A 233862-nucleotide genomic window follows, 5' to 3' on the forward strand; every position below is an offset into this window, starting at 1 on the left:
TAAGCTTTGAGATGCTGCACCAGGGCACCATGAGGAGAGAGATGTGTCTGGGTCATGGAGAGGGGAGTCGTGTGTAGAGAACAGTCAGTATGGAAAGCTGCGTTACACATAGCTTTACAATAATTTCCATTAGTTAATTTTGTCCTTCCATTTCTATGTAAATCCATCCAATTCTTCTGGCAGTTTTGTTATATTTTGTTTTCAGGCATTCAGAAAAGCTTGTGAAGTAGAACTAAAAGATGAAAGCATTATTTACAGTCTGTCATTATGCTGTGTGCTGCTAATCACAATTTTTCTCTTGTTTCTCCCCTGTGCTCCCAGATAAAATGAGGTTTGCTGTACATAGTGTACCAGGAAATTGTAAGGATATGATGACTAATCCCACAGTGCTCTGAACATTACGCAGTTCTTGAAAAGATTTTTATCTCTAAATACAGATTCTGCATTTCTGAGCTGAGCTGAAGGATGCAAGCAGGTGTTTTAAAAAGCATCAGTCATGTGCTCCAAGAGCTTTATGTAATTATTGCTACAAGTTTGTTGGAAAAGTTGTGTGAGAACTTCTGCCACCACGTAAGTTGCTTGAACAGTAGAAAGGGCAAAACTTGCACTGGTTGCAAATTAGTAGGGCCAAAATTCTACCCACTTTGCTTGGGCCTGCTGCTATTTGATGAAATCAAAAATAGGTAATGAAAATGTTTGTAGTGGAAGATAAATTTGTAGGAATTGTTGCACTTGATACTTTTCCTTTTTAACTAGAAACAATATAAAGAGTTTAATTCAGCACAGAATAAATCTCAGTTTTGTTTTGCACTGCACTAGGCTGCTCTGCTCTATGTTTGCCTTTAAACTGTTTATATTACCTAAAATGTCATTCCAGAGGGGAGTTTGGCTTAGACTGCAGAGAAAGCCCTTTTTTTTCCATGTATGGACCTGGTCTCACAAAGCTATTTCAGTGAGTAGCTCAAAAATATTTTTCAGTGAGGCATAACTTCAGTTGTATTTATGTGCATTGGCCAGTTTAATGAGGGAACTATGCTGTTCTGCAAATCTGCTCTGCATTGTTTCAGGGGAAAAAAGAGGAATTTTCAGGTGCAGGCTGGGGTTGTGGGGTTTTTTTAACATTTTATTTAAAACCATACCTTGAAATCACTGTGTTCTCACTTTAGCTACTGAAGAATTAATCTCTTCTGTGCCTTGAGGAGGATCTGTTAAAATATGACATCCCCTTTTGGTGCTAATCAACATTGTCTTTAACAGAACCAAGCCATTTTTAAGCCATTGCAGGCACCACTTACAGCTTTCACATCTCAGCCTTCAGAAACTCATTTATGTCTTGTTAAAATACATTGACAGGTGAGTGGAGAAGATCTGCTGATTCAGCAGTGGAATCAAAAGCCTTTGTTTAAGTTTTTATCGTTTGGACTATGTCATGGCAGTTCTGCAGAAATCCCGTACAAGGTTATGGTATAGAACCATGCTGTTTTGGGAATGGTTGCTGGGTATTTGCTTGCAGGACAGCTATCCAAAGGTTGTTAAGGGAAGTATATTTGTTTGACAGTATTTTTAAGTTGGCATTGTGCCATGCTAAAGAAATAATTTTGAGTCTTTTTATGTTTGAGGCATCATTTGGTACTTGTTCAGAATACTCCCTGGTAATAATTTATATGTTGTAATCTTTTAACTTGGAGGAAATTTTACAAAAGTGGTATTTTATATATATATAATACTAGACATACTTAGAAATAATAGTGTTTTATGCCACTGAATACTCCTTTGAAAGTGCAGAAGCAGTATCTTCTACTGTTGAATGTAGCATATAGTCACTCTTAAATGTCACTCTTGCTCAGTTTCCTTAATACATATGCTAGAAAGTAGTTTATTCCTCTTCCAGGGAATTAATCTCTGAAATCAAAGGGCAGATTGTACCCTCTGACAAGGCATGCAGCCTTCAGACTAACAACTGCTGTCATCCATTGTTAGAATCTTTAAGGGACATGGAGCCAGATTTTCAAAGGTATTTCTTTACTTAAAAGCCATTAGACTCTAAATGGGATTTCAGAATTCCCTAAGTAAATTAGACTACTAATTCACACTGTAGATCTGATTAGGTGGCTTCATGTATCTCTAGGTGAATAAATACCTTTGTATAGCTGCCTGCCGGATACTAGGAACAAGCCTGAAAGCATCCTTGAAGGCCATAAAACAATAGTCAAAACACAATAGTTTTGGATATATTTTTGTAATCAGTAGTGTCCAAATGACTGAAGAACAGGTGAAAGGCTCTGCATTTGTTATTGATCTTCTAAAGTGCTATGAATTACCAGCTTGAGTGAGCCCATGTTGTAGGGCTGAGCTGGAGTGGATGTGGGGCTGATAGGATGCATATATAGCCTATGCCATTTCCAGCACCACCTGGGCTACAGTCTGAAGCCATTTTATGCTGCTTCTATTGATATCAATAAAGGTTTTGAAGAGTCGTTAGCAGCTGTTGGAGAAATCCATGGTAGATATCGCATTGGCTTCAACATCAGTGTCTTCTCAGAGTATTGCCATTCCTTAAATTGCTTTTATTCAGCCTTGAGTTCTTGCAAAAGAACTGGACAAGAGTTGTAGAGCTTTGTGTATTTGCTGCTTCCTCTGAGCTGATGAACAAAGCGTTTTAATCTGAGGCGGCAGAGATTCATACTTGTAAGTTAAAGTGTTCCGGCTTTGGTTTCTGTGTGGGTGATGTTCCTAGCAAATACTTGTATTGGGATAAAAGGGAGTGGTTTGTAGCAAAATACCGATAAAGTTGTTCGGGCACAGTGATGTTGAAAGAAGCATAACATGACATAAAATTTAAGCCCCATATTCCAAAGAGCCGTTTTGCCTCAGAAGTTAACTTTGAAAAGTCAAGACAGATTCCTTTGTATCTTTGACTGGGAATTTCACAGGTGTAGAAAGACATGACGTTCTTAAAAACAGTTGAGTTCCCAAGTACTTTGGGCCTCTTTGAATGTCCTAAATGGAGAAAGTCAACAACATTCTCCTGAGAAATGCACCACATGGGGAGGACAAACCACTTGGTTTTGAGCATTGGTTTTCGATAAGCTGTAGATACACCTGGGAAAATACTGCTGTCTTCATAGTTATAGTTCGCATATTGCTGTTATTTGAAAGTGCAGGAACTGTAGCAAGTTGTTGAATGGAAGTGCATTAAGATACCTCTTAAAGTTTTATACTGCTGGTTCTTGAACATATATGCCTCCTTTTTGCTACAATAGGCAGTTTTGATTTGTGCTGGCTTACATGCCAAGTACAGTTAGTTATTGAATGTTTAATTGCCATTAATGCAGAGACTCTAGTTGCATAGGGAAACATACAGTACAAGAAAAGCTTCAGATCCATCTTCACACTGGAGGTGGAAATTCGAATATTTATTGTAAGTCCACTTTTGGCAAGTTTGCCTGTTTATTCCAGTATAAGTTGTCTTCAAAGTAGCTTGCTATGGAAGCTCCATGGTTACTGGGTTTTTATTGTGACTGTTACGGGGCAAAGTGGTGCTACATTATTTGGCATGCTAAATGGGGAAGTACCTAATATAGTGAAAAGGGTTGTGAAGTCTGATGCCTAGGCTGTTAGTCTTTGCAGTGCATGTGATGTATTTGCACAGGGGGTTTAGGTACTATGATGACAGAAACAATCAACAGTTGGACTCGATGATCCGGTGGGTCTTCTCCAACCTGGTGATTCTATGATTCATTCCAGATTTCATTACTGTCTAGAGACATGTGGAAGCAGAAGAGGAACTAAGCGTTAAAGACTTAGAAATAAACATGAGCAGAAATTAAGTTTGTGCAGTGTCTGGAGCAAGTACAGATGAAGGGTAAACAGACTCTATCCGTTAGACATATGGATGTGCATGTTTAATGCGTAAATCCTCAAATGGACGTGTTCTTCAAGGTGGTCTTTCTTCTGTATGCAACAAATGGTTGTGCTGTGGCCTAACTAGTCTGGTTCACTGCAAAACAAATATCGGGTTGTCTGTGGGCAGGGTTCTTGAATTAGTCCAGAGTCCTCGCAAACAAGATATTCAGTGCTCAGACAAGGTAAGTGTTTTGGTAAACGATATTGCAGCTTGAGAACAGAGTAACTCCTGTGCGTGTCTGCTGGGTGAAGTGATCTGTGCAGTTGAACAATCTGTTCATTTGATAGCATGCTTTCAAGTGTTCTGAATATTATGTTTATTTGTTTGGCAGGCATTATGCTTTCCTGTTGAGACCTCAAATGATTCATTGGTAGCAGCAATTCATCTTTAATAATCTACCTTGAACAGAGGTTTCAGTTTTTTTCGTTAAACGTAAACTGAAATGATTTGTTGGGGAGTCAGGATGAAAAGCCATTTAGATTTAAAACACTTAAAGCAAAATTGCTTTTCACAGAAGTTCCTTTGCAATGGCTTTCTCTTTTCAGTGCTTTTTGTAGTAGTATTCCCAGAGAGATGAATTCGCTAACAAGAGACAGAGACTTGTGAGATAAGAGTCTAGAGCCTGATCAGATACCTCAGTGTGAGCTGTGGGAAATGTGCATATCATGGAGGAAAACGGCTTTTAAGAAAAAAACCACCAATGAAACACCAACCTCCTTCCCTGTTGTTATGAAGATCTGTGGATATTACTCTTTCTGTAGTGCCAAGAACAAGATCCAGAGTCAGGAAGTGGTATTTAACTTTTATTTGTTATCTTGGAGTTTAAAGACCACAATCTCTTCTCTGCAGAGACAGTCAGATGAAAAGAGTCTAATTTTCTCAGTAGCTCACAGACTTCCCTGAGACCCATTTTCCCCAGGTCATTTAATTTAACCACCCTTTTACTACTGAAAGCAAAATGATAAACTGTCTTTTGCTACAGCCTGGCTGTCTACAAAGGGTGCTAAAGATGAAAGGATGTTGTATCTACTTGTGGTCGTTGTAGTACCTCATAGTTAAGAATAAAAATTGAAGCTATGTTTTAACTACTGTGCTGAACAAAGACTGGTTTGTATCACCACCCCGTCTGCCTGTTGGCTGTCTTGTGTAGCCTAGATCTGTGTAATTTAAAAGGGTATTAGATGGCACGGCAAAAGATTGCAAGGTCAAATTCAGATTTTCTAGTAGAGCTGTTCCTGCAAGTGACCTCCAAGTTCTTGGATCTGATTCCATGGATCTGGAGAGACAGGCAAGTTTTATGCTAAGTGTTCTGTCATTTTGTCTCCTTGCAAAGAGCAGTACCTAGATACGTTTCAGGTTGCTATCGTTAATTTGAGTGTCAGCCAAAGTTAACATAGCCAGAATTTTTTCTCCATGGGATGTCAGAGCGTCAGTATATTGGTACCGTTTTGCCCTCAACACTCCCATCATGCTGCATCTCAGCAGTTTGTGGTAAGGTTGTTTCCATTGTGCACTGGGCTGAATATGTCTGTAAGAGATTCTTTCTACAAATTAGGTGTAAATAAGCTAAATAAGTACTAATAAAGACACTGGCCTAGCATTTAGAGTAAATCTACCTGATGCTGTGTGCGAGGGAGTTCCTGTGAAAATACGAGTTTCTGTCTTTTGTGTAGGTGTAGTTTGATCAAACTGGTTCGTATTTTAGTTGGTTATCTTTCATGCGTCGTTCTTACAGCTTCTCTGGAACTACTCATTCAAGCTTTTATCAGTAATTGTCAATGAGTAGAATGTTACGTTATGACTTTCAGGCAGTGAACAACTTTTAGTATGTAGTCTAAGAGGTTTTCGTATGTAGTCCACTGTAACTCAATTGCAATTGAACAGGAAGCAATATTTTATTATTTGTATTACAGTACTGCCGGTAGAACACATTTAGGACCACATCCTCCATTTCTAAGGCTCGAAACAAAAGTAAATTTAGTTACTGTCCCAGAGAGCTTACAGTTCAACCTGACATTGTAGTGCAAGCACATTTTATCTGTGATCAAATAAAGTTATCTTATTTATCTCTCTGGACGAACAGTTGTATAATGAAGCATGAACTTGAGAAGTCAGAAGTGGTTTTCACTCAGGCTAAAACAATACTGCGTAATTCTTTCTTATGATAGTATTGCGTGGTTTGTCACACTCTCAAACTGTAGTAGTGGCTGCTACAGCACCTTAGCTTATCTGGTTTTGGCTCAGACCTCTTCCCGTTAATTTTTCTTTCCTTTATTTGACATTTGCATCCTCAACCTATCTACCTGTCAACCATCAACAACAAAGTTGTTCTTAAAGTAAAATGTTGTATCAATTCAGCAATACTGACTCTGCAATGGAAGCTAGGTGTATTATAGGTCTGAAAAGAAGAAAAGTAAGAAACCCAGCCCCAACCCCTTCATACAATAATTTAATTTGGAAGTCTTTCCTCATCCTGTCATTGTGGTTCAATTAGCAATATATTTTGAGCATGCATTTTTATAGTGTTTGCAGGGCCACAGAACAGACAAAATTGTGAGTTGAAATATAGAAATATTAGAATGGGTTTTGCATATCATCTTTCAGTGCCTCATTATTGGAAGGACATTTAATTCCAGTCATGCATTAGATCTGTTTGACTTATGAATATTTCATGGTATCTATAAGTTAAGCGAAATTACTTCAGCTCTGAGAACTTTTTGAGCAAGTGTAACATTCCAGATACTTGCTGCAACAGTATACACTGAAACAAATATTGTCAGGAGATACGCTGAGGTGGTATTTTTTATATATTATATTCACACAGCAAACCACATTGACTTCAGGAGATTTCTTGGCAAATCACTAAAGTTCTGTGATTATTTGAATAAAGAGGAAAAATATTTTGTTAGTATGGCCTGAGGGGTTAGGAATAGCATATAAATGCTGTTTAGTGTTGTGTTTTGCTGTGCTGTTACAGTAGCTTCATCTTCATTAAAATTTGTTTATATCCATCTAGTAAAATGTTAAACATGTTTCCGTAGGGAATATATTGTCATTCTAACACTGAAGGAACTTGTCTGGGGTTTTTTGTGCAGTTTTATTTTTTTTCTGGTGGCGCGGCTGAGTCAATTGTGGTTTATGTCCTGTGAAAGGGCTGAAGCCTTTTTATTTGAAATATTGAACAGTAAATGCATCTTTTATTCAGATCAATCCAAAGCAAAACAGAGGGCAATTATAGCTCTGATGGACTCCTGCCAAGCAAGACATAAAATAACATCTTGAAAAAACACCCCCCCCCCCAAGTTACACAAATGTTACCCCAGTTGGGTAAATCCCAAATATCATTCATCAGAGTGAACATTCTTGGACAGTGTATGAAAGCAAGAAATATTCTGATCATCAGAGATCGTCATGTTAAACTTATAAATACTGTCTGAAACTTAGATAATCTTGATGCATGTTAAAGCACATCATAGTTTGATTCCAATGACTACAAGGTGTTGGAAGAATTCTGGTGTAATATTTTCAGTAAGTCACAAATTCTCTGAAATTGAAAAGTGCCTTGGAGAAAGCTCAGTTTTGACAAAATACTGACAGGGTCCTAACTGCCAAACACATTTCCTGTCTGGGTGCCTATCTAGTTCCTTGGTTGTTGGTTTGCTGGGATACCTTGTCTCAGGGTCACATCCTGAGTGAACTGCCTCCAGGCTGCAGTTTCCAGACTTCCAGGATCCATAGCTTGTCCCGGAGAAGTGCTCTGTACCCTTTTGCAAGGGATGCACAAAGATTTCATATTCCTTCCAAGATCTGATATTCCTTCATTCTAAGGAAGGGGAAAAAAATCATTCAAGATGGAAAATTTCCTCACACTTATATATGGCCTTTTTGTGCACTCTTCTAGAGCAGGTGTCATGTTGGCAAGTAGATGGACAACTTCGGTTGGTCAGGGTCAAATCATAGAATCATAGAATAACCAGATTGGAAGAGACCCACCAGATCATCGAGTCCAACCATTCTTATCAAACACTAACCCATGTCCCTCAGCACCTCGTCCACCCGTGCCTTAAACCCCTCCAGGGAAGGTGAATCAACCCCTTCTCTTGGCAACCTGTTCCAGTGCCCAGAATCCTTGCATGCCTTAGTTTGTGAAAATGTCCAGTGGCCTCCAGTATGTGGTACAAAGGATATAAAAGTTAAAAGGTGTCTTTCAATATCGTAGACTAATTAGGGGTGGCCTAACTTCCTGAGGGAATGTGTAACAATACTCAGTAGTGACAGAAAATTGAAACCAGGCAGGAGTTATTAGGAGAAAATGTACTTGTTTGTGCTCCTCTGTCCTTTAGCACCTTTTTATATCTTACTGAAATGTAACCTGGACGAAAAATTTTCTTCATTCTTTGGAGCATGTGCACTTAGCCCCTAAAGAAGCATTTTCCTCCTCAGTGTGAAAGTGTGATTACGTGGCAGCCTTGCTTTCTTAAAATGTGGAGATTTTTTTTCCTTCTTTGTCCTTCATTTTTGTTTCATTTCACTTGCATTGCTGAGGCTGGTACTATTTTGCTTTCATCTCTAGAGTGAAAACAGGCTTTGTGTTCATGAGCTTCTAATCGGAAGTGATGACAAGCCCTTGAATGGAGCACTGTTGCCCTTGTCCTCGTGAATATGCTATCCTTTCTGCTATCATTGGACATGGAACTGTAATAAAGGTCAGTTTCTGCCACTGGATATGTGTAGAAGTTGATCCCTGTTATCTCTGTGCAGGAGCACCTCATAGCGTCATCCGTGGCTGTGCTGAACATGATTTCCTCCACTTCATGGAAACAAGATGATGCTTGTGCGTTATGAAAAGAGTGTAACTAGTTTCCTGGGGAGAGACCATGAAGTATTTATGTTATTAACTCGTTGGGATTTTAATGAAAAACACTACAATTTCATAACATAATTTTAATTTTCAGGCAGCCTAAGAGCATTCAGTGTAATGTCATTAAAGTGTCATTCAAAGGAAGGTGTAGCAAGAAACTTCCTTTCTTATATGTGTTTCTTCTGACCTCCCACTACACCCCCTCCTATGTGGAGTTACATCAGATATCAGGTCAGGCACTAGGGACTCCAAATGGACTTTCACTCTACTTTTCAGCCTAGGCTACCGGCTTTTTCTAAGGTGTCTGCAGTTGTGGCTACACTGCTATTCATACCTAAGATAGCAAAGGAAGTGGTGTCCTATGTTTGACTGTTACGGTAATGACTGAAGGGTATGTAGAATCATAGAATCATAGAATAACCAGGTTGGAAGAGACCCACCGGATTATCTAGTCCAACCATTCCTATCAAATATCAAATATATATGTACTTACATCTCATTCTTTCATCTTCAGAAATAGTCTGCAGGAACTAGCAAAATCATCTTCTTTCTGTAGCTTGTTTATGATGTGGGGACCCCCAGCCCTCTCTGGGGACCTGACTATGGTGTGTTTTCCTTCTGTGCTGTTGTTATGACAGTGGAGTTTATGTATGGGGAAACTAACTCAAACTACGATGGTCTGCTTGATAGTACAAACAGACAATTTACAGTTATGTTTTAGGGGAGCCCTGGCCTTTGGCTTCATAGAATCATAGAATAAGCAGGTTGGAAGAGACCCACTGGATCATCGAGTCCAACCATTCCTATCAAACACTAAACCATGCCCCTTAGCACCTCGTCCACCCGTGCCTTAAACCCCTCCAGGGAAGGTGACTCAACCCCCTCCCTGGGCAGCTTCTGCCAGTGCCCAATGACCCTTTCTGTGAAGAATTTTTTCCTAATGTCCAGCCTAAACCTCCCCTGGCAGAGCTTGAGGCCATTCCCTCTTGTCCTGTCCCCTGTCACTTGGGAGAAGAGGCTTCATTATGGAAGAGAGTAAGGAAAGATGAGGGGAAGAGCTAGTTGTTGATGAACTGGGTACGGTTGTCAGGGCTCTCTGGAAGTGGGCTGATAGAGCCAGAGCAGCCAGATTAGGAGTGTTGCTGTCAGGTAGAACGTGAATTGTGGAGGTTTATTTTAGTGGAGAGTGGTATGAATTCCTAAGCAGACTTGTCCAGAAAATCATCGCAGGTCTTATGCGTTGGATGCAGTAATTACATTATCTCAGATGCTTTTTCAGCTGCTTTGTGCAGTTCAGTCCAGGATGATTTCTCTTCAGCAAAATTTTCAGGAGTCACAGTGGTGGCAATGTACAGCCTAGGTCCTTTTGTTCCCAAAAGAGTTTCTGTGAGAGTTTCTCAAGGGAATGATTTACTGTCTCTTGCCCTATTCCTTTTCCAACACAGCAGAACTATTCTAGTGACCTCAAAGCCAATACACTCCAGTGTCTCTGGATGGAGGAAACAATATTTTTGGCAATGTAGTTTTGAGCGTTATTCTCCCTTTAATTTCTAACGTTTTTGTGGATGCTTCTAGCAGAAATCCTGACATTTGAAGCATCTTGTGGAAACTAGTCCCTCCAGACATACTGGAGAGATAACTTTTGCTCTTCATGCCGTGGTATCTCCTCTGAAGTTGAAGCAGTTTCCTGTGTGTACATAAATGGAAAGCATGTCATATCCTGGCTAATTATGAGCCTTTTGCTCTGTCTTAATCAGACCATGAAAATTCTTTTATTTATTAAGCTGTCTCATAGTCTATGGCTACTGTTGTGTGTCAGAAGGTTTAAGAACAAATTTCACTGTGTTATTTCACTTCTGAAACTTTAAAAAATTCTTCTATAGTGAAAAAATATTTGGCTTATTTCCTTGCATTATTGTAGTCTTTTCTTCCTATATCTCTTGCTTGTACAAATATAAACTTTCTCAGCTAACTAACGCAGTGCTGTGCGTATAAGGACTCTTCATTATCCTGCCATTTGTTAAAATGAGAAAAAATTGACTCTGCACTGAGCTGGATGAAGAAAGGTGTCACTTCTTGGCATTGGTGCATTTCCATTGTGCAGGGTGAAGAGTCAAATCTGCAAATTTATCATCTGGATTATAAAGCTGTACAGTACTTCTGTGGTGTGTTTGTATTGCAGATTGTCTTACCTGAAAAGGTTTAAGGAATTAGACTAGTTACAACACCTCAGGTATTAATGACATTTTATGTCATGGTTAATTCTGCTACTGTAAGTTTAGAGTAATGCTATTTAGAGGGAAGGTATTGGAACCAGTGTAATGAAGATCAGGAGCTTGTATAGGACCTATAGCTAAGAGAAACCTAGGTATTTGAGGGTGTGAAATTCTGGTGTTGTCAAATAAAACTGAAAGAGGATAAGCAAATTTATGTGTTAGTATTGATATTGTGGTATTACAGTATAAACTGCTGTAATACTGTTGATTAAAGAAGATGTTCTCACTGTACTTCTTGAAGATCTTGTCTTTTAAGTCTATATATACTTCAATTAATGCTATTAATATAGTAAGTTATCTTAATTATTTTTTAAAATGTTTTCATGATTTTCCAGATGGTACCCTGGATATAATGGGAACTTGCCCAGTCGTTTTTGACTTTCATGGGCTGATAACAATCTGTTTATAAAAGGTTTGAAATCCTCTCTTCCTATATTCATGTTCTGCTTTGGCCTTGTTTATTCATAACTGAATGCCTGTGATTATTTTAGTCATCATGTGCTCAGTATTTGATGCTTTGCATAGTAGAACTGGAATAAACTTGCTGTGCTATAGGATGTTCGGTGCATACTTAAGCCAAGACTATTTAGCTGTCTCATTTCCTTAGCAAGATTTTAAAAATTAATCGTGGAGAGTGGTGTAAGCCAAGAAAACAATAGTTGAAATAGATCAGAAATTGAAGTTTCATTCTTGGTAGTGTTTTGCTTGGAGAAAATATTTTGATAACTTTGTGCAGAATTCACAACAATCGCAATGACTTGTTTGTGTGCCTGAAATTCAGATGAGCAGGGATAGAGGAGTTCTCGTCCAGGCTGAGCGTGCTGACTTAGTTTCTCCAGCTTTGAGACTGGAGTAAGCAATCAAATGCTTAATATTGGTGGTAGAAGTGGATTTGTTTCCCTTGAAGGTTGGAGGGGTGGCCATTCGTTTAATAAACCCCAGTCAGAGGCCAGCGAGTTGCTGTAGTATAGATTTCCAAGCAGGTAAAGCAGTGACCCCCTTTGCATTTGAGAGATTGCTTTGGGGTCTGCATGTGGGAGAGTGCTCCTGTTTTTTTCAATTTAGCAGCATCAGGGAGGGAGGGAGGCCTTTTAAACATCTTGGAAAATGTTTTGTTTCCAAGGACTCTCAAGTACTAATGTATTCTTACTAAAGTTTGCCATTGGAGTTTGGTTTTTAACTGTTTTGATTGTCATATTACCAGTTTTATGAGGATAATTTTATAGCTTCATTTTTTAATCTTAAAAATCAAGGAGTGTCCTTAATACCAACACATTATTGCCTGTATAACAAAAAAAACCAAACCAAAGCAAAAAACCTCACCAAATACAGACACCTCTACCCAAAGCAACCTCCTCTTATATTGTCTATATTTGTTCCTTCAGAGAAAGAGGTATGTGCGCTGCTGTGGGATGCCTCTTAATGAGTCATGATTCACTCTTGCATGTGATTTACTAATTCCAGCATAGGTATGAGAGTGTGGAATGGTTTCTGCTCTCTTTCTTTCTGAATTAATATTGTGTTTTGGTTTTGTTTGGTTTTGTTGTTGGTTTTTGGTTTTATTTTCTGACAGGCAGTTAATCAGTCTTAATGGACTAGGTCTGAGTGGGTGAATCATGGAACAAACTAGACTTGAGGACAAGGGTTTAGACTGTAGTTTATACAGTTTAAATGCTTAGCAATGCAGGAAGGAAGGCCAGGGGAAACTTTGACCTTATGTGGTGTGGATTTGACTGTATTTTGGGGTAGCCAGCATGTCATGTGCATGCTGATTGCTTATAATCTGAACGTTGCGCATTTAAACCCTGAGTGGTGGAGACATCTGGGAGGACTCTCTGAAGCTCAGTGAGGCCTGAATTGCCCATATGCATCTTAAGACAAATCATTAGAAAAGGTTACCTAGTCCCTCTGTAGGGGAACAGACCTTTGGGCCATGTTTCTCAGCAGTTATGCCTCAGCTGAGTAAATAGGCCCTCTGAGCAAGTGCTACGTTTGACAACTGAAACAGTGTCTTTCATACTTTTGGGCTCAAGCATGAACTCAAGCCCTCACGCTTGCACCTGAGAATATGTCGGCAGTCAGTCTTGTTTCCTAAATGAATGGATTTTATGATCTGTGCTGTTGTAGCTCTTCAAGTATCTTCTATACCTCCTTGGTTCCATATACATTCTTAGTTGTTTTCTTGGGCCTTTTCCTTATAGCTTGGTCCTTTATACATCAGCATAGAATCATAGAATCACCAGGTTGGAAGAGACCCACCGGATCATCGAGTCCAACCATTCCTATCAAACACTAAACCATGCCCCTTAGCGCCTCGTCCACCTGTGCCTTAAACCCCTCCAGGGAAGGGGACTCAACCCCCTCTCTGGGCAGCCTCTGCCAGTGCCCAATGACCCTTTCTGTGAAAAATTTTTTCCTAATGTCCAGCCTGAACCTCCCCTGGTGGAGCTTGAGGCCATTCCCTCTTGTCCTGTCCCCTGTCCCTTGGGAGAAGAGCCCAGCTCCCTCCTCTCCACAACCTCCTTTCAGGGAGTTGTAGAGAGCAATGAGGTCTCCCCTCAGCCTCCTCTTCTCCAGGCTAAACACCCCCAGCATGAAGGGAGTATTAAATTCTGCCGCTGTGATGGGGTGTCATTTTCATCTTTAATTACATAAACTCTTTCTATACGATCATTCAGTTCTATTTGTATTGTGATAGTCTAGTCTTGTCTCCTACTTCTAGGATTTTCACAAATGCAACACAAAGAGACTTCATCGAAGAAAGACCTTAGACCTACTTTACCCTATCCTGCTTTTCGTGTAGAACTAATATGAAATTACTGTAAGGTACAGTTCCATTCGGTTTGAAAGGAGATTATAGTGCTAGTATTTGAGAGTCAGAGAAGGCATAAAGTGTGCCTGCGTCAGCGCTTTGTTATTCAATATTGTGGCTGGCGATGGGGTGACCATATGCAATCTACTGTCTCTGGATGGCATAAAAGATTTTGTTTAGCTGGGGCTGCCTTAAGCTGTCACAGGTTTTCTTTCATTTACAATAGCTGCCTTAAAATATAAATGACCGCATTTATTACATCAGCTTTTTCCTCGTTTGGAATACCCCAGATAAAGTTACGTTACACATAACGTATGTTCTTGTTCCTGTAAGAATTAATTTAATTACTGCTGTAGATAGGTGAAGGATCTGTTGCGTCTGAGATGTTAATTTTACCATGCTTTAATTAAGAGGTCAGGTGTGAAAGGCTGCTGAATACCTCCCACTTAAAGATGCTGGATAGAATGGTGGGGGGATAGAAGGCATTGATAAGATGAGTTTTTTACTGTTCATAGGTGTATCAGCTTTCCTTCTGTATCTCATTACAATGACGATTGCATCTGGAAATTCATACCAACATTCACTTGTGTTTTCTAACGTTAAAAGCTTTTACCATCTGGGGTATTTGAAGCACCAAACCAGCATGTCTCTCCTTTCAAAAGAGATGGACGCGCTCTGATACCACAGGTTTCTGTTGAAATGTCAAGACTGCATCCTCTTGTCCAGTGCATTTGAAGAATGGGGCTGTGACTATTCTGCACCCCTGTGGTCTGGCACAAGGGAGGATGTGGGGCACATGTTCATCAGAGGACAACAAGTGCTACCGTTTCTGAACACCCAGTTGCTTCCTCCTTATGTCTCGCTGTGAGTGTGAGCAGATTCCTTTCAGCATTTAATATGGAAGTCTCGTTTCTGGCTAACTCAAAAAAACAAGGAAATGGAATTGGAAAACTTTCAGGAAGAAAGCAGCAAAAAATGAGCAGGCAAGAGGAAGGTGTGACTCATAACAAGATTAGAGAAAACTAGACAGTAAGAAATGCCTTGCAGTAGGGTGGCCAGGTCATCCCTGACTGACCTTATGCTTACCTGGCAGCTGGAGCAGAAATGCTGTAGGTAACAGCAGATCTTCACTGGCCAATGTTTGAAGTTTTTCTTGAGACTGACCTGTTGCACTTCTACAAATAATAAGTGACCAAGTAAAGTAGTACTGTAGTACTCCAGACAGCTGTGGAGAGGACAACTGATGATTTTTATTAACATCTTTTTCATCAGTTATTGTCTGTTTGAATTGCTGATTCATTAAAATGTTTGTGATGTGTGGTACAAAAGGTTTCTTTTGAGAAACTTGTCTCCTTTTTCTTAGATTTTCTGTTGCTGTTTTATGTTTTATGTGGTGGTTGCTTCCTTGCTTTTAAATGAGAGCAGCAGTTCAGCTATGCTTCTGCTTCCCTCTGAATCCCTGAAGGAAGACTGGTGTAAAACTGGAAAAATACAGAGTTAAATATTAACATGCACTGCTGAATTAACACGTACCACTGAAAAAATCAGGAACATTTAAAACTACAGCATGCCTGGTCATTTTATCGTAGTTACTAGCTAGAAATTGGGAATTCTTTGTTTCTTGAGTGCTCTCACCCAGGCTGCTTCCTCTTTTGTAGGTTATAAGCTTAGGGGAATAGTCTCATGTGGTGAATTAGTGCTGGGGCGTATAGTAAGTTTTTTCAATGTAAGAGGTTGATTTTTACTTTTTTTCCCCCTTCCCTCTGTACTTTGGCTTGGAAATGGAAGTTTCATTGCCTTTCTGACTACAAGAGCAGCCAATGTTAATAAATGTTGTCATTTGATATTGATGCTACAGTAACTCCTTACAGCATACTCAGAATTGGGGTTCCTCTTGGGTTATGAAGACACATAGCCACCCCCATTTGCATTAGCTAAGGACTTAATTAGCTAAGGTTGCAAATGTGACATTTCCTTCTGATGACTTGAAATGTCACCACCAGTCTTTGCTGAGATAAAAAGATGCACTAAGGAAATGGTTTTGATGAAGAGTCATTTTTCACTCCTAGCAGTTTGATTTGTTCAGAATGTATTTATTCTGTCTTGCTGGTTACCTCAGTTGCGTGGGAATCCCAAGGTGTTAAAGCTCTAATCTTTGCAGAGCAGCTCAGATATCAGCTGTGGTAAAGCAGAAGCAATGCAGCCTGTGTCCCTGAACTGGAAGGGCTGTATTGGTTAGTATTGGTTTGTGGGATGATATTGCTGAAGCTTCTCTCTGTATGTTTAAGAACTATGAGCGATAGTACACAATTAATTCTTCATAAATACAGTGGTGTGTTTTGTATTAATTCCAATTACTTGCATTTGCGCAATATCATCCCAAAGCCAGGGAGGCCTTGCATTTTCATGAGGCATGTGCTTTTACCATCAAATAGTCAGCAAGATAAGTAAATAAAAATGAGCCATGCAAAGCATGAATTGCTTAGAGGTGGGGGAGACCTACTAGACTACACGGCAATTCCTCATGCCAGTGAAGAATTGCTTCAGCTGGATTTGCTTTAGAGGACAGATGAATAGTTCAGTAAAACACCTGATCACATATTCTGTATCATGTGGTGGAAGGTCTCCTGTGCTTCAGTTTTTGCTTCATAAGCAGCAATATACTAGAGAAATTTGTTGCAGGCTGTCTCATTTAAAGTGCAACAACGCTCTGAACAGAAACTGTTCTGATTACGTAGATGTGCAGTTTTGCTTTATGGGATGGTTTTTATCTCATCGAAGAAGAACGGGAAGGAAAGAAAGGTAAAGATCTGTGAGTATGGCTATCTGTGAGAGCACAAGTGTGTGTATGTGTCTGTGTTTGACAGTGTGAGAGGTCTGTCCATGTTGTATCAATTGTAAGAATAAAACGCCTACTCTGCCTGATGGTGGGGAGGGAATTCAGAAAGACAACGCGTTGCAAAGAGAACAAAAGCCTCACTGCATTATGGCTGTGTGCAGCGTTGTTAGTGCTAAAGCAAGCTGCCATTTCCTATTACAGTAGTGTCTCGTGTTCATGAAACAGATGCTGTAATGCAAAGTGATTTAGCTCAGTGGGAGCTGATATGTCTAGTTCTGGCACAGACGTATGAAATACGTGGTCAAAAAGGCAGGCAAACTTGTTGGTGTTGGTGTTTTAAGCAGCTTCATCTGGTTACTGGACGGGAAACTGCAGGCACATTTGTTTCATTCCATTGATTTCTTGCATTTTTCACCTTTTGTCTGTTATTGTTTCCTTACCAGTATTTGTATTTGAATAGGAAAAAAGCTGTGTGGTAAATTATGTGCATTCCCACTGCTTTCCAGGCCATGTTTATGCATGCAAAGAATTATGGAGGAATTAAAGAGAGGACCAAGGCTCAGAAATTCTTTGGAAGAGCTTGTCAGATTCTTAATTAATAGGCATATAGTAGAGGGAGTGAAATCTGTTGCTCAATACCATAATAGGCAGTGCAGTGCTTCTGCCTCTCTCCGTCATCTTTAACAGATGGATTTATTTTTAGTAATGAGACATCTATCTCCTTTCCATCTATTAAAAGCCAGTTTCAGAGTCAAAAATCAGTTGGAAATAACATGAAAAAGTTTAGTGGTGAAATGTGTTACTTCTGGATGTGTTTTCCACCAAATCCTGGGGATGGTTTTTTTCAGTTTAATTTGGTGTATTGCTGCCTTGCTGCATCTTGCATTTCTGGATTATTTAGGTGTTGTTCTGATAGTACCAAATAATGATGTCATTATTCAGACTGTTAGAAGCAGCTTAATAGAATTCCTTACAGGGCAATCATTAATATACTGTTGGTGTAAATAATTGGTTTTAAACACTTGCTATGTGTGGACCCTTCAGGACTTTTTGTTAGCTGCAGATCTCTGCCTATGTGACTTAAGTCTATTTAAAGCAGACTTGCTTTTCTTCGTGATCAGCAGGTCCAGGGAGGTTCTTCTCCCTCTGTATTCGGCACTGGTGAGGCCGCTCCTTGAATCCTGTGTTCAATTCTGGGCCCCTCACCACAAGAAGGATGTTGAGGCTCTGGAGTGAGTCCAGGGAAGAGCGACAAAGCTGGGGAAGGGGCTGGAGAACAGGCCTTATGAGGAGCGGCTGAGAGAGCTGGGGGTGTTTAGCCTGGAGAAGAGGAGGCTGAGGGGAGACCTCATTGCTCTCTACAACTACCTGGAAGGAGGTTGTGGAGAGGAGGGAGCTGGGCTCTTCTCCCAAGTGACAGGGGACAGGACAAGAGGGAATGGCCTCAAGCTCCGCCAGGGGAGGTTCAGGCTGGACATTAGGAAAAATTTTTCACAGAAAGGGTCATTGCACACTGGAACAGACTACCCAGGGAGGTGGTTGAGTCACCTTCCCTGGAGGTGTTTAAGGCACGTGTGGACAAGGTGCTGAGGGGCATGATTTAGTATTTGATAGGAATGGTTGGACTCGATGATCCGGTGGGTCTCTTCCAACCTGGTGGTTCTGTGATTCTTTTCTTCTCCTGATGCAGTTCAGTTAGGAAAGTATTTTCACACTTGTACACCGAGTAATTAATGTCATACTTAAGCAGGTCAACAAGCAGACCACTTTCGTTAATCTGTCCATGTGTGAGCTCTAGCTGAATGCAGAAGGCAGGGGGAGAGGTTAGATACCTGTTTGAAATCCTGTGGGATTTACTAGATGCTTTTTAATAGGTTTTCAAACTATTCTATATCATTCTGCAAGCAGGATGTAATTTTTCCAGAAAAATCTGAAGCGTTTGACAACTGGTGAAAAAAAACAGCTGCTTTCTCTTAGTTTTGTAAATAAGATTTCTTTAAAGAAGCTGTCTAATGTCTCTGTGCACCTCCATTTCGTAGCTATAAAAGAGGGGAGATGACCAGGATATCAGAAAGGTTTACTGGTAAGAAGTGACCCAGGAACTTATTCCAGGAGGCTTGTTTTCAGAGTGTGTTAACTATTGATACTTCAAGAACCCTTTATAGTATTAATGTTTCACACTTGTTGTTCCTTTCAGTCTTGGTTGATAACCATCTCATAAAAGTGACCTGAGACTAAATAGGTTGGTGCAAGGAATATTTTGGCTTTTTAGCTGATAAACTGCTAATTATAAAAACTGCAACCTGTATAGTAACAGAACAACAGATAACAGACATTGAAGGGTTACTGTTCCAGAGGAGTTAGGTCATTGAGGTCCATGGATGAAACATCATTTCCATGGAAGAAACCATGGAAAGGTTTCTCTGTTGTACTGTACAAATCCTACAAAAACCTACCCATTTCCTTTCACCCTTCTGTTCATGCACAGAAGTTATTCTCCTAATTTGGCTCCCGCTGCAGTCTCTGTGTCTATATACTATAAACAATGCTACCCTTTCTTCCCCCCTGTCCTCCCACACATGCTTTTGAACAACTCTAGTTGCTAGGATTACAGTCCTCATGTCACAGAGTGGGGGTAGGGGGGAATAGTGTCCCTTCATCATCAGCTTCCTTTTGCGATCATCTGTTCTTCATTGCATTACTTATTTTTTTTGAAAGATATATTTATTGTAAGACCTTTCAACAGTAACACTGCTCATGCTATGCTCCTTGATGCTCTTTCCTGCATTTTTGTTTAAAAAGGTGTGGAAAGTCTGTGACTAAGTTGGGGAGTATTATTTAATTTCATTGTATGCTGTAAGTTTCATTAAATGCTGTAAGTATGCCTTGCGCAGGGACTACTTTCATTTGTCGTGAAAAGGGACAAGTGCTCCAAAAAGGCAGAGGCAGTGACACTTTCTTTGTTCTATTCCTTCTCCATCCTCCTTTTACTCCTGCATTCAGGTTTTACAGATGTGGATGCCAATTGTTTGATGCATCACATACACTGCAGAACTGGGCACGTTTCTCCTTCACAGGAGGTGTGTGGAAAATGACAGCTTTCACATTATTTCAAATGGCCCAGCAGCCATCCTTTGATGTGCTAGACTAGTTTTTGCAGTCAAGGATCAACACTGAGTTAGACTCTAAGACGTAGCAGGATGGGTATATATTCTCCTTGTTTTCTAATAAACATGCACTTCTGTATAGTAGTACGAGCACTGTTGTTATGTTTTTTATTATTTTTAATTTTTTTAAATGTGGATCCTGTTTGTCAGCATTCTTGAGGTACGGAGCTCAGATCCAGAAAGTTTTAGTGCTTATTTTATTACTATTCACTGTAGTCTTTCCTTGGAAGGGTTAATAAGTGCAGTCATTCTAGAATCTATGTGAAACCTTATGTTTGAAATGCCTTTACAGTGTTCAGAATAGTCACAAGTTCTCTGGAGCCCACTGGACCTGTTTCACAAAGTTTCTTCATTTTGGAAGAACCTGTGGTCTTAAACGTGGGTCTTAAAACTTCACCTGCAGTATTCAGGAGTAAATTGTTTAATGATAGTGCTACAATTGAATGATTCCTCTCAACCAAAAGGCCTGACGTGTGCTATGATGAAGAGTGATTTTTTTTGAACAAGCTGCCTTTAATTGCTGTACTCTTGGGAAGGAAAAAAACAAAGAGGCAGGAAGACATGTCATCCACCTGAGGATATGATGTGATAGAGAGGGGCAGACGTTCAGCAGTTGACAGTACGGTAAATTCAGGACAATACTCCATAAAAATCAAAGAACAGAGAAATGTCTCAGAGTAGCTTGTATTAGGCTACAAAATCTTTCTGTTTAAACTTCCTCTTGGGAAGCATACAGGAGACTGTCCAGATTTGTTGGATATATCCTCTCTGCTAGGTCTTCTAACTTAATGCTTAATTTTCTGTTTAAATGCTTAACAGGTGTTGCACAAGTATCAGCTGGGAGGTTGAACAGAGAGAGTGAGAAGTGAAAATCTCATGGTGAACAGTAGTTAAGAAATACTGCAAAGGGTTGTTTGGGAGGAGGCGACATAGTGGAATAGTTATGAATGAGACTTTTGCACGAGGTTTAGGGGAGGTTGCGGAGAATATATCCTTTTACCTCTGGCAACTTCCAGTGTTGCAGCGTCATTACTGATGGTAGCTAGGGTATGTACTTTTGCTGCTTCTACTTGGATATCCAAATATTTCACACGTGTAAGTCATTTAGAAAATTTACTTGAGCCTTAAAATAGTTTCTTGGTTGGAACATATGTTCTATATGTTTTGCATAGTACTTAATTTGAAAGTTAATAATTCAGTTACTGCACTCTCATCTTGCTTGAGCTGCATGGCTGACACGTAAGCAAAAAATAGACCATGGTGCTTGCCAGAAAGGAAATCTGTGCGTATTTTGCCCTCTCTAGACCATTTTGTAGGAAGCAGGGGGCACCCAGGATACTTTCTTCAAGCTGCAAATCAGCTATTTAAAAGCAGAAATTCATTTTGCTGTTACTGCCTTACTGCTAGTAATGTACTTGCAATGTGTGTCTGATCCTCAGGGAGATCCATAGGAACCATGTGTTAGTGATTGAACTTAATTGGACTTTCAGAGGAATTCTCCCCCACTGCAAACCAAGGGAAGCAACAGTCCTTTGGTGCTCTGAATTAACATTAGATAAAAATAGTTCATGTGAAAGTTAATTATCTAATGGCAACACTTACAATTACTGCTATGCATAATAATGTTTGCTACAGTATACTTAGGCATTTTACTGTCTTGTGGTGTAAGGAAAATCTGTGATCTTCCTTGAGGAATGTTGGTGGAATCAGGGTATATGTATTTCACTTATTGTTCTCGGCCTTTGATTCTACATTCTAGCCAAAATCATCCAGGATGTATGTTTGTTTGTTTGTTTGTTTGAAAAGGTTTGACTTCTGTTTTGTTTTATTTAATCTCTATTTTCATAGGCATTTATTTATGAAGTGTGGCTAAAGTTGGGGCATGATTTAACCCAAAAAGTTTGTGCAGGGCAACAATCCAAGTTTGACATATTACAGGCAACCTGTAGTCAGCGTTTGGCTCTCATAAATTTATACAAGGGGAAAAAAAAATACTAACCTCGGTGTCTTCTGTAACAGCACTGGCACTAGAGCATAAGAAAGTCAGATTACGACTTGAGTGCCTTTGATTTATCCTGTGGCTAAAGAGTAGGCATTGGACAGAGGATTTGTTCCTGAGTAACTGTAGGATAGAAAGAGAAGAATGTTTAGAACACTCCTGAAAAATTTCAAAGTTGATGAATAGAGATTACTCTCAGTTCCATAACTGTGCCACTGCTAGTGTGCTTCTCTCGTTTTCTTTATTACAGTTCCTCTACGGGGACGTCAGCACATCACAGCACCCAAACGGGGTAGAACACTGTAATTCTTCCTGCTTTACAGTTACTGAATAACACAGGAAGACAAGCAGTGGGGCTAGGCATGCAGGCAAAATGTCTCTGCTGGTGGAAGGGGGCTTGGGGTATCAGTGATACCACAGCCTTCCCAGTTGCCCTTACACAACAGGTATGAGCCTCTGGAAATTGAGGGTCAGGCAAATGAAGATGTATGCCAACCAGACCCAGAGATGCGGAGAAGAGGGATGGAGGTGTTCCTAGAGCTCTAGTCCTTACTTCTGGGCTCAGGTAGCTGGTGAGGTGAGATGCTTTCTGAGAGGGAGGAAGAGATAGGAAGTTGATGGGAGTTTTACTTACTCTCCAGAGCAGCATTGTATGGAGGAAAGAATTCCTCATTGACCTGAACACCCCCAAAAACGTATCAACATGTGCATAAATCCTGGGGCTGAGAAAGGAACAGTAGGATAGAAAAGCAATGATGTGCTGTGCATCTAGTGTAGTGCAGCTCCCCAGAGAGCTTTATACTGCACAGCGCGATGGACTGATATTTGATATGATGGGTTACCTGGCAATGCAGGCAGGGGCCCTTCCCTGTGACAAAAGGTGTGTTGCAGACATGTTGGGTTTTTTCCCTCCTACTTCAGGATTACAGCTGTCCCAACTCACACATAAAACTTCCAGGATGAGAAAGGAAATGTCGGGCATGATATATCCAGCTGAAGGAATACTTTTCATCCTGTATTGCCTTTCCCGCTGAAGAGAAGCCGTTATCTTTTCCCCATTCAGAAGTACTTATATACTGCTTCAGAAGCAAAGAGGAGCTTTTCAGTTTCAAAAAGCACTTTCTTCTTTATTGGGAGCTGACAGTTTTTATACTGAGAATATACAGAGGGCATAAAAGTTCCTTTATCAGGATCCAAATAAAATGGTAACGCAGAACTGTGAGTTCTACCTGTCCTGAGGCTCTGTAGCACAGGGTGAAAGACAGCTTGGAGCATGGGTCCTGCTTATATCGTTCACACTGGACTTGGAGAGCATGAGTTGAATGGTAGTGCTTGCTGGTATTTCTATTTATCTATTTTTGGTGGCAGCAGCGGAGAATGAATTTTTCCAGCTGCTATTGCCTGCTCTTGAAAACATGGTAGAGAAGTGTCTGTTGCTGATAGGGAGTTTGGCAGGTGGGTTCCCACTAAAAAGGCCTTAATGAAGTCAGGAAAACCTAGATTTAACCTGGAGCGGAGATCCTGAAACCAGACCTTCTGCAGGCCTTAGATATCACTGAAATACTCTAAATAGCTTTTGCAGATTTGTCTTTCTGGGCAGCTCTGCTTCCAGTTGATTCTTAGGGAGACATGGAGAAAGAAACAGTTGGCAAATGCCAACCTCTTCAGGCAGGAGGAGGCACTTCCCTGAGGGACTGCAAGATGGAAAAGTGGCAGCATCATGTCCACAAGGAAGGAGTTGGCTCGGTGGCACACCCGCTATATCCCTGCATACATGCTATGTCCTTGGCAAGTATTGAGGCACCTGATTAAATAGTGCTGGCTGCAATCGTAAAGCAGACTTTGCTGTTCATAAGAGCTTTTATCCTAGTCCTGACTCGCATGTAACTTAGTGTTCAAGACAGCATAGCAAGAGTAGTGTTAGAGCATTTATATGCTTCAATCAAGCTGTCATTTATGTGACAAAATCGGAGACTTTAACTATTTACCAACTTCAATGGTATTTTTAGAATGTTTAGAACACTCTTGAAAAATTTCAAAGATGATGAATAGAAATTACTCTCAGTTCCATACAGTGTTTTCATATTTGGCTGTATCTTAACCTGCTATGGAATCTAATACTTTCTTGTCACCAAGTGAACCCATGTCTGATGTATTAGGTAAAAACATATTCCTGTCTCCAAATGCTAACAGCAGCACATTCAGTTCTCTGGATTTCAGCAGCTAAAGTGGGTACTGCAGGAAATTTGGCACTGTTTCTCCTTACAGAATAATAAACACAGATGATGTTGCCTTGGGTTTTGTATAGACTGGAAGCTCTTGCTTGTAAAAACTGATTCACAGACAAATGGTGACTCTCGGCTTTAAAAGATAACGGTGCTAGTTGAAGAAGGTAGGCTAAAAATAATTGTCAAATTTTCTAGTAGACCCCAGGATGGTGTTTTCTTTTATTTTAGACTGAGAGACTATTTTATAGCTCATTTTTCTAACAGCTGCATTAGGTTATTGTATTCTATAACACTTACTACTTTTTTCTTTTCCAGGAGGAGTCCAGAACACACTTGCAGAGCTGTGGCTTCTTTCTCCAGGCTCTGCCAAAGGTATGTACTTTACGCATTGTTACTCTCCCCAGTATTCATCTCAAATGCAGTACAGAAACTTTAAGAAAAGTGAGTTTTAAAGTTTTTGGCAGAAGGCTACTTTCTTGATTTTTTTTTTTTGATGCAATATTTTAAGTTAATTCTATCAGAGCTAAACTTGAGAATTCAGGTTAATGCATACAGCAGAGGCCATTGTGCTTGTACTGACTGTTGCAAGTGATGTTCAAGATTAGGATTCCAGCTAATGAGTAAACACCTGGTTTCAGAGGCTCCAGAATAAGAACAGAGCTGTTTGATAGCAGGTCTGCACTGACTTAGGGCAACAAAGTGAGGTGAGGGGTCTGTAGAACAAGTCTTAGAAGGAGCAGCTGAGAGAACTGAGATTGTGTAGCCTGAGAAGAGGAGGCTGAGAGGAGACCTTTTCGCTGTTCACAGCTGCCTGAGAGGAGATTGTGGAAAGGTGGGTGCTAGTCTCTTGACCCAAGTAACAAATGATAGGAAGAGAGGAAATGGCCTAAAGTTGTGCCAGGGAGGTTTAGATTGGGTATTAGAAAAAATTCATTTCTGAAAGAGTGGTCAAGCATTGGAACAAGCTGCCCGGGGGAAGTGGTGGAGTCTCTTTCCATGGAGGTGTTCAAAAAATGTGTAGACATGGCACTTAGTGACATGGTTTAGTAGGCATGATGGGTTTGGGTTGATGGTTGGACTGGATGATCTTAGAGGTCTTTTCCAACCTTAATTTCAAAATCATGGTCAGTGTCTGTTAATTAATATGATTCCCCAAGGTTACGCCCTAACACAGTTGTCACTCCTGGGCAAATAACATGGTATAATGGGAGCACTGTGTTCCTTCCCTTGCTAAGTCTTTGAGTCTTCCTAGCTCTTTCTCTAATTTTTTTTTAATTAAGCACCGAATTAAGATTGTGCTGCTCCTCCTTAGCACCTTGGAATTGCTGGATGCAGTGGAAGTGTTTTCAGCAGATGTTTAAAATTAAGACCTAAAAATAGGAGGACATAGTAAATGTGAACCTGATGTTCAACAATTCAAAACTGTCCTTGCTGTCTGGTTTGTTGTATAACTTGGAAGAACTGAAGTAACTTTTGTAGTGTTAGTTGTTAACATATAATTGCAGAGTTAAGAATAAAGGGTATTGGTTTTCTATAAATGTTACTTAAAGGCCCACAATATAGCATGATATTGCTATGTTTTTTCTGAACTAATGCAAAAAACTGTGTAGCCTAGTGAGTAATTTCTACATTTATATAATAATGCAAAATTCCTGAGTAAAATTCTTTTTCCTCATGAACTCTACATATCGTTTTGACAGTGTCTGCTTGGTAGCAGAGAAAGCAATGTATGATGAAGAACAGTGGGACTCATTTTTTCATTTGTTTGTTTGTTCTTCTTTTGAGCAGAGGTTGGGAAGTGGTTCGTTTTGAACTATCACGCCACATAAGCTTTGACCACTGCAATTCGTACTTGCCTCTGTACTTTCTAAATATACTACCACCCCCTTGTAGCTGGAACTGATGATACCCCAGGTTCTCAATGAGCCTTAGGCAGGGAAGGTGCTGGTTCTCTTCTTCAGTGTCCCAAGAACCATGAACTTTTTCTTTCTTTGCATTAGGAAAGCCAGATATTCCCTGACCCTGTATGAACTCACCAGTACTTTTCTCCCTCCATAGACCCCTCTTTTCAGTGTGGAAGAAAGAACTGAGAATGATTCAGAATTAATTTGCACAATGTTTTTTCAAGTAATTCTCGGCAGGCCATGAGTTTTCCTGGAAGAGTGTTATACAATAGGCCTTTGTCTCCAAATGCATTTATTTATTATTTTTAAATCTAAATGCCTAGCTTGACCTCAAACTTAAAGGGCTTTTTAGTCCTTGAGGCTTAGCAGTTCATCCTTGAAACCTTTTGAAGATGTGACACTTCTGTGAATACACAAGTTGTTGTAAGCCTGTTCAGTACTAGAATGAATACAAATTATTCTAATTATGTCTGAGAGCTTGCTACATTTTAAAGGAAGCAGAGACAAAGCAAAAGTGTTATGAAAGAAGTTTTATGGTTTCTACAGAAGTACATTTTGGATTCCTTGACAAAACCAGTTTGGGGCAGGTATACATTCAGCAACAAGTATTTGCTTCCTACAAGCTTTGAGCTCTGAATTGATTGTGTAAGATTAGTTACTTAGTTAACTGCTTTTTTAATTATTTGTTTGGTACTTGAAACCATGTTCTTTAGAGGCAAAATAAAACAACAAACTAATCTCCATCTTCTCTTTGCTTCAAATTAGTTTGCATTAGGTACAGCATCGTTGTAGCACTTGTCCAACAGGTGATACGACACTTATTTCAATTTGAAAATAGTGTTGCTCAAACAGTGAGGACTTCACCAAGAGGTTTACATTTATCTGCTTAAAAGTGATTGGGTTTTTGTTTTGCTTGTCTTTGATCAGGTAGGAAGAAGTGTGTAGTTTTAACTTAGCCTGTTAAAGTCTTAGCCCTATTTTAGGTTGATTCTGTTAAACAGTTTAGCCTTGAGGAACACAGTTTTCATGTAAAATTCTCTCACGTTAGCTCTGATATTTGAGCTGAAAAGTTCATGAAAATTACTGTCTTCAGAGGTAAGTGTTCCTGACACCAGTTATAGTAGAGGTCTCATAGTTTTCACTGTTACAGAAGTTTCTCCTAGTTGTCTTTTGCCTAATTTTAGATATGCTTTCATCAAATATAGCTTGTTTTCTTCCCTAATGCACACTGACAATTTGAAAACCTTCTCAATTCATCACTTAGTCAAATCTATTTCAAAGATAAAATATGAAGAATGCTGTTAATGAAATTGTATTGAAATTAATAGGAAAGAGAACCCAAAACTGTTGAAGAGAAGGAGAACATGAAGCATTGAGGTAGTTGGTATTGAGGAAGAAGCGGCATCAGTTGCTGCTGTTCCTCCTTGCTGTCTGTTGGCAATAGGGAACAGCAGAGCTCCACAGCAATTTTGACAGCCACATTCATCATTCAAATGAATTCAATTTTACTGTGAAGCTTTTTGCTTATTTAACAAATACAACTCCTTAGTAGTTCATTAAAATAATTTCATGGCCCAGCTAAAAAGTTATGCAGGTTTCTGCCAGTTTTGCTTTGTGGTGCCCTTATGTTTCATCTGACATTTGGGAATAGCACAGTATAGTATAGTGAAAAAATCTGAGTATACAGCCTTGATAGATGTAGCATTAATGTAAACTTTTGCCTCCTTGTGAAACACCAGAAGATGAAGTAACTCAGCACAAGTCCTGGAAAGAGACTCTGGGTAAGAGTGGAAATGAAATGGAGGTCTTTACCTCAGGCTTTTCCGTGTCTACACAATTTTGTCCCTGCAACAAATCTGCGTGTGGCATTTGGAAAGCAAAATTTTTCTTTGCCCAGCACTGCACCTAACGTTCTCAGACCATTCCACTTTGCTTTGCTTTCCCTCACCTCTGGAGTAATTTTAATATGCATATATCGGGGGAGTTCCTAAACGTTTGGCTGCATGCAGCAGTTTTTATCGGATCATTCACAAAATGTGGGAAATCACATACTGTAGAGCTCCTTGCACAGAGACTGCAAGTTCAGGAGTAATGCTGTCACGAAAGGGATGTACTGTCACCAGCTTTTGTTCTCAGACACAGTTGCCAGCAAAAGGAGAGGGCTGGTCATGCTGTCTGCCCTGCCTGCTGCCTCTGCCCGCTTAAGTATGTTTGTGAGTGGTTCTGCAGCGTGGTAAGTGCCGTTGCTGTGGGACACACAGAAACAGCACGGCAACTGGGAACTCCCTGCTTGGGACTGAGTCAGAACTTTAAAGAATAAAATCCCTGTTGACAAGTGTTTTGTGGATTACCTCTGTCTAAGTGTCCATCCAGGCGGCTTTGCCCCTGCTTTTAACAAAATCTGCATAACATCAATTTCTAGATTCAGGTTTCTGGGTGTTTGGGCTCTTCTGCTGATCTGATCTACTGGCAGCAGCTAGCACTTCACAGGCAGATGTTTACCTGCTCTTTTGGGCCAGACTGGCCAACAAGCCCAGAAAGTGTGGTTATGTGCTCCTTTTGGAGGCCAGTGGCTGTGTTCAGGGCTTGGCCTAAAGTGAGTAGGCTTATTCAGAGAAAGATAACATTGTACAGGAGGGGGTGGAAGTGCCATCTCTCTCCCCACAAAACCTACCTCTATGTGTGAGTGAGCAGCAGTTGCAGTACGCTATAACTGGTATCGCAGAACCAGTCCAGCTGGAGTGTGTTCCTTTTAGGTTTGATCTACGGTTAACGTAAGCATGTGAATGGGCTGGAATTGGCCTGATATTGCAACCAGTTTTGGAAACATGAAGTAGAGCAAAGGTAATTTGTATAGAAGTCTGGTCCCGCTGCAGGCACCGGTGCCAGGGAAAGACAGCTGGAGAGAAGGAAGTGTCACAGAGAAGAGAGATGGGACCTGTGAAGTATCTGTAAACTTAACATTTATATCTCTGAATAAGACTTCAGTAGCAGCCAGGAAACAGGGAGATAAGGTATAAGGGAAAGCGTCAAATGATTGAGATATTAATCCTGCTTAAAAAAATACTCTCAAGAAATAAAATTTCATCCTTACAAGAAAACTAAAAAATGCTAAAGCCAAAACTGGTAGTCTGAAGTGCCAAGGTTAAACCTTTTTTTCCTCCTCCCTGTGAATTATTATTGCCATAGGGGGAAAGGCAGAGACTGCTGGTTTTGCTGACCCCAGAACCAAGCTGGGCAGGTTGATTAAAGGACACTTGCACTATTTTAGGATTGGATCTGAATGATCAAGGAGGTAAGTTGTTACTTGCATTGAAACAAGTAAGAGTGGGGGAAAAAAAATAAAAGGAGACGTTTTAGAAAGAAGCTTCAGCAAGTGAGGAGGAGAAACAGCTGTGCTGCGTGCAGGGGACCACCAGGGCTGCAGTGGGAAATGGGAGAGAAGAGGAAGCAGAGCTAGACATGTGGCTTCAGCCAAATCCAAAGAATAGACAGAGCTAATTATAAGGCTTCAGCCACATTTAAGAAAGAGGCAGAGGGAGGATCTAGACTGCAGCTTTGTGACGGAGACACCTTTATAGACTGAAAGTGAAGATTGGAGTGTCTGTGGGCAGTGTAAAGCCTCTAGCCTATACCCACCTCAGGAAAAGGAACAGGGTGCTTTAAACTTGTGCTGAAAGCAAGGTAGGTGATAAACAGGATGATTTATCATAAATGACGTGTCCTTCATGGAGGTGGAGATACCACCCTGTAATCAGGAGGGAAATGAGCTGTCTGGAGAACATTAAGCCAGCCAAAGAGGGAAGGTGCTAGGTTAGGGCTTCCAGACACTGCTTCTTGCTGTGACAGAGGTTCTGTAGGTGACCTTGGGCAGTGCACTTAAGACTAAATACACATTTGGTTCTAGGTGTTTGGAAGTGCCAGATGCCTTGCTTTGGAGGTACAGACAACGATACTTGTTACCAAATACCTAGTTTACCTGAACCTGATTTGTTCTCTTGGCGTTTACTTTGTTGCCCTAACCCGTAATTTACCAAGAAGCTTCTATGGAGCTGTGGTTTCATGACTGACACAAACTGATTGAAGTCCTGGCTGCCACTGAAGGAAATATACCCCCCGTTATCCCAATTTCAGCCTCACCTTCTGATAGCTGTAGTGTTGATAGGACTTGTTTAGGTAAATTGGAAATGAATCCAGCTGAAAATTTGCCCAGCAAAGACAAAATGGTGCCTCACTGACCTGGGGAACCTGCTTTGTGTCGTCTCAGGAGAGAAGCCCAGCTGCAGCTTTGCTGACTGGTTTCTTGTGTGTGATCTGAGGCTTCCGGTACTGATGAAGACGTATGGATAATATAAATCAGGGATCTGATCAACTGTGGCATCTCCCAGGTCCTTTTTTCTGGAAAGTAATTTTTTTTCCCCCTGCATTGCTGAAATGACACTGTCCTTGTTTCTCTAGTTGTCTAATTTCATATCCTTTTCACATTGCTCGTAGGAGAGTCATTCAAAGCTCTCTGAAAGCAATAACAGGAATCATATTACCGATAGCAGGCTTTAGATTATAAATAAATAAATTTACTATGCCTGGGGGTCATGCTGTTTATACTCTACAGGTCCGTTTCCATATCTCATGGTGTATTGTCAAAGACAACCTTGAATATAATTAATCCTTTGTATCCAGTTATCTCTATTACGCTTTGAATTTATGGGAAATCCTTCCTATACTTAGAGGCCACATTTGTCCTAGAATTGATGTAATCCCTGTTTTCATAAAGTGTCTTTTTGGATGAAAGCATCTCAAAGTGCTCTGCAATAACAATGCCCAGACCATTCCAGTACAACTCTTTCTGTGGCTGTGCTACACCACCATTCCCATAAGAAGCCACAAGAAATTGCAGTTGTGGTATTGCTTCCTTGCAAGTTGAAAAGAACTGTCCACAGATGGACAGAGTTGTTATGCTGGGTTTTGGTTGGAACTAATTTTTTTTCTTTTTCCAGCCTAGATGAGCTGGAGAAAGAAAACCAACAAGACTTCCCATGAACCACATAAAAAAAAAGTTTTCTTCCCTGATGTGAAAACCCCTCCCAGAGCAGAATGCTTTCGGGGTGGGTGGGGAAGTTAACCTGCGAGGGAGAGGCTTCACTATCCAAAGAACAGAATGAGACTGTCAAGGTTTGCTCAGCATCTCTGGTGCTCGATTACGTTGCCTCAGCCTGCCAGATTTCCAAGTTAGGTCAACCTCAGTTGGTTCCATAAAGCGTGTGCAATTTTTTTTTAGTGCATCCTGAGAAATTTGAGCCTTTTGTGCTCAGGGTGGATATTAAAATATCCCATGGGACTTCAGTGTAAGCATGGCAGTTAAGGTGACCTCAGTCAAAATGAACTTGGTCTTCCATGGTCATGAAAAATGCTGGGCATAGGCAACATGCTGGTCTTCGTTGAGAAAATGTTTATACTTTTTAAAAGACAGCATTGCTGAGGACTTCATTGTTATGTGTTATGCTGAAAGTGGGAATTGAGAGTTTATCCAAAAGTTCTGCCATTACGGAACTAAAAGCTGCCAGGTTGTTGTTTTGATAAATTTGCCACCCAGTCCATTTATATTGCAACTTTCCTCTCCCTCTCAATGTTTAACTTGAAATAATCACGTATGTTTCCAGAAAGAAGCCATTGCTGATGAAAACTAAAACAAAATGTGGCAAAAGAAGATCTTAAGTTTTAGTAGGACGCATTGTGCTTTCAGAGAAAAAATTTCAGGAAAAAATTCTTCACAGAAAGGGTCATTGGGAACTGGCAGAGGCTGCCCAGGGAGGGGGTTGAGTCACCTTCCCTGGAGGGGTTTAAGGGACGGGTGGACGAGGTGCTAAGGGGCATGTTTTAGTGTTTGATAGGAATGGTTGGACTCGATGATCCGGTGGGTCTCTTCCAACCTGGTTAGTCTATGATTCTATGATTCAGAGTGGGACAAAAGGTTTTTCAGTTTTTGGCTTCAAAATCCCCTCCTTTTCTTGAAAAGCTGTTCTCCCATCCTTTCTGTTTCTCCTTGCCTAACCCAAATACTACTGCTCTCCTTTCCTTTTCATCTCTTTGCTCTATCCAGTGGAAAAGAGGGTAAGGAGGAAACAGAATTGAGAGAAACTCGCTGGTAACCCAAACCTGATGTAGTACTTAAAAAAAACCCATATTGTTTAAAGGAGACATGATGAAAATTCTGAGGAACTGCGCAGAAAATCTTGTTGGGTTAGTACAAAGAATTGTTATGGTGTTTCAGCTTATAATGCAGGAGTAACTCATTGGTAGGGTGTCCTTAAGGCTGTCTGGTTGCGCTTTCAAACACTATAGTGACCTTCCTGATCTGTTAAAGCACTTTTGTTTGAAGGCTTTGTGCTAAGGCACTTGTTCAGAGGAAAGCATAGTTTATTGAACCACCGTCTCCATCTGTAATACCAAAGGGATTTCCTGTCCAGCTATTGAGTTGTCACAAATCTGCTTACTTTAGGAGATTTTGATGGAGTTGCTCTACAAATTGCAGCTCGTGACTGTGGTCACAGAAGCATCCTAGAACATCTCCCATCAGTGTATTGTTATGTCATTCATCTACTGAACATAGTATCTGATTGCACCTTGGCTGTTGTTTCGGTAACCAGCGCTCCACCGTGTTGTACCTACACAAGTTACTCCATCAGGAATTTCCTTAATGTCTTCTGACGTAAGAAGTGTAGTTGCAACTACTGAGATTGCCTCTAAGCCCCTCTTGATTCACCATGCAGCTTTTAATTAATGGAAGGAAAGAAGTGGCAAGGAAGAGAGTTCTCATCAGTTTTAGTCAAGACTTGAAGAAGGGAAAGTAAGACTTCACCTAGGAAAGGCAAGTTGTCCCAAAGTAATTTTTAATTCTGCTGGTTCTCTAGCGGTAGGTGTGTGGTAAAGTGAAAGAAAGGATGGACCTGTCAGGAAACAGTGGTGCAGGAGACTTGGAATCAATGTTTACTGCCATGAATGAGTCAAAAATCAGGATCTGAAGGTTGTTGATTAGAGCCTGTGCAGGAGGAAGTAGAGCGTCTGTTCTTGTTCTGTCATCCCCTCTTCTGTTTGGGAGGGGATAGCATATACTAGTCAGGTCAGATAAAGCAAGAGGCAGGGCAGGTATAAGAAGCTAAGCCTTGTTTACATTTGTGTCTTTACCATTTTTCAGCATGTTAACACTGCAACATTCAGAATTTTTCCAAAAGGCGACTTCAACATAGGTATGAAGCCTTGCACAGGAAGCACACGTTTTTTTGAGGTAGAACAAAATGTCTGCGATTTGCTAGTTTCTGGTGACCACACATCTTGTGCAAGCATAAATTCTTGATCAGCCCAGGAAGCAGAAACCAGTTTTCTCTTTGTGAGCCTCCTCTACAGATGAAAGGAGCTATCTGGCAAAGATAGCATCGGGATTTTCTTTTTAACATGAAGAAAAATTCTAATGTAGAGAACAGGGCCTTAATGTGAATTATTTAGACAAGAAGTAACCACAAATACATGGCATCTGAATTCTACAAAGTAACAGAAAGCAGTAAATATTTTTTCTGTCCTTTCCTTCCCTTTGAAATATACAGTTGAAACTGCTGGCATTCAGATAATCTCTGTTTCTATGCTAACCCATCGTTTTTAGGGAAACATCTATTTTCTATTAAAACCATGCAGCGTGCCTTTGCAGGCCTCCAGGAAATATTAAACACAAAGACAGACGAACAGCTATGAAGCCCCTGTTTGAACTGAGGAGTGGAGAAGGGAAGCAGATTTTGTGGTTGCTTTTCTCAAACCTGATCTGAAAAGGATCTCAAGTCAATTAGCTTATTTTGCATAAAAGTATCTTGTTTCTCAGTATTAAGACCAGCTGTTGGACCAGCAGAGCCAGTGGGCAGTTATGACTTTTACCATATAGTGAATGCTTTGCCACTACAAGGGTATTTTAAAAATATGTCCCTTCTGAAAAACAAAATGCAAAGCACAATCTTGATTGCACAAACTATTCGCTAGTTGCTGCTATAAGAACAGCCATTTCCCAGTGATTATGTGCTTGCCTTACATTAAAAAATGCTGGTTTGCCATATATTAAAAAGGATGTATGTCTTTGAAATAGCTTTGCTACAACAGAATTTCACTTTCGGAATGCATTGGATTTTGTAACTGTAGGCAAAGGGTGAGAGAGCAGAAAACAGAGCTGGAATAGTTATGGAAGGACTGTTTATGAATAACTTTTGCTCATGAAAGTAGTTGTACTGGACTGGTTATGTTGCAGTGAAGAGTCACAAGTGCAGGGGGTTGAAAGGCAGGCCACCTCAGGTGCTGCCCTCGAGAAGTACAAAATCACTTCAGAATGACTTTTAAGGGTAGTACCTACCTGTCGCGTTATGGTTACTAGTCAAAATTTCCAAGGAGCTGTGCAGCTTTGGGCCTTAATGTACATAGATCAGAGTACAAGAACGGGTCTGGTTGTGGTTCAAAGATCCTTCTAATGCATTCTGCTGCTCTGGCAGCAATGTCACAGGTCTAGGGGATTGATGCAGAGGGGAACGTCTAGAGGGCAAGTGCAGACTGCTGATTCACCTGAGATGTCAGCACCTCCTAGTAGATTGTGGTTAATAACGTCCCAAACTAAGAATTTTTGCTTAGGATTGTTCTTTCTTTTTTTTTTTTGAATTTCATTTTTTGAGCTTGCTTACACAGTGGACCTCTGCAAGATTCTGGGACAATGAGTTCTGCAGTCCAATTATGTATGGTGTGAAAAAACACTTACTTTTGTTTGTTTTGAGCATTGTGCCTTGAGATTTCTTCCTGTTCCTTTTAGTTCTTGTGTTAGCAGAAGGAATGAGCCACCGTTCCCAGGTTAGCATTTTGGTGCCTTTCAAGATTCAATGAAGTACTCTCATCTCCTCTTTGCCAACACATTCTCAGGCTGAAAAATCCTCATTTATTCAGTATCTCCATATCAAGAAACAGTTGAGGAGCTTTCATTGCTCTTACCAGGCTCCACTGTTCCTTATCTAATTTTAACTTTGAGGTGATAATCTGCAAGAGGCACACTACCAATTCTGAATGTTGCTATTCATGAGCAAGTATTTATTGTGTGCTTGGGACTTATTGATGGGCAGTCATTCGAGATGAATTGAGACTTCATTGCATGAAGTCTTAAGCATTTTGAAGCATACACATGCTCATACTAGTCCTTGCAAGGGAGAGAGGGAGGATCTTTTAGAGATCTCATTTTTCCTAGTGAGTTGCAATGACTTTGAAAATGGAGACCTGTCTATCTGCTGTGCTATACTTCTTTCTGAGCTGAGTTAGAGCCAGTTTCTTTAAGGGTGATGCAGAAGAAGAATGAAATTCAGAAAAAAAATAGGTTTTCCTACTGCAATTCCAGACCATTTTACACCTAAGCAGCTTAATAAAAAACTGCCTGGACATCCTCTTCCTTTCTATAACAGCTGTTTCCACTCTGTGTTTTAATAAGTGGGCTGAACTAAAAGCTTTGAGGAAGTACTGTCCCCTCCTTCTCACCTCCTTAGTAACTACGTAAAATGCTGCACTATAGTATCATGCTTTGTGCTTCTATTGAATGAGTAAATGTCTGGACGGTATGAAGGAAAGGCTACATCGTGTTCTCAGCTAGTTAAGATTTAAAATTTTCCTGGATATTCAAATGATGTGATTTTGGCTGCAAGAAGTAAGTATTTAAAACCTTGGAAGATTTCAGACCTTTTCAATCTCTTCCAGATTTTCTGCTATAACTGACTTGTGGGGTATCTGTTGGTTTTGGAGGTAGATTCTGTTGAAATTACTTTATTTTACATTTCCTGTTAACTCTTTATATCTCTTCTGAATGATTTATAAACTCCCTACAGTTGCATATTGAGATTATTAGAGGAAAGTAACTTATATGGTGTTGTGTATGATATATAGTGGAAAGTATTGATTCCCATGTACTGAATGACAAAATAAGACTTAATTATCACTACAGATGTTGTTTCCAAACTGCTTTTTGAGTCTCTTGTTTCTTGATTTATTTCTGCCTGCTGAGTAGCTTTTTTTTATTCTGGTGGTATAGTTTTATTCAGTGTCTAATCAGTCCTCACTTCTGCTGAGAACATCTGCCTACAAGTTTCTGTCTGCTTTCACAGCAATACAATAATTTCTCTGTCTTTTATATGCTATCTCATACGAAGCAGAACTGAGAAAATAGTGAAAGCAGTGGCACTTTTTTTCTCCCTCTGGTTTTCCTTTGGCACTAGATTACATTCACTAAACTCAGCAAATAGCACAATTCCCTCTGGAGTACTGGGAAGCAGCCCAAACTCAGTACAGTTGCATTTTGCCAGACTGTTCTTGTAGCAGGGTTTTCTTTTTTCCTCTCTGTCTCTTTTATGGTCTGCTGAAATTCTTTCTGTTGTAACTGCATTCCTGATTGATTCCATTCTCAGACAGGCATCTCTTGCCTGTTAAATTTCGCCAAATGAACAGCTTGAATCAAAAGTATAAGAGATGCCACGTATGTACCTGCAAATTCAAGTTGAGGAATCTGTATTAAAACTGGGAGTGAGATGGGCTCAACTTCAAGCTGCCTTAAGAACTTCATTTGGAGCTGCAATTATTGTCTTAATTTAACAGAAAATTTAGGCTGACATTAAGCCTTAGAAAGTTAAAGTTTTAGCTTGGTTCTGGATTTCTCTGCTGCAGCTGGAACCACTTAGAGCCAGATGCAAACTTGATGTTTTGACTCAATAATTAGTAGCATAGTTAAAACACTTTAAATGAGACGTAGGGTTTATGCTGGCATAAATATGGGAGAATTCCTTTCATTTGAAAAGTCCCGGTCTCTGTGAACATGCAGATGCTTGAACTTCAAGACAGGTATTATGGTTGATACCTGGATTGGATCTTCACTCATTTTTTTCTGATTTTATTCTACTCCAGTAGTTGTCTGCTTCTGTCCTTGCAGTATTCACCTTGTCCAAGACTTGCATGACAATAAAACAAGGTATGGCAACTCTGGACGTTCCTATGGCCACAGGTAGCCTGTGTTGTGTAGAACAGCCCAACACCTGCTCTCAGATACCAGAGTTCTTTTTATATGCTTTGATTTGAGAAATTAAAACTGCAGCTAATGTAGGTTTCATTCTGATTTAGCTTCAGGCTGTGAGCTTGTCCGTTTTTGTTGGGAAAACCAGGCTTAAATTAAGTAGTTGGAGGTCAGAGTAACTCCAGGATCATTTTAAAAACCACTTTTTTGATTAGATAGATTTGGGTGATAACTGAAGATAGGATCCCTGTCGCTTTCTCTTGATGTACTTAAATTTTAATGTTTCCTTTAGGTATTCATCTTCTTGCTAGGTAACTTATGGTCATTCTGAAAGGCTGGAGCTGCATTATATATTGTTGCAAATAAGGTGCTACCTGCTGCTGCTTCCAAGTGGAGTCCCACTTCTCAAGCTCCCATGAACAATTTCCCAGTTCTGTGGCTGGAGATGATTGAGCTCAGGGAGCTGAACAGAACTATACCCCATGCTTCAGTTTCTTGTTAAGCTTTTCCAGGACATTTCCTTTAAGTTTAAATTTCTCCAGCTGTGAATATAATAATGATTCATTTGTCTGTGAAAAAGACTGATTAGGACTGTAGTCTTCTAAACACCTAGCACGTTAGGGATAGAATTTGACTGAATCTTTAGATAATGCTGCAATAAAAATACTGAAACGTAACACCAGATTGTGTCAAGTAACTGCATCATCGGTGTTTATCCATACAGAATATGTAGAATTAAAGATCTGATGAAGGTTTTATTAGCAAAGAGTCACACCACATCTGGTTTACTTCACTTTATTTGATTAATCTACAGACATGAGATTTTTGTCTCTTATTTTTGATTGTAAGTTCTGGTAATATCTGAATGGAGGAAGGCAGAGTTATATATTTTACTATCTTCTGTTAGGCAAGCTGCAGTAATGTTTAGCATATGAACATATTTTGATGTAACTTTCTGCATTATTTTTAGATTCTGTTAAAATCTGCTTTCTGTGTATGTGGTAGATTCTCCAGGGCCAAGGATGCGTAAGCTGGGGGTGTCTTGTACATGAACCTCCATCCAGCCTGTGACTTGATTTATTTCTGTATTCCCACATTTATATGTTCTGAGCTCCCAAGACTCATAAGATCTACTTATTTTTCACAGATAATAAACTCTGTAGCCTATTTATTTTGTTATCTCTCATCATTTTGCTATGTTATAAGAAGTTTTTGGCATTCAAATCTGTGCTAATCTCTTTTGCGGCTCACTTTCAGATACCTCTTCAGGGCCTTCAACCTCACTCAGTGTCCTGATATCTTCTGTGTGGCACAATAATTTTCAATTCTGCTGATTCTGATTTTGGAGTAAAAAAAAAAAACATGTTGAAGAAAAATGGGTAAATGGCATATCTGGGTCCACATTAATAAGTAAGGGAGAGTAGGTAAGATGTGAGAAGTTTTGTAGGGAGTATTGTTTAAATATGTGATTTTTCTGCATGTTGTGTGAGTTATTCTTTAAAAGATTATATATGAAATTAATGTATTTTATGAAGAGTAGAGTACCTATTATATGTAATGATATACTTTCTTGAGGATAGTATGCGTAGCAAGACTTTTATTTCTTTAAGTGTTGGTTTCTTCTTTTTGATGAACTTAAAAGTTTCCCATGGTTTTTGTTATGATAGTTTGTGTTATAATTGGTTTGGAGGCACACTGAATGTAATTGAGTTTGTGGAATTGTCCGAAACACCAAATCATCAGCTCCTACAGATAAATGGCAACTTATCTATCACATTTTCAGTAGCAAGGGAGAACAGGCTGTCTCTGAGCCATCTAAAATGCTTTGCTTTCCAGTTTGCCAAGTTCTTTTATTCTCTGTAGGTTTTGATGACTCAGACCTCTGTAATCTCTTCCATAGATGGTTAAAGTGTAACTGCTAGCTGGGGTGAAGGAACCCTATGCAAATGCATATCTGACCCTGGCAGTTCTTCCATGAACTTCAGTAGAAGCAAAATTAAATTTTTAAAAAGCTGTTGTGCTTGTTTAATTTTGTGCTTCTTGATTTCCTCACTGCTAAGATAGGCCTAGTAACATGTACCTACCTCGTATGAATTCAGCAAAGCTAATTTAATATTTGCACAGTACTTTGAAGATGTCCAGTACTATGTAAGCGTCAACTTGCATCATGAGCTTGCATCATGAGCTTGAATCATTTGTTTGCTGATGAGTAAAAAAATTATACGGTGTTTTATTTCTCTGAGGAATATCCCCTAATACAAGTAATTTAATTTTGTTAAGAAAAACTCTGTATTGATAGTGAATTTAAGAGCCATGAGTGTGGTGTGGACTTCTGATGTGCAGGGCTACTACATCTTTGTGGGGAGGGTGTTAGGTCCTGTGTTAACCATGCTGTAGGTCACAAGACTGTTGAGAGGAGCCAGTTTCTTTCTGTCCCAGCTGTACAACAATTTATCATTTGCTATTGGCATTTTGTAGCAGATCCTTGCAAAAGTTCACAAGGATATGAAGATCACTGTCTTCTAAATGCCGTGTGTATTTTGCAGACTCATAATGGAGTGTTTTGTTACTGCAATGAACTGCCTTTTCTTCCCCTGTTGACATTCTCGAACTCAGATTAATCCTACAGCCTCTAGCTCAGGATAACATCATTCAGTTTCTATTAAAGTACTATCAAGTCAAAATCAAAATATATTTCAAAGATTTAAATCTCATGTTATATGAGCTGAGAGAGTCGTTAGATAAATTAGGAGACTGCGATAGTAGGTGTCAACTTAATAGGAGCACAGACTGCCATGCAAACACATATTAACAGATGACTACAAACCCTTGCTTGCAAGAGGAGTCCCTGCCTGTGTGGGCAACAACCTTACTGTTGGTGGACTTGCTCGTGGACAGGCTGTTTGTATATGAAATGGCAAAATTAGATCCTAAATAAAGAGCGCAATATGGTTATTCCATGGAAGTATGGGGTTATTTTGAGGCATAAGGGCTTTTGCTGTTTCTTTAAATGAGTATGGTGAAAAAAATTTCGGGGTCTAAAATGTTACTTCAGGAAACATCTCATTCCGTTTCCATTCATAGAATCATAGAATCACCAGGTCTCTGGATCTACGCAGTCAATGATGTACAGAAATCTTTCATGATGTTTTCCCTTCTCTTGGAGATATATTTTTGTCTCCAGCAACATTGGAATAAATGTGAGCTGCCATAAGCTGAGCCTTAAAAGTGTTCAGTGTAGAAGAGTCTACCACTTCCCCGGGGAGATTATTCCAGTGTTTAACTGTTCTCATGGTGGAAAATCTTCTATTGTAATCCAATTGGAATCTGCCCAGGAGCAACCTATACACATTATCCCTTGTCTTTTCCATGTGACTTGTAAAAAGGGAGTCTCTGTCCTATTGGTTGACACCCTTTATGTACTGGTATACGGTAATAAGGTCTCCCCTAAGCCTTCTTCTCTCAAGGCTGGTAAAACCCAGTTCTCTCAGCCTTATTTGTGTGGTAGGTCCAGATCCTCAATACTACAAAGAGATTTTATCCAAAACCCACCAGTGGTGAATAACCATCCTTGGCACTATGGCTGCAGCCAGGTTGCAGATTTCCTTTGCGGAATCTAGATGCAAACACAGCTTTTAAGAAAAGGGCCCTGGCCTCATCTGTGTCAGAATAGAGAGGGGTGACCAAAAATTGCTGTTTTAGTGTTCAGACCTATCACTTTCACCAAGGAATTGTGCCACCTGCCATTTGATGAGTTATTTAATGCCTGGTATATATTTTGAGTACAACAACTTTTCCAGTCTGGAACTGATACCTTCATCTGTGGTATCTGTGGGGTTAGTCCAGAGAAGAGCAATGAAGCTGGTGAAGGGGCTGGAGAACAGGCCTTATGAGGAACGGCTGAGAGAGCTGGGGGTGTTTAGCCTGGAGAAGAGGAGGCTGAAGAGAGACCTCATTGCTCTCTACAACTCCCTGAAAGGAGGTTGTGGAGAGGAGGGAGCTGGGCTCTTCTCCCAAGTGACAGGGGACAGGACGAGAGGGAATGGCCTCAAGCTCCACCAGGGAAGATTCTCGTTCGACATTAGAAAAAAAATTTTCACAGAAAGGGTCATTGGTCCCTGGCAGAGGCTGCCCAGGGAGGGGGTTGAGTCACCTTCCCTGGAGGTGCTTAAGGCACGGGTGGGCGAGGTGCTGAGGGGCATGTTTTAGTGTTTGATAGGAATGGTTGGACTCCATGATCTAGTGGGTCTCTTCCAACCTGGTTATTCTATGATTCTAAATAGTTGCAGGAATATATCATAGTTTTGTCCTTAACAAATGGCATGGGGGAAACCAACTTTATTATTCTGGCAGGAGGGCTGGCGTTCTGTTTGTATTCATTTTGTTGGGGATGGGAGGAAAGACATCTAGTGAGATGTTGTCTGTCCTCTTTTTGCATTGGTAGGGTGAAAAATAAACTGATTTGATTGACAGGCATATTAAATTCCTTGAGTCAGGAGCCTGGCATATACCATGAGTAGCAGCAATGTGGAATTCCACTCTGCGGCATGCCGAGCCGTTTCACTGCTGGCTGCTGAGCTGCTTCAGTGGTGAGCCACCTCCTGGTAGGGCCAGTTTGGATGGAAGGCACTTCCATGCGTGTGATGAGTTCCTCTTCACAAGGCATTGGGCAGCTAACTTGTTTTGCACAGTGCAAGGAGGTTATGCTATAGTGGTGACTTCCATTCGCTTCTGGGCTGGTTTCAGGATCATTTAGTCTTGGAGTGGTTGTTACATAACGAGTGGTTCTCTACAGTCATCTAATTTCTTATGTTATTTACCCACTTTTCTAGGTACGCTTGTGGATCATGTCTGTTGAAGCGTGTCAACACTTCACTGTATAAGCATATTAATTAACTTGTAATGTCTTGATTGTAGACATGAAGTCCCAAATCACTTTGGTTATTTAGAGAAGCAGAGCCTGGAGGGGGGCTTACTCTATTAGTAAGGATGGTTTTTGTTGCCAATTGACCGCACTGTAGACTCAGTGCATCAGAGCATTTGTAGCTTCATTTGGAAGTATAGACAAAACATCCTCGTTCAATTTCTCCATCGACAGAGCAGGGAGAGCTCTTACATAGTCATAGCAATAGGGACTTCTTGACTTAGAGTTGCTGTGAGGTTGTTGAGATAACATATGTGATAGAAATGTATCATTGTGTTCTGACTGAAATGCAGCACTACCCTACCTCTTGTAATTCTCTTTAAGAAGAGAACCAGGACTTTAGCACTGATAGCAGTTCTCTTACTACATCACTGGGCATGCTTTTGCTATTTGCAATAACATAGTTTCCATTTTCGTGACAGACTATTCCTAAGCTTGGCTTCTTATTTAGGGCTGGTTCATATCACTTTATTTGTTTCTGTTGATGCTTTCATCAGAAACCAAGTCCAGATGTAGTGGGTTGGCAGTAGATCAGGTTGAACTACCCATGGTTTTTCTGGGACTAAATAAGGCTTAAATATTTTCATTGCGTTTCCTCTTCACCTTACTTACTGTGCTGGCATTGACAGAAGCAAGGCTGTTTTCCTGAATGTTGATTACCCTTCTGTATATTAAGACTGTTTAAAATACAAGTGATTTGTTGATGCAAGAGAAACACAGGGATTTGAATAGCTAACTCTCCTTGTTCTGGCAAGTCTATTCAGATGTCAAATGGCTCATATGGTGAACAGGATTCTGGAGCCTGCAGTTAGAACAGCCTTGACATTTGGAGCTGGCAGATAGCCCTGAAGGTAGCAGTGCACTTTTCACAGTGATTCTCCTCACATGCCTATATCTGGTAATAAGCTGCTACTGGCAATTTGCATGGCAATTCAGACTAATTGCCTACAGCAGTGGTCACCTTTCACAAACAAATCATAATTAAATACTGCCTCTCTGCAACTCTTGGCAATTACTGTGTGTATTGCAAGATGGGTTGTAATTTAAGTTTCTGAGTAAACAATAGCGTTGTACTGACTTTGTCTTCCACTTCCCAAAGAGTGCTGGTGGAATCCACCTTGCTGCAAGACATAGCTACCTCTGGCCCACAGAAGACATCCTTTGTTTTCTGTGCACAGGAGCCAAGAATGAGGGATGCCATGCACTCGAAGCAGGGTGTTTGACAAAGTCCTGCTTTATGGGCACTGATACCCCGAATAGGGCCTAAAGGGGAATCAGTTTGACTTAGTCACCCCCTTGGAATAAAAGAGACAAGCTCCAGCCTCTCAAACTAAGGTGTAACAGCAGTGTGGGCTTTGTGGAAAGCTCTGTTCTGATTTTTAGCAATGAGTTAGTGAAACAGCATGGCTTGGCATCTAGTTAAAGAAGAGGTTGGGGAAGGATACTGTTTGCCAAATATGCAAAGCATTTTCCTTCAGCAAAGATGTGAAATACATCCTACTTAGTATGGGCTGAGGAAAATCCCTGGAGCTAGGAAAGTACAGAGCTTTGAATGGCAAATGGAGATTGGAAAAGGTGTGGACCCCCAACGAGATGCCGTGTCTGTCACCTGCTGGACGCCAGCTTGTGGTGGTGATATACCTACCTCTGGATTGAACCCCTAAGACAGTTTTCTATGTGATGCATTGGAATGATGAGATTTAACAAAAGATGGAAGTGAGTTTAGGCTCCTGTTTCAGAAGAGCTCCTTCTGAAAGCTGTAAATTACTTCTCTGGCATTAGGCTTCCTGAATACTTTTCCATGAATTATGCAAATGACAAGGAGAATAATGCAGGCCAGCATTCATCCTAATTTGGTTCACAGAAGTTCCTACAATAGAATTTCTTTGCATTGCAGAATTCTGTTTCCTTCTAGGAAACATGTAACAGCAACCTTAGCATATCAGTCTTCTGTGGAATATCTCATTCTGTATAACTGAGGTTATGTATCTGAGAGTGAATTATCCAAACTGTATTAAAATATTTTTAATCACCCACCTCATCACAGAGCACATGCAGCATTCCTCTTTCCTTGTTACTACAAGGAAAATCACAATTTTCTGATAGGAAAGCAACAGAGGATTCATTTGTACAAGAAGTTAGGTTGGGTCCATATGAAGAACATATCACTGGTACGCTGTGACAGAAACGTGTGCTTACTAGTTACAGAAAACCTGCAGTGGAGAGCAGTGACTCTACCTCCTTCATTCTCTAAAAAGAAACATCAGGATCCTAGTGCATGGTTGTAAACACACTGACGCAGTCTTGATAAAGTCAGTCATGGATCAAATTTCATATCAGTACCCGGGCAGATCTGCTTTCCCTTCATCAGCTCCCTCCTTTTACAAGGATACTGTTCTTATTCCTGTTAAACAAAGAGCTGCTTCTTCATTGCATTTGACATGGGGCTCAAGGATTCGCTTCTATTAAAATGACTTTCAATGGGATCAGTGGCTCTTTGTCGTAGAGCATGCCATACTCATCATCTGGACATGGAAGGTTTATCCATCACTATATCAGTAACAAGAAAAAGAGATGTCATAGTTGCTGGCTCAAGGGGTTATGGAAAGCTCTGGGCTTGCCTAAGAAATTCTTCCAGTGTGGAGGTGACTGCGGAGTGAAGCTAAGGCTCAACAGACTTTTTGTGTAGATACCTCCATGGCATGAATGTACCTTGATAGTTTCAGTAGTGCATACCTCTAACTGGTAGAGAGGCTCCTTAGACTATTCTGGTGAGCCCTTTAAAAAGCACAGGAAGTGTTTGGCTCAATAAAATGTGGGAAATTAGGGGAAAATCTTTAATAATTATTGTAGAAGTTTTTTCAGCTTCTCTTGGCATGTGACACAGCTGGGAGTTTCTATGCCATATGTGAGCTATGGAGACTTTATGATGAGCACAAATGCTATGAGAAGCAGCTGAAGGAACTGGGGCTGTTTAGTCTGGAGAAATGTGACTACTTGAAAGGAGGTTGTAGTGAGGTGGGGATTGGTCTCTTCTCCAAAATAACACATGGTAGGTTGAGATGAAATGGCCTCAAGTTGCACCACAGGAGTTTTAAACTGGATATTAGGAAAAATTTCTTCAATGAAAGGGTTGTCAAGCATTGGAACAGGCTGCCCAGGGAAGTGGTTGAGTCACCATCCCTTGTGGTATTAGGGACTTGTAGATGTGGGTTTTAGTGTCATGGTTTAATTGTGGAGTTGGCAGCATTAGGTTAAGGTTTCCAATCTACGTGATTCTATGAAACAGTTCTTCTGAAGTTTGAACATGTTTCAGGATTAAAGTATATTGGTCATGAGCACACATTACAAATTACTGTATAACAGTTAAGCACAGTCACCTTAACTGAGTACAGGCATCAGAGATTTTAGCAGTCAAGAAACAAAGAAGTGAATCTAGAATGCGTGCCCCTTGATATTGATCTCTGGAATGGGGATATCTTCCTAAGTTATTCCAGTCCTATCATGCCAGGAGCAGCTCTATGCTCTGATTACAGAGAAAAGTAGTAGAACAATGCTGGCTTACACTTGGTGAGAAGTGCAATGCAATGGAAGTTCTCAAGATCCTGGCAGCTTAGCTAATGAACGTTGCATGTCTTTGTTAGTATTTGAACATCTGTTTAGTTAGTAAACCCCAACACAAGTGAGTACCTTGCTCTTTTTTAGGACGAAACTAATAATGTTTGAACAACTTGTTGTAAATGTTTTGGCCCACCATTGTTATAGCCCAGCTGTGTTATAACAAAGCCAAGCCCTTTATTTTCTGAGTGGATGGATGGGAAAAAATATTTCTTACCACGTGACTGCCAAATACAAAGCAGCTGGTTGTCTGAAACGTGGGTCAATTTTACTGTGAAGTCATATTCAAAATTTGTTTCCATCCGGAGGAAATTGATTGAACCAAAGCATGTTCCATTTCTGAAAAGCCAGGCTCTGCTTAGCAGCCCCTTGACTAGGACAGGAGAGCTTCTTACATGGGGAGTATTCCCCATCTTTGTTAAAAAAGTGCAGGTTTGATAGGTGATGGTGTCAATGGAATAAGAGTTTATCCTCTTTCTGCTATTACGCTTGGTTTTCCACAGCATTGATTTGATCTAGCCTGTGAAGTTCCATGAAGTCAAAGGAGTCTTTAGGTATAAATTTCAGTCCTTAGGTCTGGGAACGAAGAGACCCTGCACAAGATCTGGCCCGCGGTTAAGAGGGTATTCGTTTAACCAAGATGTGATCTTATAAATGGCAGCACTGTATCGGGTTGAAAGTTTTGACTTGGCTTAAATGTATGAAGTCATATAAACTTGGCTTAAATGCATTAGGAAGAGTAGCTAGAATTTTATGCAGCACCAAATGAGAAACAAACTGAGTTTGATTGGGATGTCTAATCACAGATAAGTTACTCGTGTGCTTCTCGTGTTTTAATACTTGCTTTTTAAGAATGGAAGACTGGAGCAATGTCACCTCAGGACCATTCTACCAATCACAAAAGTACTGGATAGTTTTGTATTAGCCTTATAACAGTGTCTTTCCTGGCTTTTGAAATTCTACAACCATATTTGACTGTTCCCTTCATGCTATCCTAGGCATCTTTGCTGCTCTTGTCAAGCACGCGGCATCGTTGTCTCTTGGCAGCAGTTTGTAATGTGCCATATCTTTTTGCCTCTGGCTTTTTTTTAGTATGTCTGAAGAGTTTATAGTTCATTTGAGTATTTGTGAGGTGTCCTCATCTCTCAGATATTTAATGACCATATTAGGGAAGCTCTGAAAGCCTAGTGTATCTAGTTTATAAGATTAGTTCTGAAAGTTTAGTATGCTTACTGAATTTGAAAAACAACTTGACTTGATGGCTTGCATTTTATGCAAAGCTGTAAACGAGAAAAAACAAGGGTTGGCTGGTTCAGAGATATGAATTACTTTAATAATATCTTATGGGAAATACAAGAAAAATCCACTTATTCAGATTCATGGATGGTATCTATTCTGGTGAGTGACTTATTAGAGTAGGCACAAAGATACATAAGTCATGCTGTTGTCACCATCCTGAGTAACACCTGTAATATACGAAGGGCCAGCATACCGGTGCAGGACGAGGACGCGTTGATGTTGTCAATAGTGGTCTTCCTGTAGAAGGAGAAATTCTGAGATGTTCTGCAGTTGTGCTCTGCCCCGTTCTTAAATGTATTAGCGTTATATCTCACGTCCCATGGGATATTTAGCTGTTAAATGTATCTGCCTCTGGATTTTGATAGAATCCCAGTGAAGAAAAGGGCAAGGTTGTTGTGATTAATCTGTTAAGAGGTACTTAGATTTTAAATAGTACTAGGACCTTTCTATGACATTTTGATTTTTGTGTTCTTCTAAGCTTTCAATATGTTCTTCAAGCTTATTTTCTGTGGCCACAAAGAAAACTGAGGTTCCTAAATATTCATGTGGTTCTTTAAATAAAACAAAAAGGCAAGCAAACAAAAGTAAAATTAAATAGCCCTTTAAGGATGACTATATCTACTCTGCAAGGTGATGGAGCCATCATGTCTCTTCTGCAGTGGAAGTACCGTGCTCACTTTTGCTGATTGTACAGGTAGTTACCGTCTGGAGGGTGATGCTGACAGCCTGGGCCTTCGGAAGCAATAGAGTCTCTAAAGGGAAGTTAAGTCTTCGGGAATGTGAGAAGTAAACACTGCCTAGGCCTTGTGTATGTTTACAGTAGAAATACCTATGTGAACACATCCTTGGTCTGGAGCAGCTTGCCTTGTGCCTGGGAGCACAGTGCTGACAAACACAGGTAGCAGCAAACTCAGGGCTTATTCATGTATCTGTGTAGTTCTGTATTGTGCACAGTAGGCATCCCCAGAACTTGTTTTTTTCCATTTGAAACCTAGGGTTTGTAGTTACTGTGTGAGCTACAGCACCTCAGACTTCACAGAAAACCCCAGCTATCCTGGGAATCGCAGTCGAAGTACAAGAGCTGGCACGTTTGAGCCTTCTGCATCCAGTCCACATTTGACTTGCAGCTGCTTTAGTGTCCCCAGACTGTTCAGGAAGGGAAACCCTCTTGCAAGGCAGGATCAAATCTTGTTTCATCCCTGCTGCAGAGTAAACTGTTAAAGGAGCCAGACCCAAGGAGAGCTACTGCTTTGAATCCTATACTTTCTTTTCTATAAGCTCAACATCCCCTTTTCACATTTCTCAAGTCCTGGCTGGCTGAGGCACATCCTTCTGCATCAGGGGAGGAGGACAGAATTTCCTATGAAATATGTTCGTGGAAGACTGGTGGGAAAGCAGTGTCTTCTGTGAGATTCAATTCTACCCTCTCTTCAGCTTTTGGGATTACTGGACATGTTAGCCTTCTTTGAATTCAGATTTGGCTCTTCCTAGCTATGTCTGTCACCCAGATATGGTGGCAGTCCAAGGCATTTGCTGCTCTGGGTCTCAGTCTACACAGGCAGAAACAACGGAATTCTATTGGGGGTTCCTCAACTGAGCACAACATCATCCCAGGGCTTTAACAGCTTCCATACAACTGGTCCAGGGCTGCTCCCGTGTTTAAGGCAAGTAAGAATTATCTTAAATCATGTTTGTGGGGCCCTACCAGTATAGCAGGGTGCTGCATATTCCAGTAGCAACAGCAGCAGCCTTGAAGTTGCTTATTGTGTTGCCCCCTTCAGCATCCCATAGCAGCCCCCTGCAGGAGCTCTAACTCGGTGTGTCCTGGCCCAAACACTGATCTTCTGAGAGCTGCTTTCTAATCAGTTCTAGACTCTGAGAAAGGCCATCTGAGCAGGAAATATTTCTTACTGAGTTGTTTTCACTCATTTTAAGGTTGCCTTACTATTAGCGTAGCCGCAATCATACTTGATATGACTTTGCCAGCTACTGCATCACTTTGCGGTTTTCAAGTGCAAGATGCAGAGTTGGAAGGGAATCTCGTGAGGATTTTTCTCACAGTGATTACAAGCAGTTTTCTTTTCTTCTGTTATATGTGAAGACATCAAAACAGCATGAAATTTAAAGAAATACAAAACATGAATTTGTTCTTTAAAACAGGAAGCACTTTTCTTTTCCTGTAGTCTTGATCTGAGACCCTTAGCATTTACTTGTTCTTTGTTTTGCCAGGAACAGATCATGTTTTTCAGGATCTGAATCTAATTTCTGAATTGAAAGAGCAACAAAGAGAAAAAACTCCATTTATAAATTCTTGTTGGAAAAATAAAATAGGCACATATGCAAACACGAGAGGGAAGAGCGTAAGCACATGCACAGACGGTGATAGAAGCAAGCAATGTGACTTGCTTCCATGAGGCACGCTTGCGTATCATCACAACATGGAGCTAGCACACAGAGAAAACAGAGGGGCATGGACAATATCATCTCCGTGTCAGCTTTTCTGTGAGCAATACAATGCACTATTCCTTGTCTCATTTCCATCTGTTTAGCATTTTGCAGTTTCTCAAGTCACTGGAAGCCTGCTGTTGATTTTTAGATGCGTCCTAAGTTTGCCATAAATTTTGTACTGTGACACCATACTGCCAGAAAAAAAAGACTCAGGACATTTGGAAATAAATGGAAGATGTGTGTAGATCATCGCAACCTATTTATATCCCTCTGGGAATGCCTGAGCTGAAAGAGAATCACTTCCACCTTAGTGGTTATTGATCTTTGCAGCGTGCATCTTTCATTTCATGCGAGAGTTCAGCCACCTTTGTTCTCTGTGTTTTGGTGTACAATCATATCTCTTTTCATGTATGCATGGCAGCACCAAATCATCTGTGTCTGTCTTTGTCCAGCACATTGTGATTTCATTCTTAGGCAATGCAGCCTCTGCATTAGATCAGACAGGTTCTGCTCTGGCAGTGCTACATTTGCCTGACATGACCCATTGTTTCTACAGTCTACAGCCAAACCCTATTTCAGTCATTCCACTGTTCCTTTTCCATCTCTTCGTTGTTCCAGACTTTCTTGGATAATGGAGACAGTGATTGCTGTGATGTGTCATAAGCTTGTCGTAAGCTTTTTCTTTCCTTTAATAGCCCTGTTTGCCAGGCAGTGCAGTTGGAGGATGCACTAAGGGGAACTGGCAACTTATTCCAGCTGTTCTGCTGAAGTAAATGCCAGTGGCTCTTCTGCATGTTTCCCCACTCACTGTCCACATTGATTTGATATTCTTAGCGGATATACTGAGGCTTGTTGTTGCAGCCTCTGAAAATTAAGGGAGCCTTGTCCCTTAAAGCATTAGAGCAAGAGAGATTTTAGCATTAGGAAGATGAGGAAAATAAGTGCTTGTACTTAAAAGGATTATTGATCTGCAGTCTAAGGCATGAAACTTACTTCTGTTCTGAAGTTTGCATACTTCATCATTTCCTTGCTTTTGAGGCAAAATTCATTGCCATAGTTGTTAACTGTGAAACGTTATACTCACCATGGAGTTAACTCATGTGGCTGGATTTAAATTCCCAGCTTTATTTACAGCCACTTAATGTTTGCTTCAAGCTGTGATAAAGATCTTATGTCCTAGGGCTTCAAGTGATTTGCAGAGAAGTCAGGTAGAAATAAAATACCGTCTGTCTTCTACAATGTTCTTGAGACACAAAGGGAGGACGTGAGTGCCAGAGGCAGGGGAGTGCTGGATGCTGGCCTCGGCTCTGGTTAGTGTGCAGCAGTGCTGCTCCCCGGTGAGGGTGAGATCCCCCCCAGCTGCTGCCCCCCTCCCAGCTTAGAGCAGCTCTTTCCTCCTTGCTGCGAGTCTGCGTTGCGATGAGTGGAGAGCTACAGTCTGATTGCAGCGTTTTCATGCTTGTACAAAGTCCTGTGTGAGTGATGATCTACGGGGGGGAATAATTCACTGCCTTCTCTTTCTCTCCCCCTTTCCTGCTGTGTTTTCTTTTTTTTCTAGGTAGTTGTATAGCTTTTTGAAAGAAACACGGGGAGCATGACCTCAGTGAGATTTTGTGGTATTATTTTTCCCCTCTCCTTGGAATTGAGGGGCTACTGTTTCCTCCTAGAGAACTGTAATCAACACAGTGCCCCAGGGTCACGTCACTGTGTGTTTGACCCTTTGGTCACTGACCCACATTTCATTTAAATACATTGGTAAATAGTGACATTCTTATGTCTTTAAGATTTATGCAACAAACAGGAGAAGATTAGAAATGGAAGTATCTCTTACTATTTGGGGGCTTGGAATGCCTGCCAGTTTTAGTTCTTGAGAAGCAAGTGCTTGGTTTTGTGAGTATGAAGTGTGTGACTCATTCTCCTCCTTGACATACTTTAATACATGTGCTGAGTGGTGGTTTACATGAGGATGCATTGAGGCTCTGCGTGAGCTGACAGCACTTGGACCATTTTAATCTTACATATGGAAAGAGGAAAGGATTTAATCTGCAGTTAAATATAGAAGCAACGAAAGAGGTGGTAGGAGGAGGGGCTGACTCTAATCTCTCTTAGGTTGGGGTCAGTTGAGCATAACCTCTATATCTGCATGGTATTACTCTGGAGTAAGTCATATCTCACCTCTGAGGAGCTGACAATATTAGCTAATGGAATCTGGCAGCAAAGTGAAAATGTACCCTAAGCTCTGGCATAGTTGCAGCGTTATTCTTTCTGTTCATCCTTCTTCAGGAGGTGGGTTGTATACGTGAGCAACCACGTGTGCCCAAAATTGTATCTCAAGGACCAAATCTGACAGTGGGTCAGTGTTGATCTGAAGCTTGGTTCTGTGTGATTGTTACGAAGATGTACCACGATTTGGTTCCTTTATTTTGCAGTTTGTGTGTTTTCTTTTTATCCCTGTTCTCAGCTTTCAGCTGGGGATGCAGAAGAATTGAGAAACTGGGATACCTCCTCCACAGATAGCCCTTTCTCTTCTCCCTTTGTGCAGAGATGTGTTCTTAAACTCCATGTTAGACAGAGCTGCTACTAACCATTCTCTCCATCTTCCTGCATGCTTACATTTTTGGGGGGGCTGCATTGTTCTGTGCCTTATAGGTATACATTAGCTGTTTCTGAGCAGGTTTTCTCTGCAAAGTGCTGCTGATACACTGCCTGCTTGGTATGCGCAAGCAGAAAGACAGCGATACCTGAGCAAAGAGGATTGCTTTGCACCAGGCTGGCACTGTTGCCAGACTGCCTGCACCATGAAGCTCTATGTTGCCTGTGCTGTGTTGGAGAAGAGGTGAAATGGATTTTGCTGATTTATTTAGGCAGGTAAAATCAGACTTTCGGGCACAAGCTGAGCAAACCTGAAAGAGGAATTTCAGAAGCAGCCAAGAGGAGTTTTTTCTGACAAGACAACTTGAACTAATCTGTTAGTGCTGACAGTTTTCTCAACAGAGTTGAACCCAAGGAGTCCATGAAAGCAATTTGCATTTGGAAATCATGTACCATGTGGTTTATGTTTGTTGAGCAGTGGGTGAGGGAAGCCTGTGATTTACCTAGGCTCTCTACAATGAAAGCTGTGTCAGTTAGAAGAGTTCATTTTTATGGTGGAGAAAATCTGAACAAGTTTTTAGAGATCTGCCCTGGAATGCACTTATGCATCTTTCGTTGACTTCACTGGGAATCACATGCTTTTGCAGAATTTGGTCTTACATGTGGACTGATAACAGCATCACAGTTGTTTTCTTGTTGGTCCAAAGCTCTGAGTCATTCCAGTCCACAGACACAGGCTGAGTTCTGTCCATCTGTCCATAAACGGTCCATATTGATCACATAAAATCAGTTTGGTTTGTAAAATCTAATAAAAAGCCAAAACTATTAGAGCATACTTGTGAATAACAGACTGATTCTCAGTATTACCATTAGTCATCATTCGCAAAAATGTTACCAGAATCTCATCTTTGCTGCATTAGGAGAGGATGGTGGGTTTGTTGCATTTGACACTTCTGAGTCTAGAACTCGCAGGATGGAGTGGCTCAGATAAGAATTTTTTAAAAGGTCACTTGATAGGTCCTCTTATATAAACCACAAGTCTTATGACTTCCGGAGTAGAACGTCATAACCACATCTGAGACTAAGGACATGCATCAAAGTAGCAAGCAGTTGCTTATATTGAAGACAGGAACCCTTGTCCACCCTTCCACGATGCTGCCTGTTGCTGTGCTGATGGTTGACTTCACTTATAGCTTTGCCAGCTGAAGAATTCATGTGTGCACTGTCTGATTAGCATTGAGAAAAATGGATGAGCTTAATTTACCTTCACTGGTTGTTCAGTTTAACTTGGTGGATTCTGTCTTCTCCAGTTTATGGTGTGCTCACATGGACTCTTCTGCTACCAGCACTGCAGGGTGTGGTAACCTCCAGCAGTGGGATGGTGACAATGGAAACACGTTCAAAAAATGGGTGTTGATTTCCAGCCTTAGGGGAAGTATAGACCAGTGAAAAGAGCATTGTGGTAGGAAGCTGGGAGCTGCAGCTTTGTGATCAGGTCAAATCATTTCTCACCCATGCATGCGTTTCCCTTCATCTGTGTTGTCCATTGAAATCCCTTGGAAAAGGGGCTGCCTATTCTTAAGTGGACAACAGCAAAATAATATCTTTTATCCTGCTGCTCTTACATAGCTGCTTAGAGTTGTCGTTTCCCAAATGGCCTTTAAATCTGAGTATTGTTTGTTGGTTTTCTTCTTTCCAAGCCTTTGCTTTTCTATTGCAAAGCTGGCCCCACACTGGTGTGTTTGATTATGTTTTCATTGCCGTTGTCCTTACTTTGATATTGCAGCTCAGTGCCCAAAGCACAGGGTGCTGTATAAATATGATGAAGTCAAGCAGGGTCAGCCCCCTTTCTCTTTTTACCTTGAAAACAATGTGGAACTCTTAGGTTTATTTTGCTTGGCACTTCCGTTTCATGAGCTTGAGTCGATGTGTGCGCGCTGCCCTCCTGTTGTGCTCAGGTTTGAGGTCATTTGGACAGTGTGTTCTGTTGCTGACTGTCGGTGTACTGAAAGCTGTGCTGTCTGCTTGGTTGTGTGTGAGATGAAGCTGTGAAATGTGGAAAATGATTGCAAGAAGAGCAGTGTGCTGAGCAGATGTCCATATCTACAGTGAGTTAATTGTGACCAGGTGCCATTACCAGGGCTTGCCAGTGTATGCGTAGGCTTGTTTAGCTGTATCATGCCTGGCCACTGTCTGTGACAAGGAATTTTCTCCTGTTTCTTGCCTCCCCATTTTGCTTTTGGCAGCATTCCTTTCTCCATGGGGTTGTGGTCCGAGTGTGACCGGGATCCAACCCTTTTAAGAAGTGCCAGGTTACTGGCTGTTGATCCAAGAAAGGGAGAAAGAGCAGGATAGCTCAGTTCTGCACTACCATTGTCAGCCACTGTATCATCCCTCAGCACGAATAGAGCAGTCTCCCGAAACGCCTACAGAAATGTGGACTTTGATACTTTTGTATTTTAGGCTCATCCCAATCTTGTTTCTGCTATTCCCTTCTTGTGTCACTCTGAAAAGTGTGGCAGGTTTGGGTACCAGGACAGACTGAAACTGTAGCTTGATGCATCAGAAGTACAAAAACTGCAGTTTGCCCCAAGCCATGGTGGTTTATTTGACTGTGGATGTGAACACTTTAAACTGAAAGAGTGTTTACAGTTAGGGAACCCCCTGCTTAAAATTAATAAATCAGGACAAAACAAAACAAAAAAAAAACCACACACAGGAAACCTCTTCATCAGCAGTACAGTGAGGGTTTTTGGGTTTGTGGTGTTTTTTTGTTTTCTCATCAGTTTATTTCATTTCAGTGCTCACCTATTACATTGCTGCATTAATTCAAAGTTTCCGGGTAGGAGCAGTGGCCTGGTTATATGCTATTTTTTGTAGCTTGCTGAGCATTTCAGTCACTGTCGGGAGCTAGCGTGCTTTCAGCAGACTTCTCCATGGCAGTGGAAATCAAACTGTAACAGCAGATAAAGTTAGAACAGAGATAAATAAAATTAAAAATGTTGAAAACCTTTTGGCAGTGTTGTTCATCTCTGACAATGTCATTTGCCCTGATTTTGCTGCCACTGACAGGAAGGGAAGTTTTGTCACTGCCAGCAGTGACAAATATTTGTCCAGACCGAATCCTTCTGTGAATCCTGTGTTGATTTTTTTCACCAAAACCAGCTTCTTATGGCCCTCCTGGAACTAATGTGGGGCACACTTCCAAGGGGGAAGTTTGGATGTTTAGTTGCCTCTTCCAGATCTGGGCACAGAGCAGCCACAACCTGCATCCATATGCCCGTGCCCTGCTGCACTCCGCAGCTATGTCCCAGGTTAGAACTTCAGTTGTAACAACTCTCAGTACCAGAGGAATGTCTGTCAGTTCCCTTTTGTGCCATTTACTCTCTTCTCCCCCTCCTGACCTACCTCTTAGTCATAGAATCATAGAATAACCAGGTTGGAAGAGACCCACCGGATCATCGAGTCCAACCATTCCTATCGAAATAGTCCTTGCGATGAGTAACTACTTCTTTGCTTTGGGCAGCTTTTGGTAGCTGGGACCCTGGCCAGCTTCAGCCTTTTGCCAGCTCGCAAGGACAGGGCAGGCTGGGAAAGCAGTCAAAGTGTAGTTAATGCCAGCAGGGCAGATACTTCTATCACAGCAAAACCAGGGCTTGACCTTGCTGCTGGAATATTAACTCTCTCCTGGTGCATACTCTGAACGGCTTTATAGGAAGTTTTCTTCCTGCTACTAGCGATAAGTCTTTCAAATGTATATCCTTTCACTGATCCCTTTCTCCTTGTTGGAGATGGAGTAACTAGTCAGCTGACCTGGACAGAAAAACTCTATTTTGTTTCAACTTGCGTTTTCATAGAATCATAGAATGGTTTATATTGGAAGAAACTTTAAAGATCATGCAATTCCAACCCCATTCATAGAATCACCAGGTTGGAAGAGACCCACCGGATCATCGAGTCCAACCATTCCTATCAAACACTAAACCATGCCCCTCAGCACCTCGTCCACCTGTGCCTTAAACCCCTCCAGGGAAGGTGACTCAACCACCTCCCTGGGCAGCCTCTGCCAGTGCCCAAGCACCTTTTCTGTGAAGAAATGCCCATTGCCATGGGCAGGGACATCTCCCACTAGATAAGTTGATCAAAGCCCCATCTAACCTGGTCTTGAGCACTTCCAGGGATGGGGCATCCACGGCTTCTCTGGGCAACCCATGCCAGTGCCTCACCACCCTCACAGCAATAATGTTATTTCTGTGAATGACTGGTTGCGTTGGTACAACCCTCTTGGTAACTGTGTTGGACAGCAGGACTAGTGGCACTAATAACATTTTCTTCTGATTTTTTTAGGTATGTGCTGTTACATAGAAGTTGCATGTGAAGAGAAGACAAAGCGGAAGTCACTGTTGGAGGATCCTGTCACTCTAAGCTGGGCCTGACCAGCTGGTTGACGTGAGTACCCTGAAGGAAGGAGCATGTCACTGGGAGACCTCATCCTGACTTGGGGTGCCAAAATCACATCTATCTCTGTCTATCCCTTGCAGTGAAGGAGTTTTTCTTCCTAGTAGCAACCAGCCTGGGTTGTGCAGCAGAAAGCTATGTATTGATGACAGCACCATGGTGTTGTATGGGGTTTTTTGGTAGATGCACCAGTCAAAAGCTCTGCCTCTTGAAAGAAGATCAATGTCCACGTGCCATTTTTGTGGTAAATAGTGGATGCATTAGATAAAATGTAGTAGTTCCAGCAAAGCTTAATTCACCTTTACCACCATCAGATGTGTTTCTTGTTTATTTGTGACATCCTTTTCTGTTTATTTTGATGCTGATGTGGGTAAATATTTTGTGCCTCAATCTAGGTCAGAAACATATGGAGGTGGTGGGATTTTGAAATTGGAGTGAGGGTTAGGTTTGAGGATAAAGACCAAAGCTTAGCAGTTGAACTTGAATAGACTGCAATTCCCATTTTAGCACTGGTACTTGTGTGCACTGTAATAGTGACCTACGTTCATTGCCTCATCTGTAAGAGGCCATTGGGTTAGGTTTGAGTTGGATGTTGGGGTGCGTGACTTGACCTGGTGTGGGTTTATAGCAGACGGAAGCCATTGGACTGGCATCGGGCTTTGGAGGGAATAATGAAGTTGATGACATAAAATCGGATCCTCGAGGGGCTATTGGGCTAGGTCTGGGGTAGCTGCAGGTATAACAAATACTGCTGAAGGTGATTTGCTTTCTTTAGAAGAGATAGTATGGGGGTTTTGGTGCCATTTGGTCTAAGATTAAGTCCTAGGTTGAAAGACACATGACAGTTTTGAGGTAAGGTTTAATATTCTTAATTGCCTGAGGGAAAAGTACCTCTGCTCTGTATTGAAGTGGAAGTCTTAGACACTACCAAGGCTGAGGCTTACATGGCAAGCTATTGAGACCATTTTTTCCCCTCAGAGTGACTCCGAGTTGGAGACTGTTTGTGATCAGGAAGGCAACAGTCAAAGCAGCACTTGCAGAAGGCTGGCATCCCAGAAATGGCAAATGCGACTCTTTTGGGCTACTTCTTTCTTTGTTTCTAAAAAAGCTGAAAGCATCGGGGAGCAGTTTCTCCTGTCTCTCCCCTTCCCTTTCCTCTACATGGATGCTCTAATTGTCTCAAACTTCAGCTCCATATGATCATCTTAGTGCCTTTCTCATATAACACTGTACTTGATACTTGTCACATCCCTGCAGGCATCGTGAGTCTTGGGGGTTGCTTATATGTATCACTTTCAGTAATACGGAGCCCTTCCAGCAAGGCTACATCAGTCTCTTGCATGCTGAAAATGCGGAGGCTCTTGTTAGCCTGACTGTGCTTTGTCTCTTTAGTCCTCTGAGGAATGAAAGTCCGGACGGTTGAAGAGGAAGCTGGAGAAGCTTTTGGTATGTGTCACACTAAGTTTTCTGTCATTCTCCTCCTGCTGCCTCTTCTAGAGATCAGGCCTGAGTATGATCCTGTGCTTTGACTGCAAAAGGGAAGAAAGCTCCTTCCCATCACTTTGTGCATCGCAATGAGTACCTCAGCCTCGTTAGCCCATATAGGAGTTCATAGGAGAAAGCTTATTCTTTAACCCTCATTCTAGGTTGGGTGGAGCTCTAAATGGCTATCATTATGTTACCTTTTTATATGAGAGAAAATATTTGCTTTTCTGTAGTAAGGTTGCCCTCTTCATCTATTTGAAGGCTCATGGGAATGCAGTGAAATGCTTGTATAACACACTCTTTTGCATTTGATTTTTTTTTTTTAAGATCTAATAGAGGCATTGTGTTGGGTTTTAATGTGACCTCTAGTGCATGCTGTAGATCAGCTGTTGACTTCAGACCTTCAGTCCAGACATCTGGTACTTAGTGGTGACAAAACAGTCCAGACCTGACAAGCTGGGCCAAAGACACAGAGGGGAAAAAAAAAAAAAACCTAGCCAGTATACCTGTAAACAAAGTGAAGTCTATGAAAACACTTTGGAGAAATCTTGTCTGTATCTTTTGCTCTTATTGGTGGGGGAGGCAAAGTGCGGAAAATGCTACCATGTAGATCTAAGGCTTTCTAATTGCTTCTCCCACAAAGGAAAAACTGCCTTTCATGCATGCAGAGAACTGCTGCAGAGATTGCGACAGAGTTGCTGTTCTCACCAGCGGCCAGATTTTCCAGGGCCTGATGGTCAATAGCTGCTGCCTTATTCAGTTCCTGAATTCATTGCTTTGAGTGAATGCTGTAAATTACTGAGGTTGCTCTAAGGTGTGGTGAGTCCTCCTTTCACTACTTCCCCTGGGGACAGAACAGGATGTCTTCTAGAGGAAGGTGCCAGAAACCAGAGCAGGAGCAATGAGAGTGAGTTTATAGAAAGCAGGAAGATGGAGTTTTCATTTTTTCCATTGAACTTTTGGGAACAGATGGAGAGTCGATGAGGCAGAGATGCTGGAAGGGACAGTGTGTTTCGAATGTTTTCCTTAATGTCTTCTCAATCTGCTCATAGATTCATAGCTCCTGCCTTTTTTTAGTGCAAGGCAACTAGTACAGGATGGGAAAACTTCAACACACCCGGGCCTCCAGAGGAGGGTGTTCTCCAAGTCCTGTTGAGCTGTGGTTTTGGGGCTAATGCACTCTTGACATAAAGGGTCATGGGAGGAACTCATGACCTGATGGGCAACAGCTTAGTTTACATCATCCCAGGTCACCACAGTGAAGGGTCTGGACTTTCTGGATAGAGACAGTAACCCAGGAGCATCTTGACTAAGCCCTGTGCTGATGCCAGTGCTGCCTTCCTAAATGGCCAGGGTTTTTTTTGTTTTTAATCTGGTTAGAAGGCAAGAAGAATCTAATCAGAGCCCAGCAGTACACTGAGCAGCAGTCATCGTCATTACTTAGTCATCCAGTTGCTATTTCTTTGCTCTGATGAGAAATATTGGTGTGGAGGGAGGGCGTGGGGGAAGATCATCGGCCTTTATCTTCATCTCCTTGAAGAGATTCAAGCACTTTTCCTCTTAATGCACCTATACCCAAGCATTGCCCTTAGAGGGCAGATTTAAAGTCACTGAGGCCTTCAGAACTCTGACAGCCACAGTCTGAGGAAGAGGAATCAATGAGAAAGGGGAAAATAAACCTTCATTAAGGAAGGTTAAAGACAATGTACCCCCACTGATGGTTGAGAATGGTGACAGACGAGGAGAAGGCTGATGTGCTTAGCAATATTTTTGCCTCAGTCTTCACTGATAACTGCTCTCCTCACCCCTCCTGGGTCATGGGACAGCAAGATGGTGACCAGGGGGATAAACCCCCTCCCACTGTAGAGGAGGATCAGGTTTGTGACCACCTGAGGAACCTGAACATATATAAGTCTATGGGACCCAATGTGATGCATCCCAGAGTCCTGAGGGAATTGGCTGATGTGGTTGCCAAGCCACTCTCCATGGTATTTGAAAATTCACGGCAATGAGAAGTCCCTGGTGACTGAAAGAAGGGTAACATTGTGCCCATTTCTGAAAAGGTCTGATTTCAGAAGTCTTGGTCCTAATCATTTGTTTCATAGATCTTCACCATGGAAGGTGCTGTTACTCACCTTCCAACAGGCTACCCAGGTGTGGGGATGTGTAAGTGTACCCCTTCTCTCCTAAAAGTTGGCACTGCCTCCATGCCAGTGTGAGTCTTAGGCTGTCTAAAGGGGAGCCAGGCTGCACTGTGGTGGGGACACCCTAGTATAGCTTGTGGCTTAAAAGATCTTTTGATGCCTATTTAGATGACCGTGGAGCGTGTGTGTAATATGCGGTAGCCACGCAAGCAGTTTGTTTCCCTTTGTGTCGTGTTAGGTATTATGCTACAAATTGCTTCTGCCAAGTGCAGAAACTTTAGCTGCCCCTTCAGCTCTTACTCCTTGAAACAGGATCTACCAAGTCCAATGCTAATGAAAATATTCCTTCCTTGACAAGCAGATGCTGCCTTGTTGTTTGTTTTTGGTTTTGTTTAAAAAAAAAAAGAAAAGTGTGTTTTCCACACACTTTAATATTTCTTCAAGGTCTGCCTCTAATTTCCTTTCTGAAGTGCATCCCATACCTACGCTATCATGGAGTGTCGCCTCCAAACTTTCTCTCTTCCCTTTCCGCAGCTCCAGAGCTGCAGGAAGAGTCAGTGTCTTTTGTGATGACAGTGGCAGGGGAGTGACTGGCAGGCTGAGTGGGGGTGGCTGGTGGTGAGCAAGCCTAGTGACAGGACGGGATGACTAAGAACCAACTGGCTAATTAAAGTGGGAGGAGCGAAGTATTTAAGGGTGGCAGAGAGAGAGATATGCCTCCACAAATTTCTTGTTATGCCTCAATAGACAAGTGACAGGGCAACACAGGCTTCCTTAACTCTTTCCATGCCTCTTAGGGAGTGAAACTGAGGGAATAAGAAAATGGCACCATTAACAGAAAAGCCTGAATCAAGGTAAGGATATTGGTATGGTTTTTAGTCAGAGTTAGTCAAAGCTAACTCTTCTAGAGCTGCTGCGAGCTGAACTCCCAGGACTTTACGTGGCACTGGCATATGCTAATATGCACTGAGTGGGTAGGTCTGGTGGGGCAGTACACACAGATTTTCAGATTACTGCTTTCATTTGGATAGGAATTTCCAGCTGCTCCTTGAAAAGAGAAAGATACCAAGGTAGTCATTACATGGGTCTGTGTACTCATTAGGGGAAATGGGCAGGTCCTTACCTCCTTACCCGAGTGGCTAGATCTGTCTCCTGGCTATTTTTATGGAAAGGAGGGATTGAAAACAGTTCCTGAATGCTGATGGAGGCAGTTGCTAAAGTGAAAGTGATGAGAATGGATGTAGAGATCTTGGCTATATTTGAGTTTGGTCATCTGAGGCTGGAGGAATCGGAGGGAAGTGAACATGGGGACTGGCTTCTGGAATGTAATTTTGTGCTGTTTCTGGAGACACTCTGAATATCAGGCTGTTGCTTAACCCACAAGTTTGGTTTTCTCAGAGCATTTTCAGTACTGAGCGGCGGAGCAGTCGCTGTGTTCTTCATTTCAGCGTGAGGGTGACTTTAAAGGCAGCGCAGTCCAACAAGGCTAGCAAGCCAACCCTCCAGCCTGAATTCCCTGGCAGGCACAGTTTTGCTGTTTGACCTTGGGTGCATGACAGTGACCAGCCTTCTGAGTTTTGCTGGGAGCTTTTTGTGCCTGGTATTCAGGTACATTAATGTGTTCCCTGACAATTTTTCTAGTGTAGCAATGCTTACAGGTTAGCAAAGGCTAAAGAGAATGACCCAGTCTAATTTCAGCTTGCATCCCTAGGCTTGTCAAAGGTGTGTTGGAAGTGTTGTATGCCTGGTTCCACACGGGTAGGCTAGACTTAGCTTTATGTGGTTCCCTGGAGGTCATTGCAGTTTTGTGTAAACGAGCCTAACCCTCAAACTGGTTTTGCTTATTCTGAAAATATAAAAAGAAACCTTTAAAACTGCGCCTTGTTACACTGTGCCAGCTCAGCTGATTTCAGATGTTGCATAAAATAAAGGCTGAAATCTTCTACCTCTGTGTAAAATAGGAATTTTACCAACAGACCCTAAAACATATTAGCTGTTGTTTAGTGAGTGTTTGCGTAGAGCTTCTAAACAGCTAGTGCTAGCAGAGGTCATAATTAAAAATTAATGTTTTGTGTGGTTGCCACAGGGAGCACTCATTAATGTCTTTGCAATTCCTCTGCCTTATGCAACTAGGAATCTTGGGTTGTGTCTCGATGATATAAGGAGGTTTGTTGCATTAAAGTATCTGATTTCTGTGTCATAGGTACATCAAAATTTTGACCGTACCCTAATTTTTGCAAAATGTTTTTAATCTGGATGTGGACTTTTGACACTATTCAATCTCTAATTAGCTCTTCTGCTTAATGCAACTTCCTCTTATTTACTACTTCACTGTTTGAGAGTGTGTGACAGAGTTGAAGACAGCCTTTGTAGTCTTTGTTATCCAAAATCATGCAAGAGAAACTTCTGGATGTTGTTCAGATGATCTAATTTTATCGTGTTTATAGAATGCATTCACTGTAGTAAATGCAATGTAGTGTTTGTGTCCCTCAGTCCTGTGGTCAGCTGAATGTATAACAATGGATCCATAATTAGGGCTTCTGGAATTTGGACCTGTTTATTTGCAGCAGTTGTTTTGCAGAAGCACAAGTGGCCCCATGTACAGGTGTACACAGAATTAAATGCAGTACACAGAGCAACCCAGCTGCACAGCTCTTACAAGTAGTCTCTCAACAGCATGAACTTGATGAATCTTCTGTTTCTTTCAGCAGAAGCCTAAAACCAGCGTCGTCTTGGCTGGCAGCGGTCACTGCAGGTTGTCTGAAAGATTTCGCTTTTGCGAAAGCCTCAATCTGGTGTAATTGAATTAATTACCCTTTATCTGTTAGTAAATACTAATTTCAGTAGTTTGTGTTCCCCACCTAAATTCCTGTATGAGTCTCAGTTAAGTGTTCTAAACAGTTGCAGGTTGCAATATGCTCTTAAATCATTTGCACTCTTCCATCTGGAGTTGGCAGCCCGAGAGCTGTGCCCGGTGAGCTCCTTTGTATAGGAAGTACATCAGCTTGTTTGTGAAGTGTTTCCATTTATGAGGTATTAGCATGCATATCACAGATAAATCTGAGCAGAAATATCAACTTTTGCTCTCAAATGCTGCGTATTATCTGTTCTGCTAAGATGAATATGAGATTTTATTTAAAATACCCTCTCATTTTTTTTTCTCTCTGAAGTTGTGAATTTTTATGCGAACTGAGTGATTGTATGGGGGTGGCACAGAGATCCTTGTTTCTGTATCAGACAGGTACGATAGTGCGCCACTGCTACTGTCACCATGATCTCAGCTGTCAAACACAAAGTGCAGAGGGCACCCGTGACAGACCAGGAGGAAATCAAAACCCAGTTATTGTGTTTTTAAAATCTATTTTCATGAGAAGAAGTACTTTTCACTGTAAGGCTATCGATAAGAGCAGGTAGCTTATATAAAAGGGAACCAATGATGCACTTTATGTCAAGTTACCCTTCTGTCTGCTTTGTGTCAAACAGCCATCTGGAGGTGGGTGTAGCAGAGCAGGAGGTTGATGGCTCAAGCAGGAGCCACCTTTCATCCCCACAACCCTGCAGTTATAAGTCATTGTCATTAATGAAGCTTCAGTGACCGATGTGTAGTTATTCCGGTATATATCTTTGCAGGGAGGTCCCTGTAGACATCAGTTCGCTACCTGAACTAACACTCACCATAGAATTGTTTTTAGTAGATGGGCTAGAATTAGTGAACCAAAAAACGCTGATTTACTTTTTATACCTTACTTTTCAGCTATAGGCTTTGAGCTCTGGTTCTGTGACATTAAGCAGAGTTTAGACTTTGGACTGCCAACCTTTTAAAATCTTCTGCTGTTTGCCAGATTTTAATGAGGTAGGTGCCAGCATGCAGACTGATTGCTTTGGAAATGCTTGTTTACAGACAGTCTTGCAAAATGAAGACGCAGAGGGTTCAGTCATGTTCTAAAAATGCACAAATAGGAGTAAGCGCAAGGAGGAAGACCTGCTTAAACAGGAAAAATTGTGTTGGTACAAAACAATTTAGCTGTAGCAGTTCATGAATTAAATTTAGGTTGCAAATCAGAAATGGCATTCAAGCCATAAGGGGAATGAATTCTGGAGCAGGCTTCCAGGAGGAGCAGTGGAGCCAGGAAACCGGTTTTAAGCTGGAACAAGAAATCCTCTTGCACAGATTGTATGACACAGTTGATTGCAGTAGCATGGGACTAGGCCTGATTACCCAGGAGATCTTGTCCTGCCCTCTGCTCAAAAAGTGGCGACCTTGGCACAGGTCACAAGTGATATTCCCCAGGGCTCAGTGTAGGGGCCAGTCTTGTTTAATATCTATATCACTGATGTGGATGAGGGGATTGAGTGCTTCCTCAGTAATCTGTAGGTGACACCAAATTGGGCGGGGGTGTCAATCTGATTAAGGGCAGGAAGGGTCTGCAGAGGGACCGGGACAGGCTGGATCGATGGGCCAAGGCCAACAAGGCCAAGTGCCAGGTCCTGCACTTTGGTCACAACAGCCCCACGCAACGCTACAGGCTTTGGGAACTGACTGGTAAGTTCCCTGGCAGAAAAGGACCTGGAGGTGTGGGTCAATAGGTGGCTGAACACGAGCCAGCAGCGTGCTCAGGTGACCAAGCAGACCAACAGCATTGTAGCTTTTATCAAAAATGGTGTGGCCAGCAGGGGTAGGGAAGTGATCATCCCCTATATTCAGCACTGGTGAGGCTGCACCTCAAATCCCATGTTCAGTTTTGGGTCCCTCAGTACAAGAGTGACATTGAGTTATTAGAGCGCATCCCAGAGGAGGGCAGCAAAGCTGGTGAAGTGTCTGGAGCACAGGTTTTATGAAGAGCAACTGAGGGAACTGGAGAAGAAGAGCCTGAGGTGAGACCTCATCACTCTCTGCAGCTTCCTGAAAGGAGGTTGTGGTGAGGTGGGCGCTGGTCTCTTCTCCCGAGTGTCACACCCCGAGGTAGACAGAGTAGGACCCAGAACTGTATTTAAACATTTAGTTTATTACCTATAATGTTACAATTCTTAGTCAAGAATATAAGCTTAAGTCTTGACCAATATTAGCGTCCTGTTGAGGTTTGAAAAGGACTACACGACCTCTATGGAGTTCAGTGATAGAGTCTTTAGATGTTTCCTTGAAACTGCTGCGAGTGAAGTTTCTGCAAATGCTCTGGTGCTCGTAGATTGTGGACGTCGGTGGGGGGTCTCAGAGCAGCTGTGAGGGAGCTCCGAGTAGTGCTTGCTCCTCTCATTCTCTTATAGTCTGTTCTGGAGTGATAAGATCTGGGATACCAGTTGGCCCGTCTCCTTTACCTTTTGTCAGTGGTGCCGATGGTAGGAGACACAGTGGTTTGCAGTGCAACCGCTACCAGTGTGTAGGAATCCAGAGTACTCCAGGGTCATAGATCATGATATTTCCATCACAAAAAAACTCGTAGTCTAAACCACATAGGTAGATTTCTATTCACAAATCTTATTAATACTTCTGTTTTGAGGATCGCTTCTGAGTCTTTGTTTTTGTTCTGCAGTTTTGATGTATCTCCACATACCTGTGTTGGTATGTGGGAGGGATGGAGTGACCATGGGCCAGTTTGGTCATCCTGACAGGCAAACAAGTGGCAGAGACATAATCACTCATTCTCCCCTACTTATTCTTGCTGCACAGATGGGCTTTTTTATAGCCACTGATGTGGAGTGGTCACCAAACCTCTGTCTGGTCCCAACTCAGCAAACAGCAGCCCTCTTCAGCAGCTTCAGGGGGGGAGGGATATGTCACCCGAGTAACAACTGATAAGATGAGAGGTAATGGCCTTGAGATCAGAATATTTTTTTTTACTGAAAGAGTGGTGAAGCATTGGAGCAGGCTACCCGGGGAAGTGGGTAGTGTCCCTGGAGGTGTTCAAAAAGGATATGAACATGGCACTTCGTGACATGGTTTAGTAGGCATGGTGGTATTGGGCTGATGGTTGGTCCTTTCCAACCTCAGTGATTCTATAAACTGAGTTAACTCAGGTTGTAGATAAACTTTGTTGGCTCTGAAGTTCATGACTGTAGGATGACTTGGTTCAAAAGCTCTTGAGTTCTTAAAGCTACATCTCCTAGTTTACATTTCCTATTTTGACTTTTAGGAGCAGCATTTTCCTCTTCAGTTGCACAAAACGTGGCATGTATGCCCCAAGTAACTTAATTTGGCCCATTAGGAAGTAAGCAAACATACACCATGTTTAAAAAGAAAAAAAGGCAGCTATACTGCATGTGCAATGTGCTGTGTTTATTTATTCTAACAGCTTCGAGTTCAATTATTTATAAGGACATCTTATCCAAGCTTGTGTTTTATGCTGCCATTTGTTTCATTTAGTGAGCTTTCAGTGCTCCCTCTCTGCTGTCTTAACACGTGGTGGAGAGCGAGGGAAGGCTGTTGTCTTGTGCAGAATTGGTATGTTTCTTCAGTTTGAATTGCTTGCTTGTTCATAGTCTTTTAATGACAGTTATTCTTAGGAACATAGTGTCTTCTGAAGGAATGATAGGATGTTCTTTAACCCTGAAAACAGGCATGACAGGCAACATATTTCTCTCAGTATTTTAGGATAAGCAAGTAGTGATACTTGGCCAGCGATCTGACTGCCGAAGTTAACCTAGAGCTGCCTCCTGTTAATTTTTCTTGCCACATTCTATGTGATACAAAGTGCAAAGTGCAGAGGAGATGTACTTTCCAGCAAGTTCCTTTAAGCAGAAGAACTTCTTGGTTGGAAGCACTGGCTGCAGTGCAGCCCTTTGCCATTTTCCAGATTTGGAACTCCACATAGCTGGCATGGCTTGTTGAGCAGAGCATCTGGGTCAGGGATGTTGGTGGCAATGTGAAAAAGGGTCTGAGCCACGGGCTAAACAAATGAGCACAGTCAGTACTGTTTGAGACCTGACCAGGTGAAAAATAAGTTTTGTCATTGCTGATCATCCCTTAAGTCTAAAAGCCTCAACTCCTAGATTATCCTAATGTAAGTAAGAATTTGATTTTTCATTTAAGTGCAGCCACAAAACACTTAAAGATCATGTAAATGAAGAGAAGACTTTGAAAATGTCAAAAACTCAGAACTGAAAAGATGAAGCAGGAGTCTAAATCTCAGGAATACAAGGGGCCTGCCCAGTAAGTTCTGAATGCTCATCTCATGTTTAGCAATTGTTTTAAAATCCTATGAGAGTCATCAGAGCTGTCAATAATAACAGAGAATAAAGAAAAAGAAACGCACACATTAGACCACCAAAAATAACCACTGCCTGCGACTGTTAGCTGAGGTACCAGTATCTTCAGAGCATGTGTCCTTGCTTGGAACTATTAATAAGCTGTTTGTTACCCCTGGCCATTGTAGGGGGAGTACTCTAATGTCTGGAGCACGTGAGATAATCCAGAGAGGTGCTGTGCAGAAGGGTTTGCCACTTATCTGCATTCCTCCTAAATGGGTTTCTAAACGCACTGCTCTCTTTTCCACACCAAGTAGATGTGTTGGGGGTGAAAGGGCAGAAGGATGTCTGACTAGAGGTACGACCAAACTGGCAATGACTTTGTGGGTGTTACGTGTGGTCATTGGCATGTTCATGGTTACAGCTGCTGGTTTATGCCCTGTGAATTTATTACCTTTTACTGGGTTTTGAATGTCTGCAGCTTTGAAGCCTTTGTTGCTGTATCTGTCACGTTTCAGGAAAGGCACTAATTCCAGTCTGGCGAAGAGACAATGGTTAGAATGGTTAGAGCAGGGAGCTGGAAGGGTAGACACATTGGGGTTTGGAAGTTTTGTGGTTTTTTTTAAGTATGTTTTGCTTTGCCTGATCTGGCAATACCAATTTCTCTGGTTTTAACAGACACGAAGGGTCTCATTTTTGGTTCCATTTGAAAGCCTCCGTTCTGAGGAACTCCTTTTGCTATACTGGGGCCACGGAGCCAGATGCGCTGTCTGGCTGGACCATCTGTATGGTCCCAAGAGCAAACTTGGGGCTAAGGGAGGCCCTAATAGGACTTCAGAATATGGTTTGGGTTAAGCATATGGGAGACAGGTGGAATAACTGTAGCCCCGATGAAGCATGTTCTTGGCTCCAAACATGCACCATCATTTCCTCAATCCAAACAGCAGTTATTCCTACCTGCGTGCAACAATTCAGCATTCAGATCCTTATCTGATCAAAACCAATTTTTAAATGGAGTTTCTACAATTACACTGACTCAGATGCTCAGGATTGGTTATGCTAACCCTGAGCACACTGAATCCATTCTATGTATGGGAACCTGCTTTAATTATGTGTTCGTTCTGAGTGCTTGAATAATGCCAATTAGTTTCACATTAAACGAACAGTGAATGCTTGTTATTTTAATTCCATAACTGCTAGCAAATATGGGGATATGTGGGAAAGTAATTTTTCTAGATCTAGTTTTAATGAGTTTGTACACCTCCTCCATTTAATTTTAGCAAACTTCTTTAAATTATCACTTGATTTTTAATCTCGAATTGCTTCTTGTGAAAAGTAATTTGTCCTTTTAAAGACAAATAATTTTGCTTTTTTTTGGTATGAGTTCTTTCCTTAATGCTTTTTTTGATGCAGTGAAGGCCAGTGCTTCACTTCACGCTGTGAGCAGTGTCCAGACTCTTGAATCAAAAAGGCGTCACTGAGATTAGAGTTTTTATGGCAGTTGTGATATCACTGTTTCTAAACAGGGATGAGACAGTATAAAAAGTATAAAGCAAGTTTAATTGCTAGGATACTGCTGTTGTGCAAGGGAACATGTTTTGGTCTTTGATTGAAGCAGCCATGAACTCTGCCTTTGCACAGGCACAACTTGGAATTTCCTCTTTCCTCTGCTGAAATGTAATACTAGATTTCTCTCCCCCTGCCTATTTTATCTTGTATACCAGAGGAAAGCTTCAAGTAGGGGATACTTCAAGTGGAAGAAGCTTCTGTTGACTTACTTGAAGTCCATGGAGGTGGCCAGTGCTGAGTGAAAGCTTCTGGGTACTGGCAACCTCCTCAGCTTCAGGATGGCTTTAATCCTAAAGCTGAGTTAAGATTTATTGCAGTACTGTCCCTTGTGTTGTAGTTTTCTCCCTTCCTTACGGAAGGACTTTATCTAATGAGTTTAACTCATAAGAGTTTTCCATACACAGAAGACCATGATATTGCTGCAAACCTCCTTAGCCTAGAGAGCCTATTATTATAGCATGTTTCTTTCTGCTTTGCTTCAACTGAGGCGTGTTTCTGTAAGTGAAATGTGCAGAGATCAGGAGGACCATTATTATTAAGCACATCTGTCTAAATTTTCAGGCTATGTCAACCGTTAACATTTCAGGAGACTTACTGCTAATATGAAATAGTAGGAACAAAAAGCAGATATTTTATAAAGTACAGTCAGGCAAAGTCAAGCAGCAGATCTTTAAGTTGAGCTGAGCGTTTGTTGCTGACTAGTTTTAGACTGCACCCTCCCTTTTATACTATATTTTACTGAAATCAGCTTGGAGTTAAGGTGCATCCTGCTGAGCCTTCACCAACCCATGATGTATGTCTTGTGTGTATTTTAATGAAGAAAACATTTAAATAATGTAAATAAGTGTTGGCTGCTGTTGCTAGGGAGGCATACTGGAAAGCCCATATATTGGCTGATTTTACAGACTGATCCATTACTATATTTGCTGGTGGAATTTTCTTTTCCTTCCTTTTGTGTGTCTGTTGAACATGCTCATTATATTCTGTCTGGAATGAAACAAGTGCTTATTAAGAATAAGGTTGCTTGAGGCAAGAGAGCAAATTCATAGAATCATAGAATAGTTAGGGTTGGAAGGGACCTTAAAGATCATCTAGTTCCAACACTTCTGCCACGGGCAGGGACACCTCCCACTGGATCAGGCTGCCCAAGTCTCCGTCCAGCCTGGCCTTGAACACCTCCAGGAACGGGGCAGCCACAGCTTCCCTGGGCAACCTGTTCCAGTGTCTCACCACTCTCATGGTAGAAATTCTTCCTAATGTCTGGTCTAAATCTGCTTTTCTCCAGGTTATATCTGTTCCCCCTTGTCCTATCACCACAAGCTTTTATGAATAGTCCCTCTCCAGCTTTCTTGTAGGTCCGTTTCAAGTACTGGAAGGTCGCTACAAGATCTCCTTGGAGTCTTTTCTTCTCCAGGCTGAACAATCCCATCTCTCTCAGCCTGTCCTCACAGGGAAGGTGCTTCAGCCCTCTGATCATCTTTGTAGCCCTCCTCTGGGTCCGTTCCAACAGTTCCATATCCTTCTTATCTTGAGGATTCCAGAACTGGACACAATACTCCAGATGAGGTCTCACAAGAGAGGAATGGAGGGCCAGAATCCCCTTCCTCATCCTGCTGGCCGTGCTGCTTTTGATGCAGCCCAGAATATAGTTGGCCTTCTGGGCCGTGAGCGCAGAGTGCCAGCTCATGTCGAGCTTCTCATCAACCAGCACCCCCAAGTCCTTCTCTTCAGGGCTGCTCTCAATCACATCATCCCCCATCCTGTAATGAAAATGGGGATTGCTCTGACCCAGGTGTAGGACCTTGCACTTGGCCTTGTTGAACCTCATGAGGTTCTCACAGCCCCATTCTCCAGCCTGTCCAGGTCCCTCTGGATGACATCCCGTCCTTCTGATGCAGCAACTGCACCACTCAGCTTGGTGTCATCCGCAAACTTGCTGCGGGTGCACTCAGTCTTGCTGACAATATCATTGATGAAGATATTAAACAGCACCAGTCCCAGTACGGACCCCTGAGGGACACCACTAGTTACAGATCTCTGTCTGGACTTTGTGCCATTGACCACTACTCTTTGAATATGGCCATCCAACCAGTTTCTTATCCACCGTACCATCCACCCATCAAATCCATATCTCTCCAATTTAGAGAGGAGGATGTTGTGGGGGACCGTGTCAAAGGCTTTACAGAAATCTAGATAGACCGCATCCGTCAGTTTACCCGTGTCCACTGCTGCAGTCACCCCATCATAAAGAGGCACGAAGTTGGTCATACAGGACTTGCCCCTGGTGAAGCCGTGCTGGCTGCTGTTAATCCCCTCCATGTCCTCCATGTGCTTTAGCATGTCTTCTAGGAGGATCTGTTCCATGATCTTCCCAGGCACAGAGGTGAGGCTGACAGGTCGGTGGTTCTCAGGGTCATCTTATCTGCCCTTTTTAAAAATGGGCACATTACCCTTCTTCCAGTCACCAGGGACTTCTGGTTGCCATGACTTTTCAAATATCGTGGAGAGTGGCTTGGAAACCACATCAGCCAATTCCCTCAGGACTCTGGGATGCATCTCTTTCTTTTTTTTGTTTTTTTTTTTTTTTAAATTTTTTAATGTTTCCTCCTGTAGGCTGTCATGACCATGAAAATTGACTTTTTTTTATCCTATGGTTCCCATCTGGTATTTTTTCTCCTGAGTTGGTTATTTCACTGCCTAATCCTAGGAGGATTAAAGCTCCTAATTTTAAAGTTTCACTTACTGGAGTCTGATACTGAAAATATCAGCACCACTGCAGGACTGGAAATGATTACTGCAGAAGTTAATATACGTTTCAACAAATAACTCTATATTGTTATGTATTTCAAAGGAGAGACTTTGATCTAAGCAACAGTTCACCCTGAAATTTGGCAGTGATCTAGGTTGACAGTTTTAGCTTAAAGCTTTTAGTCTCACTGAGATTTTTTTTTTTCTTAAAGATGGTGGACATTTTATTTATTAGAAGCTAGCCAAATTTGCTCTTTGCCTTGTATAGACTCTTAGGTTTAATCAGTATATTACAATTTAATCTTGAGGATTAGCCTTAAAATCTGAAAGTAGCACCTATATGGGGTAGAAATACTCATTAATTTCTGATAATTATCAACAAAACATATAACTGGCAATTATCATGAATTCATTTGTATTTTGAAACAGAATTTTTTGCAGAAACTGTGACTATTACCTTGACTTCTGTGGTGATGGTACAACATCCTGTCCAGTGCTGTCTAGGCAGATATGTAACCATTCTGCCTTTCACTTTCAACAGAGATCAGCAAAATCCAGAAGTGGAAAAGGCAGGACCCTCTGCCACAATGAGCTCTGGTAAGTCTATATTGCCCTCATTGGCATTCTTTTTTTATTACTAGAAATATTCCTCTTTGTTTCTGATGCAATTGCTCTATTTTTTTTTTTTTAACTCATTTTCTGCCTCCAAGAAGAGTCAAAGCTTCAAAACTTAAGGACTCTGACGATTAAGTCAACAGCAGAATGGCTTCATAGTAAAAAGTGTCCTGGCTTTGCATTTTTTTGTTTCAGTTTGCCCATAATGCTGAAAAAAATGACTAGAAACTTATTGCTCCTGGAGTAACTTTAGCTTTGCAATCCGAGAATTCGAAATTATTGGTTACCTGAAAAAAATTACCTGAAAGAATCTAATATATTTTAGCGGAGGTGAATGCAAATTTTGACATCTGGACAGGAAAAATCATCTGTTCAACAAAAATTAAGGGACCAGGAAATGGAAGCGGTTTGGGAAGAGGAAAACTTTGGGAACAGAATGAGAGGAAATGGCCTCAGGTTGTTCCAGGAGAGGTTTAGATTAGATATTAGGAAATTTCTTTTACTGAAAGAGTGATCAAGCATTGGAACAGGCTACCCAGGGAAGTCATTGTCTCTGGAGGGATTCAGAAAACGTGTAGGCATGGCACTTCAGGATGTGGTTTAGTAGGCATGGGAGTGTTGGACTGATGGTTGGACTTGATGCTCTTAGAGGTCCTTTATGATTCTATGGGTAACAGGCTGAATCAGAGTGAAAAACAAGGTATGTGCCATACTGGAAGTGCCTTGTATAGGACCTATGGAATAATATTTCCCTTGATTTTTAGCACCTTATTAAGTCTCAGCTGGAATATCGTGTCCAGTTTTTAGCATCACATTTTGAGAAATGTGTGGATGTTTTGGAGGAAGTCCAGAGGAAAGCTAGACCAACCAGGGTCTGAAAAACATGAGCTGGGAATTCGGCTTAAGTATTGATAAGCTTCCAGGTTGTGAAGCATTGGAACAGATTGCTCTAGGGTAATGCTGGAAGTTTGTAAGGATTTGTTAGGTAAACATTTGTCAGCAGTGATAGAGGTAGATTTGTTTCTGCTGTGGGGCGGGACTATGGCTTTTATATGACCCTCAGAGGTCCTTTCTAGCACTATCATCTGTGTTGCTCTGAATTCACAAGAGCGAGTTTTATTTGTGTCAGCTGAGGATGTTGCAGACTTGAAAAATCTCTCTTGTAAATCTCATCACTGAGCTGCATGCTATATGCACATACAGAGACAGTCCCTGTTTAAAGGAGGCAGCGGTCCAGGTAGGCAAAGGGGGAAGAGGGAAACAGGGGTGTCATCCAAGGGAGATTTGTCTCCAAACAATGTAGGAATACTTCTAGTTCCTGAATTAAATAGTACCAACTCATAACATGACTCATACTCAGAGGTTAAATTCAGTTGCAGAGGTTTTAACCCAGAATTAATCTTATTTGTTTTTCTTACAGAACGTGAAGAAATTGATGTCCCAAAAACTGTTGTCAATGGGCTGAGCAGCAATGGACAAGAAAAAGGTGGGTTAAGAGCTTCAGAGACATCTCTGCAGCTCAATCTGCATGTCAGCTGCGTGATGTGGTTGATTTCCCTGGACATTAACTGCAGCAGAGGTTTCTACATTTAGATTGCTAGGCAACTGATACAAGGAAAGCCTTGTGTTGCACCGTGCCAGCAGCAGCATCGTTTCTTAGCTGAGCAAGCATTCCGTGTCTCTTAAAAAGCGACAAGCTGGATTCTGCCTCTTTGTATGTTTTTATTTTATATTTTGAGGAAAGCTGTGCACTACTTGTCATACTTCACACCTGTGAATCAATATTTTAGTGTATTTACTGTGTTTAGCGTGGGTCTGTGGTTGCTTGTGAATCCTGTTAACTTCAGTGGTAGGTGAAGGTTTTGAGCCCAGCATTAAAGGTCAGGAACCATTTAAGTAATAAAAAAAAATAATCTGACGTTAGCAGCAACAATTTAAACCCCAAACTTATCTAAACAAACTGGTGTTAATGTTAACATCGGCGTTTGCAGTGTGCTTTATAGCATTTAGTATTGTATAGTGATGGGGTGAAGTTATGTGGCTGTATGTAGTGGTTTTCTGCTGTTTTCCTTTCCTTTGATACTTTTTACAGTGGTTAATATTTTAACTGCATTGTGAATGGATTCATTCAGTCAGTTACAAAGCAGAATAGAATTAGGGTTGTTTCCTAAACCACAGGCTGTTTTGATTTAGGATCTATTGTATTCCGAGGGCCTCCAGTGCTCAAAGAGAAGCATGGAGAGCAGGGGTTGATTTGGGTTCCTCTTTTATTTAATAAAGAAAATAATTAAAACCTAGTAATTTTATGCAGTTTGAAAAAATTCTCTCAGGCTTTTCCCCCAGCCTTTTGCTTGAGAACCCTTTTCTAGGTTGGTGTAGTCTGTGCTTTCCAGTTTTGCCAGGGACCAGAACGATCTGCCACAAGAGGGGGTGTACACACCACCCTGATGTCCCTGCCTCCCTCGGGCTGGACCAGAGGCCAGTGTTGGTGTGTAAGGTATTAGAAATGGGGTTCCTCTTACTCCTGATGTTGCGAGCCCGAGCGAGGTGGCACAGAATGTGAGGGGGCATCTAGCATTTTTGAGGTAATACATGCAGAAAGCAAATAGATTTAAAGGAGAAAATACTGGCTCTGCCAAAATCAAGAGCACAACTCGTTATTCATGATTTATGAGATGTTTATCATTAGCTGTAATACAGAGTCTGAGAGGGGAAGGCTGGGGACAGGGTTTTTTTTAACAATTGCTAGAATTTTGCACAGTGCTATGTAAGTTTTTCCCCTATGTTACTACATCTAGTATAATTAGCGTGCTAGCTTGTGTAATCCAGTAGAAGTCTCTTCAATTCGCTGTTTAAATGGGTGGATATTTTCTGATATGGATATTTTGATGCTACCCTTTAGCATGGTACTATGTTCAAGATTATGTGAAGTTTCACTTCCTTCTGTTGCTGAACTTCTAAAATACGTGCCATAAAAATCAGAATTTATGTAATGTGGCTAGTTTAATGTTACTCTCTTAACCTTTCAGTCCTTGCTTTTTCACTTTATTTTGTTTTAACTCAGCTATATCAATGTTTATTTAAGATTTTTGGGTTTGCATGTCGTTTATCTCTGCTAAATGATTACACTAAATTTTTTTTATGGCTTGTAAAAACTAACGCTTCCAGGTTCTTTTCACTTGCAGCATAGTGGCAGTCAGCAGTTAGTCAATTCAGTAAGCAGTTCTGGATGCTGCATAAAGCAGACACATCCTGAATTAGGGTGAATGAAGGGATATTTTTAACGGTTGCATCACTGCTCTCTGGACTGCTTTTGTATTTGAAGTTTCCTGCTATTGTGTCTCCAAGCACATCAGAAAATTTTGTGGCATGCTTCCCAAACTCTGTTCTTCCCTTCTGGATGTGCCATTTACACTTTTATGTTTGCAGCTGTTGACGTCCCTTTATGTACACGCTCTATTTCTGCCGTTAAAATAATCCCTGTGAAGAAAGTGAAAAGTTCTCCTCACCTAGTGCTGCCTACAGGTATCTTCTTCCTTTCTCCCTCCACCATGCATTAGCTGGCCATCATTCTCTCTTCTCTCCCTCTGTGTCTCTGTCTTTTTCTCACTTTCTCTATCTCTGCTTCACCTATGCCTTTTAGCTAGTTTTCAGCTTCATCCTTTTCTCACTATTTCCAGAGCTGTAGGTTTCATCAGTAGATAATAAAGTTAGCTCTTGATGACACGATACACTATTGTCAATTATGTTGGTCCTCTGAAGTCATAATTGTGTCTGCTTGAATCTGGGATCATTGTAAGATCTTCCACTAATGCTTGGTTGTGAATAATACTGTTATTACAGCCTCATTTTGAACTGAACTCCTGATGAACCAAAGAATGTTTCCTGTGTATCTTTGGTCTTTGTGAAAGTAAATAGATGTCAGAGACAGTATTTTACAGGTTCAGGCACAGTTCAACGTTGGTGGGATAGTTTTGTTTTTCTGTACATGTGCTGACCTTACAGATATGGATAAATAAGAATACTAGGCTGTTTCACCCTTCCCCAAGCATGTGTTTTCCCACTAAAAGCACAAGATTTTTTTTGTACTTTGCTGGATTTGGACAGTCAGACTAGTCTAGCTGGCACTACTTATCTCTCTGAACTTGTCACACATGTGCTTTCTTGGACTAATGTAGTGCTAATGTCATGTTTATTATCATCTGCTAGATTTCTGTACTGAGAAATTCAAGTTTTTGTTTTCCATTATTTCAGCTAAATTTTGAGGGAATTCAATGTCTTAGGTATTTGTCTTTCTCTCCCAGATTGAAATGGTCTGACAGTATTTTATTTTCAAACCTTTTGAAAACATTTTCTTTTTTTTTTTTAGTTCAGAACATTTTTTTCTGCTTCTTATTGGTTTGATTTGGTATACACGGTTAATATATTGTATGAAAATAAAGAAAAGTGCTTTGATTCCAGATTTTAATTTTCCTCCTATACAATGGATACATTTATGGCACGGTGAACTCGTGTTTCAATTTCTAGCCAGTGCCTATGAAGAAAATCTAGGTGTAGGAGTGTAGAACAGCTGCCCTGCAATCTCTGAGGATGTGTATAAATCAGGCCTAGTGACTCCCAGTAGTGTGTCTGTGCCGGAGTTGTTATAGCACTCTTGAAACTGGAGTCCCAGAGCTGTCCTTTGTTTTAAAGTGGCTCCGTAGAGTCCTCAGGCTGCTTGTTATCATGTGTGGATGGGAACGATAGCCGGAACAGGACCCCTAGGTGACAGGAGTCGTGGCCCTATCTGGATCATGCAAAAGTCAGTCAGAGAAGTCAACTTTTATTTCACCAGGCACGTGAGTGACCTTGAAGCGTGATCAGTTGTGTGGTGTTAGTGCAAATATGGTGTATCTAAGGATTAAGCAGTGTTTGGTATGTCTGTGTGCTTAGTCTTTCATGTCACAGAGACTGCCTCAATGCTGCTTAAATAATTAAAGGCTGAACTGTAGGAAATTAATCCTCTGGCAGGTATTATCCTCCTTACTTATTGCATCCTTTCTCCAGTCTGAAGTGTGGATCTGAAGCTATGCTTTTTGTGAAAACCCTAAAGCATTGGAAACCCGCATAAAAGCTTGAACTGCAGAGATTCCAATGTAGTGGGCTTTCAATATGAGCCAGGTGCTTGACTTTCATTGTATCTCTTACCGTTACTGCTGTTGTCCATCTGGCACTACTGATGTCTCCCTAAATTTTGGCCACCTTGGCTGTGGTTTGTGCATTTTGGAGCCGTAGTCAAAGTGTTGTCATCGTCTACTGGTACTGTACTAGTGTGGACTTAATGGGTCATTATCTTACTAAAGTCAGCAAGGGAATATTGATCTACATAATCATGGGCTGTTATCTGGGCAATAAGCAGCAGCCCCTGCCCAGTCTCAAGGCATACCTTTCATTGTAATAACGTTTCCTAGAGAGGAACGGCATTCCTTTTTGTGCAGAGATAGCATGATGTTCACCCTATAAAAACAAAAATCATCCTGTTGTCGTCATTCGTGTAACACAGCACATGCTCAGGACCTCTTCAGGCTCCTTGTGCGGTGTCATGGTAGGACTAGAACTTGGTTTAGGTAGGGCAAAGTGAAGTCTGAAGGCAGCTGCAGAGTCAGTGATAGTGCATGAAAAAGGGAGTGATGTATTTTCCTGTGGAAGTAACTTGGATAAGTGAGAGACTCTTTAGGCTTGTTGTTTCTGTCGATATCTTAGAGGAAACAACTCTCAAGAAGGATGTTAAGTAAGGGGAGCAAGATACCTTTGAAGTACTGATTTGTTGTTACTTAATAAGGTGACAGGAGGAAATAACCCCAAATCCATGAACAGATGCACAAAGGTAACACAGAAGCTGTGTTGAATTACGCCTCAGCAAGGCTGCTGGCATGATCTGGTGTCTGGCTTGTAGGGTGATCATAACAGGTATATATGTTAAATCTCCTTCTAGTTTGGGGGATTTGGGTTCCTGTGTCAGAAGGGGAAACACTGCCATGAAAAGGAAGGAGACGGCTAGGAGGTAGCTTGCAGGGCCCTGCCTCTATATCATATTCCGCATGGCCGCGAGATTTTTATCCTCCAGTGACTCCAGAGACTTTTTTTTCCTCTTTCAGTCCTGCACAAAAGGCATTTTTAAGGCTTCTGCTTGCAAATTATGTTGTTTTATATGCCTGGGACATCGCTTTAGAAGACCCACAGGTATAATGGTAGAATGTCCTTGAAGCAGACTTAGAATGTCCACTTAGAGCAGACCAAATAAAGCAAATGGACATGTGAAATTTGGTTCCAATGCTCACCTGTTTTTCCTCCTTTCTTAGCTCTGTTACCCTGACTCAGAACTTACTTCTGCATTCATCAGTTACATGAATATGAAACTGCTTTGATTTCTCAGTGCTTTAAATCCAGAGCTAATCTTCATCTGCATAAACATTACTAGAATGATTCACCTGGAGGCAGCCATGCTAAGATTACTCCAGAGAGCTCAGATGGCTCTCTTTGTATCGCCTATTCCAACGTATCTCCTGTGTGCATGTGCATTTCCTGTAGAAACAGATCCCACTAAAGTCTGCAGCGGAAAAGGAGCTGTGACCCTCCGGGCATCTCCAGCCTATGAAGAGAATCAGAATATCACTTTGCCGTGTCCTCAGGATGTTGAGCAACCTGAAAGTAAGTAGGTAGAAGGTTAACTGGAATATGTTACTCACAATAACCTCAAGTGAGACCAGCCCAGGGTCTTGTGGGGAACTTTTCTGTCTATGATTTGAAGCCCAAAATCCCACAGCATAAACCTCCTGCAAGAACCAGACCAGTGGAGAGGGACTGACTCCTATTCTCTCCTAGTGCAGGTTTCATGACTGCTCACTGATTGGCTTAAGTTTGTTTACAGCTCCTTTTGGCTCTAAGTAGCATTAAAAGGTCTCAAATCTTTTTTTTCATCACCACCTTTTATGCCAGGCATGAGGTGGAACGGAAGGAGGCCAAGTGCTGCTGCTTCCATCACAGCATTCACTTGGATTGTCAAGGGAGCAGGGGTGGCATACCAGACAGACACTGTTCCCATAGAGCTCTACCATCTTTTCAAGAACAGAAGTGTGATTACTTAATTGTAGGAGACAGCAAAGCGTAACAAACCTGGCCGGGGTTGTGGATCTGGCAGAGCGGATGAGCTCCCGGAAGCAAGATGCTGTTAGAGGGGGAGGGGATCAAACTTGCTTTTGAAAGCAGAGCGTGTGTAGTTTGACTGTATTGTTGGAGGAAGGGCAATTCCATTAATTCCAGCCCCAATGTGCTGTGTTCTGCTCTGTCTTCTCCTCCCGTTCTGCTCCACCCATGACCTACCCTCTTTTCATGCTTGCCATTGTATGTTTTTTCACTCCTACCCCCAACTAGTACCGCTTTCCTTTCTGTTGATGGCTTCATAAATTTCCAGCAGCCTGAATGGCAATGAGCCCATTACTATGGAAATCGACTCATTAATACTTCCTTTGCTTACTCTCTCAATTGCTTTATGAAATGCACTTTGGAGCTGGAAGACCTTTTATATATAACTTAACAGCAAAACTGGTAGAGAGGTGGGGAGGAGCCCAGTGAGAGGTGAGTAAACAGGTGATGGAACCAATGAATCTGACTCCAGGGACTGGATTGTCAGGTGACATCGTATTTTATAACTCCTTTCATACATACGCACTCAGTCTGCAAAGCCTGATCTATTTGTTGACAATCCTTTTATCTCAGTTAATCATACATAGTGATGTTGATAAAGATCAATATTCTTCATAACCCATATCATAGCTGAATATGGGGTCCTTGCATTTCCAGTAATCTGTGGCGTCTGGGCATCGAGCTGCAGCTTTGAAAGTAGCTAGCTGGGCTGCCTTTTTGCCTCCAAAATAAGAATGTCAATGAACGATTGTTTCTTCTGTGCTCTGAATGAATTGCCTTGTGTTTACAAAGGTCAGAAGCAAGGAGGGCATCATGTTTAGGGCTGGTCTCTATGGTAATTAGGCAGCTCTGTCAGAAAGTATTTTATGTGTGAAATGAAGTAGCTGGACTCTTAACTTCAATTGATACATGTTTTCTGTAAATTTAACTGTTTGGGGTTACCCAGAAACAGGTGCAAACATTAGCTGCCTATTTTGCTGCTTTTGTTGATTTCTTGGAAATATTTCTGGTTGCCTGGGAAAAAAAAAGAGAAAGAGGGGGGAGGGGAAGGGAGAAAAGAGTCTCCTCCTTTCACTCATCTGGTAGCTGGAGGGAATCCTCTGTGATCTGGTTTTCCTTCTCCTCATAGATGATTGGAGGTCATCGTCTAACACTGATGCCAATGGGGATGCCCAACCATCTTCTCTGGCTGCCAAGGGTTATAGGAGTGTGCGTCCAAATCTTTCCTCAGACAGCAAGCCACAGGTAAGCCTTTCCTCTGTGATCCTACGGGTGGTCTTCTGGGTTCAAGCACTGGATTCATGGTCAGGAGTCTTTGGTTTGAACTCCAGACTTTGCTGCAGACTTGGGTAAGTTTTGCTCTGCCTCAGCTTTTTTTGCCTTTAAAATGGGAACAACAGTGATGTCAGCAGAGTGCTATGGAGCTCATGTGTTCAGGTACACCAGGGGCGTTTCCTTTGTGGATGAAGGCAGGGGACAACACTATTTGTTTGAAAGAAAAAATGTTAAGTAGTCATCTATTACTGTTTTGTCTTTTATGTTGGTCTATTTCTTAAAAGATGCTGCAGGCTGAAAGCAGAGTTACACTCTGCATTAAAAACCAAGATAGCGGGGAAATGCCTTTTAATTTTAATGCTGTAGCTGATACAAAACAACAGGGGGAAAGTTATTTTTAACTGAAGGTGCATTGCTGAAGTCGATCTGTTAAGAGAAGGGTAACTTCATCCATTTTCTTTCGGGTGGTTGGTCTGCACAGAAGCAGTCTGAAAGCTGATAGGGCAACCACTCATTAAAAACAGCTTTCTTGGATGATAGAGACCCTTTAATGCCTTGTCCTCTATCAGGGTGTCTGCTCCCATCATCAGGGACCTATAACACTGCCACAGAACAGACACTATTCCTGAAATTGTACACGAAATTGGAAGGAGGCACAACTCAGATGAAGGCATAGGAAGGAGCAGCACCCTAAAGGAGTAGCCCATTTATGCCCTGATACGGCTGTCCTGTTGTCTTTATTCTCCTTGATGAACAGAAGGAGTGCTGAATCCACATAATGTCTCTTACAGAAGTCTTTAGACTTCGGGCTGCTGTCCAAACTAAGCTGAAATGGAAAAAAATGGAAAATGGCAATTGAAAGTGGTGAATTAGTATTTCCTGATAGTGCTATGTAGTGGTAAAGTGAGGCTTCATCTAAACTAGGGAAATATTGTGGCACTCAAGTCTCCAGACTGAAGCTACTGTCCTCAAGTAATTTAAAGGAATTCACCTGTTCCATAAGCAGAAGCCCCTCAGGAGCATGTACCAATCAACTTCTCCACTCCCTTACACATCAGAGAAGGAGGAAACAGGAGCAGCATGAGGACAGTAGACTTTGGGCACCAACTGTAATTTCATGAAACTGTTCTAGGTCTATTTCCATGTAACAAGATGAGATGTTGACCACAAGCTATCATATGTGGATAATTTTAAAGGAGGTATTTTTTTTAGATTTGAATGATGCAAGCTGTTAAGGTATCTTCATTCTCTGGTTTTGGCCATTTTAGCAGTGGTTTAGCCAGCCATTGCCCATTAAGGTATGACAACAGGGGGTATTTAAATCTTACCTTCACAGTCTCTGGAGGGTTAATTTGCAAGAATGCGGAGAGCTACTGTTCACTAGGTGGGTGTTTAGTTCTCTCTCTTTCAGTAGTTTATAGATTTCAGCTACTGACAACAAGCAATAAATAAAACCCTCTCTATTGCTAAGTTATCTTACTTCAAGACAGTTTGAGTTTCAGAAAAATTTCACTGCAGTTGGAGCTGCATTCAGCAGGCTGGTGTGGAATTAGCAACCTAGTTATTGCAAAGTACCAAAAAACAGTAGAGCTTTTTTTAATTTACGAGAAGCAGAATTTCTCTGTTGGTGATCTTGTTTCTGGAGGCAGATTCTTAGAAAGTCAGTTCCTCAAGAAACTTTAATTGTTCTGGTGTTTCTGAAAGCATCTTCAGGACCAAAGGGAATTCAAGAGTGAGCTTTTAGAAGAAAGAAATGCTGACTTTTAACTTAGCCAGCTGTGGCAGATTATATTGTTCAGATGATGTCTGGTTTCATTAGCACTGGTGAAACTTCACAATGTTCATTTTTCAGCAGTGCAATTAACATGCAGCAAAGAGCCTAGAACTCTGAATTTAGTGTTGCATTTCAAATGTTCCCAGTGCTGAGAAGTGTTTAGTTACACAAGCATGAGCTTGGGTTTGGTTAGACAGGATGTTAAATCTCGACTCAGGCATTCCCAGGGGCGTATGGTGGGTGTTGTCACAGCACTGAGATTATTTAGCCCAGAGAGAAAACAGTGTAGGCAGATACTGGAGAGCTGGGAAAAGATTGTATGCTGCAGTGAGCATTGCTAAGAAAGAGAGAATGTGTGAGATGATGTATGTGAATTCCACACTGGCCTTCCAGATACTGTATTTGCTTTTTGTTCTTGCTGTATTAAAACCTGCTTAACCCAAGTCTAATGACAGAATTCATTCTTCGAATTTATTTATTTTTCCTTCCTTTTTCTTTTCATTTGCTGCTGCTTCCTCTCTCCATTCTTGACACTGCCTGGGCAGGCCCTTGCTCCTCCCCGTCCTCCTCTTCCCAAAGAGGAGAGCTTTGCATGGCGTCCTCGCACTAACACTAAAGCGACCAACCTGTTGCCAGTGCCCATCATGGATTGTGTGTACCTGAATGCACCCAAGCCTTACACACAGCATACATCACCAAATGTCAGTGCACGGTGTTATTTCTCATCACCTACCCCCTATGGGGCTGTCCCCAATGGGAAACAAGGCTTGCCAGCAGGGCATTCTCCCTCTTCAGGCCCCAAAGATAAGGTGCATGCTGGGCAGCCACACTTGGAAAGTCGCTCCTCCTTGGATGTGTTATCCATACACAGTAGTAAGGCTGGAATGAATTCCAGTCATGAGACGAAGGCGGATAAAAAGGTCAGCAAACTATATGTAGCTTGTTTATCTAACAACACTTGCTCAGCCACATCTGAAAATTCCACTGGCACCACACATGACCCAGCAGCCAGCACCAGTTTGGGCGCTGAGCTCACTCAGGCACCAGCCACCAACATTGTTTCCTCTGTAACAGATACTGGAAAGTCTATTCCTGTTCCTCCTCCTCCTCCTGTTCCTCCCAGGCCGTACTTTTACATTGTCCTCAGTAAAGACGCAGTTAGTTGTGGTGCGGGCCAACCCTCCTGGACTCAGTCGTCACCTCTGCAAGCTGTGAGGGACAGAGTGCTAGAGCCCCAGAGCACAGCTGCCACAGAGGACAGGATGAGAAAAGAGCCTTACCTTACTCAGCAGCGACAGCCACCATACAAGGCAATGGGACGCAGCATGGTACATGTTTTCTCCATAACTTTGTTTTCTTTCAGCTGTGTGAAGCGTTCTTTAGTTCATGACAATATTCCCTTGGTGCTTTATTCCCCTCCTACCTAATCTTTGAGCACTCATTGTGCCACTTGAGTTTTGTGATCTTCTGCTTGATAATACTTAAGTTCCATGTGCCCCCCCCATGCACTGATCTGTGTGTTTGTGTGTGTGTGGTGTCTGTGGGGGGTTGGGTTGGGCTGGCAAGGATCTTTCTATTTTAGGGTGGTGTAAAAGAAGTAAGCTGTATAACATGATGGTTAGTGCTTCTCAAGTGAAGGTAAATGCAGAGCTGTTATGTGGTTTGATTTAGCCTCACTGCACAGAACTGGAGAAGTGGGTTGGTGAGAGGAAGGAAGATTTTTTTGAAAAAACGTGCGTATCCATAGGGGCCAAGGCTGCAAGACTGAAGGTGTATTTTTTCCTAAGGGAAGAAAACCTCTTGGGGTTTTGTATCCTTTCGGGTGCATCCTTGCATGACATGGCTGCATTAGACTAAAATACCAATCTCCCCCATTGCATAACAACACCTTGTTTCCTACAGGATGCTACTGCCACCACACCAGCTCAGCCTGGAGTTATAGTAGTCCCCCTCCTCCAGGTTAATCCAGACAGACAGCAAGAAGGCAGCTCCAGCACTCCACCACCGCCTCTGGTTCCATTTGGTCAAGGCTCCGTATTCTCTGAGACTGTTTCTCCTGGCTCGCCCTTGACTTTTCCAACTTTAGATGATTTCATTCCCCCACATCTTCAGAGGGGTTCCCGCCATAACCAAGCACCCTCCACATCTGGCACATTACCCTCTGTTTACCCAAAACTGCCATTCTTCTCATCACCACCTTCACTTGTCCCTCCAGTCACAGGGGCTTTGCACAGGGGCTCGAAGCCTGAAATCACTGGAGTCATCTCACATACAGTAAGCTTGCCAAGTACCCCTCCACACCCTTTTCCTAAATTTGTGTTCCCAGATTAAAATTACTTTCTCCTTGCAATACTAAACTTGAGAGAGGAGTGATGACTCACTCTGCCAGCAGCACGACAACTGAAACCTTGTTTATGTCCTGTGCTGGTGCATGCATGTTGCCTGCATTGTACAGCTTTGAACTTTCTATTGACTTCTCCCAACGCCATTCGACTGTCTCCTTTTGTGCCCATCCTGCTAGGTGATTGATTCACACCTTAAGAGTCTTCACAGGGTTTGCTCAGAATAATGAATTCTATATAAACAGAATAGCTGCAGCTAACTGAGCTCTTTAGGCTCTTTTAATAACATCCTTAATTGTGTTTGAATAACGTTTGAAGCAGAACAGTTAAACGTTGGTGTTGACTTTCTGTTCCACTTTGAGCCACAAGGCTGTATGGTCTCTATGCAAATCGCTGCTGAAATCAGTGAAAGATTGCTGGTAGTTTCCAATGACCCTCAAGCAATAATATCAGTTAGTGGCCCAGGAGTCTTCTGAGCATGTAGGTGCTGTGGGATAGATTAGGGGGAGGAGTGTCTCTTCAATTTGAAATTCCATGTCTTTTGCAAATTTTGAAGAATTTGGTCCATAACAGTTTCAACTTGGAATTTACTGTGTTCTTGGGTTAAATTTTGCTTGTCTTTAAGCTCGTCAGCCATTTTAAAAAGTCCTCAGGGATAGGAGGAAAAGTAGTTTTCAGTTAAAGTTATAGAGCAGACAGAATGTACCTGACCCTCCTTGTACTGGAAGTCTCACAGGCACCATACTTTTTATATGTTTGCGTGTAAGGGCAAGTGAGAAGTTTAGTGGAACCCCCTTCCTCTCACAATGATACTTTCTTTGCCCTCTGATTCTGTAGGGATCTAGCAAACAGGTAGGGGCGAGGGAGGAAAGACCAAGAATGATATTTTCAAAAATTGTCAGCACTGGCCTTTCTGCTCCTGTTGAAATCAGTAGGTTTATTACTGCAGAGAGCGATGAAAACTTGGGGGTGGGAGGTGTGTGTGTTTGTTTGTTTGTTTGTTTTGCTGGTTTGTTTTCAACAGAGCCTGTCTGTGGGCTCCAGACAAATTCAGCAAACATCCAAATCGTAGAGGAGCAGTGGAAATTTTACTAGACCTGATTTTTGTGAGATGAGAGTTTCAAAACATTTTTGGGCACGCTCACTTCAGGCATGTTGTCGCAGAGCTATTTTCCACAACGATTTAAATGGACTTTGTTCATCCACTTTGGTGAGGCTCCTGAGCCTATCCTGATCTGACATCCCTCCTCTTTGAGGGGTTCTTTATATTTTAGTTATCAAAACAAAGCTCAAACCCACCTCTGTCATAATTCTCCCTGCCTTCCACTCCTTTTCCCAAATTGCAATTTTTTGGAGTGTGATCGCAGCCAGCAAAATGGGCTGGCTCTTTCTCTCAAGGACGTCTGTTTCTGAAGACCATTGATTCATTTCTGTCCTCGTGAAGGGTTTATGGACTGGTCAGATGCTGACTGGAGCAAGATCACCTCCATCTAGTGGTACAGGATTGTTCTTTTCTATTTTGCTTCTAGGTTAGAGAGACTTGAGATGCTCGTTCTGATTCTGGCCAGTTCTCACTATGGTTTGTTTCTGAGCTCTGGTGCCAGGCCCTTGTCCAGCCCCCTCCCTGATGCTGGTGGGTATGAAGGGCATTGAGTTGCACTTGACCAGAAAAGCCAGGAGTTGATATTTTTCTGGAGCAATAGTCTGTGCATTTTCCGAAGGCGGGTAATAGTGATGAAAATCTCTGTGAATGCTCAGCTCTGTTTGACACATCAGTGGCCTGATCAGCATATCAGTCTGACAGTATAGAGTAGCACGAGTACAGAAATGTGCTACGCTGTTCCATACTGTCTTTGTTTGGATACTTGTTCCCCTTTAATGGTAATTGCACGTCTGAATTCCTTCAAAAAGCTTTGAAAAATCTCAGCCTAAACCAGCACGCCCAGTCTTAGTCATCATCCCTTCTTTATCTTTATCCCTTACTACCAACAAAAGCCCAGTATCCCTGGACTGAGATTTTTCAAAGATGAACTAGTTTTTGACGTTTCCCAGCAGACAGAGCCTGTATTTCTACAGAACAACCAGAGCTATGGTGATACCAGAGGTGGGTTTGGAATAAGCAAGCAATGGAGCTGGATTCTTTAGGAGAGCAAGAGCAGCTTGCTATCTGTACCTCAGCAGCAAAGCCGTGTTGACTATTCTCCTTACTAGAGTCCTACTTTTTACCCTCTATCAGTTTGAATTTTTTTTAAATTTTGTTATTTTAACCAGGTAGGTGTCACACTCTCTCCTGAGTGGTGATCCTAACTTTATCTTTGGACGTTCCACACCAAACTAGCTGCAATAATAATATTTCAGTCCAGAACTGCATGAGTTTTGCATGTCTAACTTCTCACTATGAAAGGAAGACTTCTAAAACAAATGTTTGTGTTTATATGTGTTGGGGGGAGGATGTCTGTCTTTCCTCCCAACAGATTTGCTCCTTTTTGGCACCCTGTGTTTGCTGCAGAGTGTCTGCACATTAATTTAGTGCCTCCTTTTGGGGTTGGAGTTGTGAAACCCAACACCATATAATTATAGTACTGTCTTAGCAAACTAATTACATTAACAACAAGCAGGGTAAGTACAAGGAGCAGGGTAACACTCATGCTTATGCCTTTTTTACTAAAATTTGCTGTGCTTATGTTTCTCATTCAACTTAAAATGTTTTGGGTTGGGGATTTTTTTTTCATGTTTTCACAGTGTAGCAGCTTTCTGCATGCTGCTAATGATGTGGTGTTCTCCTTTTCAGGACCCAGGTCCTGTGCTAAATGAAGTGCTCAAGCCTGGCACTGGTACTGACTACCCAACCTCCTTCACTTCAATCAACAAGTCTTCCTCTGCCTATCCCTCTACCACAATCGTCAATCCCACTATTGTCCTCTTGCAGCACAATCGAGGTAAGAACACTTACATATAGATTTTTGTGGCTCAGACTGAGTAAACTGTTATGCTGCAAGGAACTGGAGAATGTGTGCGCCGTGGACAATTAAGTCCAGGCTACGAAGAGCTAACAAAGCTGCCTCCGGGAAGCTGTAGTAACTGGAGCGTATGACAGGTAAGCAAGAAGATAGAGACACAAGACAATACCTGCTTTATCTAATTAAAACTTGTGGATCGGGAGCCACTCTGAGGTTGAGGGAGAAGCTTATAACTGGACAATGGACAAGCAAAGAAGTTATTTCAGGGTAACAGCATATATTCCCCATCAAGTGTCCTGTCATTGTGGGAAAGGGTGCATGCTCTCATCTATCTGTCAGTAGAAGCAAGGTAGCTTGAGATGGATACTCCCTCACTGGGAAAGGTGATATGTTACTTCTCATCTACTGCAGTGTTAAAGCAGCCATATTTTCAGTTACTGTGGGAGAGATTTAACCTTTGAATTCTTAGCAGAATTTACCCAGTAACAAGTAATCCACTTGCCTGTAAGTTTCAGTGTGGCACTTTGTTCTTCCCTTCATATCTGAATCAAATCCTTGAGCTCTGGGTTTGCATATGAATAGAAGAATTTTGTCTGTGCACTCCGGTGTATACTAATCTAAGCCTTTTTCTGCCGCACAGCAGCTCCTTCTAAAGGAATAGCTGCATCTTTTTACCTCTGGCATTAAAGGAAAACTTTGTTTCTACTTTTTAGTTCTCCTAATGGCTGGCATTACCCCATTTCATTGTGCGTCACTAAAGACTGTAGCCACATAGATGCAGTCCAGTTTGTCTTGGTTACGAATGGACTTAGGAAACTCTAAGACGGACAGATACCAGTCTACAATGCTACAACATACCGTTTGCAAAGAAAAAAAAGAGAGAGAGAAAACAGGGGCAAGGCCTGCATTCCTTAAATTGTAATAATTCTAATCACAGGTATGCATTTATGTGTTCCTTTGCAACCCTTCTTGTGTTATTTTTCAGTGCTTTTTTATAACAGATTTCATTCTTTGATCCTGAAGACAGTATCCTCAGTGTAACCCAGCTGATTATAGGGGTAATGAGTGGGTTACATCTTCCTTTTTGCCAGCACCTGAAGAAGCTTTGCCTGTGTGAGCTTTTTATGAGGTGTCTGGATTCCTCATGTGCTTCAAGAGGAGAAAATATTATTAGGGGCAGCCTCTTTTTTTCATCAAAGCTTCTTATTCTTCTTATACCAAAACTTCTTGTTGACTTTCTTGAGATGGGATACTCTTCTGGTTGTTCTTTTGCATTAAATATGGAGCATTTCAGTGCGAACCACAGAAGAATATGTTCTGTCTTTATATTTTAAGAGCACAAGGACAAATTTGTGCTATATTATGATCTACACACATTGATTCTGAGACTATCTATGTCCAGTTGTTGTTTGCTGATTATCTTTGCAGTTAACAATTTGTTCTGCCTGAATATGTCTTGCCCTGTGACCATTAGCATCATGATACTATATCCTGATTGATTGAAGAGCTTTCTGTCATCACAGTTTTGTTGACTGTGATATAGATCATGGCCTGATAAGCAACTTGATTGATTCTGTGAAGTGTCTCATTTTAATGCGTGTTTTTCAGGCTTTATTATTCAAACTTGTAATTTTCAAGAATCATATTGAACTGGTTTGCAAAGGCATCTTAGTCATAAATTTGTGTTGAGTGACATTGTATGTGTCATACTATCTGTTTATTAGTGAAATCCCATATAAGTCATTATAGTATTTTTCTTCTGGTATTATTGTCAACTTGACAGACAGGTGTCGTAGCCGTGACACTAATACTTTTCACATGTTGTCACAACATTTGCCTTCGTCCTTGTCCTGTGGCGTTTCCTTTGTATTCCAAGATATACTAAATATGAATGTTGATGGTGCAATGAGCTGCTCTCTCCATAACTTCTCTCTTTAGAGCACAAAACTTCTCTAAAACTCTTTAGTACAGTTTATGTGAGCATGCTAATTTTCAAGCATCTGACCTCAGTAGTTGTCATTGATCGTAGTCCTTAGTTACTGTTAAAGTAGAAAGTATTTCTGCGTAGGGCATTAGGATGTCAGAGTTTTGGGGAACTGTTTTTTTCTCCAAATGCAAGATGGAAGTAGTAGTCAGATGTGTCATCTTTTCTGCCGTCTTATTAACAGTTCCACTATGCCTGTTTGGTAAAAAGAACAGGATCATTGCTGGATTTCTGTTTATTCTTCATGTACCTCAAAACTTACTTTTAAGTCTCGGAGACATTAATTCCATTGTCATTTTCTTTCACTTCTTACTATATGTTACCTACTCAGAGTATACATTTCCTTAGCTTCCCATCTTTATGTGTGGAGAATTTCTTAGAGTTCCTTATGCTTGTATTCCTATCAGGGCTTTATCCCAGTGTGGCATTAAGATTTCTTTCTGTTAACTTTGTGCTTTTAAAATAGTTCTCAGATCTTTGTTATCTATTCTATTTCTGTCCTGGCTGGCATGATTCATATTTGTTTTCACTTTTATGGACTTTTTCTGTTCAAAACTGGTTTGGTCTCATGGCATATAACAAAGTATTACTAGCTTATGACCTGCCTTTGCCTGAATGGTTAATTATGTTTTGTGCTGAAATCAATTCCTTCATGTCAAGATAAGGTTTAATATAAATTTCTTGTGTGGTATGAAATACCCTCTGAATTAGAAATTTCAAAGTCATTTTAGTACTGGCAGTCTGAGGTCTCCAGTAGTTTAGTTAGTCTTCCAGATGAATAATGTGGCTTTCTTTCTCCTCAGTGGATTATTGATTGCTTTTTAAGGAGCTGCTTTTCTTATTCTCTGGAGTGACCTTTGTAGCACACATCACCAACTGTCCTATTTTATGGTTTATTTTCTAGTTCATTAATCCATAAGCGTGTAAGACACTTTGATTTGGAGCTGTCAGAGACTTAGAAACAGGTAATGGCATTTGAAGCACAGAAACTACACTATATACTTTTTGTCTGCTTGATCGTAGTAAGTTGAGATAAGAGATTAGGTTTTCTTCTGTTAGATTTCGGTGATACAAACTGAATAAGATTCATGCTTATAAAAAAGTCATTTCAGATCCTCTTTTTCATTCCTAGCACCAAGGTAAGAATTTCTTCAGTTCCTGTCTGTTGGTGTCTTGATTAATTTTCTTTTTGACACCTTTATTTTGCATTAGATGTGTATTCAAATACTTGTTTCCTCTTCCCCTCTTGTTACTGGTTTCAAGTCTTTGTCTCCTCCAGTGCTGCCTCCTCTAGGAGCTCTGAAGGCATCTATAATCATTCCTTTGTGTTGCCAGCAGTTATATTTCTTAGCTTGATCTTTTCTCTGAAAAGCCTACGAATTTTTGGCCTTTGCTGACAGTCCCAGAACACAAGATCAAGGGTGGAAGCCTCAGTTAGGTGGCGTGTGCCTGGGATTGCAAGCTGGCTCTGGCCAGGCAGGAGAGTGAAACAGCAGATGGCACCTGTTCCTTCTGCTTCTATCCATCGGCAGCTCTCTTTCCTACTGGGAGACATAAGTGAAAAGGAAACCTCCTCCTCATGTGAAAAGTTGGGTTTTTTTCCATGAAGTCTGTTCATCCATAATACTCTTTCCTCTGTGGAAGAAGTAAGAGCTTTCAAGCATCAACTCTTTAAACCATATATTTTTGTCAGGAGACTTTAGTGACTGAATGCAATTCTTAGTAAAGGTCATGGCTGAAGCTGAGACCATCCTCACTCGTATCTTTTTTCTTTTCTTGTAATACAGCAGCCTACTCCTGATGACCTGCTTAGAAGAGTGAACCCTGCAGCAGGTGGTTCCCATCTACTTTTCAGGTTCAGATTTCTAGCCCTTCCTTTTACCCATTGCACGTAGGGGATTGTTTCATATGTTGGCAGCTCTCATGTGAGCATAATGCATACAAGCAGCTTGCCATCAGTGGTTAGTGTAGCAGAAGTGCTGGGGTTAAAGAACTAAGTTCATAGATACTGATGAGGGAACTGCACTTAGTGAGGAGAAATATCGGTCTCCCTTGCTAAGATGATCCACTTAATACAAATACCTAGTGAAGGTGGGTTCTACTAGCAAACAGCATACACCTGGAGGGCTGTGACCTACTACAGACTTGCTTCGCAAGTGTCCTTTGGAACCCCAAGGCACAGTTATTTCCCAGGCAGGCATTGCATGGTGTGATTTATTATGAATATATACCAAGTGTGATTAATATATTCAAGTTTTGAAATCTTTGCATTAACAATATGAGCTTCTAGGAGTGTTTGCACTTTCTATGTCAGTAAAATAGTTTATGCTTTTCAAATGGCTTTCATACTTTAAATAAAAGGATAAATTCCTAGGGAGCAGAAAGAACAGACGGCTAAGATTTCTTGGTTTATTCCCAGCTGTGACTTGGCCAAGTCATTTGGGCATCGCTTTAGAAAGCAGCTGTGAGCATCAACTTTAGGGTGGTCAAACATGCTGGAAGATACCACAGATGTCCTGGTCTGGAAACTCTGTAGTGAAGGCCCTAAACCAAGGGGACCATTCTGAAAATCAAAGCTCTAACCAAGCTGTGACTGTGCGCAGGTTGCTGAATCTGTGGCTCAGTAGTATGTGATGAGTCTCAGCAAGAACTAACAATGATTCAGTCCACTTGTACAGCCCTTGGAAATGCTACAGCATTAATGTTCATGCTAGTGGTAACAGAGTTAGTCATCAAGTTGTTATACTCTGTGACTCTTTACTGGTTTTCAAATTCTCTCCTGTCCAACATTTTTCATTCTCTGATGTTAAGAAAAAATAAAAAATAATTTAAAAAAACGCTCAAATGTATCAGTGACTGCATCGTGAGATTTATATTATTCCATGAGGCTGCTGTGTGGAGAAGGGACCATGGGCTGTCACTTTGGCAGGGTATTTGAAAACAGATTCTCCCCAGCAGCTGCTGCTGTTCTGTTTACAGGGTATTTCTTACCTGTCAGAAATGCAGCACCAGAGCACTTGCTGTTTGTCTCACCCATTTGTTCTGTATTTTTTTGTTTTGTTTTGTTTCTTCCCTTACCACAGAACAGCAAAAAAGGCTTAGTAGCCTGGCAGGTATGATGTGAAAGATCTGCTACCCTCCAACTGCTGCCGCTGCTGGAGCAAAGCTGCTGCTTTGTTAGCTTGTGGAGTACCTTTTGCAAACACACTTCCCAGGAACTGCAAAGGAATTGGCATAAATACTTGTCCTGGCTTAGTCCAGGTCACTGAATGTTTGATTTCAGTCTTTCCTCTAAATGCCACCTGTGTGGCCACATGTTAATATACCGAAACCCTAAATTCTCATCTGTTCCACCTAAGTCATAAGATTAACATATAGTTGATTTTGGGGCTGCCTTTTTGAGCCTTTAGTTTTATTCCCTTGGGTCACACTCTCAAGTTTCTCTGCACAGCCATTAGAGTTAGTTTTGCTTGTGGTGAGGGGTGAGGAAGAGAAATGAAAATCAGATTTTATGTGACTCCAAGAGCAGAACTGTATCTGCCAGATGTCAAGAAATAGATTATAAAATTCTAGTGTGGGAGTATGCACGTGTGCTGCCACCTTTCTCTCCCTGTGCAGGTCTCTGCTCTTGCAAAGTTTGTGAGAGTCTCTCCTTGAAAGAAGAAAGAAGTTGTTTTCCTGGTCATTTCCCTCCCCACGCACCAAATGGAAGTAGCTCAGTCTGCAGTGGGTGTTATAGGAACAGAGCATTGTGCATTGCTTACCTGTATTTATTATTATTTGGTTATGGCCATGGCAGGGTAAATGGAGGGGTGGGAGAGAATAGTCTCAGGGAGTGCTGAAGCATTTTAAATAGCCCAAACAAAACCACAGGGAAGCTACTACTGTGCACTCTTGCTCTGCTGTGTGGGCCCTGGCCTAGCGGGTTGTCCCATGTGAGGAGTATCTGCCCACAGGCAGGTGCTGACCTGGTCAGCCTTCATCCACCAGGTCCCTTTGGTTGTGACACCAGCGTGTCCCTGCTCTCTGTCAAGGTGACAGGCTGCATAACAGCTTACACCAGTGGTGTAGAGTCATAGAATAACCAGGTTGGAAGAGACCCACCGGATCATCGAGTCCAACCATTTCTATCAAAGGTGGTGTCTCATTGGACACCGCTCATCTGTAAATTTAATGCTTCTCTCCAAGTCTGGTCAGAGGTTTCCTGTTGGTTTTCCCTTTTTGCAAGGTGTTTCCCTTCATATTTAGCAACTCCTTTGTCTTCTGAACTAGATATAGCCACAGAACAGTTTGTGACAGCCCAAATAATACTTGATTTGGAAGAATGAACATGTGGTGGCACAGCTGGGTCTGCACCTGCTCTCAATGTACCAAAACAGCCACTCAAAGCTACTTGCTGCCACCTGTCTTCTTGCTTTTTATGTCCTAGTGGTCACAGCAGTAAAACTTTTTCTGTCCAACCCCATAGTGTTGCTCCTGCTTTTGCACAACGATGGCTTAGGTGCCATGGACTGTTCTGACTTGTACAGTCTGGTTGAGTCTTATGGACCTAGGAAGGGCTTAACTGGCCGGTTGCACAGGGAGGGCTTGCCCTGTTACAACATGTACTGTCAGACAGCCCTCTGTCTCCAGGGTTTTCAGTCCAGCACCTTCAACCAGTTCTAAGTGCACTCCAATAAATAATTTCAAAAACTCCTTCAAAATACTGGTTGGCAGGTTTCCCTCTGGCTGTGCCGTGCTAGGTAGCTCCCAGACCTTCCTGTTGCAGTATTAACCGTGTGAATTCATGGCTGGGAGATAGCTGGCAGAGGCCAGGTGATGGGTTTTATTTTTTGCTAAATATTTCAAATAAAGATTTTTCTAACATCGTGGCTGTGGCATTGGGTAATCAGATGGTGATACATTTACCCTGTTGTTTACATCTCTATTAGGTATTTTGAAAATTATCATCATGGTTTCAGATGGTATCTACCTGGCGAGCAGCCAACTGCTTTTCCAGCACAGGAGCTAGGGAATTAAAGAAAAATTATATACATTTACCAGTGCTGTTAGAGAAGGACTTTGTGACCTTCTCTGGCTTTGAATTCTTCAGCCTACACAAAATAATGACTAATGACTTTTCTATACTAGAAGCTCAGGTCTTGTAACATCAGCAATGACAATGATAAGTGATGCAGGAGAGCTGTTTGTAAGGTTTGTAAGGTTTCTAAGGTTTGTATCCTCTCCACTTCCTGATCCACATCCAAAAACACACTTCCTTTTGATCATGGAAGAATGATTTATCTTCAGCTGCTATTACCGTGCTCTTTTTCTACAGCTTAGTAAGGAGTTGAGTAAAGGAAATGAGCCAAATACTCCTTACGAAATGGAGAGCTCTGTGTACCAGGAACACAAAAGTACCAAAAGGCAGTGCACACACATTCACAGGCAGGGGAAAATAGGGTGCAAATGCCAATCAAGGATTTAACAGGTACATTGTTCCATTTTGAACATTCATAAATGTTACTTCATTTTTTCTTAAAAAGGAGAAAAACGTAAAGTTTGATGGTAATTTTAAACCAGCCACTCAAACACAAGTCCTTCACGTACTGAATTTTGCAGGGCAGAATTGTGTTTGCACAAGGTACCAACAGATAAATGCTTTGTTATGCACGAGCCTTTCCTCTACTAACTGCCCCTTTCAGATTTCTGCACATTTAATTTTTTTGGGCGGTATGGTGATGTGCATGTGAGTAAACGTATCTCTCTCTTCAATGCATGCAGTGATATAAAAAGGATAGGTCTTGGCAAAGTCTTGATGAGGCAGACTGTAAAATCACGGATGTTTCCTCTCCTGAAAATCCATAAAGAAAAAGTCCTGTGCTGCAGCTCTCCAGAGCACAGCAGGGTTTCAGAGCCACCTGAGCTCCCTTGGCCAAGTGATGGTGGTGCCTGCTGCTACGTGTGGATGGCAGGCAGGCAGCACCAAGGAACTCCAGGTGGAAGCAAGGTGATCTGAAGCAATTAGTTGTTTGTGCAGACTCATGTGCAAGAGGAATCATATGTATGCTTAAACAACAGTGGAATTTGTTGTTCACAAGGTCTGGTTAGTCACAGAGATGAATTGAAAGTTGTATACTGGCTTTAATGAATGAGATAGGTGGATGCAAGCTGTTAAAAAATAGTGCCCCACTACCGCATAGGATGCTCTGTTTGATTGAAATCATTAGTAGAAAAAGATGCGTAGGAGACTGTCAATGATGCTTTTTGATGAAGAATGAAATTGCAGAATCAGTAATTGGTCATAAAAGACGAAACCACAATGCCCAAATGGTCCTTGAAACCAAAATTTGTTGTTTTCTTGTATGACAGCTGGGACTGTTAGGAGATCTGTGAAGGCAGCTACCTGAGAGATGCTAGCCTGCTTTTGCTGGCATCAAGCATTTTCTTGGTAGATTTCCTTCAGTCCAGATCCTAACCACAGCTAGCAGCGATGCAGTCTGTCTCATCAACTACCTTGCTAGGATTTTTGCCTTAGAAGATATTGTGACGTGTTGAAATGCTGAGATGAGATAAACACCTCCCCTCCTTTCCCCCCTCCACCTTGTCATTTCCAGATTCAGTGCCAGACAGACCAGTTTCTGATAAAGTTGATTCAGCGCTCATACAAGACAAGCTGGTTCAGGAGACGGTGCCAAGTGAGAAGAGGGCAATGGAGGAGAAGCGAAGCATCGTCACCGACACTCAGCACACGGCTCATCCCTCAGCTGGTGATATTGGCATTCCACTGAGGGTAAGATGACACTGAGCATGTGATTGATGCACAAAACCTAGGCCAGAGTCTGCCTGCCTTAGGACTCAAGGAATTCACTCAAGCTCCAGAGACTGCAGAGGTTTAAGGGAAGATAGAAATCTGGTTCCAATGTATTGAATTATGACAATGTATTGAATTATGAAAGCTTCCATTTGCTATCAGTGACTTGTTGCAACTGCCTGGAGGAGCATGGATTATTAAAAATTAATACTTCTTTCTATCATATTGGAGAATACAGTTTTCTGTTCTTCTATTTTATTCACAGACAGCAGTTAAGGGAGAGTTTTGTCTCATTTTAGCCATCTTAAAGGCAGGTATCTCTTATACGACATGTTTAAGTTCATTCAGTGTTCAGGGAAAATTATCACGAGAAGAATTTTTAACCTATTCTTACAACTAGTGTCTGGAGCAACTTGAACATTAAATATTTCTAACTGTCCACTGAATGCTTAGGAAATTGTTACATGTGACTAAGATAGGTAAGGTCTCTACTTATAGATGTCAAATCAGATTAACCTGCAAAACTTTTTGCACAATCTGCAGTTCTAGGCAGGTTAGAACTTAGCCCTGCAACACTTGCACATTATTAGTAACTGAAGTGAAGCTTCATTACATGTGAAGTTATATGTCTGAATGAAATTACTCATATTTCAATTCATATAGCAGAAACTAAAACTTTTTCATTTCTGGAAGATTCTTATGAACTTTGTAAGGCTGGTAGAATTCATGGTTGTGATTATTTATCTGTGATTGTGTACTTTTCCAATAGAATACGGACCGATCGAAGGACTGGTACAAGACAATGTTCAAACAGATCCACAAGCTAAATAGAGGTATTGTACCACAGATGTTTTTTATTTACTGTAAAAGACCACCTTTTTTGTTTTATTTGTGTGAAGAATTGTACTGGACGTTAAATAAAATCAGTTTATGTTAGCTGGGGTTTGCTGTGCACCACAGAACTCAACTAACACATTTGAAATCTCTGAAGTCAAATTTGAGAGAACAGTGGAGTCCAAGGGAAGGTCTCATTTGATTTGAAAGGTGAACTGTAGTGCCTTCATGAAATCAAGAGTACTATTTTAGTTCACAAAGCTGCTAACAATTCCATACTTAGAGAAAACAGATCCCTGAACTCCAGTTTTATCAACTAGTCCCTCCCTACACACACACGCTTTCAAAGGACATTAGGTTATCCCCGAAACTGTTGTGTGCATAAGAGCAAACTTTTTACACTGTAGAACTTCTGTACCTGCGTGATAAAGTTTGCTTTGAAGCTCACTGAAGCCAGTGGAAAAATTTCCGTTGATTTTTGGTGAGTTCAGAATCTGAATTCTGCTTTATCAAAACATAAAATTTTCTTCTTTCAAACACTAAAATTATGGTAAGCACTTGCACGCTTTGCAGTGATGCGTTCTCAGGGTATCTCCTACTTCGGGGCACATCTGTGCCTGGCTGCTGCTACGTTAATATTCTTTTTAATGTGTAAGAAATGGCTGCAATAGCATTTGCAGGCTGAACCCTCTGAACAGCCTGTTGTGCAGGCAAATGCTATTCAGAACTGTGCTTATATTATGTAATAAAACACAGCATACGCAAAACTGGATCTGTGTTCGCTGCTGCAGGTGCTGTAATAATGAGCTTTATGCATAGATAAATGCTGCGCTGCATGGAATGCAGTGAGAAACAGTTGAACTGCTTCCTAATTGCAGTGCTCCTAACAGACGTTCTTCAGCTCAGCCCGAGCCCATGCTTCAGAAGGAGGAGAAAAAGTTCAGTCCCCTGAACTTCCAGGACCTCTCGCAGGGCCCAGACATGCAAGGCAGCAATGAACAAAGAGGCACCTAGGTTTAATCATGCTAGAACATCAGCACGAGAGAGACTGTTCTGCAGCTTATATGGATTCTTGTCTTGCCCTTCTTCCCCTTTAAATCTGTCCTCTCTGTTCTCTTTTGCAAATCATGTTCCTCTCCTTAGACACTCCTGAAGAAAACCCTTATTGCCCTACCTACGTATTTCCTGAACTTCCTGAAATCCAGCAAAAACCTGAAGGTACTAGAAGCTTAGTGAGAGTATCTGTTGTATTGTGCTTTGAGCTAATTGTACTACAGCACCCTAATAGTAACTAGATTCAGGTTCTAGATTTCCATTACCCATGTGTTACACTGACTGGATATTCAGTTAAGCCATCTTGTGTGATGCGTGAAACAACTAAATCTTTGCTAATCCATTAATCTTTTTTTTTTAAAGTATGATACCATTTAGTCTAGTATTATTAAAGTAGGCAATAAAATTATATGGTAATAGAGAATTGGGGGATGAAGCAGAACCTCCACTTCACTGTGGATAGTCTCAAAATCCAGCTTTTCTCTGCTGCAGAAGACAATCCTTATTCTCCTACATACCAGTTTCCTGCGTCTACTCCTAGTCCTGTCTCTGAAGGTAATGATAAAGGACCATGTGTATTTTTCTGCACAAATGCTGCCTTATCAGTTTATTTTCTTCCTGGAGTTTTTTCTAATTGCTGAGCATTATGCTGCCTCATAATGATTTCCTGCACTCTAAGCATTGTCTTGACTGTATGATGCCGTTCTGGCTTTGCAGTGGTCCTCTGGCTTTGTAACCAGTATTTGACTAATGCTACAGACTTGAGGTTTGCTTGGTTTTATGCGCTTATCAGTTGTATTTGTGTGCAGTGATTATTTAACATGCCTAGAATGCTGGCTTACATGTAAAGACATGGTTTAACTGAGATTTCTCCTGTTCCCCCTCTCAGTTCAATATGTTTTTTTAATTATTTTCATCTGGGTTTGAATATTAGCACAATATTAGGGCCAGACCCAAAATGCCACTGAAATCTATTGGTAAAAAGGCTGCTTGTTTCAGTGAGTTTTGGATTGGTCCCTCAATATAGTCTTTTAAAATAAATATAGCTCGGTAATACAGGTTCAGGGCTGGCCTTATGTGCACTTGGCATATCTAAGCAAGGACAGAGCTTGACAGTCTCATCAACACATCCTGCAACTTGAAATAACACTGTCTTTACCTTATCCTCTTTATGTGCTCAGCAGATTCCTTTAAACTTCATGTACAAACCAGAATCCTTTGCAGTCACGTTTCAGGGATGGTGAAATAGCATCTTCTGCAGTGATAATAACGTCACTGTGTGCATATGCAAGAAAACACTTATATATGAGAAGCACTGGAACTCGCAGCACACATTGGTCATACGGACATTTCCAGATTGGAAAATGGTTGTTGGTGACATCCTTGTTGACTTGGTGCTTTGGTGTCACTTTAGAACCTGCAATTTAGGACCTTGCCTATTTAGCCTGTGCCTCAAGCCAAGCCTGGTGAGACTATTAATTAACCATTTAATTCATTGTTTATATTAAATGGTTGGTGTAAGTAGAAAGCATATAATAGGAGTTTAAGCCTGAGGTGCTCAAAGAAGACTAAGAGGTGTAAGGCGCATATCGCTGTTAAAATGAACATGGGCTGATGTCATACAGGTAACTAAGATGCTTGCTCATTTCTTGGTGGAACTTGTTGGTGAAGAGTCCTACCTTGCAAATCATAATGCAGTGTAAATGATTTTCTGTTGGCAGAAAGGTGTGTGGGTGTCAATGAGAGAGAAAAAGAGTCTCAGTAGCTAAGAGGTAAAGGAGTTTCACAGAGATTCAGTTTTATCATTATGAGTCTGAAAATCCGTTTCACTCCTGTCTGAAATAACATAGTTTACAAAACAAATGATAATTTAAGAGTTTGGTCTCCAATAAATGTCCCCTGTGCACTTACAAATGTGTGTATGAAAGTAGCTTATTGGTTTAGGTAGTTGAAATTGTGTTAGACCAGATGCTTTTTATGCTCAATATGTTCGGAAATGTTTCACTAATATTCTTGGGTTGTTTCCTTGATAAGGTTTCCACAGTATCTGATGTTGTAGGTGGCTTGGAGTGCGTTTCACATTTGGAAAATGTTTCAAAGTTACGTACACAATGGCAAAGTGTTTATACAGGTATAGATTGAAGCCTCAACTCCATACAATCAGTGTCAGAGATTTTTGCTTTGGGTTGATGCATAGAATCTTCTAGAAACCTCAAGACTTGGACTCCCCTGTAAAATAGAGTATCTAGAAACATAGAGAACATGGCCAATCCATGGAAAAAAAAAACAGCCTGCAGATTCTCTAGGAACTGAAAGGGAAAGCCTCTTCTCACTTAAGAAATCAGATTTTGAAAGTAGAGACTGGGGATAGTTAGCTTCATTAAGAAGGGTCGCACAGATAGAATGCAGATGTGAGAGCTAGGAGGTCTTGTTTTAATGCTCATTTCTGATTTACATTTTAATCTTTACCAAATCATTCCAGATGTCTGTGTTTCAATATTCGTTGTTATAAAGAGGAAGAAATGTAGACACTCTTCTTAAGATACTTGAAGAGACAAAACATACCTGTTCTCTTCATTATTGTAGATATTAGAATTTTACCAATTGGAAAATATCACTTATCTGAAGTGAATTTTTTATTGTATGATTTTCCTCTCTGAATGATGAGCTACAATGAATATTGATATTTATCTTTCTGTAAGTAAGTCACTTTTTTCATTCGTCATTAGCACTAAATAAACTGAGAGAAAATAATACGAGAGAATAATATGAGAGAAAATACTATGAGGGAAGATAGTTGTAGACGTTTGTTCATCTGCATTTGTAGGGATTGAGAATTTTGTGATTTACCAAGTATTTTGCTACCTGAATAAAGCCAAATTTTGTATCAGAATATCAGTCAATTTTGTGAAGAATTCAGTATAACAACATTAAATAAATAATTATTTTTCTGTCATTTAGGTTTAAAAAATGGGAATTGGCCTGAAAATTGACTATCACTTTTTTTTTAACCTAAAGGTCATGATAAGCCCACCAGGGTCAACAACCATCTGTTTGGAACTTAAAACTTCTAATTCATTCACCAGGAGAACCCAGCAGGGGAGCTAAAAGTTAAGACTTCTTTGAGCCTTCCAGAAAGGCTTGATTAAGCCTTGAGTACATTTTTGGGTCAGCTGCGTTAGCCTGATGTTTTTTTCCAGCAGACGCTAGTGGCTGTAGCAGCTGATTGATGTCCTCCTTGAGAGAAGAGCTGGAAATTGTTTCAATCTGTCGATCAACATCACAGAATTCAGATAACTCTTTTTTAGGATGTTCTTTTCTTACCTAGCTTATTCTAGCTTAATCTATTTTGGTTTTCTGTCTTTTTATCTCGGGTTTCCTCACAGAGGTGTTAGTAAAACCTTTGCTCACTGTTCTTTTTGCAGTGATTGCACTGCATTTTCCTGCCTTTTGCCTTGAAAATCCTGTGGATATCTCATGTGGCAAGTTTGAGCTCTCATTAGCAGAGAAAGGGTCTTAGGGTCCAGTTTCCAATCCCAGTCCCAACTCACCCTGCTACTACCTGCAAGATACTGATAGGTTTTCGATCACATCAAAGTCTCTTTGACCATCGCCTGTAGAGATCATGAGACATGCCATGGGGCACATCTGCCTTATGTGTTACAGTACCATGTTATAGTTGAATAAGGCAGTACGTGGTTCCATGGCCCAAGGCAGCAGCTGTGTCCTGGGAACAAGATCACTGTGTCGATGGAGTGTGACACTTTGACTGTCAAAGAGAGGTTATCCAGCTTGGGGGCCAGACCACACCATTCAGTTATGCTGATGTCGTTACTCCCTCTTGAATATCTCTATTAGCCTAGATATTAGGAAGAATTTATTTTATTGGTTGCCCAGAGAGGTGGTAGATGCCTCATCCCTGGAAGCACTCAGGGTCAGGTTGGATGGGGCTATGAGCAACCTGATCTAGTTGAAGATGTCCCTGCTCACCACGTGGAGGTTGGACTAGATGATCTTTGTGGTCCCTTCCAACCTAAACTATTCTATGATTCTATGATTCTGTGATTCTATTGTATCCTATAAACATGTGTTTCCTGTTAAAAAGTAAGCTCTTCAGACCAAGGACAGTCACTTTGTGCAGGTATGCATCTGTGCCCCATGCCAGGAATGTTATCTGCACTTAAAAGATAATCTGAGTCAGTTGACATACTTCAACTTGTTGAACAAGTCAGTAAGAGGAAGATGTCCCAGTGTCTATCGTATGTGATTGACAGCAGAACTCCTCAGCTCTATTACTGTCTAGTACCTAAGAAGTGATTTTAGGCATATACTACTGCTTTTAAATCCTCAATTTATCTTTCAGCTTTTGATAAACTGGATCTAATAACCCTTGCTGTAGAGGATTTTTGTGATAAAAGCGATTGTTTTCTATAGTGCTTTGAGAGCTTAGAGAAAGGTATTAGTGTAAGTAGTACATTAACACTTATATCTAATCTAGGAATTATTTTTAAACGTGATTTAAACTTCATTGGGATTTTCTTTTTTAGGATCCTCTCCCTGTGGTAAGTAGTGGGCTTATCACTCAAATTATGGGCAATGTATGAAATGAAAAGGGTCTCTGGTGCTGCTTGTTTGGGACTTTTTCAGCTTACTTTAGGAAATACTTTTGTCTTGCAGATGAAGATTCTGATTCATACTCTCCTCGCTATTCCTATTCTGAGGACAGTAAGTAATTCACATTTCTTGTGTAATGTGTCAAACAGAAAGGATGTGTAAAGCATGTCTTTATTTGCATCCTGTCCAGTTCACCAGTGTTCCTATGTTTGACTTACCCTACAGGCAGGACTCAGCTTTCAGTTCCCCGTTCCAAGAGTGAGATGGACAATATTGATTCAGAGAAGGTTGTTAAGAGGTCTGCCACTTTGCCACTGCCAAACCGTGTTTCATCGCTGAAATCAAGCCCAGAAAGGTAACCTGAACTAAGATATATTTGAATCAGCACTGAAAGAATCCCTGAAGGCTATGAATAGGAAGGAAACAAAGGTGGAAGATTTAGGTCTGCAGCTCCAGTTAAACTTGTTTGAGAAAGTGTATGTCATGCCTGTACAGTGCCTACCGTGGAGGCACCAAGCTCTTGGCTTCAGTGTGACAATGTAAAGGCACCTCAGAATACAAGCAAGTAGCAATAATTGTGGAGAAGCAAAATTTGGTTTAATGTTGACCTTTGGTAAAAGTGTTGTTACTTTGTCTATCTTGGAGGAGTTCCCACCCATATGAACTTTATTTGAAGTAGGTTTTAGTTAGCTGTGTCATTTTTGATCTTTGAGATGACTTCTGCCAATATGTAGAACATTGGCCTTCTGCGAAAACTGCTGCAAGTGAAAATATTACAGTAATTAGTGATTCCTATTATCCAGTGACAAAAGTGTGTTTCACCAGGGAGAAGTTTCTCTGGAGTTGGAATCTGAAGCAATCAAGTTTATTGTTGACAGTAAAGATTAACGTAGTTGAAATTTGTATACAGTTTGTTGATCGGTCATTTTGGCTATCATCTTGCCTTACTTTAAAAAGAAATAAAAATTTAAATCGATTGTGTCTGTCTCTCCTAAGCCAGCGGAGAGAGTTTTGGCTTAGTGAGTTGTTCGTATCCCATACCAGGTCAGCAGTGTAAGTGGGAGGAAACCTGAGGCAGCAGTTTCGGTAAGGTGCCTCAACTATGTTTGATGAATGATAGGTGAGATGAATCACATAACCTCAGAACTACAGAATGGTTGGGGTTGGAAGGGACTTCTGGAGATATCCGAGTCCAACCCCCATTCTAAAGAGGGTTCACCTAGAGGAGGTTGCACAGGAATGCATCCAAGTGGGTTTTTAATATCTCCAGAGAAGGAGATTTCACAACCTCTCTGGGCAGCCTGTTCCAGTGCTCTGTCACCCTCACATTCAACGTTGCCCATCAAAGAGAACTACGAGCAAGATTAGAATTAGCTTGCCAGCTGAAATGGCCTGATTTCTAGGCCTTTTCAGGGGCACTAGTTATTCTGTATGATGTGTGATTTGAATATATTACTTCTCAGAAGAGCTGGGTAATCAGCAATGCAGCTGCAATGAAGAAGTTTAGCAAAAGAGGTTTAATCTGAGTTCTGCTCAGAGCTTGGACATGTTCATATTTATGAGCTGAGTTGAAGCCCATCACTAAGCTATTTCAAATCAGGAAAGATATGGAAGTATGTAAGTTTGTTGAAATATTTAGAAGAAATCCCCTCTGCTCCAATGGTGTCAGCAGCTGAGCTGTGTCAAGCTCTGCCTACCATAAATAAACAAGTCGTAGAATCGTGGAATGGTTTGAGTTGGAAGGGACCTTAAAGATCATACAATTTCAACCCCCCTGTGATGGACAGGGACACCTCCCACTAGACCAGGCTGCTCAAGGCCCCATCCAACCTGGCCTTGAACACCTCCAGGGATGGGGCATCTACAACCACCCTGGGCAACCTGTTGCAGTGCCTCGCCACACTCATTGTGAAGAATTTCCTCCTTATGTCTAGTCTATATCTACCCCTCTCCAATTTAAAAGCCATTCCCACCTTGTCCTATACACGCCTTTGCGAACAGTCCCTCCCCTGCTTTCTTGAAGGCCCCTTTCAGGTACTGGAAGTTCGCTATAAGGTCTCCTTGGAGCCTTCTCCAGGCTGAACCCCAACTCTCTCAGCCTGTCCTCATATGGGAGGTGCTCCAGCCCTCTGATCGTCTTTGTAGCCTTCTCTGGACCCGTTCCAGCAGTTCCATATCCTTCTAACATTGAGGATTCCAGAACTGGACACAATACTCCAGGTGGGGTCTCAGGAGAGTATAACAGAGGGGCAGAATCACCCCTCACCGTGCTGGCCACACTTCTTTTGATGCTGCCCAGGATACAGTTGGCCTTCTGGCCGGTTAGTGCACACTGCCAGCTCATGTCGAGCTTCTCATCAATCAGCACCACCATGTCCTTCTCCACAGGGCTGCTCTCCATACATGCCCAGAGCCCTATCTCAACTGTTTCTCTTGCAGCAGGCTCCTTTCCTAGATGAAACAAGTACCCTGATTAAACCAGAATTGATAGGGAAAGGTGCCTGTCAAAAGGAAGTGCTTGTCTCCGTGGAAACCAAAGTGTTTGGGGTTAATTGATACTTCTTTCCTCAGGACTGATTGGGAGCCTCCAGACAAGAAGGTGGATACCAGAAAATACCGTGCAGAGCCCAAGAGCATTTATGACTATCAGCCAGGAAAGTCCTCAGTTCTGAAAAGTGAAAAGATGGTAATGTTTGTTTTATCCTCATTTGGGGCTTTATCCTGTAATTGTAAAATATTTCCCCAAGAGCTTATCTAGCTCCATTCAGATATGATTCCTTCTGCCTACACTGCAGTGCTTGTGTGATGTATCTCCTGTATATTTTGGTTTGGAAACTGTTTTGCATAACTTCCTAACATTTTTGTTCTCTGTAAAGGAAGGTCCAGGGAAGTCAAGAGGCTTCTTTCCTTTTGGATGTGTTCTTTCCTGCGTTAAGTATGGATCGCTAACCCTAGTTTTTAATCCCTGTCTGATACTGTGACCTGTTCAGCAGCTGTTTTGCCAGCTGTACTTTTTCTAGAGCGCAGCATTAGTTGATGCAGGGGGTCTGGAGGCATTATCAAGCAGCAAAACAGGCCAGTTCAGTTTCTGTGTTCCTCTGATGTTTTAAACACTGAACAACTAATTTTTATAGTGCCTGTAATATGCCTCGGGGGATGCCTGTGAAGTGCATTAGGACATGCCCATCTCCCCTGGGCTGCTTTCTTCTTCAGCTGGATCTCACCAATTCTGTGATACGGGTGGCAGAACTGAGTAGCTGGCTCACCAGCTGCACTGGTGTGTAACCTGGAGTATTAAGTGAGCTGTTACCAATTTCACTTTGAACGAATAAGTAGTGCTGTGAATTGTCACATCTAGGGCTCATAAAAAAAAAATGTTGCTTTCTGCAGGCTTGGCTGAGAACAGTTGCCAAGGGGCAGGGCAGAGAGATGGCAGTAATATCATCAGCCAATTCTGCATAAATTACCACAGCTCACTTAAGGTGTCCTCCAGTGGTACAAGTGTGACATTGTAAGTGGTAGAAAATACTCCTGGGTTACTCCTGAGTAGCCAGTTTGATGCATAAAGATGTAATTGTTCCATATTGGCATTAACTTGAAGGATTCAATTAGAAAAACTAGTTGCATGCAAGATTCCAAGTATAAAGTGGACATCGTGCCTTAACTGCGCAGACGTTGATTGGTTCATGGACTCAGTAATAGAACGCTCCTGAAAAACCTGCCGAGGATTTTACGCAAGCATGCACAACAATTTAAATCAATAGAAACGTAAGCATCAAGTTTGGTCTGAGACCTGAAGTTTCTCCTTACTCCTTTGGTGGGTTTTCTTTTTCTCCTTCCAAGTGCATTCAAGGTCCATCACTTCTTGGAGACCCTGAAACTAGCTTCTTTTCACACACATCTTTTCACTGACTTCTACGAAGTTGCTCCTGATATAGGAGCATGATCCTAGTGCCTATTGAAGTAGATGATCGGGTGACTCTCTTGATCCTACTGGGTGTTGTCTCAGCCCATTGGAGAAGTGCCAGTGAGGAGTGGCTTGAACATGGTATCACAGAATCACAGAATGACCCGAGTTGGAAGGGACTGACAAGAATCATCCAATCCAACTCCTGTCCCTGCATAGGACAACCCCAAAATTTATACCACGTGTTTAAGGACATTGTCCAAATGCTTCTTTAATATTGTTAGGCTTGGCACCATGACTACTTCCCTGGGGAGCCTGTTCCAGTGCTCCACCATCCTCTGAGTGAAGAACATTTTCCTAATATCCGACCTAAACCTCCCTGACACATCTTCCTGCCATTCCCTCGTGTCCTATTATTGGTCACCAGAAAGAAGAGATCAGGACCTGCTCTTTCTCCTTCCCTTGTGAGGAAGCAGTAAATGGCTGTGAGGTTCCCCCGTCAATCTCCTCTTCTCAAGGCTGAACAGACCAAGTGACTTCAGCTGCTCCTCATACAACTTCCCCTCTAGACACTTTCCAGTAATTTGATATCTTTGAGAAAAATCTTTGAGAAAAATTGTACAGAGCCCATCAAAGTCAAGAAGCTATGTTACTCCTAGTGGTATTTTTTGAGCTTTAATTCTAAGCCATAGATCATCAAAGAAGAAAAGTCTTGAAATAGTGACTTGATGGTCTCCATCAGTCTCGCTAAATAGAACAGTAATACAGTGGTTAGCAACCAGATCTTTCAAGGAGGCTGCAGGAGATTTGTATCTCTTGGTAATCACAGAGCTGTGACTGTGAGAATCCCAATGCAAAACCGTTTCAAAACAATGAAGAGCCTCCCATTGACATCAGTGAATTTTTGTTTTATGTAAAGGCAATTGTATGACAAGACAAGATGAGCAATAAAGAGAGGAAAAAGAAAAAGATACGTTGCTTCTGTTTTGCCTTTAAGAAATAACCAGATCTTTATCCAGGCCACTGGAGATCAAGCATGATATAACCATTTCTTTCAGATTGAAGCATCGTCCCTCTTTCAGCATCAGTCCTGGGCTCTTGTCCTAGAACTTTTTTTGTGATGCCTAATGGCTGTGGCAGAGCCTAGGACATCTCGCAAAGCCCCACATTGCTGGGAACTGCCCCCTGCCTCAGCAACACCATCACAGGACGATTTGCTTTGGGACACTTTGTGTTGGCCCTCTATGTATGTGTTGTGATGGAGCACTTGGGATCAACCTGGCTTATCAGGAATAACGTTTTTATATTTTTAATGTACTGAGATCCGTTACGTCTAAGGCTAGGTACACTGAAATGTAGGAGTTGCAAGTGTCTTTTGGGGAGTGGCGCCTCGTAACCCTGACCAGTGGACTTTATTGTGTTATCTGACCGATAGTATTTTTAAACAGTTACAATGATTTTACTTTTTCTGTTTCATTAAAACAGATTGTGTAAGCAAAAAGGAATTTCCTTTTCAGCTGTACTGTTTTCTGTCCTGTCTTATTTTCCTTTGTTGTAGTTTTGTCTGATTCTCTAACAGTTATTTGTGAAGAAACAAGTAATGTTGTCTCTCTATCCATCCCTTCAGAGATCTCTCAGGGATGTGCTCTCTCTGACTTGTGTCCCCTTTGATTTAGAAAACCACCTTTCACTCTGTTTGCAGTGTATAGAACAGGATTTCACACATATTCATGTGCTGCTAAAGATGCAGTATTTGATTCAGGTCTAGCTGAATCTCTCAGTTTTAACCACATGAAGATTAAAAACAGTTTTATAAGTACGTGCAGCTTTGAATTTGGTGCAAGTGTCTGTCAGTAGACCTGAGAGACTGGTTGACTCCCAGCTCTTCCATTGAGTCTCCCTATGACTCTGGGCAAGCTGCATAATCTCTCTCTGTGTGCATCTCCTGATCTTTAAAATGCAATTCATTCATATTCATGTTGCTCACAGTGATACCATTAGGCTTAACTGATGAAGTAGTTCATGGCCTTTGTGAGAGAGGTGCTACAGAAATTCCAAATTATAAAGCAAAATATCTACATTTTAGAACGGAAACTATGGAATCTGCATCTCTAACAGTCTCTTTCCGTGTATTCTTTGCATAATGTTATCCTTCTCTTTCTTTCATTCCCCTATCACCATCTCCTTTAGACTCGGGATATAAGCCCAGAAGAGATAGATTTAAAGAATGAACCTTGGTATAAATTCTTTTCGGAATTGGAGTTTGGGAAACCGGTAAGTTTGATAGCTGCGGTGACCAATGAAGTCAACCTGCCTGTTTTTTTTTTTTAATGATTGTCACATCTCTTTACTAGACCCTAAACCTGGAACAGCTGCTTCACTAATTTAAAATGTGATTGTTCATAACATCATCCTGAGATTGATGTAAAAAAGCTGTTCTGTGACCATTTTAAGTATTTTGAAGCCATTCCCGATCTTACAGCCATACATAGTATCAACAAGGCAATATTTTTTTTTTCACACACCATAGTTCAAACTGCGTTTTTGTTGTTAATATTGGAAATAATGCCCTGTTCTCATTCTTGAAAGTCCTTGTTCAAAGCCATTTTTCTCTCTCTGCCTAAAAAGATCTAGGATGGCTGATAGGTAGCTATAAGTCAAGGAGAATCATTAATTTATTCCTGGTCTTGACTGTAGGTTAGTCATTTCCAGATGTCCATAAAGAGATCATGACCCTTTTTCCTGCTTATTTCCTTAAGCATATAGCTGCCCATTGCCTAAATGGAGTGCATCACTCTATTGAATAGCCCTTGCTAACCCTGAAACCAGAGAAGTCTGAGAACAGTGTGCCATCTTTTCAAATTGTGCTGTGTTATTAAGTGTGTGGAGGAAAGAAAAGGAAAAAAAAGCCTTAATTTCCTGCTCTGGAAAAAGATGCAGCAAAGCTTAATTATTCAGTAGGACAAAGGACATTTTGAGGCAGGGAACACATCAGTGGTGATGGCTACTGGAAAAATGTGGCTTTCAAAGTATTTTATGGCCTGATTCTTGATTAAATATTATTGACTCAATTATTAAATAATGTTTAATAAGCTACTTCTACTGCACCAGAGGGTCAGTATCAGCTTCTCGCATCTGTTCAAGTATAGTGGTTGTTTCTCCTTGAGGTCAGTTGTCAAATGCCCATTCACACTATTTTTGAGAGCTGCTGAGATTCCCCTGCACGCACGACAAAACAGAAATAGATTTTAAGCTTCTGTACTGGTTTCAAAGGCAACTGCACATGGATACTGGTTTTCTTTAATCTAGTCAATGTGACAAAATTCCTCTGCATGGAACGTAGCTGCCTGAGGTTGTGTGCCCAGCCTGATCACATCATAGAAATAGTGTAATTTTTGCTGAAAAACAAACATGTACAGTGGCTGGGTAGTCCATTCTGTCATAGAAAACAATGTTTTATAGCTATTGAGCTTCCATCCTAAGCCAGAGAAGGTGCTTCAACAGTGCTTGAGATGAGACCCCCTAACTTTTAGGCAGTAGAATTCAGGTAATCCCACCTCACTGAGGCTTTTAAGTGATGTCAATGTAAGAATTTAACCCTTCGCAATTTGACATGGTTTAAGGTTTCCACAAAGTGAGAAGAAACATGCTTCTCTCTGCTGCTGTGTAATTAATATCCATACAATGGATATTAATGGAGATTTGTCATCTCTGTGATTCTTCCAGTAGTTAGTGTAAGTTAATGGAAAATATGTCAGAGAAAGGGTAACATCAAAGCCCTTGGGTGTTTCTGGAAGGGAGGGTCTCTCTATTCTTTAGAAGCACGCATTTGTGCTTTCAGTCATGCAGCCTTGGCCTCAGTTCAGAAGAGGGCATCTCAGGCTACACCAGCAATCTATCTCTTGTTCAGCAGAGCATTTTTTCTGGTGACAAGTTCCCCACCTTGCTCAGGGCACTGGTTTTAGGGCCTGCTTTCTTACACCTTGCCTTAAAATGATATCCCATGTCAGTTTGCTGTAGCTCCAAAGCCATAGAACCATGCTCCCTGATCAGCTGTTGCGGGCTCTGTACATAATGCTTCAACATCAGGCACTTGAACACCATTTCAGACTTTTATAGCTAACAGAGCTCCTTGTGAGCTTCACTCCCACAGCCAAAAGAGCATGCTTATTGTAGCTTTGCTCGTTCCAGTCATGCGACGACCAGATTTTTGTGACCAGCTAGTGGCTAAGCCTTATAACTAACCAAAGAATTTCAGCTGATATTTACTAGCACCTGGGATTTTTAAAGATTATCTATTTGTCCCAGATTCTTTCCCAGTGCTAGAGATAATGTACACCTCTACAGGCATGATTTCACCTGGCTTTCTGACTTTATTTGCTGCTATGTGATGTGGGCAGGAAACACCCTTTCTGAAAGTGAGCACAGGATTCCTGTGAGCCTGTGGGTGTTGCTCTCCAAAGACACCAGAATGAGCAGGATGGAACTTTCCCCACTGAGTTAAAAACAGGCGCTTCCAAGGGCACGTGAAGTGATGCTTTGCTGGACCAGCATCCCAGATGCATTTCTGGTCAGCTCCCTGGACAGGCACGTGTCCTGCAGAAGGGTAGATCAGTCTGTGCAGTGTGGATGCTTTTTCAGTGTGCTGCTGAGACTGAATCTATACATGGTCCTTCCTTCTTTCCCCTGGATTCATGGCTCCACAGCTTCATGGAGCCATCCACAGAACTCAACATTCAATCAAGTTTAGAGCTTGGTTATCTTCTGCTGTGACTGCAGAATCACACGCCTGGGCGCTTCCTCGCAGCCCTTCCCATGACAGCACTGAGTAAGCTCTGTGCTATAAATGGAGAAGCAGGAGGGTGGGAAGAGGGGTGCGTGTCCTGCCTTCTCACCTCCTTCCCTCTAGTTCCTCCCTCCAAATATCAAACCTAAATCTTTGCAACACCATCTGCCCCCTCCAACCGCCCTCCTGCAGCTGCTGATGTGATGGATAAGAAAAAGGTATTTAGTGTTTTCATCTACAGAGTGTCTGTCTGAATGTAAAGCAGGACAGGTTTGAGCTACAGATCCAGGCAGTCTACAAAGGGATTTGGGTCAAGACTCAAGTGTAGCTCAGTCTCACCTTTAACAGACTGACCCTCAGAGATTCCCTATCAGTGACTTGGAGACACTTTGATAATCTAGTCACAGAAGGTAGTAGGGACACAGGGGAATACTAAGCTTGCCAGCCAACAGAGGTCATTTTTGACTTATAGTCATTGTGGGGTGGGGGCATGATCTCTGTCATGGTTTAGCCCCGGCCCAGATAAAACTGTGCAGTTGGGCTCCCAAATCCCTATTCCCCACCCCCAGGGAAAGTAATATCAGAGGAAAGAGAATTGTGAGTTGGAAACTAAAAATACAGCTTTAATGAAATAATAATAAAACCAACAATGCTGATGAAAATGATTAGAAAGTTATAAACCATATACAAACATATATTATCACTCCCCCACCCCATGCCTTGATGACTGTACATCACCACAAATACTGTAGAGCCCCCACAAGGGAATGGGTCCATGGCCAGGAGGGAGCTGAGCTCAGAAACTGGATTCAGGAATGCACGGATCTGGGATGAGGACCAACCCGACAGTTGAGGTCCTCACTGGATGTTGGCCATCGCAGAGAGGGATGAGACCTTCATGATCTCTTAAGATTATACCGTGTATGACGTACATGGGATGGAGTACTCCACAGGTCAGTTTAGGTTCACCTGTCTTGTTTGCCCCTCCTTGACAGAGTGGCCCTTTCTGTTATCTCAAGGACGGCCTTGGTTACTGTAGGGATAAGTATAAGCATTGGCCTTTTTGCACATCAATGCCCTGCCTTATCACTTTTAGGGAGGAACATTGTCTCAAAAATGTGCAGTTAGCTTTCAGAGAGTGAAATTACCGAGACCTACTGAGTTAGTTACAAAACTGACTCTAATTTAGCTCAAACCACGTCATGTTTGTAAATAGAGCAAATGTTTTCTGATTTCACAAAGTAAGAACAAAGTCTCTTCAAGTGAGAGAAGAATATCTCTTATTCAGTGAGAGGTGCATATCTAGTGAAATGAGGATATTAGCATGGCATTACTTGGATAGGAATGTCAGGACAAAGGTCTGTGGCTTTGAATAATCCTCCGTGATATTTACACATGCATCCAGACAAGAAAATCCTATATTGAAATTGGCACCTTCACCTGTAGGATGAATTTTAAATAAATAGTTCCCAGATTTTCCACCAAAGCCCTCCACAAACAGCCCCCTACAAAGGTGAAATAAAAAATAACAATTCTGCATTTTCATTGCCCCACAATGCCAACACTGGAAATTCAGCCATTTGTTCACATGGTATGTATTAGTAGTCTGGTGGGGTGGGAAAGAGTCTCCCTTTTCTTTAACAAAGGTTGTTGGTTTACACTTTCAGTTTGAAAAAAGGAATGAGCGAAACAAATGCTTTTTATGACTGTGTGTTTTTTTCCCCATTTTGTTTTGGTTTTGCATTAGGAATGCTTTAACCACCAGCCATGGGCTCCCTCTAAAGAGTCCAAAAATCCCTTAGAGCGCCTTGCAAAAATAAAAATTTCCTCAAACATTACTGAGAACAGCCCCTCACAGACTGCATGTATGCTCCCTTTTACCTCCCATGATCTCTTGATATTTTTGCTGTAGTGGATTTATCCCTCTTTCTATCTTTCTTTCTCTGTTGTGTTTTTTTTTAATTTCTTTTCAGTGTTGATGCAAATCCCCTATTGTATTTCCCCTCTGTTCTAATCCAGTTTCCATAATCTCTGTGATGTCTTTCCTTATCTTCATTTCCTCATTTCCTTCCTCTGCTTTCCATCAGCCTCCAAAAAAGATTTGGGATTATACTCCTGGAGATTGCTCTATCCTTACTAGAGAGGATAGAAAGGTAATTGTGTCTCACGTGCATTGTACTGCAGTATCTAATATGTGTGTATGTGATTGTCTCTTTTTATTTTTAATTTTTGTAGCATTGCTTGGGTTTTGTGTGCTATGAGTGATTTTTTTTAATTGGGCTTCAGCTCATTAGCCTAACAATTAAGTAGCTAGTAAATTGATTTAATAAGCAATTCTTAAAGCATAATCAACCATAATTAAGAGTGGTGGTTTTGCTATCTTGACTTGCAGTGATAATTGTACTAACAGATTATTGCATACTGTTACAATATCTTTTTTTTTTTTTTACAGGTGGGTTTTATAACTTTATGATTTGTGGAATTAGATTCTAGCAGGCCTGTGCATCTCTTGATTTTGATTGTTAAATGCCTAAAACTATTTCCTCTGTAATGATTGAAATGTGATTAATTACTAGAGAATTTCTGTGTATTGTGCATACTGTCTGGTTTTTACAATTAAAAAGGCTAGCTTTTTTTTTTTTTTTTTTCAAAATTAACATTCCTTTGGTTTCCCCTAACCCTAAGCATTATTTTCCCATTCTTTTTCTCCTTCTTTAACCAGACTGATCTAGAAAAAGACCTCTACCTTTACCAGACTGAGTTAGAGGCAGATTTAGAAAAAATGGAGAAGCTTTATAAAGTGCCACATAAAAAGCCACAGAAGGTATTTCCTGTTCTTTTCATGCTGCCAATCCCTGTTTCCAAACTCTCTGCTCTAATCTATTCACTGCTGGGTGATTATTAAATGAGGTTGGGATATATAATGGTTCTGGCTGTTCACACTGCATGGCTTGCTGTGCCTCTGTCAGAAATAATAGAACATGATGCTGAGAATCTGCCTTGAAATCCATTTCAGATCAGCGATTTCCTCTCTCCTCCATTCCCTTTCAGCTGCCCCCCACTTCTGCCCCCCTTTAGCGTTTCAGTATCTGCAAAAAAAAAAAAAAGATCTATTTTTCACATGAATAAGCAGCAGCAATCAGCTTTAAATTCTTGGTTGGTGTCACGTCATCATCTTGTGCCTTTCAAGCGTGTTGCCATCTACTCTCCCATCAAACAAGCTCTACTCTCTGCCAGGAGCACATGCCTACCCAAGATTTGGATATACCAAAGAGATTTTACTCAATTTCCCTTATGCTGCATCTTGCCGTGGCTTTCTCGGGAGGGTCAGCTGCTGCTGCTGCTTCAAGGGTCTGCAGGACCTGAACCATGAAATGATAGATTAGTTAGGTAACATGCTGCAGCATTTCACCAAGCCTTGAAAAAACTGCTCTCTCAAACCCAAGATTTGCTTTTTCTTCCTACATAGATAGATGAGGAGGCACCTGATAGAGCATTTCTAAAATTGTCTTCATTTTTTTACATAACATGCCTAGGAAGTGTTAGGTGGATTTAAAGTAATTGGATCAAAAATAGCTTTTGCTCTCTAACCTGTGCAGCTGGCATTGTTACACTTAAGTAAGAAAACTGAACTGGAAAATTGCTTTTCTTGGTAATGCTTCGATATTTTTTTGAACGCTGAGGAAATGTAACGTGCTTTTAAAGCTACGGCGGGCAGTGACCAGTCAGGAGAAAAAACTTGGGGAAATGATTATGAGCATGTGTCTCCTGGTCATGGCCCAGCTGGTTATCTCTTCTTTTTGCTTTAATCACAGTGACTCATTTGCAGACAAAAGAACAGGCACTGTGAAAAGGCATTGGCTGTGCTAAAAACCTGTCACTGCTCTGAAGGAACTCAGGAAAGTTGTCTCTTTTCTGCAAAGATATTGACATCTTATATTGCATTTCGACTTAAAACTCAATGTCTCCTGAAGGCTAATACTCAAGCAATAGATGGAAAATTACTTGAGCAAGCCTGTTTGTTTCTCCTCACGTGTAAGCGTGTATCAATGACTCCTTTGTTTGGACTTTTGCAGAATACATCGGGTGTGACTCCGCTGGAAACTCCCACAGACCATTCTTCCTAGTAAGTTTTCTGATTACTTTTCATGTCACTTGCAATCTGAGGGCACGCTGGACAGAGTTTCAAATTTTGGAAATGTGTTTGCTTTGATTTTTCATGGTTGATACATAGCAGTGCATTTACCATGAGAATAACACGTGTTTTAGATGGGTCCAGGTGCGATATCTGCTCTTTGATCTCGAATTAATTTTGAAGTGATGACATGAGTGATTGTATTGTCTACATAAGAATTTCTAATTGCACTGGGCAGGTAACTTGAAAAAAAAAAAAACCAGACAGACCTTTATCTCCATCTCGATGAAGTTTATAAATTGTAACTTCATGCGAGTAACTTTACTGCATGGAATACACAAAGTGTATTGCAATTGCATGTGTATGATAGATTGGCTCCTGTTAGATATTCCCAGGCTGCTGCTGCTGAAAGGCAGTAATTTGTCAGCTTCCAGAATGAGAACAGTGGTAGCAGTAATGATATTTCTCAAAGATCTGGTGTGGCACTGCTTTTCTGGAGGAATATGTAATAAGCTTTGTACTCTGTCTAAATGAGTTGTGTGTGGAACTGGTTTGGTTTAAAGGAGAAATAAAAAAAGTCCAGAGCAGGATGCCGAGCTGTGCTAAGTTACTTGAGCCATGGAGCTAGCTCCTACTGTGAACCTGCTGCTCCTTGTAATTGAACTGAGTATTTAATGTTGTCTGTAGGCACAGGGATCCCCTCTGCATAGATGGTGTGTCATGGAAAGTCACATTTTTCTCTAGAGGCTCATTAAGATCACGTGTGTTCACTGGCACTCTGGGGCTGCCCTAGAGGTCTCCTGTACTACTTTCAACTCAGTTCCCTTCTGTCTGTGTTCGTTCTGCCAGGAAACACGCTCGCACACTGCTGCATTTGGTTGGTTGCTCCTATGACTGCTTAGGGTTTTTTTGGTAGGGAGGGAACAAGAAAATAAATGGGAATCTCAGAGATTTTAGCACAGAAGAACAGCTTACGTTTGCCAAAGACTGGTAAGGTTTCTGCCCATGGCAGCACTCTCTGTGCCCTTTCTGATGCTATCCAGAGCATGCAGGAGTGCCAGTGTCTGAGCTAGTGGAGTGGAAGCAGCCTCGATAGGCTGGGAATAGGACACAACAGTGAGGCTCAGTGGAGTTGCGCGTTCTACCCTGCCTTTCCTTTAGAGAGCAGGGAGAAAAACCACTTGGACTTTATTGTCTTGTTTGCAGTGTTGCTCTTCCCTCAGTTTACCTGATTCTGATCTTGCAGACCACCTTGGCCCCCACAGTGCTGCTTGCTGGCCCTAACAAGTGAGCAATCAGTAAAAGAACTCCGCCAAAAGCTTCCTCTCTCTCCCCAGGGCATATTCCCAAATGATGATGATTTTAACCTTTTGGTTTATAACAACTAGGCTAAAATACTTTCACCTCCCAGTTGAGGAACCTCAGGGCAGTCATTATTCCCTGCAGCAACTGGAAAAGCTTCCTTCTAAACTTGACAAAGAGAGGCGCTGGGATAGCCTCAATAAGATGCAGCAGCTCTATAGCTGTGGGTCTGTTTGAGCACTGCCTGGCTTGAAAATGTGACAGTCTTGCCTTTCTCTTTTATGGTGCTTTTCCCAAGGTTCTACTCCAGAAAGTAATTTATGGGATTTCACGTGACCTAGTTTTCCTTGCATGAAGCTCTTAGCAAACAGAAGTGACCCGCTGGTGACCCTCACCCTTTTTTGGGTTTTCCAGCTCCACATATTCACCCAACTACCATGCAGTGAAGAAGGAGTCAGAACCAGGACCGGTGGATCCTGCTGGCTTGGAGAATGAAAGGCAGATTTACAAGAGTGTGCTGGAAGGCGGAGATATCCCATTCCAGGGGCTGAGTGGTCTCAAGCGACCTGCTAGTTCTGCTTCCACAAAAGGTAGGTGGTCAGGGCACTAACCCCTTTTGCATTCTGCACAGACTGTCAAAAGCCAGGTTATATGGTGCAAACTGCTGCAGGGTTTAGAGTTCTGTTCAAGCCAGTTGAGGTTTCCTCTACCCTACTCTCTTTGCAGTCCTGAGGTTTTCCTCCTTTTTTCTCTCAGCCCACACTGGCCAATATTTTTCATGAACCCTTCGATCCAGGTTGCTCTTCTAGACAGGGACCAGATCCCTCCATCTAGCACCTCAGCCACACCCCACACCTTCTTTGAGGCTTCTTAGGCTGGCCTTGCTATCCATTCACTCCCACTGCCTTGCCTTGCTAGACCCCTTACCTGCCTTTTGTCCTTTTGCTGTTGCAGTATCTCAGCAGGCAGCACCGTCTCTGCTGGCCTGGCTACCCTGGTGTAGCTGGCACCGTGTGCTCCACGGCCTCCTGCCTGCAAGGGGTGCACAGAGAATGCATGGGACACTGAGAACCAGCAATGTCCTGCAGGCTCTGAGACAGAGAAGCATCAGAAACCACTGCATTCCTCCCCTTTCCTCCCCTCGTTGTGGGCTCTCTGGAAGATTTAGGATGAGGAATAGCCTGACTCCCATCAGGGAGTAGTATTGGGGAAAACCAACTTCAACCTAAAAATGGCTTGAGGTGGGGAGAGGACTAGGGAAGGAATGTGTTTGGTTTCTGAGCTGCCCTCTCTAAAAATAGTAGATCACACCAAAATGATCTCTGTCTCAGTCTTCCAGCTATCTTTCAGCTGGTATATTATGTCATGCTGGTAGGACAGGGAGTCAAACTGGATCTGAACAAAATAATCTGTTCAAGAAGTTATTGTTCCCTGAACTGCAATTGGACTTGAATGTTTATTTTGACATTTGCGTTTGAACTCAAATAGGAAGCATACCTAGAAAAAGCTGCAGTCTAAGCTGAACCTAGACTGGATCTAACTCAGAAAAAAATAATGTCCTGATCTTACTCCTTGACTTTAAAAGTAAACATGGCCAGCCACAGTGAAGCACACTCAGCTTATTCCTAGTATGGTGAATCTCTAAGTGGGGCTGTGCCAGCTGATATGGCCTGCTTGTGCTAGCAATGTAAACCATCAATTGTCTTCTGCCACCTAGGAGTAAACTGTTTGGCGAGCACTGTGGTGACACCATATTAAGTGTGATTACAGGCTTGCTGTTAAGCCAGTTTTGTGAGGTTCGTGCCTCTGCATTCTTACTGACACCCTGATGCTACCCAGAGTTCAGCTGCCCTTTTGCATGGTGCCGCAGATTCCCTTGAAGCTTATAATGCTCAGCACTTTTTAGGAGGATACCTTCAAAGTGCTCTAGAATGGCTTCTGGCCATGCTTCTCATGTTAGAAGCATTAGCAACACTTCACATACTTGTGTAAGTGTGGCTTGTTGTGTAGTTTCTTCCTGCATTTCTTGATGTTTTGGAACTTTAGTTCTTTAACGTGCATTTTATGAAATCCAAGCATATTCTTTCTCCTTTCTCAATAGCTTTCTAGCACTTAAGCTAACAGGTTGTATTTATTTTATTCTGCATGCTTACCAGTGGATCGTAAAGGTGGGAATGCTCATACGACTGCACCCTCTTCAGTTAATAGCCGAACCCTTAATGCTAGTCAGAGTGGTACGTTAGGTCACACATGTAAACATAAGAAGCCCTTATCAGCTGCAAAAGCCTGCATTACTGAAATCCTCCCTTCTAAATTCAAACCCAGACTAGCAGCTCCAGCTACTCTTGTGCAGGACAAGAAGGATGTCTTGCTGTCCCATGAGAAGGCTCAAAGCTGCGAAAACCTTCGTAGCTCCGTTGCCTTCTTCGATACTAAAAAAGCTTTCGTGGTAGACATAGGGGAAAGCATAGAAAATACGTTGATGAAGTCAAAACAGGAGTATGCCATCAAATCTGGCAGTACCATGAGCCTTCAGGAGTATGGCACCAACTCTAGGAAAGGCTACTTGTTCCCTGCCTCCAAGAAGGGTGGGATGGAGTTTACAATGCTGTACAAGGACATGCACCAGATCAATCGGTCCAGGATCCATTTGGGCGCAGTCTCCTGCAGTGTGAGGGATATTGCATCTCAGTTGGAGAATGAACCAAAGGACAGGATGGAGCACAGCATTAGTCGAGAGGATTCAGAGCAGATCCCCAAACGCACTGTTTCCTCTCGTATCAGTGCCTTTGAGCAGCTGATCCAGAGATCCCGATCGATGCCTTCGCTTGACTTTTCCACGGGACAAAACAGATTCACCACTTCTCTCCAGTCTAAAATTTGTCTGAGTTCTGCCTACTCTGCAGAGTTTCTTCTGGATTTGCCAAAAGCACACCAAGAAGAGAAGGATGCTGCCAGCTTGGCAGAAAAAGTCTCCCACTCCTGCAGCAACATAGAGGACACAGCTTCAGATGTCAGTGATGCCATCCCTATAGACACACTTTCAGCTTGCACGGATGAGATAGACCTCCTCTCAAATGCATCCAATGACAGTAGCAGCAACAGCAGCAACCTCAATGGGCCTCAGAAACATAAAATCAACAGATGCAGAGGTGCATGCCCAGCTTCCTACACCAGGTTCACTACCATCCGAAGGCATGAGCAGCAGCAGGCCTTCAGGGACCCTGATTCCAAGGGGGATGTCTATGGTGATAGACACATGCTCCCCAGAAACGTCTACCTAATGAGCCCACTCCCCTTCCGATTGAGGAAACCCTTCCAACACAAATCCTGCAGGACTCCACCCCCAGACTGCCTTGGAAGCCTGGCAGTGCCCAGCCCTGAGAACCCAGATGATGCCGTACGGCTGCAGGGGAGTGTAGGAGAAAGGAGTCACCACACCCAGCACCAGCTGTGCTCCAGAAACAGGCCTCTAGCCCCCAGGCGCCTGTCTTCATTTGACATTGTGGAGAGGCTTAGCTACTTCCCCACCATGGAATCTAGCCGGGATAGCTTCATGGGCCGGGCTGACACTCCAGACTCCTTAAACAATGGGAACCCTGTTCCATTTGCCCTCTGTCACAGCCTGGACACAAACAACAATCCACAGAGTGAACTTGGGATGTACCTAGGAGGTGGCTTTTTTGTGTTCTTTACCAGTGTCACTTCCATCTGTCTTCTTGCTTTCCTTTTTCCTCCCCGTTTCTTCTGCAGACCTTGCATTTTTACTCCCCACCCTCCATACCCTGATTCTCTCTGGTTTTTCCCCTAATGTATCTAACATCCTTTGCTTGTCTTGCTAACCATTTTTGTTCAGGACTTATTAACAGCTGCACTTCTGAGAAACGATTTCCGCTGCATTTCTATCACATTGGGTTCAGTTTGTCTCTCCAGCAACCATGGGGGTGCAAGAATCTCAACATGAGATACTTCTAGTCCTATATCATTTGCACACATGGGAATATAAAACAAACACAGATTATTTGTCTTAAGGAGCAGTTTCTCAAGGTCTAGTTGTGTGTGTGTGTGTGTTTATTAAACTTTTCTCAACAGTAAAATGCCAAATCATACTTTGATGGCAGCAAATCTTTTCTTCACAAAGTCTATCTGTGTCTTTACTTCTTCTTGTACCATAATTTTCTCCCTGGTTTTGGATCTTTGTTCATAAGCATAGCCCAAAAGGGAAAAAAATGAAAATGGATAAATTAGCGACGTCTAATTGGCAATTCGGTCAGTGGCAATTGAGAATCCTTACTATCATAATGGAAACAAATTGTTTAAAAGTATCTATTTTTTTTCCTTTCTGGTTTTGCTAGATAAATCCATCTGTATTTTAACTTCCTTATGTTGTTTCGAAGTAGATTCAGAATCACCAAGGCATTTTGCACCAGCTGATTACATGGAAACCCCAGAAGAATTTATCCGCAGGCGGCATGACGATAAAGAGGTAATGCACTCCTTTATGGCTTAATAACAGCGGTAGCTGCTCCACGTCCTGGACATACAGCATTCAGCCATATAGAAGGACAGCTTGTTTGTCCAGGGCTACATATATGGGAATGCAGAGCAACAGGCTGGAACTAGTATGTTTTAGTTTTAGTGCTATCTCTGCTACTGATTTAATGTATTTAATGTAATCCAGTTTAACTTTTGTTTAAAATGAACCTGATAGTTCTTATCAATTGCACAAAATTATGTATGGGGGACTTAAAGCATGTAAGAAGGTTGAGGATGTGCGAGATGGGTACAACATTCCAGATAAGGTTTTATTGTTCTCCAAGCAAGACCCTTGAGTTGTATTACTCAAAATGGTGAGAATAGTATTTTTCTTGTGGGAGTCCTCAGGTTTTGAACAGAGAATGTAAGATACTTTTAAGCTAGCAGAAAGTGTGAAGTTCCCCACAGTGCAAGCTAGAATTCTTTACGGTGTCTCAAGTCAGTGATGACAGAATGTAGCAGTCCTTTCTGAAATGGGTAGGCAACACTGGGACAAGGCAAAATAATAGGAAAGTCACCTAGACTTCTCAGCTGTGTTCAAGCCCAGTTAAATAAGTTATAAAGTGATTGCTTTCCAGGAAGCTGTTAATTTTCACTGCCTGAGAATAAAAAAAAAAAGGGTATTTTTTTAGTGTTAACTTTCTGAGTTCGGTTAAGGTTTATGTGTGCTCTGAAATATGTGAAGACTTACTCTTACTTCCTATGTGAAAAATGTATTTTGCTGTCTTGTCCCATAAAACAGTAATCTACCCACTTCCAAAATCAAGCACGAAAACTCATTTAAGAGCAAAACTCTAAATTCACTAAGGCCTCCTAGCTTCAAATGAGTTAGCTGAGTTTTTCAGCCTACAGTCAGCCTCGAAAGGTGGAAGAATCCTTCTGCCCAGGTACTCAAGAATGCACATTTCCATTAGTATGCCAGAGGCTTCAGAAGTCCAAAATAATCTATTGGAATTTATTTACTTTGTTCTGCAAAGGGTATTACGTGATCCCAAGGGAAGTATGGGAGAACTTGGTACCTGAAGGTGATTAGGCACTCTCCCAAGCTCCTTGCAAAGTTGAGACTCCCTCGAATCTTTGCAGCTTGATTGAGGTCTCTTGGAAATCAATGAGAGAAACTTGATTGAAGGGGTTTTGCCCTCTGCATTCTTTGTAGAAGCTCTCAGGACCCGGCCAAAACTTAGAAAAAATCATGGACTTCCGTCAGCTTTGGATCAGAGCCTCTGTATGAGCCAGATATCAGTTATGCTATAATGGTGATGTACTTTCTGTGATTGCAAAACCAAGAGTATTGTGTAGTTACTAGAATTAGTATTTTGTGTTGAATTGTAAAATCCCTATTTGTTGGGACCTCAGATATTTTATTTAAGTCACATTTATGGCAGCTTCTCAATGCCTTTAACTAGATGATTTACTGCCCATTTTATGCAATTTTATGGCAGAAACTTTTAGAGGACCAGAGACGGCTTAAACGTGAGCAAGAAGAAGCTGATATTGCAGCTAGAAGGCACACAGGGGTTATTCCAACGCACCATCAGTTTATCACTAATGAGCGATTTGGGGACCTCCTAAATATAGACGATACAGCAAAGAGGAAATCTGGGTCAGAGGTCTGTTTTAGCCACCTCAGTCTGCTGCTTGACCCAAAGCAATATTTGCCTCTCACAGTGCTGTGCTTTAGGCTGACATTAGCTCTTCAGAGAATGTCATTTGTTGTTTTTATTTTCTCCCACCTTCCCCTTTCCCGTTCTGGCTTCATTTAGATCTGCTTTGACTCTTGTGCCTGGTTAAATTAATTGATACCTCTATACCAAGCTGCATATGTTAAAGCATGCCTGCTGAGAATTGCTGGTGCAGATCTGTGATGCATGCCTTTAAATATCAGCTACTTTTAGTAATCAAAGGCATTCTACATCTTTTGCATCATATTGCTACGTTGTCTTCTTGTCTGTGCCTTAGGCTTAGGAACTTCGCATCCTGTGATCCTGGCCATCTGACTGTCTCGTAGGGTTTTTTTTAGAAATGGATTGTTTCTTTTCCTCTTGAAGATGTTTAATATCCTTTAAAAACAATTGGGAAAAGCTTGTGTACAACCCGATTAGTCTTTTCTGAAGGAGACAAAGGAGGAGGTAGATGGTTTTCCCATGAGCCCAAGGCACTATCCCTAAGTGCTGGATTCTACTTCAGTTGTCCTGGCTGGTGGGGCTCTGGACAGCAGCTCTGTTCCCCCAGAGACCCTGCACGGCAGTGGTGGGTGAGGTGGTCACCACCAAGTAAGATGGATTATATTTATCTGCCCTTTGTTCATGTAGTTTCAAAAGCTCTGGTGCCACATGAATGCAGCTGCTTATTTTACGCTGTATTACTGAAATGACTTTAAAATTGTCTGAGTATTTTGTAGCTATTAGAAAATCAGCCAAGTAAATAAAGCTTTAAAGCCTAGGCCTGCTGTCAATATCCTCTTTGGCTTATAGCCACTTAAAAAAAATTTTTAGACGTGTGCTTAATTTACTCATATTTCATTCTTACCTTTGTCTCTTTCTAACAATTTATACAAAGTACATGAGTCACTTCGCAGGATTCAGCAGGGCCAGGTAATAATCAATATGAGCCACAGCAAATGAGATCCTACTGTTTTTTTTTCCCAGCTGCTAAATTTTACTTTTACATTCACACATCAAGGGAAATTTGGTCCTGGAGCCCCAGCAATTGTAGTTACTGCAGCAGCTTTCATTCAACAGAGTTTGTCTCATTTAAAAGTTTACTGCTGTTAAATCCATTGCCTGTAGACATTTTAATTACTGTTATACCAGAAATTGGCATTTTTGCCCTGGTATAACAGACACATCCAGCATGTTTGGACAGTAGTACCAGTCGCACACAAGCTTGTAGAATACCTGCATTCAATTTCTTCCCCAGACTAATGTTAGCTATAGAAGAGTTTGGGTGCTTTTTGTGAGGATTGAAAACCTAATTATTGTTCTAATGTGTTGATTTTTTTGATCTCTAGATGAGACCTGCTAGAGCCAAGTTTGACTTTAAAGCACAGACGCTAAAGTGAGTACAGCTTGTTAACTACTGCCTTGAATGTTCTTCCTCTGTTTTTTCCCCTAGGATGTGGCATTTATCAAGTGTTGTGCAGTTCAGTTCACTTTTTAGTAGTGTCCTTCCAGCAGCTCAAAGGAAAAGTGACCGTAGCAAGGCAGGGGAAAGCAACAGGAGTCATGCAGGTTGTAGCATCTAAAGGACATTTAGGGAAACGCCGTCCTTCACAGTGCATTTGTATCCCACGTGATTTTGGGGGCAAACACACATTCTTTACTCGAGCAAGTGAGCCCTCTGCTCTGAATGCCATGGGAGACTGCTTTGGCTCATGTTTGTCCCCACACCTTGTAAGCAGAATGGCTGCGTGAGACCTCTGTCACTGCCATTGTACTGGAGATGGAAGGCTCTTGTCACTGCCCTTGGGATCCGATTTAGGAGATGGAAAAAGCTGTGCTAGTCTAGCTCACTGTGTAAATCTGCCATATAGAACATTCAGAACAGCAGCATCCTTTTCACTGTGCCACATAGCCCAAAGTCAGCAAGGGACTTAAACAGATGCCAAGCTTTAAGCATGTAGGTGCGCACTTGACTCACAATTTTCCAGATTCAGGTTCTCCAGGGGTACAGAATGGTCATTGCTCCCCTGGCATCTGTGGATACACCAACAGATGTTTCTAGTGGCATGGCTGTACCTCCAAGCCCTTTTGTGGTTCCTTGGGTGAATCACACAGCGCTGCTTATTCTTTTTGAGGAACACTGCTGTCAAGAGAAAGCCCAGAAGCCTTTCCCTCTGGATGAGCATGGAGAAGCTCTCATTTAAACATTGCTAGGAAGGGAAGAAAGAAGAACAGAATTCAGTGAAGGACTTGCTGTTTTTCTTCTCAGGTGCTAACGTTCTGAGCATGTTTCGTTGTATGTTCTATAGGTGATAATTTCTAATCATTTACACAGCATCTCCCCAGCACCTGTAATAGACTGAGGCAGATACAAGGTTTAACTGTTGTGTTCTGTGAACAGAACATATTAACATGCCAGACAAAAGTAAAGGAGAGCGTGTGAAAATTGTGTTAGGAAAGGCTGGGTTGGTTGTTTTCCTGTGGGGACCCAAGCAGTAGGTTTATGAGCCTAGTACAAGCTTCCCATGGTGGGGATTCCTGAAGCTACAGACATTCATGATTTTAACAGTGGAGACTATAGACTGTAATCCCAGTTGTGAGCCCAGGTGAGGTCAGTGGTTGCACAACCACAGGCTGGCCAGAAGAGTAATTGTTGCAGGATCAACACTAGCGTGTGAGGGGGGTCATCTAATCAGCAAACTAGGTTCTATTAAAATCATATGTCTCTTTGGAAGGCATTTGTGTCATCACCCATTTCAGAACAGAATCGGTGCTCTGCTCACCGTATGCAATGTGGAAAGCAGCCAATGGCATCTTTTGCTTGAGCTTGACCGCATTGCTGCTGGAGAGTGTGTGGTTTGTAGGACTTTCATAGGACAGCTTTTTTGACAGGATGCCCAAGGAGCAGGAGAGGCTCTGTACATCGCTGTATGAATAGGATAATTCTCAATATGCAGCTTTCACTTTGAGTGGAGTGTGATTTGTAGCAGCAAGTCTGATACAGACCTTGGTACCTAGGGGATTTCTGGACAGAAAAATAACATGTCTGTTCTCCGATGAAGTTCTGATGGGCTGCTTGTGTTGTTAACAGGGAACTCCCTCTGCAGAAAGGAGATATTGTTTACATTTACAAGCAAATTGACCAGAACTGGTATGAAGGTGAACACCATGGCAGAGTTGGCATCTTCCCACAGTCATACATAGAGGTAGCTGCTTTCCTTGCTGGTGTTTTCTTTGCCCACTCCCTTTCTGCCAGTGACCAGTTTATAGGCTTTTTGTATGCGACTCATTTGATTCTGTTTGTTCATTCTAGCTCCTTACACCAGCTGAGAAGCCTCAGCCCAAAAAGCCATTACCTTTGCAAGTCCTGGAGTATGGAGATGCTATTGCTAAGTTCAACTTCAATGGGGATACCCAAGTGGAAATGTCCTTCAGAAAGGTAAGACTTCTGTTGTGCTGATTGTGCTGATTAATTAAATCTAGACAAATGCTGAAGTAACTTGCAGTTTCCAAATGAAAGCTACGATAACATGAACTCCATATTAAGGAAGGATTTCTTCTTATCACCCATGTGTTTACTCCACTGTTGTTATGTAGTGCATTGCAGTGAGAGTGCTGCAGGTAGGCTGACTCAAGAAGTGCCAATTGCTTCTGTAGAGCTACTTGAGGAGATACGTTGAGCATAAGTGCTGGAAGCCTGGCGCTGCAAGGCAAATTATATATTTGGTGACGTGTCTCCACTCTGATCCTCTCCACTGGAGATATACACAGTCACATGAGAGTGGCAGTATAGAAAAGAAGAAAACTGGATTCACCTTCATTCATACTACAAGCCAAATCATTGAGTGCATTCAAGCAAGGTTCTGCGGTATTGGAGTAATTGGCTAGTCCTGACTGCAGAGTGAAGGGATGTAGGACTGAATTGTGTAGCAGCTGTTCAGAGCAAATCAGCCACGTTTAGATCAAGTAGCAGCATTTCTCCATCTCAGACAGCTTTCTGTTTTGATGCTCAGATCAGTTCTTGTGTATCTTCTCTTTTAATTATACGTGAAGGTGGGGCTTGCAGTTTATATTAAGGTTATCTGAAAGTCACTTCATTTCTAAACAAAACAGGAGAGAGTATAGAGAGACCTAGTTTAAACTGGTTTAGCAAGTAGGGTCTTGAAAATGTGAGCATAAATGGGTGAGCATAACTAAGTCTGCAGACAGCCAAACTCTGCATCAGAAAATCTGCATTTCCTCCTTCTCTGTACGAAAAATATCATTACCACCCAGAGGTTAAGGGTTAGGACCACATAACGGGGAAACCGGGGATTGTTTTAAGTCAGCTGCAGCAAGATTGAAAATGTAATCTGCTTTGGAATAATTAAATATGTTAAAGTCAGGACTACATTACTGTTCCTTCCCATAGGGTGAAAGGATCGTGTTGATTCGACGAGTGGATGAGAATTGGTATGAGGGAAAAATCTCTGGCACCAATCGCCAAGGCATCTTCCCTGTCACTTACGTGGAGGTGCTCAAACAGCCTGTGGTCAAGAATGCCGTCGACTATCCTGACCCACCAGTATCCCTGTCTCCTAACCGCAGCATGACAGCTTCACCACAGGTATTTGGACTAGACGCAGCCAGTTACAGCACTTTGCAGAACAGAGGGATGTTGCCATTGCTGTGCAAGAAGCCAAAAGAAAAAGTTGTAGCTAAGACTGGTGTTCTGCATGGTAAAAGCCATGTGCTCCCTGCAGTATGCTAACAACTGCAGGAAAAGGTGACGTTTCATTTACCAGAAAGGTTAATCAAGTGTGTCATTTGGGGGGTTGGAGACACAGCTTTTCACCTCTGATCTATAGCTTGAATCCAGGCCAGGTTGAGAGGGCTATAGTTCACAGCTGTCTGAGTAAATTTCACTGCCAGAGATGGGATGATCTGACTCCTCCTGAGTGCATATTTACACGTTACAGACGTCCACTGTGATGCCTGAACTTTTTGTTATGACTAATAAAAGACCGTTATAGTCTGTAGGAGTCATTGTGTGATCCCAGTCAGCTTGAATCAAGCTGTATACTCACTAATAAATGCTCCACCTCAGGATTAAGGTTTTGGGAGACAGGGTCAGGAAAGCAGCCTGCGTTATGTGAAATTGTTGCTAAATGAACTCAGATTTTGGGAGCAGGCCAGTCTGTGATCTTTCATGAATATTAAATTCACTGTCAACCATGCTGTGGTTCAAACCAGAAATCACAATGGCAGCAAGCGATTTTATGGGGATCCCAGAATGTTTGCCATGGAAAACGTATCAAGGAAGCAGTGACTCTCTAAATCCCTTAATTTTGCTCTCTTCCTGCAAATACCCATGTTTGAAGGTCAGCATACGTGTCTGGGTTGCAGCTGTGAATTTCTGGTGCATCCTTCTCTCACCTGCTGGATAGAAATAAGGTCATTCTGAGGTCAAGACTGCAAGGAACACAAGGGGAGAACTGGGATCAGGAGGAAGGGATATTCAGTACAGGATGGATGGGAAAGGCTGCCATGGCTCATGTCTGGTGTCTGTCTGGATCTTCCCTAAAAAAAGTCACTTTATGCTTAGCCACTGCACAAAGAGGAAAGACTCGTTGCTTGCTTGGGGTTCCCTGTCAAAGTGGGCCTCAGCTGAGCTTTTCTCTTTGAGTTTGGCAGTCTCTCCATAGCTGCGCTCTGTCTGCCGTCAGCTCTCTGCAGGCTTCTCCCTTTGATGGAAGGGACTGTATCTACCCTTTTTTGGTTTCCTTTGCTATTCTTTTGATTTCTTCTGTTGTAAATAAATTCTCTCTCCTAGTTTTTTCCCTAACTTGTCAGGGGACTGAGGAATGCTCTGGTCAGCACTTATGTATCTGATCTCACTGATATCACTGGTGGTAATTGCAAAGGGCAGAACTTGGTTATGTGTTCTGCTTTTATAAACATAGGACCTACTTTAACCACCTAAAGACCGATTACCGCAGCTGCATTTTTTGATCCCTTTCTCCTCCACAGCTTCAGCAATGCAAGTTTCTTGAGGAACAGGCATTCCTCATGCTAGAATTTGATAAAGTCAAAATTCACTGCAGGAGTGAATTCTGACTGGGTCCGCAGTGTAAGTTGCTGAGGCTCCAGCTGTTACTGCCAGGCCAGTCAGATGCTGCATGCTGCCATTGTGGATGGTGCCTTCAGCTGCTCTCTGAGGGACTTAAGGCTTATGGTATGAAGTCTAAGGTCTTCTACAAGACATTTTGTGTCTGAGGTCCTGTCAAAGGCTGGAGAAGGGTATTAGCAGCCCAGATACAAACCGGACTCTGGTTGGAGTAGCTGTGGACAGCACGTTCTCCAACACGATGCACCTGTCTGTGAAAAACTTATGCAGCATGCTTGGTCACAGATCTGCTCCTCTCCATACCCGTGCTCTCTCCTTTTACTTTTGCTCAGTTGGTTTGTATTTTCCTCTATTATTTTTTGTTCATTTCTTTCTTTTTTTCTCCTGCTTTTGTCTCCTTCAAGTCTCCCAGCTCTGAGCTACTCCATACACCAACTCCTCCGCCTTTGCCTTTTGTGCGCCGCGCCTTGTCTCCAGAGGTGCAGGCAGTCACATCCGAGTGGATTGCTCTGACCGTGGGAGTGTCTCCTAGCACCACTCCTGCCATAACTCCTCCATTGCCTCCTCCGCCTGAAGCCTCCCTCTCTCACCCTGACTATCTCTCGCCTTCTGCTGCAGCCAGCCCTTCCCCCATGGTCAGCCTCTACCACTCTGGTGTCTCTGGCTCCTCGACTCCCAAGTCCGTTAAATCCCTATTGCCCTCTTACTCATCCAGACCTCAGTCTTCTACTCACCGTTTCTATCAGGCCACTCCGCAAAGTGAAGAAAAGTTTGTTGGCTCCCCTCATCCCAGCATGAGCTACTCCAGTTCCCCTCGCTGGTCAGTGGAGAGCCCTGACAGCATCCTCACAGAGCAGCATGACACCACTGGCAGCCAAACCTGGCTTCAAAAGACCAGAGAGGGCAGCAGCGACTGTGAGCAGGGTGCTCATGCTGTTCGCAAGATCTCTGTTGAGCACTGCCTGAAACCATCCCAGCTAGACATGCGTGTGAGCCCAGAAAAGAGATCTGTGGGTGCCTCTGAGGACAACCAGTTGTGTCAGGAGCTAATGGCTATTGTGCAGGGAGGTAAAACAGAGAAAACAGACGTGAGGAAAGGTGATCTGGGAAAGTTTCAAAGCGGGGAAAAGAAGGTACTTCTCCTGCATGTGTGTGTGCTGGTCTGAGTCGCTCATTTTAATTCATGTGTTGAGGTTTGTGCTGCTCTACTGGCCAGGCAGAGCCAGTGGCTACCACGTGTCATTTTGGTGATCCTAAGACCTTCGTCCAGGAGTCACCAGTGGCATTCACTGCATTCACTGGATAGTAGCTCAAAAAGGTTTCAGAAGAGGGCTCAGGAGCAATGTAGTGGAAATTATTTTATAATAATTATACAGGACTGACTCAATTGGTCATGTCTCCCAATGTGATTGTCCCAGGTAGTGGGTGTTAGCAGGTGTGTTAGATGAAGTTTCACACAGGCCTCATTCCCATATAACTCACTATGTAGAATACAGGCAATTTCGTGCCATTCAAAGATTTTCCAGTGTGCGATGGATCATCTTTGGCTGTAGGATTTATTTGTTCCTCATAAAGCCAAGGACTGAAAACCCTTGTAAATGGCAGACCGGCTCCTAGAATCCTAAAAGCTGTCCCCTGTTGATCCTGGAGCCTGTGGTTTAGTGAATTTTAGTCTGGGATGTGCATGATGAAGTCAGGTAGGCTTGATTGCTATCTGTGCATTGAATGGAATTTACTACCTTTGCAGTTCCAAAATGATAGGAAAGGGTCTAGGCACAAATGAGAATTAGACCTAGTGATGCTTTTCCCCAAGAGTTAGGGGAACCTTCCAGTGGCTTCTGCAATTTATCTTCTGTCCCCAGTAATGGTATAGGAGATACGCCTTACTTTGCAGCTCTCGGTTTCCTTGGGGTCCATATTGGGCTACAGCAAGCCCACAAACATTAATAGCACTCCTGTTGTACCTTGGATAAAAGTGAAAGTTTGGAGGGCTCAAAATCGTAGAATTTTAAATACCATCTTGGATGCACTGTGATAGCCTCCTTGACATACCTAATCTAGCCTGTGCTAAATAATGATGAACTAGGGTTTCTAAGATGACACATTTCACTCTGGGAAATCTTACGACAAATTGTTTGATTCCTGCTTGACACATAATCAAAATGCATTGAAAGCTGTGTAAAGACTGTGCTGTTTACCATCTAGGTATATTTTTTAGTAGCGTTTTTACAGGCATAACCGGCATGTTAAAACAGAATGCGGTGGTCAGCTCAGACAAACCCACTGGAAAGTGCACTTACCCTTGCATGGAGTTATGTTTGCTGTGTGTGCATCAAAGTTACTGGGCAGTAGATGCTCTTATTGTTAGCAGTGATTGTGATAAGAGAGTGCATGCAAAGCTGACCAACTTTTCTTTTCTTCAAAAGACTGCAGGCTCAAAAGCATTCTCTTCATCTGCTCCTCTCTCTTCCTCTGTCCTCTCCTCCTCTACTGTCACAACACAGCCACCTCCCAGACTTATATGTAGAGTCAATAAGCCACAGGTAATCATCTTTGCTGATTACTCTCCCACTGCTTAGGGTTGTTTCCGTGCCGTGCCATTGTTTGGTCATATGCTTGTTTAGCCATTCAGCAATTAATATCATTTCATTCAGAATTTTTATTTTTTTAAAAAAAATCATTTAAAATTACTTTCAAGCTGTGCGTAAGGGCAAGTATGGGCAAAATCTTCAGCTGATGCAAAGCCACATAGCACAAGGCACAAGTCTGAGTTTTTGCCAGTGTGTATCAGCTGAGGGTCTGATTTTCTGTTCCACCCAAGGATCAACCCAGAGCTTATTTATTTCTGCCTTTGAGTTCCTTACAACATGATTATTAGGCAGGATCAGTGGCCTCATTACTAGGACTGATGTAGCATGAGATACTTCAAATCAGGTTTTGTTTAACCACCTGAGATCAGGATTCAGGGTTTGAGCATCTCAGAGCTGGGAGTGAGGCATCACAACTTGGTATCCACAGTGTCAGGGGCCTGTTCCAGCTTTCCCAGGTAGGATTCGGAGGTTCTTAACTCTGTTGCTGAGAGCTACAAACGTCTTCAATGAGGGATGCAGTAGGGTCTGTGCAGCATAATCAACTCGGCCTCAGCACTGTGTAGCTGGGATGTCTAGAGTCTGGGCATGAGCAGTGCTGACTGATGCTGATGTCTTGTCAGGCAGCTTCTCTAAGATGGCAATATTTGAAATGGGAAGCTCACAATTAGCGAAAACTGGACTGGATTCGTGGTAATGGGTGTTTGGGAAGCAGTCTTTGGCTTGATCAGTGAATCAGGCAGGTTGCTCATGCAGGATGAGTGTGGGACGTAGTTGCCAAATTTTACTTATTTTCTGGATCAGCTTATGACAGTGAGATATGCCTTCAAGCCTGAAGTTTTCCTGTTGCCTTTACTTATGTAATTTCTCTCCACTTGTGGGCTTGCACAACCTTTTGCAGAAGAGTCATCTCCTGCTTCCATTTCAGTTTCAATTTCTGAGTCCAATAAGATACACCTGCTTTATGTTAAAAAATCCATATAAGTTTTCTGTGTTGGCCTTTCTCCTGCCTTCTTATCTTCTCAGTCCTGCTGGTGCTTCCAACTGGATGTGTGCAAATTGATAGAGCAGGAACAAAGAGATATTCAGAGAAAGATATTTCTCCCAAGTGCTGACTGGCACGCAATTCTATTTTGGGTGTTACACCTGGCTGTAATAGGACCCTGTGGCCTTTCTTTGGGGTCGAAGTCAAGCCAAAATTTATATTCAATATGCCCTGACAATCAGAGCGTTGTCAGTGTTAATGTTAAAATAGTGTGTGACATCAGTAGTCTTGACCTCCTTTCCAGCTTTGGATCCACAGTTGGTTAGGGCGTAGGAGCAGGAGCAGTATTTGTATGTACAAATGACTTGTCGCTATCTGCGTGACTGATGGCTTCGACAGAACTGCAGGTAATACCCTGGAGACCTTTCCAAAAATCTCTAATGTTTTCATTGATTTTAATCAAATAAGAAAAGCACTTCACAGACATGGAAATGAGCCATTTCATTTGGTTTTTGTTTCCATTACTGTCCGTCCTGGTGTTTAAGGTATTTTACCATTTTGAATTTTAGTTTTCTTTCTCATTATAGAAAGCCTTCCAAGTTGTGAAATTCTGACCCAGTTTTTTTTGCAGGTTTAAGACCTTTTTGGTTACAGGGCTGGTCCAAGGACTGTGTTCTTTTCTCTTCTGTTAAGTAACAATATAAAGTGCAATGGCTTTTTTAGCTGTTTTGAAGTTATTCCTTTTGCATAGTTTCACAGTCCAAACTAAAAAGAAAAAAGAATGACACCATAAGCATGTGGAAGATGCTTTCAAGTATAACGTACAAATAATTTGTTTCAGTATTCCAGGAAAACATGCTATTAGGCAGTAGTATAATCAAATTAATTTATTTCAGAGAACCCTCAGGAATTTTCTGGTGTAATTTGGGGTGTATGTGAGCAGTGCAGCAGCTTCAGCCCTGGGGCCAGACTGCAGCTGTCCGGTGGGGAAGGCTAAAGTGACTGGACAGGGTCCCTGTCTCACTCAGCAGCGCAAGGGCTGTCAGGGGAGACTGTCTGCTCCTTTCCATTTCTACAAAACCACCCAGGTAGAGTGGTGCGTAATTTCACTCGAGAAGTGCTAGTAGAGAGGATGGCATATGAGAGGGATGCTTGGACCCCATGTTCCCCAGCACAGACCAGCTACACTTACCTAGCACGGTAATGGCTTAGCACCATCTCCAAGGTAAGCTTGTATCCCCTCAGTGGTTTTCTGCTGCTCCATAGGTTTAGCAAGGTGGTGTTTCAGCCCAGCGCATTTATTATCTGAGCCAGAGCTGCACAGACTGCAGCAGGCGTTGGTACCTGCTCTGCATGAGAGATGCATTTTTCTGCTGTAAACACAGCCTCAGCTTCTAATGCAGGGGCTGGGGAGTCTTCCCGTTGACTTTGACCGCCTTTAAGCTGCTCTGCACTGTAGCCTTTTCAGTGTTCTTTGTGAGACCTCTTTGGCCAGCTTGCCCTTCTCGTTCACCAGAGCTGGGGCTTGCTGTGTATGGAGATTTACCTTTTTTCTTTCAGCTGGGCTGGGGGTTCCTTCCTGCTCATGGTTCTCCATTCACATGTGGGAGCATCACTGCTGATGTGTGCCCCTCTCTGGGGGGATACCAGTTTGTCTGACTTGTCTGGCTCAACTGTCTGTTAGTCTGTTCTGCTTAGCTTTCTCCTATGTAGCCCTTTAAAGGAAGAAGATACGTAAAAAAGCTGTAATGGATAGGCACACTGATGACTGAATGGTTGGACTCGATGATCCGGTGGGTCTCTTCCAACCTGGTTATTCTATGATTCTATGACGCTTGACTTCACTAGGAGCAGGGAGAGCACTATTGAGTAACCCTGGCATCTCTCTTCCTAAAGTTAAAACCTGCCTCAGGGCTTTACTAGGCTCTTAACATAGAACCTTTTTGTGGTATTCTTTTAAACCTCTTACAGACAACCACACACTCTTCAGTTCCATCCTTAAGCTCTGTATGAGGTGGAAACGGAGGCCAGCTGTGCATCAGGAATGACTGTATTGCGTATTCGTGTAGACACTTACTTAAACACCAACTTAAGTTTATTCATTTAGTCTTAACAAAGCATGTGGTGTGACTGAGGGGGTAGGAGTTGAGTTGTCCTCAGGAATTGTGAGTACTTGATTGCTTTTAGAGCTCTTGGTTTACCTCCAGCAGCAGCAGGGCTTGTCGGTGTTTTGGGGGAACCTCTGTGTTTTATACCTTGGAACTGATTCCTCAGCGAACTCTGGTACATGTAGCCACCACTGTAGGTCATACATAGGCTTTCTGAAGCCATGATTGAAGAGCGTTTGAACCTATAACACCCTTTATTTTTCTCTTTATTCTCTTCTCTACTTATAGAATAATACTGATGTTTTTCCACAATAAAAAAAAACCCCACATCTAGGTCACACTATCAAGGTCACTTGTTTGAAGCAGAGAGGTGGTACATTTACAGCCCAGAATGACAGGATGTGATTTGGTCAATTTTTCATGCTGTTTGGCTAATGCTGCATAGTTGCTGACTTTGAGGTGTTCGGTCACTTTACTGTAGGGCTCTGCTGTTGCCCTGGGAATTAGTGCAGAGGCACCCAGTGCTTTGGTAGGAGCTGCCTGGATCTCTGGAGCAGAGGCCAGAGGGGACCTGCTTAGTCATGTGTCTTGTTGGGAACTGGAGGCTGTTAGGAGGGTAAGGTGCTGCTTGGTGTCTGCAGCTGCCCAGATGCCTCATGGAAGTCCCCGTGAGGATCCTGCCTGGAAGGGGAATGTGGTCAAGTTTCTGATGCTGATAGGCTGTGTCTCCTGGTATTATAACGCATGTGCAAGCCTGCACCATGGAGCATTCAGAGGCAGCGTCAATTTTTTAACTTTCAAGTAACTAATTTAATTCATAGTTACTAATGCTTTTTGTGGGAAAAAAATGGTCAGGAAGGTCACAAGTAATCAATGAGAAACAGACTACACAGTCTTAGGAGCTCACGGAGTAATTCCAACAATCAATTTATTAGTATGGAGCGGAAAAGCACTTTCCTGAATTAAAAAAAAAAAAGGTCATTCTTCCAGCTGTCTCTCATCTCAGCCTGGAAATTGTTTTTTCCTGCTATTTGACCACCTGAGTTAGCTCTGATCTCATCAGATTTAATGCACTATATCCAGTTGGTCTGCATGATATTAGTTTTAAATTTCTCATCACTCCATTTTCCTTTCAGGGCTGGTGATAGGTAGGAATGACTTCTAGAAATAGTGTGACTGTTCCCGTTTCGACAGGAAATGCTTTGAACACAAATTCCACTGCAATTATCCCATCCAACTTGCATTTCATTTTCTCTCTGTAGAAATACATGGTAACAGGGTATTGGTTTTTACAGCAGTGATCCTAGATTCTAGCCCCAGGCAGTACACGTGACTACAAAGGAGTTGCTGTGGGGTTGGGTTAGCCTGGAGTGGGTCACGGTCCTCAAGGAAAGAGATAGTTTGCTTTAATGTAGTGATGGGAACTGCTCCAGAGGTCCAAGAGGTGGTTCAGAGGAATGGGAATTAGACAGGGATGAACTCTTCACCCTGCAGTTCTCCAGACTGTTTGAGCATGCTTGGGCAGAAGGTGTCACAGACCTCTGTTATCCTCTGCTTCTGCTCTGTCTTCGGGTGCCGGGAGAGAGCAAGCCTTTTACAGAAGGGTGTTGTTGAAATGAATAAAGAGGAGGAGGGAAGGCATAAAAATTAAGGCTTTTGGAATCTGGGTTTGAAAATTGTGTTGAATGATCACAAAGGGTGGCAATGCTCTGTATCTTATCCCATCCATTTTGCCAAGCAGTCCTGCAGGTAGTACAACTGAGCATACACTAGTTCAGGCATCCCATTTGCTCATAGCATGCCCCTTGCTTTCAGTAGGTGTTTGAGTATGCAAAATGCATGCAAAAACAGGCTCTGGATACCTGTGCGCCTTTCTCAGTGACCTTCTGCCTCCCCATAAAACCTCCAGCCTCAGACACCCTGATTTTCTTTGCTGTGCCTTGGGACACACGAGTGCCTGTGAATAAATGTGACTGCGGAAAGAGGCGAGGCAGAGTCCAGAAGCTTCATAGGCAGTGATGTTAGGTGCTCAGTCATCTGGTCAGGGCCTCCTCTGACTTGAAGCTCTGCCTCTTTGTGGGAATTAACAGAGCAGCTCAGATCCTCGCTTGGTACTAGCTAGAATGATTTTGCTGGGACTACACAACGTTGTGCCTGAGCTGGTCTTTTTTAAGAAGCAAGTGAGTTAGCGTTCCCTCCTGTGTCACTGAGGACTTTTCCAGAAACAGCAGCAGATTCCTCTTAGCATGCTTTTCACTTGCCAAGTTTGATGCTCTCAAGTGTGTGCTTCTGTCCTTGTTTTTTTCCCCCCTACAGGAACGCAGTATGACTACACGTACCATTTCTGGTTGTAGCAGAGTCTATAACATTCCACTCCAATTCCCTGCTCTGAGCTTCTGTTTCACTGTCACCTTTCTCTTTGTAGCATTCCGAGTGCTGCAGTGCAGTTGCATTATTGTAGCCTAATGTCTCTTGTGTAAATGAAAGACCTTGTTGTCCAAGAAGCGCGGTGTTTGAGTGCAGAGGGAAACAGTTCATTTTCTTTTGTTGTCTGCACTCCATTTATTATTTTTAAATTATGACCAGTATAACATCTGCTAAAATGTCTTCCTTATCATTTGCTTGGTGATCATACAGCCTTCCCACCATTCATTGAGAGCTGGACCAGATCTCACAGAGTCTGAAAAGAGCTATGTGGTAAGGCCACTGTTTAAATCAGATGTGTAGTCTTAGACTGTCTTCATCCAGGCAGTAACACCTCAGTAGATAAAATGCCAGCACTACTTTTAGATGCACAGCAGGTACATATTTATCTATTTGCATCTATTGTTTTGTTTGCGATAGAAAAGGGAAATTTAGCAGTTAGAAAAAGTGTCATAGCTAACGAGAAGTTGGGCTAATTGTGTTTTGCCAGCCCTTGGGTATAAGTTAAATGAAGCAAAATGCATGAGTGCCTTGCATTCTTGAACTGACTGCATAGCATTTGTAATGGTGCCACTGCGTAACTAATTGCAACCTGTTATACTGCTTCTTTTAGAAATATATGTATATGTATTTGTTACAAATCTTCTAACTAAATGCCAAATTCTTCTGTATCTTGCCTGTTTTTCCATGCTTACACCTGGATCCCTTCTACACTCCGCTACCTGGATATTTATCTGGATCTACAACTCTTCTGGTTTTTTTCTTTTTTTTTTTTACTGGACTTATGTGCTGCATCTGGAATGTCCCACCTCCTCTTGTCTATATTTTCCCCTCCCTCTACCCTGTTGACTGTCCTTTGGGTGTTGGATGTCAATGCTGCCTACCACGCAGGAAGCTGTTTGCAATGAGATCATAAACATTGCAGAAAAGTCTATTCATTACTGCAGTACTATTTCTCAGCCTCTTGACTCTCGCCACAAGGTGACCTCTAATGACCATAAACCATCTCTCATCATTTCTCAGCAACCTCAAGCACAGCAGCAAGGAGCCAGTCCTGACAGAAGTCAAACGCCACGAGACATGTAAGTATTTTTGACTCCCATTTCTTCCAGGGGCCTTGTCTCTGTCTAGTGGCAAAGATGGGGAGGTGTGAAAAATTCATTAGAATTGTGGGAAAGTGTCAGGTTTTCTTTAAAGAAAAAAAATAGCCACGTATCATCATAATGAGTTGTTAGTTTAAACTGGGACGTTTGTGTCTGTATAGCACCTGAAGTAACGACCTCATGATCCAGGACCAGGTCCCCTTTGGGCACTTGATTCATGCTGGTATGGAGACTATCTCAGTGTCTTGAAGCTGGAGACAAATTAATATACGCTGGCTATGTCTGGCTTATATGTGTTCACCCCTATTCTTAGCTCCTCACAGTGCAGTGAGCAGTCCCAACACTGAAACCACTTGGTGCCTCGTCGGCCAGTTCCACAGATGAATTGATGGCTGAATGATCTGAGAGACAAAGGCTGAGATTTTTCAAAGCTGTCTGGCGGGTTTAAACCTGGAGCTGCCATTAACTGCCATTAAACTTGGTGGAGCCTTTCACCGATGGTTTTGAGAAGAGTAGCCTACACTGTGTGCTGGGGACTGAATCATTAAGATTAGAAAAGACCTCCAAGACCATCAAGTCCAACTGTCAGCCCAATATCATCATGCCTAACTAAACCATGTCACAAAATGCCATGTCTACACGCTTTTTGAACACCTTCAGGTGAAGGAGACAAGGAGACCTCAGGGAAGTCCCTTGACAGTTGGTTCCTGAAAGGAGCCCTTGCTTTCCTCTGCCACTTTACACAGAACAGAAAGTCTCACGTCAGTTCTATTTTCACTCCTCACAGCCAGGGGATCCAAACCTCCCCAGATTTACCTGGAGATTGTTTCCACTTCGTAATGTTTCTTCCTGATAAATACAGAGTGCCTCTGGTGCAAGTGGTATCTCAGGGTGGGATTCAACCTTAGATTTTGTTTGCACTCCTACCTCATCAGCCGTGATTCATCCAGCAACCTTGGTGCAGTAGAGTAGGCAGTATCTTTTTCTAAAGTCTTGTGCTCCACCATTTGGTCATTCATGACCCTGCCTCTTTGCCTGGGCTAGGGAACAAACGTCTCATTTATCCCAGGAATGAGCATACTCAGGTTTTGGCTTGCATTCAGTGGGGCGTCTGCATTTGTACACTCTGTAGGTGCCACTGGTTAGGAAGACTCCAATTGTTACAGTCTATGGAAACAACTGCGAAGCAAAATGGAAACGAGCTCTCCACATATCCCACAGAGTGCAGGCACGACACTTTTTACTGCCGTGCCTTTGTGACAACAGCCGATTTAATGCAGTTTAATGCAGGCTTCTACCTCTCAAACACAGGTCCAGACTGCATTGAATTATATATGTATAATATGAATTAGAAAGGGGAAGGGAGGTGTCTCCTTCTGAAGCGATGTCAGGGAAATCCAATGGCTAACATGGTATATTTCCGGTTTTAGAGTTAGCTACCAAGCCCTCTACAGCTACACTCCCCAGAATGATGATGAGCTGGAGCTGAGGGATGGTGACATTGTCGATGTCATGGAGAAGTGTGACGATGGCTGGTTTGTGGGTGAGTTGTGACACCTGTCTCTCAGCAGAGCTTTTTGAGATGCAGATGAACAGTTTTGCAGAGTGTCTGGAGGTTGCTTCCATTTGTGGAGTCAAGACCACAAAAAGAATAAACTCAACTTTTTTCACAATTTCTCATCTTTTCCCACCACTTTAAGATTAGATTGTAGGGAGGTGGAGCTTTGCTTTCCTTGCTAAGTCTCTAGTTTTCCCTTTTTTGTCTTGTTTTTATAATTTTCTCATTCCCCTCTTCCTCCTGATCCTTCTTGCTCTTGCAAATGGCAGAGCAACAGAGGGGCCAAGGACAACTGGATTTCCATAGGTTTTCTAAAACCAAGGGAGCCACGGCAGGTTACAGAAAGCGGCACATAGGGGGTAAAGGGAACATGGATGGGAGTTGTAGTCCCTGAAAATCCAGCCTCATCTGTGTAGAATCATAGAATGGTTTGGGTTGGAAGGGACCTTAAAGTTCATACAGTTCCAACTTCCTGCCAGGGGCAGGGACACCTTCCACTGAATCAGGTTGATCAAAGCCTCATCCAACCTGGACTTCAATACCTCCAGGGATCTGACGTCCACACCTTCTCTGGACAACCTGTTCCAGTGCCTCACCACCCTCACCGTAAAAAATTTCTTCCTAATACCTAATCTAAAGCTACTCCCTTTCAGCTTAAAATCATTACCCCTCATCTAGCCAAATCCAGCCCTTTACCTTTAAAGAAAACAAGTCTGGACAGTGTTCTCCGTCTCAGCACTGAAAATGTAGGCTCGCTGCCTCTTCTTAAGGGAGGTTAACTTATTTATACTGATAGGAGTTTGGCTTCCAGCCTATAGGCCAAGAAGCTTTCATCAGCACCTTACTAACTGTTAAAAGGGAAGACTAAAGATGATTAGCAGCAGAACTGGTTCTCATCTCATCTGTACCAAAAAGCTCTTTGTCCTAGACTCCTGTTTAGTTTTGGAAAGGAATGCCTGCGGGCACAAGAAGCTACCACCTCTACTTTTTCAAACCCCTAAGCCTTCCTTCTGTGTCTGTGTCTTATTCTGGCTTCCTTTTATGACAGGTACGTCCAGGAGAACAAGGCAATTTGGCACCTTCCCAGGCAACTACGTGAAGCTTCTATACCTGTAAAGTAACAGCGAACCCACTGCAACAGTGATGGGGTTGTTTTTCAGATGGTGTTTTTAAGCAGTGAAAAAACAGACAGTTTATGAATGTAATAGACATGAGATGAGATGTGTTAGGAGGATGTGATTATGTGGTGTAGTATTGAGTTGAATGTGTAGCCCTGCTTCCATGAATTCAGGGTGTGATTTGTTTGCTGAAGAAGAGACAGTTTCTGGTTTACACTGCTGCCTTTTTGTATTCCTCTCCCCTCCCCAGCAAGAGTTCTGGTGATAATCTTAATTTGTATGGAGAGCTTATCTCTGAGAAGGCTTCAGGGAAGCACACGCTGTAGAGTTTGTGTGTTGAGATATGATAGTGCTTTGGGGCAGTTTGCAGCCTTGCGGCTGCTCCTTTTGACTAACAAAGGTCAGGGAGGCCCAGGCTTTCTGGCTGCTTTCTGCCTTGCTGAAGACTCACTTGGCTCTGCCTTCCACTTCTATACAAAACTCTTCCTTCATGTCATGCACCTTAAGACCCAGCAGAGGCAGAGGACAGATGATATGCAGAGCTCTGCATGGAAAAGGAGTTTGGGGCTGCTGATATAATCCAGAGAGATCAGCCACAATATAATGCAAATGCGCAAAAATCCTAAACTCTTTAATAACATATTACATATCTCTGCAGATTTTTTTTTCCTTTTGTGCAGTGTGTGTGTGTGTGTGTGTGTGAATGTATTGTGTGCATCAAAATGAACAGATTCCTGTTTTTAAAGAGAAGTCAGTCTGGCTTTGACATTCATCTGCACAAAGAATAGAACCAATAAACGGAATGTCCATGAGACCAAATCCTGTTTATCAGTCCAACAGACATTCATTTTCTCTGTTCCTCCTGCCCTGTTGCTGGCCCTAAAGGATCACACACTTTTTGCAGCATACTCTTTGGCATGAAAACTTTGCTTCCTTCCCGACACTGAATCTTACAGGCTCTGATAAACCTGAGCAATGTATCACTGAGGGTGCCTTTTTTTTTCTTTTTGGTTACAGTGTTGACGGTGAGTTTCAAGTAAATACATTCATTTTGGCTGCCTCTTAAATCATACAGAAAAGTCTATAGTCAATTTGGAAAGCTGTTCCCAGCAGTTATTACCAGTTACATAGATTTGTATTTCCTTGAAAAATTAAACGTGGCTTGCCTGTAAATCCACTATGAAATCTCTTTTGATAGACATTTTGTTATTAAGAAAAAGCATAATCAAAAACGGTTCTGCCAGACTCTGCTTCCTACAGTTACCATACAAATAGCAAAGGGTTAGATTGCTATTTTGTCGTAAGCCGTATTTAATAATATAAAATGCCTATTTTTATGCTGATGCTTTTATACAGATTTATTAAGAGTAACTACAACTAACTGTTAGCACAACTTGCAGTGTTTTGATAAACTAGCCATGCTCCTGGGTTTGAAATCAAGTAGGATTGTCTTCCGCTGAGGTCAGCGGAAGAGAAGACTTGGTGTCTCAGAAGTTTGACTGTAAATATGTATATTTAACTTTGTACAGACAATGTACTTACCTTGTATAGAAAAATAATTTAAACACATTGAGTGAAGGGAGGAAAAAAAAAAAGGCAGTTGTGAAAAGTTGGGATTTTTTTTCCACTTCTATTTAAATGATGCAATTCCATGTATGTCCACATAGAGTTTTAGCACCAAATATCCATTATGATAGAGTTTCAGATATGACACAAAGCATGACTGTTTCTTTTCTGCAGGAGATACCTTTAATCCTGCATCTTATTTATGGGTTGGTTTGTCTGTTTTGGGTTTGCCCTCCATTTATTTACAGCAATATTTAGGCCTACTGCTAAGATTGGATAACACTGAATTAATCTATCCAATAAAGTAACACGATGATACTGACTGTATATAACATACTCATTCAAAGTTTTATTTTTTATTCTTGCTCTAGTGATTTTAAGTTACACACACACACATGCACACAAACCACAGCATATTTTTGTGTTGACTTTTTGTTTCTTATTGCAGTGGATTACTATTTGACAATTAATAAATGGAACTATTGAATTACTATTGTGTTCCTTGTACAAATTATTAAATAAAGTCTATTTCTGCTGGCTTCAGCTGTGTCCATATGGAGCGAGAGGTGTCTGCCACGGGCTTTCTGAGGGTCCTGTGCCTGAGGGTCCTGCTTGTGGCTTGGTGTGAACTCACCAGTTCTCCAACCTGAGCCAGAGGAAGGTTGTGGCTTTCTCAAATAAACCAAGGGGTAAAAGCAGAGGGGAAAAAAGGCTGGCTTGTACCCTGTTCTCACCATGACACGGAGTCTGAGTGCAGCTGATGTGGCCTGCATGCAGACCTGGAGGTCAGGGGCACACCCGAGTCCACTCTTTTACAAAGGGTCTTTGTGATTTTCTCTCAGATGAGAAGACCACACAGGGCAAGTAGAACAAGAAACCCCAGACACCAGCCTCTGTGGGAAGGGATGTCAGCTGATGTGGGGTTTAAATGTTCCTTTCTAACCCTGACTCGGGTCAAAAGCCAGAAAGCACAGCCGTCTGCGGTAGCTGCACGCCAACCGGTTGAGTACGGCTGCCATGCTGGTTCAAGGGGTTTGTGTAAGATCTACCTTGAACACTTAGGTCTCTCAGCCTTGCAGCAGGAGAGCTAGCAGGTTTTGGTTGTGCGTCATGTAATGGAACAGTATGTGCAGGAGTGGAGCGAGGGAGAGCCAGAGCTGAACTGCCCAGCTGGGCTCGCTGGCACTCAGTAACACACAAGGACCAGGAAAGCACGCTCTGCACCTCCGCGCTGCAGGCTGCCTCAGCAGGGCTGCGTCCGCCCCAAAGGCTGTCGTGAGTTTACTCCTAAGACCTCAGGCTGAGCTGAAATTGGGCATTCACAGTGCCCATGGCAGGGGGGTTGGAATTAGATGAACTTTAAGGTCCCTTCCAACCCAAACCATTCTATGATTCTATAATTTTAGGAAGTCAGACTGTAAGCAAGCCAATCCTAAACCCAAACTAACAGGACAGCAAAAGCCTCAAGCTATTTTACACATCCTTAGCTCAGAAAGCTTATGGCTGCGTAACCCCTTGTTTCTTAGTTACTATGTGTTAAACACAAAAGGAGGGCAGGCTGTCAATGGCTTTCCTGCAGTTGCTAGCACCACTAGCCCTTGCTTTACTGTGCCACGGTTAAGAAGGGGAGAAAGAGAGGCTCACCTGTAACTACAGAACCTTGATATTTACTGATGCCCCTCTATCCTAATATACTTGCTGAGGAACTAGCTAGAGATGTGTTTGTTAACTTTAGAAGCTGGGCGTGCAGAGAGGGTAAAAGGACCCAGTGATGTGTCACAGCCCTCCAGAAATCCCTCACACCTAAGGAGAAAGGAGCTCTCGGTATCTTTGTTCACTGGCAAGAGATGGGTAACTATGTGGTAGAAGAACTACTGCTCTCTGATAGACAAGTTAATAGTCTGGCTGCACCTACCTCAGAAGGAAATCATAGAATCACCAGGTTGGAAGAGACCCACTGGATCATCCAGTCCAACCATTCCTATCAAACACTAAACCGTGTCCCTCAGCACCTCGTCCACCTGCACCTTAAACCCCTCCAGGGAAGGTGACTCAACCCCCTCCCTGGGCAGCCTCTGCCAGTGCCCAATCACCCTTTCTGTGAAGAATTTTTTCCTAATGTTCAGCCTGAACCTCCCCTGGTGGAGCTTGAGGCCATTCCCTCTTGTCCTGTCCCCTGTCCCTTGGGAGAAGAGCCCAGCTCCCTCCTCTCCACAACCTCCTTTCAGGTAGTTGTAGAGAGCAATGAGGTCTCCCCTCAGCCTCCTCTTCTCCAGGCTAAACACCCCCAGCTCTCTCAGCCGCTCCTCATAAGGCCTGTTCTCCAGCCCCCTCACCAGCTCCGTTGCTCTTCTCTGGACTCGCTCCAGAGCCTCAACATCCTTCTTGTGGTGAGGGCCCAGAACTGAACACAGGATTCGAGGAGCGGCCTCACCACGAAAACAACCCATGAAATGCCAAGTTAATGCAGGAAAAAGGAGGAAGCCGAGCAAGGCGCTTGTGGCGGCACGGGTGTGACTGAGCCCTTCCTTGGCTCCACCCTTAACCCACCAGCTCCCAGGCGGCAGACGGCGCACACGCCGCTCGTTTCCGGGGCCTGCGTTGGCTTCCAGAGCCAACACCCGGCAGGACGGAGCGGGACGAGCCGGCTCTGCCCGGCGGGGGCGGAGGGAGCGCGGGGCGGGGCGGGCTCGGGGCGGGGCCGGGGCCGGTGCGGGTCCCGGCGAGGTGTGTGCGGCCGCGCACATGGCGACGCTGCGGGTCGTGCTGCCGGGCCCCGGGCCCTGGGGCTTCCGCCTGGTGGGCGGCCGGGACTTCGAGCAGCCCCTCGCCATCTCCCGGGTAGGGCGCGGCGGGCAGGTGGGGCGGGGGCGGCTTCTCCCCTTCCCTCTTCTCCCCTTCCCTCTTCTCCCCTTCCCTCTTCTCCCCTTCCCTCTTCTCCCCTTCCCTCTTCTCCCCTTCCCTCTTCTCCCCTTCCCTCTTCTCCCCTTCCCTCTTCTCCCCTTCCCTCTTCTCCCCTTCCCTCTTCTCCCCTTCCCTCTTCTCCCCTTCCCTCTTCTCCCCTTCCCTCTTCTCCCCTTCCCTCTTCTCCCCTTCCCTCTTCTCCCCTTCCCTCTTCTCCCCTTCCCTCTTCTCCCCTTCCCTCTTCTCCCCTTCCCTCTTCTCCCCTTCCCTCTTCTCCCCTTCCCTCTTCTCCCCTTCCCTCTTCTCCCCTTCCCTCTTCTCCCCTTCCCTCTTCTCCCCTTCCCTCTTCTCCCCTTCCCTCTTCTCCCCTTCCCTCTTCTCCCCTTCCCTCTTCTCCCCTTCCCTCTTCTCCCCTTCCCTCTTCTCCCCTTCCCTCTTCTCCCCTTCCCTCCTCTTCTTTCTCCCCTTCCTTCTTCTCTTCTCCCCTTCCCTCCTCTCCTCTCCTCTCCTCTCCTCTCCTCTCCTCTCCTCTCCTCTCCTCTCCTCTCCTCTCCTCTCTTCTTCTTTCTCCCCTTCCCTCTTCTTCTCTTCTCCCCTTCCCTCTTCTCTTCTCCCCTTCCCTCTTCTTCTCTTCTCCCCTTCCCTCTTCTCTTCTCCCCTTCCCTCTTCTTCTTTCTCCCCTTCCCTCTTCTTCTTTCTCCCCTTCCCTCTTCTTCTTTCTCCCCTTCCCTCTTCTTCTTTCTCCCCTTCCCTCTTCTTCTTTCTCCCCTTCCCTCTTCTTCTTTCTCCCCTTCCCTCTTCTTTCTCCCCTTCCCTCTTCTTCTTTCTCCCCTTCCCTCTTCTTCTTTCTCCCCTTCCCTCTTCTTCTTTCTCCCCTTCCCTCTTCTTCTTTCTCCCCTTCCCTCTTCTTTCTCCCCTTCCCTCTCCTCTTCTCTCCTCTTCTCTCCTCTTCTCTCCTCTTCTCTCCTCTTCTCTCCTCTTCTCTCCTCTTCTCTCCTCTTCTCTCCTCTTCTCTCCTCTCCTCTCCTCTCCTCTCCTCTCCTCTCCTCTCCTCTCCTCTTCTCCCCTTCCCTCCTCTCTCTTCTCTTCTCTCCTTAACCTACACGAGGTGCCCCTGCCTGGCTTCGGATGGGTCCTTCTCACCTCACCTAAATGGAGTCAGTTAGGAAACCGCAGTTAAAGTTTCGTGTCCAGGCCATTCGAGTGGTGGGGCTGAACTGGCCCTTCAGGGCTCCCTGAAGAGCCAGGCTGTGGGTCGGGGCTCCCCTGTGTCCCGGTATCTTAGGGTGAAACTTAGAGTTTTCCTCGACACCTGGTGCTGGGGGGTCCCACAGGTGCGCCTGCCGGCGTCCCCTGGCTCTCGGACCCAAAGAGCTGGCGAGGCGATCGCGCTCAAACACAGAGGGGAAGGTTTTAATTTTCTGTGTAATCTCTTTCGATTGCAGTAGTAATGCCTCGTTCTTCTAAAGCAGTTCTTGGATGTGAAAACAGCTTTAGCTTAGGGGAAATTATATTTACTTCATTGTTATAGGAATTAATTGCCATTTCCTCCCAGGGAGAGGCTCTCAGTGTGTCTGGTCCTACCCCCTTGCTCTTGCCTCTTCTCCCTGGTCGCGTTTGCCGGTGCCTGTCAGCACGTACCAAGGGACAGAAGTCAGCAAAGCAGCCAAAATAACCACCTCATGAGAAACTGTGACCCTGGAGACTAAAAATGTAATAAAATAGCCTCTCTAGTGGTGGTGACATAAATGCCAATGATAGGCAGCTCTTATCACAGCTTTCTCTTGCGGTCCCTCTGACATTTTTAATTTCTTCTCCAAGACTTGATGCTGTTAATGTTTCCTGTGGTTTTGCTCCCAAGGCTCCTGGATTTGGCTCCTTGGCTCGGGAACAAAACTCTCGGCGAGTCCCTCCTTCACTGCGTGAAAGAAGATCTGGTCCCATTTTGCCCTGTTTTTAAAGAACCTGTTCCTCCTTGTTTGATAACTTTTTGGGGTTGTAACTTGCTTTATTTCTTTTTTCTTATTTACCACATTTCAGTACCTGTGCTCTGTTCAGAGAACTTTTTAGGCATGTAGCCCTCCTTGTAGGACGGTGCAAACTCTGATTGTAGGATGGGCATCTGCCAGGAGTTAGGAGAGCGTTGCTCCCACCAAGGTTTGAGATGGGAGGGCTTCCCCAGGTGAGTGACAGGGTGGGTGAGCTGCAGTCTGTGATGACAGTCTTGCCCTGTGAGCAGGGGAGGATGCAGCCATCCCTCTTCAGCACGGTTACGCATTTGCTCTGTGCTGCAGCTTGTAGGTTGTAGGTCTGTGGCACCGTGCTGAGGGTGTGGGGAGATGCCCATCCAGACACGGGGCTGAGCTAGGTGTCTTGCTGTTCTCTTTAAGCCAACGTACCTAAATGGAGTCTACATTGCCTGCCAGGAGCTCAAATTTGGCTTCTGGCAGCATCATCCTCGTGGTGAGCTTCTGAGCTTATCTTGGTATTTATGACCCTCAGTGCCTTACTACTGGCTTTTGTCTTTTCTAACTCCCCTCTGCCATAGGGAGGGTTTATCCCAGTTGCTCTGGTGGGAGACAGCACCATTTGAGTTGCCAAGGTGGCTCGTTCCCCAGGAGGAGTTATTGATGTTTGGCGCTGCAATCCTGGGGCTGAGGAGAGTGAGGAGCACCAGTGCTGCGAGATTGGAGCCAGCGGAGCAGCCTGGCTCAGAGCTTCTGGACAGCACAAGCCACATGGCATTAATGGCCAGCTGTGTTTATGAGGGTGGCAGGTGAGAGGTTAAGGTATTTCCACAGCTGTTCTTATCTCGTCTTTTGTCACTGCCCTGCCTGCCTTTTTCACTTGAACTCTATGTTCAAAACTGCTTTATTCTCAAATACATCATGAGCATCGTCTTGCGCAAATAGTTCTGGCTTCTCGGTTGTGTTGGACCAGCCTTCCAAGTTACAGCTGGGCGTGGGGATTTGGCAAGCGGTCCCCATGAGGCACTCTTGTGGAGTCCCCTCTCTTCGGAAGGGATGCTTCACAGATATTTCTGGTTTAGGTGTTTCTTTTTAAAAGAGTGGGGCTGTGGTGGACACTTATTGCAATCTTTGTTCAGAAGAAAAGACTGTATTGCTCAGGGGGATGAACCCTAGTCCAAAGCCTGCTGCGTTGCCTTATGTGAGTAGTAAACACCTTTGTCTTTATCTGCCCAGAATACAGGAAGAGAGGAGTTTCACTCTGGTTTTTAGCCCCTTTAAGGAGGGGGTGTAAAAATGGACCAAAAGCTGGTGCGCTTCTGTAGTTACGTTTTGTTATGAAACTGAGCATTTTCTCAATGAAAAAGTGGTTTTGAGACCGCAGCCCCGTTCTGCAAATACGTTAAAAAGATTAAATCGCAACATTACGCCTGTTGCTGATTTCAACCACGTTAAAATGAATTCATCCCTCTTTAGGCTGATAACTTAGGTATTCATGGTATTTTAAAAGCTGAGAATTTACAGCAAGTACAGAACTGAAAGATAATTTGGTATTTCCTGGGTGTTTGGGTTTTTTTTAAGTATGTCCCTCTGAGACAGCTCTATAAACTTAAAACTTGATTTGGTGATAAAATTTGACTCGATGATCCGGTGGGTCTCTTCCAACCTGGTTATTCTATGATTCTATGAAATCAAGTGTGAGACTGAATCCCATAGTGTAAAAAGACTTCATTACTGTCTGATGTCCTTACTAGCTCTTGCAGCCAGGTGTCCTGTTAGGAAGCCACCAGGTGAAGGCATCCTGGAGCCACTGGTGAGAGGAAGCCCCAGTAGTGCTGGACACCTTGCTAACAGGTGTCACTGGGGCTCAGTGGGATGGGCTCAGCAGCTATGTGGAGACCATCCTCCTGGAGCATGCCAGGGCTCACCTGTGGGGCTTAGGCGACAGGTTGGAGCATCTTTCCTGGGAGAAAAGAATGAAAGAAAGAGGGAGGCAGACAGGCAGGTCTGAGACCTGGGCTAGACAGGGAGGCCTCCATGCCAGGAGGGGAGCTGGAATGCCACCCTCTCTGCCAAAAGAAACAGGGGGTGTGATGGATGTGGTACAATGTAGGAGGATTGGGCTGGCTTCGCTCCTTGTCCCTGAGAGCCTTGGCTGCTTCCCTTGTGCACACCTACGGCTGCGGGTCCTCTCCCACCCAGGTTCCATGCTTGTAATTGCAAATATGTCAGCGTTGCCCTTAGCTGTTGTTCTGAGGTTGGCTTGGCAGAGGGAGCCAGCTGGGGAAGGCTGCTGGGGTTTATAGGAAGGTGCATGTGGCTTTAGGTTTCCTGCGCACGTGTTTTCTCTTGCATCGCTGCTCCTGGCTGCCAGGTGGGGTGGGAGCTGTGGCAGAACCAGCCATACTGTGCCCTCGGGGGTACCTTGCAGAGCTGCTCTGTTGCTAGACAGGTAACCAGTGCCTGTGGGCCTCTAACCTTCCAGAAGTAGCTGGGATGGTGTTTAGAGGACAACACAATGCCTTGTGCACTTAGTGCTGGAGGAGGTCCTGTCTGATCTGAGTGTGTGGGATGCAGAGAGCAGAAGTTCACATAATGGCCACACAGACTTTGACGTCGGTGTGAACTCTGGCAGCTTCTCAGGTAGCTGCTGGGGCTGGACGAGCCTGTGCTCTTGCCTCTCCTGGGAGCCAGAGTTACACTTTCTGTAGTTTGCCTTTTCAGACTGATTTACCCCGTCTTATGTCACCAAACTCTGGAGCAGCCCTCTTTCCCTGAGCATCTTAATTGAGTCCAGCATCATTTGGTGGGGTACATCTGACTTGTTTTGCTCCTGATGAGTTCTCCAAAGGACCTAAAGAAAGGACTCGGTATTGGGAGGGGATGTACCAGCCCTAATCTTAAGTGAGAGAGCTTTTAGCACCAGAGCTTAAGTTGACAAGGGAAGCACTGGACTTCTTGGGAGAAAGAGAGCCCTTTTTGTTCCCTTATCTGCTTGTTACCAGATCATAGAATAGAATCATAGAATTCTAGATGTAGAGTTCATAGATGAAGAATTCATAGAATTCATAGATGTAGAGTTATGTGTAGTTGCAAGCAATCTTCTGCCCTCAAAAAAAACCATTTTGTTCGTCAAGAGGTGTATTTTGTTTGTAAAATGCTTCAGGTTTGAAGTGCACCCTATGTCAACATAACTGCAGCATATGGTTTTTATTTTCTTCCTTACAAACAGGGACATTACAGGAGGCTTTAGCAGCATAAACAATTGATGTTTTTCTGGACAGTGACACAGTAACTTCGATGGTTGCTGATAACTAGGCATGTTGTTTTATTTAGAGAATGAAATAAACCATCAGGAAAGGCGCAGCTGATGAGCAGTGTTATGTAATGTTTTTGAGGTCTTGCAAGAAGTCCTCATACTGTTTTTACTGCCTTCCTGAGGTCACCCCTCTTGTGTTGTCTAGTGCCTTCCCTTTTCTGTGTTAATAAAACTCCTCTTGCTGTAAGAAATAGGCAGGAGCCAAAGCAGGCAGGAGGCTGAGGATGAGCTGGGCTGCTGGAGGGGTTTTTGCAGAGGATGGGCTGCTGCTCAGGGCTTTCCCCAAACAGAAGCATGCCTCCCTTCCCCTTCATCTCTCCTGGGGATGGGATGTCCTGAACCAACACAGAGCAGCCAGCGAGCTTTGGGCTGCAGGAATGTCAGACAGTAATAGTGCAGGGAGCCAGAGCGGCTTGGGAGGAAAACCTCCCAGAGCCAGCTGTGAGGAACCAACCAGCCTGTTGTTCCCTGTTCCCTAAAAAGAAGGGGTAGGGAATGTGCTTGCCTGAATTTTCTCATAGCCTCTAATCTTTGCTGACCCAGCTGCATACTTTTGCTGGGAGAAACTGGCTGCTTAGCCTAATACTCCGATGCCGAGCACATTACTCACAGTAAACCAGCAGCGTATGTATGTGGGTGGGAATGATTAAACTGAATGTCAGAGATTTCTAGTTGCCACTGGTGGCCTTAGAGCTATGTTGCTGCTTGTCCTTCTGTCCAGCAAAGGCACAGCAGCTGGGTTTTCATCTCAAGCTCAGATAGGTGCTGTTTCTCTGGATCTTTTTTTTTGTTGATGTTCTTTTTTTCATTTCTTATCTCTTCATAACTCCTTGCCATGTGTCTCACTGTGGAGTGATGGCTGGTGCCGGAGGCGGTGGGGTCTGTGAGAAACTGTGAAGGGCTGATGTAGCGAGCAGGTAGTGTGTCTGAATGGATGGAGGGAGAAGTCCAGGAAGAACTGAATTAATTTTAGACCCACTCATATATCTTGACTCTTCATGGAGCTGCATTATGCTGCTCGTCATAGAAATGCTTTCCACCCTCCCTCCCTCCCTCTCACCTCAGCTGCTGTGGGCAATGGCTTCCCTTAATATACCCACTGATGCCTCTTGGATCCTTGCTGCAGAAGAGAAAAAAAGTCACAATATATCCTTGTCCAGGGATTGCAAAATTTGTTAGGTAGCATTTATGGAGGCAATTACATCAAATATAAAATGTGGTTGTGTTTGGCTAGCTCTGGAACAGACAGAAGTTTTATAAAGGCTTCCTGGAAGCTGGCTAAGCTGCTAAATACATCTCATTCCCTCTGCTAAATCAAAGCATTTTCTTTTCTATTATAAATGCACTTGCCCAAAGACTAGCTGAAGACTTGATATATCACAGTCAAGTCCTTTGTTTGCTGCCTGGCTAGTAGTGCAAAGGGCCAATAGCAGGCAAACCACCTGGAAGACAGAAATCTGAACTTTGGAAATCGCAGTGGTGTTAGCATCTTGCTAACAAGAGTCCAAAGTAGGCAGGGGGAGGAGAGGCAGGGGTTTTTTTCTGCCCTTTTCATGATTGCAGAGCTTTATATTCTTGTATGCGTGTGCACACAAAGCTTCACTTCATAATATACGAGAATACCACAGAGTTTTCTTCTAATCCTGAATCCGTGGGACCTCTTTGATAAGATGAGTTCAAGTCTATAACTGGTCAAAACAGTTATCTACTACCCTGATCTGTGCAGGAGTAAAGTGTGCATGATCAGCCCCACAGATTATGGGAACTATTTGTTTCCTCCGTATGCTGGCAGATGTGTCTGAGCTGGTATCAGGAACCTAGTTTGTGTCTGGCTACAAGTGTCTAGATTATTCCTTTAGTAGCCCAGATTTCTTGCGCAGAGACACCAGCCAGACAGGCCATAAGGACTCTCTGAGCTCTAGAACCTGTTTTGGATACGGTGCGAAGCAGTGCTTCTCAGACTGTTTGGGCATTTTCCCAAAATTTTTCATGGAAAGGGTCATTTACAAAAAACTTTTCATGGAAAGGCTTATCGGGCACTGGCAGAGGCTGCCCAGGGAGGTGGTTGAGTCCCCTTCCCTGGAGGGGTTTAAAAGACGGGTGGATGAGGTGCTGAGGGACATAGGTTAGTGATTGATGGGAATGGTTGGACTCGATGATCCGGTGGGTCTTTTCCAACCTAGTGTTTCTGTGATTCTATGATTCTATGATTTTCAACAGTGAAATGACCTGATGGCGAAATGCTGTTACTTGGGAGCAATCACCACAAGATAGATCATGGTTCCTTTCCAAAGGAAGCCGTTGGGTATAATATTAAAGGGTGTGCAGAGCTTTATTGACTTGGTGATAGTGTCTCTGGAGCTGGGGGGCTCAGGGACATTCCAGGTCCTGTGATACCTCTGCCAGAGGCTTCCCAACTCCAATGTGGAAAGCCCAAGCCAGCTGAGGAGCTATTTTGAAGGAGGCAAGAAGCTATCTATGCCTTTGGTGAGACGTCACTTGTGCAAAGTTGGGTTTGCCGATTTTGTTCCTTGCCGTCTTTCAGTCTTCCTCACCTTCCCTTGCAGCTGTATCCCGTAATTATCAGGCTACCTGCCTGTGCAAGGTGGCTGCCAGCCACTACCTGCTGTCCTCTTTAATATCTGCAAGTGTCTGCTCCATGCTTGGTCAAGAGGGGAGGTAAAGGAGAGAGGCTGATGCAAAGCTTTTAGCGGTTTGAGAGCAGAGCAGGAGGAAAGCAGGTTCAGGTAGTGCAACATTTACTGGATGCCCGTGACCCTGCTCCCCAAGGACCAGGGAGGGATGTGACAAAAAAAAAAAAAAAGGAAAGGGTCCTCCCAGTTGCACCTTTCTGCTCTTCACTTAATGGAAGAAACACGTTTTGCTTTCCTGAATTAAGTGGTAGTTGAGTGAATCTCTAAAAGCAACATTGACAACACTGAGATAAGCCCAGACCTTACTATGAGGGTGGTAGACAACCTTATTAGTAGCTATTAATTATCCTAAAAAAATAGGGGATGGGTTTCCTCTGGTACCATGGCCTTGTGCAGATACATTTGCTATAAGCAGTTCTGACAGGGTGTATGAGCTGCGTGTTGCAGGGGAGTGGTTTGTGGAAGGTTGCATTTCAAGGTGAGGTATTTCTAGAACTGAAGCAATTAAAACATGAACTTGCGACAAGAAAACTTATTTTCATTACTGTGCATCCCTGTGGCTTCCCCTTAGAGGAGAGGTTTGTACGGTGCCTGAGTGGACTTAACTGCCTTTGTGCAACCAGTAGCTCTTATCTGATGGAGAAGAGCGCTCAAATTTCAAATTCTTCTGAAGTGAACGCAGAAGGGGAATGTGACATTGCAGGCGCTGGCAAAGCACAGAGATGTTCCTGTGAACGCCGTGCTCTGTCCTCATGGCTCTTGGGGTTTCTTCAGGATGGTTCAGTAATTGTGTCCCTGCCTGCTCCAATTCTGCTGCTGCTTGTTCTGGGGGATCATTTCTAGAAGTCAGCCACATGTTGTGTAGATCATGTATTTAAATGCAAGCTCTACAGCTGAGCCCCTGGCAGCATTCCAGCAGTGGTGTAATCAACTTTTGTTCTTCACCTCTTAGTGGTCTTATCTGATCAAAATGAATCATGGGAATAGTGTGCTGAGCTCCATGGCCCTCACAGGGGTGAGTTATATGTCCCTCTCCCTCCTTTGGTAGGAGAGAAAATAAAGGCACTGAGAAACCAAGAGACTTGTTTAAGTCCTGAGTGGCCAGGAGAGGACCCACAATGTGTCTTCTGTGGGCTCCCTCCAGTGTAATGATGCCTTTAGGGATCTGTCTCATGGTTTCTGAAGCAGCAGCTCCCCAATCCAATGGGACTGCAGCCACTTCCAGTGCTTAAGGTTTCTTCACTGCTGCTGCCCCTGTTACAGGGCTTACATAAAGGTACTCTCGAGGCAATGGATCCAATGGAGCAGCAGCAGGCTGCACTTGGTGGTCTTGTAGACCACTAGTTGGCTGCAGGCTGCAGCTTGGGAGGTGATGATATTTACATTTAAAGCTGATTTTCTGTATCCATCTGGTGGCTTGGCTTCTCTTTCAGCATTTCCTTGCCTGGCTTGAGTCTGCTTACAGCATTTAAGGGATGACCAGGTATGCAGGCACTATTTGTTTGACTTATCTGAAGGTCTTTGAATCATTGTTGAGTAATTTGGCCAACCTGGACATCTGTGACACACATCTGTGCCCTTCCCTTTTCCAGGGAATACTGTCCTAGTAGAGAGGTAAAAAAAGAAATGCATCCTGTCATCATCCTTCTGGCTAGGGAAAATATCCCTCTCCAACTGCGAGAGGGTGTGCTGAACAGCTTTGGCTTTGGCCCAGGAAAAGCAGTGACTGCAGCTAATGTGTAACGTGTCTAGGAGGTGAATGTTTCCCTGAGGGGAATGATGTGTCATCCAATCTCACATTAGGAGGACTTTCTAAATCCTGTGAACAATGTTTATTTATGCCTGACAGCTCTGATGCCTTTGCTCATCTGCTTTCCAGCATGCTGAAACCTAGCAAGAATGCGTAGAATGAGCACCAGTTGCAACAGACTCATGAATGAAGTGTGTCCCAGCTTCAAGGCATGTTTTAACTTACTCATGTCTGGGAGAGTTCTTCTCTTCTCATATCCTCTACTTATTTAATAATTCATGAAAGACCACAGCACTCATTATGCTCCTTGCACAAAGTCATTAAAACTGCACAAAATCTTAAAATCCTAGAAGCATTGGATTGGAAAAGACCTTTGATATCATCAGCTCCAACTGGGCAGCCGTTTTCTGTGAAGAAGTTTTTCCTACTGTCCAACCTAAACTCCCTCTGACGCAACTTGAGGCCATTCCTCAACAAGTCTTACGAGGAGCGACTGAGGGAGCTGGGGGTGTTTAGCCTGGAGAAGAGGAGGCTGAGGGGAGACCTCATTGCTCTCTACAACTACCTGAAGGGAGGTTGTGGAGAGGAGGGAGCTGGGCTCTTCTCCCAAGTGACAGGTGATAGGACAAGGGGGAATGGCCTCAAGCTCCGCCAGGGGAGGTTCAGGCTCGACATAAGGAAAAAATTCTTCACTGAAAGGGTCATTGGGCAATGGAACGGTCTGCCCAGGGAGGTGGTTGACTCACCTTCCCTGGAGGTGTTTAAGGTGCGGGTGGACGAGGTTTAGAGATTGGCGGGAATGGTTGGAGTTGATGATCCGGTGGATCTCTTCCAACCTGGTGATTCTATGATTCTATGACTTGTAATACTGAGAGTAAAGAGGCCCAGATCCAGGTAGTTTTCCACTGAGAACTTACTTTCATTGTTTTTTCACTTCATTGTTTCCTGGTACCAGCAAGAGAAGTCCTGAGTGCTCCAATAGTTTTTTCAAATGTTACTATGGAAGGCTGCTCCCTGGAAAGGCTATTCATTCTTTTTGTTTTCTCTTAGGTGACTCCGGGTAGTAAAGCTGCAATAGCCAACTTATGTATAGGAGACCAGATCATAGCCATCGATGGAGTGAACACGGATAACATGACACACCTTGAGGCACAGAACAAAATCAAGGGTTGCACGGATGAACTAACTCTGACCGTCAGCAGGTACGTTGCTGAGGGAGACTGGGGATGGGGAGACGACTGGGGATGCTCCCTCCCCCTGAGCAGCCGTACATCAGCTTCACAGCAGATGCAGGGGAAGCACTTTCAGGAGCGCAAAAGCGTGCCTTAAATGACACAGTAATTCAGTTGTTCAGGGCTTTTCTGTGTTAAACAGAAATCTTTTACCAGAGCTTGGATAGTGCCAGGAGTTCAGCAAGCCAAAAAATGCCTGTCAATTCATTGAGGGAGTTCACAGAGGAAAGAACGGAGCACTGTGAATGAGTGATGAGCACTGCAGCAGCATGTTAGCCCCAGAGTTTCTCATACTGACCTCTAATTTAGCAGCCTGTAATCTTCCTGCAAATGAGTACCCCTTTTCTCTGTCAAAATACCCAACTGCTTGACTTGGCAAACCAGTCCCATGTAGTTTTGGCTGAGAGAAAGGAGGGGAGACAAGGGCTCTTTCAGCCTGTGGGCAAGCTCATTCTTACAGGTCATCGATTCTGTAAAATGTGTTTGCTAATGTTAATTACAAAGTCATTAACTTTATAGCTACCCCATGTATGTTTCATTGGCTTTGGGTATGAAAGCTGTCCAGGAAGAGATTTCTATCTGGATGTGCCCCTATGCAAAACCACGCAGGGGCTTTGAGTTAGCACAGCCCAACTCTTTTTCAGGACCCCTTTCAAGGAGGTAGCATGAGTGTGTGAGTCTGTGTTGGACGCTTCTGCGGCTATACTGATCAGTGAGTGCTCCTGACAAAATAGCTGTGAGTGCCCAGAACGCAAGTGAAAAGGAGTTATCTGACTACTTACACATGCTAGGGTTTGATATCAATATCCATTGCTCTATACAAAATCCTTTTTAGATAATTCTAGAGGACTTTTGATCCTCCTCCTTCTTTGGGAGAAGAATCATAGAATGGTTTGAGTTGGAGGGGACCTTAAAGATCATCTAATTCCAGCCTCCCTGCAGGGACACCTCCCACTGGATCAGGCTGCTCAAGTCCCCATCCAACCTGGCCTTGAACACTTCCAGGGATGGGGTATCCACAACTTCCCTGGGCAACCTGTTCCATTTCCTTACCACTGTCATTGTGAAGAATTTCCTCCTTATGTCTAGCTAGCCTAAATCTGCCCCTTTCCAATTTAAAAGCCATTCCCCCTCATCCTATCACTCCATACTTCTGTAAACAGTCCCTCCCTAGCTTTCTTATAGGCACCCTTTTCTTCTCCAGGCTGAACAACCCAAACTCTTTCAGCCTGTCCTCGTATGGGAAGGGTTCCAGCCCTCTGATCATCTTTGAAGCTAGAGATGTATTTGTATTGGGGAATATGATACTGTAGAGTGCTTTCTCAGAGAAGAAAGCTGTCTCTTAATGCCAAACGACAGTCGTGTGCATCATGTTGACTCTCCTGTTTGTGCTCTGAGAATATTTTATCCCTAGTGCCCAGTTGTTTCCTGAGCCCCCATAACAGGCTTGTCCAAAATGCAGCTGGACTCAGTGAATGCAGCGTAGTCTTTGTTGCTGAGGCTAGCTCTTCTTTACTGTACAGCCGAAGGCCAAGACTTTAAAATGGTAGATCTTGAGAGGGGAGCCCTTGTGGGGTGACAGAGAAAGTGTTTGTATCAGTTAGGGTCCGTGCTTCATCTTCCTGTTCAACTTAGTGTAGAGGAAGTGAGTGAGGAAGGCAGACTATGGATTGTAGCCCTCCTACATGAAGAAGGGAAGAACCTTGCTACCAAGGTGCAGAGGGTGGAAGACATTTGGAAAAATGAGTGCCACCTGGCCAAGTGGTATGACTTGAGCTTCCTGAACCTTCGTGGGCCAAACTCTTGTCAGTAAGGCTTGATCTTATCGTTAGTCGGGAAGGCTGACAGTACAATTAGGTCAGACGTGGAAGACTCTTCTCTGTTGAAGTCACTCTGAAAGTAGCTGGCCAAGTGTAAAAAGGAAAGTATATCATTTACACTGTAACATCACCAGCTCTTGGGCTTGCTTTCCATACCCTGCAATCATAGCTTGCTAGCTGGATCTCTTGTACAAAGTAAGCCGTGCTGGCCATGCGCTATTCAATACTTGTGTTCTTCTGTGGACCAAAACAAACTTATCTGCAACCCTCTTTTAATGATAGCAAAGCAGTTAAAATGTCTTCATGTTTGGCCGTACTAATGATTATTTAAGAGAAGTGTAAATGTAGACAATTGAAAGGACTTAAACACTTCTGGTAAAGGAAATGCTGTTTGCACTGTGTACTAGATTGTGAATATCAACAGTGTTCCAATGTTTCCTGTTTTGGTGTTTCCTTTATGACGGTAACAGTCCAAAAATATTTCAGATCAGATTGTAGGCAGGAAATCTAGTCTAAGACATGTCACTGTTAAAAGCAGATCAAATTACTAGCTGAAGAAAACATGCCTGGTCTGCTGTTTTTACCTAAAGTTGCAAATCTCTTTGTTTCCTAGGATTTAAAACACAACCACAAATTGCTTTCTCTGAGTATGCTTTTCTAAGTGGCACTTCCAAGTGCTTTGCTGTTTATGAATAGAGTTGAGAAGATTTGTTTTCTGCCTTCAAAAGTGGTTGTTCAACAGTGCTGGCACATACACCAAATTCTTGCTGAACTAGCAGCAACCCTCATCTCTTTTCTGAGTCTGTGTTTGTTCATTCATTTTGCTTTTTGTTTCAGGCTAGAGAGTGCTTTTAGAAATGCGGTTACCAAGAAACCAAATTAAAGGTTCCATTATTGTCTTCTGCAGTGTAAAATCATGCTTAGCACCATGGTTTTGGATGGTTTACACAGAAAGACTGACCTACAGCAGACCGCGTGCTTCAGTCAGCTCAAAACCACCTGGTTGCTAAACTGAGACATTTCAAAGGCAGAGTTTTTAACCTTTCCCTTTCATTGGAAGAAGGAAGTTTGGGATCTTGAGTCTTTGAGAAGAGCTACTCTTTTTTTTTTTTTTTTCCTTTTGAATCTTTCAGTTAGGATGTGTGCATAGTTTCACTGGCATGTTAGGGTCCAGTGAAACTGCAGTGCATTCCTTCCAGCCACACCTCTGATTTTCCTTTAATGGGGGTACGCAGCAAGATGTGTCCAACAGACTGGACGAAGCTATCAGCTTCCTTTGGGAAAGATGCTTGCTTTGACAAAGAACACTCAAAGAAGGGAAGGCTCAGGAGGAACATATTCTCCTACCAGAAACTTCACCTGATAGCTGAAAGATCCAGGTGTCACTGATGTCAGAGGCAGCACTCATGATGAGCTTGACACAAGGCTGTGGAGCTATAGCTGGAGGCATACAAAAGCAGACAAATGTTCATTGCAACAGAGGTGAGAATCTTTTTCTAAAACATATGACTCTTGACTGTGTCTTTAGCCACCAAATGAGTGGTGGAACCCTGAACAGCCCTGAGCAACCCAAAGGTAAAGTGTGCATTTATATGTTTTTTTCAACAAAAAAACAGGTGTTCTTGCAGTAAGTCTGCTCTTCCCTCTGTGTCTGGAAGCAGGTTGTAAGTAGTAATGAGAGAAAAATATTTGTGAAAAGGGATTGCAAACATGTAATCTCTTTTTCTTCTCCTACTGTCTCTGTCTTCAAATTTCAAGCTGCTTCTCTGCTGCTCTTCTGCTAGCAGATAATGTGTTAAATACCTTTTTTGTTTGGAAAGCAGTCTGTTACTTTGCTAAAAGTGGTGCCAAGGAATGAGGCTATGTATTTGTTCTTTGAAAACTGCTAGGATCATGGAAGTGGGTTCTGCTACTAGCATGTTAAGTGCATTGTCAGAAAGAATCATGTGTAGATGCTCAGGAACGTGTGGAGAGCATGTGTGTGATGTCCTCTGCATTTTATTTGGTAGGTTCTGTTGCACTCTTGCTTGCTCCACGTGTTCCCAGGTCTCAGCTGTGGGGATTAGTTGCGCAAAGCCACGATAGGCTCAAATTTGTGTTCTAGGAAGTTGATGGAATCAGTCGACTCATTTAGGTCTGCTTTTTTCTTCCCTGCCAAGAAGGGTTTTCTGGCTCTGTCATCTTACTAATAATTATTTCTCACCTGAGAAAAGCCTGATGCTCCATGTTCATCTATATAAGGTCATGCAGAGAGCCTGACCCTCTGTGGCAGGTCACAACCTCTCCACAGCCGATGTGCTGCTCCCAGCACACCTGGGTGGATGTCAGCAGCTTTTACAAACGATTGGCATGATCAAAGTCATTTTGGCAAGTCAGCCTTGACATTTGTGGTGCTTTTACAGCCTCTTTGGCAGAGCAAAGTTAAATATTGTTAGTTAACTCTGTAGCTGGCTGGTAGAAGAGCACTGTCCGTCTGAGCAATCAGGTGTGTTTTATCACTTGTAACTCTGTAATGAAACCGCTTGTGATAAGCTTCTGTTGCTGCTTCTGTATAGCCAGAATTGCCCTTTCATATTTTATGGTTGTTATAAAATGACACCTGAAATGCAAGGAGCAGAGAGCCATGCGTGAAGAAATGAATTTGGGTCCTCTTGTCTCTAAGACATTGTGACTAGCATTGTTTGAATTGGCAGTAGGCTGAGTGCAAACAAAGTACAGTTTTGCTTACCAAAGTGAATATGTCCGTTAATGGATGGCTGCTAAAAGTGACTGTTTGTCCAAGGGCATGTACGTTGCAGCTGTTGTAGCTAAAAGGCTGATTAAAAGGTACCTTCCTCGTAGCCTGAAAGCTTTTATAGTTTAGTCTCTAAACTATTAAAATGCCTGTCTAAAACTCTGAGGAGGATTGAAAGAGTATTTCTTTAGATCTTATCTCATTTTTGGGCTAGCAAGCCTTGTGTTGTGCAAGGAACTTCTCTTGTATTTACAGGTTTAGTTGCTACTTTGCTGTATTAGTCATATCCAACCCAGTGTTTGAAATGGAGATGTAAATATGCCTCTCTTATTTACAGAACTGATTTACGCGGTTCCTGGCACACAGAATTGGACCTTCATTTTCCAACTCTGAATTTTCCCTTGAAGCTGGGGCCCAGCTCTGCATACAAACCATTGATAGCAAAATCTAGGCTCTTGTAATGTTTATATTATAACGTGTTCAAGCCAAGCTTCTTAAAAAATGTTGTTTCATAAATACCTCTCCAGACTCCTGTCTTGACTTACATGCAGTTTCCTTCCTTCCCTTCCTACCAGTACCTCACCATCCAAACTAGCATCCGAGAATTTCTTTTTAACCTTGAGTCTTGGCTTCTGCCTGGATGAAACTTCAAGTACATGGCTCATTCTTTGGGCCCTGTCTTGGTTGCTCTCCCTCCTATACTAAGAAAACAGCATGGAAATGTAAACTGCAAACATGACAAAATTTGTATACATACGTGCCTGTAATTAATTTGCCTGGTGTTGTTCCCAGGCTTGTTTGAGTCTCATGGTTTTGTCATCTCTTTCTGCACTGTTAGAGTGTTGATCTCTGCTGGAGTGTCGTTTGAAGGAATATGCATTAGAAATCATATTCTAACATCATAGAATCATAGAATGGTTTGAGTTGGAAGGGACCTTAAAGATTATCTAATTCCAGACCCCTGGCACTGGCAGGAACGCCTTCCAGTGGATCAGGCTGCTCAATGTCCCATCCAACTTGGCCTGGAACACCTCCAGGGATGGGGCAACCATGACCTCCAGTGCCTCACCATCCCCATTGTGAAGAATTTCCTCCTTATATCTACTCTAAATCCGCTTCTCTCCAATTTATAGCCATTCCCCCTCATCCTATCACTCCGTGCCTTTGTGTCCCTCCCCAGCTTTCTCATAGCCCCTTCAGGTAGCGGAAGGTTGCTATAAGGTATCCTTGAAGCCTTCTCTTTTCCAAGCTGAACAACACCAACTCTCTCAGCCTTTCGTTGTATGGGAGGTGCTTCAGCCCTCGGATCATCCCTGTAGCATCCTCTGGACCTATTCCAACATTACCAGGTCCTTCTTGGATTGAGGATTCCAGAACTTGACACGATACTCCAGGTGGGGTCTCACAAGAGAGGAGTCTTTGAGATCCTATGGGGATGCCAAAGCCTGATGGCTTTCACCAAAGATGGGGTGGGATTCCCCAGCAGGCTGTTGGACATCCAGCTCTACCACTGGGGGAGAGGCAGGTGTGGCAGCTCTGCTGGCATCGCCACACTCAGTGACACGGATACAGCCTCGCCAAGGGGAGTGCAGAGGTGGCTCTGTGACTAGGAGTCCTCTTCCCCAGGTATTGAAAAAATCCTCTGGAAAGCCACTACAGTCTCCCGCGTAGCAGCCTGCTGTGAACTAAAGGCACAGTTCCTAGGAGTGGGTTTGAGCCATCTACTCTGCTGCAAGTTCCCTGCTTCATAGAAAGAAAATATGAAAGCGTGTAGGTAAGATAGAAACATGATGAGTCTATCTAATCCACCTTGTCATCGGTGCTTTTTGCCCACACTTCCCAGCCTTTCAGAAAATAAGTCCTGGGTCAGCAGTGGGACATAAGGTTACTTTTAGGTGCTGTTTTCCTTTCTTAGTGGCAGTGTGGTAGGATGGGGCAAATACCTTGAAAGCTCCGCTAGGCAAAGCCAGGGAGAGTCAAACTGTCTCCTCTTTGTAGCTTCATTTATAAAATGTCAAAAAGAGTCAAGCTTCACTCCTCTTTGTAGCTTCATCATAAATGGACTGTCGAGAGTGTCTGAAGAGCTCTGCTGCAGCTGTCAGGAAGACAAAGGGAAACTTTATCCTGTCAGCCTTAGAGGGACAACCATGTGGGCTATTTAACCTTTCTGTTTGGATAACTTTTAAACTGGATTTAAAGTCAAGCCTGGAATGACTTCATTGCTTCTATTTATATCCAGTGACAGGTCAGAATGGTAGCAGGGTGGAAAACAAATTTGTGCTTTTTTGCCTTGCTGATAAATAAGGGAGAAAATTCTGGTCAAAAAAAAACCCCATTGGCTGCAGTAGTTGGCCACAGCTGCCTCTCCTACACTGGGGCCTGGAAGGCTTCTGTTCTGTATTCTTACATTGGCCTGACCTAAGCTTAAATATTAAGTCTGAATAAGGCCTTTTGATGCTTCTGAAACCTGTTAATATTAAACTGCTGCAAAAGAAAAGGCTACCTCAAAAGCACTTAGATGACCGCTAGCGAGAACTGGCACAGGGATGCCTCATGTTAGAAATCAGCTGAAGTGTTTAGTGCTCCCTGAACTGCTTTCATCTCAAGCCGATGTCCACTTGCTTACAGCCTAACTGGCAGGCTATTTGATTTCCATATACTTTGCTGTGGCTCCTGTTTTTTCAGAGGAGGTGAAACTTGGTTACGCAGGATCTCCAAACACTTTCAAGGAACAAGGATTTACATTGGTCAGTGGGTTGCTCTCATGCAACTGTCCTAGAGATGACTGTGGCTTTGTCAGGCTTGATAGCTATAATCGGGGCTAAATTGCTAATGCCTCAGGCACCTTAAAGCACAGGTTACCAGAAGCAAGGAGGGAATGGTTGTTTTCACTTTGGGTATGTTGTCCATCCAGTAATAGCAGATGTTGCGTCAAGACAATGATAAAATTGCATAGATCTGATCTCATGCAGCTGTTGCACTCCTATTTGTTAGTCTTTGTGTGCCCTAGCTCACCAGGCACCAGGATTTGTGTGATGTAGATTTTCAAGTATCAGCACTGCAGCTGGGTCCCCAAGATGCTTATAAAGGATGATATCTGATGTGACCCATGCCTTTGTACTTCCCTGTGGAAGGAGGTATAACACAGAACACTTTGTTCAGTGTTTCTTCTGTGTGAAGTCCAGAGTGCAACACATGCAATAGCAGGTCAATAAAACTTTTCCTCTTCCCTGAGTGAGAATGCTGCCTTCCATCTTCTCCCACTGAGCTACCCTCTGGATCCAAGTATTAAAATACTGTTTATGCAGCAAATGTCTAGGATGTACGTGTGCATCACTGTAAAGTTTGGGCTTCTTAAAAAATGCCCTGACATTGGAGGGCTTTCAGAGTAATGGTGTAGATAAGATAGAATCCTTTGTCAGTACCTCTATAGCCTGTTTCTCCATCCTTGTCAGTTTTATAAGCGTGTTTTGTTTCAAATCTCTTTCCAGTTATCCAGTTAATTCTCAGTGGACGCCTTCCTGTTTCGCTAAGTACTTGGCCATGGACCCACAAATATCTAGGAAGTACATAACATCTACAGTTGCAGATTCTACAAAGGGCTTCTGTCAAAACAGGACATGGTTTTCAAAACTCATCCTAAGAGTTTATCAGCCATCTGGTTAGCAAATGATGCAATGTTTAGCATTGAACAACAGTTTTTGTTCAGCAGTACAGCAGCCACTCATTCCCCGCTACGAAAAAGTTTGGGAAAAGTGGCATTATTTAGTCCATCTGAGATGTCTGTGCTTCTGAGAAATGTAGGTAACATGTTTCCTACAAAATATCTCAAGCAAATCCAAGCACTGTTTCTTCCTCACCACTTGGTTGTCTGTTGTTCTTTGGGACGTAGCAAAACTCCAGTATGGTGACAGTAAAAGCAGTTGGTTTTTGTCTCAGATCTTGGCTGCTGTGAGTAGTTGGGTCAGACCACAAACCAGCAAAGGTTATGTAGACTTTCTCTGATGCATTATGTCATCTCAGCTCTTAGTCCCATTGCAGTCTGGGACCCGTTTTGTTTTGGAATTCCCCAAAGCCTCTGTTTGTTCAGCACAGATACCACTGTGTAAATAAGAAGAAAATCCTGGAGGCCCAAATAAGTATTTCTAGCTTGCCCAGGCAGTTCAACTTCAAGAACAAAACATTCTCTGTATAGCCAATACAGACAAGAATTGTTCCTCTTCCTGCCTACCCCTAAAATCCGAAATACAGTAATCTGAATTGTCGCACTTAACTAAAGGATCTAAGGGGTATCTCTAGCTTCTGCTGTAGAGTGACTGTCAACTCTACTGCCTGGGTTGGAGCCCGTGCTTGTTGTGCTGCCAGTGACATCCCAAAAGATAAGCCAGGACAGTCACTGCTGAGATCCTGTCTTTCTCCAAAGACCTCATACAGCATAGCTACATCATCCATGTTAATTGCCTAAAATGAGGCTAGCTAGATTCCTCCTGATGTGGCTAGTGCTATGTACAAAAGACTGTGGAAATGTTTTCAGCTGATGAACTTCAAGTTCTTAATGATGCTTAGTGATGAAAACAGATTATCCATTCAAATTTTTTGTGTTGTAGAACAGAGTCGAAAGTCTGGTCACCACTTGTAAATGAGGAGGGAAAGACGCATCCTTATAAGATGAATCTGGCATCTCAGCCACAGGTAAGTAATGGAGTATCTGCATGCTCTTGTTCCTGCTTACTCCTGTCTGACTTTGGAGTGGTTTCTGGCCACAGGTTTCTGGTTTCTTTTTCCAAGGAGCTGAGCATATGTCACTCCATTGATCACACTGGGGATAGCACTATGCCCTATACCTCCCAGAAACCATGCAGCCCTCAGAAACCTTCAGAGACAGGCTCCCTCTCTGGTGGTCAGAAGCCTGCTGCTGAGCTAGTTGGGATACCCTGCCAAGTGCAAGCTGTTTGGCTCACAGGCACTGTCTCCTGCCATCTGCATGCTCACACCTACCATGGAATGCAGAAGGCACTCTAGAGGTGTGCCTTGATAAATCATTGCTGCCATTGCCCAGCCTGTTGATTTTCATAGATAAGAAAGGTCTTGAGAGGGGAGGAAAATTATCCACTCTTAGTGGGGTTTTTTGTTGTTTCCTTTTTTACCTCTCACTAGCAGTCTAGCCATGGAGAAAACAGAAGAGAAACACACCAGCCTTTTATATTTTTATCTGTGGGGCAGTTCGTGTAGCCTCTCTCTAGGAGATTGGTTTTGTAACCTGTTGGCCGCCTTGCTTCACTGATCTGCTGTCTCTGTCAAGGAAATGTAGTAATAACAGGGACCTGTGCAAAGGCACTGCCTGAGGTAGGTTTAGGGAATTACAGTCTACAATAACTGCGCTAAAATCAATGGAGTTTCTCCAGATTTTCAATGGGGTAGTGACAGGGATTTTGGCCCTAGCGCACATCCCTTGTGAGTCTTTCCAGCAAAATAAGTAGAAATAAAGCTAGTTTGTCTCTGCAATGAATTAAGTGGTAATATGTCTGTTTGGGTTACAAAGGACCTGAACCTAAAGTAGCACATGTGCAGCAACATCCTCTCCAGGTTTTGGCCTGGGATCTCTCCGTGTTCCCTCTCATGCCAAGCTGTTGTGTGTTGCTTGGCTTGAGAGCATGGTGTGGCATTCTCCAAATGTTTCACAACTAAGCCAAGGCGAGGCACGGTGTAAAACTGAGCCATGTGGACTTAGGTTGGGCTGAGGCTGTGTGGTGACACCTGCCAGTGACACTGTTGTGCTGAAATCTGATCTGTCTTCTGCTGCCTCCCAAGCTCTGAAGTTGTCCTGATGCAAACCTTGCAACTTGGTGGCTCTCTTTTGCCGAGCGAGTAGGGCAGAGTCTGCAGTGAGGCTTTGGTGCAAGGCTGCAGAGGTGTATTGTTTGTTTCAGCAGGAGACCCAGTCCTGGAGACAAAGTCCCTAACACAGCCATTAACCAGAATTTAGCTAAATGCCTGAGAATTAAACATAAGGCGTTACACATGCCAAGCATGAGTTTAACATAGCTCACTAAGCTTAGTTAACTGGGGCAAGAAACCTGGTACTGCAGCCCCCCCTGTTACTGGATGTACTACCACATTTTTCCCTCAGTCCAAGCTAGGTCACTGGGCAGATATCCACTGCTGGTCAAGCACTAAACGTAGATTATTTTAATCAACTGATGCCACCTTTCCTAACTCTTTTGCTCTGGCACTTTTAACCTTAATCAGTGGTTCTTCTCTAATCAGCTGCCTTCTGGCTGGATGTGAGTCAGCCCTGGGCTGTTTCAGGGGGCCTGCAGCAACAGGGTAAGAAACATGGGTCAGAGGGACTAACCTTAACTCTAGTCTTTGACTTGCAAGTCATGCCTTGCTTTCTAAAACCCAATTAAATGACATCATGAAGATCAGACTGTACAGGATTCAGCAATAATCCTGGTGGCACCATCTCCTAAAATCTAACCTTAGTCCTAATGCTGATTCTAGCTCTGGCCATTACGTAGTTACCCTGATGCTGCAAGTTCAGAAGTATGGCATAATTGAATTTCTTGATATCAACGAGTAACAGCCTTCAGCAGGAGAATTTGATGAGAATTTGACTGCAGAAAGATTCCTGTTACAAACCTTATCTCTGAGCACTGACCTTTGTCTTAGTCTTGCGCTAGGAACCAACTGTTGCCTGAAAATTGGTCTTTGACCCCTTTGTGAGGGCTGATCCTAGAAGAATTTTATTTCCTGGTGTAAAAGGTACATTCAAGCTCTCACAGAAGTCTTGCTTTTCTTTTTCCCTTCCATAAAAGTAAGCCAATTAAGTCATTTGCAGTGGCCTGCATGAGTGGTGCTTGCTGTAGTTCAGAGCACGGGACTTTTCTTTAAGAGGCTTTGTCTACTGTATATTCAAGCAGAGGAATTTTAGTGTGAGGGAAGATGTATGCCTCATCTCCAAACCACAACCTCCAATTTTTACCCTTCGTGCTTAACAGTGCCTGAACTGCCTAGTCTGCCTTGCCAAAGAAAAGTGTATGAACACTATCAAATTTTAAGATTATGTGTGTTTGGTTCTGTGGGTGGGGGTTTTTTTTGTTGTTAAATACACACCCAATTCCTTCTTTAGTAGCAGTCTGCAGCGAGTGAGGTTTACGGTGAGGTCTGTCTGCTTGAGGCTTGGTGTCAGCAGAGCATTCTGACTGTTCCCAGAGCTGTGTCAAGATTCATCTAAGTCACTCAGCATCACCAGCACTTCCAGCCAGGTCTGCTGCAAATCATCAGCAAAGCCCAGATGCTTTGTGTATGTATACTAGCATGGCAAACTACTGTGAATTTTACCACAAAGCTCCTGATCTCATTTTTCCAATAGGATTAGTAGAAGTAGAGTAAAGCCCTGTCTTCGAAGGCAGCACTGTCTGAGCTATTCAGGTTTTTTTAACTGGCTTGCCAGTGAAAACAATATATTTGCTTTCCTTGGCAACAGTTTCATGCTCAACGTTTATTAATTCACTTACCAAAGAAAACAGGACATACTGAGTCTAAGTGGTTCATTTAAGTCCTGATTCAAGGTCCTCTGAAGATGTTTCTCACTGGTATTGCAGACATCCCTTTGAATGGACTTACTTCAGGCTCAAAAAAAAAAGCTTTAAAACCTCTGCTGTAGAAATTGGACTGCAGTTATCAAATAAGTTTCAACTTTCCTTAAAATCAGGAAGTCCGTTGCCTTTCTTACCTTCAGTATTTTAACTGAAATTGCTCAGCACTTGTACCCCTTCTTTTTCTCTTCCCATTTTATTGGTACGGTTAAATAACTAGATCTTTCCAGAAGGTCTTGCAAAATAAATTAGTTTTCAGTTTGTCTGAAGAACTAGCCACATGTTTTAAGATTACTAGTTACAGATTTTTTACCCCATTTGAAATAGACTTTGTTTACTTCTATAATAGCTCTGGAGGGCTGATACTTAGTAAAATGTTTCATCATCTGTAGAAGTATTTTTCCATTGCTTGGAATGCAAGTTCAAGACATTTTTATGTGCCTTTAGAAAACAAAGGCATTCCAAAACCTCCCATGCATTCCCTAAAGTCCTGAATCCCAAGACATTGTCTAAGCTGACCATTGCTACAGCCTTATTATTATTTCATTACCATTATCTTTATCTTTCTAAATTAATTTAAACTGAGTCAAGAGTGATGACAAAATCACATTTCATCAAAAGATGCAGCAGCTTGTTGGTGGTGATGGCTCAGTGGCTGAGCCAACTTTGTTTTGGGTGTGACCATGGCAACACTAGAGGAAGGAAATGGTGGAGTCTTAGTATATTTATTCAATTATTTCACTTGCACTTCTCACCCAGATCCTAAGGGCTCAGTGCCATTTTCTCATCAAGAGCTTTTCCTCACTGCAGTGGGAAAAATTAAAATAACACGTCTGCCTCTCCCTTTTTTGAGAAAAGCGATCACAGCAGGAGAGAACAAGTAGCTTGGTGACTAAGGTATTCTTAATGCTTATTACACTGACCAGAGACCAGCACAACTTTCAGACTCTGCCACGCTCTCTGGTGACCCTGGGCCAGGCATTAAACTCTGGACCTATGTGCTGGTGGGGATAGCTGTGTTGCTGCTTGGTAAAATGAACAGTAAAACCCTTTATCCCTCAGGCTGTGTCGTGTCCTGTCACTTACAGGCTCTGTGGGAGAAGGATTGTCTTTCTCCATCCACCCCCTGTGTTTGTAGGACATGGAGGTCAATCAGGCCAAGATCTCAGAGCTGAGTGAGCTCATACAGGAAACTGCTGAGAGAGACGTAACTTCAAGGGCAGTCAACACCAGTCTCCAAAGGAACTTGTCCAGCTCCCTGAAGGCCACATATCCCATTTGCAGTGAGGCACACGAATTAGTGGGATGAAGAGCAATGAAGCTGGTGAAGGGGCTGGAGAACAAGTTTTATGAGGACTGGCTGAGGGAACTGGGGTTGTTTAGCCTGGAGAAGAGGAAGCTGAGGGGAGACCTTATCACTCTCTACAACTACCTGAGAGGAGGTTGTGGAGAGGTGGATGTTGGTCTCTTCTCCCAAGAGGACAAGAGGGAATGGCCTCAAGTTGCACCAGGTTCAGGTTGGACAGCAGAAAAAATTTCTCCACCAAAAGGGTTATCAGGCACTGGCAGAGGCTGCTCAGGGAGGTGGTTGAGTCACCACCCCTGGACATGTTTAAAAGGTGGGTAGATGAGGTGCTTAGGAATATGGTTTAGTAGTAGACAGGTGTGGTTTGACCTGATGATCTCAAAGGTCTTTCCCCACCTAGTGATTTTGTGAATCAAATATGTCAGTGAAAACTTGGCTTCAGATGGATAGATCAGCCCTTCTTAACTACAGAAGATAAAGACTTTCAAATGTAAGAATGTTTGGTTTTTTTTTTTAAATGACTGACCTCCAGACATGCAGCTGGCAGAGCTCTCGAGGTGAATCACTGTATTTGTGGGATGGCAGAGACAGCCACTTCTATCTTCCTAAGACTTCTTGAGAATGCCTGCCCTGTCTTCCTTGACCTCTCAGAGTGATGTCATTGTTTTCATCTTGTGTATTTAATCTCCTTGGATACAGAGAAGGCAGGAGCTATAGAAACTGGGTGTGTGGCTGGCTTGGCCCTTGATAAGAACTTGCGTGTGTGTCAATGAAGCAGTATGTATATAAAGCAGCAATGTCACATTACAGATGAGGGCACTGTGCTGGCATATCACAACTTGCTGCTTTTGGTTAAAAGGCATTACCACATGGATGTGGAATGTGTTGGTGATGTGGAAGGAGACGATGTGAGAAACCAGCTCTGTTGTTTTACCCCCCTTGCAATAACAAAACCCCAAATTCTTCTTTGTTTTTTTTCTAATTGGATTTCAGAGCATTTCAAAAGATCTTTCCACAGCTCAAAAAACCCTAACAATAACAGAGGGAGAGATGAAAGTAGAGGCATTTCTTAATATTTGTGATTACAGCTGATGAAACATAGCATGGGATAGAGTTTGCTGTGAAGACATTCTCTTCTGAGCTGTTGCTGTGTGTTTGGCCCAAGGAACCTCCCTTCTGGTGCACCAGCTGGGCATGAATTCCCCAGGCAGCTCCATGAGATTGAGGATGGGACTGAATGGGGGATTTGCTGCCAGTCTCTGCTCTCCTTCCCTGCCTGGAGGTTCAGTGTGCTGAGGTTTGGGCTGGGGCTTGCTTTCTTAGAACTGAGTAAACATTTATACTGGGAAACGTTTAATCTTGTTTCCTCTTGACCTGGTTCTCAAGGAGTGCAATCCAGGACTTCCTACCCCAAGCCTCTGGGCTCTGACTCAGGACACATGAACATCCCACGTTTCTGGGGCCCAATGGAGCAGCGGGTTTTGCCAGCTTGCTTAGAGGACCTGTGAGGCCATGAGGGCTTCACTTCTTCCTGCAACTGCAGAGCCTGGGTGCTAATTATTTATTTTTTTCTATAACATGTGGTTGGAGTTAACCCTCTGACTCCAAGAGCTGGACCTTTAGGAAGTAATTGTGCTGTTCTGTCTCGAAACCTGAAAGGAAGCTTAGATAGTTTCAAGCAGCTCCCACTCTGTACTCAACCTGCTTTTCCCCTGGGAGCTGGGAAAGGCAGGCAGGGGAGCCAGGCTGGGGTGCTTCAGGTGTGGTGGCAAGGGGGCAGCCAGCACTTCTGAGGCTCCATCCCTGCCAGCTGCCTTCAGGCCATGCTGTGGGGAGAAAACCCTGCTTCAGCGAGGGGAGTGCCTGACCCCTCACATCTCAGATTAGTTTAGTTATCAAGCGCAAGAGGCCTTCAGTTTCTTCCTGCTTCTGGTGGTGGTAAGGTCGGTGCAGCCGGGATGGCCTTGGCTGCGTCACTGTGTGGTGAGTGGGACCCGAGAGCACCCCCTCGTCCCAGACCATCCTTAAGCTGCCTAAGGGCACATGAGGCCATGGGGGTGGCCAGGTGGCTTTTTATGCCTCTGGTGTCTAGGATGTGCCCAAGCTCAACTGGTGGAGGTGGCTTGTCCTAGGCTGTCTGTCCATCTGTCTGCCTTGCTGACAGCTGAGAATTGCCCTGGAGTCCTGTGCCCTAGTTCCTGGGATGAGCGTGTCCCGCGGTGACAGCCGTGTCGCTCTCGAGTGCGTGTCAAGGAGGACGTCGCCAGCTGGTTGCCAGCCCTGGCCATGGCGCTGATGGCTGGCTCCGCTGTGAGGATTTCACAGGCTGGGCTTCAGCATCACCAAACATGGCCTGGCATGAGCGGGATGCAAAGGAGGAAGGGTTATAGTTTTCCCAGATAATTCCCCATGACGCAGCCTGCAGCCAGCGCAGTAGGAAATGCTGATCTATTTCCTGTCCCGGCAGAGGGACGTTTTCCCCATCCCCACAACCTGGAACTGTGGCCACAGCTGACGGCTCCCTACTGGGAAGGCTGGAATGGCCGGGGAGGCCCCTTGCACCCAGGTGGAAGGGCTGTGGTGCAGTGCCTGCTGCACGCTGCGATGTCCCCATCTGCTCCAGAGGGGGCTGTGGCCATCAGTAGCTGACACCCAGAAAACCCATCTGGCAGTGGACTAGCGTATAGGACCTGAATCTGGAGTCCTTCAAACCTTGTTTGTCCTTGGGATTGGTAGTTTTAGGTAGCGAGGGAGGCTGTTGGACAAATGGCTCCTCTGGCAGTAGCTCCCTTGAGCAGCCCTGCTCATGTTGCAAGCCTGCTTCTGCGCAAGGCACGTCTCTTGGAAGATCAGTCTGTGGAACTAAGTATGTAAACTGGGTTAGTGGAACTGCAGCAATCTCCTTTTTGCTCAGCTGTTGTCTTCTGGCTTACAGCATCCTTATGGTACTTACTCTTGAAAGTGTATTTCAATTTGAAAGTAAAGTAAGATAAGCTCAGAAGGAGCACCCTGGCAGAGAACTTTGTGCAGTTGCTAATCCATTTTAATGTGAGCTAGCCACATTGCCAGCCCCTCTGGAGACGAACCTTGGCAGGGGAAGGAGGGTGGTACCTGTGCAGACAAAGTATTTAGACTATCTCAGTATCGATATCATAGGATCATTAGGTTGGAAAAGACCTTTGAGTTCATCAACTCCTACTGTACCTGTCCCGTACTAAATCATATTCCCCAAGCACTTCATCTACCCAACTTCTAAACATGTCCAGGGATGGTGCCTCAACCACATCCCTGGGCAGCCTGGTCCAGTGCTTGAGAACCCTTTCTGTGAAGAAATTTTCACTAACGGCCAATCTAAACTTCCCCTGATGGAGCTAAAGGCCATTCTCTCTTGTCATATCGCTGATTACTTGGAAGAAGAGACCAACACCCACCTCTCTACAACCTCGATTCAGGTAATTGTAGAGAGCAATGAGGTCTCCCCTCAGCCTCCTCTTGTCCAGGCTAAACAACCCCCATTCCCTCAGCTGCTCTTCATTAAGACTTGTTCTCCAGCCCCTTCCCCAGCTTCGTTGCTCTTCTCTGGACACCCTCCAGGACCTCAATATCTTTCTTATAGTGAGGGGCCTGAAACTGAACACAGTATTCAAGGTGCGGCCTCAACACAGTTCATACTGGTAAAATATTGCTCTTCAGTATCCTACCTGGAGGTTTGGGAGCTTCCATACCACAGCTTCAGACTGAAACAACCACTGCCAGTACCTTGCTCGCTGCCAACTGCAGCCTTCTGCAGACAGGACTGGCAGTGAGGGATGAGGTGGTGCCGGGGCTTGCAGGAGGGGTGAGGCAAACGCTTCCAGATCTGCCCGCAGATGCCAACTGAAAATATCTCCAAAAAGATCTAATATTAGTCACAGTCCTCTGTGCTACTAACAAAGAAAGAGTACGTCATGCTCGGACTGGATATGGGCTTGTCCTGGTGTCTGACTGGCATCTCTTCCTTCCGAAACAGACTGTTGCTTTTGCAGTCTCTGCTCCAGCCAGGAATACTGTTTAATGCTGCTTGCCCTCTTTTCTTTGTGTTGGTCCTAGAAATGCCACAGCCTTAGAGATGATGCAAACCCCAAGCATCCCAACTGCATAAACCAGATGCTGCCCCCACGCATGCATACAGTATAGCAGTGGTTTTATACTAACGCTTATCACTGGCCTGCTGGTAGGTAGGTTTTTGGGAATGTCCTATTTATGGGGTTTTTTTTCCAGTATCAAGTCAGAAACTCTTACATAAACATGATTCCAGCAGCTGGGGCTTTAAAAAAACTGCCACACAGCACAGAGCCTGGATCAGCAGTTCTGGCAAATCCCTAGGTAAGTACATTTGACAGTAAGCACATGCTATCTTTTGATCTTGGGATCACGAAAGCACTTCTTTGCAAATTACTTCTACAGCTCAAGCAGAAAGAGCAGCATGGCGTGACAAGAAGTGCTGGAGAAGCTGGACTATCCAAATGCCCTTTCTAATGTTGCTGTTCTTTTAGTACTTAGCCATAGACTCTCGGGTTATACACCTATGCTGTTCACCAGATGGGATTTTTCTAATTTGAACTTCAGATGCCACCACTATCTCTGTTTAACCTGTTATAAACTCCCTTATAGTCAGTGGCCTTTATACACGTGAGAGCTACTACAGATCGTCTTGGCAATTTTGAAAGCTTAATTTCTGATCTTGGACGGTATTACACAGCAGCAAACCTACCTGATGGCCAAAAATAGGCCAAAATCTACTATGTGAATTCTGTGCCCATGTATGCGTTGCAATTTTTCTTGGAGTCAAAGCACTGATGTGATTTCAGTCTCTCTCCACCATCTGCTTGTTTATTATTTCATGCTTGTAGCAGCTTAAACATCCTTCAGGTTTCCATCGCTGTCAAACTGATTTGGGCTTGACTGACAGATTCAAAGGTCCTCAGTGGGGACCTTTGTCCCCCACTTTGTCCTCCACACCTACGGTGTGTAATTGAGATGACTGACTTCCTTAGGAAAGCAGAACTTAAAAGAAAATAACCATGAATTACTTCCCTTTCTCTAATTCTTGGTTAATACTTACGTGTTTCTTCAGTAGAGGTTGTGACATGGTTTAAACTTTGAACCTATTTGCCCTAACAGTATAACGCCTTTAGCCTAAAATTTCTGCCTCTGTCTTTCATTAAACCAGCTATTTATATGCATGTCTGAAACCTTTTCCTAGTTGTACCCTCCAGGTGATGGGCTGATGTGTATTTTACACTGATATAAGATCACCGATGCTTTTCCTCATGGTGTGTGATGATTTTTTTTTTTTTTTTTGCTAACATCCACAGTTTCTGCCTTGGGGATGTGTATTTTTATGATCACTGTTATGTGCTTTGAACGGGATTGTAACAAAGGGAGAATTAGCTGTTTACTCCAGGGTCTTTCTTCCTTTTGTGTGTGGGAAAGGTTCGTGGCTGATGTCCATATGCATCAGACAGAAAGCTGTGGGAGAGCAGCCCTGCCACCTCACACCTGAACTGCCCCACTGATTTCAAATGAATTGTAACTCATGAGTGCATCTGGATCCAGCTGTTTTTCTCTGAAGGATCCTATGCTGTGCTCAAGCCCATAAATAGCACTTGAGTGCCGTGAGGTGAGATGGCTCCCATCTGTCAGTCTGGGAATGCTAGCCGGCTGCCTATGGAAATCTGGGGACATAAAAGTCATTTAAAGAAAAATCCCTAGGGGAATTTAGTCATCTTTGTTTCCAGTCAGTGTTTATCCTGTAACTATAGCTCTCTCAAACAAATGCCATGAGATGTTCGAAGGGCAGTGAAGGCTCTCTATGTTGCCGTATGGAGTGGGAGGGAGAAACAGTTGTTAATTAGAACAGGGAACCATGGACTCAACATGTTGAGAAGGGCCTCACTTCATCCTGTGCCACTGAATGCCATTTCCAATCTTTACAGCTGGCTTCAAAATACACATTTTTGTGCTCTGGATATTCCAGCCACCTCTGTGAATGCCAGTCCTTTTTTCTGCATGCTCTAGTGAAGCCCCGTTGTGGTCACTCCTTGCTTTGGTCAAATGTCTTCTCTGGGGAGAAATAAGCCCTGGATGTTGTTACTTTTGCCTCAAGGCTACTAGTTCCCAGCCTGCAGGACTAGTGATGGGGCTTAAGAATTTCCTTTTTTTTTGTTAGCACTGCCTGTGATTCAGAAGGATCTTACCTCATGTTCTATTCAACTTGGATTTGGCACGTTTCTTTTTAATTGTGTTTCTAAGTATCCAGTAGTACTTCTGGAAGCCTCAAGTCTGCGGCAAACCCAGAACATCTGGGTGATATCTCATGCTTCTGAAGAGGTCCCTGGCATTTACCCATCACTGTGCACAATCTTTTGTGTTAACGAGGCTCATCTTTAAACCGTTATTGTGGGAATTTCTTGTCCTGTTAATTCCCATCTTAGCTGATGGAGCAGACTTGCTCCTGAGCATTATAGTAATGGCAGGTTCTTCTTGGGTTGCCCTTAGGTAAGGAAAGCCAGACTGTCAAATGTAATGGAAGAGTGCTTTTCTTTGTGCCCCTCATTTTCACTGCTCCATAGAAATCAGCCCTGCTTTCAGGAATTGCAAGGAATACGACAAATAGTCTTGCATGAGAAGGTAGATCCTTCTGGCTTACTGTAAGCTTGCAGTAGCTCTCAAGCATGTGGCAACTTGAGCTATTGGCTCTGGCAGTGTTTCTGAGCTCTTGTGTTCCCAGTCAACTCTGAAATGCCCTAAAGGTCAGCCTGAAGCCATCCAGGATGAGGCTGGCGACCCTCCTGGCATGTGGAGGACACTTACCTGCTTTAGTGGTCATGGTCACATGCTCCTCAGCTGACACCACTTGCAAAGGCCACCACTGCAGTGGCTGCTCACTCTGGGCTGCCCTGTCACATCCCACCCGCATGCCTGAGCACCTCTGATTTTTGCATTTTCTCTTTTGTGTGCAGGAAGTAAGGCACGTAGGAAGTGCACACAACCGGAGTGCGGTGCCCTTCACAGCTGCCACAGCTTCTGCCCCGAGAGTGGTTGCTGCTCAGTACAACAGCCCAGCAGGCCTCTATTCCTCAGAGAACATCCAGACCTTCAACAGTGCAGTAGAGTCAAAGACATCGCCTGTGGCCCTGGAGCTTACCAAGCCGTAAGTATCTTCCTTGCCTCTCCCTCCATGCCTGGCCCCCCAGGAGAAGGCTCCAGGAGATGTGAGCTTGCAGGGAGGTCATCTATTTTGTTCATCTGGAGAAGTTCTCTTTCGCTACAAGGGAAGGAGCAGAGGTACGAGGATGGCTGTGGTTCCTTGAGGCAGGGCTCAGAGGAGTGGGGAATGTTTTAAGATGCAGAAATTAAATTAATGCTGTTATATTTCTTCATTTAGCAGAGACTCCCGCAGTTTCCACGTGCATTCAGCATGATGTACCAGCTCTCTGGTTCTGAACAGGTGCCTGATAGCTTGTTATGTGCACTTTGTACAGTTAGTGTTTTGCACTGGCCTTGCTGGCAGTGGTGGGCAGGAAGGGTACCAGCTAGTGCAGGGAGTACAGGTATCTGGGTTCCTGGCTGGGCTGGGATTCATAGACAGGCTATGTTTGGATCTTTCCATTTTTATTATTGAACCTTGTTTATCTTGAGAATTTTAAAAAGTAGCTGAAATGTTCTTACCTGCGTGAGCAGTTTTCTAAATGAGATTGGAAAGGGTCCCAGCCTTAAAAGGGCCTGTTGATTTTTGTGGTTGCATCAGAGGTTCACCAAAGACGTTACTTTATCCCTAAAAGGGATAAACACTCCTCTTTTTTCACTGGAAGCCATAAAACAGGAGCTTTCTGAAATCTTTCTGGTCGAGTTGCTAAACTGCCCTAAGTCTCTGGACTAGTGATATCAAACTGTCTGGAAGACTCTAGCCAATTTTACAACAGAAGCTGCAAGACCAGCACTTTAGGCAATACTTGACTAAATGCCTGACTTGTGAAGGAGGAGAAAAAACCAACTTCACCCTCTGCTGTTTCTGGGCACAAACACTTGAGATTGTGGTTTAACACCAACTTGAAAATTTGCCCTGACTGAAACCAGCTTCTCATACTGGCAGACCTGTCTGCAGAATGAGCCCTTCTAGGCAGACTTATGGTGCCGCAGCTGGCATACAGGGGGATGGATGTTTTTCCCTCGTTTGCTTCTGGTAGACCTCCACAACCTCATTCAGGGGCTGAGCAAAGGCAGAGCGAGGACAAGGGAAATCTGACTTTGTATTAATCAGGTGGGATCATTTGGCAGTCAAACACCATCTCTGGTCTAGACTGGAGTCCCTTCCAGGTGAGAGCCCTGGAAGCCAGGTATATTTGGCTGGAAATTTGTGGCTGATCCCTTTTCATTGCAGGGAGCAGCAAAGAGATGGGTTTCTTCTGCAGCTGTGGCTCACTGTGCTCCTCGTAGGAGGAAGGTCCATTGCCAGTAGGGTACATGGCATCTCTTTCATCTTTCCCATGCTGCGGCGCAGCAAGTTGCAAAGGAATGCTGGGGTGATTGTGGAAGAGACCTTCAATGCTAGTACACTGTTGTTTACAGAGTCACCAAAAGTAAATGAAGTCCTGCTGGTTTTTAGTGAGAGACAGGGGCTTCACCCTGCCATTAAAACCCCACCATGGTCTCCCCAGTGCACGAGCACAGAATGTGTAGGTGCTCCTTTCACACAACCTTCCAGCTGCCTTTAAATTCCTACCCATCTGTTTTACCGAGTTATTTGTGAACCTTGCTCTGGGTTTACTTGGCATATGTCTGCATCCCCATCGCACACTCAGCAGACACACAGGCTGATCCAGCCACTGCCCACAGTGACGTGGCAAGAGGACCTGGTCCACAGTCCATCCTAAGGGGCTGTGTGATTTACCTGCAGGGCTATGGTACAGACAGGAACACCAGCAAATGTCTCTACTGGATTTGGTGTTGCAAAGCAGGCAGGTAAAAGCCCTGTGGCTCAGTAGATCTGTTTTGGAATCAGAGATGAGGTTTCCCCTTGGTAGGGTGCCTAGGCCAGCTTTGGGAAAGGCAGCAGTGAAGGTGGTGTGCCTTGGCTGGACAGTAGGACTATGAGCATCTGCTCAGGTAACTAGTTCATAGTGAAACGCCTGCTGCTATGTCGTCATTGCTTTTATAACCTTTGCATTTGCTCATCAGTAGAGTGACAGCATTCTAGGTTTTGTGTTGGACACACCTGGAGCAAGAGGCCAGAGCCACAGTAATAGCCACAAGCCTTTATTGTAAAGTCATGTATTCAGTGGTGTGTCCCTCTGGCACAAGGAACAGATGGTATTCTGCAACTGCTAATATCACTTGAAGTATTTGGTTTAGCCCTTCATTAATTTCTCCTTTCCCTTCTTCCTCCTATGCAATTTTCTCTCAATTCCACAATGTAAAAAACAACTGAACCCCCAAACAAACACAATTCAAACTGCTTGTGTGAATACATGAGCCCCTAGGTGCCCATCACCAACGAGCATGATACAGGCTCCCTTTGCCTCCATCTGTAACCCTCTGCAGGCACCAACCTCTGAGCCGCTGCGGCAGAGGTGCAGCACCTCCTCTGTTCCGAGCCATAGCTGAGTGTGGCCCAAGCAGCTGAAGTGTGCAGCCCAGGTCTGCCCCACAGCAGTGGTGGAGGTGCCAGGACTCAAAGTGCTGCACATGCAGTTCAGTTCTCCTGGGCAGCTGTATTTGCAGCGCAACGTCGTGGATTCCCTACGTGGGCAGATCTCTTTCGTTATCCCTGATTTCCCCAGGTAACCTGCCTGCTGCCTCTGCAGCCAGCTCAGTGCATCTGTCTGTTCATCTGCGTCTCGATGTCCATGAGTGCCTCATCCCTGTCTGTGGCTCACCGTGTTGGCCAGTCACATGTGCATTTCTCCTTTCTGACATTAATGCATGAGTCTTCACAGGACCTTTCTCTGCATTGTGTCTGTGGGAAGCACCAAAACATCATTTCAGCCTGTTGCAGTGTCTGTGCCCCTCGCACACCCATGCAGCAGGGCCTGGCTTTCCTGGAGGAGCTTCCTGCAGCAGATAGATTTGCTGGGGAGAGTGCTTTGTCCGAAAAGCTGGAGTTTTTCCTACACTGAAAGAACTGTTGTTGTTTGCAACTGGAAGGTGCTGCTGTGTGTATCCTTGTGCTTTTGTTTCGCTGGCTACAGGCTGGGCCACGGGCATGCACTGGGCACGTTTCATTTCAGGCTGAAGCTGGTCCGCATGGGTCTTCCATCTTTGGCTGATAAAACCCATGAGTTTGGAGCAGCCTGGGCAGACACCAAGCACATGGAGGACACAGTCTGTGTTCCCCCCTCAGCCCACTTGTCTGCACAGGTTGCTGCTCATTGGGCTGCCTCTCTGTTTTAGAAACAGAGGATGCTGAACATGCTCTGAGGTCTGTGGGACCTGCAGAGAGCCTCAGCGTCACAAGCCCTGGGTGCTCTTTGGTATTTGCTCTTTGTGGCAGTTGGGAACCGGCTGGCCTGTGCCTCTAACTGACAGCCCCCGTGGTTTTACAGAGAGAACTTTGGTACTGAGATGGGTGAAGCAGAAAGCACGTTCAGCCATCTCACAGGAGAGCTCTAATCGAGGCTGAATTGTTTCAGAAGATGTGAACCTTCAGCAGTTACCTGCCTTTGTGACCAAGCAGCTTGCAGGTGGGTGACCTGCATTCCAAGGAGGAGGTGGGTCAGTCCCATGGCCTCCTTGAGACAGAGCAAAAGGGCACAGCCAGATCTCGTAGCTCCTTGGCTGCTCACAGTCCCCTCTTGGGCTGAGAACCATGTGTTCAAACCACAAAAGTTAGTGTCCTCAACCCGTGGACCCACAAAGCCAAGCTTAGCCGCGTGCCACGTAATGGGAGGCCATAGATTTACTCCTGGCTTCTTAGTCCAGTTACTTGCTGCCAGTCACTGCGCTGGCTTGTAGCCAAGGCCGTGCATGCCAGGAGCAGTTACGCTTTGCTGGCTGGCAGCGCTGGTCTGGACAGCTGTTAACACTCACAAAGGAGCCCCAGGCATCAGCAATTGTTTCATTGCAAAAGCAAGTGCTCCAGGTACTGGACCTTCCCATAGCCCAGCTTTGAGATCCTTGTAAACTTTACAAAATGTGCTAGCGTAAAATAGCATTAGTAAAGAATAAGCTGTGCTTTTCTTAAGACGCTGTGCAAGGCTGCATCTTTATGTTTTCATTACCTTCTTGCTAGTTTTAAAAGCTTAGTGATCCTGTGTCATTCAGTCAGAGTTAAAGTTTGCCCATAATAGAAGCAGTGAAATCCAGGAACAGTTGTGTGAGTCTGAAATAGAGTAAAGGTGGTTGGAGCTGTCCCGCACGAAGTACTCTGCGTGGGAAAGGACAGCAGTTGCTGCAGATAAAGTACCTGTGTTCCAGGAGGTGCCATAAATCAGCCAACATATGGAGACTCATTATCCTGCAGGCACAATTTCTGTGCCTGTGGCCTTGCCCATTCAGAAGATGCATGTGCTTTTTGGTGGTTTGGGTTTTTTTTTTTGTCCTTTAGGCAGCATAGCCTTTTCACTCTGCTGGTACAAATTCTAGGATCTGGGTTTCTATTATAGCCTTTGGGAAGTCTTGTATACGCAAGTGTATCTGTAGCATTCATATGTGGGAGAGCTGAGCTGTATGGTTTGCAGACTGTCAGAATGCATGGTTGAAATGCGAGGGCTCTGTTTGACTCTAGTGCTTCTTAAGGTAATTTAGCCTTTGCTTTTTGAAGGCATGTTAGTGAAACATTCTTAGTATGCAAAAACTGCAATGACAGACTTCTTGCCTAATGTTTTTATGGGTGGATAGAGGTAGGAGTATATGAGTTTCAATACAGGGTGAGTGATGATGTGATTGAGAGCATCCCCGTGGGAAAGGACTTGGTGGTGCTGATTGATGAGAAGCTCAACGTGAGCTGACAATGTGCGCTCGCAGCCCAGAAGGCCAACGGTGTCCTGGGCCGCATCAAAGCGGATGATAGGATGAGTGATAGGATGAGGGGGAATGGCTATAATTGGAGAGGGGAAGATTTAGACTAGACATTAGGAATAAATTCTTCACAATGAGTGTGGTGAGGCCCTGGCACAGGTTGAAGTTGTAGCTGCCCCATCCCTGGAGGTGTTCAAGGCCAGGTTGGATGGGGCTTGGTCAGCCTGATCCAGTGGGAGGTGTCGCTACCTGTGGCAGGGGAGTTGGAATTGGTTGGGCTTTAAGGTCCCTTCCAACTCAAAGCATTCTATGATTCTGTGATACATGGGATGAATGTAACATGGATCAATGATACTTTTGGGATAGCCTAGGACATTTTCTGTGTGATAGAAGGCACATAGTTATTTTATTTTTAGTGAGAGGCTTCAGTAGATGAGATTCAGGCTTCAATGTTTCAACTGCTTACAAGTCTAATGTGCTTCCTGCTCCAGTGAAAATTGCTAAAGATGGAAACATTTCATGAAATTCTTTTTATGGAAACAACATTTTATAACGCATGTACTGATTTTACCACTGACGCTTGAAGAGCATGACTCAATTGCACATTGGCATGGAAAGTATGCAGTTGCCTCTTCAAGAGAAAGATTTCTCTCTGCAATTTAGTCTGAACTTCAGGATGTTTATGTACTACTCAGGCAATCACAGGATGCAGGGACGGTGAAACTTAATAGACCATTTGAGGCTGGATTATATAATTCAGCTGTCAGTGGGAGCTTGTCAGTTGTCTCATTTTTCCAGAGTCTTTTTTTCATACCAGCCACAGAATACAAGGCAGGAAGGAACCTCCTGTGTTCTTGGTCAATTTAAACCACCGATTTAAATCATTCCCAGTGAATATTTGTCCAGACTCTTTTAAAATCCTTCAGTATGGAGGTTGCTAGCCTGCTGACAGCAATCTGGTCTTTCAGCATATCTCTATTGAAATCTTTTCCTAAAGGATATTCAGAATATTTTCCTGCAGTTTTAAGCTTGTAGTTTAGTTGGTACCCACAGAATGTGGAGAACATCCTAGGTACTGCCTCCAGCCTCTTTTCTTTTTCTCTAAAGACCCTTCTCGTGGCACACTTCTCAGCCAGCCTGCACTGTGAAAAGCTGCCCCTGAAGCACCGCGTCCTCTAGACTGAGGGTGTGACACTTGTGACATGAGTGGTGACAGCAGCACCTCAGGAAGCAACTGAAATGAGAGCTTAGTCTTAGCAGGCAGAAATCTCTGCACTTGACCTGCTCATTAATATTAGTTAAATGCTGCAAATGGGCTATGGCTCAGGGTCTCCACCTTCAAAATGGAAATAAAAACACTCACTTGAAAACCAAATTAAACTATTGCTAAGTTCATAGGATCTGACAGTTGTTGTATGCTTGCAGAGGTTTTCCCTTTCTTTAATAGAATAAAGTGTTCTGAAATTGAGAGTCACAGCAGCGTAAGGTAGCAGTCTAAGGTAGTTTATGCATCCAAGAAACGCACATAGGTGGCACAGAGCTACCATGTGGGATTGGCATCCCTGCATACTAGTTCTTTATTTCCCTCTTAATAGAGGAGTGATTTCCTGGACTGAAAGTTTTAGTTTCTGGAGTACATGGTAATGGTGAAGCAGGGATAACGTTTGGAGGTGGGCTTGAGGCAGTCGGTGAGAACACATGGACAATGGCATATGCAGATAGCCCAGCGCGCCGATCCCACTCAGGCTGCAGCGTCTCGTGCGAGCACATTCAGCACTTCTGTGTTTTATGGTGTCTTGTTGTGCGTTTGTTTTGCACATTCACTCTTCAGTCATATGATGCCTTAGTTTTAGGGGCTTTTAGTTTTCAGCTGTTTAACAAGCGTGTTCTCTGTTCTTTCCTCAGTTTAGATGAGCATAACCAGCCCCCAGGTGGCATTGTCATAGACAGAGAATCTGAAGTTTACAAGATGCTCCAGGAGAATCAAGAGTCAAATGAGCCACCTAAACAATCTGCTTCCTTCCTCGTGTTGCAAGAGATTCTGGAGTCAGAAGAGAAAGGTGAGCACTTACTGCACATCTAATCTGAGCATGCTCTTCCCTTTTGCCATTCCCTGAGCTGAGTTTAAGAGTAACATAGTAATATTTAAAACTTTATTTTCCTTTCTTAACTGCTACAGACTCTTTCATTAACTTTACTCTTAAATTTTCTCTCCTTGACTAGGTTCAGTGTTTATGGGCCCATACTGTTGCTTATTCATTGAGTGAGCACTCAAGAAATAAACCCCTATGGTATTTAGTTGTCAAGAAGGAATTTTAAAAGTTGTAAACAACTCCTCTATACTTTCTGAAAGTTTTGCCCCCTTTAAAGCAATACTTACTGATTAAAGACCATCTTACCTTTAAGAATTTGATTGCTACCACAAGATCGGGCTCTTCACTGAGTCCTAAGGGTTCTGATCTCTATCCCTCTACATAAGAAAAAGGGTCCAGCTGAATGTAAAAATATGGAGGCTGGGTTATAGTAGAGTACTTCATAGCTTTTAACCTCTGAAACCTTGCTCTGCTTGGCATTCTTGATCTGACATCTGGATTTGTGCTGTTCAGAGCTATAGACTTGAAGATAAAAAAGCTAGTTAATTTAGGCAGGGACCAAATTGCATTCTCTTCTCCCCTAAAATAAAATAAAATAAATAGGAAAATAATTCCAAGAATTACCTCTTCTCCTTAGGCCAGTTGAGATTTTGCCTTTTATGTTATTAGCTTGGCAGTGGAATGTTTCATTTCATCCAACAAATGTCTGGTGCTGAGTTATTGGCCACAAAGGGAAACAGATCATCCAAGTGCTGGTAGGTCTGAGGGATTTGTAAAGGAAGAACAAAACAAAGGAAATAAGGAAACAATAGGAAGAACGAAACCAGGGTCTTTAATATGCTGTTAAAATACCTTCCTAAAAGCATCTTTTAAATATTGTTGCACCTTGCCACTCAGGGTTCAGCTCCTGCATGGAAGGGACCGGAGTAGCTGGGATTTCTCACACTCCCAAGGTCCTCCCCTGTGCTTAGTAGTGCTGAAGAAGATAAGAAGCAAAAACTTTCCCATTTTATCTTTCTTTGAAGATTTGCACCATTGTTTGGATTCTCTGGCACAAGGTTTGCCTGCCCCATCACAGGCCAGGATAGGCTTTGGCATTGCTCCACCATGAGTTGAAAATTACCCCTGTGGAGAAGAGCTGAGAGGTTACACAGCCTCAAAGGAATGTCTGTCCCTGAGGAGACAGTGCCCCTGCCTCACTGCTCAGCCAGGCTTAAACCCCGCTGCTGCTGAGTGGTGTGAAGTAGGTTTGGCTGCTTGTCCAAGCCTGTCCTCGGGCTGTGGCTTGTGATTAGCAGCAAGGAGCTATCTCCATATCTGAGACGAGTCCCTCGGGGCATCGCTGGCTGTGCTGACTTGCACCTGGACGGAGGGACTGTGTGTGGGCGCTGGTGTGTAGCGACACCACGGCTCGTCTGTGTTTAGAACTGACTCTGCGCTCTTAGATGGAAAGCATTTCACAGGGCAGAACAGGTTATGTTTCCTGTGGGTGTTTGATGAAGCTGATTCTTTTAGAGAGATTTGGAAACATGACATTAATGACGTTGATGTCAGCAAAACACTGTTTGATGGAGACAGAGTGAGTAGAGGTGATAGGGAAGAGCCTGAAAGTGCGGTTGTGGCTGGTTCCTTCCCAGCAAGGGTCACTTGCAGTAACTCTGTCAGAGGCCAGGTGCTTCCTGCTGTGCTTGGAGGGTGCATGGGCTGTTGCTCCATCAGGGAACTTGCACATCTGGACCAGCATCTCTGCATGGAACTGTGTGCAAACGTCTGTGCTGAAGGCTGCCCCAGAGGCAAAGCAGCACAGTGTCCCCTGCCCCACAGGTGAGCAGTGGTGACAGGGAGTTCCTCCCTTTTTCCTTCCGCTCTTCAGTCACTGACACTGACTGATGTGTCCCTGGCCTTGCTGGTCGCAAGAGTGTGCTTTTGGAGAACTTTACACCAGGAAAAACCATTGCAGCGTGCTCTTGGTTTGACACTAGTCAGAAGGGTTTTATTGATATTCCTCCCAGTCTGGGGTGCCTATTGCCCTCCTCCATGTCTGGTGAAACATCATGGGAGTCTCTGAGTCTCTGCAGAGCTCCTTCCCCTGTTGCCTGGTATTGAACCTCCTGCAAAAGTCTTAAAAATGTATGACTAGTCACATCAATGGTGTCATTTTGTAAGAGGCTCTTTTTTCACTGCAGATATTCGAAGGCTTACCTCATATCCCGCATCTAGGATCCACTGCCGTTGTAGTCATACAGGTTTAGCAGATGACTCCTGCAAAGGACCTGCAGGACATCCATGCCCCAGAGAGGCTGCACTAGGGAGATACCATCCCTGGAGCCTCCTACACAGCAGCAGGAGAGCACAGGCTTCTCCCCACTGTCTTGTAGGGCCCTGGAAGATGGAGTTTGTTAACCAAATCTTTCAGAAGTCTTTGGGGAGTCAGCCCTGCTGTACACCAGACAGCAGACTGGTGGCAGACCTCCTTTGTGTGCCAGGACACCCACCTCCTCTTTCTAAGCCCAAACCTGGCAATCAGCTTGGCCCTGCATGTGTCATCAGGATGCAGCAGGCAAGCTCGAGGCCTGGGGCTGAGGCATCACTTTGTGCATCTGTGCATACGAGACACATCAGTGGAAGTCTGATGGGCTTTTAAGATGAGAAGAGACTCTCATCTGAGTGCTCACAATCTCAGGCCCTCAGATTTCTAGGGCTAGGTTCAGCTGTGTCCCTTCTCTCCCTCCTCTCCCCACCCCCCTAAATCCCTGCTCATTTTCTATGCATGAACCTCTGATGGGGTTAAAGAACATCCCTAGCAGAGCATGGATCTAGAGCCATGCATCTGACATGCTCTGAAGCACTCTCCTTCCACCCCCAGGAGACCCTACCAAGCCATCTGGATTTAGGAGCGTCAAAGCCCCCACCACGAAGGTGGCCTCATCGATTGGGAATACCCAGAAGTTGCCCATGTGCGAGAAGTGTGGATCTGGCATTGTGTAAGTAAGCCTCTCCCTGGGGTTGCAGGTCAAGCATCCCTTGCTTGTGTGACAGGCTGCACCCAAAATGCTTCATCTACCCACATCCAGTGCATAGGATCATAGAATGTTGGAAGGGACCTTAAAGCCCAACCATTTCCAACCCCTTGCCACGGGCAGGGACACCTCCCACTGGATCAGGCTGCCCAAGCCCCATCCAACCTGGCCTTGAAAACTTCCAGGGATGGGGCAGCCACAGCTTCCCTGGGCAACCTGGGCCAGTGTCTCCCCACCCTTATTGTGAAGAACTTCCTCCTTATGTCCAGTCTAAATCAGCAGCCTGATCCAGTGGGAGGTGTCCCTGCGCATGGTAAAGGGGATCATCTTTAAGCTCCTTACTGAACCAAACCGTTCTATGACTCTATGATTCCTCATTCAGTTTCTCAGTCACAGAATTATTCTACTCTCATTTTCTCCTTAGTGTTGATTTCCCTACAACCCCCTTTTAGCTTAATTGTTGATTCCAGCAGCTGAGTGCTGAAGGGACCGCACCTGCATCATCTTGGAATAATTCAGATTTCGCTCGTGCTGCCTGCCACAAGTGATCAGATTGATGCTGAGACCCACTACACTGTGACTCTACGGTCCTGGCACATCTGGAGTGCCCAGGACCACCAGAGTCATTACAGAGACAATCCACACCTTGTTATATATGAATCAGAGACAAACCCTGCAATTATTCTACTAGCTGGGTAGGTCTGGAGAGAAAGCATGAGGCTATGAGTAGCACTAAAAACTAATGAATTAATGAAAATATAGATGACTGATGGAACAAAAGGATATTCCTGGTAAATTGTTGTGTTGCTGCTGGTGGTAGTTGATGAGTTACTGTGTAGTTTTCCTTATAATCTGTTGATTATAAGAGACAGAATCTGGTCTCATGCTTCTTCCACACGTGCCTCACACGTCAGTCACTAGCAAAAAAGGCAGTGGCTGGCTGTGCAGACTTCATCCCCTTTGGCTGGTGGGCGCAGTCATTTCTGGATTTTGTTCTGCAGTCTGGTTGGTTTGGACCTGGATTCTGCTCCCCTAGATGGTCGAGCTGATTCCTGTCATTTGATCTCGGGCATCTGAAGGCTGTTGCACTGACTGCAGCCGTCAGCTAAAGGTGCCATCACAGGTGATAGGACTGTCCCTGTGAAACTCAGCAGGGCTAGTGCTAGGAAACACTGTTCAGAGGAGAACTCAGATGCCACCAAGTTTGGCTCTAAAAGTGCTGTTAACATCTGCCTGCGCAGAGGTGTGACCTATACTTTTGGGTTGTTGAGAGCAGGAAAAATTGTCCACCTTTGGCGCTGGTGGGGGTCTGGGCTGCGTGGGAAGTGGCTGGGGAGGAGGAGGGAGGCAGCAGTGGGCACCTGGTGCTGAGAGGGGCTGGTTCCTTCCCCAGAGGGGCGTTTGTGAAGATCCGTGACAAGCACCGTCACCCAGAGTGCTACGTGTGCAGCGACTGTGGCACCAACCTCAAGCAGAAAGGACACTTCTTCGTGGAACAGCAAATCTACTGCGAGAAGCATGCACGGGAGCGGGTGATTCCCCCAGAGGGCTACGAGGTGGTCACCGTCTTCCCAAAGTAACCTGCGCTGCTCACAAAGCCAACGTGGATGGTTTCTCCTCAGCTGCTCTTCCTTGGAAAGCGTCATCTTTGCCCCCTGCTGAATCTTGTTTGCAGTAAGGAATGCTAGGCGTGGCTTTGAATTTCCTTGTCATTATTAATCCACCATGTGTCACTAATTGTTAAACATGCTTTTTTGTCTCCTCTTTCACTGTTTGGGTTTGGGTTGGTTTTTTGGTTTTTTTAATACACAGAATTAACTTTCTTTCCTCTCCTTTGTGCTGTCAGTCATACAGGAAAATCAGAGGCCAAAGTCAAGGACACAACTCTTCTGTGTCCCAGTTATTTGCCTTCTCTTTGCGTTCAATAAATGGGGTGAATCCACAAGGCAGAGGTGTCTGCTGTCTCCTGTATCCCTCTGCACTGAGCCAGGGTTCCTGGAGCAGCAGAAGAGGTGCCTGGTTCATGGTGAGTTTTGCTGCTGTGCACCTCTTGTCCAGGGCCACCAATGTTCCCATCTGCAGCCAGTGGGGACAGATCTCCTACACAAGGTCCTGAGTGGGGAGCTTCCGGACACGCTCTGCTGCTGGAGGGGTTTGGAGTGGGACAGGTCCCACGTGCACTGGATGAGGGCCTGCTGGGACGATCTGTGGTGAGGTTATTTATCTGCTCCCACTTCTTAATGAGCTGAGGGCTGTTCTTTTGCTGTAAAAGAGGTGCTGGCCTCTTCTCCCAAGTGACAGGGGACAGGACAAGAGGGAATGGCCTCAAGCTCCGCCGGGGGAGGTTCAGGCTGGACATTAGGAAAATTTTTTTCACAGAAAGGGTCATTGGTCCCTGGCAGAGGCTGCCCAGGGAGGGGGTTGAGTCACCTTCCCTGGAGGGGTTTAAGGGACGGGTGGATGAGGTGCTAAGGGACATGGTTTAGTGTTTGATGGGAATGGTTGGACTCAATGATCCATTGGGTCTCTTCCAACCTGGTTATTCTGTGATTCTATGAAAAATAAATGGTTTCCAAGAGGTGTTGTCATCTTTGCTTTAAAACAAATGACCTGAGGGTGAGAACAGAAGGGTTTGTAGGTGCATACAGGCCCTCTTTGGCAGGCTCAGGGCTGCCCCCACCTCTGAAGTTAGCGGGTGCATCTGCAACAGCTACAGACGGTGTCTTCCGCGATGCTTTCCTGCTGCACCTTTTTTCCCCTTGCCTTATAGGAAGAAAATGCCAGCCTGCCGGGGCCATCGGGTAGGCTGAGCCCTCTAGCACCTGCAGTCACTAAACGTTTGCGTATTCACCAACACCCTTCAGCAAAACGTGGCTCGTTCCAGCTCTTCTGTCACAGCATCAGGACAGAAGAGCCTGAACTGTGACCGGCTTTTCCGCTCCCCACCCCAGCCCTGCACTGCCAACAGATCACAAAGTCCATTTTGTGCAGGGCCATGTGCTTTATCACCCCAGCCGAGCTCTGGCACTGAGCTCCCGGCCGAGTCGGGAACTACAAAAGGTTTGTGGGGTAGGTTTCTAATGCAGATGCCAGCGTTGATCTTATTTATTACAATGGGAACAGGCTGGTGAGGCAAGTCACGCTAATTGCTCAGGAGGACTTTGCTCTGCCATAGTTTGCTGAAATACAGATTATATTCATTTTTTTTCGTGCAGGCCAAAATATTTGGCAACTGCAGCGCTCACTGTAGTCGCCTTTCCAAGTCCTTCTGAAGTTTTAACAGCTGTACCAAATTTTTAGCCAGCAGTACTGGTCAATAACCCCCGACCTGCTGACTCTTACCTCAGTGTGCTGACTGGGATTATTCTTTTTTTAAGCTGTACTGTAGGGAGAGCCTCATCCATGTCACGTTAGGCTGTACACACGCAGGGCTGGCACATGGAGGAAATGCAGGGAGGGGAAGAGTGACTGAGGAGGAGTGGGGGTAGGAGCGGTCCCCTTGAGTACAAATTTAACAGCAGTAATAGCATTTGTGTCAATCGGCCTCCCTGCTTGCATTTGGTGTCTATTGCTAGACACACAACACTTCTGTCTGTGTGGATGTCAGAGCCCCTTCTCTCCCGTTCTCTACCTTATTGTATCGTTATACAGTCTGTGTTTTGTCCTCTTCGTGGCACACGGGGCACCCCTGCAACCTCTCCCAGCATTACACCTGTCAGATTTACGACTGAATTTTGAAATATTCAGGCATGGACTTAAAAAATGGCAGTTTCCTAGCACTTGTGCTATATCTGCTCTTTTAAATTGGGTGCGGTTTTGTTCAATATCTTTATTGATGATCTGGGTGAAGGGATTGAATGGGCCCTTAGTAAGCTCACAGATAACACTGAGCTGGGAGGAAGTGTCAATCTGCTCGTGGGTGGGGAGGCTCTGCAGAGGGATCAGGACAGGCTGGATCCGTGGGGCGAGACCAACAGGCTGAGGTTTAACTAGGCCACGTGCCAAGTCCTGCACTCAGGGCACAACAACCCCGTGCAGCTCCAGGCTTGGGGGAAGAGTGGCTGGAAAGTGCGGATGTGATGGAGTAGTGGACAGATAGGGTTGGACTTGATGATCTCAAAGGTCTTTTCCAACCAAGTGATTCTATGTAGCTGCAGTTTTTCTGCTGAAATAAGTTAAGTTAGGTCAAGCCTGCAACCATACTGACCCTGCACAAAGTAGCACAAATTGGATTTTGCATTACTCAAGCTAATAAAGTGAGCAGAAAACTTAAGGAACTTTTATCTTCAGCAGTTAGAAACAAGACTGGGCTTTCAACAGGCAAAGGAAGCCTACTCATTAACTTACCAGATTTATTTCTTCCCTTATAGAGGTAAGGTAAAACATCTTTCAGTAATAAATTAATCTATTAGACAGATTTAGAGAAATTTGTCTATGAAGAGTAAGAATTATCAAATTAACTGGAAACTAGCTTCTGAAGTCTGATAGATTAGACTAGATAGGATTTTATTTTATTCCACGTTAGCTCTGCCCTCAGCATAAGTGCAACTCTCACATCTCCAGCTGCAATTCCATGACTGCAGCTTTTAATTATACCTAGGTGACATTTTCACAAACCAGAATTTAAAATTTAAGAGCTACATGACGGCCAAGTTATGCACCATTGCCTACAGCTGGCTCTTAGAGGCTACACATGCAAGAACAGTCTTTGCCTGTCTCTTCTACCACACCATAGCCTCAAACCTTCCCAGAAAGTACTCCTCAGTCTTCCAGACACCTCTAGGGACAACCTGCATTTTCCCCTTCCAGTACCCTTAGCTCCCTCCACACGCCTTAAACAGGTGCCTCAGCTGTGCAAGGTGACAGCTCCTCAATGCAGAAGGGGGTTTTTTTTAGCTCATTCAGACTGCTTGGTTTTTGTTGTGGGCTGTTAGGGTTTTTTTTGTTGTGGGTTTTTTGAGGTTGTTTTGGTTTCTTTTTAAATGTGAGACTGGCTAGTGTGCTAAATGAGTAGGGAAAGAGTGAACTAATGCACATAAGTTTCACTTCTTTAAGAAGCTATGCTAAAACCCATACAACTGGTAGGGCAAACCAAACATTTATTTTAAAAAAATTCACAGAACAGAAGCTACAAAATTGGCTGTAACGAAGCCACAAGTTCTCTCCCTTCCAAATAAAACCATAACTGATATAATATTTTAAAAAGTTGGTTTAGGCCTTCCACGGGAAGACTTCTTACACAAATTTGCCAGTTTCTATCACTGATTGTAGGAGCTAGCTGCAAATGTGGAACATGCTCAATTTCTTAATTCTTTATGACAGTCCCCCAAAACTACATTATGAAACTATCACCTGCATTATACTGTAAAACATGTTAGCATTCAATGAAAAAAACCACAAGGGATTTGAACAAAGTCTTAAAGAAAGCCAATATAAAGGATCAGTATGTGTAAGGGACATCTCTGGAAGATCTGATGTCAGTCATGTTTGTCTTGTAAGGCTACAGGCCACATTTGTGCATTAAAACACACATTCTGCACTGGAATCTGATGATTCTTCTAGGACCTTGAAGACACCCATTTTTTCCTTTTTCATTTTTTCAGAAGACTTCATTTGGTCTAGGATTAAAACAAAACAAAAATCAAGAATAACAGGTGAAGCGCCTGCAACCTTACTGTTGCAGATAGAGAAGTCTTGGGTATCTTTGGATTTGGAAACCAAGCTGATAAAACCATTTAGTTCCTCCATCAACAGTTTGCAATTGGAAGTTTGTGCTATTTTTCAGTTATGTGCGTTATGAAAAAAAAGTCCAACACCTCTGGTTAAATCTGAGCTAAGCAGTTTTTAAATCTGCCTGAACCAGTCTCGTTTTCCTGAGAAAACAGAATGCAGTCAACTTATTTAGCGGAGCTACTAGGAGAAACACAAAGTTACTGCTCTGCTAAGCAATGTTCTTTTCTAAAGTTCAAAGACCTACATCTTGTTTTTCTAGCACTTCCAATCGCTTTGTTTCCCTTCCAGTGAATATAAAGCCAATGAATGAGAATAGTTTATATCAAATTTAATAATTACAGTTTACAGGAGTGGGAGGTGGCATTTCAGTTTCTAAAGAAGTAAGTGCTGTTACAGTAGCTGTAGTAAATATTCAGTACATAAAGCTGCACCACTGTTTTTCTATAAATATTTTTGACAATTTTAATATAATCATTTTGCTTGGTATAGCCATAAAAAAGAACAAGCAACAGTTTAGATGCACACTAATAACACACAATAAATGGCACCACCTCCAACCTGAAAGGAAAAATTGTATTGTTTCACAGCCTGAATTTCTGAAGATAGAGACCATATTATCAGTGCATCAAGAATAATTTTCTATATGAGCAGTCAGTTAACTGAAAATTCTTTAGACAACGTAGGAAAAAGTTACAAGTATAATGACAGGTCTCCTAAGGCAAAGTTATTTCACTTAAACTATACATATCACTTATTTAAGGTTAGCTATTCCAAATTCTGTACTGAATCAATTTTCTTTATCTATGTTTGAGGGTTTTCTCTCCTGAAGATACTGAAGGAAACAGCGTACTACATCTACCCTTTAGATGAACTGGACAAGAATTTTTTCAGTTACAACAACTAAAGAGGGAAAGTTGCTTTGCAAAACACCTCCTAACCTATGCTTTTCATTCACAGTTTACTCAGGGCACACTGTGTGTGAATGGGGGTTTCTGGAACAATTTTAAGTTCTGTTATTTCTTCAGCAATTCCTATTGGAAATGTCCAGCAAAGGAGCCAAAAGGTCCTTCTTCAGATGCACTACAACACAGCTGTGAAGCTATGACAGCTTTCTATATATAAAGACACTTATAAAATATGAATTTATTGTTGAACAGAAAAAAAACAAATGAAAACTGACTTACCAACAAGATCACTTCTATCCAAGAGTAACTCTAGATCTTTATCACTGATAACTTTTTCTTTAGATCCTTTAACCTCCCTGTTGAGGAAGAAATAATTTCTCAATACAGATAAAAGCATGTTACAGTTAGTATTGCATAGAAGTCAATTTTCCCATACAGCAGAAGCCATAAGGTATTCTTTCCACTATGAAGATTCACATACCACTTCATAAGACAACTACTGACAGCTGCTAGCAAGTTACAAACTCATAGCTCCAAGGAAAATATGAAATCTGCATACCTCTCATAGTCTCTGGATTTCAGTAATTCTATTAATTCCTGGGGGTCCAGGCAGCTCTTTGACTGTGCTAGACCAGATTTCCCACCTTTAAACTGATCTGTAGAAAGGAGAAACTTTAAAAAAGCACAGAGACAGGAACAAATTCTCTAAATTGTTAAATCAACCCTGGATGCACATATTGAACAAATAACTCCTGCACATCAAAACTAATACTACGTTTCATTGTTTTAACCCTCAGGTAAACACACTTTATGCTAATAGCCTAGCTGGTCAGAGGTACATGAAGAGTTTACATGCAGGCCTTTCACCTTCTAGCTGTAGTATGCAGAAGAACTGATTGAAACACCAATTCCACATGCACACACATATGCAGAACAGAAAAGCCATTAGTTCTACTTACAGTAAAAATATTGTACATAAAGTTAGACGGTGGATGCTGAAGTTTATTCCCTTTGTATTGTAAGCTGGTTGAAACAAAGTAAGCAGCATTAACTACAAGATAGGAAATACATGAAAGATATATGGTTTGCAGAGAGAACATCCAAGTTTAATGGATTCAACAGGCATGACAAAAAAAAAATACACCTGACATGCTATACACAAATCTGGATGTCAGCTCAACTATCCAAAAAATACACAAGATTATTACTTAAAGCTGAGCATGGGTGAAGACAAACTCAGTCTTGCACATTTCAAGGAGACAAGTAAGGCTTACTGTTCTGTACCAAATTTCCTAAGTTTTTATCAACACATCTACCCACTTTATGAGTCTTCATCGATCTCTTTCATCACACTCACTGCTGTTCTTTCCCATACCCTGGTTTCAACAGTTCTCACACTTTTTCCCCATCTCCCTCCAAGGACTGGCTGTTTGTCTGTGAAGTGTAAATCAGACAAGTTCCAGAGTGTTTTGAGCTATAGGATTCTCTCCCACATTAATACATCCTGCTGGGACACACGGCATCCAGGTCCTGTCATGCATTATTAGTGATGCATTCTCTCACTTTTAGTTTTCAGAGTTTCACTAACTATATGGCATTGAATTAGTGCTGTACAAGTCTTTGGCTGCAGTAATAGTGAGACAGAGAAAAATACAGAGGAACCTAACAATCACTTAACACTTCGTTTATGTCCATCACTTCCTCTCAGTCTGACATCTTCTAATTCAACTAAAATCATGCTGGCTTTCATACAGTTTCCTAGGCAACTTTCTTCAACAGAACAGAAGCACAAGCCTAAAAGAATAACCAACTGCTGAGGCCAATAAAGCATTCAGTTTGCAACAAATTCCAGTTATTAAGCTCCAGTATTTGTACTATACACATCCTACCTACACGGTTAAGCATCACTGAAAGGTCTAGCTTAAGTAAGCTTTGTGATACTCCCTTCCTTATTCACTCCTCCAAAATTCCAAAACTTTTTTAGATATTCAATTTTATAGGATCCATTGCATCATCTTAACATTGACACAATGGATCTAAAGGTTCCTGGAAAGGGACAACCTTGCCTAAGCTGCAAGATTTAGATATGATTCATCGATAGCTACCAAGATAAATATTCAACTTACTGCCAAGCCGAAGGCATGGCCCCACTTAACACTCAGCTTCCTTCCAGCACAACTAGGCCCGGTTCCTACTGTTACTTTAGAGTATCTCAGTCATCTGCTACTCAAGCACATTGTATTTTGTGGGCTCACCTTGCCACTCTGGTTTTAACTTCAGGTTGGACCATAACCAAAGCATTAAAAAACAATTCTTTCTTATTTAAATTAGTTATTAACATGCCTACAAATAGTCAGGTGGCAATCCTGGCAGTCACGCCAAGACAGCAGCAGCAAACAGACTACAAAGAAAAAGGCTAAAGCTAGCATGATAAAGCAAACAGCTAACAGAGATTAGCTAACATCATCCAAAACCAGAGACAAACCACAGCTTAGATTTGACAAGCAGTGCACTTCAGACAGTTACAGGTGGGGTCTTTCTGCCCATTTATGTCCTCATGAAACACTTCTTTTTTTTCCCATTCATATACTATGAGAAGTTTTGTAAAAGGCTAAATATGGTATGAAGCCCACATCAAGTTACAATAATTCCTTTTTACAAGCAAGGTTAGAGTTTGGAAAACGCTATAGGGAGCTACTGTCCAAATGTTAAGAAACCAAATAAGCTACATAAGCAAAGCAGGATTCCTATGGAACCCAAACTAGAAAAAAATTCCCCCCAAAAGTGACACCTCAACCCAGTCACTTCCTGAAGAATTTTCAGTATGACCAGCTATATAATCAAGAACACAAGAATCACCACTGTTCTGCACATAAAAATCAAGGACTATTGTTCTATTCAGCACTGTTTAATTGTTCAAACAGAACTATTCGACTCTAGTTGTAACATACTTTTCTTAAATTCAAGAAGACAGAAGCAAACAGAATACTGAAATTTTTTACAGTGATTTTACAGCTCTAGGAGTTGCAGTCTCAACTAAGTTTAGGAGGAATCCCCCAAAAACCAACTTTCTACAGCGTTTTCTCATTTTACCATTTTGAATAGGATGCTGCCTACACAAGCAAGTTTGCCAGTGCAACAGGAAAAATCTATCACTAAACTTCACATCGTGAAGCTGCTCTAAATGTCATAAGCTAGGCATAGTACTCCAACTGAAAAGCTGTTGTAAACTGAACAGCAAGTAGTAAGAATTTTATCTGCTTTTCCATTTATATTCTAGTTCATTTAATTTTCTTTTTCAAAAAATAATCAACTCTGATTTGGCATCTACCCCCAGCATTTGATGCTAAAAGTCCAGAATCATTTGGATCAAACAATCGTCTTGGTGACAATCTGCCAACAAGCCCAGAGCTCTCTCCCTTATTGCCTGGTTTTTATGTGTATTGCTTCCAGGTAGGCTCTCACTGTCTCATCATCCCTCTTTTTTTTTCCTTAAATACTAGTAAAGGAGCAGTCATAGCAAGGTGATTTCAGAAATATTACAAGTATTTTCCTTTAATTCGCTGCAGAAGCTCTATACAATGTGCTTAAGAGTGCATTTTGAAACATAATACTAAATAGCCACTTGCTGGGAGGGTGAAGCTTTTTGCATTTCAGAAAAAATACTAAGCAGGCACAAGACAGCAGTAAGGAGCTCTGTCTCGAGATTTAGACACACAATACACGATAACAGAAATCATAAGAGATAGATACTAACTTTTATGGATAATCAGCTTCTCCAGCTTCCTCTTGGCAGCAGCTCTCTCCACAATTTTCTGATCAATAGTATTCGCTGTCACGAGACGATAAACAACCACTGGCTTTGTCTGGCCAATTCTGTGACACCTGTCTTGGGCCTGCAAGTCTGACTGGGGGTTCTTAACAGATAAAGAAAAGTTAGCTACACCATTAACTTTTTTTTTTAAGAGACATATCACAGACAGCTATTTCAATAGTCAGCTCTCAGAGTCAGAGCAGAAACAATAAGCAGGGCAGCCATGGTATAATAGAACTCTACATCTCTCTGCTCTTAAGCTCATCCATGACAAGCTCTGCTGCTGTAGCTGCAGAACCAGAGTAACCCAAGGAGCTGAGACTCCTTTAGGACTATGTGCTGCAGTTCTCACCAGATGGGCAGTGTTGTATCACAAATTTAGTTGAGGGTGTTAGTTGTAGGTTTGGCATTTGTTTTGGTTTTTTTTGCTTGAGGGTAACAAAAGTAATTTTAAAAGTTTTCAGCCATTTCTGAAGCTGCTTTAGCTCTCCTGAAACCAAATAGTCACGCAAACAGAGCGGTCTACTAAAATAAAGTGAAAATGCAGAGGTTCTCAGTCATTTCCTTCCATACCTCTCCGCTTCCCAGCCTCCAAACTCAGAAGCAGCAGAATCCTAGCTAGCTAAAACATACATGACAAGTCACAGGAGGAAGTTCAAGGGGCTGGTACTAACATGGCAGCTGTTGGAAGTGGGAAACCTGTAGAAGGTCCAGCTACACTCAAACTTAAATAAATCTAAAGAAGAAAACGTATCTTCAACAATGACGGAAAAACCTCTCCTGCTTTTGGCACAACTCAGGGGCAAACAGGCTAGTCTTGGAAACACACTCTAACACTGTATTTAATAAGCTAAGACCTCTCAAAGGAGGCTGTATATTTCATACGTAACATTTTTGCGTACCCTAACCTTACGTGCCTGTTTAACAGCTCATTAAAGTTACAGAAATGGTCTACATCACAATGTTTTAGTATATGATTATCAAAAGCAGCAATAGAGAAAGCATTTTATGACACATATTACTAGGTTAACAGTCTGACAACGTACCCAGTCACTATCGTATATGATAACTGTGTCTGCCGCAGTTAAGTTAATGCCCAAACCTCCAGCTCTTGTGCTCACTAAGAACAGGAAGACTTCAGGGTCAGTATTAAATTGATGCATCTGGAAGAGAATTCATCTATTAAAAAACCAGCAGATCGATCAAGCACAACAGAGTTAATGTTTTATCTTGAGACACCTGTGTTTAAAAAAAAAAAAAGATGAACAGAGATAAAATACATCACACACTCAGAGGCAAAACTAAGGTTTTAAGAAACATTGTGTGCATTTGGGACAGGACAAGACAAAGAACTGAAGCAATCATATTTTCTTATCTAATGATTCCAGTCAATCTGTTACACAGAGTGGAGATGACTATGATGAGGTATGGTCCAAATCACATTCTCCTCAACATAACCTACCATCCAGTGATGAGCAAGGTGAGAACATTCCAAGCTGGCAGAGCCTAAAAACATAACTACTTCATGACACAAGCAGCAATCTAAAATAGCGATGCCAACTTGACTAACATCCAGCCAACCTGTACACTTTCTCCTTTTACTTCAAAACTAAGAGTAACTTTCTGACCTCATACTCAGCATCTAGCCTACTTTCACATGTTTCCAAGTATCACCACAGATCCTTATAGGTTTGCAATACCAGCCAAAACCTAGTCTACTTAGCCTGACCACCCACATGCTGGTAGAATGCTGGAAGGGTGTAGTACTAGGGACGTGGTTTAGCGGTGAGCTTGCCGGTGTCAGGCTTACAGTTGGACTCGATGATCTTTTCTACTCTAAAGGTCTTTTCCAACCTAAACGATTCTGTGATTCTCTTAACTTTCAGGACTTTGATCACCACATAGGAAAATGAAACTGCTACCCCGCTGCCAGGAGGAAAAAGCTACCCAAGCTCTCTAGAAGCCCCACATCCTCTGGGGTTTCCTGGACATCAGCATCCACAGCACCAGCAGCTTATTAGGGAGCTAGGAAAAGCCTTGCTGAACTTTGACTGATGACCTGGAAGACTTCTCTTACCCTACTCCTAGCACTGCGATAGGCACACAAACCTAAAAACAACATGCTGCTGGTTACCCTTTCCTCTTTAAGAATCAGGTTGCTTAGTAGTGTTAGAAGTGTTCATGGGTTTGGTTTTACTCAGTCACACTCACTGTGGCACAGAAAAAAGTGGAGCAAAGGGAGGCACAATTTGAGCTAGGTGATCTGTCACCTGCCACTGTTTTTCTGTATCTTCATAACACTAGTGCATACTTTGGAGACGAGATGTCAGTTGTAACACATCCCCTAGATACAGCCTATGTAGTTCCTCTATATATGTATTGCTCTTTTACATCTCTGCAAACCTCTAGAGAGGTGGTATTCCCGAACCACCCTGCATGATGGCCCCTTCATGACAAATACATGCCTCAGTAGTAAGGCATTCTGTGGTTATTTGAGACCATTACAAGTATGCAGGAACAAAAGATTGTGCTGGGACAAATCCATGCACAATTTTAGGCTCAAGTTACAGGTGGCCCACTGGTTACAAAAAAAATATTTTTCTAGAAATCTACTTTATTTGGCATTATACCTGCAGCATGCTCCGAGATGCTGGCATCAACTCCTGGATACTACGAAACAATATACTCGGGGGTAAAAAAACTGGGATTAGTATCTACCACAATCTATATAGGTTACATATTTCATATATGTCCCAAAATACTGGTTAGTAACACCTTTCATTGCTTCAGTATTTCTGAGCAGCAGATATTGAAGTAGCAGCAAGGATGCACTTTTCCACATAGACCTTTTGCCTACTGAAAATTAAATGCTGTATTCCATATTCCAGCGTGACAGAAACAAGAATTTGCTAACATGCTCAAAGGGCATGTACATTTACTTACATTTTCTTCTCTCTCTGCATAGGACATAGAACCATCCAATCGACTAAATTTGAACTCTCTCAGATAGCAGTAATCCATCAAAATGTCAAGCATCATAGTCATTTGCGAGAACAACAACACCTACAAAACCAGGAAGATTCCTTAATATCATTTTTTTGTCATCAAGAGATAACTATCCCTGCGCACGCTTCCTCCACCTCCCACTCTCCCCCCTGAAAATCATTAGCTTTACCTTATGTCCTCTCTTTTTCAGTTCTGGAAGCATTCGGTCCAACAGCAGAAACTTGCCTGAATTCTTTACTAGACCTTCATCAACCTTGAAACACAGGAGAGTTGACCACATATTAGGAAGGAAGAACACTAAAGGTTTCCCCAGCTGAGAAGCACCAACAAAAGCTGCCCAAAAGCTTCTCACAGAAACAAACTTGTACCATTTTTTTAACTAAAACTTGCAAGATTGGAAGCAAAACTAATTTTAGCAAACTACATTAAATTGGTTAAATCATGATTGAACTAAATCAAACCTCATCATTTCATATGCCCAAATAATTTTTAAAAAAAAAACTAATTAGCTTTCATCCCATTTCTGGAAGGAGAAAATGATGATTTTAATTTTTTCACATGGAAAAGCATTTCTGTTTCTTTCCCGGCTTCTAATTAATGCACAAGGATTCCACCTAGTGGATAGAAGAAAACACTGCTGAACAAGTTACCACCCATCAGCCAAGTGACAATGGTTCACAGCACAAGTTTTAACACTGCTACCTTAGACCCCTCTTTGGTTCAAGAGTTAGATCTAATTTGTGCTATGCACTAAGGTAAGGGATACAGAAACTTCTCAGGTCAAAGCCATACAGCAGCCCTGTTGATTATGCCTAACTCATTTTCCCAAGCAGGCACTAATTCCTGCAAGTGTCGTCGGCTGTCGAACAAACTGCATTTTCTACACACGAACTGATTTCCCCCTATCACCCAGACCAGGCTATTTACTTTTTATACACTGACTCTACATAAACTCCAACAGCCCGCTCCTGAGTGTGGCTGAATCTCTGTTATCACTCACTGAACATGAAACGTGTTTATACGTGTCCACAAACCTACATTTATAGAATGTGCAAGCAACTTCCAGTTGTTCAAGATTCTTTCAATCCAAATTACTTTATACTCTTCTATATTGCCAACTGCTTTGTGTAGATTAAACTACCCACTGTTATTTGTGATTTAATTTGGACTTTTTCCCTGCTGAGGAGGAGAAAGGATGCTATATTCTCTGATCGGATGACTGTGTGGTACTTGCTTCAGGCCTTCAGTTCTTCACACTTAAAAACTACCACTGGACCCCCCTGCAATGTATACAATTAATGTTATGGACAGCTCACCAAGGCCAGCATTTTTTGTTTTGAAAATTAACCTTCGTGAGGAGAACTTGATGCAGATCCTAAAATGCTTTGAGTCAATGGAACCCAGCTACTGTTTGAAATCAATAACTTTGCTCCCAATACTGAATGCTGCCGTAATGAAGAACACTACTGCATCCCTATGCAAAGGTTAAAAGGGCACAGAAGCTGAACTGGACTCCGCAACTGCTGCTGCACAAAGCTCCACATAATGATTCAGTCATACTGCTGTAATACAGTGGGGAGGCAAATGCCAAATACATTGAAAAGGCCATTCTTTACTCCGGTCAGCTCACAGCCTATTGGTTTTTTATGCCTGAAATAATTTTTCTCATAATCCTTTTAAAGTACATACCTTGAACTGTTGTGTAGCAGGGTCCAATGGGTATTCAATGAGATATGGGTGATTACAACATTTCCTCAGTAACATCATAATATTCTGCAGCTTGAGGTTCACCTCTGATTCCATGGGAGTGCTCACTTCTACCACTGGCCTTGAAAAGATACATCGTTTAATTAGTAAAGAAAGTGTCACCTTATTATGCTACAGATACTGGAGAAAAAAAAAAAAATAAAGTAATGAATTCACGTGCTGTGTCCAATGCCCTCAAAATCCCTCACAGTTAATAAAGCTAGTACCAGACAAAATTTCTTTTAGTGTCACACCTGTCACTGAAAGCACAAGGGTTTGCCATTATTGGTTTAAAATACAAAAGGGCAAGTCAGTAGTAATCAGAAGCAGAAAAAGCAACTTTTGCAAGTCACCCAGCAGAAAGGAGAACAGAAGCAAGCTGTCTCTAGAACAAAATCATCTGTCTATCCCATTTCCGCCACACGTACACATTTGCAGGATTCACAATGAATACAGCTATTTTGCTTTTCCACATTTAAGCACTGTCTCCAACATAAGAGATCCATGCATACCATAAAACTAATACAAGCTTGTATTTAAAATTTCTCTTCTTACAAAGTACACTGGACTACAATAAAAATCTAGCAAAAAGAAAGTTGGGGAAAAACTTTTTAGCAGGGCCTGTAGCAGTAGTACAAGGGGGAATGGTTTTAAACTATAAGAGGAGAAGTTTAGACTAAACATGAGGAAGAAATTTTTCGCTGAGGACGTTGAAATATTGGAATGGGTTGCCCAAAGAGGTGGTAGATGCCCCATCCCTAAAAACATTCAACGTCAGGTTGGATGGGGCTCTCTGAGCAACCTGATCCAGTTGATGCCTTCCAACCCAAACCACACCATGATACCATAGTCCTTCACTACCAAAACGTTTCAACAGCCAAAGGAATTACACATCATACCAGGATATTTTAGCTCTTCACAGATTGTCAGTAGCACTATTGTCACAGGACCTACCTAAGACTGTGACTAATGAAAACAGACACTCAGGAAGCAATTTTACTGCTGATCCTACAAAGGTCACAGGTCTAAGTGACCAGTAGCAAGGATGAGTAAATGTGTTGTAGTTAACTATAACTTTGAGTCAGTGAGTGATCGTACAACCTAATCACTACAATCATGGCCTAGTGAATATTAGGTAAGGGCAAAGAAACAAACCCTAAAGCTACAAGGAGAGCGAATTACAATAAACAAAGCTCTAGAAACAAAAGAGATTCAGCATAATGAAAAAAGAATCTTTTAGGTCAAGCACCTCTCTTTTTCTACTTCCTCTTGCATTTTGCTGATCAATTTTTCCAAGTCATCAGGTGAACCATAATGTTCTTCACAATAATCAACCGGTTTTCGACCACGGCGTTTTGGTCGGCCAGTAGGACTCAACTCAACTACTTCTTCCTGTGGGAAATAACATTACCATCAATAGCAGACAGCTTCAAAGGCCTATGCTGACCCAAGAATTCTCAATACTGAAGAGATGTCAGTGATACAGATTCAGCAGCTGTAAGTTTTGATAAGCAGAAAGTGCAGCTCAAATTTTACAGGTTTCTAATTGTGGATTTTGAAACCTTCTGCTTCATTTTTAAAAACTGCATTAGTACCTTGCTGATTTTACAGCAGAAACCAGCAACTCTAGGAAAACTGCTGTGATCTTTCCCCAGGCTGCAAGTAACTGAGAACACATTTAAACTTAAAATTGCTTAGTTCTGCGCCCTCTGAGGCCAGTTACAGTAATTGCCATTGCAATACATAACAGAAGGATCAGATTAAAAATTTGAGCAACAAGTAGGTTTAAGTTAGAATGGTAATGAAGCAATATCAATGTGGTTTTGCCTACAAATCATTAATAGCAAGCATATTTCTGAATACATAGATTATAGATAATAGAAACCTCATTATTTCCAAGCAGTTTGCTAATGGTGCGATTTACAATGGCAGTATAGAAAGTTTCTTGCTTTTTCGTCAGTGGTGCATATACCACAACTTCTCGTTTAGGAGGAACCTCAAGAGCAACATCAGATTTCAGTCTTCTCAGTAAGAAAGGTGTCAGAATCTGAAATGATAAGCAGACGTGTTACAAGTACTCAAAGCTCTGAACAAGGCTAGTTAAAAAAAAAGAAAAAAATCAAAACAAAAAAACAGAATACAAAAAGGGCCTACTGCTGTAATGCAATTTTGACAATTTAAAGTAAAGGAGCTAATTTGTAAAGTTCCATATTTATTTTTTAATATAAATGCCTACTTTTAAAATGCAAAAAAACTTTTATGCACATGCTAGTAGTACGTATGTCCAAAAAACAAATCCACTGTCATTTTGAAAATTTTTGAAGTGTTTAACTAGAGGGTGCAGTAGTAACTATATTACAGACTTTTCAAAGCTTTGTCATTAACCAAAACTAATTTTATTATGATGCAGCTTGCTTTGCTTGTTATATTTCTTAAATCAAGTTATTCCAAGAAAGCCTCAAACTTTTATCCAAAATAAATTATAGATTGTCATTGACAATTACACATAGAAGAGGCAATTTGTATCTCTCACCATCAGCTTATGATAGAAAAGTGATAGTTCTGTAAGCATTTACTTCCACACCCTGCCTTAAAAAAAACTCCAAGTTTTGAGTGTTAGTTTGGTTTTGAAAACAGGCACATTAAACAACTAGTTTGTCAAAAGGTATTCTGTTCAACACCTGAAAGTTACGTGATTTCCCTCAAAAATATCTTTCAACAAAATAACTATACCTATTAAATCTTTTGGCAAACAGACACAAGCAACTTCAATTAAGTTTGACTAAACTTAATTCAGTTCCAAGAATACAAATGAGTCCTTATCAAAGAGGTGTATTGTTCCATTCAGCATTTTTAAGTGCGGTAAAGACTGGAAAAACCTCACAAGTCTAAGTCCAGAAGTGCCACAATAAAAGCCTCAGGCCATAAATTCAGCTCCACAAACATGATTTTGACATACTTCATAATAACAGTCAATGTTAGAAATAAACACAAAAAGTAAATGAAAACCTGATGCAGCATATGCAAGATGTTTTGCTCCCTTTCTTTAGCAATAATATCTTCGGCAGTTTCTGTGATACTTGTAATATCAAACCAGGATTCAAAGCTATAAAAACAAAGGGGGTGGGGGGAAGGAATAGTTTACTTCATAGATATTGTTCTTCTCCATTATTTAAGTATACTATTCGACTCTTTCCCAGTAACTCAAGGAAAACAAAACACTAATATCCACCATAATCACTGGGTGAACAGGAGGTATTTCCAAAATAAACCAATCAATTCAGACGTTTGAGATTTTAAGTGATTGGTAACAAAAAAACCCCAACTGTAATAATTGGAATATTCACTACAATCTATTATATTCAATCCTACTGCTTCAGAAAAGGCTCCATCTCTCGTAGGTCCCATGTCTGCCAGCTCCACACAGCTTTTTCCAGCCCCTTAGGAAAATCTTAAGCAGCACCAGGCATTAATGACTAGACAAACAACTCTCTCCCTGAATGCTCACGCCTTAGCTCAGAGTTAAGCTTCCACTATCCATAGAGCTGACAATTACTTCCTTCTTTTCTGAAATCAAGCGTGAATGCAACACACATTTTAAAGCTTTTACCACCAAATAATCATACCAAATTACAACCACACCATAAAATAGCTCTTCACATACTGATATCAGTTTAATTATTAAAAAGTCACAGTAATGACCAAACAGAACAAAGGGGACTAGTTTTCACGATTAGATCACAATCTACCTTTTCAAATCATCAAACACATCTGGCAACAGGAAGTTAAGCAATGACCAAAGCTCTGCCAAGCTGTTTTGCAGGGGAGTACCCGTCAACAGGAGTTTATTGTCTGCATTAAATCGTTTCAATTCTCTGATAAGGCGGCAGTTCATGTTTTTAATCCTGTGACCTTCATCTACTATCAGGTATTTCCAGAAGCAATGCTAAAAAAAAGAAAAGTTATTTCAGTCACTTTACTCCATGAAAACATGTGCCAGATGAGATAAGCAGAACTAGTAAGACTGTCTGATACTGGCCATTAGAAATATTCCATTTACTGTTGTTTCTCACTTTGCCAGACTAGAAGAGCTTATTCTGAAGAGCTAAAGCCACACACCTGCTTCATGGTGACTGCATTTAGAAAGCTTAGGAGGTGACAATAAAAACTTCTACAAGCAGCTCATCTCACTGAAACAACCATTCTGGTGTTAACCATGATATTTATACACTAAGTATATCTTTCACTCCAACATTCAGTAAGTACAGATTTCACTCCCCCACCATTATCTACAGAGAGGTAATAAAAAGAACAGGTATGCTGTAACTATCTGCTTACTTCAATTTTTCAATAGTATTCTATTTGAAGAACTTCTTAAGAATAAAATACCAGAAACACTGCTACCAAGCAAATAGAAATGAATGTCAATATAAATGCCACAGTATGACAATTATTGCACAGGCAACATGCATTTGTTGGTTGTTTTGGTTGGGTTTTGTTTTGTTTGGCTGGTTTTTCTTACTATGCTCAAAAGCACAGCTGTCAGTGATGAGCCACTTCATGCATCCTAGAGTTTTCAGGGGAACTTAGATACCTGCAGGGCATTTCTGTCTCGCATTGCTATTTCAAAGGAAGTGATGACCACAGGATGGATTTGCAGCGATCCTTGTCGTCCATGAATTTTACGAACCAGTTTACGACGTTGCTGCTGAGGTCCATGATAGAGCATTAGTGGAATCTGAAAAGAAAAAAAAAAAACCAAAATAAAAACAAAAAAGAGGGTTAGAAGTTAGATGAACTAAGCTTATTTGGTCCTAAACAGAAGCCAGGAGAGATAATTAGTTCTGTTACAAGAAGGCTGTAAATACGCAGCAAGTTACGGCACAGTGTGTGGTAACCACATAACTGCAGTTAAACTGATGTTCTATACATAGAAAGTTTCAAGGCAAAAGAATAAGAGTTACATAATTTGGTCTTTTAAACCTGAGAAAAAAAATCTTCATTACCTCTGGAGTAAATCTCTTGAATTCAGACATCCAGTTTGGAAGAGTAGACAAAGGACCGCATACTAAGAATGGACCAGGGACTCCTCGCTCCACCATCAGTGCTATTGTTGCAATACACTGGATCGTCTTCCCCAGCCCCATTTCATCAGCTAAAATGCCATTTATACCATTTTCCCAAAGCATCTGCATACACAGAAAAAGAAATGGAAATGCGACATAACAAACACACCTTAAGAACAGACATCTTTAGGAATGTTAACACCTGCAGAAACTCCACTAGGCACATCTTTTATTACAGATGAGTAACATTTCACCATCATGAAACTAAACACATCCCACCTCCAAAAACTTCCTTAACTCCCCCCTCTAAAAGACTAAGTTATTGTTCTGATCTCTGAGTTTTATCTGTTCAAGTAGCTTCTACAGGCACAGCTACTTCACCACAGGAAAAAAGACGCAATTCCTGACCAATGCAGCCAGCTGCTCCAGCAAAAATTATTTGTCCAGACACTGACTATTCTGATAAGTGACAGAGCAACCACTCACAAAAAAGCAGAAAGACACAGAAGTGTTCTTTGGCTACTCTACCTACTGTTCATAAAGAAGGTGGCTACAACTGGGCACCCAGCTAAGGAAGCTGGTTTTTTTTCCCCCCTCAGAACAGGCCTGTTTTCCCTATACACTTCTCAGTGACAGAATAGTGAGCTCAGTGGCATCCACTTGTGAGATCAGCCTAGACCTGTTAAAACAGGATACAAATGCTTGTGGGTAAGAAAAAAGAAAGTGAAAACTTAAGGGAAAAATTAGATCAGCAGTAGAAATGAAAATACATCTGTCTGGCTGTGATAAGTAGAAAATGAAGTTGTTCTAATTTAGCTTGCAAGCAAAAACAGGGAGAAATTAAATATGTATGTGTGAATTTTTCATTGCACATTTCTTTAGTTTATTTCAAAGCCTAAAGACAAAACATCTTTAAAACACCATTAATATCACTAGTTAAGATTTCAAGATGCAGAGAACAGAAAACTTTCATCTGTGTCAGGCCTGCAAGGTAATGGGTCTTTAAACACCTATTCGGCTAGTATTTAAGTCTTTGAGACAGGAAAAATTAGCAATACTGTCCCTTAGCAGTATGCATAGACCCTCTGCTTTCCAAAGTACTTATAAGGACAAGTTGAGTTGAACAAGAAAATAGGTGGAGAAAGGGAAGATGGAGAACACTGACAAAATAAGTGTAAAGAAAAGTTTACAAACACAAGCATTGTCCCCACACTGAAACTTTATATCTGCTGCTTGACAACTTTTCCAAACATCAGATTCCTGTATCATGACAAATTGTAAAGAATTGTTTTTCTTCACCTTCCCTGTACCAACTACAGTCACAGACTACTAATGTCTGTTCCCCTTCATTTCTCTGTCTCCAATCAGCATCATCTATTTCATCAACAATCACTTCATACCCTTAGCCACTCCATGCCTTCCACTTGGTACCACCTCATTACACCGCCAGTAAAAATCTTTGGCTGCTGAAAAGGCACTGGTTGTCCATTAAATTTTCGTACTGGATCAAGGAATTGCTTGGCACTGTGTCGTACAGCTTGACACAATCTGTCCTTAATGACACTATTCGAGTCTCCATTTTTCTGCAGGTCTTCTGGACACAGGTTGTCAGAAGAACTTTCATCCTATAAGAGGGAAGTTCAAGGAACACGTGAGAAGTGGCACTCACATCAAAGCCAAGCTAAGACATATTTAGCTCAATTTACACCAGTCAGTATGCAGTGAAGTAAGCGAGCCTCTGTCTCAAAGATCTGAGTAACTGTCAACTCAAGAGTAGAATTTGGTTTTAGGATTATTACTACGTAGGCAAATTTCAACAATGCAAAATCTCAATGACTCATATGCATTCTTTACTCTTCTGGAGCCGAAGAGCAGTGATAGCTGCAGAAGCTATTTGGCTTATAACTTTCAACTCATTAAAGCAAGCAGAACAAAAACCCTCTCCACTGTGGCTGACATTTAATGCAGCTATTTCCCTTCTGTAAACAGGTTCTAGTGAATACTGGAAAGTAATTCATGCTGTGCTTGTAGCTTTTAAACTACAGCAGAAGCAAGAGCCCAAACTTGTTATCTCCATGCCCGAATGCTTAAAAATGACTGTCTTAAGGTCTTATACACTACCACAAATATTGCTTAGTAACTTCCCACTTCCTTTATTTTTGAAAATACAGGCATTCTATAAAGTATAAATACATTCAAATTCAGTGTTCAAAAAAAAATATTAGACAATTTCCCCCAGATTTCTGAAAATAAGTATTTAAGTGCATTCATAGAATCATAGAATGGTTTGGTTGGAAGGGACCTTAAAGATCATCTAATTTCAACCCCTCTGCCGTAGGCAGGGACACCTCCCACTAGACCAGGCTGCTCAAGGCCGCATCCTACCTGGCTTTGAACACCTCCAGGGAGGGAGCAGCCACCACCTGTTCCGGTGCCTCACTGCTTCTTCCTAACGTCTAATCTAAACCTTCCCCCTTCCAGTTTAATGCCCTTCCCCCTCGTCTTATCACTCCATTACTTTGTAAAAGTCCCTCTCCAGCTTTCCTGTAGGCCCCAGCTTCAGGTACTGGAAAGGCCATTTAAAGGTCTCCCAGTAGCCTTCTCTTCTCCACGCAAAACAACCTCAACTCTCTCAGCCTGTCCTCACAGCAGAAGCGCTTCAGCCCTCTGATGATCTTTGTAGCCTCCTCTGGACCTGTTCCAACAGCTCTTTATCCTCCTTATATTGAGCATTCCAGAACCAGACACCGTACTCCAGTTAGGGTCTCTTGAGAGTGAAATAGAGGGGGGAGAATCCCCTCCCTTGACCTGCTGGCCACACTTCTTTTGATGCGGCCCAGGATATGGTTGGCCACCTGGGCTGCAAGCACATGTTGCCAGCTCATGTCAAGTTTCTCATCAATCAGCACCCTAAGTCCTTCTCTGCAGGGCTGTTCTCAATCACATCATCCCCCATCCTGTATAGAAACCACAGATTGCCTCGACCCCAGTGCAGGACCTTGCACTTAGCCTCGCTGAACCTCATGAGATTCACACAGGCCCACTTTTGCAGCTTGTTCAGGTCCCTCTGGATGACCCTGCCCCTTCAGGTGTGACAAGTGCACCACTCAGCTTGGTGTCACCTGCACTACTTTAAAAAAGTTCTAATTCAGGACTTCAATAGCTGGCAGAGAGATGTTTATTTACAGGAAAATTTTTAAAGATACACCAGTAAGTATGAAAAGCCCTCCCTCCCTCTGGGCTTAACACATTTAAACTACAATAACACGTGTTAACATACCTGACTTTCCACTTTACTCTTTTTTGCCACTGATAATATTTCCTGTAAACAAAGAAAAAAACATGCTTATGTGTTTCTCAACCTTAAAGGCTACTACAATTTGTATTTCATTATATCTTCTAATTGAAGAATTCAGATGTACTTTAAAAAGCTTTGCATATAATATCATACAAGTGACTCTAAACAAGGCCACACTCCAGACAATGCATTCCAGTTACAAAAGGTAACTGAAAATTCAACTGGAGATGTAGACAGTTCACAGTCTCTACTGGTCTGACAACACTGCTCTTTAACATAGATCTTTCCTCCAACGAAGCTGTGTGTTACAGATAGACTGTTGTTGGCTGTTGGTTAATAATTTCTGATGGCAATGTATGAGAATGTATTGTTCTAATATACAGATGTCACACAGCAATTGACTCATCAGCTAAAATCTGTGCTACAAAACTGTGGACAAGCCTATTAAGAGTCAATTGCCTACCTCTTTGGACATAATTTCCGAGATGTTGTACGTCCCATCTTCTCTTCCTCTCTTCTTTTTTGTACCTATAAGATAACATTTGAGTGTATACAAGAAATCAAATATTAAAGAAACTAAAACCACCAGTAGTGATAAAAGGCAAAACCCAATATATTACCTGATTTCTCCTCTTTGCCATCAACTGGATTTTGACCCTAGAAAATAAGCATAGGAAGAGGTTCATCACCTTATGGATTCTCTAACTATCATGGTACAGATAAGATGACCTAGCAAGCCTCAGCCCCATTACCTTTGAAAATTTCTTGGAACACATTTACTTTTAAACAGTTTATTAAAAAAACCAGCAAAAAAAAGAATCTGTTTAGTATTTGATAGGAATGGTTGGACTCAATGATCCGGTGTGTCTTTTCCAACCTAGTGACTCTATGATTCTATGTTTTGCATTACTCACTAAGCATCTTGGCTAAATAAGTAATAATTGCTAACAAAAAACCTCTTCAACACAAATTCAAACCATTGTATTTAATATGATTAGTCAAAAACATCTCTTTAAGATGATTGTCACTTTATGCAATTTTAATCGCTTTTAAACAGTCTTATTACAGTTAAAATAAATAGGGTATACTAGCTAGAACATGCAAGTCAAACGCTAGCCAAGTCCAATTTATTTAGTTTGCCTACCTTGATCTAAATTGACATGGTACTTAGTCAGACTTTCATTCAGAAAGTTGCATAAAATAGGTGGTTAATCTTACCTTGGCAGATTTTAACATCATCTCTCTCTTTTTTTCTAACTTCTCTTTTCTTCTCTGTTCCTAAAAAGAAAAATAAAACCATACCTCCACACATTTTTTTGTCTTTCAATAACACCCAAAAGAGAACTAATCCATTACAGAAGTGATAACAGGAATAATTACATTGATTACAGAGCTCTGTGTACTCTACAGACTTTATTTTGGTATTGCAACCTCACTAGAAGCCTCTATCCTAACACAGTATAAAACGATAAAGCAAAATTTGGGAAAGAAAGTGCAACTGCTCTGAATCCCTTAAATACAGCAGTTTGGAAAGACTCCAACAAAAATATTCCCAATTACAAGCTCTTTATGATCATTTCTACCGCAGTAAGTTTTCCATGTATCCACCTCCCCCATAAATTCTACATATTACCACTTGTGTTCATTATGGAACTGAAAGCAATACAAGTAGCCTGCAATGTCTTTAACAAGGAAGGGCCTTAATGTCTTTAAGAATTTTAATATTTTCATACCACCTACTGTTTCCAATTGCTGAAAGCAAAAGAATCCTGGAAAGACATGTAGGAGACCTTGGTATTTATCAGATGGAGCAAAACTTAACACTGAAACACGTACCCAGTCAATGCAGTAACCACAAATTTTAGCTAACGCCTGAAGTTCAGACGCAGCTGTAAAAAGGAGGTTCCTGCAGTCTGTCAAACATCACTTTTCTGAGCATGTCATTGCTCTGAATATTTTCCTAAGATTATTTCTCTCTCAAGTGTAAACTCTTACAAGCTTACCCATAAAGGTACAGTTAAGAAAGTCAAGATAAAGCTAGATATGAACTCAGCAGTCTATGGATCAAAAATAAAATTTAAAAAAAAAACAAAAAAAAAGGCATCAAAACATTTTCTGAAAGCTCCTGTTCGGGAACAGCATATTCGGGAACAGCATAATTACTGCAATTAATGAATTTGTTTGAGGGAAGCCAGCATTAGCACCCTGAAGACAAGCTTCACCCTCAGCCTTCAGTAATCAACAAAAATAAACTGTGCAAATCCTACTTGTCAATTCTTTGCATCTTCCACCCTCCCTCTTGGCTTTCTAGTTCCCTTAAACTTTGTTCCTTATTTCAAATATTTTCTCACCTTAGCATTCAGGCCAACAAAATAATTGTAAAGATATCAGTGCCACCTTTACGCCATGATTTTAAATTTTAATTCATGCTCTTTCCAGTCTGATTTATCTGTTTACGTATAGAACAGATTCTGAATATTATGTAAAGCACCACTTCATTCCCGGGCAGTAATTCCAGTACATTTTCATGTTACTATAGCAATCTTAACAGCATTTTTACTTCAGTTCAAACCACTGGATGGCAAAATCCTCCATACAGACGGCACACCATCTTAAGAACCCCCACTGCAGACATGGATACACCTACCTCCAGTTGTTGTTGTTCCATTTTGGTTAGCAAGAATTTGGAATAGATGTTGCTTTTTTCAAGCAAATGTTGGAGCCTCTTATAGCGCACTTCACTTGACTCTCTGTCCCAAGAAGCACGAGCCTGGCCAACACAAAGAGATGTTGAGTGTTTATAGATGTCTCGGATGTAATGCTTTTAATATCATGGAAGGTTCTTCTGCAGGATAACTCATTATCTCACCTACACACAACTTTGCCTTTCCAGTCATTACACATCTAAGATACATGATTGTATGTACTCGCGTGTGCCTATGATGTGCTGCAAGATCAAAGTAAGGGTTGCATACCCTTGCACATGTAAGCAGAGCTGTGCAACACACATGCTTCCAGTGCAGTAGCATAAGGCATTCAAAGGCTCAAAGGGATCTAAACTCCCAATTTATAGATTTAGAGCAAAATTAAATTTATTTGTAGCCTGTAAAATCTGGGAGGGGGAAAGAAAAAAAAAATCCCTGGCAAATCCTACCTGGCAAAATTCAGTTTCCCAGGTATTAGTTTGGACTCCTCCACATGCCATTTGCAAAAAGATATAAGTTTTTCCTTATGAAGATATTCAGACAGCTACAAAACCATTATGCCTAATTTACAGATGTCCAAACAATTCCCAATGTGAAATTAGTAATTTCTCCTTGCTTTGTTTTCAAAATCCGCCTATGCTTTTAAAAGTAACTTCTGCTGAATTAGTCAAGGATGCGCATTTAGTAGTCTGCAGTCTACTCTTCACAACTCAGATCAAAACTTCCCCAAAATGTAACAAAGCATTCACCCTTCTGCATTCACCATTAGATTGAGGTATCAAACGAGTGAAAAGGTATAATTAGCATCTCCAAGGGAACTCCAGAAAGCCAAGATGCAAAGCTTCCCAAGATGCTTATCTTATGCCTTCAGTTCAGAAGAGGGGGAAAGATGTTAACACAAAAAGGAATCATGGGACAAACTGTATGACAAAGAAAAGGGAGAGCATGTTTCTCTCCCCCAGAAATCACACCTTTATTTTCCACAAGCAGTACTCTCTGTCATTCTTATCAGGTAGCTATCACCACAGTCTTTTACAGGTGGAAGATCTATCTCCACTAGTTGTCTGGAGGAATATACTGCCTTCTCATGATTCTCCATAAAGTTTTTATTTGCTTCTGCTCTACCTAAACCACTTTTTCTCCTTCAGATGAAAAGTACCTGAGCTCAGAAAGATCAAGCCTTGATGGTAATGCCAAGAGAGAATATAATTAAAGTCGAATTACTTCATTCATTAAACTGCTATTGCTCACTTTCCACTGGAATGAGCATCCTTCCCTTAACTGGTCAATCTGAAGGACTGCTCCCCTGACCAACAGCCAAAATTTCAACGGAAAAATAAAACCTCAAAGACAATGAGCAGCACTGATTCTTTATTTCTCCCTTCTTGTTGTTTGTCCTAACCTTCAAGCCTCAAGTGGGGTTTTGGGTTTTTCCACTTTTTGACTAAAAAGGTCAAAATTTTGCTGCTCTTTTTCATCACTCTACATTCTTATGTATTTGCATAGTAGTATTTTGCCTTCAGCCCACAGAAAGAACAAGTGACTCTTTGTTGGGCTGATATACAGATCACCTGGCAGGGGGGTTGCCAAAGTTACAACCATGAAGAAAACAAAAGCTTCAATAACATCAACTGCCCCCAAGATAAGTAATCTCCCTTGGTCTGACTGGCTCCAGTTTGCACAAGGAAGGCAGGGCAGAAGGACACAGGACAACACAGCAATAACTTTGCTAGAGACAAGCTCTGTGAATTCTCAAGAAATGGAAAAAAATACAAAAAAAAAAAAAAAGCCCTATGACATTATAGTATCATTGTGGAGGTGGTTGGTTGTGAAAGAAATTAAATGCCAAGTCCTTTTATCAAATGAGAGTGCAATGAGAGTATTCACTGTATAAAGGGTTCCCCCCTCACCCTCCTAAACCACTGCCTCCAGATTTTTACTTCCAAGTCTGATCAAGGAAAACCTGAAGAGAAGTTCAGAGAGGCACTATCACAACTTATTGTTTGCAAGAAAGAAAGATTATGAGCCTTCTGGGAGAACAAGGTATTGCTTTCTAGCTACAGCATCGCAAAATCCTACAGCCTAAAAACATACCTTTAGAAATCACTACTTGTCTTAGTGAAAAGAGTAGTTAAACTTAGCTCTAGGCCTTTGAAGTTGTACTTTTCATGTCCTTAGAATAACGCTTCAATTTTTAAGACACCACGCTCCTGTGGGCTGAATATAAAGCTACGTAACTGACAGAAAATGAGAAAATAAGAGCAGTGAAGTGACTTCTCAAGTATTCTTCCAAAAAAGCATCAGTTCTTTAGAATACAGTTCTCAAAAGAGCATTTAAGATAAAGTCTTCTTTCAGGTTCATATTTGTTTATGCCTGAACTATAATACCTTATATAGCATTCTGACACTTTGATAGTTTGTACCAGCACGAGTCTAGACCGCACCATGTTTTCAAGATCTCTCTCCAAGACAGACAGGTCAATATCAACAGATGCTCAATATCAACACTTGAAAATATTCCAGCAAGAGAAATGAAAAGTAGTAATGATTTGTCATTTCCTTCAAGCAGTCTAGAAACATCTATATTGCCTGCAACACAGGCAAACAGAGCTACACAAAACTCTCTCTCTACAAAGCTACATCAACTTGGGCATGGTTTAGTGATTGACAGGATTGAGTGATTGATAGGAATGGTTGGACTCGATGATCCAGTGGGTCTTTTCCATCCAAGTGTTTCTGTGAATTCTCAGGATGATTATATGTACGTTTCTCTCAGTGGCAATACCAGCTCAAGCAGCTCTTGCTCTCCTCAACTCCGGGGGTGCCTGCAAAACTGTGTGCAAGGAAGAGCAGGCCCAGAAATTAGCATGAAAATAATCGTTTTCAACTAGGGAACTTGCTTGATGAATTTCAGCTGCAGCCTTCAAACTCTATTGCAAAGAGAACGAGCTGTCAGTGACAAGAGCTGCCTAAGCTACACCTCCTACCAAAGAAACACATAACAGAGCTTATTTCTGGCAAGAATGAACGGTTTTAAACGAGTGCCCCGCAGAGGTCTAATCAGGCCATTTTGGTGGTTTTATTTAACTAAAGAAGAAGCAAAAAGATGAAAAGTAGCATTATATACATACACAGAAAACACAAAGAAAAAAATTGCTTCATTTTTTGAAATTAGCTTAGCGTGAAGGGGTAATACTTGATGTAAAGGAGTAATACTTGATGTAAAGGAGTAATACTTGATGTAAAGGAGTAATACTTGATGTAAAGGGATCTGGGTTCTTTAGCCTGGAGAAGAGGAGGCTGAGGGGAGACCTCATTGCTCTCTACAACTACCTGAAAAGAGGTTGCAGGGAGGAGGGAGCTGGGCTCTTCTCCCAAATGACAGGGGACAGGACAAGAGAGAATGGCCTCAAGCTGCACCAGGAGAGATTTAGGCTGAACATCAGGAAAAAATATTTATGGAAAGGGTCATTGGGCACTGGAACAGGCTGCCCAGGGAGGGGGTTGATTCCCCTTCCCTGGAGGGGTTTAAGGCACGGGTGGACGAGGTGCTAAGGGACATGGCTTAGTGTTTGATAGGAATGGTTGGACTCGATGATCCGATGGGTCTTTTCCAAGCTGGTGATTCTATGATTAGCTTGGTGTAAAGGGATGATTAGCTTGGTGTAAAGGGACGACGGGTTCTAGGCTCACAGCGACCAAACCGAAGAGGTGAGGCTCTCACTACAAGCTTAAAAGCATCTAAAAGGCAGTGAACTTCTTGAAGTCCACCCTTACCTTCTCCAGCATCTGCCGCTCCTCCTCCAGCCCCGCCGCCTCCAGCCGTTCCTCCTCCTTCACCATGGCCGGCGTGATCACCGCCGCCTCCGCCCGCGCCTCCATCTCGGCTCCCGGCCCTTCTGCCACGATCGGGGGTGGGTTACCCGCGGGTCCCGCCGCTCCCCGGTGCCGGCCCTCGCCGCCGCCGCCGCCGCCGCTCTCCGCGTTCTGGGCCGGCATGGCGGCCTCGCGAGACCGAAACCCGCGCGCGGGAAGAGTCTCGCGAGAAGAGACCGCGGAGATCGCGCGCGCGCGCGTGGCCACGCCCCCTGCCCCGCCCCTCGCCCCGCGGGGCGGGGCGAGGGGCGGGGCAGGGGGCGTGGCCACGCGGGGCTGAGGCGGGAGGACGTTTGCCTCAGGGCGCCATTGCTGTGGCTTCGCGGGAGTCGCGGAGGCATAGAAAAGACCCACTGGATCATCGAATCCAACCATTGCCAATCTAAATCCAACCATGTCCAATCTAAACTTCCCCTGGTGCAGCTTGAGGCCATTCCCTCTTGTCCTGTCCCTTGAGAGAAGAGCCCAGCTCGCTCCTCTCCACAATCTCCTTCCAGGTAGTTGTAGAGAGCAATGAGGTCTCCCCTCAGCCTCCTCTTCTCCAGGCTAAACACCCCCAGCTCCCTCAGTCACTCCTTGTAAGACTTGTTCTCCAGCCCCTTCCCCAGCTTCGTTGCTCTTCTCTGGACACACTCCACATAATACACAAAAATACAATCTGGGCTTCTCCCCTGGAGATAGCCAGGCTGCATTTTTGACTAAATCTTTGTAGGTTGTTACTGGTTCGGCTGGGAGCATCATGAAATTTGGGGTTGTTTAGCCTGGAGAAGAGGAGGCTGAGGGGAGACCTCATTGCTCTCTACAACTACCTGAAAGGAGGTTGTGGAGAGGAGGGAGCTGGGCTCTTCTCCCAAGTGACAGGGGACAGGACAAGAGGGAATGGCCTCAAACTCCGCCAGGGGAGGGTCAGGCTGGACATTAGGAAAAAATTCTTCACAGAAAGGGTCATTGGGCAGTGGCAGAGGCTGCCCAGGGAGGTGGTTGAGTCACCTTCCCTGGAGGGGTTTAGGGCACGGGTGGACGAGGTGCTAAGGGGCATGGTTTAGTGTTTGATAGGAATGGTTGGACTCGATGATCTGGTGGGTTTCTTCCAACCTGGTTATTCTATGATTCTATGAAATTTGCTACGGCCGGAACAAATACAGTATCAGGATCCTTTCCACCATCCACAAGCACAACCTTCAGGTGGTCAAAAATTTCAGAGATCATCAGGATCAGTGGGTTGGCTAGATGAACTAAAATCTCCTGTAACCTTAGAGTTAAACATCCAGCTGGGAGATGTGTAGGAAAAAAGCACTGAAGTGATTCAGAGTCTCGGAAGGTAACCAGCTTGCTATATATATATACATAACGCTAGATGGCTGCACAGTCTCCAAATAAACTGCTTTTGCCTTCAAGTTTAATTATAGAATCATAGAATCATTAGGTTGGAAAAGAATCTAGAGGTCATCAACTCCAACCGTACCTGTCAACTACTAAATCATGTCCCTAAGCACCTCATCTATCCACCTTTTAAATATCTCCAGGGATGGGGACTCAACTACCTCCCTGGGCAGCCTCTGCCAGTGCTTGAGAGCCCTTTCTGTGAAGAAGTTTTTCTTGATGTCCAATCTAAACTTCCCCTGACACAGCTTGAGGCCATTCCCCCTCGTCCTGTCACCTATCACTTGGGAGAAGAGGCCAACACCAACCTCTCTACAACCTCCTTTCAGGTAGTTGTAGAAAGTGATAAAGTCTCCCCACAACCAAAAGGAGATTAAGCTCCAGACTAAACAACCCCAGTTCCCTCAGCTGCTCCTTGTAAGACTTGTTCTGCAGCCCCTTCCCCAGCTTCATTGCTCCTCTCTGGACACACTCTGGGACCTTAATGTCTGTCTTGTAGCAAGGGGCCCAAAACTGAACACAGGATTCGAGGTGCAGCCTCACCAGTGCCGAGTACAGGGGCAGAATCACCTCCCTGCTCCTGCTGGTCACACTGTTTCTCATACAAGCCAAGATGCTGTTGTCTTTCTTGGCCACTTGAGCACACTGTTGACTCACGTTCAGTCGATTGTTGTCTAACACCTCCAGGTCCTTCTCTGCCAGGCAGCTTTCCAGCCACTCTTCCACAAGCCTGGAGCACTGCATGGGGTTGCTGTGTCCAAAGTGCAGGACTCTGTACTTGGCCTTGTTAAACCTCATTCCACTGGCCTCAGCCCATCGATCCAGCCTGTCCAGATCCCTCTGTAGAGCCTCCCCACCCTCTAGCAGATCGACACTTCCTCCCCGTTTCGTGTTGTCTGCAAACTTGCTGAGGGTGCGTTCCATCCTTTTATCCAAGTTGTTGATAAAGACATTGAACAGAACTGGACTCAGCACTGAGCCTTGGGGACACCACTTTTGACTGCCTCCAGCTCGATTTAACCCCATTCACCACTCCTCTTTGGGGCCAACCATTGACTCAGCAGAGGGTGCATCTATCCAGGGCAGCGGTAGCCAGTTTCTTAAGTAGGATACTGTGAGATACTGTGTCAAAGCCTCCAGATTTGCTATGTGTCCGTCAGCAGCAGCTGAGCCACTGATGAAGCAGCTTCTGAGACACCCAGTTCCAACCTAGCCTTTTAGGCAATCTGAAATCCCCATAACTGCCAAGAAAAGGGTGGAGTGTGCAGCAGGAGGCAGAAACCTCTATGGCCGTTCAGCTTTAATCACCCATATTTGTTTGTTTGCAAAGACATCTAAATAACACCACCCACCATTCCATACATTAACATCCCAAGGTGTGGGTTTTTTTGCATACAGCTCTCGGTTTTCCTGCTCCTGCTGCAGTGTGCAGCTCAAACAAGACAGAGCAGGATTAGAGTTGTCAGGGAAAAGAATTGATAGCACAGTGTTACACTTCAGCAGGTAAGCAGTTCTCTTGAGGGCCAGGTCATAACTGAGAATATGACATCTGCTGAGAAATGACAGTTTTATCCATTTCATCACCTGGTCCAAATCTTTCAGGCTCAGAGTTCAGTCAGCAATGTGTTTCCTGGCTTACATTTGGGCAACTGTAACAAAATGCTCTTCTAGTTTCTCAGTACATAATTGTTTGGCTCTGCAATGATCTGTGGCTGTGCATTCACACAGGCACCAACTTCACACGTAATGAGAAACAACACTCACCCCGATAACCTTCTGATGCAAAACTACGGGCTGCAATCACTTAACATTAATATGTACCAGGATCAGAGCTTACGGCTTCATTTCCAGGCACTCCAGGTGTGCAAAGTGGCTCCAAACACTGGAAGGCAGCCAGCCCTGTTGGACAAAGTTCCTGGTCCCTAAAACACCTCTTTGCTTCTAGCTGCAAGAAATGAAAATGTTACAGCTGAGGCATAGAGGGAGAACACAGAAATCCTGCTGTGCTGCAGCTTGCTGCCTGCGCAGCTCTCCTCCCAGTCGGCCTGGGAAGCCTGGGAGTCACAGCGTGCCTGACTGCAGCCTGTGACCCACTGGATGCTGGGAATTCACAGACTGTTTCTAATGGATCTGGAAAAGCTCATCACTGCGTGCAGCTTTGCGTGTGCTGCTAAGCAATCAACAGATGTGTGGGCTTAGAGTCCTCACCTACATTTGAACGTGCCAACTCCTTGCTTCTCCTTACGGTCAGAGTCAATTCCAGCCAGGAATCATTACACTTTGAGTGTCACGTGAGACAATCACCTCTAAGTTATACTAAAGGAAAACTCTTGTGGAATTTTTTTCTGGCAGGCAAAGGGAGAACACAAATATCTCTGAGTAGCAAACTGCATGTTGAGATCTTACTACAGGTTGGGAGCACAGCAGGGGGAGATACATAAGTACCAGTACCTGAAGGGGGCTGCAAGAAGGCTGGGGAGAGATATTTTACAAAGGCATGGAGTGACAGGACTAGGGGGCATGGCTATAAAGTGGAGAGGGGAAGATTTAGGCTGGCCATGAAGAGGAAATTCTTCACAATGAGGGTGGGGAAGCACTGGCCCAGGTTTCCCAGGGAAGTTCTGGCTGCCCCATTCCTGGAGGTGTTCAAGGCCAGGTTGGATGGGCGTTGGGCAGCCTGATCTAGTGGGAGGTGTTCCTGCCCATGGCAGGAGTGTTGGAATTAGATGATCTTTAAGGTCCCTTCCAACTCAAAGCATTCTATGATTCTATGTACAGACAAATCCCAGTACTGACAACGTGTAAGAGTGCGGTCGAAGCAGCACAGTGTTCACAGAACACTGCCCATGGATACTACATCAGTTCCTTCTTTTGTGGCTTTTGTCACTGTGATTCTGCCACACTGCATGACAGCTAGTTTGCAGGAGATGATAAATGTTGTGGTTTTGTAATACCTTCATAACTGGACTAGCTACAAGCTTTATCACCAAGTAAATGTTTTTTACGCATTTAATTGTCATTACAAATAACAGGAAATACTGCATTATTGTCAAGACTATGGTTTAACCCTAGCGGTGAGGAGGTCTAGATTCCCAGTCACACTGCCTTCTTGAAGGCCTCTTGAACTGCACCAGAACCATAGTGGAAAAGGACCTGTAGGTCCCATTAAGAATCCTTTCTGACTGCACAGTCAACCCTTTCTTTAAAAATTTAAGTTGTCTTCAGAGGAACCTACACTGTATGTGTTTTGCCTACAACTGTACTTACAAATGTGATGACCTTACGTTTTGTAACACAGGACCCTGAATTCACTTAGCTCACAACATGCAGACAGTAAAGGGAAGTTATCAACTCATTTGTAATACTCATTTCTTCTGATTCCTGCCTAAGCGGTTTTGTCATGACTCAGAAGGGACTGGCATCCTACAAGAGAATCTTGATCTCCAGCATCAGGCTGCAATATATACAGACCCAGAATCTCCAGCCTGCTAAGTCCAGCATGTGCCAGAGCTGTGGGATCGTTCACCCGCAAATGGCTCCCTGCAACCTGGGTGGGGTAATACATGCTTTTAGCATATCTGCTGAGAAGTGAAACTCCCCTCCCTCACTCTCACCACAGCACAAAGGTATTTTGAATCCTAGAAAAAGGCGTGCCAAAAATAAAATATCTTGCCAGCAATGAAGAGAATGAGGAATGTGAGTAGCTGGTCTGTTGGGCTCGAAGGGGGAGATGATTAATCACTAAGGAGGGAGGATGACTGTAGAATGCAAGTCAGCATCTCTGAGTATTTTGGTTTTCCTCCCCTCATCCCTTTCTCCTCTTAAAATGAATTTTAAGAGATTGTTTACAGGAGAATCCCTTCTGCGTGCTTTAGCATCTTGTCATATCTGAAGTCAGAAAATCCCATCCTTTCAGACAGCATTCAGAAAACACTGGTCTAGAATCGTAGAATCATTAGGTTGGAAAAGACCTTTGAGATCATCAAGTCACACCATACCTTTTCACTACTAAACCAGATTCCTAAGCACCTCATCTACCTGTCTTTTAAATATCTCCAGGGAAGGTGACTCAACCACCTCCCTAGGCAGCCTGTTCCAGTGCCCATTAACCCTTTTGGTGGAAAATGTTTTTCCTGATGTCCAGTCTGAACCTGCCCTGGTACAACTTGAAGCCATTCCCTCTTGTTCTATTACCTGTCACTTGGGAGAAGAGACCAACACCAGCTTCTCCACAACCTCCTTTTAGGTAGTTGTAGGCAGTGATAAGGTGTCCCCTCAACCTCCTCCAGACTAAATAACCCCAGTTCCCTCAGCTGCTCCTCATGAGACTTGTTCTCCAGCCCCTTCACCAGCTTCTTTGCTCTTCTCTGTATATGCTCCAGGACCTCAATGTCTTTCTTGTAGTGAGGGGCCCAAAACTGAACCCAGGATTTGAGGTGCGGCCTCACCAGTGCTGAGTATAGGGGCACAAGCTCTTCTCTGGTTTTACTGGCCACGCTGTTTCTGGTACAAGCCAAGATGCTATTGGCTTTCTTGACCACCTCGGCACAGGGCTGGCTCATGTTCAGCTGCTATCAGCCAACACCCACAGGTTCTTCTCTGCCAGGCAGCTTTCCAGCCGCTCTTCCCCAAGCCTGGATCACTGCGTTGTGTCTCAAGTGCAACACTTGGCCTTGTAAGCCTCATCCCACTTCTCACAGCCCATCAATCCAGCCTGTTCAGATCCCTCTGTAGAGCCTCCCTACCCTCAAGCAAATCAACATTTCCATTCAACTTAGTGTCATCCACAAACTTATGAAGGGTACACTCAATCCCTTCCTCCAGGTCATTGATAAAAGATGTTGAACAGAACTGGACCCAACACTGAGCCTTCCTTGAAAACAAACCAAGAGATGCAGTGATTCAGGTGCAGCTGCAGGCAGAACCTTGTACAGGGGCTGAGATGGCCAGTGAGATGTCCAGCGGTACCTGGAGAGAATCCCAGCCTCAGCAAACCCACTGAGTATTTTGCCATGTCAGCAAATATCCTCTCCTTGCCAAATTCTGTCAAAATTCCCAGGATTTCACCCCAGAGCTTTTCTAATCTGCTATTTATGAAAGCTTCTGCTGCGATCCAGTCAGACTGCACAGCCCAAGAATGAATGACTCAACATAAACGATGAGCAGAAAACAAGCCATCATAAGTGGTGGTCTAGTAATGCTCTTCTTTTTTAAACCCCAAGTCACAGAAAGCCTTATGGTGCTGATTACGTGTGGAAACAAAGCAGGATAAACTTCAGGTCCTGTGCTGGTGGGAATATTGCACTTGGATTTAAATGTAAACCTGGAATTTTCATGTACCTAAAGTAATTAAGGCTCACATAGGATTCACTGAACAATAGGGATGTTACTACTTGCACTCAGACAAAATTCTCTCTCAGATCAATTCCTGCCCTATGGTTTCAGCTGGATACACTGTTTTCTATTTTGTCTCAAAATCTTGACTGGGAGTGAGGCATTTCTTCTAACACTGTTACACTGAGGCCAAAATCTACCTAATTTATAAATTCTTCCATATTTACAGGGAATGAAAGGGCTATAAAGGTGTGAAAGTGCAGCCTTTCCCTCTTTCTTTTAGGTATGAGAAGAAACCAAACACACCCAACTTCTCTCAGAAAATTTTATGCTGTGGTCTTGATCTTGAAGAAGCAACAAAGGCAGGAGTTTTCATCCAAAGGAAGGGTTTTAGGTAGTTTTGATAAAAAGTATGTCTACAGATGCCTCTCTGGTATGAACCGGCTTTTCAGCCTTAGTATATAAACAGAGCTCTCATTAGGACCTGTAGATGCATCTAATTAATACAGACCTCACAGAATGGAGTGGTGCTAGGTAAGACATGGTCCACTGTAGATCAAGCGAGCTCACCCTTTGTGGGGCAAGCCTGTAGCATCCTAAGGTGCTGTGCCGTGTAACTCAAGTACTTCAGGGCTAGCACTGACCTTTCTCTCTTCATGAAACACCAAACACTGGTCCTGGGACCTAAGCAGGAATCACCACATACTGTAAACAACGGTAGCATGCAACTCATATGATTGCAGCTATCTGTCATTACAGTACTCTGCTCACATGGAAACAACCCAGGATCAGTAGATCTGTCTTACAGCAAAAAGCCAAAGAAATCTGAGCATTGTGGGCTAATATAATTAGGTGCCAGATAGGAGGGCTCACAATTTATTGCGCGGACTATTTGTCAAGGCATGTTCCTGGCATTCTAATTCCATAAATAATATTTGCCAAATAAAAGTATTAACTGCTTCCCCCAAGGCCTGCCAGAAAAAAAGAAATAAGCAGACCAAAAAGAGCTTAGGCACATTCCAGTTTGGGGAGGAGAGAGAGGCTGCAAAGACATCTCTACAGACTTATTGTAATACCTTTATGATATGTTTGCCTTTTCTTAACCAGAGGGTGGGGATGGGGGAAATATGATTCCTTGCTCTGAGAGGGTAAAGATCGTGTGCCGTATCTGTATGGAAAGCGTGCCTGCAAGGGTGTCTTGAGCTAGGCTGACAACAGCCAGAGAGGCTTCTGGCAGCTGCTCGTATCCCAAGGAAATGGGCAGGTATATGAACCAATCACATCAAAACTGGGGAAAGCCGGAGGAATGAGGAAAGCGTTTGGATCTGCTCAAATGATTATCTTCTTAGAATCATAGAATCATAGAATAACCAGGTTGGAAGAGACCCACTGGATCATCAAGTCCAACCGTTCCTATCAAACACTAAACCATATCCCTCAGCACCTTGTCCACCCATGCCTTAAACACCTCCAGGGAAGGTGACTCAACCACCTCCCTGGGCAAATTCTTGCTCCATTCTTATTTACAAGGTTCATCCAGGGCAGAGTGTCACCTCTTCAACCCAAACAAAGCAGCACCACACAGGGAGCACTGCAAGTGTGCCAGTGTCTTTGCTGTGATCCTGCAGGGACCTTGAAGCACTCTCAGTTAAAAGAAATTGATTACAATGATAAAAGATAGTTATCTTTGCTTTATCATCGCTTCATAAATTCTGATGAAGACTTTGTAAACTTCCCCTGCTGCTCCCCTAAATGCTTGTGCTTCAGGCCCAAACTCAGCTACCCCTTTAATTCTGTGTAGGAGATCCAAGATCAAAGCTGGTGCGACTTCTTTTCATCATAGCTATTAAAAGCATCATCCCTGGAATCCAGATAGCTGCTGGTTTTCATTCCTCAGCCATGGGGTAGCCAGATCTAACATTTCAGAGTTAACGCCTGGGTTTGGCGAGAGTTATGAACTGGAGTCTCTCTTGAAATCTCCCCTGCTCCCTGGAAGATGGCTCACCTGCCCTATGTTACCCCATGTGGATAAATTTGTTAATAGTGCTTGCCTCATGGGTACCAACATTTCAGTGACAGTGATCTCTATGCAATCTGGGATCTTCTGAGATGGAAGGTGAACTGTAACCATACATTATATTATCCTCAGGAGAGGGGAAGAGAATTGAAAACATCAAATATTTACTGGAAAAAAACCAGACCAGCCCTGTATTTAATCAAAATGTTTTGGTTTGTTCCATTTGTAATTATTTCCACCCAGTGGAGAAATATTTTAGCCATGAAAATGACAGTCCCCTTCCATAGGCGGGCAAAATAAGAAACCGTGTTGGTTCCTGTACAATGCCACAGTGAAGACGATGTATTTTTAATGCTGTGTTGAAATATTCTTTACTTGTATTCCAGTAATACCGAAGGCATCAATTTAGGTTTAACGATCTATTGTGTACAATGCTGGAGGGTTTTCTTAGGGTGGTGGAGGGAAAACCAAAGATTTGTGGGGAAAGAAGCTTAAGTGACACTTCATTTCCCCTGAGACCCATGAGAACATCAATACAAACATTGATTATGCCCTCAAGACTGACTGAGGCAGAGGTTCCTAGCAGATGAAGAACAACCTGAGGGCACAGGGAGTTAGAGCCATTGCCACGTGTGCATTTTTTTTATTGGAAACTCTGGTTTTCACCTGCTGTAAAGAAGTGGACAGGAAATAAAATCCCCATTTCCATGCAGGGTTTGCTCTTATACTCAAATGACTGTCACAAAATAGAAGCAATGAATTACAGGTACCTTGATTTTAGTTTATTGAGATCTCATTCCAGCCAAAGGCTCACTGTGTATTTGCTTTAATTATCACGCGTCCCTAAAAAGGGTAACATTTTAAGCAGATTTTCTGCGACTGACTCCTCCCCTTTCTCTGTGCCTCAGGTACTTGAACTCTGTATTCCCCGCAAAAAAGTGAAAATAACTTCTGCTGCAAGTCTCATTGAGATCTATAGTGAAACACCACTAGAGACAAGTTGTTGCTTCCTAGTTCTAGGATATTTCTTACCAGAGCTCTCAGTCACCAGCAATCACAGTTGCATTTTCCTGCCTAGAACAGGCAATCATTTTCTAGTGCCAGCTGACTTCAGTGCCCAAGTGAAAAGGGTGAAAAGGGAGATGTAATTCATAGACATCGCCACTTGCTTTTAAGAGATTTTTCACCCAAGAACATCACACTGATTTCTGTATCATCTCAGTGTAAATCCTGCTTCCTGATACTATCTCTGAACCTTGTCTATCCCACTCAACAGGTTTATTTTCATGCCCTCTAGCAACAAATACTCTGTGGAGGCCTCAGCCTCTGCCAAATGCGGTTGCATACTAATTAACACAAGCACCTTGCCATTTTCTCCTCCAACTCAAAACAACAGTGCACCAACTACACATCCTTTTCACCAGCATATTGGCTGACTAAGAGGAGACCAAAATATCCCACCAAGATCCAGCTGCTTGGCCCTTGACTGCAGCATGAACAGAATTGATCTGCCTGCTTCTCAGAGAGCTGTGACGTTTGGAGACCCAGCTGACACAGACTTAAACTTCTGTCAGTGAGACAGAAGAGCAGAGAGCATGGCTGGGGAAAAGGAGGAGGGTTTTGAAGAGGAAGAGGTTGCCCAAGGTGTGACTACTCAATACAGGGAGAGCCACCTGAGGTGCAACACTGGGAGGATGAGGAGGCCCATCTGCTGGCTGGCTGCTGGGTTGGAGAGAGAATAGAGCTGTAACACGCTCCCTTGCAAGAGGCCAGCACCCCGATAGCACTGGAGGGGAGACTACTCCTTTTTTTGTGAGGAGAAAGCAGGGTGACCACAGCACACTTGGTAGGCCACGTCTTCACCAAAATACCAGGATGAAATCACAACTTTTATCTCAGATATTTAGACCTGCTAGTACCAAACCTCACATTAATTATCAAGAGCTCTACCTCATCCTCCCTTTGGATACTGCTAATGTTGTGAAATCTTTTCCTCACCACAGTCCTTTCCACGCAGTATTTTCCATGCCAGCAGTGAAGTCTGGTCTGCTCCAAGAGGCTGGGATATCTGCAGAGCACCATCCTTCTTGTGTTTTCAGCTTAATTTATGATTGTTTGCAAGCAACTGAGAGTTAAAACTGATCAATGATCCAACAAGTTTAGGATCTATGCCAAAGAATCCTCTAAAAACCAGTCACAGTCAGGTGCTAACTAGAGCTGCCTAGCCTGTCTAGCTTTGTCTGTCTTATATCCCACTGCGTTACTCCACCCATAGCTTTAAAATCACCTCTGCTTCTCCTAGAGCTTTCTGAAAGTTTGTGAGCTACCCAATCCAAATTTGTGTTAAATCTCTGTAAAGATCCAGGTGTTCAGGTATAGGGTTTGGGTTGTGTTCATACCTCAAAACTACCAGATCATTAGTTTGTATGCTTGGGGATAGCAAGTGAGTTACAGACTCACTTGTACATTTGCATTATGATAGATTTTCTCTAATGGCCTTAAGCTGCATCAGGAGAAGTTTAGATTGGACATTAGGAGAAATTTCTTCACAGAAAGGGCTCTCAAAGCACTGGCAGAGGCTGCCCAGGGTGGTAGTTGAGTCCCCATCCCTGGAGGCGTTTAAAAGGTGGGTAGATGAGGTGCTTGGGGACATGAAGAGGTATGGTTAGAGTTGATGATCTCAAAGGCCTTTTTCAACCTGATTCTATAATTGTCTTTTTTTTCTGAATTCCGATGGTTGCGAGCCATTGCAGGCATGAATTTTTATAGTCAGGAATGTTACATTTAAATATATCAATCTGTTGGCCAGCAAGAGAGACTAGCATTTGAAAAGAGAGGCCAGGGAGGTTTAGAGTTAAGAAATATTTCTATTTCAAATGGATAAACATGTAACATTACCTGCGAGGCTTGCTGATAAGAATGTGCAGACACTTGGATTAGTGCTGGAGCCAGAAACATTACACCAGATCTGATGGGGAACAGCTCTGCACCTTCATGGCCAGTCTGACTTCGGCATCCAGTGCGTGGTGACAGCACACAGCTCAGCAGCTTCCTGGGGCTGGCAGCGTAACCACTGGTGGTCCCCTGATCTTTTCCCTGTGTTGTGGAATGGTGCTGGTCCACCTTCGCAAAAAGCAAAAGCTCCCTGTTAAAAAAAAGTAAAAATCTCTAATGTATGATCCTGCAGACCTGTACTGTTTTCACAGGAACATCCACAGCAGCATACAGATTCACTCTGGCTATCATCTTTGCTTAGGCCAAGTCATCTACAAACACGAGGACAATGACAACAAAGGCTTGCTATTTCTAGGGTTACTGGGGGCCAGGATGAGCAGCTGCTGGCGCTGTGCCATTCCTCACGCCTGTCATTGACAGTGTCTGAAGGGGCACTAGTCATGGCATCTGCTTCAGCTGTATGAGGAACTGCTATTTCAGCTGAGAGACCTAAACTTGCCTCCAGTATGGGGAAACCAGAAGACTCTGGAAAGGGGTACTCCTGGCCTCCTTCCATCCCCTCCTTTTCCTTGCTCATTCCTTCCTGTTCCCTCCTCAAATCCTCTCCCGGCCTTATCACATTCCCTCCATTCTTCTCACCGCCCTCTGAGCTTGCCTCTGACATGCTAAGCCCACACTGCTGTACCCCGCCAGCTTCCAGACTTGTGGCATGGGGTTCCTGGTGGCGACAAGGACGGTGTGGGAACCCCCTGGCATTCCACTCCTATTCTTCTTGCAGAGCTCTGAAAATTATATATATGTACACTCTTTATCCACCTCTGCTATACGCAGCACCACATAAAACCACCTTGATGCTATCTATTTCCATAAGTTAGTTTCCATAAATGCTCCTCCACCTATTACTCACTAAAGCATTCTTATCTTATCTTGCAAACCTGACTTGACATCAGGCAGTTTGGTGTTTATATGAAAAAAAAAAAAAGGGTTTGGCTTTTAAAATAGTTCAGGAGCCAAAAACAGAGCTAGATCTACAGAATGCTTACTCTGCATTTTTGGGTGCTAAAATGAGCAGCCAGCTCTTCCCAGAGGGCTGGCTCTCTGTAATGGTATCCTTTGAAAACATTTTTTTAATATCATTGAAATAGTTAGATGTGGAACCTTTGCTGAAAAATCATATTCTAGCTCGGTGCTTCCCTAGCAGCCAAGCTTACCTGAAATCTGCTGGGCAGCCCTTTGCAGCCCTTCCTTTGTTTTCTGCTGCATTCTCAGCCTGAAAGAATACGGGTTATCAGGGCAAGGGTAAGTCTGACCCCCACCTGCTGCTGATTTTAACAGAACGGGACTTGACTGATTCAGTTTGCAAGGTTGGGACAATATTTTATTGTCTTTGCTTGTTCCTTCCCATTAAATCTAACTCCTGAGCAAGCAAATTGCCTGTGGGACTGCAAATCACCCAGATTCAAAGCTGGGTCATCTGGAGGTCAGTATTTGCTCTCACTCTTTTTTTTTTTAATGTTGTTGTTGTTGTTAAGAGCGCAGTTAGGAAGTCTGTGGAAGGCACCAACCCAAGCTCTCCTTACATAAATCCACTAGAAATGTGTATGGCCATTATTTTTACCTGGCATGGAGACCTGCATGTCTTAATCCATCAGTTAAATTGTATTTGCTTCCAGTGAGGTACCATTGCACCATGACTGCTTTGGTGTACGTTTGGTGACATCTACCCTCCTTCCTGTGAGTCGCAGAGTACCACAGAGTCACAAAGTGATATATCACGAGCTGGTTATTTCAGGCTACGTAAATATCTCTCAGGTGCTGCATATAGGCTAGAAATTCATAAAAGTCATGAAAGTCCTAGACCCAACCCTCGAAAGTCCTTGGTAGTTAATCTTCTTTGGTGGGCTTAGTTCAGACCTGAACAGAGGAGATATGAACATATCGTTGGCATTTCCCATCTAGACCTAGGGATTAATAACAACCAGTTTAATACAGACTCACAGCTTTAATGCCCAGGCACCTTTCCAAAGCAGAATGGTTTACACCTCCTTTTTCCAGGTAAAGAGGTAAAAAGCAGAGAGCATTGAACTGATGTGCTGAGGAGCACTCAACGCTTATGTCCAACCTGAGCTCCAGTGCCCTTCCACTGTGTGAAGGAGTTGCCAGGCATGGGGCCGAGCAGCAACACACACCTGCTGCTTGCACACAGTCATTTACATTAGGAAAAAATTACATTAGGAAAAAATTCTTCACAGAAAGGGTCTTTGGGCACTGGAACAGGCTGCCCAGGGAGGGGGTTGAGTCACCTTCCCTGGAGGGGTTTAAGGCACGGGTGGACGAGGTGCTAAGGGGCATGGTTTAGTGTTTGATAGGAATGGTTGGACTCGATGATCCGGTGGGTCTCTTCCAACCTGGTGATTCTATGATTCTATGTATGCAGACGGCGGTGTACGCTCCAAAGTCACGTTACCAACTTCAGCTCACAAACAGTGGAGCCAGACATATCCTCCGGGATGTCCAGAGGAAATACACACCCAAGAACTGGATATCAGAGTTGTATACAAGTGGAAGAGCATTGATTCGACTTCAGCAACAGATTTTTTAAACAGCAGGTTTGCAGAAACAGATGCTATTTGTAAAGTATGTCCTGGGGTTAGCCAAACCGGTCCTTGGCTACTGAACACTATCCGTTCATCAAGGACAGTTGTTTTCAACATTTTTCAGCCTGGGAAGCCCCTGTATACTTTTTGAGTGGAGGTTAGGTCTTGTGCAGCTTATTTAAGCCTACTCAGCATCAGTCTGTTTTCCTCAGTTACTTCAGACGAACACAGGAACAGCCAGCCCACAGGAACTGGCAACCACTGCTCCAGGCTAATCTAACAGTATCTTCTTTGGCAAGGGCCCATGTGGCAACTCTCAGTGCTCCTGTCACATCCAGGGACAAGGTAGCTCCATCATTTCACTGGAAGGGCAAATCACATCATTCCTGAGCCCAGGCTCATGTGCTGCTTGCCAACAGTCCTCCGTTCCCAGTTTATTCGTAGGAGGTGTACAACAATCTATATCCCCTCCAAGAGGGATACAGTCACTTCTTTAATCAAACTGTGAAAGTGTAATTATGAGTATAATCAAGGTGAAATATAGCTCTATTGAAGTTGGTGGGAGTTTTATTATTAACTAAAGTTTCACCTCTGTGTTTCGGGTGAGTAGTTATCCTATTCAAGCAAAGAAGACATTATTTAAACAGAATGACATTTAAAATGCAGTGCCACTATCATATTTAAACCTTCAGGACATGTTTACTTTAATCAGATCTAATTAAATTGCTACACCAAAAAAATATTTAGTTCCACTCTTATGTGAACCTATACTCAGAGGAAAGCAATTCAAACTGCCCAGGATCTCATTACTTATACTTCTTCAAAGTCTGGTGATGTATTTTAGCTCAGGATCTCATTATTTATACTTCTTCAAAGTCTGGTGATGTATTTTAGCAAGTAACATCTAACTTTTTGATTGCACTCCACTGAAGTAGATGGCTCTGAAGAGAGAGCAAGCATTTCTAAACTATAGCAAACTAAAGTGTGTACCATGATGCAGCATCTGCAACGAGGTAAATGAGGGCAGTCAATCAGCCCTGTTAATTGCATGGTTTAAGCAGCACTTTCACTGCTGCCAGGATTCTCCAAGGATAAAATGCAAAGAGACAAACAGGCTGAGGGATGCTCTTGGATACTCTTGCTCCCCAGGGTGGTGTTGGCACGTGCCCAGGAGATCCCGCCCTGCCTGGCTGCCTCCTGGCAGCAGACTGAGCGAGATAACACCACCATTCTTAAGTTCTTCTTCACCACCTTTACACCTAATTTAATGGTGGGAAACTCACTGACCCTTTCCTCACACCCTCTGATCTTTTCTGTCATGGTCCCCTGCATTCCCACCTAGTTTTAGCAGTCTCCTCTTGTCAAAGCACAGCACGAAGCTACGCAGCAATTCCAAGGTGCGCAGCCAGGGCTTTGTGGAGGAGAAGAGCTCCTGCTGCCACGCATCCAGCCCTGCTGCTCTATGTTGTTGCACCATGACCCTCTCCTTCCCCTGTCCCACCCTGGGATTTGCAGGCCAGTGCCTGCACACACAGATGTGAGGTTGGACCCTGTGCCACTCACTCCTACGGGACGGTCTTTGTGAAAGGACCTGTGGGAGTGAGGACAAAGGTTGGACCAACTCTGGGGGATGCTGTAAGCCGGATGGACGACTGAGCCCTGACTCACTGCTGGACATGGGCTCACAGCCCCCAGAGAGGCCAAGAGCCAGACAGCAGCAGGCACAGGTCCTCAAGGCAGACACCCTCACATGTTTTCTGTTCCCGGGGCTGTGGTCACCAACTTCCCATCCATCTGGCATTACCTGTGAGGACGCACGAGGCTGGCCCCAAGGCAGCTCCTGCTACAGCGGGGCTCTGCTGAGGGGTACTGCCCACTGCACGGCATGAATTCAGGGAATGCCAGCAGATGAACTGGGACAGGAGGTTGCCACGGTGTTCTTCACAGGAACGCGGTAGCACCCGTTGGGACTGTCCCACAAAGAGACACATCCGAGGGCTGCTGAGCTGGAGGAGATGCTGCTCTGCAACATGAAGATAAATTCAAGAATCACAGAAATAAAGGTAGAGCAACAAAATTGAGCTCTGCCCTGGAGGAGGGCAGTGGCCCCCAAAAGAGCTGTGAGCAGCGTGCCCCGCACCATGACTTGCCCATTGTCGGGGCCACTGAAGCAACCCCTAGAACCTCAAG

The 233862-nt window shown here is 43.0% G+C and overlaps 3 protein-coding genes across 53 annotated transcripts; 2 read left to right on the top strand and 1 right to left on the bottom strand.

Moving 5' to 3' along the window:
• Positions 1-24158: 24158 nt before the first annotated feature.
• On the top strand, positions 24159-143328 carry SORBS1 (sorbin and SH3 domain containing 1). 50 transcript variants are annotated; one of them, XM_069863589.1, is made up of 37 exons: positions 24159-24253; positions 24405-24461; positions 56287-56388; positions 72067-72122; positions 73561-73626; positions 75570-75665; positions 78711-78830; positions 80455-80570; positions 82920-83702; positions 84277-84648; positions 87508-87655; positions 92744-92773; positions 96257-96432; positions 97223-97286; positions 98431-98505; positions 98833-98895; positions 103018-103065; positions 103180-103309; positions 105526-105640; positions 109052-109135; positions 113735-113800; positions 114370-114471; positions 115724-115773; positions 117499-117674; positions 119241-120758; positions 121485-121570; positions 123063-123230; positions 124631-124677; positions 126373-126487; positions 126595-126720; positions 127693-127887; positions 129792-130520; positions 131814-131930; positions 137706-137765; positions 138384-138574; positions 140026-140138; positions 141202-143328. In XM_069863589.1, exons 4-37 carry the CDS (start codon positions 72113-72115, stop codon positions 141267-141269), a joined length of 6423 nt encoding a protein of 2140 aa, XP_069719690.1. In that variant the 5' UTR covers positions 24159-24253; positions 24405-24461; positions 56287-56388; positions 72067-72112; the 3' UTR covers positions 141270-143328. The 50 variants fall into 50 exon arrangements, with proteins under 50 accessions (XP_069719690.1, XP_069719697.1, XP_069719693.1 ...); XM_069863596.1 differs by lacking the exon at positions 24159-24253 and having other exon boundaries at positions 24337-24461; positions 138516-138574; XM_069863590.1 differs by lacking the exons at positions 24159-24253; positions 24405-24461 and adding an exon at positions 35552-35705.
• A 2220-nt stretch (positions 143329-145548) lies between these two features.
• On the top strand, positions 145549-189815 carry PDLIM1 (PDZ and LIM domain 1). 2 transcript variants are annotated; one of them, XM_069863662.1, is made up of 7 exons: positions 145549-145678; positions 156482-156633; positions 165825-165909; positions 177129-177319; positions 184030-184184; positions 187084-187201; positions 188631-189815. In XM_069863662.1, the coding sequence occupies exons 1-7, from the start codon at positions 145583-145585 to the stop codon at positions 188815-188817; spliced, it is 984 nt and encodes a 327-aa protein (XP_069719763.1). In that variant the 5' UTR covers positions 145549-145582; the 3' UTR covers positions 188818-189815. The 2 variants fall into 2 exon arrangements, with proteins under 2 accessions (XP_069719763.1, XP_069719764.1); XM_069863663.1 differs by lacking the exon at positions 145549-145678 and adding an exon at positions 155359-155622.
• Positions 189816-191741: 1926 nt separating this feature from the next.
• On the bottom strand, positions 191742-217525 carry HELLS (helicase, lymphoid specific). The gene is made up of 21 exons (XM_069863646.1): positions 217288-217525; positions 213453-213575; positions 212024-212083; positions 211426-211462; positions 211269-211333; positions 210788-210829; positions 208908-209132; positions 207448-207630; positions 207036-207179; positions 206191-206387; positions 205451-205547; positions 204327-204488; positions 203691-203833; positions 202385-202523; positions 200865-200948; positions 200633-200752; positions 198736-198852; positions 197633-197792; positions 194435-194531; positions 194155-194231; positions 191742-192855 (listed from the first exon to the last, which is right to left on the bottom strand). Exons 1-21 carry the CDS (start codon positions 217507-217509, stop codon positions 192758-192760), a joined length of 2592 nt encoding a protein of 863 aa, XP_069719747.1. The 5' UTR covers positions 217510-217525; the 3' UTR covers positions 191742-192757.
• Between the last annotated feature and the right edge of the window lie 16337 nt (positions 217526-233862).

The sequence above is a fragment of the Phaenicophaeus curvirostris genome, chromosome 9 (assembly GCF_032191515.1).
Source record: "Phaenicophaeus curvirostris isolate KB17595 chromosome 9, BPBGC_Pcur_1.0, whole genome shotgun sequence".
In the NCBI taxonomy this organism is placed as follows: Eukaryota; Metazoa; Chordata; class Aves; order Cuculiformes; family Cuculidae; genus Phaenicophaeus; species Phaenicophaeus curvirostris.

Coding starts and splice junctions, on each gene's coding strand:
- HELLS (XM_069863646.1), bottom strand. CDS start 217,509: ATGCCGGCCCAGAACGCGGAGAGCGGCGGCGGCGGCGGCGGCGAGGGC. Junction 213,576..217,287: donor AGCGGCAGATGCTGGAGAAG/GTAAGGGTGGAC, acceptor TGTGTTGGCCAG/GCTCGTGCTTCTTGGGACAG. Junction 212,084..213,452: donor TGGAACAACAACAACTGGAG/GTAGGTGTATCC, acceptor TTTTCTTTTTAG/GAACAGAGAAGAAAAGAGAA.
- PDLIM1 (XM_069863662.1), top strand. CDS start 145,583: ATGGCGACGCTGCGGGTCGTGCTGCCGGGCCCCGGGCCCTGGGGCTTC. Junction 145,679..156,481: donor AGCCCCTCGCCATCTCCCGG/GTAGGGCGCGGC, acceptor GTTTTCTCTTAG/GTGACTCCGGGTAGTAAAGC. Junction 156,634..165,824: donor CTAACTCTGACCGTCAGCAG/GTACGTTGCTGA, acceptor TTTGTGTTGTAG/AACAGAGTCGAAAGTCTGGT.
- SORBS1 (XM_069863589.1), top strand. Junction 131,931..137,705: donor GTAGAGTCAATAAGCCACAG/GTAATCATCTTT, acceptor GTGATCATACAG/CCTTCCCACCATTCATTGAG. Junction 137,766..138,383: donor AGTCTGAAAAGAGCTATGTG/GTAAGGCCACTG, acceptor CCTACCACGCAG/GAAGCTGTTTGCAATGAGAT.